Source organism: Cynocephalus volans, chromosome 3, assembly GCF_027409185.1.
Source record: "Cynocephalus volans isolate mCynVol1 chromosome 3, mCynVol1.pri, whole genome shotgun sequence".
In the NCBI taxonomy this organism is placed as follows: Eukaryota; Metazoa; Chordata; class Mammalia; order Dermoptera; family Cynocephalidae; genus Cynocephalus; species Cynocephalus volans.
In genome coordinates, this window is record NC_084462.1 from 96,670,423 (window position 1) to 96,953,350 (window position 282,928).

Sequence of the window (282,928 nt, forward strand, 5' to 3'; positions counted from 1 at the left end):
TGTCCTGCAGCCCCAGGCCCTCCGTCTAGCCAAATGGCACTGTGAGCTAACAAAGTGAGCCTCTCTAACTAAGAGACGGGCCTTTCCAGCTTGTGAAGGGGTCAGGTCAGGGCCCCCCCCATTCTCAGAGACACTTACCAGAAACCTTGCAGTCTTCAAAGATTAGCTCACAGGTGTTAGAGCCCCTCATCCCCAGCTTGTCCAGCTTCTTGGAGGTGCTGAAGCCAGGAGTACCCTTTTCAGGAAAGAAAAGATGGACCTGATTACAGACTACCCCAAGGGGGCTTAGTAAAGAAAGGCCTCTAGGAAGAAGGTGGTCCCCTTCCTGCCTCGTTCCTGTACTGCACAGCACAGCAGCACCCTACTCCTACACCCCAACTCTGGACATGAGACTGCTGCACCCCCGACACCCCACCCTGATCACAGCCGCCTCCACTACTAGCTATCACTCTCCCCAGTCCCAAGGGAGCAGCTCTTTCTCAGTGAAACGCCCACTCCCTTGAGCCCTCCTGACCATCCCTGCCTTTGCTTCCCTCCCCCAGGGGACACCACTTCCAAGACAAGCTCAGTAGCCCACTAAGTTCCTCTGCCATCTGTACTGAATGGAGTCCCACCAGGATGAATTCAACCACCTGGCTGCTTTCACCTGGACTGCTCTGATGCAGTGTGGCTGGCAGGTGCCCAGCAGAGCGCTGGTGTGCGTTGCTCCCCCTCCCCTCCAGGCTGATGAAAGTGGCATTACACCTTGACAGTTCCAGTCTCTGCCAGGCCCTTTTTGCTACAATCCTAGTCAGCTGCTATCCCCCCTCTCTATGGAGGGTATTGCAAACCTTTACAGCACTCATTCGTTAAACTCTCAACCAACTCCCCTGCCCTTGTGGCTCCCAGTCCTCACAGGCACCTGGCCACCTCCACCATCACCTGTAACCCATCCTTACCTCTTCTGCCCCGACTCGCCGTTGCTTTATTCACTTGTCCCCACAAATTTCAATTTATCCCTCTCCTTTTTTCCATTCTCTTTATCAAAAATTTGCTCAGTTCTCCATCACTCTTAAAAACAAACCCCAACTCCCAATTTTTCATTCTAGCTCCTGCTCTATCCTCCTTTTGCTTTTGTTGTCAAGATTGTTGAAGGTGCAGACTTCAGTCTCCATGTGCAGAACCACCCACACCTCAGTCTCCCATGGCTGCTCTCACCAAGGTCACCGATGACATCCTGACTGTCAAATCCAGTAGCCTCCTTTTAGTCCTTTTCCTGGACCTCTTTGTATGGCCTGGCTCTGTGGACAGCTTCAGACTTGGCCCATCTTCCTGGACTCGACTTTTTTTTGGCGGCTGGCAGGTAAAAGGATCTGAACCATTGACCCTGGTGTTATAACACAACACTCTAATCAACTGAATGGCCAGCTCCTTGGACTCAACTTTTTGACCACCCTCCTTTCGGTCTCCTTTAAAGACTCCTCTGCCTCATGTCCACTGTGGAAGTCTTGCACAGCACACTACATTGATCATGTGGGCGATCAGTGGAAGAGAGCCATCTCAGGTACCACTGTCAGGAGACAGAAGCCTCCTAGGCCACATACCCACCTACACTCACCTTCTCCACGATGAAGGCTGTGATGCCCCGAGAAGCTGGCACAGCAGCCAGGTCTGTCTTGGCATAGACAATAAGGACATCAGCATCAGGGCCATTGGTGATCCAGAACTTGTTGCCATTCAGGATGTAGTAATCTCCTAAGAGCAAGACATTGGCTATTGACTCAAGCCTTCTTGACCTTTCTCAGCCAGTAGGTCTATAGACCTTCTGCTGAGCAAAGAGCTGCCCTGAGAAAGTTCTGGCAACCCAGCAGGGGCCAACTCCAATTGTGTCTCCTCACCCTGACAAAGTCTGTCCCTCTGCCCATTCTGGCCCGCAAGTCAAGAGGTGCCTCACCTTTCTTTTCAGCTTTTAGCTTCATGGACACGACATCAGAGCCAGCATTGGGCTCACTCATGGCCAGGGCTCCGATGTACTCACCACTGATCAGCTACAAGGAAAACCCCAACAGGCCTTGTTAGGACCTCAGAAGCACCCTACAGCAGCTCACTGATATTGCTTCTTCCTCTCTGCATTATGCCCCTTCAAACTCCTCTCTCAGATCAGGGTACTGATAAAGTTCTAGAAGAGAAGCCCCAAATCTACAAGGCTGAAAATGCTTCTCCTTTTTTCCATTCCCTTTGCAAGGAAAGCTAGTCCTAGCTTTCCATTTCTTAACATGCTCTTCAAATGTCTGTTTGCTGTCCAACTCAGGAGTTCTGGCCCTATTTTTAACTTTTTTTGTATTTTAAAGCAACCCCTTGGTGCTTCCTAGCTATATTTGTTTATGGCAGCATACTACAGAAAGCAAGTCCGACTGGCCTCCTCCAATGAGGAGAGGGTGCCTCATAGTAGTTGGTGTTTGCACTGTGAGATCAGCGTGTGTTTCTTCATTCCATTTCCTCACCTTGGGGAGATACTTCTCCTTCTGGGCCTCATTCCCATTGCGCACAATTTGGTTGATGCAGAGGTTGGAGTGGGCACCATAACTGAGCCCCACTGCTCCAGAAGCTCGGGATATCTCCTCCATCACCAGCACATGTTCCAGGTAGCCCAGGTCGGAGCCGCCATACTGAACTGGGAGTGTGGGTCGTACACAGGAGTGGAAAATGCAGCCAAGATTAAACAGGGGCACTGACAGGAATCTTGCATTTATTGGCAGAAAAAAAAATACCTTTGTAGCAATGATTCCAAGTTCCCCCTAGCAAGGCTGACAGGCTGATACCATGGACTCTGCTTATAAGCTCACAGAAACGGTTTTGCCTGCTGCTGCTGGTTAGCTGTGGTGTGGTTCAGAAAACAACCATTGCAACTCCTGCTTTATCCCAGACAGACCCCTTAATGAAGACAAGAAAACAATCTAAGCACCCACTATTCAGAAAGTTACAGAAGTGCAGAGGCAGATGAATAAATGAAGAAAGAGGGCCTAGAGTTTAACAGAGAAGCACAAAGGTTGGGGGGCAGGGTGTCCAAAGTACCAAGAACAGACACAAAGCCAAGAATGTATGTGCAAAATGCCTAGGAAGGTGAGGTTTTATAGCTTAGGTTTGGATCCAGAGAAGCAATGACTGGCAACAGGCCAGGAGAGCTGCAGCCCGAGGCAAGGTCTGGAGGTGGGCTATGCAGCAGAGATGCTGGTCAGGAATCACAGAACTCCCCGTTAAAAATGGAAATTTTCCTTGGCAGCAGATCCAAAATCAAGGCGGCTGGGTCATCTTGTCCCACTGTTTGGGTATAGCCTAGTAAGGCCCTCTGCACATGTTCACACTGACCAAGAAGTCACGCTGGTCCTAGGATCCAGGGAAAGCTTAGCCCCAGTCCTACAACTCCAGTAAGGAAAGCCCAAAGATGGTGACATGAGAAATAGCCGCCTGGACATCATGCAGAAACCAGAACTCGTATCTGGCTTGCTTTCCAAAGCTCCCTTTTGAAAGGGGTTTTCATCTGATTTCTAATTGCCTCTTTCTTCCATTAAATACAATCTGATTGAGAAGCATATTCTCAATGGGGGTTCATAACCCCTCAAATGGGAGAAAGACTCTTGTTTTGGAGTTCCCAGCAGCCTATCAGAAAAGAAGAATGTCCTCTTTTCTGGGCTGACAGTCCAAGGGGGAAGAAGTTCCAGGTCTCTTTGTATATGTGCTGCCGAAGCGAGCACTCCAGGTCTCTTTGTACCAATCTTTCTCTTCCCTTCCTGCTTCTTTTGGGAACCATGTTAAAGGGCACACAAGAAAGGTTCTCTTTAGGGACAGAAACTATACTCACCAGGGGCTGTGATGCCCAGTACTCCCAGACTCCCCAACTGCTTCCAAAACTCCTGCCAACAGAAAGAATGGAGTACAGTACCTTGTGAGAAGGCAGCCAGTCACATGTGGCTACAACAATGTGACCCAAATGCTTCAGGGAGAGGGGCTGCATTCTTAAGGGGGCTTCATTTACCAGAAAACTGTATGAGCCTTTCCAAGCAGCAATGCAACTCAACTCAGCTCCCAGATGGCCCCCTGCCCGGGCCTGACAACTCACCCGCAGGTTCTTGAACTCGTTACTTTGATCAATCTCCTGGGCCTTGGGGGCCAGGTGCTCCTGAAGGAATTTAGCCATGGTCTGACGAAGCTAGAGGGAGAAATATGGACAGATGCTGCTGAAACTAGCACATAATTGCCACTGAGGGCAGCATCTCTACAACCAAGGCCATATTACGAGAAAAAGGCCACAAGTAACCTCACCAAACAGCATCACACTGAAACTTAGAGGCCTCACTAGTTTATGCTTCCTCAGAGATGGCTTTTACCCTTCTTTCTTAAGATCCTCAGTCTAGAAAACTTAAAGATGATTTTTAAAAAGTCACTCCCCTGCATAAAATCATTTCATGGTTTTCCATTGTACTTGGAATAAAACACAAGCCCCTTACCAAGGCCCTGCATGAACGGACTCCGGCTGACCCTTCCATCCTTCCCCAGTACCTTTCCACCCCCTCTCACTGTCCTCCAGCCACACCCCCTTCAGTTCTAGGCGTGTGTCAGGCTCTTCTGACCCTGAGCCTCAAAGTGAAGGGATTACTCAAAGTTTATAAATTCCTCTTGACAGGAAGCTTGAGTTATGGGATTGAACTCTTTTTGCCTCGGGTGATTCAAAAAAACTAGCTGCTAAATAAGTATAAACCAGAACAGACTGGAGTTCCTGGGAGGCTCACGAACACACTTAGAGCTACAGGAGAAGGACATTTCTTGGCACTTCATCCAGCCTCCGAGCCAACAGACTCTGTACTGCAAGGGCTCTGGTTCCACTCCATTTATAACTACATTTTTCGAGTTCTTGTTCAACTTTGTGCTTTGGACCCAATGGGCTTAAGAATGACAGCAGATCACACTGCATTTCTAAATCCCTGGAGCGCTGCTGGCTGGTTAGCTCAATTGCTTAGAGCGCAGCCTTATGACACCAGGGTTCAGATCTCCTTATTCGCTAGCTGCAAACAAAACAAAACAAAACAATCCCTGTTGATTACGGGAATCAAAAAAGATTCCCTGGTGATTATGATGATCAACAGGCTAGCCTCTGAGAACCATAGCCTTAGGCCGTGTTCAGGTACAAGTGGACTACATACAGATCGAGGGCCCTTTGGCCACAAGCGGTAGCCCCAGCCAGTCCTTCACCAAAACACCATCAGTCTCCCAGGAGCTTTCCTAGCCTACTCCTGCTTTCTGCTTCTGGCAGCCGTGCCATGCTCGCAAATCTTCCCGCCACAGAGGTGAGGCTGAGGTCAGAGGCCAGAGCCCAAAGGGAGAGGACCAGTGTCCCGCCCCCGCCCCCAGGTTGGTGCTCTCACGGCCCTGCGGGCACAAGCCGCGGTTGCATGGGTGCTGGGCAGGAGAGCGCAGAGGTGACCACGGACCAGGGACGATGCAGCCGGGACCGCGGCCTTGAGGCCGGGAAGCAGGACAGTCTCCCTACCTGCTTCTGCTCCTCGCTCAGCCCGTTGATCGCGTCGTCCACCGGCAACAGCGAGTGGGCTCGCTGGGAAACAAGGCCGGCAAGCGGCGGCAGCGGCGGCCACAGCCGCCAGCTCGCCACACGCCGCCCAAGCAGCCGAGTCGCAGTCGCCATCTCTGCCTTGCACCGGGAGCCAGAGGTGCAAACTGAGCCAGCTTTACCGGCTCCACCAATCCGGGCTTCGTTGGCCCGCCCAGTCGGCGAGAGGGGCGGGTCTCCAGCAGCCAATCACCCTCCGGGAATCCCTGAAGGCCGCGCAGCCCTTGGCTGCCGCCCAAGCCAATCAGCGGTGACCGCCCGCCACTCCCAGTCGATGCCTGCAGCCACTGGCGGTATGCGTGCCCGGGGCGCTGGATCTGGGGGCATCCTCAGATCCTAGGTTAGCAAAGTGTCTTTTCTGTTGAGTCGTGTGTATTGTATCTTCCTGCGTTGACATAGCAGCCCCTGACCACAGAAATCTATCTCCGTGGGAAAGCAAAGTGTCAAAAAAGCAATCGGAAAACTGCCCCAAAGCCCAGTATTTGGGAAAAAATTGGTCAAGCATATCTGGGATGGCTAAGATTGGGAAAGTAGCTCTCGCTCTAGTGTGCACACTGATTATAAATCTGTAAAATGTGCTTTATTATACAACAATATTTGTTTATTTTGATTTGTGTTTTATGGGAAAAGAGTTGTTAAGGAATAGCTAGCTGTCTTCCACATTACAGATGCTCCTCCACTTATGGTGGGATTACATCCTGATAAACCCACCCTAAGATGAAAATACTGAAAGTCGAATATACGTTTAATACACCTAACCTACTGAACATCATAGCTTAGCCTAGTGTACTTTAAGTGTGCTCAGAACACTTCTATTAGCCTACAGTTGGACAAAATCATCTAACACAAAGCCTATTTTATTTTATTTTTAAAAAGATGACCGGTAAGGGGATCTTAACCCTTGACTTGGTGTTGTCAGCACCACGCTCTCCCAAGTGAGCCAACTGGCCATCCCTATATAGGGATCCGAACCTGTAGCCTTGGTGTTAGCAGCACCACGCTCTCCCAAGTGAGCCATGGACCGGCTCTGTGGTAACAATTTTATAGACAGAAAAAAGAGGGCTGGTTGGTTAGCTCCGTTGGTTAGAATGTGGTGCTAACACCAAGGTCCAGGGTTTGATCCATGTACCAGCCAGCCCCCAAAAAAAGAAAAAAGAAAAAGTTTGTAGACAGAAAAAAGGCTGAAGAAAGCAAAAATAACAAAAAAATGATTGGTCATTTCAAAGTTACTTTTCTTGTAAGGTGGGTATAGGAAGACAGAACAACATAAAAATAACTGACTAGTTAACATCACATCAGATTACTTCAGGCTATCTCTATTGTGTAAGAATTAAAGCAGAGGAAACTTCATTATCATACCTACTGGAGATTTAAACTGGCCTGTTAGGTAAAGTAGCTGTAATCTCTTCTGATTTCTGGGAAGGTCAGATAATTACTTAGTTTAAGTTTGGCCACTGGAAATTTAACAGGGATAACTCCGTTTTGGTTTTTTAGTTTCCTCTGTTGGGGCCTAGTGCAGGAGCTTAGTCCAAAACAATGGTCTCCTATAATTTTATTTAACAATTCCCCCCACTTGGTCAAGCTCTCACCTAGCTGCGAGTGTGATCAAATTTAAGGCATTAGCACCACTCTCAGTTACCATTGCTAGGGTGCAGAAAGCGGTTACTCCAACATATGGCTCTTGGCAGCCTCAAGAGCTCTATGACCTTACTCCTATCTTCTGTCTCTCAACCTCTGTCACTCTCCAAAGCACAGGATGAAACTGTTTCCTTATCTGCCTAAAGTTTGGACCTGCCAAAGAAGACAATTACTTCTGGTCCTTTCCCTGAGTTTTCATTAACTTAATTCATATCACAGGAAGGAAGACTGGAGTCTGTCAATGAAAGAAAGTGAGCCGAGATGCCGGGTACTGTTCAAGCTTTATTAAAAGAAGAAAATCTACTGGGCTGTGGTCAAAGTAGCAGGCAGCCCAGGGCTGCCCTGAAAAGGGGACAGCACCAGGTGTGGGGGTGGTAGTGCTTATATCAGTATGTTGGCACCAAGAGCTGGGTGATGTAATTTCAGGGTGGGGATTGAGTTAGGTCATGGGAATGGAGAGTTCTGCGAATGTGGCATTTTCTCTGAAACATTGAGGCTTCCTGTAAAAGAGAAGGGGGGAGGGGGAGGGGAGGAGATGGGCGGCACCATTTTGTACTTGGGCTTGTCTAAAATGGTGCTGGTTGGGGCCGCCGTGGCTCACTCGGGAGAGTGCGGTGCTGATAACACCAAGGCCCCGGGTTCGGATCCCATATATGGATGGCCGGTTCGCTCACTGGCTGAGCATGGTGCTGACAACACCAAGTCAAGGGTTAAGATCCCCTTACCGGTCATCTTAAAAAATAAATAAATAAATAAATAAATAAATAAAACAGTGCTGGTTGTGTTGTAGATCTATTATTCCTGCCTTTTAAGTATAGGAAAAAGGGAAAAAGGGCAGAGGTCTCATTCTTCTGAAGCTACTTCCTGCTGGAGATGGGTGAAGATATGGAAAAAGTTAAAGATTTAGGTGGCGGGGTATTGGTTTCCTGTGGGGAGGCTGTATTCCTCTGGGGAAGGGTCACTGATTCTGAGGGGCTGATATCCTCCTCGCAGGGACAATTTGGTGACCTTTTGGTTGGTGAATGCCTGCATACGTTCCTGCAAGAAATTAGACACCAAAAGAGACAGGGACCAAAAAGTAGGATGAGGCACAGTTAGGGGTCCTAGTAGGGGCATAAGCCAGGGTATCCAAGGGTTCAATGAAATGGTTTCAGTTGTCTTGGATCACCCCGGACTCATTTACGTAATAACAGCATTCCTCCCCCAAGAAGAGGCAGGTGCCTCCCTTCTCGGCTGTAAGGAAGTAAAGGGCCCGACAGTTCTGTAAAGCGACTCTCCACTGTCACCAGTGAGGTGACCTGTCACTGGAGGGAGGAGATGCTATCTATGCTTAGTTCTTCTGAGAGTCCTCGATAGAATTGAGAGGCAGTAGCAGGGCCCACTATGCCAGTTCCAGTTGCAGGAAGGATCCCTGCCCCAATTAAAAGGTACAATTAGTGCCCCACGGGAGCGGGGGGGGCACTTCCTGAGGGGGGGGGATGAAGTTAGTCTCCGTCTCTCCATCTGTCTGGAGGGTGATGTCAGGGATGAATTAAAAGAATATGCAAGAAATCTTGTTGGGGGCAGGCAACAGGATAATGTACTTTTACAAAGGAAATATATTCCGCTTTTAGGGCATGGATGAAGAGGGGATGAGGGGTAGCGTTTGGTGTTAGGCAGAGTGTGGGCAGACCTCGCACAACGCTGACAGTCCCCACTGAGGTGAGATTAGAGGAAAGCGAAGAGCCGTTTGTGGAAACGTTACAGGCTGCATTGACAGGGAGGGGGGTGACCACAAAAAGTTTCTCGTGAAGTGGGAGACAGATGAGTCGCTTGGGGACCAGTCTGATTTGCTGAGCACTACCTCATCCCTGCGGACCTGGAACCTCCATGTTTCAGGTAAGGGGGGGCATTGAGATAGGAGGAAAAACATGGGAAGGATGCAAAGGGTTAGGGAGCCCAAAGAATTTAAAGGGGACATTGCCACAACGAAATTGCTAAGAAGCATCCTACAGATAGTATAATAAAGGTTAGAGACATGGGGTGGCATATACTTATCATGTTCCACAATGGCAAACCCATGATAGCAGGTTGGGACCAGTCTTGGAGTAGCTCTTGTGTGAAGGACATGAAGCAGGCCTGCAAGAGTGAGAGGATAATCACTTGGGAAAATCATCCTTTTTCTGGGATTGGGGGAAGAGCAGAGGTCCTGGAGATTTTCAGTTTTGTGGGTCCTAAAATGGACGAAGTGTGAGATGTCAGGTTGGGGGTTGAGCAGAGGGACCCCTCTGGCTTGGTGTTAACAGATTCTTTGGGTAAAGTCTCAGGTGCTAGTTTTTCCAAGGATAAGTGATACTAAGGGGCCTTTCTTAGTACTTTTACTGCTGGGGGTTGGGGGGTGGCAAGAAGTACTGTATAAGGCCCTTCCCAACATGGTGAGAGGGGCTTTGGGATTCAGGTCTTAATATACACTTGTTGTTCTGGGCTCAGTTTAAAGTCTGAGGGGGTGGTGGGGAAAGGATGTGGTAATAGAAGGTTGGCCTGTTCCCTAAAATCCCTAATGAGTGAAATAGTAGGGAGATACTGGCCTAAAGGCAATGAGCTGGAAGGGAGAGGTGTGAGAGTGAAGGGCCTACCATACATAAGTTTGAGGAGGCTGAGGCCTGCAGGGGGCAGCCCATAGGTGAGTAAGTGACTGGTGAGTAGGCCAAAATGAGGGATTATTTCCGAGGTGAGAGCATGCATCACTGCTGTAGCATCCACTGAAGTGCAGGGAAAAGCCTCAAATCAACGTGAAAAGGCATCTACTAAGGTTACAAGATAGCATGTCCTTTTGTGGGGAGAGTAATATAAGGGCTGAGGAAGGCGTAGTCAGAGTTCATAGCCTATATGAACTGAATTATGGAAATCTAAAAGGATTTGCTCAGCTTGTGTGGTAGGGAGGACATAGCAACTGGAGAGAGTATACCAGTTGTCCTTTCTCTGTGCCCCCAACTGTTGGTGGTGTTGTATTTCTTGGGGTGTGTATTGGGATAAGGGCATAGGGGCCATGAGAAGGACCTGAGCAGGAGAGGAAGAGTGGGGGCCTGGTGATTGAGCAGCTTGTTTTGCAGTTAGATTTGCCAGTTTGTTTCCCTGGGCTATGGGGTCATTGGAGGTTTGGTGTCCTCTGCAGTGTATAACCCCAACCTCCTTTGGGAGTTGTGCAGCCTCAATAACTTGTGTTAGATTTACTACAGCATAACCCACCTGGGGGGTGGACGTGGAGGTGGTGCTCCCATCTATGAACTGTGTAATGGGGTGTGAGGAGATGTGTGGAAAGGGATTGAGAAAGAGGTCTAAAGCCTCCATGCAATTATGTTCTAAGGGTCATGAGTGTTTTGGGATGAGAGTGGCTGGATTTTAAGGGAGGGCAAGGTTTAAAGGAGAACTGGGAGTTTTCAATGAAAGTAAGGTGAGTAAGTTGTAGGCAGGAAAGGGAGAGAATTGACTTGGCCTGATGGCTGAGAAGGTCTTGACTGTTTGTTGTTTAAAAGTTAGTTTAGAGCTTTCTTGTGTTAAAAGGGTGGCTGCTGCCAAGGCCTGCAAACAGGGGCCCATTCTCGAGATGTGGCATCTAGTTGTTTAGAGAGGTTTGCAACCGGGGAGAAAATATCTCCTGTCTTTTGTCCCAAAACCCCGATTGCCAATCCTTGGGTTTTGGTGACATACAGGATAAAAGGATGAGATATATTTGAGAGAGATAGAGCTGGGGCTCCAAGGAGAGTGGCTTTTAATCACTAGAAGGGAGAATGAATGGACTATGTGGGATCTAAGGGAATGGCAGGATCCCCTTTGGCTGCCCCATAAAGTGGTTTTGCTAGCACAACAAAGTTAGGAATCCATAGGTCAAGATACCCTGCAAGCCCCAAGAAAGAAAGGATTTCACCCTTTGCAGTAGGAGTAGGGAGTTCAGAAATTAGACTCTTGGGCCGAGCCCGTGGCGCACTGGGGAGAGTGCGGCGCTGGGAGCGCGGCGACGCTCCCGCCATGGGTTCGGATCCTATATAGGAATGGCCGGTACACTCACTGGCTGAGTGCTAGTCACGAAAAAGACAAAAAAAAAAATAATAAATTAGACTCTTGAAGGAGAAGAAATTTGGGCCTTGCTGGGGACACTGGATATTCCCTGGAGGCCAGCAAATTAAGGAGAGCAACAGTGTGGGCCTGTGAATCCTCATAGGAGGGGCTGCAAAGGAGGAGGTCATCCACACATTGTATTAAAGTGCTAGAGATTGGGGGAAGTTCAGATAAGTCTTGAGCTAAGGCCTGGCTGAAGAAGTGGGGCTATCCCGAAATCCCTGAGGTAGTACTGTCCAAGTAAGTTGTTGGGAATGACGTGTGTCAGGATTAGTCCTGTACTAAATGGTATGAGCCGTTAGGCTTTATAACTAGAAGGATGGTTGTATTAAAAGGTGAGTGGGTAGGCCGTGAGAGATGAGAAGAAAGGAGTTGGTGTACGACGGGTTTTAAGCCTATTAGGTGTTTGTTAGCGGTGGGGTACTGTGGGACATTAGGGAACAAAGAGGGTTTCCACAATTTAACAAGGATAGGGGAATGGTGCGTAGCAATGGAGGGAGAAGAATGTCCCATACCTGGGATTAACCTTGTCTGAAGGGGAGGGGAAGGTGGAAGCCTCAGGGGCCAGGTCTGGGTGCGGCCTATAACAGGAGTATTGTAGCTGGAGTTAAAGTGTTTAGGGTAAAAGTAGCTTTGAATTTGAAAAGAATGTCCCATCCCAGTAAGGGAGCTGGGCATTGAGGCATTATTAAGAATTTGTGTGTGAATTGGGTGTGATGTAGGGTGCAGGAAAGGGCTTGAGTGATCTGTGGGTGGTATTCTGATCCCATGACCCCTATTATTGTGATAGAGGATGGGGTTGTTGGTCCTGCATACTTAGGAAGGGTAAAGTAAATGGCCCCTGTATCAATGACAAAAGAGATTGGCTTACCTGCTACTAAGCAAGTTACTGTGGGCTCATGCTTGGTGATCTCCCCTTGGGGGCCTCATGCCCTGGGCATCGTCGGTCCTCCTCCTCAGCAAAGCTGAGAAGCTCTGGTAGGGATGGCCGTGAAGCCACAGGCTGTAGGTTGAGGACTGGGCCACTCCCTCTCTGACAAGTGGCACAGTCAATCTCCCAGTGACCTGGCTGTTTGTAGTGAGGATGGGTTATGACAGGCCTGTGCCGAGTGGCCCAGTTGACTGCATTTGAAGCAGTTCCCAGGTGGATTGCCCCTAGAGGCAGCCAGCTTTGGAGTATGTGAGCCTTGGATGGCATTAGCCAGGAGCTGGTATTTGGCCTGATCTCTTTTACAGTTTTTTTTTAATATCAGGGGCTGATTGGGTAATGAAATGAGAGTGTAAGAGGGCCATGCCTGCAGGGGAGTTTGGGTCTATATGTGCGTATTCATGTAAAGCCTCAGAGAGGTGGGTTAGGAACTTGCTGGGATTTTCAGTGGATCTCTGTGTGATCTTTCTAAGCTTGTCATAATTGACTGACTTGTGAGTAGCCTTTTGGAGGCTGTGAAGTAGGTGTCTGATCATGTTATCCTGGAGATCTCAATCCCCGTGGCCAACCTGGTAGTTCCAATTTGGGTCCGTGCAAAGAACAGCAATGGCTCCCACAGGCCACCTATTATTTTGAGCATGTACCTGAGCCACCATCCAGACCTGCTCCCTGTACATGGACTTGGACAATTCCTTCCATCCCAGCCACTTCACGAAAGTGTTATAAAAAGCCGGAGCTGAGGCAGGGTTTTACCTGATGAAGGGGGAGAAGGAGAGGAGTTGAGCTGAGGACGAGTGTCTGGAGGCCAGGTGTGGGGAAGAGAGAGAAATGTAGTGGGCTGACAGATCAGAAGATTGACCCAAGTGTGGAAGAAGAGCTTGAGCATGAGCTAGGAGAATTTGAGACATAGGACAGTTTTGACAGAGAGAAGAACACGTTCAGAGATAGGAAAAGGCCTGAACAAGGAATCTCTACAGCTTTTGCCATTTCAGTGAGTGTCTAAATCAAGTGCCATCTTGTGGCCACTGGGATCCATTGTAATGAGGCGTTTGAGTTTTAATGTCTCCCTGGAGGCCAAGAAATTGGCCAGGAGACAGCCCAGAGGCATTGAGGGCAGAGTATAGTAGAAAATGGGACAGGACGTTTAGGTTCAATGTCTCCTTGGAGGCCAAGAAATTGGCCAGGAGACAGCCCAAGGGCAGAGTGTGGAGGTGTGGATCGTGAGGATACCATGTAGAGGGTGAGAAAGGGCAGTCAGTCCTGGTAGAAGAAGAGTGCCAGCAAAGGGAGTCCCCTTTGGTGCTCACTTTCTTTTTGAGAGAAAAGCCTCCGACCAGCTAGAGGAGCATCCTCCAATAGCTGGGGGGCATGAGAAGATTTCCCTCAGTCAGGTCCCTGGGCTTTGTAGAGACCAAAGTCATAGAGAGTAGTTGGGGGAACTGTAAAAGTAGGCAGGACAGACCCACTGACTCATCCTGAGTTGAGGCTAGTGTTGGATGTATTGGTCTGAAATGGCAAAAGTAGAGGGTCCTGGAGGCATCCGGTTTTGGCAGGTCTGGGAAGGGCGGCCAAGGGCCAATCAACCTAAGAGAGGGGATCAGCCACAACGTTGGCCAAAACCCTTCCCGGGTTTCAGCACCATAATGAAAGAAAGTGAGCTGAGATGCCTGGTAGTGTTCAAGCTTTATTAAAGGAAGAAAATCTGCTGGGCTGTGGTCAAAGTAGCAGGCAGCCCAGGGCTGCCCTAAAAAGGGGACAGCACCAGGTGTGGGGGTGGTAGAGCTTATATCGGTATGTTGGTGCCAAGAGCCGTGTATGTCATTCAGGGGTGGGGATTGAGTTAGGTCATAGGAATGGAGAGTTCTACATATGCGGCATTTTCTCTGAAACCACAAGGCTTCTCGTAAAAGAGAAGGGGGGATGGGAGGAGGTGGGCAGCGCCATTTTGTACTTGGGCTTGTCTAAAGTGGCGCTGGTTATGTTGCAGATCTATTAGTCACACACCTGGATTAACTTTTGTCACAGATCATTGTCTTCTATGTCCCATTCAGTATTTTGTGGTTTGGTTTTGTTTTTTGCAGCTGGCCTGTATGGGGATCTGAACCCATGACCTTGGTGTTACCAGCACTGTTACTGGGTGGCAGATCCAGGTTCTTGGTTCATCCATGGAAGAAAAATCTTTCATGAGACCAGAGAAAGGAAAGGAAGAGAAGGACAGAGAAACGGAACATAACAGGACTTTATTACCAAGCAAAGGTACATGCCAAAGAAGTGCGCAGGTGTCTCCAGAGAGAAATGCACGTGCCCCTGACCTTGTCCTTTCAGTCCCCTGGGTGGCAGCTCCTAATGGCCGTCCTCTGCCCCTTCTGTTCTGCCTAGTGCTCCTGTGCTGGCTGATCCAGTCTGAATATTTATGAGCAGCTTCCCTGGGCGTTTCCTTATTCTGCCCTGCCTTAGCACCAAACTCTCCCAAGCACATTAACTGTCCAGCCCCAACATTCAGTATTTTGAAGAGAATCATTTACCAGTCAGAGTAGACCAGTCATTGTCTACTCTGCAGGCCAAATAGACTTTGTCCCAGGCCATTGTATGTTCTCTAGGCCCATTGTGTCTCCATAAAAATCCTTTATTCCTATACCTCATCTCCCTTTTCCCTATGTAGGTAGGTATATAAGCTCTGTACGCCAATGGAAAATTGAGAAATTACTCTCTTGTGTTTCCCCCATGCTTTGTCCCCTCTCAGCATGCTAAGTAATAAAACTTACTATGCCTTTGCTTCGTATTGGTCTAAATTTGTTAGTAATTTTTATTAATGAACCTTTAGGGGTGAATAATAAGTTTTCCCTTGGCCCCCACACCATCATTCTAGGTTTCTGGTCTCAGCACACCATTCATTGGTTACAGTATCCTCCTCATTATCATAGATTTCTTTGAATTTTTGTCATTCCAGCCAAAGAGAGACCATTCCATGTTTGATGGATGGCTGTATACAAACTGTTGGGCCGGTGGAATCGGGAGGACCGGAAAGCGGCAACAAAATGTGGATGGAGCCTCCATCTTGTGAACTCCACCCCACCCTTATCCTACCTGGAATTACGTCACCCCTGTTAGGTGGAAACCAGAAACTGAACCTTGCTCAAAACCATACCGACAGCCCTCCCCTATAAATACCTGCTTGTATCCACCCTGGGCGTGACTTCCCCGGCCTCACTCCCTTGCCGGCCATGGAACCTCGCCTGAGAGCGCTTCCATTAAAGCTTGCCTTGAACCCTTTGCCTGGCTCCTCTTGTTACTTACAACTGCCGATTTGAACTGGACACAAACATTTAAAACTTTTGAGAGAATACAGCATACCAGCGAGGCTGCTATTATGACTATCAGAAGGATAATACCAAGAGTTTGGAGTGTGCTCCTTAGCCAGGATCATGAAACAAACCAACTAGAATTGAAAAGATCAGGCTGGCTGGTTAGCTCAGTTAGAGTGCAGCCTTATAACACTAAGATCACAGGTTCGGAATCCTACACCAGCCAGCTGCCAAAAAAAAAAAAAAAAAAAATAGTTCAAAGAATGAGTCAGATGAAGAGTCTACCCATTTTAACCAAGTAGCCTGTTCATTAATCTTTTGTAGCTGAGTCTCCACAATACCTGATGTATTTATCCATGTGCAGCAAGAAGTGTTAGCAACTAAATAGACTCCTTCCCATTCAACCTAGTAATCTAGAGCAATTCTATTATTTAGTACTACTTTAGCAAGAGAATATTTTTTGTTTTGTTTTACTTATTTACTTATTTATTTTATTTATTTTTTACTTATTTATTTACTTTATTATTTTTTGGTGGCCAGCCAGTGTGGGGATCTGAACCTGGGAACCAGCCCTAGCAAGAGACTTTAAAGAAGTCTGTTATGTAACCATGGCATTTGCAGTAGAATCTTCTATTGAGCCTATTATAAGGGATGAATTTCTAATAATTACTTCATTAATATGTAATCTAAGCAATGGAAAAGGGGACCTAAAAAATGATGCCCATCCAGAAGGGATAATGCCTCCTGGCAGTGTTCTCTTTATCCTATGATGCAGGTTAAGAAGACTGAACCAATGATCTGTTTCTGACTGGTTATGGAGTGACATAGGCACCATTAAAATTCCTACCCATGTTGGCCTTCCATCCTCCAGCCATAAAGGCATGAAGATTCCCATACATAAGGTTGGCCATGGAATCGTCTGCAAATAAAAGTATACCTTACAGCCGCACACAAGGGCCCTTTTCCAGTTCTATGGACACATTACTTGGAATGGTGGAATTAGCAGTTTCCAGCTGTAGTGGATTGAATTATGTCCCCCCAAAACTCCCTGAAGCTTGAATTGTGTCCCACAAGTTTTATGTATTAGAAACTTAGCCCCCACTGTGACTGTTAAGAGGGTGGGAAATCCTATCATGGTAATTGAAAGGTAGAGTCTTGAAGAGGTGATTGGATTGTAGGACCATGCTGTAGTGAATAGATTAAAAATGGTGGTCAGGGTGTGGTTCTGAGGGCTTTAAAAGAAGAGGAGAGTCTGTCTTTTGCTCTCTGCTCTCTATGCTTCCATCTTGCAATGGTCACTCTCGCCACCACCAGATGGACTTCGGACTTCCCAGCCTCAGAAACTGTAAGCGATAAATTTCATTTTTCTTTATAAATCACCCAGTTCCGTGTATTCTGTTACAGCAACACAAAACAGACTAATACACCAGCTAAGGGTCTGAGGCAGACTCATTTTATTTTTTGGCAGCAGGCTAGTATGGGGATCTGAACCCAGAGTTGTTACAGGTTAAAAAACTTTTATGTACCCAAGGGCCGGCCTGTGGCTCACTTGGGAGAGTGTGGTGCTGATAACACCAAGGCCATGGGTTCAGATCCCTATGTAGGGATGGCCGGTTAGCTCACGTGGGAGAGCATGGTGCTGACAACACCAAGTCAAGGGTTAAGATCCCCTTACCAGTCATCTTTAAAAAAAACTGTTATGTACCCAAACACATAAGTCAGTTTGCAAGAAACTCCATATAGACTTTCAATGCAAACTTGCCTTATGATATATTCATTTGTCTTGGTTCTTGTATACCATGACTAGGGTAAATTAAAGCAGGGAGTGAGAACAAATGAGTCTAGAAGTCTAACTCTATAGAAAGGACTATCGAATAATTTGAACAAACAGTTGCATTGGAGATGTTGCTAAAGTTAGCTACTGGGTGGATTAAAGGATTTCTCAGATCATGTAAAGATTTTGGTTTGGCATCACAGATGCCAACATTCTGTCAAGTTACCTGCAGAGGCTACTGATTGTGAAATCCTAATTGTAGCATTATCCTTTCAAGTAAAAGAGGCAGACACAGACAAGAAAAAAATTAAGGGGGGTAAGAGTCTCATCCTGTTGGGAAGTCTTATTCTGATATCCTGGGAAAAGCTGTCTACCCTGTGAAGTCATTGACTTCTCATCCTGGTTAACTTGATTTTAAGGTCTTCAGTTTGAGAAGAGGACCAGGTGAAAGAAAAAGAGAGAGAGAAGAGGACCAGGTGGTATCAGGAGGTGTTTTCTTCAGTTGAGAGATGTGAACCCAAGGGTCAATACCTTTGAGTTTAGCTGTGGTATCTGTACTCAAGAGCACTTGGCAGAGTCCTTTCCAATGGCGTTCAAGGGCAGTTTTTCTCTGATGATGTTTCCAAAACACCCAATCACCAGGTTCTAGGTTATGTCTAGGAAGACTTTTCAGATCTGTGTCTTGAAAGCATTCTCTGACCTGTGGGTGATAACTTTTAGTGTAGTGCACTAAGGATTTGTGATATTGGGTCATTTCAGCATGGGTCAATTGGGGATCTATATTTGGTTTATTACCCAAGGACATAGAGTGACTAGTAATAATTTCATAGGGAGTTAATCTGTGCTTTCCAACAGGGGTGGTCCAAAGAGTCATGAAAGCCAAAGGCAGAATTTTAGGCCATGGAAGTCCAGTGATTTTGGATACTTTGGAAACTTTGAGCTTAAGTATCCCATTAGTTCTCTTGGCCCGCCAGAGGATTGAAGGTGGTAAGGACAGTGGTATTGCCAAACTCTTTGTAAAAATTTAGGTACTGCTTGAATTATCTGTACAGTAAAATGAGTGCTTTGGTTGCTTGAAATGATGCTCAGAATGTCTCAGGTTGGAATGATTACTTCCAGCAGTTTCTTTGCTTACTGTAGGGTTTCTCTGCTTACTTTGCTTACTGTAAGGGTGTCAGCCTGTCAACATGGAAAGGCCTCAACCCACCCAGGAAACATACAAACTACGACAAGAACATACTGAAAATTCTTACTTGGAAGGAACTGGATGAACTTTAATTGTAGATGTTCAAGTGGGCCTGTTGGGGGCTGGCCAATTAGCTCAGTTGGCTAGAGTGCAGTGTCATAACACCAAGGCCAAGGGTTCAAGATCCCCATACCGGCTAGCAGCAAAGAAAATTTAAAAAGAATGGGTCTGTTAGAGGGACTTCCCTGGATTTTAAGTTTGGCAGGTTAAGCACTGATAATAAATAGCTTTTACAATTTTATAACAATTTCCCCACCAATACTTATTGTTTGCACCATCTTATCAATATCATTATGGGTAAGGGAATGTAAGGAATGTTAACAAAGGTCTCTTAAGGGAGTCTGGAAGCACTAGGCAGTCATCTGGGCTTTTCCACAACTTGGAAAGGGAATAAATATTGCATCCTTCTCATTCCCAATATTTTTTTTCATCCTTACGAGCATTTTTTTTTTTTTCTTTAAAAGATGACCGGTAAGGGGATCTTAACCCTTGACTTGGTGTTGTCAGCACCATGCTCTCCCAAGTGAGCTAACCAGCCATCCCTATATGGGGATCTGAACCTGTGGCCTTGGTGTTATCAGCACCACACTCTCCCAAGTTAGCCATGGGCTGGCCCTCCTTAGGAGCATTTTGTTCATAGGTAATAGTATCTGGGTGTAAGGAGGCAAAATAAATAACAGATTTCACAGAGTTGAGTAACATTTCTGGCATGAAAATGAGCTAGAGCATTTTCTTGATATTCAGGCTTGGTTCTCTTTTTATGAGCCTCTATTTATAACAGCAATCTCTTTTTTGGGGGGTGCAGGGGGCAGCTGGCCAGTACTGGGAACTGAACCCTTGACCTTGGTGTTACAAGGCTGCGCTCAGCAGTCTCTTTAAAGCAGCAATATAGCAGCAGAAAGGAGCTCATCAACTTGTGGGTCATTTTTTATGGGTGTGCCTGCTGAGGTGAGGAAATCTTTCTTCCAAAGTGTCCCAAAATTGTGCTACTCCAAAGGCATAGCAACTGCCAGGGTAAATGCTGACAGACTATTCTTTAAATAAAATGCAGGCAAGGGTAAGAGCATAAAGTTCTGTCAGCTGAGCAGACTTGAGGTGGGGCAGTTTGCCATTTTCAGTGAGCTCATATTGGGTAGTGTAGTGGATTGAATTATGTCCCCCCCAAACTCCCTGAAGCTTGAATTGTGTCCCCTAAGTTTTATGTATTAGAAACTTAGGGGGCCAGCCCATGGCTCACTCGGGAGAGTGTGGTGCTGATAACACAAAGGCCATGGGTTCGGATCCTGTATAAGGATGGCCGGTTGGCTCACTGGGTGAGCATGGGGCTGACAGCACCAAGTCAAGGGTTAAGATCCCCTTACCGGTCATCTAAAAAAAAAAAAAAGAAAAAAGAAACTTAGCCCCCACTGTGACTGTTAAAAGGGTGGGAAATCCTATTACGGGAATTGAAAAATGGAGCCTTAAAGAGATGATTGGATTGTAGGACCTTGAAGTAGTGAATGGATTAAAAATGGTGGTCGGGGCATGGTTCTGAGGGCTTTAAAAGAAGAGAAGAGTCTGTATTTCTCTCTCTCTACTCTCACTGCTTCTGCCATCGTGCAATGTGAGACTCCTGGGTCACTGTCACCACCACCAGATGGACTTTGGACTTCCCAGCCTCAGAAATTGCAAGCAATAAATTTTGTTTTTCTTATAAATCACCCAGTCTCAGGTATTTCTGTTATAGCAACACAAAACGGACTAATACAGGTAGTAACTGGGTATCCCAGCACAAAAATTTCCTGCCTGATCTCTGGCATAAGATCCATCCACAAAAAGGATCAAATAAGGATTTTGTAAAGGAATGTATTAGTCTGTTTTTGTTGCTTATAACAAAATACACAGAACTGGGTAATTTGTAAGAAGATGAAATTTATTGCTTACAGTTTGGGAGGCAAGGAGGTCCAAGGTCCAGGAAACTCTTCTGGTGAGGGTCTTGGTGGTGGTAACAGTGACCCAGGGTTCTCACATTGCAGAAAATGGTGGAGCAGAGAGAGACTAACTTCTCATGTGCTCTCCTTTTAAAGCCCTCATGTGCTCTCCTTTTAAAGCCCTCAGAACCACGCCCCTGACCACCATTCTTCATCCATTCACTAGGGCATGGTCCTACAATCTAATCACCTCTTCAAGACCACACCTTTAAATTATAATAGGATTTCCCACCTTCAACAGTTACAGCGGGAATTAAATTTTGGGGAACATTCAACCAAAGGCATTCTGCCCCTGCCCCCTCAAAACTCATGTCTTTTTCACATACAAATACATTCGTTTCACCTCCACAGTCTTAACTTGTTTCAGCTCAAAATTCCAAAGTTCAAAGTTCCATCTTTGAAATCAATACAAATTATCTACTGCCAAGATACAACGGTGAGACAAGCATAGGGTACATATTCCAATTCACAAAGGGAGAAATAGGCCAAAAGAAAGGGGTAACAGGTCTTTTTTTTTTTTTTTTTTTGATGACCAGTAAGGGGATCTTAACCCTTGACTTGGTGTTGTCAGCACCATGCTCTCCCAAGTGAGCCATGGGCCAGCCCTAACAGGTCTTAAACAAGTCCAAAACCCAGCAGGACAGGCATTAAATCTTACAGCTGGTGAATCATGTCCCTTGACTCCATGTTCGAGGTCCTCTGCATGCTGGTATGAGGGCTGGGTCCCCAAGCCTTTGTGATGCTTCAGCCCTTGCAGGCTGGGGTTACATGCTGGTAGGTCTACAAGTCTGGGGTCTCCGTGGCAGTGGTCCCACTCCCACAGCACCACTAGGCTTGGTCTTGGTGGGGTTTTTCTGTTGCAACTCTGACTGCACATTTCTGCTCTGTATTGCTCTAGTGAAGTCTGTCTGCAGTTACTTCACCCCATGACAGATCTCTTCCTGGGCCCCCAGGCTTTTCCATACATTCTTTGAAATCCAGGTGGAGGCTCCCAAGTCTTCCTAGCTTTGGCATTCTGTGAGCCTGCAAGCTTAACACCACACAGATGCTGCCAAAGCTTCGAGCTTGTATTTTCCAAAGCTGCGAGTCCAGCCATACCTGGGGCCAATTAGCCATGGCTGGAGCAGCCAAAGCAGCTGGGATGCTGGTGTGAGGAGGAGCATCCTGAAGTAGCCCTGGGCAGTGAGCTCGTGGAGGGTGCCTTGGGCCTATTCCCCAAGACCATTCTGTCTCCCTAGGTCTCTTGGCCTATAATGGAAGGGTTGGTCCCAGAGGCTTCTGCAGTGCCTTCAGGTCCTTTTCCCCCTTCTCTTGATATTCCTTTCTTTTGTACTAATGTTCTTAGTACTATTGAATTTTTCTCCTGAAAGTGCTCTCTGATTTCTCTACCACATGGCCAGGCTGCAAATTTTCCAAATCTTTACACTATGCTTCCCTTTTGAATTCCGGCTTTATGTCATGCCTTTGCCGCCATGACTTAGTGTAGGCTGTTGCAAGTAGCCACACAGCTTCCTGAATGTTTTGTTGCTTAGAAACTTCTTCCACCAAATACTCTGGTTCACAACTTTTAACTTCCAACTTCCACAAAGTCCTAGAGCATGGACACAATGCAGACAAGTTCCTTTCCAGTTCACAGCAGGGTTGATCTTTGCCCCATGTAGTGGATTGAATTATGTCCTCGCAAAACTCATTGACGCTTGAATTGTGTTCCCCAAGTTTTATGTATTAGAAACTTAGCCCCTACTGTGACTGTTAAGAGGGTGGGAAATCCTATTATGGTAATTGAAAGGTGGAGCCTTGAAGAGGTGATTGGATTGTAGGACTGTTTAGTAGTGAATGGGTTAAAAGCGGTCTTCAAGGGCATGGTTCTGAGGGTTTTAAAAGAAGAGAGTCTCTCTCTCTCTCTCTCTCTCTGCTCTCTCTGCTTCCACCATCTAGCAATGTGTGATCCCTCGGTCACTGTTGCCACCACCAGATGGACTTCGGACTTCCCAGCCTCAGAAACTGTAAGCAATAAATTTCATTTTCTTTATAAATCACCCAGTTCCGTGTATTCTGTTATAAACAACACAAACAGACTAATACAGAAAACTGGTACCAGAGAAGTGGGGTGTTGCTTATAACAAATACTTGAAAATGTGGAAGTGGCTTTGGAATTGGGTGTTAGGCAAAGGTTGGAGGAATTTGGAGGACTCAGAAGAAGACAAAGAGATGAGGGAAAGTTTGGAATGTCTTAGAGAGTGGTTATGTGGTGGTGAGCAGAATGCTGATAGAAATATGGACTGTAAAGACCATTCTAAGGAGGTCTCAGATAGAAATAGAAAGGAGTTTTTTGGAAACTTGGGCAAAGATCACCCTTGCTGTGAACTGGAAAGGAACTTGGGTGCGTTGTGTCCATGTCTTAGGACTTAGTGGAAGTTGGAACTTAGGAGTTGTGAACCAAAGTATCTAGTGGAAGAAATTTCTAAGCAGCAAGCATTAAGGAAGCTGCATGGCTGCTTATAACAGCCTATGCAGAGTTGTGGCAGCAAAGGAATGACATCAAGCCAGAATTTAAAAGGGAAGCAGAGTGTAAAGATTTGGAAAATTTTCAGCCTGGCCATGTGGTAGAGAAGCAGAGAGCATTTTCAGAAGAGAAATTCAATGGTTCTAAGAAGATTAGCACAACAGTACGGGATTATCAGGTGAAGGAGAAAAAGACCCTGAAGGCACTGCAAAAGCCTCTGGAGCCAACTCTTCCATTTCTGGCCCAAGGACCTATGGAGACAGAATGGTCTTGGGGAACAGGGTTGAGGAGCCATCCATGGGCTCACTGCCCAGGGCCACCTCAGGAAACTGCTTCTAGCACCAGCACCCCAGCTGCTTTGGCTACTCCACCTGTGGGTAAATTGGCCCCAGGTGTGGCTGGACATGCAGCTTTGGAAAATACAAGCTGGAAGCCTTGGCGGCATCCACGTGGTGTTAGGTCTGCAGGCTTGCAGAATGCTAGAGCTGTGGAGGCTTGCAAGACTCCACCCCGATTTCAGAGGATGTACAGAAAAGTCTGGGGGCCCAGGAAGAGATCTGTCACAAAGGCAGATTCACCACAGACAACCTTCGCTAGAGCAATGCCAAGTGGAAATGTGGGGTCGGAGTTGCAGCAGAGAAACCCCATCAGCTCCATGTCTAGTGGAGCCATGAAGATGGGACTACCATGGAGACCCCAGATGTGTTGAGCTAACAAAGTGGAACCCCAGCCTGGGAGAGCTGAAGTGTGGCCTGCAACCAGGAAAGCCATAGGAGCAGAGCTGCCTGAGGACTTAGGGACCCAGGCCCCACACCAGTGTGCAGAGGAGGTGGATCATGAAGCCAAGGTACATGATTCACCAGCTTTGAGATTTAGTGCCTGCCCTGTGGGTTTTGGACTTGTTTGGGACCTATTACCCCTTTCTTTTGACCTATTTCTCTCTTTTGGAATGGTTATGTGTACCCTATGTTTGTCCCACCATTGTATATTAGAAGTAGATAACTGATATTGATTTCACAGATGGGACTTTGAACTTTGGAATTTTGAGTTGAAACAAGTTAAGACTCTGGGAATGAAACTAATGTATTTGCATCTGAAAATGATATGAGTTTTGGGGGACCAGAGGTGGAATATAGTAGATTGAATTATGTCCCCCCAAAACTCATTGAAGCTTGAATTGTGTTCCCCAAGTTTTACGTATTAGAAATTTAGCCCCTACTGTTAAGAGGGTGGGGAATCCTTTTATGGTAATAGAAAGGTAGAACCTTGAAGAGGTGATTGGATTGTAGGACTGCGCAGTAGTGAACAGATTAAAAATGGTCAAGGGTGTGGTTCTGAGGGTTTTAAAAGAAGAGAGTCTGTCTCTCTTTCTCTCTGCTCTCTCTGCTTCCACCATCTTGCAAGGTGAGACCCCTGGGTCGCTTTCGCCACCACCTGATGGACTTTGGATTTCCCAGCCTCAGAAACTCTAAGCAATAAATTTCATTTTCTTTATAGATTACCCTGTTCCAAGTATTTTGTTATAAGTAATAAAAACAAACTAATACACCCATTTCCAAAAAGCTCCTTCTCATTTACATCAGAGATCTCCTCAGTATGGCCTTTGCTGTCCATACTTCTATCAGCATTCTGCTCACCACCATTTAACCAGTCTTTAAAACATTCCAAACTTTCCCTGGTTTTCTTGTCTTCTAAACTCCCACCAGCATCTAAGCTTTTTCAAGCCTGTTCCTCCATCCTCTCCTCAACACCCAGTTCCAAACCTGTTTCACCATTTTCAAGTGTTTGTTATAAGCAACACCCCACTCTCAGTACCAATTTCCTGTGTTAGTCTGTTTCTGTTGCTTATAACAAAATACACAGAACTGGGTAATTTGTAAGAAAATGAAATTTATTGCTTACAGTTTTGGAGGCTAGGAAGTCTAATGTCCAGGGAACATATCTGGTGAGTGTCTTGGTGGTGGCAACAGTGACCCAGGGGTCTCAAATGGCAAAAAATGGTGGAGCAGAGAGAGATTAACCTCTCATGTGCTTTCCTTTTAAAGCATTCAGAACCGGGCCCCTGACCACCACTTTTAATCGATTCACTATGACACAGTCCTACGATCTAATCACCTCTTCAAGGCTCCACTTTTCATTACCATAATAGGATTTCCCACTCTCAGCAGTTACAGTGGGAAATAACTTTTGGGAGGACATTCAACCCAAGGCAAGGAACATCCTGCAGATCAGGACTGGGGGGTGATTAATTCAGAGGTTATCATTTTACAGCCATAGTGGTTCACCTTAGTCAGAAAAAGGCAACAGAATAGCAGGATTGAGATTGTTACAGCCTGTCGGATGACTATTAGGAGGCAAGAGCAAAAGGATTTAATAAAAGGTTAGTCTGCTCACAGAAAGATGTTCAGTAACCTCAGAGTTGAGAAGACTTTGTACTGTATGTGGTGTGTGGATAAAAACATCATTATTTAAGGCCAGATCTGCAGCAGTTTCAACAGTTTTTCTGCTGCAGCCATGGTCTTAAGGCAATTTGGGTATATCTTGGCAACTGAGTCTAACTGAGCACTATAACAAGCAATGTACCTAAGTTTAACACCATGTTCCTGTGCAAGCATTCCCAAGGCCTGGTTATTCCTTTCATGTACACATAGGGTAAAAGGTTTTGAGTAATTGGGCAATCCCAAAGCAGGAGTTTTTTGTAATGCCTCTTTAATTTTACAAAGGCTGTCTCAAGGAAGGAGTTTAAGGACTGAGCTTTTAGTGAGTTCATACAGTGGAGATGCAAAGGGGAAAATTAGAGAGCTACAGGACCCATAGATGGCAATATCAAACTAAACCTAAGAACCTGTGAAGATGCTTCTTAGTTACTGGTCTAGAAAAATTCCTGGGTAAGCTTAACACTATTAGGAGATAGCTGGATGCCTGTAGCACTCAGACCATGTCCTAAATAGTGAACAATATCTGTTGATAATTGTAATTTGTCTCAGAAGAACTTATGTCCGTTTTCTGCCAGCTGTTGTAATAAATAGATGGAATTGTGCTTGGATACCTTCTTAAGCGGATGAACAAAGTAAGAGGTCATGCACATATTGCAGGACAGTTGACCCTATAGGAAACTGGAGGAGGTCTTGATGGAGCACTTGAGTCAATAGGAGGGGGCCTTGGTGTACCCCTGTGGCATGACTGTCCAGGTATATTGTTGATTATTCCAGGGGAAAGCAAACTGGTATTGACTATTGGGATCAACTGGAACACTAAACAAGGCTGAATATAGGTCTACAACTGTAAACCATTTAGAACCTGGGGGAACCTTTGACAGAGTATTAGGATTTGGAGCCACTGGGAGATGAGGACTAATTATCCTGTTAGTGGCTCTCAGATCCTGGACAAAGTACCATCTTCATCCATTGGGTTTTTGTACAGGTAAAATTTGGGGTGTTACAAGGGCTGGTACACGGATAATTAAGCTCTGAGTGATTAAATCTATTATTGGTGTGAGACCTTGTATGGCCTCAGGTTTTAACGGGTATTGAATGAATTTAGAAAGAGCCTTAGTGGAGTCTATTTGAACTCTAGTGGGTTCTGCAGTTTTTATTCTTCCAATGTCAGTATTGGTGTAGCCCATAAGCAATTGGGCACTTCACTTAGGTCAGGGGCATTTGCCCCTTTCCTCTGTGTCTAGGACAGACTGCAAGGTGCCTAGGAGATCTGGCTCTGGTGGGTCAGAAAATTTCAGAGTCAAATCTCCATTAGAGGCAAATTATATCAGACCTTTTAGCTCAGACAGAAGCTCTCTGCCCAATGAATTAACAAGAGTTGTGTCACATAGCAAAAAGGAATGCTTTTCAGTAAAAGGGCCTAGAGTCACTTATATAGGCTGAAACATGAATTCCTTTGAACTCGATTTGATACCTCCACTACTGAAACTTCCTTTTTACTTTGAGGGAGAGGTTGTCCTATAAGAGTAGAGTTTGGGCTGGCCAGTTAGCTCTGTCGGTTACAGTGCGGTGTTGGAAGACCAGGTCGATTGTTCAGATCCCCATACTGGCCAGCTACCAAAAAACCAAAACAAACAACAACAAAACAACAACAACAAAAGAGAGGGGTTTAAAGTAGAAATAGTGGCTCTGGGGTCCACCAAGATTGGGGGGAAAAAATCTTCATTAATTTTTTATCTCCCCTTGATCATTTAAATAGGTAACTGGTAGAAGCTTTCTAGAGCTTTGCTCGGAGGCCTGTCAGTCCTGGTGGTTAACACAGAGATCATTATCAAAGGGTGGACGGCTTGTTTCTTGGGGCTTACTTTGAAATCTTTGGGGACAGTCTCTTTTCCAATGCCATGGTTGCTTGCACAAATGGCAACAATATTTCGGAAACTGCTGTTTTAGGGTTTGCATGTTGGATTAGTGTGGCAGGGGGAGGTTGGCCTGTTAGCAAATTTGGGAGAGCATGGTTCTAGAAACACCAAGATCATGGAATCAGATCCTCCCCCACCCTCCAAAAAAGATCTTTGAGAAGTGCCCTGGGGCAGACCCCAAAATCATTCTAGGTTGTTGATCACCATGGAGCTGCTGTAATTGTAAGGTCATTAATTTGGAGGATTTTTTCTTATCTTACTCTAAGGTCCTTTCAAATTGTTTTGCTATAGGGCTAGCCTGTGGATCACTTGGGAGAGTGTGGTGCTGATAACACCAAGGCCAAGCGTTCAGATCCCCTTACTAGTCATCTTCTTTTAAAAAATAAAAAATGTTTTGCTATGATTACTAGTTCAGTCAGTTCTGTACCCTACCAGCCTATCTTTTGTTTTTTTATGAGCCCACTAACTTCGGAAAAGAGCCCATTTACAAGGAAGGCAGCCAAAGCTGGCTGGGTAGTATCATCAATTTGGTGGAAGCCAGAATGCCCTAAGAAAAGAGATCCTAAGTGAATTTTAAAATCAATTATGACCTAAGGTCCTGGGTGTGATCCCTGTACCAGTCAGCCACCAAATAAAATAAAATCAATAACAAACTCATCTTTCCTCTGCCTATAACACTGTTTGATAGACCAGTCAGTGTTGGTGGCGAATACCTTAGGAATAGCTTTCAAAAGGTCATTTATGATTTTTTGGGCTTTGTCTGGCCCATATATAGACCAGGTGGGGCTTGGGTCCCTGATATCATTTTCAGGAGAATACTGTTGGGGTGCAGAAAGCTGTTACCCCAAAATATGGTGCTTTGACATACTGAAATAAAGGAGCACCCTCAAGTTCTCTCTAACCTCATCCAACCCTCCAGTCTTTCAATCTTCTGTCACTGTCCTCTTTAAAGCACAGGATGAAGCTGTTCCCTCACCTGCCTAAAGTCTGGATTTGCCAGAGAAGACAATTACCATTGGTCCTTTCCATGAGTATTCATTAACTTAACTCATTGATACAAATTTTGTCCCCCAAGTTTTATGTATTAGTAGCTTGATTACCACTGTAACTTTTGATGGTGTGAAATCCTAGTATGGCAATTGAAAGGCAGGGCCTTGAAGAGGTGATTAGATTGTAGGACTGTGCTGTAGTGAATGGATTAATAATGATGGTCAGGGGTGTGGCTCTGAGATCTTTAAAAGGAGAGCACGAGATTATTTCTCTCTCTGCTCTGCCATTTTCTGTCATGTGAGACCCTTGGGTCACTGTTGCAACCACCAAGACCCTCACCAGATGTGTCTCCTGCATTGTGGACTTCTTAGTCTCTGAAACTATAAGCAATAAACTTTGTTTTCTTTATAAATCATCCAGTTTCAGTTATTTTGTTATAAGCAACAGAAATGGACTAATACACTCATATTACAGGAAGACTTAAGTCTGTCAATGTACCCAACTAACTTTTGCCACAGACCATCGTCTTCTATGTTGGTCCCATTCAGTATTTCTTTTTCCATTTAGTATTTTGAAAAGAATAATTTACCAGTCATTGTCGGCTCTGTGGGCCATTTATTTATTTATTATTAATTTTTTTAAAAGATGACCGGTAAGGGGATCTTAACCCTTGACTTGGTGTTGTCAGCACCACACTCTCCAAAGTGAGTGAACCGGCCATCCCTATCTGGGATCCGAACCCATGGCCTTGGTGTTATCAGCACCACACTCTCCCGAGTGAGCCACGAGCCGGCCCTCTGTGGGCCATTTAGACTCTATGCTAGGCCACTGTATGTTCTCTAGGCCCATTGTGTCTCCCTAAAAATAATTTACTCCTACATTCCCTTCTCCCCTTTCCCTATGAAAAGGGGTATTAAACATCTGGACCTTAATGGGAAATTAGAAATTACTCTCATGGGATTCCCTCATGCTTTGCCCCTCCTGGCATGTTAAATAAAATTTGTTATGCCTTATCTTCATATCGATCTAATTTGTCAGTGATTTTTATTAATGAACCTTCAGGGATGAAGAAGAAGTTTTGCCTTGGCCCCTACAATACCATTCTGCCTCTTTCATCCACTTTTTGGGCTAGCAACACTCAGAAAATGAGATTTTAAAAACATAATTTACAAAAGCAGTAAAAACATTGATCACATAGGAGTCAACCCAATGAAAGAGGTGCACAACTTTGACACTGAAAATTATAAAAAACCACTGAGGGAAATTAAAGACTTTAATAAATGAAGAGGTATACCATGTTGATGGATTAGAAGTTTCAGTATTGTTGTCAGTTCTCCTCACATTGATCTACAGATGCACTATAATCCTAACCAAAATCCCAACAGGCTTTTTAAAAATAGAAATTGTAAAGCTGATTTTAAAATGTATATGGAAATACAGAAGACCTAGAATAGCAAAGGAAATTCTGAAGAAGATGGAGACTTACACTACCAGAAACTAAGATGTTTTATAAACATACAGAAATTAATATCGTGTGGTATTGGTGCAGGAATAGATGAAGATCAATGGGATGAAATAGAGTCCAGAAACAGATCCACACCTTGAGTCACTTGATTTATGACAAACTCTTAATTATAATTCAGTGGGAAAAGGACGGTTTTTTCAATAAGTCGTCCTGATGCAATTGAATATCTGTATGGAAAAAAAAATTAATCTTAACTTGTAGTTTGCACCACATACAAAATTCAACTTAAAATGTATTGTAGGTCTTTTCTTTTTTTTAAAGATGACCGGTAAGGGGATCTTAACCCTTGGCTTGGTGTTGTCAGCATCACGCTCTCCCAAGTGAGCTAACTGGCCATCCCTATAGGGATCCGAACCTGTGACCTTGTGTTATCAGCACCACACTCTCCCAAGTGAGCCACGAGCCGGCCCGTATTGTAGGTCTTAATGTGAAAGGTAAAACAATAGAGCTTTGAGCAATAAAACAATGTAAAATTGGATTATTAATCAAAGTATAAAGAAAAATATATCCACACTCTTATAAATGGGGGGAGGAGGGACAAATCCTTGTTATAGAAGAATTCCAAATAATATAGACAGATAGATGGATAGTTCTCCCTCTAGGAGGTGGGACTTAACTTCTCTCCCTCTTGAGTGTGGGCTGGACTTAGTGACTTACTTCTAAAGAGAGTATGGAGAGGGAAAAATAGTAACTTTACAGTGGAGAAGCCTGGCAAACACTGCCTTAACCAAGTGATCAAGTTTATCATCACTAGCAACAAGTCAAGTTGATATCATGTACCGGGGATATGTGATGAAGACACTTCACTTATGTGCTATTCTTCCCCCAAACCCATAGCCATAGTCTAATCATGAAAAAAAAAAAAAAAAAAAAATCAGACAGATCCAAGTTGAGGGATATTCTACAAAATATCTGACCAGTACTCCAAAACTGTCAAGGTCACAAAAAATAAGAAAAGATTGAGAAACTGTCACAGACCAGAGGAGACTAAGGAGAAATGATGACTCAATACAATATGGTATCCTGGATGAGATCCTGGAACAGAAAAAGAACTTTAGTAGGCATACTAGTGAAATCCAAATAAAATTTGGAGTTTTGTTAATAATAATGTGCCAATGTTGGTTTCCTAGTTTTGAAAAAAAAAGTACCATCTTATAATGCAAGATGTTAACATTAGGGGAAATTGGTTGGGGGGTATATGTGGAAACTCTCTGAACTATCTTTGCAACTTTTCTGTAAATCTAAAATTGTTCTAAAATAAAGTTTTTTTTTTTTTTTTTTTTTAAAGACTATGACAAAATCTCCAACTCTTATACATTGCTTGTGGTAGTATAAACAGCTACCTTTACCTTGGAAAACTGTTTTGAGTTGCCTACCCTATGATTCAGCAAGTCTACTCATGGGTATCTACTCAAGAGAAATTAGTGCAGTTTTTTTAAAAGTCAGAACATGGAAACAAATATCCATAGGCTGAACAGGTAAGTACTGATACACTCAACAATATGGAAGAATTACACAGACATCAAGTTGGACTTATACACTGTGTAAGTCCATTTATATGAAGCTTATGAAAAGACAATAGTAATGGATGGTGATTTTCTGTCAAGAGTAGTGCTAACCTCTGGAAGGGGGGCAGTAATTTACCTACCTGTACACTTAAGGTTAGTGCACTTTGTTAAGCCTCAATATATTTCTTTTTCTTTAGTTGTGGTCAAATATATATAACATAAAATTTGCCATCTTAACCATTTTTTTAAATGTACAATTAAGTGGCATTAAGTACATTCACAATGTAATACAACCATCACCACTATCCATTGTCAGAACCTTTTCACCATCCTAAGTAGAAACTCAGTAGCCATTAAACAATAACTCCTCTTTCCTTCCAGTCCTCAGCCCCTCAGGCTATTCTCCATTCTTTCAGTATGAATTTGCCTCCTCCAGCTGCCTCACATGAATGGGGTTTTTTTGTTTTTGTTTTTTGGTGGCTGGCCGGTAGTGTGTATTTTTAAGCCATATTGGAAAAGGAAGAAAACAGTGAGTAAACACACTTCTTGAGGAGTTTAGCTGTGAATACAGTATAGGTGGCAGCCAGAGGGGATGAGGGTGGAGCTTTTTCTGGTTTTGTTTTAAGATGGTTGTAATTTGAGCCTGAGTCAAAGTTGTGAGTTCCTAGTTCAGAGGGAAGTTGAGTATCTGAGGCTTGCAAAGGCATGAAAGAACAGGGCACTCTGTTTGGAGGTGGAGAGAGGGGATGGTGGAGTAGAAGTTGGGGGCAAGATTATGAAGAGAACATTTTGCCAAGATACGTTTGAACTTTAATATCACCACCAGGACTTGAGTACCTTTGCCAGGCACTGGGTGAGATGCTGGGCATAACTTTTTTACAAGGCTGGTTGGATAGTTGTTGGTTAGAGCTGGCCAGTACCAGGGTCCAAACCCATGATCCTGGTGCTTGGTGTTATCAGCACTGGCTCTAACCAAGTCAGCCAACCCGCCAGCCCCAGAATATTCTAATTTTTATAACCAATTATTATTCTGTCACCCTTGTCCAAAACCTCTGCATAATGATTCCTTTCCCTCACACCACCATACCATTAATTCCCGTAGTTTGTGTTTTGAAACTTTCTTTACAACTTTGCTGTCATAGCCCTAACACACTTATTTCTGTATTACATTTTCTTGATGCCATTAACTCTATTCTCTTAATCTTGCTATCATCCACCTTTAATACCAATGCCAGATTCATTTTTCTAAAACGCTCATTGCGATGGTTGCCTGCTCAAAATCTGTCAGATTCCTTATTGCCTAGATCGGTGGTTCCCCGATTGTGAACCAAGGCATCCTGGGGCACCACAGCAAACCCACAGGGATGCCATGGAATATTTTAAACTTTAGAGGGAATCACAGTGACACTGGACACCTGTTAGACATCATGTCAACTACTAGCCCGAAGTAGGTAAGTTTCAGCATTAGTGCTACATTCCTTTCAACATCAAACAGGAAATGAAGGTAGCAATGTCCAATTTGATTCCAAGGTTTGAGAAGTTGCGCAGTGCCCAAAATCCCATTAGTAAATAATTGTAGTTATTTAAAAAAGAAAAATATATTTTCTTTAGATTTATGTGTATTGCTTTTTCAAACACCTACTAAGTTGTTAGGATAGAAATACTTATTGTTTGGACCTAAAGACTTAACAAAATAGAACCATTATGTATTCCCTTTGGTGTGTCATAAAAAAAATGAGACATAATAATTTTAAAAATATATAAAATCAGACACTAAGGGCACAACAAACTGAGAAAATTTGGAAACCTCTGGCCTAGATAATAAAAATCCACCCTTCTTGGCTGATATTCAAGGTTCTTCAGAACTTCTGGTACCTTCCATCCCCATTGTTCCCTGGCTCAAATCTTTCTCCAATACTTGCCTGTTGTTTGACTTAGGGCAAATCAACTTAATTTCTCTGAGACTTCTTCAGCTGGAAAAGGGGGTAATAATACTTACCTTGTACGGTGGTAATGAGAATTACATGAAAATATACATAAACAGGAATGTATATAAGCACCATGTGTGGCATATTACAAGTGCTCAGTTAAGTGACAGACATAATCCCCTCTCACCCTGAATCCTCTCAATAGCCTGCAACTGACCACTAGCATTTAGCCTTTTGTTATATAACTGGTATACCACCTGCACATTTTGTTTCCCAAACAAGCTGTAGGCATCTTTGAAGTTAAGAATGTCATGCTACATTAAAGTTTCCTGTTGTATATAACAAAGCGGAGAGTGTAAATCAACATTTGCTGGGGGATTTTTTGGCAGCTGGCTGGCATGGGGATCCAAACCCTTGACCTTGGTGTTCTAACCAAATGAGCTGAACTGCCACCCCTTGCTGAATTCCTGTAATATATATTCAGGCTTCAGATCAAGCACCCAGAATACCTTCATATGTACAAAAGACACATGGAGTAGCAGAAGCCAAAGAGGAAAGAAAAGAAAAAGCAGGAGGGCTGCCGGGTGGTGGTGCTAAGTGGAACCCTGGGGCCAAAGTCCCCTGTGAGGCCAGGCCAGGACCCAATAGGGTCTTTACAATGGGAAAGATGAGTAATGATAAGCATTCAGATAGTTACATTCCTGGCTGGCTAGGGAAGGGTTTGGATTCCCATACTGGCCAGATGTCAACCCTGCTCCCAAAAAACAGATAGTTACATTACTAGGAGTAAATTAGAGAGGTAGGGAGGTATGGCAAGAAGTGAGGAACCCATAAATGAGTTTCCCACCCTCTCCTTCTAAGAAGGAGGCATAACTTTCTTTCTTTCTTTTTTTTTTTTTTTTTTTTTGCCATTAATGCAAATCACAAACTTGGGTAATTTTTTGGGGGGGAGTAAATAATCTTTTAAACTGTAAATACCCTGAAATGTTAGAATATCTTGAGTTTAACTAGTTTCAATAATGTTCAGTTGACATATTTAGGCTAAAAGACTATTTTCATTCTTCAATGTTACAGTCAGAATGTCTACAAAAATATTTATTTTAAAAGTAGCACTAAAAAAACCCAAAACAGAAGTGATTTAGAACTAGATTAAAAACTCCAAGGTGTATTGTTTCAGGTAGGTGTTATTACTAAATATACCTTCACCCCCTTTATTAAGCCAAAAACACTTCAAGCAACTTAAAGTTCATAAATTAACAATGAGGTACAGAAGTCCAACCCAGATGAGACAGAATGTGTTCCAAGTTAGAAGGCGACAGCATGGCTCCTCAATGATGTCTCCTGTGGTGTGCCTGTGCTCCAATGTAATTAAGGTTTTCTTCATGCCAATCTGAAGGTGACCTTTTAGGGCCTCTGGCTATAGATGGTTTAGTCTCCTGATCCTAATGGTGTGCTGCTTCGTTGCCTGGGAGGTCAATGCTTCCATATCCCCCTCTTACGGGATTCAATTATCTACATCTGAGGCTTAGGAGAGCTGACCAATCTGAAGGTTGGGAAAATCTGCTTAGAGGAGGAACCACTATTCCAACATAAACTGTCCTTAATCCTACTGCAGAAACTCTTTTCATTCTGGGGATGGTGAGTCCCAGAAGATCATGGCCAAGATGATTTTCCAAGTGGCTTCCTCTGAGAGTTTATCCCCAAGAGGGAGCCATCTGGCCACTTGCTTTTTATTACATTTCTAATAGCTGCTCCATTTCCTCAAGGGCTGTTGTAAAATCATTTACTTGATTGTTACATAAGGTTTGCTGTTCTAGGAATCGTGTCCTTTCTTCTTCTTTCATTTTCAATTTTACCCTTAAAGCCTGCATGGGAAGATATTTAAAAACAAACAAACAAACAAAACAAAACCAAAACACACACACGCAAAACTTTTGACTCACAGAAAAGACAATACCCACTACACCACATTCTGCTTCTATTCCATTGAGGAAGACCACTGGAATACTGATAGACATTGTATTTTCTATCTTAAATTCTGTTTATCCGTGCTGGTTTTAGGAATTGTCCCTCTATACTACGGACACCTGTATCTAAACTGGAGTAATGAAATCCTCTAGTTTCAGTGAGATATCCCATGATTTATCCAAGCAATCTGAAGCACTCCAGACCCCAAAATGTGGGTTTCTTACTGCAGGTCTCCTTGAGATATCAAGTGTCCACATCGTTCGTTACATGTAGGTCTCTACTCTCAACTTTGAGCAACCTCTTGTGTTGCACATTGCCTTATGCCCTGGAGATGTGAACATTTCTTTTTTTTTTTTTTTAAAAAAAGATGACCAGTAAGGGGATCTCAACCCTTGGCTTGGTGCTGTCAGCACCATGCTCAGCCAGTGAGCTAACTGGCCATCCCTATATAGGATCCGAACCCATGGCCTTGGTGTTATCAGCACCACACTCTCTCCCGAGTGAGCCACGGGCTGGCCCGGAGATGTGAACATTTCTAAAGGGTTCTCAGGAACAGAAAAGAAAACTAATGGAAAAAACTAGAGAAATCCAAATGAAATCTTGGAATTTAGTTAATAGTAATACACCAATGTTGCTTTCATAGTTTTGACAAATGTATTAGGATAATGTAAGATGTTAATATTAGGGGAATTAAATTTTCTGTATTATCTTTACAATTTTTCTGTAAATCTATAATTATTTCAGAAGTTTATTAAAAATAAATAGAAAAATAGGAAAAAGAACTCCTCCATAAATCTATTTATTGTGGTAGGAAATGGTAATCTTGCCTTAGGGTGATATCTGCCTCTCACCTGTAACTCCTCCATCTGCTTTTTGGCTGTTTCATTAAAAAGCTTCAGCTCACCTTGCAAAGTTTCTAACAGCAACTAAGAGGAAAGCACAAGTAAACAAATCTTTATAAAAAATGAGAAGGGAATTCGATGATGGCTAACATCCTCTCCATTCATTCAGTTACTTATTGAGTAGACTACTGTACCCGCCGGGCTCTCTATTGGGCCCCTTTGAGAAACTCAGTCCATAGAACAGCCAGATTATCCCACTACAATGTGCTCTATGCTACACAAACCTTATGAACAAAATTTAGTCGCCAAAGAAGGGGTGACTAATAGCCTGTGGGAGTTCCATATCTAGTAGTCTGTGATCCTAAGATGACAATTGATCTTCCTGGGAAAGTTCAACAGACTTTAAGCCCAAACAATTACCTTCCTACTTTAGGGAAGGAACCAAAAAGAAGCTGAGAATTCAAATTTAACAGGTTGGACCTTTGCAGCATACACTTCTCGGCAAAGGAGTAAGGGGAGAAATTTGGTAAAGTATAGAATGGAGAAACCAGAAAGCTCTCTATACAGGTTCACTCCATTCTGTGTGTTTTAAAGTAGTACATTTTCAGTTCCCACTCACTTATACTTGTGAGCACAAAGCTATCTTTCAAGTAAAATATGTTATTTTGAGTGTTCCCTCTGCCCTCTTCTACTATCATGGATAACCAAAGGCTGCTTCTTGGGGTTTGTTGAGCATATAGCAGAGACCTTCTTAGATTTACAGAGTCCTACAGTCACTTGGCCCTCACCATAGAGTCTGTGTGATCTGTAGTGGATTCTTGCTGTGATGCTGGGGTCTCACCGCCTGAAACTGATGGGTACAACAAAGTTAGCCTCACTTAGGGAACTGCACCTTAAACAAAATAAAACAAAACCCCTCCATGGACAAGTATAGGAGTGTTCATGAGGGAAACCTCTCTCAATGTCTGGTCCTGGACTTTCTTCCCTCTTGCCTTGGCAGGGTCTTGTCTTCCCTCCAGAGCTGTATTTTACCTCCTTTCTCTCTAGGTTTGGATATGACCAAAAATTCATTCTGCTTTCTCCTTAGCCCAGTGCAAAGTTTGTCCAAAGAAAATGTATAGGTTGATTTTTTTGTTTTGTTTACAATACACAAAACTATTTTCAAAAGCCTTTCAGACCTTAAAAAATTATTATTTTTGATAACAGTGCATGCACATAGTAAATTAAAATCATACAAAATGTTTATGGTGACCATAAACAGCATCCTAAACTTCAAATGACAGGTTAACCAGTTCCATTCAAAGACAGGAATCATGAATTAAAAGTGGCCTGGGCCCCTTTACTAGGCATTCTCTGGCTCTTCAACTCAGTCTGAAGCCCTCTTACAGTCTTTGGGCAACACACAAACTGCCAAAATATTTTCTCCTAACAGACTCTTTCTAGTAATCTGAAATTCTGTTGGTCAGGCAAAGTCAACATCAAGTGAGAACAAAGAGACGCTCCCCAAAACCTTTAGGGCTTTGCTAAGCAAACCCTGGGCTGGCTGATGCTGCGCTGCTGAAGCCAACCTAAGAAGGGGCACATGCACTGATTCCTGTGAAGGTAGCTGTGTGCTGTCTCTTACCTGGGTTGAGGCCCTTGCTCTCCAAAATTGCCAAACAGTTGTCCTGAAACTTCTCCAGCAGCTCCACCTTCTGGGTCAGGTCCTTCAGCTCTCCCTATTGGAGTGTCACACAGGCAAATCAGGAACTCTCCCACTCCTCAGGAGTGGCTGTTTTTCATGTTCTTGCTCTTGGACAGCCACAGTATAAGCCTGGCTTCTTCTCTTTCTGCCCTCGGGCAGCTGGGGATTATAAGTTTTCTCCCACTCCCGGGGCCATCCATCAGGATTGCATGTGCATTGACCAGTGGGCAGGTGATGACAGAGGTCTGGTGAGTCTCTTACCTGAGTTTCAATCAACTTCTGGTGCAATTGCTTGTTGACGGCCTCTAAGAGCTGGTTCTTATCCTTGAGCTCTTCCTCTAATTTCTGCTTGCCCAATGGTTTGTAGCTATAATAGTAGTGGTACTTATATGAAAAGGTGGAGAGATTAAGAGTATGGGCTATCGAGTTACACAAACGGGTTCGAATCCTGGCTTCATTACATACTGATATATGACCTTCAGTGAGTTGCACAACCTCCCTGAGGCTCTGTTTCCTATTTCTAGAATTGGAATAATACCCACATCTCATAATATTATTGTTATGAAGAATAAAAGAGAAAATACATGTACAATTCTTAGCCCTGATACTGACACAGGTAAACATTTTTATTTATTTTTTGTTGGTGGCTGGCTGGTAGGGCGATCTGAACCCTTCACTTTGGTGTTGTAACATCTTGCTTTAACCAAGTGAGCTAAACAGCCATCCCTAGGGAAACATTTAACAGATAGCCATTATCATCCTCAATATTAAACCTTTTCAAAGTTCTCAGTCTTTCTTGCCAGTATTTTGTCTTCAAAACTTTTAAGACACGCCCAAATAATAGAACCTATTTGTACAGACTTTTCAGCTTATTATTTCTGTTTTCAAGATTGCAAAACTTCCAAGCTAGCCTCAGAAAGATGGATCTTTCTCCAGGATTTCACCACCACAACCACAATATTCATCTCAAGATCACTAACCATATGCAGCCCTTCCTATCCTGAAAGTTTCACACTCCTGTTGATGGGCCATAGCTGGGTTTGATTTCCAATCAGCAGTGGTCTTAAAGAGCCCAAAAAACTCTTGTCTGGGACTCAAGATGGCAGCACTACTGATTCTTGCCCTGATAGTGGTTCTCACAACTGGCTGTGCCTCAACCCTGAAAATTCCTCTCAGGTTTCTGGGGCGGCACCCAGACCGTAAGATATGAAATAAGTCCCACGTGTAATTCTGATATACAACAAGGACTGAGACCCACTACCCTAAAACAGCAGCCAAGTTCATTTACCCTGAAGCTTACCCCTTCCTGGTGTTCCTCCTAATGGCAGTGTCTGCAGCTTTCATCTGCCTAGAGAAGCAAAAACAAAGAAACTAATCATAGAATCATAGTATACTGCTGTTACGTGTCGCAAACAGGGCATATCAAAGGGCTTGAGTTTCTGAGCAAAGAACCAGAGATTACATCCAAGGCAAACAGCACAGGCTAGAGAGCTCTGAGGGCCCATGTGTTTGTTTCAGCATAGAAAAAGGCTTATTAATAGGGAACGGGCTCTCCAAACAACCTGATAGACCTGCTCCTGTTCAAGATGGTATAGCTATCTCATGCCAACCTCACTCACCTAGGAACTGAATGCTGGGTAGGGGACACACATACACACTATGTTGGGGCTGGAATATGTTCAGACCAGCGACCTAGACAAACAACTAGCCTCCACACCTCACGGCTACCACTTAGGGCTGGTGTTTGACCACTGTACTGCCATTTGTATACACTCAGAGCAAGTGGTGAGAGAGGAAAGAATATCCCTTACCATATCCCTTGTTGTGACTCTTCAGAACAGATCAACACAGAGGGTTCTGACAAACAGGTCAGCAATGCTGCACTGCTCCAGGTCACGGACTACAAGTCAGTTGTTCAGGAGCCTTGTGCTCCCCAAAACCCCATTTTTTCCCATTTTATTAAATTTATTGTTTTAATTGACACATAATAATTATATATATTTATGAGGTACACTGAGATATACAGGCACACATGTACAATGGGCAATGATCAAATTAAGGTAATTAGCATACCCATCACCTCAAATCAAAACCTATTTTCTAATTCTTGGTACTGAGCAATTTCTAGCAAGATATTCTGATTGGATACCAATGATCTGCTCTCACCCATTCTCTCGTCTTGATTTGGTGATTTTTGTAATATCATTCTCTGAACCTCCTGAATTAAGATGTCTGGAAGCATCAATTTCTTTGGTCCTAACAGGTAACAGACTCTTAGAAGTAGCTCGAGTTTGTGCATCTGCAAAGGAAAACAGGAGGGTGAAACCTCAAGCATCATGACCCAACAGTTGCAATCCTGTAACAATCAGAACTCCATTCTAAATGGTCATAAACCTTTGTTTTCATTCTGGCCGATCTCAATTTGTGAAGATTAAAAAGAATAAAACTTCTAGACTAATTTGCAATAGAAATAAAATTTTTAATATGTGACAGTACAGCATGTTTGAGAGTAGGCAAAACTTGATGATACATCAAACTGAATGGCTGGAGGGTATGAGTATAGATGTGAACAGTGAAGACTGATAGAAGCAAAGAGCTAAATGAAAGGCAGTATGGAAGTTAGCAGGCAAAACAGAGCTGAATCCTTGTATCATCTTGTTAAGCTCCCAAAGCACTCTTCACACTCTTGTAAGGCAACACTCAAGCTGCTTTGAGTTTTTCTTCTGTTGCTTAGTTGTTTTTACCAGAATGTCTTCCAAACCACCCTAAGATACATCTTAGTGTCCCCAGAACCTCGTACAGTATCTGCCATATGAAGAGAGGTTCAATAACTGCTTGCTGAATAAATGAAACACAGTTTCATGGGCTGTTTCACAGACCTTCATCTCTAAATTACCTCCCTGGTCTTCTTTGCCTCTTCCATGCTGATTGCCTCTACCACCAGCCCTTTTAATTTGTTTATCCTTCATTAAATTTAGAGGTTCCCTACTTGGCATTCTATTCTGATCTTGCTAGGCCATTGCCGGATAACCAGAAAAATGGCCCTGTTATGACACTCTTCTTCCCCAGGGAAGAGCATTTTCCCCCTAATCCTATACCAACCCCCACCACCACACACTGTCTATCTACCATTTGCATTCCACAGCAAATTTAAGTAACTTATTCTGGAATTAAGCATCCCCACCCCCACCCTGGCTTTTCTAGATTATTGTTTCACTCTGTTCACTGTAAAATGGCTTAAAAGCTTGACCTAAATTAAGAGTCATTACAATTAAATCAAGTTGAAGAAATAGGGTAAAAACACCAGATCACAGAGATTAGGAAATTTTGTATTTGTATTAAATAAAGATTTTATTTTGAGATAACTCTAGCTGCACAACAGTTTGGAGTAAGTATCGTTTCTCAGGTTAACAAATTATTTCATATACCGTACACTTACTGGTAGGGCACCTGCACTCTCTGTTTTAGATATTCTACCCACAAAGCAAATATTAAAAGAGTTCTTTTTGAGGTGTTTAAAGTAAAAGGTAACTTTGTAGGAATATAATCTTTTTACTCAAGTATCAGTAAATTATACACAATTACAAATCTAACCCATGTAGAACTTAACAGTAAACTGATAAAAATTAATACTCTTCATTGACGAATCAGTTCTAATAACTCATATTTGCTAAAACCTAAGCATTGCATCGTAGAAAAAATTTAGTAGGATTTAACAATGATGTCTCCTAAAAATGGAAGAAGACGCTAAGGAGGAGAATTGGATGGCTGGTGTCAAGGAAGGTAAGAATGTAAAAAAAAACTTTTGATTTTTTAACACGTGCATATATTACCTATTCAAAAACAATGAAGCTTAAAAACAACCAACCCATGCCCAAAATCAAAACAAAAAACCTGGGATACAGCTTTAAAAATTTAAACTGTTGCAGTTACATATGATCATAAAGCTGGGACAGAGATAGAAAGCAAAGAGATGAAAACTTCCAACTTGGCTGGGACAGCCAGTCACTGCCTGCCAACGGAGGGGCACTGCTCTCTGAGGGAAAGACAGCAGAGCTGTGAGAGGAAACCGGCTCCAGTTTTTCCAGCAACTCCTAATCCCTGCCAGTGCCAGAACACCATTCAGGTATTCTGAAGCCAGGCAAGACAAACCCTTTAAGCCTTTGGAGAAAAGCCTATTTTCCACAGATCAGTCCTACCACTGCTCAACCAGCTACATGGAGACATCTGGAAAGAGATCATAGATAGCTGTTCCATAATCTCTCACAACAGTTTTCTGATGTCTGAAGCTTATTTTGTGCTATAATCTCTAGATTAGGCAGTTTGATGACTGCAGACCCTATGAGATGACTTTCAACCACAAGCAAAGTAACACAAAGCAAGATGGCAAAGCAATTGATTTTGTTTTTAATCATGTCTCTCCCTTCTCTCAGGGTTCTCAAAATACTCTGGTTAGGCCTGACTCTTCTCTCCCACTTCATTCAACAAGTGTTTATTGAGTATGTGCTAATGAGAGACACTGCAGATGTAAATGAACAAAGAATCCTAGTGCTTCCTACTAAGTATTCCACTTCTCAAATGTCGCCTCCCTAACAACAAACCCAGTCCCTGAAGATAGCCCAAGTCCGCAAATAAAACTGATAACTTGTTTAAAAGGGATTTCTAGCTGAATGGGAATAATATGGTACAACCAGCAACTTGAATCCAACTGATGAGTGCAGCACGGAAGGTGGGTGGCGGGAAGGTGGAGCGGCAGGGCAGGTCTATAATCTTATCACATTGCCCTTCCTACACAGCCTGGTTCTGGGGGGGCTAGTTGGTTGTTGGAGCTGACGAAATGCCCTCCGCTTGTCCGCGTCTCCAATTCCCAGCCACCGACCAGATCCCCACCCTCCCCAGCCTGACCACCCCTGACGGGTCCGCAGTCCCCGGGGCCGACGTGGACACCCACCTGCGGGCAGGCTGCCGCTCAGCACAGAGGGGGTCTGCAGGCTGTACACTGTCTTAACCACACTGGCCATCGTAACGACGCGGCACGGCTGGGCCCTGGGAGGTGCAAAGTGAATGTTACCCAGCGCTGGGCCAAGGGACCCGAGCAAATGGAGGGCCTGGGGGGAGAGCGCGGCCTGGCCGGCCCTGGCTCGGGTCGAGAACGAGAAAATCCTTCATTCTCCCCCCATCCCGTCCGCCCCCGACACCCAGCCCAGTCCCTCGCCCCGGGAGAGCCGAACCCAGGCGCCAGCCGCTCCCGCCCGCAGTCTTCGTTACGGTGGTTCAAAAGATGCTCCACAGCAACCGCCGCGCCGCCAGCCTCTGTTTCAAATGGGAACTTCCGGTAGCTGGGCGGAAGGGGTTGAGGTTCCCTTTCTGTGGGCATCCCTGTCGTACGGAAGACTCTGGCTTGGGCCGCTGCCTTAGGAGCCGCCATGCTGTACGGAAGATTGTAGCAGAGGCGGGAGCCTGCGCTTCCTAGCGGTGGGTGTGCGAGCCCCCAGGTCTACGAGGGAGGGGGTACACTTAGCAGGCCTGAATAGAGCTAATGAGCCACCGGCGTCATATTCCGGGCTGGGGATGCACACGTGCACACGTTTAGAGTCCATGCCACAATTCTGTTTATTTGGTCTGCGATTGTTAGGTATATTGCCAGGAGCACAGGTTGTTTGGATGAAAACTACACGTTACAGGGTGGAGAGTAGCAGGTGAGGCTTGAAGAGAGCCTGTGGCTGAAATACTTGAGGCAACTGCTTTTAGTCCCAGCTTTAATAGCACTTATCCAGATTTTAAGTAGATATTCACAGCTACTCCTAATACACAGGGCAAAGTTCTCAATCACTTAATGCACTCATTCATTTCATCCAACAAATATTTATTGAGCATCTGCTATGTGCCGGACAATATTCTAAGTGAGTGGGTGGGGGTGAGGAAAAGCAAATATCAAGACTGACCTTGGCTCTGCCCTCCTGGATTTCACAATCTCAGGAAACAGCAAACAAATAATACAAATAAAGATATATTTACCAATTGTGGTAAAATTATGAAGGAAAAGTACAAGATACTATAAGAGAGAAAAGTAGGGAAAGCTAATTTAAATTGTTGCGTCAGAAAAGACCTCTCTGAGGTGATGTTTCATTAAGGAAGGATGAAAAAGGGCTGACTGGTTAGCTCAGTTGGTTAGAGTAAGCTGTTGATTACATCAAGGTCAAGGGTTCAGATCCCCATAATGGGAAGCCAATGAAGTATTATAGCAGGAGAGTGTCATCCAATTTATATTTTTAAAAGCTCACTGTGGCTACTCCATGGAGAATGGATTGAAGTGGAGCAAGTAAGTGTGGAATTTGAGCGACAGTTGAGAGGCTATTGTCATCATTTAAGTGAGAGGTGATGGTAGGTTCGCCACGATGGCAGTGATGGTAGTGGAGATGGAGAGAAGCAGGCACTGTTAAGACAGTTTTCGAAGGAAGAATTTCAGGACTAGATTGGATGTGGGGGAGGGGGAAGGGAGAGGGGAGATGTTAAGGAGGACTCCCAGGCTTGAATAATTATGTAGATAGAGTCACAATTTTGTATGGGGGTGGTGGGGGGGGGATAGAGAGTTCAGTTTTGAATATGGTAAATTTGAAATGCTTTTGAGACATTCCAATGGAATGGTCAAGTATGCACTTGGAAGTACGGATGATCCGAGACTTACAATGGTTCGACTTATGATTTTTGACTTTATGATGGGTTTATCAGGGTATTAAATGTGTTTTAGCTTTTTTGTTCTTTTGGTGGTTGGCCAGTAACAGGGATTGAATCCTGGACCTTGGTGTTATCAGCACCACACTTTAACCAGCTGAGCAAGTGAGCTAACCAGCCAGTCCCATAAATGCATTTAAAAATTTATTTATTTATTTATTTTCATTGTACATGTTTATGGGGTAGTTTGTTGTTTCAATACATGCATACATTGTATAATGATCTAATCAGAATAATTCTAAATGCATTTTTGACTTGTGATATTTTTGACTTATGATGGGTTTATCATGACATGATGCCATCATAAATTGAGGAGCATCTGTACAGGCCTTGAGCCCAGAGGAGAGTCTGGGTTGGAAATAGACTCTTAGGAGTTATTGGTATATGGATGCATTTAAAGCCACAACATTTGATGAGCTCATCAAGAGAAGTGTAGAGAGAGCATTAGGCCCAAGGACAGGGATCCCAGCATTTAGAAGTTGCAATAGTAAGAAGGTGCCTGCCAAGGAACCTGATAAAGAGGTGTTTGAAGGGGCCGGCCCGTGGCTCACTCGGGAGAGTGTGGTGCTAATACCAAGACCATGGGTTCGGATCCTATATAGGGATAGCTTGTTCGCTCACTGGGTGAGCGCCGTGCTGACAACACCAAGTCAAGGGTTAAGATCCCCTTACCGCTCATCTTTAAAAAAAAAGAAAAAAAAGAAAATGGTTGAAAAGGCAAGTAAGATAAAAACTAAAAAGTATCCATTTAGTTTAGCAACAAAGAAGTCATTGGTGAGTCTAGCAAGAGGAATTCTGGTGGAGAGTTTGCAGTGAAAGCCACACTGGAATGGGTTGAAGGTCTATTAAAAAAAAAAAGAGTACACAAGAGAGAGGGAGCGGGTGGCAGGTGTTGACTCTAGAGAGTCTGTCTGTGAATAGAATAGAGCAATTGGGCAGTAACTGGAGGTGGGTTGTTGGGGGTCAAGTGAGAGTTTTCTCCACGATGTGGGTACCAGTGGATAATGTGCTGATGGCAATGAGCCAGCTGAGGGAAAGAAAAGGATGCTTCAGGAGGTAGAGGGGATGATCAAAGGAGGGAAGGAAGATGGGATCTAGAGTAGAATCTTCAAACTCTTTTGTTCATGTACCCCCACAAAATAATTTTTAAAAAACAATATACTCTCACCCATTTTTAGTTGATGCCTAAATTATTTTTGTAACTTCATTTTTTTAAAAATTATTTTTGGTGGCTGGCTGGTATGGAGATCCAAACCCTTGACTTTGGTGTTATAACTTGTTAAATAGCTGTAAAAGACCTAATTTCTACCTATTGTATATAGTGTAGCCTTTTTATTCATTTCTAAAATTCTTTTTCCTCTTAGTTTTTCATTCTGGATAATTTCTTTTAATGATATTGTTTGTTTGTTTGTTTGTTTATTGGCAGCTGGCTGGTACAGGGATCTGAATCATACTGGGTAATTTTTATTGCTTTGTCTTCAAGTTCACTACTCTTTTTTCTGCAATGCCTAAACTGTTGTTAATCCCATGCAGTGATTTTTAACTTCAGGCTTTTTTGGGTTTTTTTGGCTGGCTGGTACAGGGATCTGAACCCATGACCTTGATGTAATAAGCTCTAACCAACTGAGCTTAATCCACCAGCCCTTATTTTATGTTTGTATTGTTTTTTGTGCACTGGCATGTACTGGGATCTGAAACCATGACTGTAGTGTTATCAGCACCATGCTCTCCCAAGTGAACTAAACAGCCAGCCCCATTTCACACATCTTCATTTTCATCTCTAAAGTTCAAGGTGGGTATATGTATATATTTTTTAATAATTTTCAAGTCTCTTCTTAGGACATACAGGAATACAGTTATAATAAATGTTTTCTTAGTGTCCTTGCCTAATTCTCATATAGTTGGTTTCAACTGATTTTTCTCCTCATTATGGGTCATATTTTGCATGACTGGTAATTTTTTATTGGAGACCCAAGATCTTGTGTTGGTTATTTTCGTATTCCTATAATATTCTTGAGCTTTGTTCTGGGATGCAGTTAAGTCTCTAAAAACAGTGTGATTCCTCTTCTGGTCTCGCTTTTAAGATTTGTTAAGTAGGACCAAGCAGTGCTTAAACTAGGGCTAATGAATCCCCAATACGGAGGCAAGACCCTTCTGAGAACTCTAACCAATGCTCCATAAATTATGAGGTTTTCCAGTCTGGCTGGTGGGAACTGGTGCTTTTCAGGCTCTATGTGGCTATTGGCTACTGTTCCCTCCAATTGTTTTGTGTGGTTCTTTCCTTGGCCTCAGGTAGTTTCCTCACACTTAGATGATGAATTTCACTCTGCCGAGCACTCCAGGGGGGCCCTCTGCAGATCCCCAGAATTCCCTCTTCGTGCACCTTTTTCCTCTCCAGTATGCTGTCCTGAGCACTCTAGCTACTGTGGTTGCCCCAAACTCTCAGCTGTGCGCTCAGCTCAGGGAGTATGGCTTTGCCTGAGATCTCCCTCCTATAATATATCCTGGAAGCTCTCTCAAGCAGTACACTGGGGCAATCATGGGGCTCACCTCATTTGTTTCTTGTCTCTCAAGGATCACTGTTCTTTGTTGACTGATGTCCAGTGTCTTGAAATCCATTGTTTCATGTGTTCTTTTTTTTTTTTTTTTTTCTGTTTATTTGGTTGTTTCTGGCAGGAGGGTAAATTTTGTCCCTGCTACTCCATCTTGGCTGGGAAGGAAAGTTGCATATGTACTTTAAATATATTTTTGTTCAGACCATGGAGTTGCAGATTAAGGTGATTTCGTTTTTGGGAAAATGTTCACCATCTATCCTATTTGCAAAGCCTGTCCTCTCTGTCAAACCCGTGAGCCAAAGCAGATGGACTTTCTAACAGAAAATAGTCTGATTTCATTTTTCCATTCAAATAAATGTGGTTAATATGTATCCTGTGCCAACTATCTCACTTTTGAATTTGAATTCTTAAATGAAGGCACAGAACTGAGTCACAGGGTTACCCGCTTCAAAACTTCTTACAGAAGGGCCGGCCCGCGGCTTACTTGGGTGAGCGTGGTGCTGACAACACCGAGTCAAGGGTTAAGATCCACTTACTGGTCATCTTTAAAAATAAATAAATAAAAACTTCTCACAGAAGCTCTCTAGGTTTGCTTTATTGTCGACTTCCTCAAGCACAGCATTCTGAAGTAGTTCATTTATTTGCTTTTTACACTGCAGAGCAAGATGCCAGACTAGGATTGAGAATGAGGGAGAGAGGGCAACAGGGAAGGTGGAGGTCAGGAAGGAGAACTGTCAGACCTAAGGCTTCTTCTTGGGCCAGTCAATATGAGGAGAGGGAATATATGAAGGAGGCATTGAAATTAATTCCCTTAAAACTCTCTGTGTCCACTTACCTTCTAGAAAGTCTTTCTGTCCCTGTAGAGGAGTGCAAGTTCAGTTTGAAGGCCTCTGGTGCAAAGAGTGTGAAGCCATTGATGGAGCCATTACTGTTTCCTTCGTTGTAATAGAAGGGAAGGGGAGAGAAGCAGGCAGGAGTAGGGGGAGGTAAGTTGGGGATCTGATGCCTTGAATGTGAGGAAATTTCTATTTGATGATTTCAGTTTTCTTTATGAAGAATGAGTTTTTAGTCTATTGAAAGGGCTGGGGGCAGGGAGATGGAAGGCATCAGATGTTTGAGGAAGGTGGAAAAAATATGAAACGGTCATTACAAAGAATGGAAACTAGCTAGGCAGGGCCAAGGGTCCAGTTGAGGTTGGTGGTCATGAATTCAAACCTTCATCATTCTGCTCAGCTGTTTGATTTTCTTTAGCAATATTGATGGTCTTGTTTGTTTGATGTTTGTGAATTTGATAAAATGCCAATCTTTCCCCTATATTGAGATATAACATGAATAATCACACAGAGGTCTGATAATAATTATAAGAGAAATTTATCAATGTCCTTTCAGGGCTCTTCCACACAGGGTGGCTTTGGACAGCCAGACATTTACATAGCACATAGTGGTTTTCTTTTGTTTATCATCTTCCTGGTGAATTTCTTCTCTTAAGCATAAACATCTGCAGACCTTGAGTTATAATCGTCCTTGTGAACAAGGCTGAGGTTACAAAGGGTGAAGAAGAGACTGGGTGAGTTGCTGAGAAGCAACTAAGATGCTGGACTCTCTTTTGAGTCAAGGCAGGACTTCTGCTCATGCTCAGAAGGAAGGGTCTTGCCCTCCCTGTGGCTTATTGTCCAAGATGAGACCAGGGCTTTCTCAGCCTGCCTGTGGGATAAAGCCAGGACCCTGATGAGCAGCCTGAGGCCAGAGAGGCTGAATGCTACTTGGACATGAAGAGAGAGTTCCCAGTAGACCCCTAGGGGAACAGGAACAAATTAGGTCCTAGTCACAGCCTCCTCTTCCTAGCGTCAGGAGTTACTTATCTTGATTTACTTATCTTGTAAAGGAGCCTGTCATTCCTGCCTACTGTCTTCTGTCTCTTCTACTACTCCCATGTCTCATTTGTGGTTCTGCTCTACTTCTCATGGGCTACTTGGGATGGGAGTTAGGTCTCAAGAATATGGGAACTGAACAAAACAAAACAAAACAGAAACACCCTCTAACTTGCCTCCAGCTCTGCCAAAGACTGGCCCTGGAAAAATCCCTTCCCTTTTCTGATACTCATCTGTAAAATGCCTGGATCAGTGGTCTTCATACCACATTCTGTGGAGCTGCCAGGAGCCTGAGGGGTGCTCCAGGGCCCTAGAAGAGGCTGTAGTGGAAAGGGAGGCTAAGCTGGCTCTGTACCACCCCCCCCATCCCCAGCACCTACCAGAGTAGCTGCTTTTTATCTGTTTTGCGTATTGTTTCCGCATAAAGTTTCTTTGAAGAAAGTGTCATGAAGCTACAAAATTTGAAAACTGCTGGAATAGATGATCGCTAAGACCCCTTCCAGTCTGTGATACTTGGTCTTCTGAAGTCCAGCCCAAGTCATTCCTCCTCCAAGAAGCCTTCTTGGTTACCCAGTCCTGGCTACTTGTGCTCCAGCAATAATGATGGTGCCAGGAAAATGGTGCCATTGCTAACCCATCTGATGTCTGCTTGCTGTTTCCCCAGCTAGAAAGTGAGCTCTTCGAGGGCAGTTCGATTTTCCTTCCACACCTCTGTCCCTTGTAATAACATATGCGAAGTAGGTATTCAATAAACTTTTTGATGCTACCTGCCTGGCATCATAAGGTCTCCCACGGGACAAAACCCCCCAACCAGACTCTGCTTTAGTGAGGGGAAGCTAGCCTTTGGTCTTCTGAGTGTCCCCCCAGAGTGACCAGTCCTTAACAAGTTGGGGACCTAGACTCACACACTCTCAAAAGGGCAGGCCTGAGTTCCTGCCTTAAATGGATTCTGTTCAACCTCTTCTGCCCCTCAATACCTCTCCTGGAGGGGCTTCTCCATATACTGCAGCCATAGAAGAGGCATGTTCCTGAAGTCTGAGAATCAGATCAGCCAGGATGCCCCGTGGCTGGTAGGCACCTCTGCCAGATTCCAGAGGGAAGCACAGAGGAGATGGGGAGGAACTTGGGGGTTTGTTCTGAGTACAACTCTCTCTGGAGACGGAGGCCCAAAGGGGGAAGAGGGGTTTACTTACAGAGACCAGAGAAGGCAGGTTGGAGGAAGGTGCTAGAGGTGAAGGATCAAGACAGCCAAAGGCCAATGTCCCTGAGGCAGGTGCCAGGAGACTAAGAGTTGTAGTGGTACAATGAGTCAGGAAACTGCTCTGCCATTTACTAGCTATGTGACTTGGGGTAAATCAATTAACCTTACTTAGTCTTAACGTCTTCACCTGTAAATTGGGGGTGAAGGAACCTGACCAGCAGCAGGCTACTCTGTAGTGATGTGGTGAGATTCCAAGGAGACTTAAAAGGTGCAGGGGTGTAAAGGATTATGGTTGTTTATTAAGGGAAAAGCACCAGAGCCTACTTCCAGCGAGGGACTGTCTTGAAATTAGGGAGGCTCCAAGGCTGGCCATCCTCCTTCTGCTTCACTCACAGAAGCCATCTCTGCCTGGTATTGGAGAATTTCTGGACAGACTGGTGAGTGTGAGGAGAGCAGGGCAGTTCGGGACAGAGGCCCCAGCCAAATTCTGGCCTAGAGACACTTCTCAAAGAGAGGGAAGTGTCCTGATGAAGAGCCCATGAAAGGGGTGGGACTCAGGAGGCTGCGGAGGTGCCTGTGGGCTCTTCTAGTCAGTGAGGTGCCCCACCAGGGTCCCAAGGATGGGGTCCCTTAGTCTTACTGAACTTCTTGCCACTTGGGATGGGGGCCAGGTCAGTCTCCCCTAAGGTTACATCTGGCCTTCTTCCTTTCCAGAGGATGGGTCCTTGTTGGTGCTGGGCAGCAGACGAGCCCTCAGCAGGATACAGGGAGAGCCTGGTGTTCCCCTCCCAAAACCCTCCCCATGGAATCCTCCAGATGTGAGGAGTAAGCAGCAGCCGGAGCAAGGCTGGAACATCTAGCATGGTTTAAAATCCACAGTTGGAGGGTGAGAACTCTCCATCTCGATTTGGAGAAATGCCTTCAGTCTCCACTCATCCCCCACAGGGCTCTGTGCCCCAGTCCGGCCTCACCAGGCCGCCTTCAGCTGCTGTAGCCTGAGGTGTGGGTGCTGGGCCTGCGCAGCCAAACGTCTGGCAGATCTGGCTGGCTGTTGGGCAGCACCACAGGGCTGCCGTCCCCCAGCCCTCCGCGGCCCTTCCAAGACAAGCTGCTCTGGTGGGAGGCAGGCAGTGATGGGTCATACACTGTCTCCCTCAGTGCCAGCCATAGGGTGTCCCGCTTCTCATTCAGCTGGCCCCGTTCAGGTAGTGGCTGGCCAGTGTCATCCAGGTCCTCTGGGGAGGCACCCACGGAATCTGGTACATGGGCACTGGGCTCAGAGGTGCTTAGGCAGGTCTCATCAGAGACACTGAGGCCCTCCAAGGTGCTGGCTGAGGAGCAGAGGCCATTTGGAGGCTCTGCAGCCTTGGACTTAGGGGAGTGGGCTGGGGCTTCTGGTGAGGCCTGCGGGGGCTCAACCTTCTGCCCTTGGGAGTCCTGCCTGGCCTGGGTTTTGGGGCTGGGGTCAGCCTGCTTATAGGGGGAGGAGGTTTGCAGGGCTGGGCACTGGCTGAAAACTGCTTGGTGGTCTAGGAGCAGCTCCCTTGGGGAAGCAGGGGCTGGTGGGGGTCGGGAGCAGCAGGGGCCATCATGCAGCTGCAGATCTTCAGAGAGTACTGAGGGCCGGTGGGACAGCTTGCTGGTGGCTGTGCTGGTGTCAAAGCTGGGGCTTCGGCGCCGTGCCAAGGGCTGTAGCTCATAGTGCTCTGAGCAGGACCCAGGTGCCCCTCCTCCTGGCCCTGGTCGCGGATGGCCTGCCTTCTCCCTACCGGGCTCCCCAGTTCCGGTGTCCCATGGCAGGTGGGCACAGGGCCAGAGGATCTGTCCACAGTTCTTCTCTGGCCCAAAGAAACAGCATAGAGATTGGAAGAAGAAGCTGGCAAAGCCACAGCTGACGCACTTGACCATCATGAGGACGATGCCCAGCTTGCGATAGAGCAGAACTGTGGCAGGCAGCATGAGCACACCAGCTGCAAACAGGGATGCAGCCCCCACTGCCGTGGCACAGCTGGTCTGGCGCAGTGAGAAGGCCACGCGGCTCAGGCGGTCAGGATGTGGGCACAGGTGATAGGAGATGCAGTAGTTGATAGTGAAGTCTACTGAAAGGCCCACAGAGGCAGAGAGAAAGAGGGTCTCAGCAGTATTGAGCTGCCACTCGAGGAGAACCAGGAGTCCTGCAGTGAGCAGGACAGTGCCTGCCACTGCTGCCACAGAGAACAGGCTGAGTGGAACATTCCAGGTGCCCAGCAGTAGTGTGGCAAAGGCCAGTGCCAAGGCTAGACCCAGCACCACAGCAGGCTCAGTGCTCAGGCTGTGCTGCAGGCTGTACAGCTCCAGACGGCTTGTGAACCAACCGTGGCGGAGGCCTGGAGGTGCCATGCCCAGCTCCACTGCCAGCCAGTGGCTGACCTCAGTGTAGAATTGGTGGGTCTGCCCGTAGTCTGGACTGTACTGGAAGTTGGTCTGGAACTGCAGGACCAGGGCAACCAGGCTGCCGTGGGCATCAAAGCGGGGCCCCAGGTCACGGGTGCCATGGAGGCCTTGCTCCAGAGCCATCATCTTGAGGCAGTGCAGGAAAAGCTGGGGGGCCCAAGGGAAGCCTGAGCGGCCACAGCAGAGGTCAGGACCCAGGCGGGCGCAGTTGGGGCTCTCCATCCAGCGCTGGAGGGCCTCCACAAAGCACAGGGTGGACCAGCCCTCTGGCTGGGTGCCGAAGAAGCTCTGATTCCGGGCTCTATGGCAGAGTGCCAGCAGCCAGCGCTGGGCCTCGGAGCTGCTGGCCGAGAAGCCAGGGTCGCTCACCAGTGAGCTGTTGCTGCGAGGATCCAAGGGGTCGCTAGTATCCACAGGCAGGATTCCCCACACCAAAACCACAGGCATGTGGCCGCCCTCCCCCTGAGGCAGCCGCTCGAACAGGAACTGCTGGCGGTACTCTGCGTCGAAGCGCTCGAAGGGGTGGCTAGGCCGGAAGACCTGGCCGCCAGACGGCGGCAGCTCGGGCAGCCCCAGGCGGGGGCTGACGCCGGCGATGTAGGCGCCTCCAGCTGCCAGCGCTGCGAACCAGCAGATCCAGATGTAGCGGAACTTGATGACGCCACAGGGCAGCAGGCGCTGGAAGAGCAGACGAGAAGCGCCGGCGGCGGCCCTCCGCAGGCCGCGGAGCCGCCGGTGCAGCGCCAGCGCCAGCCGCCGGGGCGCGCTGCAGCCCCATGGGCCCTGCGCCGGGGGCGCACAGCCGCGCGCCAGGAAGCGCTCGTGGAGCACCGCGGACGCGGGCAGCCAGGCCAGCGTCAGCGCCATGTGCACCAGCACAGCCGTACCCATGTACAGCGCGAAGCAGCGCACGGCTGGCAGGCGGCTCAGGTAGCTGGCGTAGAAGGCCACGCCCGTGGTGAGGCCGGAGACTAGCAGCAGGTAGCCGAAGTGGTGCATGGTGCGAGCCACGCGCTGCGCCAGTCCCCCAGAGGGCAGCTGGCTCTTGCTGAGGCGCCATAGGTCGAAGAAGATGAGCGTGTGGTTGGTACTGACGCTGCTGAGCAGGATGAGGGCCGCCAGATTGACGAAGGGGAAGTAGGCCACGCGGAAGGCCACGCGGTAAAGAAAGAAGGCAACCAGCAGGGAGCCCAGCACCCCCAGCAAGACCATGAGCGCCAGGAAGAGTGAGCGCAGGTAGAGGGCGATGCTCAGGAAGATGGCAGCCAGGGCCAACAAGGGGTACACCGTATCCTGGGCCAGGTAGTGTCTCAGCAGCTCCTGCTTGAGGCCCAGGTCCATGCCGGCGACGGATGTATAGTTGTTCGAGAGCCCCCAAGGGACGGCTAAGCGGTCCAGGTAGATGTCCATCATAGAGGCACCCTTTGGGGTGGGCAGGAAGAGAAGGCTGTACTTGAGGGAGGGCACCTGGTAGTCAGCAGTCTGGGGACTCAGAAAGTCCTTGTCCAGCAAAAAGTGCAGGAGTTGGTAGATGGCACTACTCCAGGAGCATTTGGTGGGAATCTGGGCACAGTGTGGGGGCTTGTCCTGCCTGGGTCCCAGACAAGAGGGCACCAGGGCACCACGGTGGTAGTAGGGGGCACAAGCCCGAAGCAGGGTCAGTATGCGGGCTGCATCAGCTTGGGTAGTGTCCAGGCAGGAGGAGCGGTTGGAGAGCACAGCCACATAATTGCCCATGGACCAGCTGGGGCAGCACTCGTTGGCTGCTGTACGCTGGCACAGGGCCCCAAAATGGGTATGGGAGCGGATCTGTAGGGCACAAACATAGCGGGCAGGAGAGAGTTCACAGGCAGTCCAGGGATCGAGGTTTCCCCAGCCCTGTTTAAGGCCCTCTCATCTCCTGTCAGGCTGTTGGGCAGAGACAGAGAGTAATCTGCACAGCCCAGCAGAACTGGCTTGTCTTGGAGCTGCCTTTGCCTCCTGGCCCAGGGGCCAGCAGTTACATCTTGACTCCATCAAAGAGGAGTCTAATGGTTGCTGCCCCAGGCCTCAGCCTGAGAGGCCCTGCCCTAAGGGCCCCTGTAGGTCACACACCCAACTCTGTGCTGCCTAAGCCTGGAGTGGGAGTGGAGGTGGCAGCCAGGTGGAACAGGACCAAGGGTCCACGGAGCTGGAAGCAAGTGATGGGAAAAGTAGAGGCCAAAATATTCCAGGATCAGGGTCACTGCCAAACCCCAGCCCCCTACTGGGCTGCTTAAACCTGCTTAGGGCCAGGGATGTTTCTTTTTCAGACCTCATGCGTCCTTTTCTCTCCCACCTTGCTGTTGACATCCTAACAGTTGGTGAAGTACAGAGAGCACTGGCCTGGGAGTCAGAGGCCCTGCTCTGCCACTAACTGGCTATGTGGCCACAGGCCTGAGATCGTGGTGACAACAATGGTAACATTTGTTGAGAGATTACCATTGCCAGTCATTATACTATATTTTTCCAAATTCTATCTTGTTTAATTGTCACAACATCCCTATGAGGAAAGTACCGTTATTATCCTCACTTAACATATACAAAGACTGAAGCACTGAGAGGTTAAGAAACATGCCTGAGGTCACAAAGCAAGGGAACTTTAGAGCTGGCCCTGAATTCAGACATCTGACTCCAGAATACTTCTCCAGTGTCTTTTGGTACTTTGGATATCCTCATATGAAAGGGGGTCTTGGACTAGTGAGTGGTTTTCACACTGTTTTTAGCAGCAAACTTTTCTTCAGTTGTTATTCTATATGGTTTTCCAGTTAGCATGACTGTATTGGCACCGCTTGGTTTGATGGGTGCTGAGACCTTGAACCCTACAGTCTTAGCTTCCTGGACCAGGGCTTCCTCGACAACTTGTTAGGCCCCTTTTCAGGACTTTCTGAAAATCTCCAGGCTCTGCAAGGGCTCTTTTCCAGTACCTGTATCTTGGCTCTTCTGAAAATAGCCAACTCTTCTTTTCCCACCCCAACCTGGAGCCTCTCAGGAGGGTTGGAATAATTTTCTTAGCAGGAAATGCTCTTCCCCGGTCTACCATGGTAGTCCTGGCTCAGCTGTAATTCCTTGGGATCAGGTCCCTTATGTCTAGCTTCCCCCGACCCCCTGGCACCTCCCCCAGCCACCTCACCTGGTCCTGTTCCATGCGACACATGGAATGGATGGCGTGCACGTTCCACAGGCTGCCCTCTGAAGTGGACATGAACACCAGCTGTGCATAGCTCTTCTCTGCAACATACCCCCCGGAGCTCAGTACTTTGGCCCCAGAGGGAAAGATGGGCCCACCAAAGGGAAGATGCTTACCCAGGGCCATATGAGGTTCAGATTCTCAGGAGCCTGAAACCTGTGCCTGGCTGCCTGATCCTGCACCTGTAGCCCACTCCCACCCAGCTTGACCCTGCTGGCTGGCCCCCGAGACTTGCCTCGTCCTCCCAGCTGTCACTCTGCTTCCTTGGCTTACACATGGCCAGCTGGCTGACTTCCATTTCTGTTTGCTCAAATTTGTTCTGGGCCTGCCTGTCCTACCAGGTGGGATGGGGACCACCATTAAAGCCAGGAACAGGCCAGGCTGCAGCTTACCGGGGGGGCCACAGAAGAAGCTCTCCTGCCCTCTGTTCTCCAGGAACTCCACCATCCTCCGAGGCTGAACAACGCCCTCCTGGGCGCTGCCCCAGGGTGCAGGGCTCAGAGCGGTGTGGGAGGTCGAGCTGAGGTAGACAGAATATCTGTGCCAGGCACTGTTAGGGTTGGAGGGCTCAGAGAAGGCCAGAGATCACTCCCCAGGGAGGACAGGGAGCCTCAGCAAGCCCCTCTTACCTGCCTTTGGGGAGGTGGCCCAATGTCCCCACACTGGAGACCTTGTTCTTCCTTCCTTTCCCACCCACCTTGGAAAGATGGGAACCTGTTACCTGTTCAGCTCCCTGGGGTCTGGGGAAAGGAAAAGCAGCTTCCTGGGGCCTGTGAGGGCCTGCAGTACTCTCCAGACCACTAGCTTGCGCCCAATGTCCGTGTCCCGAGGCTCAAAGCCCTGCAGGGAGGAGGTCAGAGAAGAGCAGGGGGTGGTGTGGGGGTGGAGTCTCCATCTGGGCCCTTTTCAGCTCTGCCCCTTTGGTTCCCTGGAACAGGAAGGGTCAGCCCGCCTGCCTTGATTGTGGACATGAGTATGACCTCTATACCATCTCCCCAACTCTCTCTGGAGGTCAAGGGCCCACCATTGCTACCCTGTTCCCAGCTGGGCCACTCCTATTTTCTGCCCCAGACTTAGCTGAGTTGGCCGGATCTGGGGGCCTCACTCCCTCCCCTTGGCCCCTCACCAGCAAAGGCTCGGAGAAGTCGGGCAGCTGGCCCCCCAACAGTCCAGCCAGGGTGCAGAGGAGGACGACAGCCAGACACAGCAGTAGCACAGCCACTGGTCTCTCAGCAATCAGCTGGGAATAGCTGGGAAAGAGAAAGTGAGCTTAAGGTCCACCAAGAAGGAGTGGTAGAGCAGAGACACATGGAGTGGAGTTAAAGTGGGAACCAGCCTGATCAACCCTAGTGGTCCAGGAAAGGCCCAGGCCTACCTCTTTGGCATTTGGAAGGCTTGTTCCTGCCTGTGGAAGAGAAGAAAAGACACTTGCTTACCAAAGTCCTCTTTTGGGGTGGGTGTGTATGTGTGGAGAGTGGGGTGGGAGTGGGTGGGGGGATAGGGAAGATGTTATTAACTCTTAAAGGGCTTTCCCACTCCCAAGTTCCAACCCTTACTTCCTCCTCCATCCAGGCTGCCTCCTAAGAAAAGAATCCAGAGCCCCAGGGGTCTGCCCCACCCTCCAGTGGCAGCCAGCAGATGGCTGGACCCCTCCTTACCTGACGCTGACCACATGGTGCTGCACAGAGGGTGGCTTCCAGGCCCCATCACGCTGTGAGGGGGCTGGGGATGGGCTGAGGCTGGAGCCATGGGAACACAGAGCTGCCCGGTCCCCAAGTCCTAGCAGGGAACTGCCCCCCTGGTATTCCTGTGGTGCCCGGGGATAGGTGAAGTGCACAGGAGCCAAGGGGCTGGACAGACCCACAGGCTGGAGAGTGGAAGTTGTTGGTGGGGGTCCCGAAGAACTGAAAGGGTCCTCAAAGCGGCAGCTGTGGAGGGAGCAGCTTCTCTCTGGACTTGCCTCAGGGGCCACAGCCTTGGTCTGGGACCTGGGAAGAGAGGAGGCATAGAAGCTTGGGGTGGGGAGTGGTGGGGGCCCATCCCATGCTCCAAGCATTGCTCACTGAGGCAGGACAAGGAGACCGGGCCTCAGGGTTGTTTTCTTACTAGTTCTGGGGGAGAGGTGAGCTGGGTGGGGGCTCAAAGTCTGCATTCCCAACCTACCTCTTAGGGTCCATTCTCTCATTCATGCATCTGTCCTCATACACAAAAAACATTATTGGCAGCCTGCTACCTGTCAGGCACTGGGCTAGACACCAAATGTGCTTTTACAGATATGATCTTATTTACTCCTTACAGAAATCCTACAAGGGAAGTATTTTCCTCATTTTATAGATCTGAAAACAGGTTTAGTGAGAGTTGAAGAGCTGGACCTTGAACCCAGTTCTTCTGACTTGTAGTCCTGTGTTCCTTCTGCTGCAGTCACCTGTTCTTTCTCTTGATAGACATTTATTGAGCACCTGCTGCATTCCCATTCCCATCTTGGAACCTTTGTCTTTTCTCTTCCCTCTGCCTGGGTTGCTCCTCCCCCAGATAACTGTGTGGCCCTTTCTTTTATTCTGGTCAGAGAAAGCTTCCTTGACTATTCTCTCCAAAATAGTCACCCACCAGCTCTCTATCCCGTTACCCTGCTTTATATTTTTCCATAGCATTTGCTGCAACCAGATATTAGATTATATAGTTGTCGTGTTTATTGACTGTCTCTCCTAGAATGTGAGTGCTGGGAGAGCAGGGGCTGGTGTATTTGTTCATGTCCCTATCTCCAGTGCCTTGAACAGTGCCGTATACCGAGGAGGTACCCAGGGAGTGTTTGTTGAATGAATACTGAGTGCTAGACCAGTTGCTAATAGTGGTGCTAGGATGAATAAGACCCAGTCCATGCCCTCTAGGCACCCACTGTTGTTGGGAGATGCAGACAGTCCAACATGTTGAGTACTGTGAAAGAGGAAGTCACAGAGAGCTTAGGGAGCTCAGAGAGGGCTCAGCTTTGACGAGTGGGGATGGTCAGGGAAAGTTTTGCAGAAGCAGCTGCCACCCTTTCACCAACCCTGTCATGGGCCATGCACAGAGCAGGTTTGCTTTCCAATACTGTGCACAGATGGGAGAGGGAGTTGGGACCCCCAAGGAGCTTGCCAGGAAGGAGTCAGCAGTAGATTCTTCTCCCAAAATTACTCATCGGGGCAACACTCTGTGCATGGATCCAGCCCCACTCCTTGGGTATGAGGGGAGGTGGAATCCCACCCTGGTAGCAGGTTTGTCAGACCTAGGACAGGAAAAGATGGCCACAGAACAGAGTACCTGAGAGCCATGGGGGTTCCTAGAGGGGATCAAGGCTGGGCAGAGCCCTGTCTTCTTCCCCCCATCCTTCCTGGCTCTCCCAGCCTGCTAGAGCTTGCATGGCTCCTATGGGAGAGCCAGGTGTATGCTGAGCCAACCCCAGCTTTCAGTCTTCCTGCTGCACTGCTGAAGGGGCTGTGGGCCAGAGTCCTGTCCTCAGTGCCAGGTGGACATTGTCCACGGTGGCCGAATTCTGTCCAGAGACCAAGTAGGGGAAATGGAAAAAATAGGCAAGCTCTTCCTTTGCTGGCTGGCCCAGTAGTCTGGGAGAGAATGACCCTTATGTTGAGGGTAAAAAGGGAAGAACAGTGGAGGTGAGCTCCTGGAGTCATCACCCTTTAGCTCTGGGGCCTTGGGAAAGACACACAATTCTTAGAACATTGGCATCCTTGTCTGTTGAGGATATGATGATAAGCCCACCTCTTAAGTTTGGAATGGGAATTAAGTGATATAACATATGTGAGGTGCCTGGCATGGAGCCTGGCATGTGGAAGACACATTTGCTTTTCTGCTCCTTCCCATGCTCAGTGCTACAGGAAGCATGCACTTTAGGAAGTATAATTGTATTTACAATTTGTCCTCTTTTGGCACCTCAGATAATATATCTCCATTTTAGAACTTCTCACATCTTGAGAATCTCACTACATATATAATTATAAATATTTTCCTTTTTGTTGTCCAAAAGCTGCATCAAAATTTGATCTCCTAATTTAAATCACTGATACTTATTTTTTTACTAACCCAACATTTGGAAAAATAGGAATTTGACCAAAGTTATTCTAAAGCAAGACCTCAGATGACTGCATATAGTTAATGACAGTGTTCCAGCGGATAAAAGACCCTGTAGGCCAATCCCTGTGGGAGAGAGTGAAGCTGGATAAGTGGCCTGGGTTATGTGTATAAGTGTGGATGTCTACTTCTTTAAGATTTTTAATTCTGCAGGTCTTTTCTGAGCCCCTGCCATGTGCTTAGTCTGGGCTGGGTCCTGAAGCCATGGCATGAAGATGGCCCATCAGCCTTGGTCTCCCTCTATAGAGTAACATCTGCCTTCCAGGGGATAGGAGAGTAGGGCAGCCAGAAAGGAGGTGAGGAGCCTGTTTCAGTTGCCCATGGCCTTAGAGCACTGAGCATGGGGCTTGACCTCAGAGCCAGGCCTCTACTTGGAGTGTCAGTTTCTTTTGCATTAGGGAAAACCAGCACCTAGGGGGTGGAAGAGGGTGCTGCAGGAGAATGGGAGTACTTTCCCTTAACCAGTCTGCCAAACCTCATAAGCTCACCATCTTCCTTAGCTGGCTCCTCTTCAAGGGGGGTCATAGCCTCCAGCATTGGTTTGCTTCCAGTAGGGTCTTCCTGGCCCCAGCTCCTTCCCTTCAACCTCTTCTATTCCTCTCCAGGGACCTAGGACCAGCTGCCCCCAATCTCACCCTCTCTCAGAATTTGAAACCCTCCACATTTTGACTGCTATAGAGCTGGGCCTGTGACTCAATCCTTCCAAAGAGAAGAGTGAAACTCCATTCTTCTCAGAGAAAATCTTTCTCCTGGCAGTCCCTGCTGCTCTCTGCTCTCAGGAGCCCCAGTAAAAATAGGAGTTAAGCCCCCAGGCCTCACTTTCCTAGGGAGCTTTTATTCTCACTCTCTCAATTCCATGGCCCTGAGATGAGTAACTTTCTGGGCTGCTTGCCTAGGCCCACTGGCCTGTAAGCCAAGTGACTGGGGTAGGCAAGCAGAGGGATGGAAAGTGGTGACGTATGCCTCACTCGAGAGGCCAACAGCCCAGCAATCAGGGCCTAGCTGACAGGGCCCCAGACACAGAGCCCCAGCATGGGAGCCCCATAAGGGGCAAATGTATGTGTACATTAACCATGCCTGCAAGCCCACAGCCACACAGCCATGAGGACATCCATGTGATACCACAGAGTAGCCAAGACAGACGGGGGAGCAGCTCATACCACTAGGAAAATAAAAGGTAATTTTAAAAAGAAAGCATGAACTATTTCAAATTTCTCTTTAGTTAGTGATTTGTAAAGGACTCGTGTGTGTGTGCTGTTTTATTCACTGTGTATCTATCCCTAGGATGCTACTTAGCTCAGCAGGAGCATATTTGTGTTTCTTGAATTGAATTGAGCTGAGTCTCTATGCCTAATTAGTGTCCATGGTCTCTGGAGAAGTGCAGAGAGGGGCCAGAGGTCCCAGAGAGTTGCTGGAGGACAGCAAAGGGTTCCTGTGCCCAGGGGAGATGAGCAGACCAGACAGGGCTGACTGTTGGCAATATACCCAAGACAGCAAATGACTCTCCAGCCCCTTCTAGGGATGCACCTGGTCCCAGACCCCTGCCCTGCCCTGTCACTGCTCCATTGCTGCTTTTTGGTCAGGCCATAGTTCCAGGTAGACCCCTCGTCCAGGGAGCACACCCATCCTGTGTCACCCTCTTGAAGAAGGCTGTGTTTCTTTCAGAGTGAACCTGGCTAAATCTATCCAGGCTGATGTGTTAACAATAGAGGGAAGAAACATTTCTCTCTACTTGTGGAGCTTTCTCTTCCTGCTGAGGTACAGAATGTACATTTTAACTGGAGCATCTGGAGACAATGTATCCACCCCTGCTTTTTGCCCCCAAAGAACGTTTATTTCAGTCCAGGCAGGAGAGAGGCAGTGTCATGTCAGAGAACGGATTCTGTGGGTGGCAGAGCCAGACACGGCACAGAAATTGCGCCATATTGCCACCTGGCTGGACTGTTCCCTCACACATATGGTGGAGGAAGGGAGAGGAGACGCAGTGAGATCTGGGTCCTCAGCAGGAAAGTGTTTCTCTTGTCCTACCAGCCTGGGGCTCTTTGAGGGCGGTACAGACCGGGGCCTGAGCCTCAGATCCTGCCCACCTTAGCTGCTCCAGTGAGAGCCAGTGGCTGCCACACGCAGGGACTGGGACCCACACGTGCACAGCCGGGGGCCTTGCAGGGCAGGCAAACGACTGACAATGAGGGACAAAGACAGTTCCTGCCTGCTTTAGCTGCCGAATGTCTGCCCTCCCCAAGACACCCATCTTGGCGAGCCTCCCATCCACGATACATGCGCACTCTCGTGCACACCGACATGCTGGAACCCGGGCTGAGGTTGCTGCGGGCTTGGGGCATCCTAAAAAGACGCAGGGGCAGGGCCTAAAGAGAGGGACTCGGGATGCCGGAGGAGCAGAGGAACCGGGGCCTTAGAGGAAAGGTGGGTGGGTGGGGCTGGCGCACCAGGCGGTGAGAGCGATGGGGGCTGACACTAGGGGGTGTCAGGGAGGGATAAAATCGACCCAGCGGGATAAGGGCGTGGCGAAGAGGGCCGGGAGCGTGGTGACGCGGGGAAGGGGCCGGGAAAGGCTGGGGAATAAATGGGGCGACACATGGCGGCTGCTGGGGCTATCTGGGGTGGGGGTGCTGGGTAGGTCTTCGAGCTGGGTCTGCGGAGCGGTCCCCCCTACCTGTCTGGGGAACAGCCATCTGGGGCCAAGGGCTCCCCCTCGGGCCGCTGCTCCCCTTCCGGATCCCGGCCGGCTGCCGGACCGCTGCCGCGGCTGCTGCTGCTACCGTCGTCCATGCCCGTGGGCGGCGCCGCTGTCCGGGCGCTGGTGCTGAAGCGGAGGCAGCTGTGGCAGCTGCAGGCTCGTGCGCATGCGTCAGCTCCGGGGCCCGTTGCTGGGCGGGCCGAGGAGGAGTCCAGCCAATGAGCGCGGCGGGGCAGGGACCGAGGCCTACAGCGGCGCCGACTCGCTGGGCGCAGGCTCTCTGTGGTTAAGACCGCGGGGCTGGAGGCGTGGGCCTGTCTACCCTGGCCAGGTCTGAGAGCTTCTCCTAGGGGTCCGGCCATCTGGCCCTTCCTGGGGGTCTCGCTCTTCCCGTGAGGAAACGCGAACCATGCAGAGATGCTCACAACTGGAAACGCAGGGGCTTTCGGCCGGAAAGAGGCGCCGCTCCGCGCCCGCGCTTCACAGCGCCGGACGCCGAGGGGTCGACAGGTCGGGCGACCTTAGTCCCACTTTTCTCTCGGCTCCGCTCAGCGCCATCTTCCCCAGTGAGGCTAGGCATCTGCTCAAATTGGGTCTTTCTTCCCGTCCACCTGGACCTGGACCTCGGTCTGGGTCTACGCCCCTCAGACTTGAAGCCCAGACTCTGTTATTCAAGTGTAGAGTATGGTGGAAGGAGGGAGGGAGAAAAGAGACACTCAGAAGATCCCCAGCTCCTTTTCTTATAGTCACCCCTACTTGCCACCTCAGCCTGGAAGGTACCCAGTAGCCACTCACTCCAGGGTACTTGCTGGCTCCCCCATCAGGGAATAGCTGTGAGAGAGGGGAGGGTAGAGCATATTTGTGTGATGGACAAAGGATGGGCCTGGCTGGAGGGCTGTCGCAGAACTAGAATAGATATCGTGAGTGTGAGAAGCCTAGGGGTTGGGGGGTACCCCTAAAATGTGTGACAATGCCAGTCTATGCAGCCCAGGTCATAGGGGATGGGGAGGGAGAATCTAGTAGTGTAGTCTGCTCTAAGTAGCTTACAGTTTGGTTGGAGAGATAAAGGGCCAGCCCATAAATTGGTGCGGACCTGGCAGAGTGTGGTCAGGTCCACGAGATAGTTGATACATCTTTTCTCTGCAGTTTGCTGCAGCTTGCTGCAGAGAAGGGGGAGTGTGCAAAGAGGGAGGACCTCTCTCTTCTTAATAGGCTACACAGATAGTAGAGCTTCAGCTGGCCTCGAGGGAAGGGTCGGCTTTGAAAATGTGGAGGTAGGAGAGAGGGAAGGCATTTCTAACCTGGAGTGGGGGGCAGGGAACTGTGAAAAAATGTTAGTGAGGTTGGAAAGTTTAACATATTTTCAGGGAATGGTGAGAAATCCACCGGGACAGCAGGGAGCCATTGAAGGCTTCTCGTCTGTAGAATGAGGCATGCAAGCTGGAACCTTGGAAGGTCTTTCAGATCTAGGTATACAGGAGAGGGTAGAGGTGATGAGGGCACACTTGAGGCCCCTTGATGGGAGGGGGCAGAAGTGAAAGGAAAGGAGAAAAAAAGCCATATGCTGTGGGAACCACTGAGCCAAGCTTCTGAGAATGTTAGTCTGGGTGTGCTATTTTCACAACTAAGGAACTAAGAGACAACTAGGCCCCTGAATGCCAGTTTGGATGTGAAAGAAGACAGGCTCTTTTAAGAACAGAACATGGCCTCCAGGAGGCTGTTTATTAGGAGTAGAGGATTCTGGTTTGACCCCATGCCAGGTCAGCACTCAGGCTCCCCATCTTGTGTCCTGTTTTCTTCTGCTTCCTCAGTGATGGTGACCAGGTGGGGGCCCACAGGGTCCTGGGGGGTGGCTGCCTCCAGGGCCATGCACTGGGCCATGACCAGGGGGAACCCCGCATGGCCCTGGGGGGTGGTTCCCTCCAGGACAGTGCCCTGGGCCATGGCCATGGGGGACCCCACCGGGTCCTGGAGGATGGCCATGCCCTCCACCATGGCAGTGCCCCTGTGGAAAGCCAAATGAGCAATGTCAGAGTCAGAGGTTAGTGTCAGTCTTACCCAAGATCAACTACCCCTCACCCCACCTCCCTGGGGGACTCAGGATTCCTGGGCACTAGCAAGGGGTTGTGGTGGAGGGCTTGGTGGCAGGGATAGCAAATGACTGCTCCTAGCCCTGTGCCTTTTGCCTTGATGAAACCAGAGCACTGAGCAGACAAAGGGGAGGAACCTAGATTTACTGGTTTCTATTACTTGAGCCGAGATATGACTCCCACTCTTTGGACTTCAGTTTATTTTATCTGTAGCTAAGAAGCAGAATTATTTTATCTTCTCCCTTCCCTCACCCGTGAACCCTTGCACAGTGACTTGAAGCTTTGCCGTGCTAAGAACTGCAGGCTCACTGTACTTAGGAGCAAGAGTGAGGTTGGGGGAGGCTACAGAGGAGCTCACTGAGGGCCAGGGGCAGGTAGAGACAGGAAGCTGAGTCGAGGAGATGTAAGAGCTAAGGAGTAGGAGGAGGAAAGCTGGAGGGTGGGAGGAGACCAAGGATGGGAGGTGGCAAAGTGAGGGTCTGTGTGTTCTCTATATAGGTAGTATGTGCGCATGTGTGCATGCGTGTGCATGTTTGTTTGTATAGGGTGTGTGCTGCATTTACATACACATAGCTAGGTCTGTGTATGTGCACATGGGTGGATGCACATATCAGCCTGCTTTGTACACAGACACATACATGGGATGCACGGTTGTGTGTGCATGAGAATGGGTGTGTGTGTGAACTCATGCCCATCTCTAAGCAGGTGCCAGACCCAAGAAATCAGCCAGAATAGAAAGTAAAGTCAAGGCTTTACTGCCTCAGCTGGAAGCAGCCTAGAAAAAGTGTGGTTTAACCTTCTGTCTTGGATGGAAACACTCCTGAGACCCCAAGGCCAGAGGAGTTTCTTTGCCTCTTGCTACAGGCCCAGGCAAGAGGAGAGAGACACCACCTTGCTTCTGTGCTAGGGCACCGGGGACCTGGGGTCCTGCGGAGCAGGGGTGGATATGCCCCTACTCTAGGTGTTGGATAACTTCCCAGTCTGCTTCTGCATCCTAGGGCCTGATTAGGGCTTGGTGCAAATAGGGAAGAGGCAGGCTCCAGGACTGAGGGCTTTCCTGTGACTGTGTTAGAGTAGCCCCTGCCTCATCCAGACTCAGTGATACCTGGAAACAGCCATTTCCCACTCTGCCTGTTTCTCCTTCTATGGCTGTTTTTGTGGTAGGGCCACAGATTCAGGCCTAGAAGCTGGTCTGCTGCTGGGAGCCAATTGCGGGGAGGGCTGGAGGGCTGGCAGCCTCCCTTCCCTGGCAGAGGCTGGTAATAGGGGCCCCGCAGTGTGGCCGGGGCTTGGGAGCAAGCCAGCCATCCAGTGAGGCTGTGGGGGTAGCCAGGAAAGCAGAGAAGAACAGAACAGGCGGGGAAGCAGCAGGAGAGAGGATGAGCTGCTGGGCAGGGAGGGGTTGTGAGGAAAGGAGAGAGACAGATGGGAAAACAGAGGAGAGAACGCCAAGGAGAAGGCTGCAGCCGGCGGGGGGGTGGATGAATGCAGCAATGCCCCACCCCATGGGGCCGATGTCTGAGCCTGCTCCCTAGTTGTCATTTGGGGGAAGTGGTGGCTACTCCCTGAAGGTTTAGGAAGGAGGCTGAAGGTCTGGAGGACATGGCAGTGGGGAGGAAAAGTGGAATGTTCCTACCTTTGGTCCTGCGGGAAAAAAGAAGGGAAGGGAGAAAAAAAGAAGCAGCTTTGGTCATTTGGTTCTGCAGTGAGAAAAACCTATCTTCTGACAATCATTCCTTCATTCAGTCACTCAACAGCAGGTACATGTGAAATTCAGTACACATTGACTTTACTGTGTGCTCACGAGCTGGCTCACTCCTTCTGGGTGGCGTGGGGCCAGTTGGGAGGTGTGGGTTCTTGTCCTCACTCTGTCAGCTGCCTGCCCTCCCAACCTCAGCCAAACCCCATGGCACTAAGGGAGACCCCCTGCAGTGGCCTGCAGTGGCAAACCCTGATCTTCCTGCTTCCACCTCCATGTGGGCCTCAGCCAGTCTCCCCATCCACCTCCCTCAACATACCACTTATCTCAGCCCAGTCTCTGCTCACCCCCTCAGACCTGTTTGTTGGCTTCTGCTTATGACCTTCTGGTCCCAGATCCAGGCCTTTGCTCATGCCTCCTGCCACCTGGAAATCTCCCTGTCTCAACTTTGTGTTGCCTTTCTGCAGGAAATCTACCTGTCCAGCGGACTCATTCAGCAGCAACCCACCACAGAGTTCTGAAGTGCTTCATTGGTGGGAATCACTTGTTATTTCTGGAAGGCCAGGATGATCTTTTCTTCCTTTTGATGGGAGCCAATGACACATCTGCAGTGAGCTGGGTTCTGGGCTTTAACCCAGCTGCACCTCTGTGGCCTCACCTTGAGTATGACCCCTAGCTTCCTGGACCTCATGTGTAGAGTGGGAAAAGCACCTGCCTGTTTTACTCCTGAGGTTGAAGATCCAGTGAGATGAAAGATGTGTAAGCATGTTTCTTAAACTGTGGTGTTCTACAAAATATCAGGTCTTGTTTTCATTATGGAACCCTACCACCACCTGCACACATGCGTGCACACATACACACACACACGCACATTTTTGGCATGCAGTAGATGTGGCTGACTGATTGCCCCTGACTTCCCCACTCTCCTTCCTTCTCTCTTCCTCCTTCTACCCCACAGCCTCCCAGCCACAGTGCTTACCGTGTGGATCCATTCTTATGGGGCAAAAGCAGCAAGGACACCAGTGACACCTGTGTTCAACAGGTAAAGTTTTAGTTTACTGTAATCTAAATCCTAAGCTCTTTCCTCCTCTCCCAGGGATGCACATACACAGTTCCTTCAAAGGCTGAAAGGGATAAAACTGCTTGCTCTGACTTAGCTTGGTACCCAGTATGGAGCTGGCACTCTAGGTGCCAGGCATGGGTGTTGAATGGACATAGCAGGTTCACACACATGGAAGGTAGACAGAGACACAAGAGAGCACCATGCACTGACCCTGAAACCCATTTCTTATACCTGACACTCCCCCACCCTTGCCCCCACCATCCACCCCCAGACTCACAATCATGTATTAATTCAATTACACTTGGGGGAATTTCAGTCATGTTAATTATTCATGTTGTGTGCCTACCATGTGCCAGGTCATAGTACACCTGTTTCTACAGACTCATGCCCCTGTGTAAACACCTGGCACAGAGGTTGGAGAGGAAGGCTTAGAGAGATCAATGCACTCAGAGCAGGAAAGTGCAGGATGGGGTTTGGTGATCTTTGCTCTGAGCCCAAGTGAATGGAAAGCTTTCCAGGGTCCTAGCTGCTTGTTCCTATCTGCTCCCACCAAGATTGAAAGGGGATGGGAGGCTTGGGATCTGAGCCAATTTGTCATTCACCAATGAACCATGCTGTTCTTATCAGATGCTGCTGACTTTGCCCTGGTGCAAAGTCTGGTCTCATCTTGCTCGGGGCTGGCACGTAAGTCATGATGGACAACTCCAGAAAGACCCAAAGTATACATAGTACATTCATTTTTTTCTAACCCACGAACTGTGACATCAGGATCAAATACTTGACATCAAGGCTATCTGGTACTCGTACGGTGGCTGAGCAAACAAGCACAAACTGCCCCCACTCCTACACAACAGCCCCAGCCCCTCACAAGACATGACCCCTGCACCTCTTGAGCCACCCATTTTCACTGGCTTCTACTTGTGCCATAAATTTTCAGCTGAGGTGAGCCTCTGAACCATGCCCATGATCCTTCCTGCTCCCTCATCCTTCCCCTTAGTGAGTGATAAGGCTGGAAGGGACCCATAGGGCAGCACTTGGGGGATGGAGAGGTAAAGAAAATCTTAGGGCCAGTCAGGAACTGGATTGGAGGAAGGAGAAAAGATAGTCTTTGGGCTGTCTCTCTCCAGTTCAGGCCCAGACATTTGTGGGGACAGCCATGGCTGCCCTCAGCTAAGCCCCCCTGTCTGAATGGCAGAGGCTGTGAAGCAATTATAACTCAAGTAGAAAGTGGAGGTTTGGGGCCTAGTCCAGAAGTGGGCACAGGGCAGGTAGACAGGCACACATGCAGGTACCCAGCCAAATGGCACACAGACCCACATAGTACTCGTGAGAGACACAGACCAACCGAAACATACACACCCACCCAAAGACACAGAGGCACAGATCCCAATTCAATGCACATTTACACATACTGACAAACAACGTACTCTCACGGAGACCCTCCTGCCCCCTGCCCACAGCAAGCAGAGCCATGTTCTTACCTGGGAGGGCAGAACATGAACAGGAATTCTGAGGCTGTGTCTGTCTTCAGGTGTATTTGTATAGGATAGGGAGGGGCTGGGGGCAGCCAGGTGTACTGGGAGGGTCATGGACAGAGGGTGTGGGGAATGACTAATCTTTATCTGGGTAAAGAGCAGTTAAAAGCAGGATGTGTGTGTATGGAGGGAGGAGTAGTTGGGGGGGGGAGTAGGGAACAACCCATTATCACATTAGTCTGGTGATAAGGTGCCATAGAACTGAGGCAAGGGTCCCTAACCCTGCCAAAGCTGTTTATCACCCAGGGGGAGGCTCTAAATGTGTGTGGAGCTCCTGCTGAATGCAGGCCATGCATGAGGCACTGCACGTATGTTAGTTAATCCACTGAAACCTACAAATAGATAGGACAATCACCTCCTTTCAGCAGGTGGAGTAGGAAATAGCTACCCTGGTGGAGGACCTAGTGGAATCTTTGCCCTGGCCACCAAATCCCAGGCCCGAGTTCTTAAATGTGCTGCCCAGCCCAGGGAACTAGACTGGGAGTAGAAACTGGCCACAGAAAAGGGAACTTTCAGAGTGGGGTTTAGACAAGCAGGAAGGGAGCCTGGGGTTTTGGAGCCCAGGCTACCAGCTTGCTCTGCACTCTGCAAGCCCTGTGGTCTGGCCCCCAGTGACCCCTGTGGTATCTGCTGCATGCCACAACCCCTTGCTCGGTGTGCTCTGGCCACACTGGCTTCCCTTAGACCTTTGCAGACACAACAGTTGTCCCTGCTACAAGCTCTCCTAGCTCCCCGGATCCTTTCTCCTGATATCTCTTGCTCCCACTGGACTCTATGCTCCTCTAATGTAGAGAACATGCTGGCTCTCTTAGTCACCTCATATTCCCAGAGACTGGCCCTTAGCAGTTCTCCTGGCATTAGCAGATGCCCAATAAATATTTGGTGAATGCACAAAGGGTTGGAGTTGGTTGCTGGGTAATAACTGAATCTACTTCTGTGGTTTATATTTTGTTTATTTTTTTCTCTTTAGTACATATTGTTAAAAATTAAAATTTTTTTCTGGAAAAATAAGGAGGAGCTCTTCCATGATCCCAGCCCCTGGCTGACCTAGGCTCATGCTGCCCACCCGTGGGCTCACAATGCTGTGTGAAAGTGAGGACATGGAAGACTCCCACCCTTAGATAGGCAAAGGGGCTTAGTTGGCCCCCTGTTTTCATTAAGGTAAGTAAGGACCATGTGAAATTGAAAGCAGAAAAGTTAAAAGCAGCCACTGTTTCCAGGTTTGCTTGTAAAGAGCTGGGATGAACTAGCTATACTTGAACTGCATTAGATTCATTTTTTAAAAGTAACATACCTGAGAAAAATGAAAACATTGGTTCTCACAGAGGTTTACACTGGAACGTTCATAGCAGCTTTTGTAATAACTAAAAACGGGGGGCGTCTCAAATGTCCATCACTAAGCAAAAGAATAAGCATTGTGGGACATGCATTCTATGGAATACTATTCAGTAATAAAAAGGGAAGAACTATTGATACAAACTGAAACATGACTGAATCTCAAAATAATCATGCTGAGTGAAATAAAGGATATACACTATATAATTTGTCTATAAAATTCTAAAATTTTGTAAAATTCTAGAAAACGTGCACTCATTGACAGTGACAGCCTGGGGATAGGGGGAGGAGGGATGGGGAAAGGAGGCACTAGAAAGGTACAAGGAAGAAACTTCGGAGTTGATGCATATGTTTATTATCTTGATTGTGGTGGTGGTTTCATAGAGTATACATATGGCAAAACATCAAATTGTATAATTTAAAATGTGCAGTTTATGGTATGTCAATTTGACCTCAATTAGAGTTGTAAAAACAAATGTAACATAGCAACCATTAGAAAACAATTTGAAAAATGGAGAGGAGGAACAAGAGTGATTCTTTATTTCCATGGTAGTCAGGGAGGGAAAGTATTTGAATATCAGGTTCTTTTACAGTATCAAAGATCTCATATCAGCTCTTGGAGGTAAATGTTCTTATCTTCCCCTCTTTTATAGATTAAAAAAGGCCAGGGTTCAGAGACGTTAAGAAACTTGCCAGTGTGTAGTTCATCCCAACTGGGGACTATTTGAGTCTAAAGCTTGGGTCCTTTCTTCCCATGAAGTTGTCTCGCATTTTAGGAATGCACTTCTGAAAAATTCCAGCCTGCTTTCATAACATTATGGTCAAAGGACTTTGGTTTATGACTGGGTGGGGAGTTATTGGTCTGTTCTGCACACATTTTCTGTAAGCCTGCTGGGAGCCAGGGCATGGAATGCAGATGGGGCTGGCTGCTGGATAGGGTCAGAGGTCCCAGAGGAAGTTTACAAAGACACGGTGCTTGCCAGGCTCTGGCCCATACTGTGTGAATGACTCTACCTGTGTCCACCCATGCACTGCCCTCATGAGCCCTCCAAGCTCTCCTCTGCCAGGGATCCTCCTTTTCCCCTTCAGGAACTCTGATGCCACGACCTCCCTATCCCCACACCCAGCCTTAGCAGGAAGCTGAAACAAGAGGCCTAAGTCCTCATGGACCCCCAAGAGGGAAGTGGGAGCCCAATGCTCTGGGCACCAGGGTCAGGGCCTCCAGTTCTCAGCTTCTCTGGAGTCAGGGTCCAAGCTCCCAGTCGGGGTTACCCTGGGTCCAAGTCATGGCAAGCAGGCGGTAGGGTGACTGAGGCCTTGGGTGAGGAGGTAGGCCCTGCTTTGATGGGGTGGATGAAGATAGGGCAGTCTGAGCAGCCCGGGTGGGCAGGAAGATGCCCACGGCAGTGGTGGGCACATTGGAGTGATCTACAGCCGAGTGTATATGTTCATGGACTCTTTCCCCTACTCTAAGATTTTGAGGGCAAGCAGAGCCACATGTGTGTCTCCTCCACTCTTTGGCACTACGCCTTACAGGTAGTGTGTGTTCACCAAGTGCTTGGACATATTGCCTGGCTGAGAGAGGTGGTGTTTCCCTGCCAGAAAGCCACAGAATGGACAAGAGGCACAAGAGGAAACACTTCTGGGTTGAGGGGGCTGCAGTCAGGAAGAGGAGAAGGGAGGACAGGAGGGACTTCTCCTGGGGCAATGGATGGCATGGATGGGGTCTTTGGGAAGGTGAGGATATACAGTGAAGGCCCAAAAGCAGGATATCAGCCCAAAAGCAGGATATCAGCCCCCTCTGTGACCCCCAATGCCTGTCAGCAGAGCCAGCAAGGCCCCCTCCCCCTGCCTCCTGGGTGGCCCTGTGGGGTGGGGAGGGAGGGTGGGCAGGTTTCTCGTGGCATGAGGGCACAAGTAGCCTGCCCTGGGCATGGGCTGGACAGAGTGCTCCAGGGATGGGCCACGGGCCTCAGTGATTCTGGTGGAGTGGGGAGGGTGCCTACCCCCAGAGGCTCCTGGGCAGGCCACAGACTCTCATCTCCAAAGAGAAGCTAGTAGCACCTGCCCTGGCTAATTCACAGATTCCAGAGCTTGAAGAGATCAAATGTCATCACATGTGTGAAGGTTTGGAAGTGTTGCATATACCGCAGGGTGTTGCTGTTGTCACTATAAGCACTGATCACCTATTTGACTCTGGCCTCATCACTTTCCCTTGCTCAGCACTGGGCGTTTGCCTGCTGGACACTTCACCACCACCTCTGGCCTCTGGTATGACTCATGGACAGGCTCCAGAGAGGTTCCCTCCTGCCCCAACCTCTTACAACACCCTCCTTCCCCCTAGGGGGATCCGGACATCAAGGTGTGCCTGAGGCGTGTTCCTGACGCAGGACTTTCAGTGCTTAAACAAGGACAGTTCTAGGCAAACCGGGACCATGAGTCACCCTACTTTTCTCCTCACTCGCAGGCTGCTTCCTCTCCCTGATGGTGACCACGGCATCCCAGGCCTGGCATTTCAGCACCTCTCTCTTTCTCTCTGGTTGTTCTCTCCTGCCTAGAAGCCTCTAGGCTGATGAAAGCCCTGAGCCACGCCACCCCGGGCCACTTCAAAGGCTTTTCCCTCTTGGAGGGGCCCGACCCACTCTCACCCGTATCCCTCAGCCTTCTGCTGGGCTTCCATCCTTCTTATCCATACCTCAAAATTGTGCCAGACCTTTTCCTTACCCCTACAGGGTAAACTCACCCACCTCTGCCCCACGTGATGAGCCTCAAGAGCAGCTAGAGCCTGTCAGTCCCATGCAGCCTTCCAGCTCCTGCCTGCCCAGCTGGCACCCTTGTTCCGGCCCCGCTTCCTCGCTGCCCACACCCTGCTCCACCCCATGACCAGTGGACTTCAGTTTCCTAAACCAGTGTGTGGCTTCCTCAGCCTCTACTGTAAAACGGACCACTTCACCTCCTCAGTCTGCCCTCCCCAGGCTGATCTGTACCTTCCTAACTTAATGTCCTCTTGCTGGTGAAAGCCAGCCACTTCCCTGCCTCTCCCCATGCTGTGCTCTCTCCTTGCTCACAGGAGGCCCTTTCACTGCCATCCACTTGCCTGAGTCTTGCTCAACCCCTTGAAGCTCAGCTATTTCTGGAGAACTCCTGGGTGGGCCTGAGATCTGTGTCACCTGCTATTGGCAAGTGCCTCTGAGGTAGAGCCTGGGTCTTCCCTCCTTTTTCTGCATTGCCTCATCAGGTGAAGCACACATTAGCTGTCCCTCTGATGACATGTTCTGGGCAAGCCCTGACAGCAGCAGCACTCAGCCTCTGCTTGTGGGCAGCTCTAGACTGGTGGTGAGGTGGGGAGTTCTGGGAAAACACTGTGAGTCCCCCTTGCACCCACCATGGAGAACACAGCCTCATACAAGGGAGACCCCAGGGGTTCAGTTTCACACCAGGGTTCACCTCCCACTGCTGGGCCCAGAGCTGGAAAGCTCAGACGCCCCACCCCTGGGTGTGCCCTGGAGAGCATAATGCAGGCGGGAGTCCCCAGCCCTACCTTCATTCTGCCTCCAGAAACCTCAAAGGGCATAGGCCTGGGCCCCACCCTGCTCTGGGATGTGTATTCTTGGGGAAAACATGGCCCAGCCTTTGACCCTGGCAGCTGGAGCCTGCCCGGGATTGATCCCTCCAGCCCCACCTCATATACTCAGAGTTTCCCCACCCAGGGCCACGCGTGGCCTGACCAAGAAGCCTGCACACAGACCCCTAGTCCTAGGAGTCAGGACAGCAGTTTCTCAAGAAAGGAATGGCCATGGGGGCCTGGAAAGTGGGAGTGGGTTTGTAGGAAAGAAACACTGTGCATAAACCACCCTTTTGTTCCTTCCCATCTGGAGCGTCACCTGCCTAGATGGGCTGTCATGCAATCCAGCCTTGCCGGGCCTCTTCCTCAATACTCACTGACCCACCCAGAACTGGCAAGTGGCACCAGTGACCTTCTGAGGGCCCAGCCCCCAGCCAAGAAGAATGGGATGTGACCCTGGAACTGGGCCTGGTGGGATCCAGAGGCAGGTGAAACACAGGGACTGCTTCCAGGAGCACCAGTGCTGGCTGGGGACAGATGGCAACCAGAGCCTGGGACTTCAGAGGAGAGAGGGCATGGGGGAGGGGAACAGATAGGGAAGACTCCCTGGAGCGGGTGGGGCAGGAGCCTGGCCTTACAGGATTTGCTGGGCAGGAAACCTGAAGGGAGGCACAGAGAGGATGCTGAGGGGGTGCCTCAGATGGTCCCCATAACCCAGAAGTCTTCAATGTGTTCAGGCCCCAGTGGGCTGGTGGGAGGCAGCCTTTGGGGCCTCTGCAGCCCCATCTGGAAGGTACCTACACAGTTACCGGAGGTGAATCTTACTCTGAGCCACACATCGCTCCAGATATGGATGTTACCCACGTTATTTCACTTCAAATAACTGGTGAAGTACATACACTTCATTTCATAGATGAGGACCAGGAAATAAGGGACACAGCCAGTGAGGGGTGAAGCTAACCTGGAATGCACCGTCCCACTCTGCCTTATCTTATGACAAGGCTGAGGAGAAGGGCAAGGGCCAGATTGCTTATATTTTATTGATCAGCCATTCCGGAAACGGTAAACGACGTCTGAGTAGCACTGGCCCCACGGGTGGAGCCTCTGCCAGGTTTGTGCTCCCGGTCTCTCAGGGTGTGGTCCACAGGGTCTTTCCTCCCCTGCGGGCCTCCCTCCCCTCGTCTCCTCAGTGAGAATCCCGACTTCCAGCCTTCTTGTCCTCAGGGTTGGCTCCAGGTCTGTGTTCTAAGAACTGTGAATAAAATCCAAATGTGGTCTGCCCGGGGGTGGGGCTGTCGCCTGAGCTAGCAGGTAGACTGGGAGGGTGGGGGATCAGGCAGGGAAGAGATCGGGACAACTGGCCCAACCCTAGGTGAAGAGAGGGAAGGCACTGAGTGAAGTATCAGCAGAGACCGCGTCGGCGGGACAGCTGGTGAAAAGAGCCATGGTCAGGGAGGCAGCACCCTGGCTTCCAGTCTCATCTGTGCCACAAACAGGCTGGGTGTCCTGGGCAGATGGCGCCACCTCTCTGGGCCTCAGGTTCCTCATCAATAAAATAAAGCTTCTACAACCGGATGGCTTCTCTAGTCTGACGAAGTTTGGAGGTGGGGTTCGGAGACGGGAGGAGGAGCAGGGGAGCAGGAGGGGAGGAGAAACCCCGTCCTGTAACCAGGCTTTTGTAACTCTGCTGCCCCCTCGTGGTGGCACTGAGTAACAGAGACGTTCTCACTGGGGAACATGTCACAGGTCATCCGCCTCCCTCCCTTGCTTTCAGTGGACTTCTCCCCAGGACAGAGGGGGCCACCCACGGGCTCCCTCAGGGCTGCGTGCATTCTAGGTGGACGGAAAGGCAGTCACAGGATAGGACACCCAGAGTAATGCACAGCATAGCATGGGTTATTCACTCACCTATTCATTCTGCAAGTGCTGATGGAAGGTCTGTGGTATGCAGGGGCACTGTGCCAGGCTCTAGGTATACAGAGGTACTTGGCACACCATTCCTGCCCTCAGGAGACCTCTATACAAGGGGAGAACAGATAGACAAACCACAAGCTCTGGAGAAAGCAGGAGAATGTGGGGGCTGCTCAGAGGTGTTACATATTGTGTGAGTAACACTTGGCAAGTGCACAGCCAGCAGCTGGGGGTCCCTGTCTGGCTGCTGGTTTGTGCTGACATGTGGGCCTCCGCCTGATGGGCCAGGAGGCCTTTGCCTCTTGGTTAGGGGAGTCTCTCCCTGCAGATCCTTCCAGAAGAGCTGGGTCACCCTCCCTAAGGAATGGCTGGATTCCCACCTGGGCCTGCTGCTCCCCTACTGCAAAGAGGCCTCCACCCTGGCTGGGAATGGTGATAGGGGGACAAAGGTCCTGCAGCCTCCTCTATATACACCCCTCCTCCCCAGACCTGGACTGGGGCCTGAGTTGAAAGAAAGTGGAGAGCACTGGATCTCTGTCCCAGGCCAGTGCTCTGCGGGCCTCCCAGCTCCAAAGTGTGAGGCAGGTGATGGGAAGCTTGAGGCTTCTGGAGGCTTCTGAGGCTAGGCAGCCTGTGTGGGGCAGGATGCAGAGATGCAGAGAGTGTGGAAGAAGGAGCAAGTGAGTGTGTGAATGGGTGTGTGACAGAGAGAAGCCCAGGGTGAGGAGCCTGGGTGCATCACATTTGCTGGGAAAGTAGAAGAGGCTGACTCAGTGGGAACATCCGGCAGGAAAGGGAGAGGGAGCACAGTGGCATTTGCAAGCAGGATGGGAACTCTGGGATGGTGACATGAGGCGAGATGGGGTGTGGGGCCAGGGGTGCTGCGAAGGCATGGACAGGAAGGGGACTAAGCATGGTGGGAAGCAGAGGGGGGAGGAAAGGGCAGTTCATGGGAGTAGAGGTGGCTCTGGCTGCCTTGGCTGGCCTGGGGACAAAAGAGAAGGCAGTGGATGTTCTGCTCTGGAGACAGAGGGGACAGGTTGTAGTGTGGGCTTAGGGAAACTGAAGTCTGGTCAATCAAGGATATGGGGGATGCAGGGGCCTTGTGACTACTGAAAGTCTTGATACAGAGAGACCACCCTCCTCTTGGCACCCCAAAGCCTCAGGTCCAGAAGACTCTTGGGTGGGACTTCCAGGCAGGAGGAGACTAGCCTCAGATGTAGGAGGAAGAGTTGGAGAGAGGCTTTCTTGATAAGGGCTGACTCCTTTCTCAGGGTCAGAAAGGTTGAAAGGGCCAGTCTTGGACAGCAAGGCTGGTAAGAGCCTAGAGTTAGGAGCCTGAGGGAGGAAGGCTATTGGCCATCTCTGCACTGTGATGACAAGGGCCCTGGAGGAAGGCCCAGCCCACCATGCCAAGGGGCCAGGAACCCAAGCGGCTGAGCCTCCCTGGAGTGGCTGCACTTTAAAATATAGAGAAGATAATGTCCAGCCTAAAGGAACGAGTGACTAACAGTGTTATTTTAAGTATGTGGTAGTATTTGGTGGCCTAGGGGAGGAAAGCTTCTTGAACCCTTTGAATGCCTTAAGCTGGTGCTGATGAGGCGAGTGAGCAGGAGAAGGAGGCACATTCGAGGTGGGGCCCTCAGACCAAGAAGCCTGGTGGGCCGGGCTGTGTCCTGTAGGCCTTTTTCTAACAGTGGGAAGGACGGAAGCCTATGCTGGCTGCCCATCTTGTCTGCAGGCAGGGCTGGGTTGGGGTCCTGCTGGGGCACAGGCCCTCAGGCAGGTGAAGGCTTGGCCCACCAGGAAGTCCCTGCCAGTCTCTCTGGGGACATTGGGGCAGTGCAGGGAGAGGTGCTGGACAGGACCAGCTGGCTGCCAGTGCCCTGGTCCTCGCCCTCTGAGAGGGGAAGGGTGGGGGTGGCGGCCGCAGCGTTCCTGGCTGGGAGCCCAGAGGAGTCTTTTGTAATCACAACATGATCTCGTGTGCTGAGTAGCGAAGCCGGCAGGGAGAGGCCGGCAGAGGCCCGGCTCCGGTAGCTCCGGCTTCCCTCCTGCTCTGGCTCCCCCAGGGCTGCTCTGGAATTCTCTCAGTGCCCGCTGTTGCCATGCACTCGGCTGTGAGTGGCACCTTGCCTTTGGTGGGGGGCTTCTTGGAGCTGGGAGGGGGGTGGGATACGGGGCAGCAACACTCTGGCGGCAGCTTGGGACAGCTGGGCCTGGGAGGAAGAGGGCTGTGACCAGGCGGGTAGAGGGCTGGGCAGGGACACTGGTCACAACAGAGACCCTGCAGCTACACAGGGAGGGACCCGGGATCTTGATGCAGAGACACGGCTTGCCCAGGGCAGTTCCTGGCGGGGGCTGCCAATGGAGCTGGCTCTCTCCTGCCTGCTCACGGCCTGAGGGGCTGGGCCTGCAGGAGCGGCTCTTCCCTATGGGCTGGGCACAGGCCTGGGGATTGGGGTCCAGGGCCTAAGAGCCCAGGATGGAGCTGGGCCTTTCTTTTTTCTGTGGTTCTGGATCTGGGAGCCAAACAGCTCCCCCCTCGACCTCCCAAATCCCCTGGCAGCTTCCCAGTCACGGCAGGTTCTGCTGCCAGAGCCATTTATAACTCCCATTCCAGGCTCTGCTCAGCAATGGAGCTCCCTGGAGAGCCAGGGGGAGGGGCGGCCAACTGCTAGGAGCTGTGGCCCTGGGTATTAGGCTCTGACCTGAGCCCCTTGAGGAGGCAGAGATAGGCCTAGCTGGGATGGGGGGCTGGAGCCTTCTATGGGCCATCTCCCTGAGCAACCCCCTTCCTTCATGTGGGTCTGAGATCTGTGCCTTGGGTGGTAAGAATTAGGTTAGGTGGGCGAATGTGAAAGTTGGATAACTAGTAAGGGCCCAGCAGTCAGGAGCAGAGGTTCCCTGCCCTCTGCAGGGGCCTCACAGAGCCGAGTCCCTGATGAGCAGGCAGGAGAAGGATGCAGAGCTGGATCGGAGGATAGTTGCCCTGCGCAAGAAGAACCAGGCCTTACTACGCAGGTACCAGGTGAGTGGGCAGCGTCAAGGGCTGGGAGGACTGACTTGGCAGGCACTCCCTGGTGGATGCGAGATGCCTGCATGGTGTTCTGTCCCTGTGGGCTCAGGGATGTGTCTCTGGGTCTGGGGCTGGGATTAGGGTGGTCATAGTCCCTCTCAGAGGCTTGGTCAGGGTCTCAGGCACTTGTGATGTGGTGCCTCTGTGCCCTGGTGTCCCCCTAGTGTCTGTGTAGGCCTATCAGTGTCTGTGTCTCAATGTGTCTGGGGGGCCGTGGCCTGTGCTGACCTTGGGCTTTCCTGTAGGAGATCCAGGAAGACCGTCGGCAAGCAGAGCAGGGGGGCATGGCTGTGACCATGCCAGGGCTCCTCCAATCCGATGGCCTCACTGTCACCATCAGCCAAATTCCTGGTGTAAGCCTCACCCAGGGAGGTAGCGCAGGGTTGCCAGGAGGTAGAGGCCCAGCCCATGTCAGGGGAGGAAAACCACCCTGCTCCTCTTCTCCCACATACTGCTCTGGGTGCACCTCATACAGCCCAGGCCACTGCTGTTCCCCTACCCCCAAGGGCCAAAGCTGAAAGGCCACCAAATAGAAGTCCCCTCATACCCTTTTCTAGTCCTACAACCCTGCACCTATGCCTCAAAGCACAGGCTGCTCATAACCCCAAACCCCAAGGGCTCAAAACCCTGTGGGAAGTGGGGGACAGAGAAGTTGGGCTGAGTGCCAGGAACAATGTCTGAGGGACAAAGCCCCCTTGTCTGAGTGCTCTGGATTTCCCGGCTCAGAGATAACAGGCCACTGTTGCATTAGGTTATCCAGAGTGGCCCTGGGCCTTTGATAACCTAATGCCATTGGCATGTGAACACCCTGTAGGAGTCAGCTTCTCTGTGGGCATCCCAGGGAGGGCCTGGGCTGGAACTCAGGTCTGCGGAAGCACCCAAAGGACCCAGCCCCCGGGTCCTGCCCAGAGCTGCCTGTGTGGCCTGAGGGCAGGGGCACCTCTCTGTGCAGGAGAAGCGGGTAGTCAGCAGGAGCTGGGCAAGGAGCACCCTTGGACCTGAAGCTGCCAGTGAGATGCTTGAGGATGAGCACTGCACGGGTACTTTCTGCTTGGGGGAGCGGGTGGAACTGGCGGTGACCATGGAAAACAAAGCCAAGGTGAGCAGGGCGGGTGGGGACATCCAAGCAGCCTCTTCTCCCCCGGCTCTGCCACACTGCCCATCTCCACCTTCCCCAGGCCAAACGGATCGTAAGTGAAAAGCCCACCAGAGTAAGGAACCAGGGGGCAGATAGGTCACCTGGAGGGGGCGTGGGCCGGAGCCCCCCTGTGCAGATGGCCATCAGCTTGGATTCTTCACAGAAGGTACATCTTCAAGAGGGGTTGGGGACATGAATGTGACAGTCCTCATTTGGGAGAGGCAGAGAAGCTGAGTCAGATATGTCCCTCTTTTGTGGGACATGGCCTAGGCAGCACCTGTAAGAATTCCCACCCCTCCCTCTCCTTTCTCTGGCCAGTCTCCACCTTGGGTGGAGCTTGCAGGGAGAGACAGCTGCTGCCAGAAATGTCATCTAGCCCACTACCCTCTCTAGACCCACTGGTGGCAGGGGGATGTGGGAGGGGGCAAGAGGGAGTAGGGGACTGGCCGTGTGCCAGGTGTGACCTCTAGGTGGCAGCAGCCCCAGTCCTTGCTCTTGCTCACAGCCTCTGGTGCCCCTTCCACCCTGGGCCTGTCCATACACCCCTGTGACAACCCTGAGGGTAGGTGCTATTGTTATCCCCATTTTACAGATGAGGAAATGATACACAGAGAGGTTAAGTTACTTGCCCATAACATGCAGCTTACAGTGGATGGAACTGTGCTCACGGCAAATACAGCTCTTTAGAGATGGAACAGACCTAATTTTTAGATGGAGACATGGAAACCTTGAGAGAGGAAGGGGTTAGTAGAGTCTCCGGATCTCCACCCCAAGCCTCCTTCTGCTTCAACCCCATGGTGCTGAGTGTCTTCTCCTTGAAGGGTGCTCGGGAACCCCGGAGTCCAGGTGTGGTCCCAGGCCAAGCTCCCCAACAGCCAGTGGGGGAGCCCCCGGAGGTGGGCTGGGACTACGTCCAGTGGAAGCAGGAGCGGGAGCAGATTGACCTGGCCCGCCTTGCTCGGCACAGAGACGCGCAGGGTGACTGGCGCCGCCCGTGGGACCTGGACAAGGCCAAGCCCACGTGGGTGGCTGGGCTAGGCAGCTTGCCAGGCTGACATGCATGGGGGCTGGGGTAGGGCTAACTGTGGGTGCTGCATGGAGGGCTGGTGGGACCCTCCCCAGGATCGTGGGGAGCTGCCTGGGTTCTCTGGCCAGGCCCTGGGCTCAGGGCTCTGGGTGGGCATTGGGTCCCCATTTTTTGGGGGTCTACCATCTCCCTGCTGCCCTCAAATTCTGGGCCTGGGGTTGGGGAAATCGGGGTCAATGGGAGGCCTGCTGCGGCTTCTGTCCTCCCCACCACCAGCAACCTGACTCCCTTCTCTGTCTGCACAGGCTACAGGACTGCAGCAAGCGTCAGGAAGAGGGCCCAGGCAGGGGAGGCAGCAGAAAGGGTGAGCCAACACTCACCTTGTCTTTTTTCACCTCCCCCACCTTGTCCTCTCTTTTCTCCGTCTCGTTTCCTACTTATTTTCAGAGCTGAAAGGAAGCTTCGGAGAACATCTTCCTTCCACTTCCTCACTATAAGAGGAAGTCACCAAGACCTCCTCTCCCGCCCTCCAAGCACACAGCTCCTGCCTGGGTTCTGATCCCAGAAGGTCCCGGGAGGAGGCTCAGTGGAAGCCAGCCCTGGGGTCCTTTTGAGGTGCTGGTCCTTAATGGCTGACAGTCCTAGTGGCCCTGCCTCTGGCCTGCTGCAGGAACAGCTCTGTGGATTTCTGGTCCCCTCATTTTACATACGAGGAAGGTGGGACCTGAGAGGCTGGTCAAGTCACTTGGCCAGAGAGTGGCAAAGCAGGCACAGGAACCTGCCTCTCCTGACCCCAGGCCAGGGATTTTCTGGGGAGATAGAAAACCTATAACTGGAATAGGACTGACAGCTTCCTGGTGCTAGAGGTACTGGTATTCCTGCCTTGGATCCTTTGTCACCCCACTCTTTCCCCTTTCCTTTGCCCCCTTTAGGTCCCAGGGGCCACTGGAAGCTACAACCCCCAACATTGCCCCCTGATGGAAAAGGTGAGTTGGGGGAGGAGGACCCTGGTGAAGGAGCCAGCTTCCATGGTCCTCTTCTCTCCTTGAATTGTGGACAATCTCTTGCAGGTCGGGGTGGGCAACCTGGCAGAACCTTGGTGGCAATGGCCACAGGCAGCAAAGCCCGAGGGAAGGAGAGGCTGACTGGCAGGGCCCGAAGGTAACAGGTGGCTGGGAACAAAATCTAGGCAGGCATCTGGGTGTCCTGATTTCCTGGACCGGCAGCAGTTCAGGTGCCTGCTTCATCCCTATCCCTGGGGTCCCTGTGTCCTCGCTGACTGCTGCCTGGCAGTGGGTTAATGAGATGCCAGGAGAGGCCATCAGCAGAGGCAGCAGCAGCAGGAGCCTGGTGCCCAGGGGGGCCTGCAGTAATTACAGCAGCTCCCCTCCCCTGGGAAGCGAGGTGTGCCTTTCCCAGGCAGCACAGACGGGGACACGCCTGGAGTCCCCACAGAATTCAAGGTGCTGCAAGCTTGGCCATAAACAGCAGCTGGGACCCAGGATGGGGCCAGGGTGGATGGCATTCAGAGGAAATGGCTGGGTTTGGGGAACAAGCTGAGGCTGGGAGGGAAGCATCCTGGAACCTCATTCTGGCTTTGCTCCCCCTTCTGAGTCACTTGGGCTTCAGCTTCTCCCCGGGAGGACATGGGCCACTGGTATGGAGGAGGTGATGTGAAGTGGGTGGGATAGGTTTAGGGCCTGCCATGTGCTATGTTTCTACAGGTGGGATATGAAAGAAGACAAGGAGGAACTGGAGAGTCAGGAGGTGGGTACTTGGGCATAGGATGGGGCAGTCTGGGGAACAAGACCTGAATTCACCAGCCAGCTGGGCCATTCTCTTGTTTCAGGGAAGCCAGAGCACCAGGACGACTCCCAGTGAGGAGGAACACACACAGAAGCAGAGCGGGGTGGGGCCGGGCAGACTGGGGAGTGCCCCGGCAACCAGCCCAGTCCCCCAAGAGGAGACAAAAGGGGAGTCAGGAGCCTCAGCAGCCAGTCCAGCCCCTGACTCTCCACAGAAGACTGACTTGGCTCCCCTTGACCTCTCTCTAGGAGGGGCGAGCAGACCTGGGCCTGGGGAGAGCACATGTGTACTTAGTCCTAGGCCTGGGGCCCTGGAGAGCCCTGTGTCCTGGCCAGATGGTTCCAAGCAGTCCCCCAGGTGGAACAACCACGAGGCTAAGCTGGAAATCCAGACTTGCTCTGAGCCACAGAGAGGAGCAGGGGCCCTAGATCCCAGAGAGAACAGGTCTGGCAAGGCTGGGGCCCAGCAGGGCCTGGCACCGAGAAGCAGGCCCCCCAGAGGAACCAGCTTAAGGGCAAGAGGCACAGGAGGTGTGAGGAGCAGGACAGGGGGTCCTGGCCCTGCAGGAAGATGCTGAGCAAAGCTCCTGAGAGCTGTGGAGCCAGGTGGGGAGAGGAGGAGGGAAAGGCTCAGTCAAGAGTCTTCAGCATGATGGGTGTCTGGCTGAGCGGTGTGGCAAATTCTTCAGCAAGGTGACCTTGTGAGGGCAAGGAGCTGTCCCCTTCCCTGCACCTCACATACACATCCTGTGCACAAGTGTGTTTTCATGTGCAGGCACAGCCCCTGGTGCATTCCCATGCTGGCACCTGGTGTCTGATTCTGGTGAACCCTGACTGGGGCCTACTGCTGCCCTGGCCAAAAGCTTTCTCCACCATGGTGAGAGAGCAAGGTTTGGTAGCACCCAGCACCTGGCTCTCCTGGCTCCCCATCATCCCCCATGGCCTGGCCTCCCTCTCTGCAGGCTTCCAGCTCCTTAGGTCCAAGCAGCCTCAAAGCTGGCATGGACAGCCTAGGCCTGGGCTCTTTCCCATGTTCCTGCCTTGCATTCAGGTGACTCAACAGTCCCAGACTCACAGTATAGCCAAACCAAGGAATCTCAGCAATCACCTGCTAGCCTCCTGTCTCTACTGAAGAGGAGGCTAAAGCCTAGAGACAGGGAGGTCACACAGCTGGCAGGTACAAGGCTGGGAATAGAACAGTAGAGCTCAGGGTTTCTCTGTAAAAAGGAGGGTCTCTGGAAAGGCCTGATCTCTGAAATGGGGTAGGGTGAGGATCGACAACTCCTCTCCCCACAGCAGGGTAGGAGACTATCAGACATTGTTGCACCCTGAATGGAGTCAAGGGCCTGGCCCTGCAGCCCAGGGTCATTTCCTGCCCTTACCTACTTCCTCTCCGCCCCCCCCCCGCCACCTCCCTGCACCAGGGTCCTGCAAAAGCCAGGACTCACAGGAACCCAAGAGACAGAGAAACAGCGACTCCAGCTAAGGATGACACCAGGACTCGTCTCTCCTACTTAGCCTCCATTCCCACCCCTCCCGTGAGGCCCACGTCTGGTGAATTATCCAGACTCACAGAAGCCGTGGCTTCCTCTCAATTCAACAAACATTTCCTGAGCACCCACTACAAGTAATCCAGCTGGTGGGTGATGGTGACTTTGCCGGCAAGAGGGAGGGAGGAAAGCCAGTCATCCAGCAGATGCAGGCTGACAGCAGGCACTGTTCTTGGCTGTAGGTGCCTGGCAGAGGCGGTTGCTCCTCTTTTTTGTTATGCACACCCTTTGCTCCCAAGCCCTTGCCTGGATTGCACCACGTGGTCCCTCCTACTCCCCTCTGCTCTGATCATGCCACGGTTGTTCCACTCTACTGAGGGTCGTGGGCTCACACCCCTCTGAGGCTCAAGGGATAATCCAGATCATCCCCCAAATCTCCCCACTGTTCAACGTGATGCCTGAATCATGGGGTCCCAGCTCAGGCTTCCTCACTGGCTCTGGGCTCCACCCCTACCTCTTCTATTCAGGAAGTGTGAGGAGGGGTACCTCTTCAGCAGATCAGCCTGTTTAGAGAAGTGCTTTCATACTTTAATGTGAAGAGTAATGCAGAGTTGAATTCGGTAGGTCTGGGGAGGGTCTGAGAGTTTGCATTTCTAATAGACTCCAGGTGAGGCCTGTGCTGCTGGTTCCTGGACCACAATTTCTGAGTAGTAAGGGTTTAGACTAGAATATATGGAGGGCTGAAGGTGAAGACAGACTCTAGACTCTAAGGGTGGGTTGCTGGCTATGTAGGAGATGGGGGGGGGGACTTCCTGGCTTCAGAGTTGGCTGGGAAGCTGAGACTCCTGCAGAAGATTCTTTAGAGGGTAGGGAGAGGGTGGTGTCAACTTCCTTTAGTGCATAGTGAGAAATCTGGTCAGGAGTGGGAAGGGATGAAGGGGGTGGAAGAGTTTGATGAGGGGTTGATCAGAGGAATTGTAGAAAGGCTTGGAAACATTCCTGTGCACAGGAGACATGCCTAGGCTAGGGTGAAGATACCAAGCTCAAGTTTTCCTCTTACCATCCAGTCGCAGGTATATGAATTTGGAGTGTGGCACAGGCCCTGGAATCCACGACTCCCAAAGGATGGGGCTGGGGTAGAGCAAGTTCAGGCACAGACCTTAAATCCTGATATCTCCTAAAATGATTGTGATCAAGCATTTGAATTCTAAGATTGACAGTCTGCTCCCAAACCCTCAATGCCACCAACTGTACAGATGTGCCTTCGTGTTTGACCACAGGATGGGGATATGGAGGTTGGGTAGAGCTCTGGTTCAGCCCTCACAATGGAACCTAAGCAGGAGAGAAAGCTGGGGAGAAGGGCTGTGGAGAAATAGGGCTTCACTCCATGGGGTAACATCCAGAAAGATGTTAGGATAGATGTTACAGGAGTCACTAGGTGTTGGAGAGAATAGAGACCGGGATGGGGTGTCTTCAATGCAGGAAGATTGTAGTACAGGCAAATAATATTGAGCTTTTCTCAAAAAAAGGAGAGCTCTTCCTGGAGATAAGGCAAGCAATGGCTATGTTAGTGAACCCCAGCTCTCCGTCCAGGTTGTGGCCACCCTTCTGCTCTAGGATGGAACCAGGTATGGAGCAGGGAGAAGTGTAGTTAGACACCCCTCCACAGACCTCGGGGTCATGGAAGCTGGTTGAATCTCTTTCTGGCTCCTTTGTTGAAAGGCCTGGCTGGGAGCCTTCCTCTTGTATGCCTTTCTCCTCTCTAACCAACAGATCAGACTATTCTTCAAAGGTAGAAAGGTCTTCATTCAACAAGCCTATCAGGAATGCAGGCACAGGGCTGGAGGGATAGAGAGGAGGGCACACAGAAGTAGTAAGGGGCCAGAGGACATGACAGCTTTGCCCAAGGCCTCGAAGCAAGAGGGCAGATGAGGCAGAGGCTTCTCCATCCCAGGCCATCTCACCTTGGCAGAACAAAAATGCAGAAACTCAGAGTGCAAGAAAGGTGTGTGTGTTGATGAGAGGCAGCGTGGCAGAGCAGAACAAGCATAGGCCTGGAAGCCAACAGACTGTATCTGAACCCTAGGTCAGCCATCTGTTGGCTGGGTGACATCGGTCACTTTTAGCCTCTAAAAGCCTCAGTCTCCTTTTCTGCAAAATGATGCTAGTAAAACCTACCTTGAAGAGTTGCTGAGAAAATGGAAGATAACAGCACACACAATATACCCAGCACGCAGTAGACACTCTATTAACGGTAGCCTGGCACACAGAAAGCACTCAGTAAATATTTGTTGAATAAATGAAGTAGCTATCTGGTGTGATCTCTGTCTACTTTGTTTTCTATCTTTCTTTTACCTGTATTCTAGCCTTGTCTTCACAAGGGATGTTTTGTAAAGTTTATCCAGCCTTCCAGGACATTTAGCTTCTTTTAATCCCCCTGGGTGGTCCAGTGGAGTTAAAAGCCTTGAGAAGTGCTCCTGCTTTTGCAGGGAGAATTCGTCTGTCCTCGTCCACTGGCTCTATTACAGCTCACCCTTAACTCTGCACACTGGCTCTCACAGCTCAGAAGCGTTCTTCTTTTCTTCTGTTTGCATCAGCAGCAAGCTTACAAACTCACACCACAGTTTCTGCATCTTTAATATTTTGCGCAGAAACACACTCCCCGTGGAGTTTGCTCCATGACCTCCAGAGTTAAATTTTGTCACTTAAAGGAGCAGCATGACTGTGTTTTCTCATAGTCAAGGGACAGGTAATTGGGGATCCTCAGCTATCTAACAAGGCACAAGTTTGGAAGGTTTCACCACCAGTCAACTCCACCCCAATGCTGGCCTCGGGGACAGGAGTAACAGGAAAAGATGGCACTAACCCCAAAAGAACAAAGGAAATGGCAAAAGTCCCCATGTGGCCATATCTTATTTGGGGAACTAAATGGGGAGGAGGCAATAAAGGGAATAGGAGAAACCAAAAGCATCACTTCACTTCTGCCTCTTGAGTCATTTATCAGTGCCCACAGACCCCACGAGCATCTCGTTCTGAGCGAGGGTTATCAGGTCTTCTGAGGAAGGGCTGACAGAGGGTGACCACAACCTCACAGATGGGGAGAACGCTGGGCTGGGAAAGGGAGTGAGAGGAGCCAGCAGAAAGGGGACCGAGGCTGCTTGCTCTCAAGCCGGCTGGGCCTTGCGTCACAGCCTCTCATTAAGCATCCACTTGACGCTGGGGAAGTGAAATAGCGCAGACCTGGCACCAGAAAGAACAAATGTGGCGCCCACTGCTCCTTTTAAGGACTGGCTTGAGAAGAAGCAGGCCCCAGGGCAGGAGGGGAGGCAAACACACCAGTACCTTTGCGGGAGAGGGAGGGGGACTCTTTCAGGCCTGCCTCCTTCTTAATAAGCTCTCCAGGGCAATTTCTTCTGCAACTGTCAAAAATAATAGACAATGTAGACTTTTTCCTTTTCTTATGAACTCTGGGGACACAGTGTTTCCTTTCCCCAGCAGGGCACCTGGCTTCAACCAAGAAAAAGGGTCAAGAGTCACCTTGATAACCACCTCTCAAAATAGAAATGCCCTAACCCCAAGTTACAGAATCAGAGGGAAAGGCTGAGCCAGCAGTTCTCAAACCTTACCACGCACCAGAATCGCCTGGAAGGCTGGTTAACACAGAATGCTGGGCTCCGCTTCCTGAAATTCTCATTCAGTTGGTCTGGATGAGGCCTAACGTGTCATAATTCTAACAAATTCCCAGGTGATGCTGATGATCTTGGTCTGGGCGCTGGTGTAATGTTTATCACCTATCCCTTCACATTTCTTTCCATGCATTTTTTCCCAACGGGACAGACATTCCCTTGAAAATATATTACTTCATGTGTACACACTGTGCTTTTATTCCCAAGATCTCAAAGCCCTTTCCCATCTGTTACCTCCATTTGCTCTCATGAATTCCCGTTTGGTTGGCAGAAAAGAGAGAGGTCAAGGGCCGTAACCAATGCCATGGTTGAGTCCCCAGGTTTCCTATCATCCAGTTCAGGGGTCCCTCCCAAGTACACACTGCCTCCCCGTGCAGGTCCTCATGAGGCTGTGAGCTGCCTACAGGCTGCTGTGACTTGACACTGCCCAGGCTACCAGCAGGGAGCTGGAGGACAGGCGGGCTTCCAGGACATGAGTGGGGTGAGACCTCACCTAATGGCTTTGAACACTGAGCTAGTAGAGAAAGGTATATTTGAAAGGAAATCCTTGTTAATCAACACAATACTTTTTTTTTCCCCTTTTTTTGCATAAGTTGGTTTTGGGACTTGTGGGGCTCACTTGGCACTCTGTAGACACTAAATAAACAGTTCTTGAATTAATGGTAGTGGTTTATGGAGAATATTCCTAAAGATATTAGTTAGAATTTATTGCTATTCAACTAATAAGCTATTGTAAAAACAGACTATTAAAGTTAAGAAAACAGGGCAGTTTAACAAGGGAAGACTTTCGCAGACATGACTGTAAATTCCTTGAGGGCAAGAACTGCGTGGTAATTTTCTAGTACCTTGGTAGTAGCTTAACAAAGGTTTATAGAATTTAATGGGGCACAAGGAAACTGGCCTGGCCAGAGTGCTCCTTACCGCTCAGGTGGCTCACAAGCAGGGCGCCCAATGAGAGCCACGGCTGTTTCTGCACTTAGGATGGAGTGCCTGGTAGAGTCTAGGTTGTATTTAGCTATTGGAGGGAACAAAAAGCATAACACAGGCTTTCTGGCAGCAGAAGACCATAGGCTATGTCAGCAAGTGAAACAGATGTGACCAAAAAACTGTCGACAGAGCAGGTATTTTTATAGCTCAACGTTAGGCTGTAGGGCTGGGACAGAGGAGTCAATGAATGGGTCACATATCCTATGTTGTGTCCTTTAAGCATCACAGGGAATGTGCCTGTGGACTTCTTGCACCTGGGAAGAACAGGAAGGCCAAGCCAGAGGCAATCAACTTGGAAATAAAGAAACTGAGGTCAGTGCAGCTATGATCTGCAGGGATTTTCTTTAGCAACCCACCCTGTTGAACTAGATTATGAGCTGTGGATGCGGGTACACAAGTGGATTATGACGGGACACCACAATGACACTAGGACCAATTCCATCTGGTGACCCACCAGGTGATCAAACTCTGAGCACCTACTGCTCTTTACCAGGCACTGGGTGAGTGCTGGTCATGAGACATGAGCAAAGCCACTGTAGTCCGTCCTCCACTGAGGGAGACCAAAAAAATTAAAAAAAAAAAAAAAGGACAGCTGTGGCCCTTTTATTACTGAATTGCAATTCTAGAAATACCTCCATTCTCTGCAGACAGGAAAGGGAGGACAATTATTACCCCTTTTAAATAGCTGTGGTAGCCCTAAAGCTGGGACCTGACCTTTCAGTTCTCCTTAAAGAAACATGTAGAAACAAGTAGATGCTTTCCATGCAGTGTTTCAAAACAGGATATAAATACTCAACTAAAGAACACACTATCTCAGAATTCCCCAGTGCAAACTGAAACACAAGGTAGAAAGAAAAGCTTCCAAAACTGTGGTCTCATACCACGTAGAAATCTAGAGCTGTTAGAAAGATAAATGTTTCTTATGCTTAAAATGTCAGAGGAGCACTTATTTGCACCTCAGCATCAATGGGGGAAAGAAAAGACACCCACACAAACTCAGTCCAAAGGGCTCCCTGACCACCACCCTCCAAAACTTCACATTCAAAAGAGGGTTACCTCTTCCTTCAAATTCAGGCTGTCAGGAAATAAATGCACACAGGAACTTTCAATATAAGCAAATACCTAGAAAGGGTCCTGATAGGCCAGGTGCAAAGCAGTTGAAAGAAAGTAACCCCCTTTTGCACAGACCTCTCCTTCCTAGCTTAAGACCTGAGGGACAATTTTGCAGCTAACTTCTTTTTAAAAGAAAAGATGACAGGTAAAGGGATGTGAACCCTTGACTTGGTGTTGTCAGTACCACGCTTCCCAAGTGAGCTAACCGGCCATCCCTACACAGGGATCCAAACCTGTGGCCTTGGTGTTATCAGCACCACACTCTCCCAAGTGAGCCATGGGCCGGCCCTGCAGCTAATTTCTAACCCTCAAAAATAAAGCTATTCTGACCACTGCTCCCCAGCCAACCAGGCGTGTTCTCATTGGCCAGCAGGCTCCTGCTATACATACTGCTGTATACACCAAACGTGTGAAGCCCTGTCCAGCTGCAGAAGCCACATGTTACCATCTGCAGAAAGGAGGGGCTGACCAAAAGAGCTTCAGAAACTTTCACTCCCTTTCTGCTCTGCCTTACCAAGCCCTCTCACAGAAAGCCATTGTGTAGGCTGAAGAGGGAAATAAAAGAAGGGCGGACTTTTTCCATGATTCCCTGCAGACTACAAGGTGATGTAAAAGCACAGTAGCTACCCCCCACAGCTCTGGTGAAGTGCAGGCCTCAGGGGGCCCCACCGACACTGGCTTTTCACTCCGGATTTGTACTGGGCAGCTTTGTCTAATAATGAGCTGAGCTCAATTGCTTACCATGTATTTTGCAGCATAACTAATCCCTTATATTTGTGCTTTGCACCCACATGTCTTTTTTGTTTGCTTTAAGGGGAGAAAAAGGCTCACCTTTGAAGCAATCTACACCTCTCAGCCCTTTGGCTCTCTCAAGGCCTCCCTGGTAGACAAAGCTCTGACCAAGCACTGCGAATGCATCAGTTTGTCTTTCCCGGTGCTAGCACTTCGTGAGTTATCTAGGAGCCAATAGTTTAAAGGTGAGAGCAGTGATGGTATCCTCGCCTCAGCTTTTAGCCAGCTAAATGCAATAAATCTTAATATTCACGCTTACTAGTCCCTTAGCTTCATCAGCTAGGCATCTGCTCAGAGTCCTGTAAAGCGTAACTTTTTTTCAGCCTTTTTAAGGTTAGCAAAAGGTGGCTGAGCTAGACATCACTGTTCTTCCGACCCCATGATTGCTTCCCGACTGAGATGGATTCTGCCACCCTCTGTTAATCAATTAAGTCAAGCCATCAGGCACTGAGAGCAGCAATTGCTTTTTCCTCCTAAACCTATTCATCACCACCCGTCCACCACTGCTCAGACCTCTTACTCTTCTAACCACCACTCCTTCCCCACGAAGCCCGGAAAGAGTAAATGATCAACTTACTCAGGCTTAGGCAGAGTTTTTAGAATGTATTTTTGTTCACCTGAAAAATAAAACTTTTAAAAAATATACAGGACTTTTTGAGTACAGATATATCTTAAATGGCTGAATTATAAATAATGTCTCTGGTCATGATCACAGCTAGGGCTGGAGCGAATGTCTCAATTCCAGTGAAAGCTTTAGAGAGTCAGGAGGCCAGCAGCTGGACCTACAAATGATCTCTCTAGACTCTTTGATCCATCCCAAAGTGGATTTAAACAGTCCAGAAAGCAGGGATCAGGAAGGGAACAGGGGACTGGACTCCCAAACGTTCTCCTATGAGTTCAAAGGATTCTTGGAATAAGAGATCAATTTACAAATTATTAAAATATAGGACTAAAAATTCACACAGTAAATATAAATTACAGGCTATTATATAAAGTGGAATTTATGTTTCTTTCCCCAGTCTCTCACCAAAAATTTTAAAAGGCCTCATAGGCTTCTTGATGCCTGAAGTCCTAGTCAGCCACTAAGAAATCTCCTTTGGCCAAGAGATCTTGTGGGTATTACCAGTCTGCCTGTAGGCTGTGACATCTCAGTTGCTATTATCTTACCCACAACAGGACATGGCTTAGAGCAAGGCTGTTGTCCTGTAAACTTGGATCAGAGTTAACTAGATTATAGGCCAGAAAACTGGAGAGACAAACTGTTTTAGGACTCAGGTGGATAAGTTGGCTTTTTTTGAAAAAAGTGCCTCATTTCCCAAAAAGGAAACAAACACTAAGGAGTTTGATATCTTGTCACTACCCATACTCAACTGCCCAAAAGGAAGTGGCAGAAGGAAATGGAATCCAAATTGAGGAAGTGTTATTCTTGCTACCCCACATCTATGAATATGCCATTTCTCTTGATGTTTTTCATCTCCTCTATAAAATTATAGGTGGCATTTAAGTACAGCTTATCAGGAAAGGTAAAGACAAGCTAATTCAACCTTCCCGTGGCTGTTCTATTAACTGGCTATCAAAACACAATCCTGAGTTGGAAGTCCACCTTCCGGCCTCTCTGATTCTGTAGTATAACTCAAAACTAGAGGACATGATCAAAGCTCTGGTTTCACAACAGATTTTGTCCGTCACAGGTCTCTTTTGTTGCTACAGACTCAGGAAAGAGGGAAGACAAAGGTGATTACTGGAATAAAACATGATCTTGAGGAGAAAAAAAAAAAAAAAGATAAAACCTTTGCCAGTCACTCTACTTACAAAAGCTTGCTTGCTCTTCCTAAAAGAATTCTGCGAGAGGAAGGCCAAGGATTCAAGCACAGCGGCACTGCTTTTTCCCTTCCCTCTTCCCTGGCCCACATCCAGATACTTGGGCTGCAACAGGAAGCCTCTCTGGAGGGGGCACTGGGGTGAAGAGGAGGGGATCAGTACATTCCCCATCCTTCCTAAACTGCTTCTATTTCTCCTAAGGTTTTCCACTGTCATGTCAACAGTCTAAGGCTGATTATACTCTTTTGTGTAAGAACGTCATAAACCTATCTTTATGAAATTGAGGGGAACAGAGGAAAGAGTGGGTGATGAAAAAAGCCAGTGTTTGTGCCTTTCTGGCTAGGTGCATTTTGGGGCCAGCAAATAGCCCTTGCTTGACCCAGTCAGTAGCTACCCAGAGTGTGGGAGGGTACATAGAGTTCTATGTGATTATAGCTTATAGTGCATATCAACAACTATGTACAGGGATCTATAAATTAAATGCAACTCTGGCCACTGCAGCTAGGATGACGTACCTGAGCTCCACTACTTTTGGTGCCCTCCTCCTTGCGAGAGCTTCAGCTTATTTAAAAAGAGCCCCTACAGCTCCCTCCTTCTCCTGAGTCTTGGGGAAAGCCCGAATCACGCCTGCACGTAGGATACATGAGAGCAAGCGGCGCAGAAGGGTTCGGTGCTGGGATCTCTCGATCCCTCCTCCCATCCCCTTTATGGCCCTGGTCCCTAGCGCAGCACGGTCCTGGGAAGATCAAACCCGTAACTCGCAGAGAATCGTGGTCCCTTGGCTGACGGTCGGGCTGCGGGCCACTCGCTCCCGGGCGAGCTGGCGATCTTGGGGGAGTAGGGGGCGTTCACTCCCGTGGGGCTCACTCCCACGGGCTCCCTGCCCTGTCTTTTTGCAAAGTCCTGCCTCTGGGCTTGGGGAGGACGGTTCCCGGCTGCTCCCCGCGCGGAGGGTTTCAACGACTCCCGGGCGCCGCTGTCGCTTCCTCCTCGTCCTCGTCTGGCCCCAGCGGCCGCTCCAGCGGCCCGGCCCGGGGTCTGTCCGCAGGGGGCTCCGGAGGCGCCGGCCGCGTCGCCTGCAGCGGGGGCGCGGCGCGCGGCGCCTCGTGGTTGGACGACCCGGTGGTGTTGGGCCCCGCCGTCGCTGCCCCCGAAGTCCCGGACGGGCCGGTGGCGTTGGAGCCGCCGGGGGGCGGGCCGGCGGCTCCCCCCGAGGTCCCGGAGCCCACCGGCTGCCAGATGAGGCTGTAGTAGACGGCGAGCACGATGGCGGCCAGCGACACGGAGAGCACGTAGGCGAACACGGTGGCGAGCCGGACCCACTTCTTGTTGGTCTTGGCCGCCATCTTCGCCTTCTTGTCCCCGGTGTAGGTGGCCGGCTTGCCCCGCTCGGCCGGGGCGGCGTCGCGCTCCTTCATGGGGGGGCCCCGGCCTTTGCTCCGGTGCTCCACGGCCCCGGCTGGAGGGGGCCTGGCGGCCTGCGAGGACTGGGCAGGGGGCGGCCCGGCGCCCTCGGTTCCCGGCGGCTCCGCGCTCCGCCGCCGCTCCTCACGCCGCCCGCCCGCAGCCCGCCACCGCGTCGCTGCAGCCGCCGCCGGGGCCTGGACCAGTCACCGCCGCCAGCGCCGCCGCCGCCGCCGGCCCGTCAGCTGCTTCCCCGCGGCCGCCACAGCCGCCCGGCTCCGCGTCCCCATCCGCTGCAGCCGCCGCCGCCGCCGCCGCCGCGCGCTCCGCCGCCGCCTGCTCGGCCGCCGGCCGCCGGGTCTCCAGTGGCCGCGCGGACAGCGCGCTCCGCTCCAGCCCGGCTCCCCCGCCTCGCGCGCCGGCAACAGGGGGCGGGGGAGAGCGCTGCTGGGGGCTGCCTCTTAAAAGGGCGATGCCGGGGTCCGGAAGTGCCGCGTGGGGAGGCGGGCTGCTGGCGGGAGCCGCGAGCCCCGCCGGGACGCCCTGTTAAGAGAGAGTTAAGGGAGGCTGGATCTTAAAAGGGCGACGTCACCGCTGCCCCGCGCGGGCTGGAGCGGCGAGGACGCGAGCCCGGGGCACCTCTTTAAAAGGGGATCGGCGGCTTGCGGGGCGGAGTGCGGAACTGGAAGGGGGAAGTGCAGGGGCGGTCGGAGTGCCGAGCTGTCAACTCTGGCGCCTCCCGGCTCCGCCCCGAGACTCCGAAGTGGCAGGTGAATGGCAGTCCCGGCTTCGGCCCCCAGGCCTCAGTTTACCTCCTGCAGTGGGGACGATACCGCGCTCGTGCTCTCGGCTCGCGCCCCGCTCCACGTAACCCCCGGGCGGTCTCCCAGGTTCCTTCGCACCTCACGAGCCCGGCTCAGGACAGGTGTAGGCAGCCAAAGAACGTGGGCAGCGCGCACGGAGGTCGCCGGTCGCGCTCTTTCTCCCCGGTTCCGGCTGAGCTTCGGGGCTCTGCTGGAATCTTCCCAGTTTCCTGTCCTCTTAGAGTCCCGGAGGCTCCGGGCCAGAGCCGCGGGCTGAGCGGGTTCTCCAGACTCTCCGGTCACTTTAGTCCCGAAGTTCGCAACAGGTCCCAGGTCTCGCTTTTTGGGTGTTCCAGCTCCCAGGTTTGGCCTTGATTTGGAATCAGGGGCTACCCCAAACCAGTGGAATGCGGCTCTTAGGGCTCCCAGAAACGTTTCTCCTCTCTGATCCTCTCCTGGTCCCAGAGCCTGCGGTTGTCCCCCCTCCCCTTTCCCTCTTCCCACGTGAGGTCTGTCCTCCCCGGCTTCGGGGGTGGGGGGTGGGGAGACAGTGGGCTTCGTGCGTGGTCTTTGGAGCCCCTCAATGCTGACAGCCCCCCTCCGCGCTGGGACCTCGGCAGCCGCTTTCCTTGTGCCGCCTTCCTTCTGCCCTCTCTCCTGGGCATCTCTCCTCCCCATTCCCTCTGTACAAGGCTTTCAAGAATTCTGGGTTCCCTCCTACTTGAATCCTACTTCCTGTGTTCCTGGAACTGTGTGTGTGGACCACCTGGATGTCTGAATGGGTGAGGGAGACAGTGCCTGCTGAGTGTGTGGGGGGGAGAGGACTGTGATCTTCATGGGGTTTTGTGGTGAATCCTCCCCACTGCCTCTGCAAGTGTGAGCCTGATCTGGCTTCTGACCCTGTGGGACAGGACCCCCCTCAGCCCTTCCCACTTCTCCCCCTGCTCCAGCAACCTTTGTCTTCCAGATGCCTACCCCACCATGAAGAAGCCCCTCCCCGTGCTGCCCTGCCACCTTGCAGCACAGAAGCCTAGTGGCTACCAGAGCTGAGTGCTGGTGGACTGTTGGAACCACAGACCTCGAACCCAGCCCCTTAATCCTGTTCCTGATCGAGGCTCAGGTGTAGGTTTGCCGCTAGCAATGGACAGCTGGATGTTATTTCAAGGAAAAAAAGCCTGCCTTTTTACTTTCTGAGAAATTTCAAGGCCATTGGAAGTTTGGAGTGTTTATTGCCTTCTGTGGGCTGATGGGGAAAAAGTAACCCTTCCTTCCCTGTCCTGCCCCAAGGTCTGCCAGTCCTGGTCCAGCAGGGCGGCCTGTTAAGTTAAAATCCCTGAATTGTCTCTGGAAGTTGTCCTCTCTTCTCTGCCCTGCTCTCAGGCCTTCCTGGTAGAAGTGATCATACAACTGTCTCAGGGTGAATTATTCTTAAAGATTACAGGTAAGGCCAACACAAAGCTTCCTTGGATCCCCTTTCTTGAATGCACACTATATGCTTCTCCATATTCCCGTTGCAGATTAAACTTCTTTCATCTTGCTCGTTCCCAGTGGAGTAGGAAAACAGCATGTCACTCTTTTCCATACTAAGGAATAATATACTTGAAAGCCCTTATCCAATTCCTCTTACTCTATTCTTTTCCAAACTAAACAGTGCCAGATTATTTAACCTGTCATCAACAAGCCCTATTTATTATCTGGATTTACATAGCGTCTTTTACCCCAGGAACTCAAAATGCTTTCAGATATAATTGAGCCTGATCTCCCTCGTGCCTGAGCCATTAAGAAACCATTAGTGTATTCCTTTTGCAGGCAACTAAATGGCCCCCTAGTGGCCTGAAAGTGAATATGCTCCTCTAAGTGCCTCTCCCCCACAAAGGGTAGGCAGGAATTAGAGTCAGAGAAGCAAGGCAGCAAGGGTCAGATTGGACCCAAAAGGTTGTCTTTTGTGAATAACACCATGGATCCTAGAGCTCCCTCCACAACATCCCCATAGAACACTCTTAAGCACCAGCTGAAAGACTATCCATGCTGGTGTACCTTATTGTCTGCTCCCTGATGCAGCCCTTTCAGTCTTTGGAAAGTTCTGACCAATTATAACAGCAGCAGCAACGATGAACTTAATGTGTGTGAGGCATGATACTAAGCACTTACATTCCTTGTCTCATTTGTCTCACAACAACCTATCAGGTAGTTACTATTTATCATCATTTTGTTGATAAAGAAACTGACTCAAAAAAGTTAAGGAGCTTGCCCAAGTTCACATAGCTAAATAGAATTCAAGCCCGAGTCTTTCTGACTCCAGGACATTAGGTTCTTGATTCCCGCTCTACTCTGCCTCATAACTTTACCTCTGTAGTGGATGTTGTGGGGTACCACCCAGGTCACCCTCAGGATGGAGGTGCTCATTTCTTCAGTCACCAGGAGTGTTGGCTACAGATGTCTCACAGCTGCAACTGTCCCTGGGAATTGCCCTCAGGCACCAAAGGGAGCTGTCTCTCTCCCCTGGCCTATAAGACCAATAATTAGAGCCAAGTTGCAACAGAGCCCAGCCAGAGATGTGCAGGGGCCTCCTAAGGAAGGAAGAAGTCTCTCTCCGGAAGGAGCTGCAGATGTAGCCAACATGTACTGGCAGGAGCCAGGAGTGGATGTACTGGCTAGATCAAGGTGGAAGGGCGGGGCTGACCAATAGATTGAATAAGGGAGACTTTATTGTTATGGGAGTACTCTCCTTCTGAAACAGTGTTTAATACCCTGACAAGGATCCTGGGAGATAAGAGAAAGCCAGTGGCCCACCAAAGTGAAATGGAAATGCCAGAATTGCCACAGCAGAAAGTGGAAGAGAGTTCAGAAATCTCAGAGAAGTGGTCATGCTATAGTGGGTATTCTATGTAAGGCCAGAAAGCCACATAAGTTCTGCAAGAGTGTCCAGAGGATACTCTAGTTATCAAAGCAATGAGGAATGCACTGGTGAGAGGGATACCAGTGTCACTGAGAAGCTCAGTTTTGGCTGTCCTCTGTAGGTCAGACTTGACAGCAAGAGGCCATTCTAGAACTGGCTCCCTGCTAGCAATGAGAATGATAGGATCGTGAAATGATAGATGCCAGAGGATGGCACAACTATTGTGACAACCAACAAGTTGGAGTGGCAGTGGAGGGTCCTGAGCAGAAGAGCTGGAGATGGTTAATAACACAGCATCCCTGGGGCGAGCTAGATGGGCAGCCAGTAATGGTATTGCTCAACCTATACCAGTGGTTCGTAAACTTTTTGGTTTTAGGATCGCTTTTCATTCTTAAAAATTGTAGTCTCCAAAGACCTTTTGTTTGTGTATCTATTGATATTTGCCATATTAGAAATAAGATTGATTCATCTCTAAGTTCATGTTCAAAAAACAAACAAAAGACATAAGACTGAGAAATTTGTAAAATATTTATCAATTCATTTAAAAAATAACAAGCCCATTGCGTGTTAATATAGTACATTTTTTATGAAAAATAACTGTATTTTCTAAAATAAAGAAATTATTGAAAAGAGTGGCTTTGTTTCATGTTTTTGCAAATCTTTTGAATGTGGCTTAATAGAAGATAGTTGGATCCTCTGCTTCTGCATTTAATCTGTTGGCAATATGTGGTTTTGGTTGCAATATATGAAGAAAATCCAGCCTGACATAATTATTTAGCTGGAAAAGAGAGGAGCATTTTAACAGCCTTTTCAGATAATTTTGGCTATTTTTCTTTGTTACTACACCGAAACTCAACAAGTAGTATTTTCATACATGGTAGTTGTAATGTAGACTATGAAACTATATCAGTAAACCGTTTGCATTCAATTACATTAAAGTCATTGATCTACCTTGCCCTTTGAATTGCACTTTTAGCCATGCATGATTTTGTAAGATCCTGCTTTATTCATTTGGAAAATATTGGTTCACTGAATTACACAGGTCTTCCAAATATTAATATATTTCATTACACAATATAAAAGTCACGTTTAGTAATATCAGAAAAAGTTTAAGTATTGGGCATCTCTCAAGCTCATGATAGTGCATACAAATTTTCTAAATTCTAACTTTTACTTGAAATCTCAAATTTTATCATTGGCAACAAATACTCAGTTGTTTCCCTCAAAGTGACAGGCTCACTTTGTTCAAATTTGAGAAAACATCTGCCAAATAGCCGAGTCTGCATAACCATAATTTGTCTGTCAGTTATTCTTTCAAGTAAAAATGGTGTTCCATGAAAACAGTGGCTAGTTCAGCTCATAACCTGATCACACAAGAGCTTTTTCCTAAGAGAACCATTAAACAGAAGTGTGTACTATAGTACTTTCCATTGAATCACTCAGCATATTAAAAAAGACATGTATTAACAATTTTTATTGCTTTGTTAAGGATATTCTTAAGTGAAACCGACTTTTTTCTTTTCTTTTTTTTTTTTTTACAATGAGCTGCTAGTTCAGTTTAGTGCTGCTTCCTTGGTTTGTTAAAATGCCAAAAGTTTTACCCACCATTGCTTTTGCACCATCTATACAAATGTCAACACAGTTAAAAAGGCAAATAACACCCTAGCATTATTATGAAAACAGCTTTGACCTTGTGAAACCCCCGAAATAGTCTCAGGGACTCTCAGAGGTCTACAGACCACGCACTGAAAATTACTGAGCTATACAATTAAAAGAAATCAAGGATGAAGGACTAGGAGGTTGATGGCAGTTGCTCCAATAAAAGTCACAATGTCTTGTCTGATTTCCAAACTGGATTCAATTTTCAGATCTAGAATCCGACCCACAGGTCAGGTCCCCAGGAGGAAGCCTCCTGCAATATTATGGCAATACAGTAATGATTTCTCCACTCCTTCCCCAAAGGGACTGATGGCCATTTGCTTGGGAAATTGTATGCTAGGGAAAATGGAATAGCCAAGCACTTTCAGATCTGCTGGATTCAGTGTCTGAGTTGACACTGATGCCTGACTGTGGACTGAATCATCGTCATTGCCCCTGGTAGAGTTGCTTGAGGTCAAAATATGTACGGGCTCATGAGCTATAGCAAATGGCTTGAATGATTAGTTAGAGGCCTAGAAAGAGGCATATTGGAAGATTGGAAACAAGAAGGTCTCAGGAAGAGGAATGTGGGTGTATCTGTGGGAGTCGCACAAAGTGTGAAGATCTGTATATTGCATGTTAATGCCCACCAGAGAGCACCCACCATGGAGGAGACACTGAACAACCAAATAGAATGACTTGGAGTTGATGTTAGCCAGTCTGTCATCGACCACCCTGTGCTGGCACAATCACATATGAATAAAGTGGTCATGGTAGCAAAGATGGAGGATACACACAGACACATTATATGGTGCAGACACGTGTGTGTGGTGGCAGGGGCGGCCCAACAGAATGGGCTTCCGCTCACCAGGGCTGATCTAGCTATTGTCACTACCAAACGTCCAATATGCCAGCAACTGATGACCAGCCACTCAATGACACTGGACGTATTCTTCTCTGGAAGGGTTGGTGACTCATCTTGACTTGAATCAGCATATATGCTGGATATGGATTTATCTTTCCTGCTCAAAGGCCTCTCTCCAGGGCCTTAAAGAGTGCTCGATTCACTGACATGGGATCTTACATAACATTGCATAAGACCAAGAGACCCACTTTATAGCATAGAAGGGGCACATGATCAAGGGATCTTCTGGACCTATTACCTACTTCACCACCCAGAAGCCACAGGCTGAATAGAACTAATAGAGTGATAGAACAGTCTTTCAGAGGTACAGCTCGAGCACCATTTTAGAGATGATGGGACACTGTGCTCCAGGCTGAAGTATGCCCTCTAATTAATAACTATTATATGGTGCATACAGAACATAGAGGTTTAGGAAACTGGAGGTGGAAGTAGGAATGACCCCACTTACCATCATTCCCAGTGATCCTTCTGGGGGGATTTGTGATAGGAAATCCTGTTCCTGTAGTTCCTCCCTCTGGGTTCAGAGAATCTGGTTTCCAGAGGGAGGGGCCCTTCCACCAGGGGACAGAACAAGAATCCCATAAACTTTAAATACAGCTGCTTTCTGTCCTTTGGACTCCTGTGCCAAGAGACCAGCAGGGAAGAAATGGAGTCACTTCTTGTTGGGGGTAATTGGCTCCAATCCTTTGGAAGAGACAAAGCTGCTGTTTCATAATGGGGTCAGGAAAGAATATGTCTGGCATCCAGGTGATCCACTGGGGTGTCTCTTGATACTCACTTAAGCAGTTTTTATGGAATGGGCTGAAAGCCATCCTACCAGGTAAGCCACCTAGACCAGCAGAGGTGCAAGTTGAGGGCAAAGGTCATTTAGAATGGGTAACAGAGGTGTGGGGTGATGAATATCAGCTGTGACACCAAGACTAGCTGCAGTAGTTCGGGCTATAATTCATCCCACTTCATGCTTGTAAGTTTGCTAAAGAAAGATCATCAGACTCCTGGAGGAACTATCCCCAGGTAGTGAACTTACTCTATGAAGCAAGTGGTCTGAGCCATGCAAAAAGGTATGGTCATGGCTGCTGTGGTGCACCACTCAGAGCCTACCTTTAGGACTGAGGAACTTATTCCCCAGGTTGCCAGGAGTGCTGGCTGCTGCGGACTCAGACTCACCAGACTCAGTGCTGAGTCTCTCCCTCGGCATTTCCTTCAGCTGCTACAGGGAGCTACCTTGCCTGACTTCATGACCCCTCTGTATGGGTAGTCTGCCTGGTCAATGTGGGGCTCAAAGGTACAGCCCTCTTGTCTCAGACTATTCCTATATAACCCAGAGATCTTTGTGGAGGCATTCTTTGTTGTGACTACATCCTTGATCAATTTTTAAAATTTTTTAATTATATTTTTAATTTTATCATCATACAGTGTAAACATTTTTTTGTGGCTTTTTACCAATTTCTCCCTAACTTGATCAATTTATTCCTCTGCTCAATCCTGATTCCTACATCCCTTCAGAGGTGTCGTTTCTGAAATCACCCCTCGATAAAATTCCTGCAAGCACATCCCTGTCTCAGAAAGTTTCTTGAGAAACTTGACTTAAGATAGTCCCCTAAGTCACCTAAGATTCTCAACTTTTGGAACCCCAGAGAACAAGTCTCATTCATCTGAAGGTGGACCTCCTGGCCACCTGTGTCTTCTTTTATGCCACACGTGGTTCCCTTCGTTGGTCCTCAGAGTGTTGCATGCATCCTACATCCTGGCCGCTCTCCACCAAATGTCTTCCAGCTTGTGCACGTCTCTGTACTAAAGCAACCTAAACTGAATTTGCCAAGGATTTCAGGTGTGGTCTGACATGCCAAGAATGAGAATGGGACTGAGTCTTCCTTGGTTCTAGAGTCCCAGCTGCATCTTGGAACCAAGGTGAAGCTCTTTAGAAATCCAGACTCCTCACCTTCCTTTCCCTCTCCCCACCCACCCATTTCAGATCCTGATTCAGAGGGTCTGGGTGCAGCAAGGAATATGCAGTGTTACCAGAGCTTTGCAGGCAACTGTAATGTGTCATCAAGATGGAGAATCACTGGGCCCAGTACTTGACTTCAATGTGGCAGCTTAAGAGTCTGTCTGCTTTTATTGGTAGCTCTATCACTTGACTCATATGGAGCTGGCTGTCAGTGAAAACCCTCAGTTTTATTCACACATGCTTCTGCTAAGCCGCCACTTCTCCATCCTGTCCTTGTATAGTCGATGCCTTGGAGCCAAGCCCAGATCTCTCAGATATGCCCTGTTCATCTCACCTTGTGAGGGTTAGGCTGTTGCTTCAGCAGGTTAGAATGTTTTTGGATCCTGAGTCTGTTTCTCAACATGTTTCCTGTCCTCACTGGCTTCCTGCTATTCAGGAAATTGAGGGGCTTGTCCTCTGTGGCTTTGCCCAGGTCCTGATAAACAAGGTAGACCAGAACAGGAGTAAGTACAGAAGCAGTTAATCAATACTGAGGGCATTCCCTATGTGCAGTACACTGTGCCTGCCCTGAAAAGGACATCATCTAATTTATTTTCATCACACTTATAAAAACTGTTCCATTTCACAGATAGATAAACAGAGGCAGAGAAGAAGAGTGATTATGTCCAAGAATACCATGCTGGTGTAAAAGAGCCAAGCCTTTCCTTCCATCTACAGCTCTCATCTCTAGGTTTGTCATCTCTCGGAGGAAAGCCAGGAGATAGCAGTGACAAGACTTGCCCTTCTGACTGGAAAAAGAGATTTTTTAGAGCTTGAAGGAATCTTAGAAATAATCAAAATGATCAAAATGGCAAGGTTCAGGTAATGTGCCAAGATCACACAGCAAACCTTCATGCTGGTTGGGACTAAAATCTTGGTTTCTTGAGGATGGATCCAGTGTTTGCTCAGTTACACTTCCAGGTACTTTTGATCCAAAATGGCACTTCAAAGGGAAACATACACAGGACTGATTCTTTTCTACTTCTAAGTTCCAGATTGTTCCTTCTATGGTTCTCAAGGGGCTTGAGATTGGAAGACAAGCAATGTCTTCCTCCTGGGCTTTTATAGAGAACTCTAGATTGCCTCTTATTCCCATCCTATGGGATTGGAACCTAGCACCTGCTACCCAGCTTTGTCCATGCCTCCACTTACACTCAGCTCTCAGCATGCAGAGGGTGGCTGGGTTTGCAGACACAGCTGGATGTACAGCTGGACAGCTCCTGGTCCTTCCCCTTGCACCTGCCTCATCAGCTGTGGGCATGTGGTGGTATAAAACTGGTAGAATGTTGGCACTTGTCCATGAGTTGAATCCCTGTGCTCATGACTTTATGAGGTCAGGCCATTTGAGGACTGCCTGCCTCAAGTCCTCAGCCAGGAGCACCCCTAATTCAGCCTTCTCTGGGAAGGTGGGTTCAGCCCCAGGTTCACACAAACTGCAGAAAAAATCCAAAGAGCAAGTCAGCAAAGACAGTTGTGGAAAAAACAGCTTATATACTGAGGAAGAAGTAATAAGAAACTGCATTTCTCCTGTCAGTGTTGCTAATAAATAATAATAATAAAGTAATGATAATGATAATGCTATTGAGCTCATGTTCAGGCATTGTATTGAGAACTTTACACCATTATATTATTTAATCCTCACAACATTCCCATGAGGAAGTATTATCCTCATTCTATAGGTGAGAAAGTTGAGGCACAGGAAGGTTAAATGTCACAACCAACTGGTTAAATATTAAACCAACTAGTAAGTGGCTGGGTTGGTACAGTAATGACTGCGACTGCCTGTGCCAGGCTGGGAAACAGATCCCAGAGGCTGCAACAGCTGAGCCATCTTCATTCCAAAAGCAAGCAAGCCCTTGGCCCAACAGGCCTTCACATTCCCGAACCCCACTGCTTCCTCAGGTTAGTCTTGGTATCAGGTAAGAACCCAACCTAATCTGACTCCCTTGTTTGGCTGGTGGCTATGGCATCTGAAGATTTGAGTTCAGTTTCCACCATTCGACTTCTCCTATGAACAGGTTTTGAAACCAAAGCACGGGGTCCTCACACAAAACTGCCAAGTGAGCAAGTGAACTTGGGACCTGCCTCCTGGGCTCCAGCCCACAAGCATATTCCTGGGAGGCAGCACTGGGTTGAACAAAGTTCTTACCACTTTTATGGCCTCAGGCTCCCACATGCCAAACTCTCCAGCATGTGTGTTTCCATGGATCACAAATGTCACAAACCTATCAGCAACTTCCCTGAAAGTTTGCTTTCCCTGCATCTCTGCTCTTCCCCAGGAGGCACACACTTTCCAGTGTGCCCAGCAGGGGGCATCCTCACCCTTCCACTGCCTGCCCTGGCCCTGGGGGTGAATTGGCACACCTCCTGGTGTGCCCTCTACCCAGCTCAGCCCAGGAGCCCAATGCCACGTTTCCCAAACTGGGCATTCATGTGATTTCCCTGATTTTCCCCATATCCACTCTATTATTATGTACATAATATTTTTCTTTGTCAACTCATGTTTTAAAAAGCCTAAATGTATTTTTAAAAGAAAAAAGCCCCCTTTGATGAAGGTTTTCCTAGCTCTCCTTGCTGCCTGGATTTCATGCATTTTTAGAGCTGGCTTTGCAGGATGTCAGGATGTGGACAGGAGAGTACAAGCCCCCATTGAAGCTATAGTTGGTGTCTCAAGAATGGTCCAGGCAGTTTCCGTTCCTGGGTAAAGATGAGTGAGGATTTGTTCTGTGGATTTCAGTCCAAGACTGAAAGGACCAGAGTGAGGACTCCTGAAATCCTTGAAATGAGCACAGGTGCCTGTCCATGTCCCTCTCCAGGTTGAGGGACAGGGAAGGCTTGTCTTTCCAGGCCCAAAGTGGAAAGACGGCTGCTGGCTGCAGGACAGTCAAGAGGGAGGGCTTGGGTGTGGGACCAGTGTGGCTGCAGGTGACAGGTGCAGAAGCTTTGGGAAGGGAGGGATTTCCCTTGCAAAATCCATTCAAACAGATAGAGAAGGAACCTGATCCCAGGGAGGGAACCAGAACCTCAGGACCTACTAGAGGGGTCCACATAGGGACCCAAGGCTAGAGGGAGGGAGAGAGGAGAGATGAAAGACATTGAGGGTTTAGGGCAAGGGGAGGAGGATGAGTCCTGGACGCTCAGAGGAGTTCTCCAGCTATTTCCAGGAGGCTCAGTCAGGCCTTGCTCCAGGCTCCATCCCTCTGGTCTTAGAATTGCTTTTCTGGGGATTACTTTGTGTTGGGAATCCCCTGAGCTCCAGTCCCCACTGGGCAGCTTACTAAGTCTTAATTCTTGATGAAGAGTATTCTTCCTCCACCCCCAACCAGACCAGCTGGCAGAGGCAGTTATAGGGCTTGGGTGAGGGTCTCAGGGGTGGTGAGTTGTCAGGGGTGATACAGAGACCTGTGGTGGGACGTGGGGCAGAAGGCCAGGCCCTGAGAGGGGAAGGAAGTCATGGGTAGAGTTTCCTGCCTCCCCGGTGATAAGAGGAGCAGGTTAGGCAAGAGGAAGTGGGCGAGGGCTGAGCTGGGCTGGACTGGACTCCCTGGAACTGGGGCAGTGTGAGGGGCCAGAGCTGAGCCCTCCCTGGAGCAGCCCTCCTGCCCCAAGGGCTCTCACCCTGGCCCCCGGGTGTGGAGCCAGAGCTGAGGGAGGGCACCTGGGGGGAGAGCTCAATGAGGGCTGGTGGCGAGGGGCTGCCCAGAGCTGAGCGGAGCAGCAGCTGGTTAGCGAGCCCAGAGGAGCAAGGCCCCTGGTGGGTGAGGCCAGATGGCCTCACTTGTGCCTCATTTTCATGGGAAGGAAACACAGAAAGAGGAGCTCGGTGTTCAGCAAACTTTGCTTATTCAAAACACACAATCCCAGCTGGCCATGTCTCCACCCCTGCCTCCCACGTCCAGGGTGGTCCCAGCCTCTGGGGACAGACTCCCCCACTGTGGACCCTACCCCTGTGGAGGCCCCTTCCCCTAGTGAGCTCCTTGTGCCCTTCCCTCAGCGCAGGCCCGACAACAGTACCCCTGTAGTCTCCATATCGCTCTTCTCCAGCCCCCCAGGCCAAATCTGACCACAGACTACCCCTGAGACCAAGAGGCCCTGTCTCTAAGAAGAGCCTCATGACCCGCCTGTCAGTGGTGAGCAGCACAGAGAAGGAAGCCCTGGGCCGGAAGTGCTGAGGAGCTGGTGGGGGTGGGGGCTTCCAGGAGGGGAGCCGGCCCCCCTGGGCAGGAGCAGTGACACGGTCCCCCACTGAGGCAGGGTGGGAGGAGGCTGATTTACAAGGCAGATGAGCCTCTGGCCAGAGCTCTCAGACCTACATTCAGCCGCTGCCACCCCGTGGGCTATAAGAGCACCCAGACTTCCGGACCGGCTCCGGACTGATGGCATGTGAGCCCAGCTTGGCTCCCCCTCCTGCCCGCCTCCTTCCTTCCCTCCTCCCGCTTGTCTGTGTCTGCCTAGCCTCTGCAAGGAGGGACGCCTGGCACCATGTCTCTGCTCAACCCTGTCCTGCTGCCCCCCAAGGTGAAGGCCTATCTGAGCCAAGGCGAGCGGTTCATCAAATGGGATGATGTGAGTGGGGCAGGGGCCTCGGGCTGCTGGGGGACTTCACCCAGATGGGAGGGTTGGTTTATGTCTCCTAGGACCCAGGCACCTGTGTGGCTTGCCAGGCAGCTGACACCATTGTCCAGAAAAACAAACCTGGGCTGCTGGTTCTAAGCCTCTGTGTTGAGGTGTGAGAAGGGGTGGGCCTCCTGGGTGGTCACAGGAGGTAGTATTTTGGGGTCTGGATCTGTCCTCCCCCAAAGCCCCCAAGAAGAACAGGGGATTGTTGCTCCTGGCTTCAGCATTGGTGGGAGGAAAGCACGTCCCAGAGCTGAGGTGGGGCCAGAAGGAGAGGTGAGCTCCCAGCACAGAAACTCTGCTTTTGCTCCAGCAGGGTGCCCAGACCCAGCTCCTTCTCTCCTCCCCACTGGGCACTGGCCAGGGAAGCCCAGCTCTCCCCTGAGCTGCTGTCGGGGAAGCCACAAAAGCCCCCTGGATCCAAGTGAGAACTGGAGGCTTTTGCTCCTGGGCCTGGGCAGCGCTGACTTCTGCTTCCCCTTGCTGGGCTCAGCCTTGTCCCCTGACGCCTGCCTGTCTGCAGAAGGGAAGGCACGGTTTCGCTCTGCACCCATCTCTGCTGTGTCTGCTCCTTCCTAAACTGGGGCCTCTTCCCAGCTCCTGGTCCTGCTGGACCCTGAAAATGTTGCCATAGGTCAGGAATTCTCTTGGGTCAGGGAAAAGAACAATTTGGGGGACCCTGCCTGAAGGAGGCTGCTGGGTTGGCCCAGCATGAGAGTCAGAGTGCTGGGCTGGTCCCAGGAAGAGAAACGGAGGCTTGGTGGGGAAGGCGAGAGGGCCCCTGGGGCTAGCTTGTCCAGCCTGTGGATGGGATGAGTGGCTGGGCTAGGCTGAGGAGTCTGGTTGCCATGACTATGGGGAGGAGACCCTGTGGCAAGAGCTTCCTGCTTCCCTAGGAGTCGTGTGATCTGTCTGACATGGTGGTAGCATGGAGGTGGCATGTCCCAGGAGCCTGTGGAATTAGGGAAGTGGCTCAGAATGAAAAGTGAAGTGGCCTCTCTCAGTTCCTCTGAGCAATGTGTGTAACCTAACTGGTTAGAGGGCCACCAGGGGTGAGGACATGCTCTGTGGCCTTCTCCCCAAGCTAGTGCCCTTTTACCTGTCTGCCCCTTCCCCTTCCCAGGGTAGGGCACTGCCTGTTCCCTGGATCCTGACTCTCAGGAATGTCCCAAGCCTAGTCACAGGGCACATGCACCTGTGAGACAGGGCTCTGCTCTCAGACTGCTCTTGGTCCAGTTAGCAGGTGATGCAAGTGTGTTGTGCTACATTAAATAAGCACAGTGCATGGGATGCAATTAAATCCCAATTTTATTTAGTCTCCCACAGCCCCTTTACAAGTATTTGTGGGAGAAGTTACCCTTCTGGCCATGGAAAGACACTCAGCAAGCCACGAGACACTACCTTGACTCTTGGGTAATAGTCCAATGGCCACTTTTCATCACAAAACCCTGTTTCAGGATCTATTTATAATAAAAACTCCAGCCTTAAGTTAGAATTACATCTTCTGCCCTTTTCCCTCTAGGAATGGCTTCGGGTGGGCTGCAGGCCCTGTAGAAAGGGCCTGTGATGGGATTCCCTGCTCGTCCTCCTCCAGGCCCCTCTAGGGATGGGGTGCAGGGAGGGAGGTGGGAAGACAAAACTTTGGGGTAATAAAGTTTTTCTGGAATAGGTGCTGTCATAAACTGGCTCATGCTTTCTGAGCCTGGCAAAAGCTTAGAAGCTTGTTCTTTCTCTGGTGGATATTTTTGAGGATTCTTGGGAGACCCTCCCCCTCAGCTGGGGATCTCTTTCTTGAGATCCCCCTGACATCTCTATTTCAGGCGGTCACTCATTATTACTTCTTTGGCCCCTTGTTACCACTTTCAGCTTCCTGTGGCTTTGGACCCTTTGCCCCTCTCCCTCCCATGGGCCCACTCCGGACCTCAGCAAATACTCATGCATTTGCTGTCCCAACACTCTCTGGAGTGCAGCTCATTCAACACACTAGCATCTCTGCTCTGCTTTGCACAGAGTCAGCCCATCTGTTGCCCACTCGGTTTCCTGGGTAGGAGTCCGACCCCAGTCTGTCATGCCCCACAACTGCAGGGATCACAAAAGCTCTCCAGGTAGAGCTGAATCCTCTCACTAGGCTTAAGGTTGTGGAATCAATCACCCCCAACCCTCCCTTGGGGACAGAAGGGAATGGAGCTCACAACACAGCTTTCTTCCAAATTGGCTTCTTCACAAAATCTTCTTTCCCCCATACTCTAACCACCTCTGATCTGAGAAGCTTTTTTTGATCATTTTCTTTGTAAATTCTGCTGTTGGTCTGGTTTGCTATGCAGCAACTATCAAGCCTTGTTGGCAAATTCAATTTTAATGTCTTGTTACATACACATATGAAGACCCTTGAAATAAAAGGTAGACTATGTGCTCTGTGAGTGAGTGGAGTGGGAATTTAGAGAGTGAGTCATTCATTGGTTCATCTGCTTGTTCAGCAAACACCAAGCTCAAGCACTAAGCACCAAGCTCACGGTCTAGCATAGGCTTTCTGCCCTGGGGTCCATGAGCCCCTGGGGATTTCCTGAATGGGCTTCTAGGTCTATCAACAAGCCTGTGCTGCCCCCTCCCCACCACTCCCCATTGCTACGGCATGTTTCAAGAGAGGCTTTTCAGAAATAATAAGGCTTGGGCTAGAACTTGAAGGTATTTCAGGCAGAGAAGACTTGGGTGCTCAGGTTTGGAGGTGGGAAGGCACTTGGTGTATCTTTACAGGACTGTTGGATGGATGGGGTGGGGCTTTCATGGAGGGGAGGACAGGGCATGTGGGAAGTTAGGTTGGGGCTGGATTGTGCTGGGCCTTGGATGCAGGTGCGGGAGTTTGGGCTCTCAGCTCTTGACATGTCTAGCTCTCCTGGGTGGAAGCAGGGAGAGACATTTTATCCCTTTGGTTGAGCCATGACCCTTGAGAACAGGGTGAGGTGGGGACCAAGTCCCTGCTTGCGGTCCAGAGGCAGAACCTCTATTTGGAGTTTAGAGGAAAAACCTCTTCTCTTCCAGAAATGGCATCTCCAATCCTCTATACCTCCCAGTTCTTAACTCTAGATAACAGGGAGATGCCTTCGGACTCCTGGGATGGGAACGTCCTAGGAAGATGATGAACTCTGAGAGCCCTGGCCTGGGCAAGGGAAGGTTGGCCTGAGGTCTCAGAACAGAGAGCTGACCCCTTCTCTCTGCAGGAAACTACAATAGCCTCTCCGGTTATCCTCCGTGTGGACCCCAAGGGCTATTATTTATACTGGACATATCAGAGTAAGGTGAGACAGCCCCTCCCCACCATGGCCCAGAGCTCCTGCTTAGCCATTGACTCCAGGCAGCCTCCTGGCAGTGAGGGGGTGGAGGCGCAGCTGCTGGGGAGTAGAAAATGACCTGGAAGGGTGTTTCTGGGGGCTCTCTTGTGGGCAGGGGCTGTTTGCTCTGGGAGGGAGGATGCAGTCACTCCAACCCATGGTTGCCTCAGGCCCAGATACTCTAGCCTTAGCATCCCTTGGAAGGAGAGAGAAAGGAACAAGAGCTGTTGCTGAAGGGTGATTCTCTGCCTGTGACTATGAGCTAACTTGAGGGCTCAGAAAGATCAGAGAAAGGCCTCAGCAGCCAGGCAGAAGGAAGGGAAGGTGCACCCGGGGAGAGTCCAGGATGGTGGAGGAGATACCGCAGGCTACAGTCCCTGTGCCAGGGAAGGAATGGGCAGAGAGCAAGGGCGGAGGATCATGAGCAGGGAGAACCTGACTGGTGAGAAGGGAAGGTGGGGGTCCAGGCAGCCCCAGTCAGTCTTGGCATCTAGCAGGGGCAGTCGGCCACGGTTTGAAGGGGTGTGGAAGCTCCCTTCTCCTTGTTCTTCATTCTCGACCTGACCTTTTTATCCCACATATCCTCCTTGCTCCCACTGGGAGCCCCCCTCCAGGAGATGGAGTTTCTGGATATCACCAGCATCCGGGACACCCGCTTTGGGAAGTTTGCCAAGATACCCAAGGTAGGGATGCCCAGTAGCAGCCCAGGCTCAGTGTGGTCACCAGCTCCACAAGGCAGGGGCAGCAGTCCCTGTGGGTGCAGGAAGCCTGATCTCTAGAACAAGGGGAATGGTTCCTGGGCTGGGCAGCAAGGATCTGGCACAGGGAATTGAGAATCTGGGAGGAGGCCAGCTCCTGCCCCTGGAGCACCCGAGACTGTCTGGGAGGTGTTGCTTACACCCCCACCCCCTGACTGGCTTGCCTACATTTGCCTGATGCTGGTAGGAAAATTGGAGGAAGGTACTGGTGGGAAGCAGGATTCCCTGAGTCTGGGAGCTAAGAATCCTTGTTCAAACAAAAGTGACAAACAAAATACACAGGACTCCCAGGCCCCACCGCCCTGATTAATCTCTTCCTGTGGGCCTCTCCTCCCCACTCCAGCCCCTGGAGTCAGAGATGGGGCGATGCTAGGCCTGTGCTTCCTAGGGTGTAGATGATGGGATTCTGCTCTAGTGGGCCACAGTTCAAGTGGCTGAAGGGAAGGACAGGGGTGGCCACATTGGACAGGGAGGCAACACACCTCTGATTCTAATCATTGCTGCAGAGCCAGAAGCTCCGGGATGTCTTCAACTTGGACTTTCCTGACAACAACTTCCTGCTGAAGACACTCACGGTGGTGTCTGGACCTGACATGGTGGACCTCACCTTCCACAACTTTGTCTCCTACAAGGAGAACGTGGGCAAGGTGCACAGGGGGCATCTGGCCTGACTCTTGGCACCTGGGATAGCCTGGACTTGCCAAGAGACACAGGCCTGCAAGGCAGGGTGGTTGGGGGCACCCTTGTGGTCAGAAGCCTGACCACTGTTCTCTGTGGTCCTGCAGGACTGGGCTCAGGATATACTGGCCCTGGTTAAGCACCCGCTGACGGCCAATGCCCCCCGCTGCACCTTCCTGGACAAAATGTAAGTGCCTGCATGGTCTAAGCCCATGGAGCAAGTGTGCCAGACCCAGGGCCATGACAGGCTGCTTTCTGCCCTTCCAGCCTGGTGAAGCTCCAGATGCAGCTCAACCCTGAAGGGAAGATTCCTGTGAAGAAGTGAGTCCCTCCAACTCCCACCCCATACTTTCTCCCAGCTCCCCGAAGCTCTCCGAAGCCTCCCCTCTCCAGGCCTGACTCCCATTTCTGCCTGCCACCTTTCTCTGCCCCTTCAGCTTTTTTCAGATGTTTCCTGCTGACCGCAAGCGCGTGGAAGCTGCTCTCAGTGCCTGCCATCTCGCAAAAGGCAAGGTGAGCAGTTCCCCACTCCTCATCCACCCCCAGTATTCTTACTCCCACCTGAGCTGGCTGTTACAGAGAGCAACTTGGCCAGGAATGGTGGTAGGTGAGGAGGGTGGAAATGACATCACAGTCCCAGTCAACAGCCCACAAGCCAATTAACTCTAGAGCCACTGGTTACTGATACTAGGCACAGAGGTGGAACCAGGGCAAGGGGGTGAGATGCTGGGTTCAGAGCAGGTCAGTCTGCATCCCGCACCCCTGGGTGGTGGTGGGGCTGGGCGCAGTGGTCGGTGGACTGTGCTCAGGCCAGCAGCAGAAATGGTGTACGTTCCCATTCTAGCCTTGGGAATGGAAGTTGAGAGTGAATGTTTTCAGCCTGGAGGAGTGAGGTAAGGTCAGCAGGGACAGGAGGCAGTCTGCAGGGATCTGAAAGCAGCAGGAAGGGACCAGTTCTACAGGGCCTGGGGGAGAGGAACAGAAACAAGGGTGGAAGCTTCCAGGATGCAGACTTCCGCTCACTACAGAAAAGCATTTTCTCCCTTTCTTCTCAGTGAAGTAATTAATTTTTCATTACAACTTGTAAGCATGGTCATCCCATGAGGTGCCTTTTGTGAATGATAAATAGGAGCCCTCTGGGCAGGTATGGCCCTGAGCCAGGGCCAGTGCCCTTGTGTAGGTCCCAGCCTGCCTCCATGGAGTATTTCTCCTGGCAAGAATTTGGAACATTATAAATAAATGAAACTAAGACCTTGTTGATCACCTGTACACATGAAGGAGGAACATTCGCCCTGCAGTCACAGCCCTACGGAGTTGGCGACCCCCCGATGCAGGCCAGTCACAGGGGTTTCAGGCATGGGGTGAGGAGGGGAGGAACGAGTTCTGCTGTGGTCCCTCCAGCCAGCACCCTCGCCTGTTGTCAGCACACACCCACCCTCCTTTTCTCCTGCCTCCTAAGCTCCCCCTGGACTATGTTCTCCTTATTTACCTGCTCTCCCAGCAGAAATCACTGACCCATCTTTGCTTGGGGCTGCAGCTGCAGAGGAAGGGAAGGGTTGGGGGAGATCCAGCCAGGCTCTCCTAACTGAGACTGATGTTGGCTGTCTAGTGTGATCCTGAAAGACATTTAACAGTTTTGGGGGGGGGGATGGAATGCAAAGGCACAGAATCCCTGAATACCACTAATCTACTTCCTGTTTCTATTGCTATAGATTTGCTTATTCTGGACATTTCATGTAAATCGAATCATACGATATGTATGCACAAAAGTAATTTTGATGAAATCCAATTTAACTTTTTTTGTCCCTTGTACTTTTGTTGTCTCTGATTATTACTATTATTTTTTTGACTGGTAAGGGGATTGTAACCCCTGGCTCCGTGTTGTCTGCACCACGCTCAGCCAGTGAGCGCACCGGCCATCCCTATATAGGATCTGAACCCGCAGCCTCGGCGCTACCAGCGCCACACTCTCCCAAGTGAGCCACGGGGCCGGCCCTCTGATTATTATTTTTGAATTGTCTATTTCTCCCTTTAATTCTGTCCATTTTTGCTTCTCACATTTTGCTTACATTTCTGAATATTTACAATATTCAAATTGCTTCTTTCTGAAAATTTGCCCTCCACATAAAAAAAAAAGTCAGCCCACTGCCGTGGCAAGCAGCACTCCTTACTTCTGACCTCTTTTCCTCCTCCTTCTGGTTATTCTTAGTTCCAACCCTGCCTCAGCCAAGGGACTAGCCACTGTCCCAAATCAAGGTCAAAGCTGACCAGCTAAGCATGCTCTCTGCTTGGCAAGCAGAGCCTTGACAAGTGGGTGCTCAGGGTGTCCTCGATGCTCCTCTGCCTTGAGCTTCCCTCTGACTGGGTCCCCTTGCCCAGGGCTGGGCCTAGCTTGTGGTTCTTAGTTCTGAGAAGGTGAGGGCAGGGGTGATAAGGTGACTATTCCCTCAGAATGATGCCATCAATCCTGAGGACTTCCCAGAATCTGTCTACAAGAGTTTCCTCATGAGCCTCTGCCCTCGGCCGGAAATAGATGAGATCTTCACTTCCTAGTGAGCTTCTTGGGCTGGGCTGGACATGGGGAAGGGGTGGTGGCTAGCAGTCCCTCCTCACACCTGCCATGCTGGCAATCAGGAGGCTTCACTGGAGAAGGGGGTTGCCTGGGCCTCCAGGCACAAAGACAGGAACCTGTGCTCCTCTCTCTGCCTGCAGCCACGCTAAGGCCAAACCGTACATGACGAAGGAGCACCTGACCAAATTCATCAACCAGAAACAGCGGGACTCACGGCTCAACTCACTGCTGTTCCCGCCAGCACGGCCTGACCAGGTGCAGGGACTCATCGACAAGTATGAGCCCAGTGGCATCAACGTGCAGAGGGGTGAGGACTAAGGGAAGCCCTCAGTCACCATGGTCCTGTCCTGCCCTGGCAGCTGGGCTGCAGCCCTGACAGACATCCCTGGTTCCCCAGGCCAGCTGTCACCCGAGGGCATGGTCTGGTTTCTCTGTGGGCCAGAGAACAGCGTGCTGGCCCAGGAGAAGCTGCTGCTCCACCACGACATGACGCAGCCACTCAATCACTACTTCATCAACTCCTCACACAACACCTACCTGACAGGTGGGCCCTGGCACCTCATTGCTGACCACTCCTGCACCCTGAGTCCTCCGCAGGGGCTGCCCACATGCTGAGACCTTGCCAACAGCCCAGACCGTGATGGGGGGTGGGCGGCACTGGACTGTCCTTGACTGATGTCCCAGCCCTCCCTCTGCTCCCGCTCAGCTGGCCAGTTCTCAGGCCTTTCCTCGGCTGAGATGTACCGCCAGGCGCTGCTGGCTGGCTGCCGTTGCGTGGAGCTAGACTGCTGGAAGGGGAAGCCCCCTGACGAGGAGCCCATCATCACCCATGGCTTCACCATGACCACGGACATCTTCTTCAAGGTGAGACTCTGGGTGTGGAGGCTGGGGGCAGTGGCAGCAGGGAAGGGCCCTGGGCCAGAAGTTTTTGGGGGTTGGGAGGAGTGAAACTAGAGGGGAGGAATAGCTAGAAGGCCTAGACTGGTGTGGGGACTAGAGAGGATAGAGGGGATGGGGGCCAACAGTGACCATCCAGTTTTATGTGTGTATTGCAGCTGGGGAGTGGGGAAAGTTGCCATCCAGGGAGGGGCACTCGAAGTATTAGCTTCTTCTCCATTGAGTCCCCTTCTCCTCCAGGAAGCAATTGAAGCTATTGCAGAAAGTGCCTTTAAGACTTCCCCCTATCCTGTCATCCTGTCATTTGAAAACCACGTGGACTCGTGCGTATCCAGGCCTTATTATTCACCTGGTCCCCAGTGTCCTTCCTGCAACTGCCCTCCCCGCATTGTCCCCAGCCTCTAGCCATCCCCTCCAGCTCTCTCCCAGGTCTCAATACAATCTCCTTGGGATTCCAGTTCTCCTGCCTGTGTCCGTGCCTCCCCAACCCCTCAGGCTCCTGATCTGGATCATCAAGGGCACAGAAGATGGATGAGAGGGTTGGGGCTGAGCTACTGAGCCCTACCCCCACTTTTGCTCCCTGCAGTCCCCGCCAACAGGCTAAGATGGCTGAGTACTGCCGGATGATATTTGGGGACATGCTGCTCACAGAGCCCCTGGAAAAGTTTCCAGTGAGTGGTCTTTCCTGTGGGACATCTGGGCCTGGGGGCTGGGGCTATGGGACAGGGTGTGGACCAGGTTAGGGAGGGGGATGTCCCCAGAGAATGTGGGGATCATTTGGTTAGATTGTGGGGCTGGTATCCTGTCACTTACCATGTGTCAGGACTGTGCTGGGCTTTGGGGCATGTTAGTGATTAACAAAGACATAGTCCCTGCCCTCAGATTTGTTACCCTCTAGTGAAGAGACAGACAAGTAACCAGGCCATTACAACCCAGTGATTGTTATGGGAGTCCTGATCTGGTCTTGGGGGATCAGGGAAGTCTTCCTGAAGGAAGCGATGGCTAAGCTGAAATCTGAGGGATACATTGGATTTATCTTGGTGAGAATGGGGATGAGGGGGGTGGTGAGAGGCAAGTTGAGAGAAAGAGGCAGATGGCAGAGGGAGCGTGGCTTGGTATTAAGGAGCTTAGGCTACACCCTGAAGTGAGGAGATGGTGCCCACCCTCTCCTCTCTCCACAGCTGAAACCAGGCATTCCCCTGCCCAGCCCTGAAGATCTCAAGGGCAAGATCCTCATCAAGAACAAGAAGAACCAGTTTTCTGGCCCAGAAGACCCCAACAAGGAACCTGGTGGGGAGGCTGAGGGCGGCTGCCCGCCCAGTGCCCCTGCCAGTGGTGAGGACACAGGTGAGTCAGCGAGAGGAATGGGGTAGGGGCGGCAGGAGCATCTGGGTTAGGAGTGGGGCTGGGCCTGGAGGAGCCATGCTGGGGAGCCAGTGCTGACAGCTGTGTGTGGCAGTGTGGGCTGCTGAGGAAGGGACTGAGCTGGAGGAGGAGGCGGAAGAGGAGGAGGCGTTGGGAAGCCTGGATGAAGAAGAGATGAAGAAGTTGCAGTCGGATGAGGTGTGTGGAGACAGTCCTGGGACCCTTCTGCCATGCTCCGCTGCAGAGCCCTGTGGGTGGGGGCGTGGGGCCGTGTTCCTGGGCTCTGCATCATCCTCCTCCTCCTTAGGGCACAGCGGGCCTGGAAGTGACGGCTTATGAGGAAATGTCCAGCCTAGTCAATTACATCCAGCCCACCAAGTTCATTTCTTTCGAGCTCTCTGCCCGTGAGTTAGCATGGGGGGTGGTTTGGGGCGGGGGTAGACTAGATTTGGGAGAAGGTTGTCCTGGCACCAGAGCAGCCTGGTGGTGAGGTAAGAGGAAGGGGTCTCTCCCCCTTGTTTGGACTTGCGGCCCTATCTATAAATACCCAGACGAGGAGTCAGGCAAAGGGCTTGGTTAAGTGACAGTGGTTCCCAGTTGCCCAGCACTTCATTGAGGAAGTTGGCACCAAACAGAATGCTCTGGAGTGTGTCAGTGACACGCTGGTCATTATGACAGGCCACCTCAGCTGGGCTGGCCTTTGGCTCCCAGGGCTAAACTGCATTTTGGGCTGGCCTGAGACCAAGAGCCCTGGCCCTGGGGATGAGACTTCCTGGGATGGGGTGGGAGGCAGAAAAAGTCGCCAGAGCACACCAGCCCCCTTGCCCTTCCCCTTTTGTGCACAACCCTGCTATTCACCTTTACCTTCTCTGGACACACACACAGTGCAAGCCTCTCACCCTCTGTGCAGGTCCCCAACATGAGCACCTCCTTCTGTACACTACTATGCACAGCTGGACCTCCACACATTGACTCCTTATCCCTGAACCCACAGCCTGCACCCCCACCTGAGCATACCCATGGCATGTACTAGCATAGTGTACACCCATACCCCCACCCCCGTGCACTCAGCCACAGCTTACACACTTCACACCCTGCGCACATCACAGCACATGCTCACACTCTGTGCCTGTGCACAGTGTGTTCCTGCCCTCTGGGCTCAGCCTAGCACGTTCCCCACACTCTCTGTGCCCTTCCGTGGCACGTAGCCCTCACTCTTCAGGACCATGGTATAGACCCCATCTCTGTGCACGACCACTTTGAAAATCCTCTACCCCCAGCACAACTGCTTCCCACACACTTCCTCCAGATTTTGGTCCTAAACCTTCAGGCCTCAGTGGAGATGCTGAGTTGGAGGCATCTCTATGCTAGAGAGAGCTGCCCCAAAGGGGAGGCCAGCCTGATGTAGATTTCCCTCCACCCCATCTTTCTCTCCTGTACAGAGAAGAATCGAAGTTATGTCATCTCCTCCTTTACGGAACTCAAGGCTTATGACCTGCTCTCCAAGGCCCCAGTGCAGTTTGTGGAGTATCCTTGAGGGTTTAATAGCCAGGGTTCCTGGCTGGGCTGGGAAGGGAGGAGGGAGGGAAGTCCTGGGAACAGGGCTCCCAGGGTAGGCTGTTGGGTCCTACTGGTGCAGGCGGCCTTGGGCAGGGCTCCTATACTCAGGGGCAGCTACAACAAGCGCCAGATGAGCCGCATTTACCCCAAGGGCACCCGCATGGATTCCTCCAACTACATGCCCCAGATGTTCTGGAATACCGGATGCCAAATGGTTGCCCTCAACTTCCAGACGATGGGTGAGGGCACTCCCAGGCCCCTGAAAACCCTTCCCTGATTCCTGCCCCTCCCACCTTACCCCATCATCTTTAGAACAGAATGGAGTGTCCTGATGCTTGTTTAGCCTCTGGGAGCATACCCAGATGTGTGAGCATTTGGGGGTACAAATGCCTTAGCTCACGCCTACATAATTGCACATGTATGAACATGTCTTGGCATGGGTTCTGCCGCTCTGCCTGACTGTGTCTGTGGGAACACCTGCTTCACCTGCCCCAACTCCTACTGCGAGCTTGTGGCCTGGTCTTAGCTATGTTCCTTGCTAGACCTTTCCTGAGAGATGAGACACCCCAGGGAAACAGGCTGGCACATGAGAAACCCTTGTCCTCATGGTCCACCCAACCTCCCCATCCACAAGACAAGGAAGGCTGGGAAATGCAGGAAATAGAGACTGGGCACAGACCCTGGGCTAGGTCTTTCTCACCAAGTGCTCTTGTCCCTCCAGACCTGCCCATGCAACAGAACATGGCGCTGTTTGAGTTCAATGGGCAGAGTGGCTACCTCCTCAAGCATGAATTCATGCGCCGGCCGGAGAAGCAGTTCAATCCCTTCTCGGTGGACCGCATTGATGTGGTGGTTGCCACCACCCTTTCCATTATGGCAAGGCCCTGAGGCAGACAAGTGGCTACGAGGGCTGGAATTTTTAGGAGAAAGGCACAGGAGCCCACCCCTCCACTCCCAACCCCCTTCCCTGATATCCTGAAAACTTTAGCCCCAGCCAGCTCCTGCAGTAGCAAGTTGCCTTGGAAACTGCCTCCTCCTCAGTACTGGAGGCTGCTTCTTGGTCCCCATGGAAACCAAGGGGAAAGGCTGAGGCTGGGCTGGGGGAGGGGAGAAAGAGTGGGCAGAGTGGGGCAGCAGGAGCCCTAGACCCTGGCGCAGGGTATTGTTCCTTCTTCGGCTGGGGAGAGAAGTGGGGAGGCCCACCTCTTCCCAAATGCTGGAAGCACCCTGGTCCTCAGAGCCTAACCGTAATCCTGGAGCCACACAGCCTCTCTACTCAGTGGCCAGAACTGAATGGGGCTCTTCACAGGACCCAAGAGTTTATGCTTCAGCTATAGGGAGCCAGAGGTCCCAGATACTTGGGGAAGAACCCAGACGGGGATCTGATGCTGGCCTCCCATGGGCCCCACCCACAGGTGATCTCCGGGCAGTTCCTGTCAGAACGCAGTGTGCGCACCTATGTGGAAGTGGAGTTGTTTGGCCTTCCTGGGGACCCTAAGAGGCGCTATCGTACCAAGCTGTCACCCAGTACCAACTCCATCAATCCTGTCTGGAATGAGGAGCCCTTTGTCTTTGAGAAGGTGGGGGCCTAGGGCAGGGCAAGGGGTAGGTTTGTCCCTAGTTCTTGGCCTCTACTTACAGACAAAGGAAATAGGGCTAGCCGGTTGCTCAGTTGGTTAAAGCGTGTTGCTGATAACACCACGGTCCAGGGTTCAATCCCTATACCAGCCAGCTGCCAAAAACAACAGCAAAAAACAAAAACGGGAAACAAATGAAGGGAGCTCCTTGATCCTCCTCCTCCTCTCTCCACCCTTCACCCTGTGCCCTCCTGAGCTGCATATCCAGCCCTTCTCCCATGTGTGAGATCAGCCACAGCATGAGCTGTGAGGGTGGCCGTGTATGTGGTCTAGTGTGTGCCCTCTGTCCGTCCTCACCAAATCTGGTAACGCTGCCATAGTCTCACATTGATGCTAAGGCTTCTGGAGCCATGGAAGGGGGCAGCTTGGCTCCCCTCTCCCTTCCCAGCCTGTCCTGTCTGGAACTCTCCCCAGATCCTGATGCCGGAGCTGGCCTCCCTCAGGGTGGCTGTGATGGAGGAAGGCGGCAAGTTCCTCGGACACCGCATCATCCCCATCAATGCCCTAAACTCTGGTAAGGAGAGGGGTCCTTCTTCGCTGTTCCCAGGTGGTCTGAGAACAAGGCCAGCAACAGGAGCCATCCAGAGGGTAGGGCAACTTCAGAGAGGGAGACCTGAGACCTTACCTAATCCCCTCATGTTACCAGCCTTAGGGACAGGGGCAGGACTAATACCTCCCCAGGAATCCTGCCCACCTAACAGAATGTGTATAATTTTCTGAAACTATTGCGGCAGTTTCCTGAATAGCTGACACTTATGGACTCTTAAAATGTGCTAAGAGCTTATAACACATTCCCACTTAATCATCACAATAACCAAATGAGGTAGACACTGTTATCCCCATGTCACAGATGAGGAAAATCTCAGAGAGTTAAAGTAACCTACTCAAGGTTACACAGCCAGGAAGGTGCAGTACCAGACTCCAATCCTGCCTCTCTGACTCTAAAGCCAGAAGTCTTGAGTACCAGGCTGTGTGTGCACAGTGGTGGGTAGGAATGGGCTCTGGCTCACTGTCCACCCCATCACATCCAACAGGATATCATCATTTGTGCCTGCACAGTGAGAGCAACATGCCCCTCACCATGCCTGCGCTCTTTGTCTTTCTGGAGATGAAGGACTATGTACCCGATACCTGGGCAGGTAGGAAGCCCATCACATGCTAGCAGCCCAGGCTGTCCATTCCCCCTTCCCCTCATCAAGCCAGCTCCAGAGTGGGGCTGGACAGGGTATTCTGGGGTGGGTAAGGACAGGGGAAGCTTCCAGACACATCTTCATACATGCCAGTCGTGCCCTGTGCACCCAGATCTTACTGTGGCCCTCGCCAACCCTATCAAGTTCTTCAGTGCCCAGGACAAGAAGTCTGTGAAGCTCAAGGAGGCCATGGGAGGTCTACCCGAGGTTTGTGTTGCCTGGACCTCTGTCTGGGGCCCCTGGAGCTTTGCCCTCTCTGTGGGAGGGTGGGGGAGGGGCAGAGTCCCGATTAGGGAGAGAGGGTGGGTAAAGACACCTTCCTAACCTGCTCTCCCTACCCAGAAGCCCTTCCCACCCGGAAATCCAGTTGCTGGCCAGGTCAATGGGGCCTCAGCCCCAACGAGCAACGGGTCAGCAGGTATGCACTTCGAGGGTCCCCCACCAACTGCAAGGGCCTCCTCACCTCTCTGGCTGCACCCACAGGCACATCCCAGCCTGGCAGCAGCTCTTGAAAAAACTCAGGCTTTCACCTAGGGAGGGAATGGCTGTGTCTGAAGCCTCAGAGCTGGGAAAGTGCGATGCAGGGGCCCATACAGTGACTCCCAAAGGGCGGGGTAAGGGGGCTATTCCGAACAGAGCCAGGGGACCCCAGGGCACCTGCCAGCCCATCCTGCGGCTCTTGCAGCAGCCGGAGCCAGAGCCAGGGAAGAGGCCACGAAAGAAACTTTGGGTAAGGCCTGCTGAGCCCCGAGGATCTCAGGGATGGGCCTGGGTGGGCCCGAAGCTCCTGGGGAGCTGCGCGGCGCGGGGAGGGTGGTCTGAGCCGCGGCGCGCCTCACACCGGCCTCGGCAGAGCCGCGGACCGCCAGCCTGGAGGAGCTGAGGGAGCTGAAGAGCGTCGTGAAGCTGCAGCGGCGGCACGAGAAGGAGCTGCGGGAGCTGGAGCGTCGCGGCGCGCGGCGTTGGGAGGAGCTACTGCAGCGGGGCGCGGCGCAGCTGGCCGAGCTCCGGGCGCTGGGCGCGGGGGGCGGCGGGCGCCGCAGGCTCGGCCCGGGCAAGGGCTCCTGCAAGAAGAGGTAAGGGCTGCGGCGGCGCGCTGCTCTCCGTGGCGCAGCATGGGCGGCGGCCGAGGGCTCAGGGCCTCTCCCCACGTGGCCTCTGCAGAACCCTGCCCTGCGAGGAGAGCGCCGGGGCAGCGCTGGGCGAGGGCCCCGAGGGCGCGGAGGCGCGCGTGCGGGAGCTGAAGGACAGGCTGGAGCTGGAGCTGCTACAGCAGGGCGAGGAGCAGTACGAGTGCATCCTGAAACGCAAGGAGCAGTACGCGGCTGAGGTGCCAGGGCCGGAGGGAGCACAACCCAACCGACCCCACTCCCTCCGCATGCCACAGGGCTTGTTGCTAAGCCGTCCTTCCTCGCCCCGCAGCAAATCGCCATGATGATGGAGCTGGCCAGGGAGAAGCAGGCGGCAGAGCTGAAGGCCCTCAAGGAGAGCGCAGAGATGTAGGACTGCCTCCCTCCCACGCCTGATTCTCCCCTCCCAGTAAGGACTCCGGACAGAACATCTCCCTCGTGCTTGTCTCTGCAGTGACACCAAAGAGATGAAGAAAAAGCTGGAAGCCAAGAGGCTGGAGCGGATCCAGGCCATGACCAAAGCCACCACAGACAAGATGGCTCACGAGAGGTGAGGCCTGGAGAGGAATCCCAGTGCTAAGCAGATCCCACTCCAGGTGGAAAGGGATCTCCCTCAAGTGGATCCTGACTTGTTTCTCAGAGACGTTCTTCTCCTCTGACTCAAAAAAGTTGATCCCACCTCTGTCATTTCTCATCAGAGAGTGTCCTCCTTAGGCAAAACATAGATGCCAACACTACTTGAGCAAAGAGGAACACTGGAGGGAAAATCAAGCCCACAGAGGGAGGGAAAGTCTTGGGACAGCAGCCTGTCCGCTCTGGCAGCTCTGCCTCCCACCTGTACTTCCCATGGATGCCTGGAAGGACAGTGTTTCAGTGAGGAAGCTGTTCCCTCAGAGGGCCCCAGGGCTCCCCAGTGGATCCCCAGGCTTGCCCCTCTGGCTGGTTGCCATCCCTAGGATGGAGTTCTCATTTGCCTCCAACCTGCGAGGAGACTTCATTTCATCCACTCTCCCCAGGGCCTCCAACCTTTCTAAAACTCCGATTACACCCACAGGTTGAAGAGAGAGATTAACAACTCCCACATCCAGGAAGTGGTTCAGATCATCAAGCAGGTGTGTAAGGGCCATGTCCTTCCCAAACACACACACTCTCTCCAGAAGTGGGAAGGGGCAGCCCCAGGCCCTTACTCTACCCTCAGGATATGCATTGTCCAGAGCTGTCCATGGCATCCCGGATTCTGGCCTGTATGTGGTGGCTGGGGTACCAGCTTGCATGAGTCTGCCTCTGTCCAGCTTCCCTGAATGGAAATTATTTGGGCTGGCTGGCCAAGGGAGGATGGGATTGGAGTGGGTAGGTAACAAGGGAATGAGAAGGGCTTCCCGAGGTCAGAGTCAGAAGAGGAAGGAAAGCCCTGACAATGGATCTCACGCCCTCTCCCCCCATCCGGATTGCTAGCTACACAGTAACAGAGCTACCATCTACTCAGTCTTAGCCTTGTGCCAGGCGCTATGCCAGGTGCTTCACATGAACTGTTTAATATAATCCTTTACGGGCTGGCCTATTGCTCACTTGGTTAGAGTGCGATGTTATAACACCAAGGTCAAGGGTTTGGATTCCTGCACAGGCCAGCTTCCAAAAACGAAACCAAACAAAAAGTTCACAAACAAATAGAATTAAATGATAGCATGAATCTTTCCATTAAAAAAAATAAAAATCCAGTGAGACAGGTACTATTATCCTCATTTTACAAATTTAAAAAACTGTCCAAAGGTTAAGGAATTTGTCCAAAGTCTTACAGCTGGTTAGCTGGGATTACAGCTGGATTCCAACCCCGCTGCCTGTCAGTGCTGTCCTAACTCCCTGCCTCTCACTCCTACCCAGATGACGGAGAACCTGGAGAGGCACCAGGAGAAGTTGGAGGAAAAGCAGGCGGCCTGCCTGGAACAGATCCGGGAGATGGAAAAGCAGGTAACAGGATCACTACCCTGGCCCCCAGCAGAGTCAGACGGGCTCCAGGGTGTGAAGGTGCCCTGCTCCAGGGAGCTGCCAGTCAGGAGGATGGGAGAAGGGGGTTGTCATCCCTCACCAGTGGGTCACAGGCTTGGGTTCCCACAGGGTCCCAAGGCCCTTTCAATGAGGCAGCTCTGCAGATCTCTGCTTGGTTGGCACCCCTTTCCTGAGAGGCTCCTTGATGGGCTCCACTACCCTCCTACCTCCCACCTGAGTACCCTGGGAGCTCTGAACAGAGCATCTCCTTGTCCCACTGTCCAGGGGAGGGAGAGGGGTCAGGGGGCCCCTCCTGAGCCAGGTGGTGGTCCTTGCCGTCCTCACAGTTCCAGCAGGAGGCGCTGGCAGAGTATGAGGCCAGGATGAAAGGCCTGGAGGCCGAGGTGAAGGTGTCAGTGAGGGCCTGCTTCCCCTCCGAGGCCAAGGACAAGCCCGAGAGAGCCTGCAAGGCCCCTGGGGAGCTGTGTGAGCCGGACCCACTCGTACCAAACGCAGATGCCCAGGAGAGCCGCCTCTGATGTCCCCACCCCACTGGGACATTAGCAAGGATGTTCAGACCCTTGTCTGGGATGTGGCTCCATTCCTCCAGGGAAGAAAGGGCCCCAGAACTCTGAGACTGTGGGAAGCTGGGGCTCCCTTGGACGCTGCAGCCCTCAATAGCTGGGCTAGAGGAGGAGGCAGAAACAGGAAACCATCAGGACAGGAGCCGGTCTGGGGTTTACAAGTCCTCTCCGAGCTAATTTCCTGCTCCCCATTCTCCCCCACACTCCCAGGATAAGTGTCATACAATTGTTGAGGGCAAAGAATAGGACTGGGAGGCAGGACATGGGGTCCTGGCTCCACTCTGCCTTTCGTAGTGTGCAAGTAGTGGTACCGCACTCTGAGTTGTTTCCTTACCTGGAGGGCTGGACTTTTCCCCTGGAACCTCCACTCTAGTACCTGTCGTTCAAGCAGAACCAAACCCCAAAACCTTCCTGCCCCGATGTGAGCAGCTCACCCAGGCTTCCAGGCCCCATCTCAGGCCTTCTCTGAGTTGGCCTCGTTGTCAGCTCCTGGAGGCAGAGCCTGACACTACCACGAAGCTCCTTGGGGATGGCTGATCCCAGGATCACTGCTGAGGTTCTTTCCCTGGCCTCCTGCCAGTGGCGGGTGGGAGGTTGACATGGAAAAGCTGCCTCAGCTGACTGGCCCTCAAGCACTGAGACACATGGGGCTGTGGCTGGTGAGGGGGAGACGGATGACCTCTCGGGCACCATCCCACCCTGAAGCTGGCTCATCCCTTTTCCTAAGCCTGGGGGTGAGTACTTCCTAGCATGCACCCCAATCAGGCTGCCCAATAAGGTCAGCATCATTTATGAGGTTTATTTATTTTTCTTGTTCCTACTCCTACTAAAGAACCCTGTCCCAATATTTCCTGCCTAAGCCTGACCTCTGCTCTACCACTAGAAAATGGGGGGCATGGGAGTAGAGCGGCCTTGAAATGAAGCGGGCTGGGAAAAAGAAAAAAAAAATCCCTTGGAAGCTGAACCCGGGGTGAGGTCCCTTCCAGAGCCCCGTGAAATGGGCCTGCCTCTGGGCTTGAGGAGGATTCACTTCCCCTTTTGCTGGCTCTGAAAAATGATGTCATCCCCTTTTACACCCCCACATGGATGTGGCCCTTCCTCATCTCCACCTCAGGGTGGAGCAGAAGAGCCTAGTGTGAAGGTGCCCCTGACCCACTTGGGGAACCCCAAGCCTTTAGGCCAACTGGGCCCCTTTAGGAAGAGTCAGAGTGGTCAGATGCTCAGGCCCCTGTGGAAGCTATGGTTGACTCCAAAGCTTGCTGTAAAGGGGCTTGTGAGCAGCCATTCACTGCATCTATGGCACAGTCTCAAATCCCAAATGGGGATAGGAACTGGCTTGGGAGAGGCAAGATGGGGGTTGATTCTGGGAAGAGGTTGTTTTCTTATCAGAGAGTTATAGCAGATGCCATTAGCTATGAGCACCTGTGCCTTCGGAAAATAAACAAGAGCTCCCTCCCTCCACCGTCACCCCCCATCTCTATGGGGGCCTGACCTCTGGGGTCTCACCAGTCCCTGGCTGCAGGGTGAGGCTAGGGGGCCTGCTCACTCACAGGATTAAGGACACTGATCAGCCTGCCCCCCACTCCACAAACACACTAGACACGGTTGGGACACCTACACCCCAAGGCAGTGCCCTGCCATCCTGACACTTCAGCTGGGCACTCAGCTGCTCCATCTCCCCCCCATCGACTCCCCAGGGTAGAACTCTGTAAGGATGGGGATCCAGGACTAGAGGAACTCACTGATCCAGGCACTTGGGGGCATAAGCCAGAGCCAGAGCCAAACAGAGCTCGCCGGGCAGCCCTCAGCTGTTGCCGCTGACTGCCCAGGGGACGGAGACGCTGCCTTCCCCTCACCTCTTGGCCAGGCTGGGCAGTCTCTGTGCCCCAAATCTGGAGCTGGGCAGCCCAGGAATGGGAAATGGTATGCAGTCCTGCCTCCTGGAGAGGCCTCTGCACAGCAGGCTGGGGGCTTCCCATGAGGCCAGACCTGGATACTCACCTCCATACTTTCTTTCCTCTAAAACAAGGGCAAGGTGCTCCCTGGGCAAATGCCATCTCTGGGCTCTGGAGATGAATTAATCTCTGGCTGCAGAGGACATGCAGAGGAAGAATTGATTCCTTCCCTCAGGGCACTGGGGCAGGTGAAGGGCACCTGGGTTCCATCCCTTCTGCATATGTACGGGGATGAGGCAAGGTTCCCTTTCCACTGGTTATGCCTCAGTTTCACCTTCTGCACAAAGAGATGGGTCCCTACCCCTTTCCCAATCCCATTGCTGACTCAGATGACAGAGTCCCCTGCTGACTCACCCCGCCCCCTGCACCCCCCTTCCCCAGCAGCTCTCTGGATCTCCCAGACACGTGCCACCAGGCCCAACCCTGCCGATCTGGTGCAACGTGACAGGGTGAGGGGGCTGGTGACACTTGAAGAGGAAAGAAAGGGGCCCAAGGGGGGCGGGCAGTTGCAGACAGAGTGACAGACTGAAGACTGAGGTGCCTCTGGAAGGAAGCCCTTTTGCCAGGCTGGGGCCTGCCAGGGGAGAGGCTCAGCAGGTGGGAGGGGAGGGGAGTGTGGAGGGCCTGCTGCCCCTGCCTGCCTCAGCTCAGCCTCCTGTCAGCCTGCAGCTCTCTAAGCGACAGCTTCTAATTCTGGCTGTTGGTGCCTCTGTGCTCTGCAGCAGAGTCTCGGCTTTTTTTCAGCTTTGCTATTTCTTTTCTGTTCAGAACATACTGAGCCCATAGGGAAGTCAGAGCAAAGGCTCCAGGGCATGAGAACTGGCACCAACCCTCACCCCACCATAGGCCTGGTGGGGTTGGCCATGCCAGCTGGGGTAAATGGAACCAGCTCCTCCTTCCAAAGGGTAGCCAGCAGGCCCCTCTTCCCTGAAACTATCTCCATCCACCCCAGGGGACAGGGATATGAATGAAGCTAAGTAGGCTCAGGGAGGCTCAGGGATGAGGGGGTAAAGCTCTTCAGGATCAAGGAGGTACCCATTCTGTGTTCCTGCTGCTTTTCTCCTCCACCTGGGGACCCCACAGCCTGGCTTGTAAGGGTGGCCTGCCACACACAGATTCCAGGGGTACCCTCTCCCCTGAAACAGAAGAGAAGAATGAAATTTCCCTCATGTTGCAGAAAAGGTAAATTGAGTCAAAGGGAAGAAAAGTCTTTTTTCTGCTAAGAGGGAGAGTATTTCTGCCCCCTTATTGGTGATGGAGAATCTCTATCCACTCCTGGTAATACCCCGGGAGGGGTCCTCAGGTCTGGGAGTGGGACTAGGCTTTGGGGGCTGCACTGTAAGTAATTGTTCATCTCTTTCCCTGACACTCTCACTTGATCTTGCCTGACACAGGCAGGGCTGGTACTCATTTTGCAGATGAGAATATGCAGGCCTGGAACCACACTGCTAGTAAATGCCTTCAAGCTGGGACTTAACTCTAGTGTCAAATACTCTGCCCTTTCTATGACACTATGAAAGAAAACTGTCAGAGCCCTGACCAAGAGCTTAAAAATACAAAAAGAGAAAAGGGGGGCTTCACAGCAGGAACGGTTATGCATCACATGCTCCCCACGTGATAGAAGGGAGTGGGGGTCCCTGTTCCATGGCCTGTTCCAAGTCCAAGGTGGGCATGTCCAGAGACTGGGAGCTGGAGAGAGGTGAGAGGCTCAGGTGCAGGGCCATGAGCTCCCCCATCTGAGCCCACCATCTTCTTCCTAGTAGCAAATGCTCTCCTCACCCCATACCTTTCCCTGGGTGTCTCGTTCCACAAAGCATCTTATCATTGTTCTGCTCAGGCCAAGGACACCAGTCTTCCCTTAATTTCCTGTGTTTTATAGGAAGGGACCGTTATAAGCAGCTCTCGACACTGTCCCCTAAAGGTGTTTTTCCTGCCTCCATGCCTTTACCCCTATAACCCCGTCTGGAGTGTTTTCCTTATTTCTTAGCAGCCAGATTCCTCACTTCCTTGAAGTACCCACTCAGAAGTCTAACTTCAGAAGACCCCTCCCCACAATTCCATCTTTTCCTCCAAAGACTGTCTTGAATTTGTATTTAGCAGGTGTATTCAATCTGAGATGATAACCTCCACTTTTTATGGCCTGCTCTTGTCTTCTCGCTTAAGAGAAGTCTCGTCCCTCCAGAATCGTCCCTCCAGAATGAATTTCTGCTCTGTATTGCCCAATGCCAGGAACACAACGCCTGGCTCAAAAAGAGGCTCAGTAAATTCGGTAGTTGGTACCTGGTTCACTTTTCACTTTACACATACCCATTCCGACCCTACTCACCCCGTCCCCCACCTCCTGCGGCTTAGGCGCCCTAATTCCCCTCAACTGAGGCCTGCGTATCCCCCTCCCTACCCCTACTCCCGACCAGCTGGAGGGAGAGGAGACGCGGTGTTTTTTCCACACATCTCATGAAAAATGGAACTCGTGCTCTCCTCCTCTCCTTAGGGGTCAGCTAGTGGTCAGGGCCAGACGCCTGTAGACTGGCGGTGGTTTTGTGCATAAGAGACAGACAGGGACTATGGAGGAGCCTTGCGTGTGCCCATCGCTATTTCCGGGGTGACGGCCAGTCCTGGCGTAGCGGGGAGGCGGCGCTGGGGAGCTGCTGACGCGGCCGCCCCGGGTCGAGGTCGCGGCGTCTACGCCCCGCCTGCTCCGCAGCCGCCGGGGGCTGGCACGCGTATGTGCCGCCGGGGTGGAGACGTCTGAGATTGGAGAGCGCACTCTCACCCCAGCCCCCGCTCCGAGTGAGCGTGTGCGGGAGGAACAATTGTGTGAATGCGTGATTCGCTGCACTTCGAGTGGCAGTTTCCAGCCAGACTGAGCGCCCCCCTCCCAAGACCGCAGCACACCTGCCCCTTCCCCCAAATTATGGGTGGAATTCTTGTCCACCCTTCGCCGCCATCCCTAGTTCACGCGTGGTCCAGTTCGGCCCTCATAGGGTCCCAATTCCTTTCACCCCGGACCGCTGAGGACAGCTCTCCGTCTAACCCCGACGATCCCAAACGAAGTCCCGCCAGTTTCTAAGGAACGGAGGACACCAACTCCGGTGGGGGCGGAAGGCGGGGAGAGAAGACTTCGACTTAGGGATTGGCCCCGTCGGATGCATGTGGCCCCAGCGAGCAGCCCTCGCCTCCGCCCCGCAACCGCCGCCGCATTCCCAGGGGAGCGCGGGGGAGGAGCCGCTCCCAGACTTCGTGGTCCACGAAGGGGTGGGGGTCGGGGCGGTCTCCCCCGCCTGGTCGGTCTCTGCCTTGACAGCGCAGCCCGCTTCCAGGGCAGCCATTACCATGGAGACCCCCGAGGCTATAAAGCCAGGTATCTAGGCGGGTGGCGGCTCCCGCGCCGCTGAGCCCCCTCAAGGAAGAAGCGAGAACCCCGGCTTGGCCCAGCCCCCGCGAAAGGGGAGGAGGCGGAGGAACGGCGCCAGCAGCTCGAGGAGCGGCGCGCCCCGCCAGGGCTGGAGGCAGGCGCGCACGGCGGGCGCCACCGTCTCAGCAGGGGAGCGGGGGCTGCCCCGGGTGCGGTGAGTGGCTCGGCTCTAAGCCACAGGGAACTGAGGGGCGCCGGACGCAGGGAAAGCAGCGGGAGACTGGAGCGGGCCGAAACTTCGGCTCCCTTCGTCTCGTGGCGGGCCAGGAGTAGCGAGCAGCCAACACCTTAGGGAGGCCCAGAAAAGAAGCAGCGAGACGCCAGGCGTGCGGCCCAGGAGCTGCGGGAAAGCCGGAGCCGCGGGGGATAACCGAGTGGGAAGCTCAGGACCCTCGGTTGCAGCCACCCACACGCGGAACGAGCGGTACAGGAGCTCAGGCCGGGGCAGGAGCCCGGCGGGGCGCGGGGACAGGGGCGCCCCCGTGCGGAGCTACCGGGCCGCCTGGGAGCGGCGGCTGGGGCCATGCTCAAGCCCAAGGACCTATGCCCCCGAGCGGGCACGCGCACTTTCCTGGAGGCTATGCAGGCGGGCAAAGTGCACTTGGCCCGCTTTGTGCTGGACGCGCTGGACCGCAGCATCATCGACTGTCGCGCGGAGCAGGGCCGCACGCCGCTCATGGTGGCCGTGGGGCTGCCGGACCCCGCGCTGCGCGCGCGCTTCGTGCGGCTGCTGCTCGAGCAGGGTGCGGCCGTGAACCTGCGGGATGAGCGCGGCCGCACGGCACTCAGCCTGGCGTGCGAGCGAGGCCACCTGGACGCCGTGCAGCTGCTGGTGCAGTTCAGCGGCGACCCCGAGGCGGCCGACTCGGCGGGCAACAGCCCTGTGATGTGGGCGGCTGCGTGCGGCCACGGGGCGGTGCTCGAGTTCCTGGTGCGCTCTTTCCGCCGCCTCGGCCTGCGCCTCGACCGCACCAACCGTGCGGGCCTCACGGCGCTGCAGCTGGCCGCCGCCCGGGGCCACGGGACCTGCGTGCAGGCCCTCACCGGGCCCTGGGGTCGCGCTGCCGCTGCCGCCGCGGCCCGGGGCTCCAACTGCGACAGCCCCCCTGGCCGCCCGGCTCCCGCGCCTAGCCCCGAACGTCGACGACCCAGCCCCCGCCGCCTACCGCGGCCTCTACTGGCGCGCTTCGCACGAGCGGCGGGCGGCCATGGCCATGGTGGCGAGGCTGGCTCAGCGGGCAAGGGCTCGGGCCGGCACCGGGCGCAGGGCAGCGAGCGGCCCGAGCTGGGCCGGAGCATGAGTCTGGCGCTGGGGGCTGTGACCGAGGAGGAGGCTGCCCGCCTACGGGCAGGGGCTCTGATAGCCCGACCAAACTCGCCTCAGTCTTCCGGGACTGGGCGGTGGCGCTCACATGAGGTTCTGGAGGGAGCGCCCACAACCTTAGTGCAAGCCCCCATCGGCCTTAGCCCCCACCCGGAAGGCGGCCCCGGCTCTGGTCGCCTGGGTTTGCGCCGACGCTCCACAGCCCCAGACATCCCTAGCCTGGTCGGGGAGGCGCCAGGGCCCGAGAGTGGCCCGGAGTTAGAGGCCAACGCTCTGCCCCTGTCAGTGCCTGGGCCTAAACCTTGGCAGGCGGGCACGGAGGCTGTGGTGCTGCACGCTCAGCGGTAAACAGCGCCGAGGCCCGAGCCCTGTTCCCCTCCACTTTCCCGCCTCTGCTCCACTGGCATTTCTCCCTTTCTTCCAGGTCTCTCACTTTCTCGCAGTTGGTCCTCTCCCCCCACCGCCGCCATCTCAAAACTTGTCCTCGCTGACAAAGCGGGATCTCTACCAGCTCTCCACCAGAAATAAGAAAGGGACCCCCATCTTACTTTTTCTGTGCTCGTTGGTACTCCCTGGTAGGTCTTTCAGCTTCACTACGGCCTGCCTCTCCTGTCCCTGGAAGGCGAGGTGTTCCATAGGCTACAGCCTTTCAGCCAGGAAGGTGAACCCCCCTCCCCCAACCCTAAGGCTCAGTCCTGGGTCTGCCTAGTTTCCTGCTGGCTCCTACCGGCTCTCCATCCTCTTGCTGGGTTTCCCAACACCCTGCCAGCCAGACAAGCGGAAGAGTAGACTTTGGAGAGAACAAAGGCTCAACCTCTCCCCTCTGCCTGGTGATGCTGACAATAATGCCACAAACTGCCAAAGTCCCCCTTTCTCCTATGTTGGAGAAGGGGAGGACCGAGAGGAGCCCCAAAGCCTTTCTGCACAGGAGGGCTGATTAGGAAGGAACCTGGCCGTTAAGTTTTTTTGGAGTAGAAACTCCTGCCGCAAGACAATGAAGACATATTTTGGGGGTGGCAGAGTACCTGGTGTTGAACACCAGTTGTCCCTTCAACCACCTTCTGGACAACTCCAGCTCCCTCTGCCTCTACCCCAGGCAGACCAGGATTCAATTTTACTGACGATGTGGGGGGCATTGCTCCAGCAACCCCTACCCAGCCCAACCCCAGGCTCCTGAGCCAGCCTGCTCCTCAGCTCAGATGCACTTGAATTGCATCTTTGAGGTTCAACGCCTTATCCCTGTGGCCCAGCCTTATTTCCACTCTCAGAGGCCTGAAATGGAAAGGATTTAGCACTTTCCCGCCCCCACCGCCTCCCAGCTCCCCCGTCCCGCACGTGGGTGCTCCTGCAGGGTGGAACGGTTGCGAAAGCTTTGCTTAATTGTATTTCTTCCAATCCTCAAAGAACTCGTGTTTTGAGCCTTTGTATGTGAAGCAGAAACCAGCGGGTTTGATCCGAGGCTTAACAACCTGACAATATCTCTTTAAATAGAAGCTCCGCGAGGGGGATAATTGACTGAAGTGTTTGAGACGTTAAGCGGCGGCGCGCAGGAGTTGGGAGCCCACACGAGCCGCAGGTCCGGGTTTAAATTACATCAAACTCCGGCGAGAGCTGGAAGGGGCCTGTTAAACGGCTCCCGCTTCTCGCTGGGCTGTTAATGGAGGGCAGGGCGGATGATGGATGCTACAGGTCGAGACCAAGGACCCCTGCCTCTGCCCCACCGCGTGGGACGCAGGCCCAGCCCAACTTTATTACTGGGCAGATTAGTGAGTCAGAGGTAACCGCGGAGAGGTGGTTAAAGGCCCTTTCCCGGCCTGATCCTTTGTCCCCTCCTTCCCCGCCCCCGCCCCCTACTCTTTATACCGGCCTGGAGGGAGGGGGCAGGGGATCTGACGGATCGCGTGCACTAGGGCTCCGCGGTAGCGCTAGCCCGTGTGTCTGCGCCTTGCCCGCGCGGCGTGGCGGCAGGTAGGGCTCTTTTTGTGAACCCCGAGGGTTGAGCGTGCAGCCCCTCACCTGCCTGCCATGGGGTCTTTTCAAGACGTCGATCTATTCGTCTTTGCAGAACGGAAGGTTTCTCACCAGTAACCCCGAAGGAACTGCCCAGGGCGAGAATTGGAGGTCAGGAGCGGGCCTTGTGCAGGTGTCAGACACCTTCCCAATCCACGCGCGCACACGCGCACACACACACTCCCCAGTTCTTACACACGCACTCCCCGCGCCTTGAACGTGACCTCTGGGGCCCCCTGGTGGCAGCGCGGCGCTCTCCTCGCTGCGCCCTGGCTCTGAGCTCAGACTTCTGGTTTTATTTGGAATCACCACTTTGTACTTCTCCCACCGTGTGCGTTTACCTATGAAATTCTCTTCTTGTTGTAGAATATTAAATCCGGATACTTGAAGTCACTTCACAGTAGTGAAGTGAGGGACAATGCACAAAGAAACGCTCATCGGGAATAGCAGGAGCCCAGACCCTTCACTAAAGATCCCAAGTTAAATCTTCCAAGTTAAGGCTCCCTGTCCTTAATGCTTCCGAAAAACTGGAGCTGCCAACCCTTCTCTTGATTTCTGAACCTTGGGACCTACTGATTATACACTGTTTTCTTCCGAAGATACTTGCTTTTTTTATGAGATGTTCTGCTCTTCCCCCACCCTCTTCTCCCCAAACATTTGCCTCTTCTGGCTCCCCCTGTCCCTACGGGAGCTCCTGAAAAGCCTGAGGGAGAGGGTCTGGGGTGCGGTGAGGAATAACTGGACACCCCGAGTACAAACTGCTTCTTTTTGATCCTTGCTTGCTCACTCCCTTTTCGACTGTGTTTAATTTTAATGAAGTTTTTAATGGTGTAAGAATCCAAGTATTTTGGTTTAAAAACAGCATGAGGTCTGGGTCGCACATTATATCAGAGGTGCAGTCATCTTTCCAGTGTCGTTGACACGTGGCTTTCTGGTTGAATGTCACCTTGGGTCCTATTTGTTGGGTAAACAACGCTAAGGGCTTTTCTCTATGGAGCTGCCAAGAGCTTGGAGGTTGAAAGTGATGTTTCTGAAAGACCACAGCAGCTCTTTCCTGTCTGAACTGAACCGTGTGTCTTAATGCCCTGCCGTCCTTACAGATTTCTTACCAGACCCGGCTCTGTGCAGAAATTCCACGTTTCACCACATTCTGCTCCCCAGGGTGTTGCGGCTCTCTAGTTCTTTCCATTTTGGAAGAGACTTCTCTAAATATTTTGCTTTTCCAAGTCTTGTTGCTTTCGTCATTGTGAAGAATCACCCAGGCCACTGAAGCTGTACTCTAAGGTCAAGCTCAGAACTGGTCTGTGTGTGAGTCTAAAGGACATATGCACATGCTTTTGGAGTGACACTGTGTGGTGGAAGGACTATTAGAACTCAAAAGAATAGTTAATAAAGCCAGTATTATTCCATGCGAGAACTGGCGTCTCTGTCTTACCAACCACTGCTGACTCTTGGCTCCCTTTGGAGAGATGGAGAGATGCACTTGGTTTTCCTTTGGGGGGAGTGGGGGTTGGGTTTTGTATGTTTGTTTGTTTGTTTGTTTTTGGCAGCTGGCCAGAGGGATGCGCTTGCTTCCTGTTGAGGTTCCTGCCTTGGTTAGCCTCCATTCCTGCCCATCCTTCTATGGCTGGCTCCTGAAAGTAAGTCACAGGAGCTGCTTCAGACTGAGCTGATGGGGCTTGGATGGAGGACCAGGGCACCTGTCTGGGTACAAATGCTGTGGGAGCAGAAGGTCTGCGTGGCCCTTGCTCCTGGCTAAGAGGCTTCAGGGAACCCTGGGTTGGGCATAGATCTCAGGAAGGAAGTACTGGAGTCTGTTGGAATGAAATTAAGAGAATTTCCTCCATCTCCCCATCCCTAGGCCTAGAACCCAGGTTTCTTGATTTCCAGCCACTGCTCTGCTCTTTCACAGTTCCATGCCATTGTGTAACCCTCAGTTCGGAGGAATGAAACGGGCTGCTTTCTCACTGGGAGCAGTTCCAGGCCACACCCTATGGATGGCTTGAGGACCTGGGAGTGAGAAGCAAACGGGAAGGGAGAAGCTGACACAGAAAGTGATCATCTGTCCCTGTAGTTGCCCCCAGAGTTCCTGTGGCCCCAGCAAGCGCAGCACACGGCCCTGGCTTTTTTGGCCGGGCTCTTGTCCCCCTGGGAAGACCTATTTCTTATCTCTTTCAGTACCAAGGGCCTTTCACTTCCTGTTCCCTTCCTTCTCTGCCCTCACTTGGGCCCCCCCCCCACCAACCTGCAGGGAAGCAGAGTGACCGCTGGGGAGCTCCCAAGGCAGAGGAAGGCAGGCTACACCAGACACCCATTACAAGGATCCAGCTCCAAGACTGCCTGGCTACCCTCCCAGAGACAACAGGAAGCCCCAAGGTTTTGAACACTCAGTTTAATTTAAAACAGGCACAAGTGCAAACAATTCACAAAAATTTCTAGGGAAGATGATTTTGTTTTTAAAATTGACCCTTAAAAAAAGTCCTTGCCAATTTCTTTGCCCCAAAGCAGGTCACTAAGGAGCAGAAGAATTTAAAAATAATATCTAGATAGGGTCCAGACTCCTGAAGTTCTTCCCTGGAATTCCCTGTCTCACAACAGCCCTGAAGGTGGGGAAGGAAGGAGGCCAAGGTGACAGATATTTTTGGAGGCAGTTTGGGGCAGATAGTTCCCACATATGGAGTCCCCATTCCCTTGACATGAGGGAACCCTGGGAGGTGGTTCACCTTCCCCAGACCAGGGTTCTGAAGAGAAGAATGAGTCCCTGATGACCTGGGTATTGAGATGAAGTTGACAGGTGAAACAAAGTTTATCCCCTCATCATTCCTGTCTCTGGCCTTTGGACTTCACAGTACAGGAGAAACCCAGAAACCTCCAGAGCCCTCAGGATGTGTTAGATTCAATCCAGACCTCTTCACTGGTTGGGTAGAAACACGGGGATGTGAGGGATGGGAAGCCAGGCCAAGAAAGCAGGTCCCTTCAGAGTAAAACTTAGAGGAAGAGAGGATAGGGCAGCCTGCCTGAAGTTGGCTGTGGGTGACCTGAAAGGACCCAGGCTGTCAGGATGACCTTCCTCCCCTTACACACACACACACACACACACACACACACACACACAATGTTCTCTCCATCCTGTAAAGTGAGACCACTTTTACCACCAACCACATTCTCTTTCACTCAGAGAATGCCCCCTTGCCCCTCCCATGGCCTATGAGCAGGCTGTTCACAGTTCTCAGCAGGCTGTGTAGGGACAGGCAGTACAGGTGGGTCAGGAAGCAGGTGGGATTGTGCCTTCAGGAAGTCAGACACAGGGAGGAAGAGGGATTCAGGTAATGAAAACCCTCCCTATGGCCCTCTGGAGACCCAGGGTTTGACGTTGGAGCTGAGAACAGCAAGTATCCGTGTGAAGACAGGCAGTCTGCCCTCCTGGGTGGTCTGGGATGCTAGTGTACAACTACTTTAAAAAACCACAGCAGTCTTTTCTGCTGTGTTGGCTGCAGTGGCCAGGAGTGCTGGTCTCTGCATTTCTTGGAAACGTCCCTGTGCAAATAACAAAGGGTCATCCTGCAGAGGGGTCTTCATCATCCCAAAGGCAACTGGGGAGTCTTTGGGAAGGGAGAGAGACTGAGGGGGCAGGTCCGGCCTGGCGCAGGGGGCAGAGAGGCAGGAGGGTGGGGGTGGGGCTTCACATTCAACTTTGGAGAGAATACTGAGAAAATGAGGCAGGCAGGCTCTGCCAGCAGGCTGGCTGCCCAGTGTCCCTTGCCTGTGGGCACAGGTGGCAGGTGCACTCTGGGGGTGGGCTCAGCAGGTGGAGGTCTGCTTGCGGTAGAGCTGGATCAGGGGCACCAAACACTCAGGCAGCCCTGTCTGCAGCAGGAAGGGATGGTCCAGGAGCTCCTGGGCGGTGGCTCTCTCTTGGGGGTCCCGCATGAGCATCCGCTCCAGGAAGTCTCGCAGTACCGGGGAGACCTGTGGAGACAGGACAGTGAGAGGAAGCCATGGTTTGCAGTCATTTTAGGGTGACCTGATTGCCTGGCTCTGCCATTGTTTGTCTTCTCCCTTCCTGGTTCCTCCCAGGCTCATTGCTTTTTGGATTATTAGGTAGGTAAAGGAGGTTGCATCAGTCTAGAAAAAGTGGTTGGTTTGCCTGCAGTGGGAGCTGCTGAGCAATGTCATTAGGATGCCTGGGACTCTGGGGAGCTGGGTTCCAAATACAGCCCATTCCTCCCTCCCTCCCTTGCTTCTCAAGGCTCTCAGCATTCAGGTTCTGGAGGGGGCATGGAACTGGCATCAGTGATCCAGTCCTGGGTCTATCCCTGATCTCAGGCAAGTTGCAATTTTCTCTAGGCATCACTTGTTTCATCTGCAAAATGGGCTAGTGATAAAATGTGCTTGCCCTGTCTGCTACATAGGGCTTTAGTGAAGATAAAAAAAGAGGCTGGGATGAGGAAGTGCTTTGAAAAATAGAAAAGAGCAAGTTGGGACCTGAAAAGGAAGATTTCTGTGTTGTTCTAAGCTTTAAAGTCTAAGTCAAGGGCTTGTCTTGGTTCATTTTGGGCCTATATCTTGGGATGATGCTGGTCTTGGGCAGAGGCTACATTCTCTGGGCAGTCAGCCAATCGGAGATTTCTATTTGCTAATTGTGGGGTCAGCAGTGCAGGCTCCAAAGACAATTTATCTAAGAAGATGTTTCCTGATGGTCCTCTTATCCAGCTGTGTTGGGGCCACAGAACTATTTTGCTGTTTAGAGACGGTTTCAATCCTCTGGGACATTTCTTGCTCTGGCCACCAGATGGCAGTGCCATTTAGCAGCCCTGTGCTGACCTGCCAGCAGGGGATGTCCACAGGTAAGAACTGCAGGTTTGTGATGGATTTGGCAGAAAAGGGTTAAATATATGCTCATACATATGTACATACTGGTTTTAAGGGCCAAGCTGTGGCTCGGCTGTGGTCGGGATGTGCAGTGATGGAGGACAAGCTGATTTGCAGTGACAGGAACACTGTCAGAGATGGATCTCCTGACAAAGCGGTGAAGGGGTCTGTACTCAGGCTTCCTCCCTGGGGCAGCAGGGGTTCCTTGCTTTTACTGTCCATAGGTATCTCTGGGCTCCTGTCAAGTGCCTGCTGATGAGTGACTCTACTGCTGCAGCTGCAGGTAGAAACTTGGAGCGAGCATGGGAGTTTGCATGTAGGTGTGGCTCCATATCCAGGGCAGGTTTTGTGTAGAGAAAGAGGAGCCTTTTCCAGGAGCCTGGACTCTCTGGCTTCTGTGGAGGGGAGAGACTGGGCCTGGCTGGGAGCCCAGGCTCTGGTCCTCTTACTTCAGGAGGAATGGGGTCTCTGGGGTCACACCCTGTACACCAACTGACCTTGTGAGAGTTTTTCAGCTTGGGTGGGGGGCTGTCCCGGAGCCTCTTCATGGCTTGCACTGGGGAATCGCTGAAGTAGGGTGGCTCTCCATCCACCATCTCAATCACCATGATTCCCAGAGACCAGATATCCACCTGCAGGAGGAGAATGTCCCTGACCCCACTGGCCAGAGTCTGGACCCTTGGTAGCAGCGTGCTGGAGGGGGGAGGGGAGCAGCTGGTCCAAGCTCTCCTTTGTGAGTTTGTCTCCTTCCTCCCCTGATCACCTGCCCTGTGGTCAGTTAATTCCTGTATGAGTGACCATTGACTGTAGGGACACAGCTGTCATCCATTCTCTGAGCAAAGCCATCATACCTGGGCAACCCTGGCTATACCCCTTTGCCCTTGAGCTGGGGGACCTGTTCCTGGCAGCAAAGTCACAGGTGAGAGCAGCCCCACCAGAAAGGAGGCAGGGTATTGACCGAGTGGGAATCTGAGAACCAGGGCTATTTTGGGTGGGGGCTCCAGAGGGGGCCATGAGCAGAAGAGATGCATGTTCCCAAGCCTCTTCTGGGAGGCCTGGAGGAGGGAGGGAGCAGTTACCTCAGTGGCATACAGAGACCTGGAGATCACTTCAGGAGCCATCCAGTAGGGGGTCCCCACCAACGACTTCCTCTTAGGAACATCTTTGCTGATCTGAGCACAGAATCCAAAGTCTGAGAGCTTCACCTGGGGTTGAAAGGGCAGTGAGTGGTACAAAAGGAGGAGAGGGTGCTGGGAGCAGGGAACTGGGGGCATAGCTGTGCCAGGCACAGAGAGGGGCCTACCCTGCCATCGAGGGTCAGCAGGATGGAGTCACTCTTGATGTCCCGGTGGATGACACCCTGGGCATGCAGGTAAGCCAGGGCCTGCAGCACGGCTTCACACACAGTGGCAATCTGCTCTTCGTTCAGCCTGGATAGGGAAGGCAAGGCCACCAATTTGAAGAGAGTGGTAGCTTTGGCAGGGCCACAGGATGGCTGGGCTGGGCAGAATAAGGGTCCCCAGTACCAGGCCCCACAGCTCCTGGGCAGTGTGTTCAGCCATAGCCCTGGTAGAAACTGGGCCTGAGCCTAGGCTGGAGACAACCCTTCTATTTCCCACTCCCTTGGGTCGCAGTTACCCCAAACAGGCAGGAGGGCCAGGACAATCAGACAGGAACCCCAAGTCTTCTGGGGCAACAGCTGCCCAACACCCCTGCCAGGGCAATAGGGGTTGACAGCCCACCCTTGGGACCCAGGCCTGCCAGCTGCCCACCTGACTTGGGAGACGATGTCTGTGAGGGCCCCGCCCTGCAGGAACTCCATGAGCACCCACAGCTCCTCGCCCACCAGGTAGCTCTTGTACATCTCCACCACGTTGACATGCTGGTAGTCCCGCATGATCACCACCTGAGGGCAGGCAGGGGCCTGAATGCCGGGCACAGCACCCATGAGACTTGGCCACCCCGCTGCCCCTGCTTGCAGATAGATGTCTAGCTTGGCTGTGCACTCACTGCCCTTCCCAAATGCCCCCACCACATCCCGCCCTGTCCTCCCACCTCGTTGAAGAGCAGCTCCCTGCGCTGCTGCTTCCTGAGGTCCATCATCTTGACAGCAACCTGGCGGCCTGAGTGCTTCTCCCGAGCCAGGCAGACGATGCCTGTGGAGCCCTCGCCAATCTTCACATAGCTGTTCAGCAGCAGCCGGGGGTCACCCTGGTCCACCACCATCCTGAGTGCAGCCTTGAACTGCTCGTGTGTCACAACGCCCGTCTCCTCACCAGCCAGGGCACCCTTGGCCACAGCAGGGTCCTGGGGCAGATACAGGTTGCTGGTGCTGATCTGCGCATGCCGGGTGCGGGGCGAGCCTGCTGGAGAAGACCGGCCTGGAAGCGGGCCAGTGGCTGGCGCTGTGCAAAGGGACTTCTGGGGGCTGCTGGTATCCGAGGTGGTCAGAGGGCTGAAGGTCCCCACGGGATGGTCCGAAGGCAAGGACTGGGCCTTGGCTACCAGACTTGGGGGGGAGTCTTTCTGCAGTGGTCGGAAAGAGGAGTTGGGCTGCAGGGACAAAGAAACAGGAAGGGGTGTGGCTGTGGGAGAGTCTGGAGCAACCTTCCCAGGGGCAGGGGATGGCTGCTGTGATCTCTGGACACTAGCAGGGTCAGACCAAACTTGCTGTGAGCCAAGATTTTCAAACAGACCTGAAGCCCAACCACAGTCCTGTTCAAGAAACCAGCCCCCAATGTTCCAAGGGGAGCAGGCCAAACAACAGCTCTTCACATCCTGGGAAGAAGAGAAAAGCTGAGAGAAGTCGAGTCCCTAGGGTGGCCTCATGCTGGGTACTTCTTGATAATTGACAGCCAGACCCCAGGGGGCCACCAGGAGGCAGTCTTTCCTCTGTGCTGCGGGGCTGCTCAGAGAATCTGGGTCAGAGGCAGTCTTCACGTCCCAGGCTCCCCAACTCAAGGGCCCAGGTGGGCAGAAGAGGCCCTGGCAGTGGGGTGGGTGAGCAGTGGGGCAGCTGTGACTCGACTCCAGACCCAGGTCAGAGAAGCCACAGCTGGGATCTGAGAGACCTGCTTGTGCATGCACCACGGAGTCTGTGTGTCTGTGCTGCGAGGTTACATCCCTAACAGAGGGCCACAGAGCTACTGTACCATCTGGGGGTTCTCGGGTGTCTCCCCTGGGCTAGGGATCTGGTACCAGAGAAATGTGGGATCTAGAGGGTAGGTCTAGCCAAACCCCAGCCGTAAGGCCAGGGGCAGAGAAGTGTCTTAAGGACCTCCCCAGAGCAGCCCCTCCCCTTCCTCCCAGACATGAAATTCCCAGCTAAGGACCCCCCAGCAAGGGAGAGAAGGCAGAGAGGCCTATCCTCATGGCCACTGGTGGGGAGGGAGGGAAGGTGGAGCTGAGGGGCAGCTTGGGCCCCCAGTAAGCCCTGCTCAGGCCTACCCTGGAAGCCTGCGAGACTCTTTGCCTTTCTGGATCCAAGCCCTCTTGCTACCCCTGGCAGGAAAAGACCTATCCTTTGGTTCTCCCCAAGGAGTTGATGATGTGCAACATGACCCCTCCCAGGGATTATGTATGCTTAAAGGGCACCTGGAGAGAGACACTTCAGGGGCGGCAGAGAGGCCTTCTTGGGACTTCTCCAAACCCATCACATAAGCAGTTGTTTAGGTGTCCAGTGTGTCTTGGTCCTGATCCCAGAGCTGACCTGACTCACAGGAAATCTCAAGCAGTCAGTTTGGGCTGGGCTGCTTGCTTGGGGACCCCGAATCTGGGTCCTGGACCCTACCAGGTTCAGCCAGAGTCTTCAAGCTTTTTAGCACTCCTTCCTCCAGGCTTCCAGGCCTCCAGGCCCCAGCCCAGGTCCTGGCCTTGACTTGGGGGAGCATGTGCATGGTGCCTCTCCTGGTAGGGGGCCACACCATGGCAGACTTCTGCTACCCCACACCACCTGCCCACTTGAGCATGCACCAGCCTCTCAGCCTGGCTCAGGCTCAACCTGCCAGGGAAGGAGCCAGAAAGCTCCCCTGGACTGCTTGGCCTTACTCCGTCCCTGGTGAGCGTATTCAGACAGCAAATGGATTCTCCCAGGTCTTGGCCAGCACCTGACCCTCACTCACTGCTCCCTCCTCTGTGCAATGGAGCAGCAGGACCTATGGGCTGGGGGGTCAGGAACTGGGGTCTTGTCCTGGTCTACTGTCCCCTGCGATGAGCCTGAGGCATGTCACCCTCTCTGAGCCCCAGTCTCCTCTGCAAATGAGGGGGCCATGCACAGTGATCTGAAGAGAGAGATAAAGGCTGATTCAGAAGGTCCCTGGAGTAGAGATGGCATTTTCACAGGGTCCCTGGGTTTTGATGTAGGAGCCTCCTGGACAACACTTTGAGGAGGTGTGGACGAATGGGCTCTGTGATTCCACAGCCTCAAGGAGCCTCCACTGGGACTGGAGGGAGCATGGCCACTACTGCAGCTGTGGTCCTACGTCCTGGCAGCAAGGTTTCCACAGGATGCCACCGGGCGGGGCTCACTTCATCATACAATCACCCAAGCAGCTTCCCAGGCCCTGTAGAAAGGCTCAGGGCTCTGAGGAAGCTGCCTGCTGGCTACGAGGCATGGATTTAACTCAGAACACATGCTCTTCGAACAGAGTGTCCATCTGTGTGGGGTGGGGCAGAGTGTGGGGAACATCTAAATCTCCTCCTGAGGTTGCTCCTTGACCTCTTTCCACCCCAAAGTTCCTAAGGAAGGCTATAAAATAATTTCCTTCACTTCTGGCCTCAAGGACTTCTGCATGGGCTAGCTCTGCTCTGTGGATGTGTGGGCATGGGGTGGGGGGTGGGGAATGAGTCATACAGAGGGGCTGAGGTGGGGATTCCCTCCTGCTCCTGCTATCAAGGCCCCAGTGGTGACACTGCTGCAGGTGCTGGCTGTGTCCAGGGGCAAAGCCTGTGCCTGGGGGCTGAGGGAGGGGTGGGTCCAGGAGGGGGCCTGGCTCGGTCTTCACCCTGGCAGGATCTGGTCTGCATCCCCTCATTGGTCTTGCTGCCTGTCTCCACAAGGAGGGAGCTTTTCCTTAATGTAACCACAAGCAAGGACCAGAAGAAACTGGTTAAGCCACACCAAGAAAGGGAAAGGGGGACACAATGATGGGATTAATTAATTGTTACAGGCTCTGGATTAATTCTGGAGTTACCTGTGTGACTGAGACCTCTTGGGAAGGAAGCCACTAGAGGTGTCATGTGTACAGTTACAGTGATACCTCATTTTCCCTCCCTGGGCCTTGTCTCTCCAGCTATGGGCTTAGGGGGCTGTTTATAACAAAGTACATGGTCCACAGTAGGTGCTTAATCATTGTTTGCCCTCTGATTCTAAGGGAAACACTTCTAAACCCCCAAGCTCCTAACAAACTGTCTCACCTCTTTGGCCTCCCTGCCCCACCCCAGGCTTCCTCTTTGCTCTTTAGCCAAAGTAAGTGACTACAGGCCACACTGCCTGGGGCTGAGTACAGGAGCCCTGGGGCCACATATCCTTCCACAACCACACCTGGCACACTGTGGCATTGCTGTCTGACTTCCCAGGGCACCCTGTGCATGGACTACTGCTGTGGGCGCTGCTGCAAGCATCCAGAGTCAACCCTTGGGATGTGCCCAATGCAGATGGCTGCTGGCTTAGCCTGGGAGTTCCTGGGATTGGTCGGGGAGGAGGAGGAAGCCTGATGCTCCCAGGCTGTGTTGGAATTTGCCTAAAGCAGTGGTTCTCAACCAGGAGTGATTTTGCTGTTCAGGGACATTTGGTAATGTCTGGAGGCATTTTTGGTTGTCCCAGTTGGGGGTGCTACAGCATCTAGTGGGAGAAACTAGGGATGCTACTACAATGCACAGGAGAGCCCCCATAACAAAGGATTATCTGATCCAAACACCAATAGTGTAGGAGTTGAGAAGCCCTGGCCTAGTGTGGCCCAGAGGAAATCTCAGCCCTGCCTTTTAGAGACCTGGCTTGACAGCATTTATCTAGAAAGGTATGTCCAAGGTGCCTAGAAGGAAACCACCCCCCTGGATTTGGAACTGTGGTGTCTCCAGGCCCAAGGTGACCACCAACTGCATCTGCAGGTATGGGGGGCACCCCAGCACAGCTAGCAGCAGTGGCCCATGGCAGGTACTCAGTAGGACATGCAGGATAGACAGGCCACAGAGACTGGGGGACAGGGCTGTCCCCCTGCTGTGCGGTGCCAGCAGGAGCTCAGAAAGAAGCATGTTAGTGCCCAGCCTGGTGTTGACATGCCTTTTCTCTAAATCCCTGAAGCCCACCCAGCAGGAGTCCCAAGAGGCCAGATCGAGCTCTGATTCTCACCTCCCTCAATTTCCTGGGGGATATCTCCTGAGGGGCACAGCCTTCCAGAGACCTCTCAGCTCACAGACACTCATGTTCCTCACAGGGACACATCAAGCCACACCCCATGGGGATCCCAGCCCACTGTCCTTTGTCCTACTGGGGGGCTGGAGTGCACGAAGCCCAGAAGCTTCCCTGAGTGCCTCGGCTGGCAGGGTCCTAGAAAGGCTGTAGGTTCAGGCCACCCCCAAAACCGGTTCAGGCTGGAGCCCACTCACACCATCGCCCTCAGGGGAAGTGCCACTACTCATGCCACTGACAGCAGCTGTTTCTTAGGCCCGACTGAAAACCCTAGTACTGGAACCTGAGCTCACTTCTGCCTGTCCCTCATGAGGGGGCTGTAGGACAACTGGCTGCCATGGTCATAAGGCCTTCATAAGCAAGAGCCACCAGCCAAGGTACAGGAGGACAGGCAGCCCCAGTGCCCTCCCACTTCCTTCGCTCACTGGCCCATGCCACCAGGGGTCACCCCACCCTCTCATCTGCCACATGGGCAAGTCACTGTCACTGTGGACAGGATGACATAGGGCACATGAGAAGTAAAAACATGCTCCAATCTGCCTACCAAGAAATGTCACCATTAAGGCTCCCTTCAATCTTTCTTTTCTCACAAGCAAAAGGTGTGTTTGAGGCCAAAAGTTGGCTCTCCTCCTGCTCCTGGACCCAGGCAAATTCAGTCCTCCAGTCTTCATGTGGCACACACAGACACGATAATAAATAATTACGGGAATGTGAACCAAAACAACTGCCACAAAAAAAGGGGGGTGGAGAAAGGAAGAGAGGGAGAGAGGAAAGGAGGAAGGCAGGGAAGAGAAAGGAGGGAGGAAGGAAGGGAGGGAAGAGGGAAGCCTCCCTAGAGAAGGGGTTAGCATGCACATTTCTTCTGCTAGAGGCAGAAGCAGTCCAGGGAGCCTCTCTTGAAGTCCTCAGAGGAGTGCTGGGGCAAGTGAGGTGTGGAGGCAGGGAGAGACACCACCCCCCACCCTAGGCTGGAGCACTCAGCTCTGCTGGGGTTTGGGGGTTGCTGGGCATTGGGGGCAGGGAGGGTCTGCTCTGGGCTTGTGGTTAAGGATGCTGCTTTTTCAGGGGGTTGTCTACCTCCCAATGTGGTCCGCCAGACCCCAGAGTTCGAGAGTGTAAGCGGGTGGTACCATAGGCCCCTTGGAACTCCCTGCCTTAAATGTCCTGACTTGCAACCTCTCACTCACACTTGCTAAGCCTGAGGAGGACGCAGGCTCAGTTGCTTTAGGGTAGAATCCTCAGCTGAGGCTGAGCTAGTTTCTTCATTATTTTGGTCCTTTATGTTTTCTCTAACCCTGAGATGTCTAAGTGGGGAAGGCCAGGCAGAGCCTGTGTCCCTGACACCCACTCCCCAGCAGATGCCTGCCAGGCCAGGCTGCCTGCCCTCCTGAGAGTGACCCCAGAGAAAAGCCCAGCCGCCCTACCTTGCTCTGTGCTGGAGGGCCTGGCTTGCTGCTGCTTGGAGGGGCTGTGGCAGGAGTGGACAGGAACATGCTTCGGAACAGCCTGCGCTTCAGGCTGCTCTGTTGGGTCTTAGGGCTAGGGCTGCCTTCCCCGCCTGGCCTGCCTGTGGCCGAGCCCACCAGGCAGGACTGTGGCCGAGCCTCCTCTGAGCCATGCTTGGCAGCCTTCATCCCACGCCTCCCGGGGGCCACGGGGTGTGAGGTGTCTGGTGGGGAACTCTGCAGGCAGGTGCCCAGCTGCAGGCAGCGTTGTGAGGCACCCTGGAACTCAGCAGGGCCCAGGGACTGTGCCTTTGTGGCCAGCCCGTTGGGCAGGACCTGTGGGCTCTGTGGCTTGGGCCATGGCATCTGCCTGTGGCCTGCTGGTGTGCCCCCGTTACAGCTGAGGTAGAGGCCATGGGGGTCAGTGCGCTCAGACTGGGGGCTCTGGAGGTACATATCTGGGTCGGTGGCCCAGTGCTCATCTCCCAGCAGCCCCAGGGACTGTGCCCGCCGCCGGCTGGTGGGGCTGCGGCCACGCAGGGTGTTGGAGCTGATGACTGACAACTTCTGGATGTCATTGAGCAGCCCTGAGATGTAGCCATCCATTGGCACTGAGCTGCCCCGCACCACTGTCTGCAGGAGGACAAGAAAAGAGCGTGGGTGAGTAGTCTGATCATGGCAGGGAGGGATGGACCCATGACAACGGTCAGAGAGCCTCCTCGGGGACCTTGGGGAGGAACACCTGAGACCTCCTTGTTGTGTCACCCACCCATTCATGATCTTTTCAGTCATTTACCAAGGCCCGCAGAGGGTCAGGCCGTGCCGGTGCAGGGTGCAGGGAAACAGGGAGGAGGCCCATTGTCAGCCGGCAGACAGGTGAGTAACCACGGGGAGCTGAGGAGCGCTGGGGGAGAGGCTCCACTCTCCAGCTCTACCTGTGGCCTTCGGAATGATCAGCAGAGACCCGCCCAGGAGGCTCCTCCACACATACCACAATCCCTGACTTCAAGTCCTACCAGGCTCTTGGGTCTACCTATCTTGACCCACACGACTAAATAAAGAGCCCCCAAATATTGCATGGGACATACTTATACATACTAAAAGATTATTCATTATTATCTAAAATTCAAGTTTAATTGGGCATCTTGTATTTTTATTGCTAAGTCTGGCAACCCTACCTCCCGGGTCACCAAGGGAGAAGATGAGAGATTGATTTGCAGGGTATCACAGACAGCAATAGCTGATAACTAGGTGGTTCCTCCATGTGCCTCTGGGGTTTTACCAGGCATGGTTTTCTGTGGAGTGGGAGAAGCTCACTGGGCCCCCGTCCCCCCTGTCCGCCCCACTTACCTTCATGGGCTGGAGCTGCACCCGCGTGATGCGTGAAGGGTCCACCACAGGCTTGGGGCGCCTCAGTGTGTCCAGGATGTTCTGCCATTGCGGGGGGAGGCCCACAAATTTGCCCTCTTTGGGGTCAAAGGAGGTATGGACGCGATGCTGGAAGTTCTGAGGGGCTGAGATCTCAGGACGTTTCTTCTTTTTCTTGCGGAACATGGTGCCTGCAAGGGGAGGGTCAAGCTGAGCTTTGGCCCAGGAGCCACAGGGTGGGTGTAGTGGGTGCTGGGGCACCAGGTTCAAGGCTCCCTCCTCCCCCCAGCACAGAGCTCTTGTCCCCAACCTAGGACTTCCCTTCCCCCCTCATCCCTACTTCCTCAGGGAAATGGCTGGTTCCCAGCACAGCGGTCCCAGAAACAACAAAAGCGCCATAAATAAGCGAATGCAGACTGTAAACAAGGAAAAGAGGTGTCTGTCTTCTAGTCTGTGCCAAGTCCTCTGCCAAACAGGCAGACTCCGGGGGTGTGTTTTCATAAAACCCAAAGCCCATTACAAATATCATTCCACTGTCAAAGAATTTTGAAAGGGAAAAAGAGAGGAAAGCTAGCAGACTCATTTTATGAAGCGAGTATGACCTTGATTCTTAAACCAGATATGAAGAGTGCCAGAAAATGAAAATTTGCGCCAATCTCATCCATGTGAAAATCCCAAACAAAACTAGCAAATTGAATCCAACAGTATGTTAGTTTTTTTGTATTTGTTTGTGTTTTGTTTTATCACAATCAACTTTGGGTTTGTCCCAAAATGGTTCAAGAGCAGAACACCTGTCATTGTGATGTGCAACATTGATAAAAAGCAACCAGTTGATTCATAGACATGTTGCCCAGTCTGGGACCATTTATCATAGGACCAGGGAACCCCTAAAGAGCCATCATGATCACCAGGTACTTTGCCTCAATTCCAGAAAGGCCCTGAGCCAAGGGGAGGGCCTGGGGTGTGAGGAGCAGCTACCTCAGGGGTGAGCTCTGCAGAGCTGGCGGAGAGGCCACCTCCCTTGGGGTTCTTCTCTCCAGTCTCAGGCTTCTGACTGTACAGAACGTCACTTGCAGTAAACCTACACCCTGGCCTTGCTGATTTGGGCTTTGCCTACGTCCTACTGAGCTCCACCAACATCAGGAGTGACATAGGCTTGCCAAGGATAATGTCACTAGATCTGAGGGAGGGAAAGTGGAAATCTGTGGCAAAGTGGCTCTTCTAAAGGGTTGCTCTAGTCTCACCTTCGGGGAGCCCTGGGTGTGGGACCACATGATGGTGGAAGATGGGTCGGGGTACCCACCTGAATACTTTTGGGGTCTGAAGTGGCTCAAACCAGCTCAATGGCTTCTTATGTCGCCTGGAAAGATCACTTCCAGGTTTCAAGAAACAAATGGTAATATGGTTTTTGAATTGAATGTTTGGATCATGCATCTCCCCAAAGATCTGCAGTGCAGGACTGTCGCATTCTCTTTTGGCTCCTGCTCTGGAAACAGCATTTTCCTGGTCATTTTAGCAGGTTGAGAGGAGGTCACAGATCTGGGAGGTGGCTGGTGCCCACTCAGAAAGGCAGGGGTCCCCACACAGCCTCTGCTTCCCCACTAGGAATTCACCATGTGTGATCAGCCACTTTTCTCGACCGTGAAGTTCAGGAATCTATCAAACACTCTCGAAAGGCAGAGCCTCATGTGCAGGACCCTACAGACCAAGCAGTTTGCAATGAAACACATTTGTTTGAGTTGCAGGTGAGGTGTAGGGAGACTCCCACACATTTGGAGAGACTCTGAACAATTCACCTAAGTGATTTGAGCCTCTGTGTTCTTTATCTATCAAATGGGGTGGATGAAAGACAGATTGCAGTGTTCAGGCAATAGTGAGTGAGCAGATTCCCGGTGAATGGTAGCTGTTTCTCTTGCTGAATTACTTCTCTTTGCATCCCTGTCTCTCAGTTCAGAGCCCACCAGACACTAGCACTTAGGCAGACACAAGTCTGGGAGTGATGCCCAACTCCTTTCCTCTCAGATTTACCTGTCAAGGGGTCATGCCTGATTGCAGGGTTCTGGGATCTGGGAACCTCACCGTATCTCCATTGTGTAGATTCTTTATGGTTTGGTAAAATTTGACCTCCTCCCTCTCAGCCTTTGCCTTTTGCCACAAAAGAGTCTTCATTCAGCAGGTCTATCCTCAGACCCTCTTGGACAGACCCTCCATCCCCGGATTAGTTTAGCTGGCTGTTTCACTCTCCTCCCTTGCTCTGTGATGTCTTCTGGAGTGCAAGAACACACCCTACAGCCGAAGAAGAGCCAACTACTACTTTTTCCCCAGAACATCTCTCTCCCCAACTCCCCTCGTCCCACCTAAGGGCTAGCTTTTGCTGCAGGAATGCATAGGGGAGAGCATCTTCAGCAAAGAGTCTAAAGGACTCTGGGGTCCCCCTCCTGAGTCTACTCTAACAGCAATTCCAGAACAAGTTCTTCCCAGAGGCAGCAGGAAAGGCCTGAGGAGAAAGAAGGACAGCCCAGAGTCGGAGGGTCCAGGGGTTGTGTGGTGAGGGTGGGGAGCTGGCAGAAGCAATCAGTGAGCTCAGGTTTGGAGGGCAGGGGGTAGGGATTTAGAAACAGAGGCAGTCATTTAGCTAGTGGGAAATCAGCAACCTACAGGGAGGCTGCTAGGACTCATCTGAAATGCGGTCAGGCCAACACTGGCCAGGATGACATGACTGTGTAGGTAGAAAATCCAGAAGAATCGACATATAAACTATGGGGATTAAATAAGTGAATTTAGAAGGCCCCTGATTCAAGGTCAATATAAAAAAAACTCAATTGAATTTCTACATATCAGTAACAAACAGAAAATGAAAACCTAAAGAAGAAACCATTTACCATTTCACATTAAAAATAACAAATACCTAGGAATAAATCTAATGAAAGATGTGCAAATTCCTTACATAGAAAAATACAAAACATTATTAAAGATATTAAAGAATGTTCATGGATCAGAAGATTCAATACTGTAAAGACACCAATTATTCCCAAATTGTTTCAGTCTCAGTCAAAATCCCAGCATACTTCTTCTGGTAGAAATTGACAAACTGATTCTAAAATGCACAGAGAAACATAAAGAACCAGGAATAGCCAAGACAGTCTTAAAGAACAAAGTTGAAGGACTATACTAAATAGATATCAAGATTGATTATAAAGCTACAATAACTAATATAGCATGAAATTGGTACAAGGATTGACAAATACACCAATGGAACAGAAGAGAAAATCCAGAAATAGATCCACGCACATGAGGTCACTTGATTATGACACAGGTGACACTACACCATGGTGCAGGAACGAATGAACTTCTCAATAAATATAGCTAAAGCAATCAGATATCCATATGGAAAAAAACGAACTTTGAAGAATGAGTTCATATCATACTCCAAAATTGATTAGAGATAGATCATAAACTTAATTGTGAAAGGTAAAATAATAAAGCTGGTGGGAGTCATGGGGGTGGCAGAGGGGGGACCTGTAGTCTGGCTGTCCCTTCCCCCAGGTCTGGTGTGAGTGACCACACTGGGCCTGAGTTTGGTGGGCTCTCCTGGAGCCCCTGACCTGCTGGGGCCAAAACCTGTCCACACCCATGGGCCCCAGAGACAAAGTAAACTATCAAGGTTTTCTTTGTCCAGAACAGAATTCTTGAGGGGATAGGTTAGGAGTGGGCAATTATCCCTAAAGATTTCACCTATACTAATTTGTCAATGCAATGTGAATACAGTGAATATCTGAAGGAAATACAGCAAAATAATAATAATTGTTGTGTTTGACTGGAGGGGCTACAGGTGATTTCTTCCTACCCCATCTTTCTACTATTCTAAATTTTCTTAAAAGATGATGAATTGCTTTTCTAAAGAAAACAAAGTATTTTTAAATAAGGAGAAGAGTGATCTGTGAACACTGAGTGCCTGAGACACCTGCCTACCCGTGTCCAGAGTTGCCCCAGTCATTGGAAGGGAATTGGCTGGGACACAAACTTCCCTTGCATCTCTCCAGCAAAATAAAAGGGGCTGTCGTGGGGGTGCACCCATCTGCTCAGCCAGAGGTCCTCAGTTTGCCATTTCTAGGGCTCCCCCTTTCCACCCAAGTTTCTGAGGGCCCCCGGGGCTGAGGGAGGGTGGTGGCTGCACCAACCGAGAGGCCGCATATTAAATCAAATCAGGCCATGGCAGCCTTTAAAGCTGCCGTCCCTACTGTCTCCACCTCTGCATCCACACTTGATTCACCTAGTAGAGGAGCTTTCCTCAAAGAAGGCACTGCTGAGGAGGAAGGAAGGATGATTTCCCTCACAGAGCCAGTCCCTGCCTTTCCTTCTGCCTAGCTTGTAAGAAATGATGTGAGGGCTGGCTGCTTAGCTTACTTAGGAGAACGTGGTGCTGGTAACATCAAGGTCAAGTGTTTGGATCTCCATATTGGCCACCTGCCAAACAATGTTTAAAAAAAAAAAAAAAACAGAAGAGAAGAAACAATGTAGGCCTAAGACCCTGATGTAAAAATGGGCAGATGCAGGGCACCTGCTCAGTATCAGGTGGCCTCTGCTGCCCATAGCCCCTCCCGTTTAACACCTAGCCCCAATGCAGGGGAAAGAGGCTGCCTGAGGATTCTGCCTGAATCTTCAGGGTGGAAATGCACTGTTGTGCTTGAGTAATGCTTTGATCTGTCCTCTTCTGAATGTCTGCAGGCATCCCCTTCCAGCTGGCTGGGGCATGACTAGATCAGAGGGGGATGCCCAGTGCTAAGAGGGAAGAGTCCAGCCCAAACCAGTCTGAGAAGGAAGTTCCCCTGGCACAGGTCCTGCTGCAGCTGCTTCCTTCAGCCACAGCCTGGCAGCTGGGAGCTGGACAGTCCCCAGCAGAGGCTTTCTGGAGGAAACACAGCCACACCTAGTAAACTCCAGGGTGGAGCTGGTGGAGGGAGCCACAGGCCTGGGGTAACTGAAGGGTGGGACTGTGATGTTGGAGAAGCAGGAGATGCACAGACAGAAAGGGAAGTAACTTTTTTTGATAAACTACTATGTGCTAGCCCCTTTCTTTGTAAGGATTAGCTCATTAATCTTCATAGCGACCCTATATAATAATTATAATAACTATTATTATTCATAAATCCTGATGAGACTCAAAGAAGTTAAATAACTTGCCCAAGGTCACAGAACCAGGAAATGACTGAGTTGGGGGTCTGAACCCAGATCTGATTCCAAAGCCCCTGCTTCGTCCAGTATGTCTGCTCTGGAGGGAGTTGGGCTATTGTTAATCTCCTTCCCTGGAGGTCTTTGTGAACAGGAATGGGTGGCCTGTTGTGAACTCATGGGAGTAGGTGTAAAGTGGGTGGGACAGGGCCAGCTCCTTGACCACGACTGCTAAGTTCTTTCCTGGATCCCTCTGAGAGTCAGAGGCCAGGGGAGACTTGGCCTGTCCTAACTTGCAGGCTGACCCTTACCTTGTATGGAACCAGGTGTTTTTGCCCTGCAAGGGGTGGGTAAAATGTTTCACAGAGGTCATGTTTGGGGCTGTGATGGTCAGGGTTTGGCACATAGGAAAAGCTGCAGAAACATCAGGAGTGTATGCTCTCCAGCACAGCATGTATCCAGAGCCCCTCTGCAGGATCTCAGCCTGAAGCCAGGCTACCTGTCGGCTTGGCTTGAGAAGTGGAAAGGGTTTTGTAGCTGATGCTACTGTTCCATGTAAAAAGTGGGGTCCCCGGAACATAGCATTGTGGTTTGGCTGGTCTAGTGTCCACAACAGGGATGAGAAAAGAAGCTGAGTACAGGTGGGTCACCCTCTCAAACTGCTTCTCCTCTGGGAGTAGAAGACATCCATGTGCTGGAGCCCGGGATGCCAGTGCCACCAGAGCTACTGGGGCCCCCCAAACCCAGGGCAGAGCCATAGAGAAATGAGTCTGTGTTTAAACCTTGAACCAGAGCTCACACATTCAAATGAGCATTGCCATTTGAGGCAGATTCCTTGGGAATGTATCTGCCTTTTCCAAACATGCACTGGTATTTCCAGAACTCCTCTTTGGGAACCACCTTTGGGGCTGTCTTGGGTTAACATCAGCTGTTTTCCTAATCTGTCACTCCTGCCTGACCCCAGAAATGGCAGTACCTTACATGGTGGCCCACCTTATCCTCCAGACCTGGCCTGGAGTGAATTTTGGCTGTTTCCACACATTGAATCCCTTTCAAGGAAAAAACACAGCCCACTAAAGGGATTCATAAGAGTGCCATGCAGGCTGGGAAGGTGACTTCCAGAAAGTGAGTGTAAAGGGGTTTGCAGCTACTCTGAAGGGGCAGGATTTGGTTGGTTGGGTAAGTTCTGGGATGTTGGTAACTGTCTGTTAGCAATGAGGGGTGGGATTCCCCGCCATTTCTGGGACACTGGGAGGAGAGGAGGCAGCTGCATACTGCCGGTTTCCGGCTCCCAGAACAGCTGAGTACACGCAGCTCCCAGCGCCATGAGCAAGAGCGGGGGAGAAACACAGCCTTCCTCAAAGGGAGGCTCATGGCCTGCTCATTGGTGGCCACACCCAGGGCCACGAGACTGAGAGTGGGCTCAGTGTGGACCTTGGGTCTTGGTGTTCCTAGTCTGAGCTGGTGACCTTGGCCTACTCTCCTTCTCTCAGCATTCCTGTTGGTGACAAGGGAATGGACTCATTCACTGCTGCCAGATTCTCTAGGCAAAGTGAGGGTAAGGAGCAGCATCTGTTCCTGTTCAAGGAGCAGCCTTGGGTACGTTAATCACCGTCACTAAGGAAGAGCCTAGTGTAAGCAGCAGGCTCTGGGCTGAGCATCTCCCTTCCGTGATCTCCTCACCACACCTGAGTAGCACTATTTCTGTCTCCATTACACAGAGGAGAAAACTGATGTTCAGAGAGACTAAGTGACTTGCCCAAGTTGAACGGCAAAGAAGGGGCAGACCTGAGTCTGACCCAGACCCTGATGTGAACTTGGCTTCAGTCAGCTGTCAGCTCCCACCACCTCACCCCATGTCATTCTCAGGCCCGCCCAAGACGCCTTGGGGAAGGGCCTGTCCTAGAATCATAGCCCTAAAACAGTGGTAAGCCCCCTGAGTTTTACAGAACTTAGAAAAGTACCCTTACTTTCACCACATTCCAGTCACAGAGTAGCCTGCAGAAGACCCTGTCACCTCCAGAGCTGGGCCCTGACCCCTTGAGATCTGCAGCAGTGTTGCTTAACCTCTTTGTAACCCCTTGGGAGCAGAGATCCCACACACATTCTATGAAGAGTGATGGGGTTCACCTGGCCCCCAGCTGAGCATTTCTTTGAACAGAAGACAGCCTTTCATTAGAACATTCTCATCGACCAGGAAGATTTTTCTCAACCTTTAGTTTGTGGAGGTTTTTTTTACAATATAAAATTATACATTCATTCCTTTATTCAAAAGTATTTATTATGTACCTACTCTACTCTGGGGACCATGGTAAACAAGACAATTTCCCTGCTGCTGTGTAGTCTAGCTTGCTTCTTCCAGTTAGATGTTGCTATAGGCCAACCTTCTGCACCACCAGAAAAGGCAGTGATGCAAACTCTGTGGGGCTCATGATGCGGCCTTCCCCTCTGCCCCTGCCCAAATTTTAGTCCCTCTGCGGCATTCTCAATAGGAGCCTGTCTGCACTCTGGTTGAATGCATTCAGCGATGGGGAGCTCCTCCCCCTTCCCAAGTCCCCTGCCTGGCCCCCAAAAATACACCAGGGGGAAGGAAATTTCATCTGCTTTTCTAAGCAGTTGTCATCTGCAGGGGAGAAAGGTCCTAGACCCAGGCTGTGGCCCTCATCCCCATCACCTGCAGGCTTTGTAAGACCTGCCCAGGGCCACTGTGCTGAAGTGTGACAAGTCCCCTGAGGTTCTTCTGTTCCACTCGAGTGACCCAGAGAGATGCAGCATATGCCAGGGCAGAGGGCACTGTGCATGTGACAAGCCAAAATGCCTGGGCTCCCCACCCTGGCCACCATTCCCACACCACAGGCCCCAGTGAGTCCCCAGGGGAGAGATAATGGGCTGCTATTTAAAAGAATACAATAATAAAGCTCCTTCAGTCGCTTATGTCAACACTCCAGCTGAATGAGAGGCCAAAAGAGCCAGGCTGGCCCGCTGAGGAAGGTCAGTACTGACTCAGGCCTGTCTCTGGGGCCCAGCTCCAGCCGGCATGGATAGTGCTGCGGTCTAGCAGTAGCTCAAGCCAGACCAGCCCTGCGACCTCTGCTTATTGTACCCAGAATCTCAGCCTCTGTTTATCACCCTCAGGTACACAGCACTGGGCTTTCCTGGGCATGGGGTTATCTCCAAGGGAAGACCTGAAAATGGCCTTCCTGAGAGGACTGCAGGCCAGGGACCTTCTCACTATCCCAAATTTTCAAGAGCCTCCATACACACAGGTCTGAATCCTCAGCACAGAGTCCTCAATGCCTAGCCAGAAAGAATTTCTGCAGTCCCTAATCACAAAGTTGCCTTAACTTCTCATATCTGTTTTGTTGAGATGGGCTGAACCTGCTTTACTGGGCCCATTTTAAAGACAGCAGGTAGCTGGGGAGAGAAAGCAGGAGATGAGAGAGAATATACATGTGCAGGCCTACCACATGTCAGATACTGTATTAGGTGCTTCATATTAGTGCATCTAATGGTTAATGGTAGATATTATGAGCTCTACTTTACAGATGAAGAAACTGAGGCTTGGAGATATGCGATTGTCCAAGATCCTAAGTGTGGAGCTGGGATTCAAAGCCAGATCTCTCCGACTCCAAGCTCCAAGTGCACCCACCGTGGTGCCCAGTGCCCAGAGAGGTCAAATGACCTATCCTAGATCACACGGCCACTTAGAGCAGAGATGGAATTGGAAACCTCAAGCCAGAGGCTCACTCTGCCCCAGGCAGCACCTGTGGGAATGGTGTGTCCATAAGCATGTGAATACCCATGAACATGTGAACACGTGTGACATGTACAGAAGGTGCTGCTGTTTCTGCCACCAAAGCCCTCCATGGACCCTCTGCCTTTACTTTATTCCTATTGCTTTACTCTAATACCCGCCCCCAAAATATCCTGCCAAAGTTCTCCAAGAGAGGAGGGCTCAGGGTAGATTAACCTTCTCTAATACTAACAACTGGAGGCTGGTGAGATGGCCCACTGCCGGGTCTGATAAAATGACATTTATCATTACAGTTACTCCTCACAACTCTCCTCTAAGGAAGGCATTATCATCCCCATTTTACAGTTGAGGACATTAAAAAGTTTGGAGAGAAGTAAAGCAACTTGCCTAAGGAGTCAAAGGCAAAGTCAGAATTTGAACCCAGCTCTTTCTGGTTCCAAATGTTGTGTTCTCAGCCACTGTTGTACACATGGCTGAAGGAGAACCCACAGCATAGCTATATATGCTGCACCAGCCACAAAAATGAGCATAGACATAAGCCCACCCCCTACACCCCCCCTAGAAAAACAAGAGGAGCCTAAAAAAAAAAAACACTGGAATAGGGCAAGATACATAAAATGCAGCCTACACCTGGGGACTCTTCATGTCTTGGCCCTTAGTGTTCCTAGCAGCATCTACACCCCAGATCAGATGCCACTCACTGGGCGTGGGAAGACCTGGAGCGATTTTAGCAGGTCTGGAGATCTGGAGACGGAACTGGCAGGCTAGGATGTGTGGAATGGCACCTCTGCCTGGGACTCCTGGAGGAGCCTCCTGGGACTGCTTCCTGCCTGCCCTGCTCAGCACAGACGCTGGGCCTGCTACCACCCTTCTTGTTTGGGAGCCTCATCCCCAAGCATGAATTCAGGGCACTTGGCCTTGGTGACACTGCCTTGCCCCAGACAGGCGTTAGACCTGATGTCAATCAGAGGCTGAGCCGGGGGCAGGGCGGGCCATTTGAAACCTTGCGGGCCTATCAACCTACCATAGGGCTGAGGTGGTGGAAAAGACTTAACACGTAACCACTACGGATTGAGAAATGGCACCCAGAAGGGACCACTGCCACTGCTTAACAGTATCATAAGGGAGCCAGCCCGGGGGCCACCTGCCTGTACACTGTCCCTCCCAGCCCACCCCTCATAAACGTCTGGAGAAGGCACTAGGGCTAGAGACCCCTCACTCACCGCCTCCTTGCGACTCCTCACCCTTCAGTGGGCAGCTTTCTTAAGCACCGAGGAGAGGAAAGGCCATGGACCTTCCTGGGCTAGTCCTCCGCCGGCCTGGGCAGAAACACATCAGAAATACATTGTGACAAATGTACCAAGTGTCCCTGCGGATTTTGAGACTGGCTGGAGTCCAGGGCGTTGGGAACCGCCTCGCGACTGAGCGACCTTCGTAGGTGCTGGAGGCGGGGCGGGGTCCCCGCGGGGTGCACGGGCAGGAGGGGGCAGTGGGAGCAGCACCGCTTCCGGGGCCGGCCCCTGTCCCCGCCGCGGCCACCGGGTCCCTCCGGGCAGGCCCGAGTGCTGCGCCCTCTCGGGGACGCGAATCCCCCTGCGCCGGGCGGGCCACACGTGGAGGAAGGTCCCGCTCCAGGGTCGCCCTCCGTGCCTGCGCTCAAGGACCCTCCGCCCTGCGCGCGCCGGCCCCGAACTTCGGGCATGAAAACGCGCGCGGGGAGGCTGTCCCTTTGTCGCGGCCCTGGCCGGAGAGGGCTCGCCGGCCTTCCGGGGTACCCACCTGCCGAGAGGGAAGCCCGGGAGCGCTCGGAGAGGCCGCGGGAGCCGGGCCCGCCCTCCGCGGGAGGGACCTCGGCGCGGGGAACGACGAGGAGGGGCGGCGCTGACATGTTTGTGCAGCGCCGGCTTCACCTGGCTGCGAGTTTAAGGGTGTGGCCTCAGGTAGGACACAGCCAACACAGAGCCCGGGGAAAGTCGCCGAGGGGTGCGGGGGCCGCGCCGAGGAGCCTCTCTGCCCGAGGGGCTCCCCCCTGCCCAACTCTTTCCCTCCAACTGGACGGTCGCGCCCGCGGCCACCTGCCTGCGCGCCCCACCGCCCTCGGTCACCGCGCACAGACCCGACCTGGAGTGTCCGCTGAGCGCCGGCTGTGTATAATTAACTCATTAATTTGTATTGCAGATCCACGCTCTGCAGCCGAGGCCAACTCTGCCTGACAGAGAGGCGCTGCCTGCGCCCACCCGCACATCCTGGAGAGCCCAAAGTCCTAAAACCTCACACCTGGGCCTTTCTGTCCCTGCTGGACGAGCCCCTAAGACTGTCCTGGGGTAACCCCCTTGGGCAGGCAGGAAAGCAGGATTTAAAGGAATTCCAATCCCTTGCCAGACTTTGCTCAGTCCTCTGAATCCTCTGACCTAGGAATTCTAGGGTGGGGGACCTTGGGAGAGAGAAAGCTGCCAGGAGGGCTGCACCTCCAAACAGAGGGTGGGGCCCGTTCAGGTGGCTTCTACCTGTGTTTTTGTTCCAGAATGGGCATCCCCTGTTTGGCCCCAACAGTGCCCTGGCCTAAGATCAGGATGGCCGTTCTGAGTGGCTCACTCCTGGCTGCCCTTTGCCCTGCTTCTTTTGGAGTATGAGGGGGTTTTATGTTGGGGAGGAGGGAAAGGAGCCGCCTGCATGTCTCTTCTCCAAACAAGGAAGTGAGAAGACCTTTGCTGTCCTTGGCTTGGGCCCACAGAGAGGGCTGTGTGCTGCCTGAGTGCTGAGGGAATTCTGGTTTGGAAATTCAATACATCTGGATCCCAAATGGCTACCTTCAAGCAGTGGCTATGTGACAGGGATTTTTTTTATCACTGTTGGGCACCTAGAAGTTCAGTTATTAATTGAGGTCACTATTGCCACGTATCATTTTTGTTTGCTGATTCTTTAGACATAGCACTGTTATTTATGGATAAATCATTTGCATTATGGGCTCTATTGCTTAGGCACAGTTTACTCTAAGGCTCCCACCAAATAGAGCTAAGGTGACCCGAGGGAGCTTGCCAGCCCTGAACAGGTCTGCATCCTGTCTGGCTGCACCGCGAGTCCTGATGCCCTCAGCTTCCCCAGGGATGATATGGTGCCAGGTGGAAACGCTGGCCCTGTGTGCCCAGGAGAGTGATGTGTGGCAGCAACCACAGTACCTCCCTGCCCCCCAATACACACACTTACATTTAGTCTCTGTCCTCCTCTCCTTATTCTGTCTTCCCCTCCTCCTCTCTGTCTTTCCCAAGAGGATTCTCTCTCTTTCCCCTGACCAGACAACACTGTAGGCCTGACCCTATTAGACAAATCCTGACCTCCTGTGGCCACCCAAGAGGCTGACTGCTGAGCCTAGGATGAGGGGGCCATTTGAGGGGGAGGGGGCAGGGGATACACGTATGGCTTTCCCCACAGATTAGTTACCCAGGGACATAGGTGCACTGGCCAATGCTGGCTATGGGAAGCAGGTTGTGCTGCATGAGGGAGGGGGTGTTGGTTGCAGAGGATTTGAAACCAACCATGGACCAAAGCATTATGTTGTTGAAACTAGAATCAATACCCTAAATCATTTTTTACTGACTCCCAAATGCATATATGAATTATTTTCTTTTAATACAAATGTCCTATATACCAAAACCACCCAAAACCACAGGTCCAAGCAGTACTTTTGAACTGCTGAACTACAATAAAGTGCGAATATTAGAAAATTTTCAGAAATGAACTGGTATTTAATTTGGTTTGAATCCAGGCTTGGGTATCTCAGAATGTCTACTAGCCAAGTACCATCCACACCCTGTGCGGAGTAAGTCTAGGAAACCCTAGGGTTCCCACCCTTAGGAACTGCGATGGGGTTTGGGGCCTCAGAGAGGCAGGGGCTCCCAAATAAGACTGACTAAGGAGGTAATGAATCCCCCATCACTGGAGGAATTCAAGAGTAACTGTCAGTCAGATATGCCAGAGTACGTTTCTGTACTGGATACAAGACTAGACTAGGGGACCTCTCGGGCCCCTCACGTGTAAATTTTCTGCACTTCCAGTCTCATCTACACGTGTCTCAGCTGTACCAGGTTGGATGACTCCCTGCACATCGGGACGGATGGCACATGCAGAGTGAGTCCTGAGTGATTCATTCCTGTGTGTGACTCTCCCCCTTCTCCATTCTCCTCTGATCCATGCCCAGTCTAGCCCTGCCAAGGAGGAGAGGGCAGAATAACAGTGTAGGAAGTGTCAGGAACAGTCTGGGGGACAGCGTCTCCTCCAGCGTCGATGTGCCTCCCTCTGGCCCTGTTCCCAGGCTGCCATGCTCAGCATGGGGCGGGCAAAGGGGGAACAAGGCACAGCCTCCTTTAAAGAGCCTTGGCTGCTGGCATAGGCCTGGATGAGGGAGTTGTCCAGGCACTGCCATTCTACAGATTGGGCAGGAGTTGGCTCCGGACAAAGGCAGCAAGAACAGACATCTCACCATGGGAAATGGCTCTTGGAGCCCTGCCAGTCTGGGGCACTGGCAGACCAGTATGGTCTGGGAGGGCATGAGGGTGGACACACTGGGCAGGGCAGACACTTCTCAGTGATCTCCCAGCCTGTGGCTGTTGGGGCCTGTTGTAACAGCCAGGGCTGAGAGCCTGGGTTAGGGCCAAAGAGGAAAGATAGGATCGACTTGTGGTTTAGAAATGCAGACACATCCTTTCCCTGCACCTTTATGCTCCATGACTTGAAAAGCTTGCTGGGGATCAGGAGCGCTGCTAACAAGCTTACTCCTTCCAGGGCTCCTTTCTCTGATGACTCTGCCCTCCTCTAATAACAGCAATAACAATTCCTGCCAATTATTGAATACTTCCGATGGGCCAGGCCCCATACTGAGCTACTTACACATATTATGTCACTTACTCTTCAGAACAACCCTGGGATGTAAATGCTATACTACCATTATTCTCATTTTACAGAGGAGGTAACTGAGGCTCAGGGTGGCTACGGAAATAGGTTAAGGTTTCATAATTACTGCTATAGACTGGATGTTTGTATCCCCTCTCCAAATTCATATATTGAAATCTAATCATCAATGTGATGGTATTAAAAGGTGAAGACTTTCGGAAGTCATTAGGTCCTGAAGACAGAGCCCCTCATGAATGGAATTAATGCCCTTATGAAAGAGGCCCCAGAGAGTTCCCTGGCCCCATCTACAATCTGAAATTATATTGAAAAGTCAGCCATGTATAAACCAGAAAGCAGAACTTCACTAGACACTGAATCTGCCGGCTCCTTGATCTTGGACTTCTCAGCTTCCAGAACTGTGAGAAATTAATTTCTGATATTTATAAGCCACCCAGTCTATGTTATTTTGTTACAGTAGCCCAAATGCATTAAGCCAGTTACTGAATGGAGGAGCCAGCATTTGAACCCCAGTGTATCTGATCCTGAAGCCTATTCTCTTAACTCTGCACTGCTCGGAGATCCCTGGTTCCAAGGACTGTCTGAAGAGTTGGTGCAGAGTGGCCAATTCTGACCTTAATAGAAGGGATTTATGTTAAAGGAAGGGTGAGTCATGTGAGACATGGAGAGATGGGGGGATACTCTTCCCTCATTTCTGAGCAGGGCATAAGGACCCCTGAATGGCATTGGGTGTGAGGGGCAGAGGGGTCCTCAGTTTCCCCTACTCTCACTGAGTCCCCTGCTAGGAACCAGGAGCTAGGTTTCCCTAGTCATGAGCAAGCACCCTGCATGAAGTCTCTGCATCAAGCCATCTGTCCTTTACAGACCCACAACAGACCCAGCAATGTTGGTCTCACATGCAGGGATGCCAGAGAGGTGGGGTCTGGCACACCTGCTGGCTACTTGGCAGGAAGAACCCCATGGAAAGTGGGCTCTAGGAGGGGTATGTGCCAACTCCCCTGGAGCCCCCAGCCCTAGGAGAGGGCACTCTTTGGAGACGATCCCCTCCTCTTCTGCCCAACGCTCCTCACCTTGATGGGTAAGGATGATCATCTCTCTCTCTGCCAATGGGGCCAAGAGGTAGGTGCAGACCTCCGAGGGTCTGGAAGTGTGAGTTAAGGGAAGTGACATTGCTGGGCCTTTGGGGTCCTCAGGCAGGAGGCAGTAGACAGTCCACCTGCAGAGACCATGGGCTCTCGTAGGATTGGAGCCTCTCTGGACTGTCAGCATGTACTCAACCTCAGTTTCTTGATGTGCATTATTGGGGAAAGAGTACCCCTCTCCCTTGCGAACGTGGTGGGTGATGAAATCTAGAGCACTGGGGTACAGGATTCCTAAGAACCAGCACCCCCAAACAGGGTGAGAGGTTCTTGACCCTCAGCCTTCACAGCTGCTAAAGGGGAAAACTGCCTTCCCCTGCCCCATGCTTGCAAGCACTTGCCACAGGGAGCAGCAGATGCCCAGCCTGGTGTGCTGCAGAGCAGAATCCCAGGATTCTTCCAAAAGACAAGGCTACAAGTTGTTACTAACTCAACCCAACAGGTTTATACACTCCACCCCAGCCCCAGGCAGTAGCACTATCTGGGGCCCAGTTAGGTGTTTGGGAAAAGCCAGTCGGTCCCCTGCCTGGCTGCTGGACAGATATGTCCTGCTGACCCTGGATCTCAGTAGAAGGAAACTACCACACCCAGAACCTCAAGCTTCTCTCCACCTGCCTTTTTCTCAAGGTGTGCATCTATACTAGGCTTCCTGAGTCAACCGGAATACATAGGACAGTTCTCCCCAAACCAACTGACACTGGGGGCTAAACTTGCCTGACAGTCCCAAAGGGGCCATCTGACTTGGGGTGAGCTGCTCAGGTGCAGGGGCCATTGCAGGCCATGGCATCCTTCCCAGGTGCACGGTGATGTATGCTGAGCTGCTCTGGGAATGGCTGGGGAACAAAAAGAGTCACGTCTACGCTAAAGGACACTCATTTTAGAGACATGATGAATTCATTTAATAACTTCTCGCTGCAACTGCTTTGTTGCCATTGCTCTTAATGTCCAAAGTTCCATCCAAATAACTTTTGCTGGCAGTTTAGCTCTCCGATTGGCATTTTTGCTGGCAGAGTGAACAGCTGGAAGCCTCCTTGAACAGAAACCCTTCATTGTCCTTTCTTCTCCCTTCTGAGCCTCCAGGGCAGCCCAGGTCTGAGGTGGGGGCAGGGCCATGACTGTGGCACCCTTGCTGTGGAGCCCCAGGCCTGACTTTCTGGAAGGACAGGTGAATGGGGCAGCGGGGGGTGGGAGAGCAGAAGACCTGTGCCCGACCAGGCAAGGAGAGTCAGAGGCAGCCTGATGCCCCATCCCCAACCCTTTGGGCAGAACACCTCAGCTCTATATACACAAAAATCATAGGCTGTGGATTGTGTGGCCTCCTGGGAACACTGACCAGCTAGCCCTAGTGCCCTCAGAACTGCGCATGTACCCTGTGTTGGTGTGAGAAGGCACGACCTGTCTAACTGCACTTGGCTGTTCTGTGCTATGACCACCTGATACTTGCAGCTCTCACCATCCCTTCTCAGGGTCTTTCCTTCCCCAGCTCTCTGGCACACACCTGAGAGAGCCCCTGACTGCTGCAGGAGTGGCTGGCCTGCTGGGATATTCATAGGAATGCTGACATGGGAAGGTCCTGGTCACACCATTGCCACACCCTCACCAGTGGCTGGTACAACAGCTCCTGCTGGGATGATGGACGCTGGAGACAGCTCCTCCTGTCTCTGACCATCCTGTCCTCCACAGCAGCCCTGCACACCTACTTGCTCCTGGCCTTGCATTCTTGCCCCTGGACTGGCTCTACCCTTCCCAGGACCTGAGACCTCCGTCTCTCCCCGTCTTTCCAGATCCCAGACATATCATTTTCTAGCAAGATCCACACTAATAGAATACAAAGGTCTTCTTGTCCAATTTGGGCCTGGTGACAGATTGACAGAAGACAGGCTTCTTCCTTCTGGAAACTGACCTCTGATGGTGGCCATTGGACATTTAAATTCTTACCTGAAGTCAAAAGTATATACTAGTGAAAAAACCACCAAATCAGTAAAGGGTCTCTTGCGTGCCTCCCCTACCCTCTGCTCCAGAATCTCTCTTTCATTTCTGGACACTCTCATTATTACTCTCTTCTTTGGCTTAAAACATCAATATCCTTCTAGTTAAAATGTAAGATGCCACCTGGGACAAGTAGAACTTGAGTCAATGCATTTACAAATTAGTTGGGTCTGTTCATCAGAGAGTGGATTGGTCCCCTGGAGTGGCCTGGGCACAGGGGGCAAAGCTTATCCTCAGGGAGCACTGAGTTAACAAGCATGGGCTGGGCTGGGGCTCCCTGGTGAGCAGGATGCAGGGTGGGACAGAGGGCACAGGCCTCTGTTAGGGCAGGAGGCACAGAGGGGTGACAAGGACCTGGCCAGCCCCCCACTATGTCAGGCCAGGTGGCCTCTCTCAAGCCCTCAAGTGACGCGCTCCAGCATGGGGGACCCTTCAATGCAGCTGCTGATGGAAAGGCAGCCTGGGGAGTAAGAATACCAGGCAGGGAGTCAGGGACCCCTGGGCCTGAAACCAGCTCTGCCTCTAGTTAACTGTAAGATCTCAGGACCCGCTTTCCTTCTGTGGGCCTCTGTTTCCATCTATGAAGTTATGAGGGTTGGATTAAACACTCTTAGAGGACTCTCTTGGGCTTGAATGTGCTACAGAAATCCAAATGGTCAGCTCCTTTCTGGGGCAGCCCTTTCCTCATCTGAGCTCCTCCCCACTGACCAGGGACAATGCTCTGGCTGTACAGGGAGGCTGTGGCATAACTGGTCCCTGGCTCCCTCCACCCCCTGTGCCTTCTTGCATAATTCCATATGGAGCCTCATTTGAAGCTGAAAGAAAGAAAATGGAGGCTGGAGACGCTCCAGGCCAGCAAGCTGAACCATGGAACCAGTCCTCCCAGTTTTAAGGTTTTAACTCTGCCGCTGCTGTAGCCTTCAGGAGTTCTGGTCACCAGGCAGGCGGCAGGAGGCCCTGAGTAAGGTGACCACCTGGGCTTTCTGGACCTGTTTCTCTGAGCACCCAGAGGACCCTCTCTAGGTCCTGGACAGCCTGCTTCCACACCCTTAGCCAGAGGCCCAAGGGCCTGAGTGCGTAGAGGCTGCAGGCAAACCAAAGTACAAGCAGATTGTCACCTGTGCAGAGATGCCAAGACATGCTGACTGAGGCAGTGCTTTAGGAAATACGTTGCCACAGAGAATCCACAGGTGTTACAAAAAAAAGGCACAGAGGTCATCATTGTTCCTCTGTAAATGCCTGGGTCTCTACAGTGCCTGATGCGTCTTAATGAGGTTTTATAGAAAATGCTAGCCAGAATGGATGTCCCTTTGCTGGGGCTGAGGCTGATGTGGCCTCTCATGTAGTTATGAGAGAACCTGATTTTTGCATGCTAATTCCTCTGGCATGTGAATGCCTGTTATGTTCTGGGTTTACCATATTTTTTTAGGTGCATAGAACTTGGGATGGCCTTTTCTAAAATTACAGAACAGATAATCCTTTGGTAGGAAAAGTAAAAAGTCTCTGAGATTGGGCCTTATGAATACTGGGCATTTCCAGGTCACTTGCCAGAGTGACCAAGGAACCTGCTGTGGTCTCTAGTTGGGCCCCTCTGCAAGCAGCACCTCCAAGTTTGTGCTTTAGATGGGGCTTGTTAGTACACAATTCATCAAGGAATTAGGGCCACCATGTGACAAAAGATACCAGGCCCAAAGAGGGGTGGGCCCAGGGCCTTACCTGGCCTCCTGATTCCTTCACTTGGTGCAGCTCACTACTAGGCCTCAAGACCTCCAACTCTAGATCCCAGAAGGAGAAGGAACTTTTAATATTTTCCAGGAGGTCCTTAGAGAACCTCAGTAGACAAACAATTTGCTATTTTGGAAAAAAAGGATCTGGTATTGTACTTCTTCCCAGTGTTATTGGGCATGGATCTACCAGCGTTCTGAGAGCTCTGGTGTCTCTTTAGGGGAGAGGGTCTTCCAAAGCCACCTCCTCCATGAAGCCTTTTCTGATTCCTCTAAACAAGGTGTGGTCTCTTTCTCCTGACCCTTCATTCCTCCAACATTAATAATCATCATGATGATACGTTATTTGCTGAATGCTTGTGTGCCAGCCATGATGACGAGAGTGCTCAAATACTGTCTTATTTAATCCTCTCAACAGCCCTCTCTCATAGGTACTATAATCACCTCTGTTAGACAGGAGAGGAAATTGAGACCTAGAGACATGAGGTAACTTGTCGGAGTCACCAGGCAGAGGCAACGCGGGGCCTGACGCGCGCCCTGCTGACCTGCTGTTAACCTTCCCCTTCCTGTCTCCACCTGCGCTTACCTATCTCCCTGAGCACCCACCTTCTGCCTGTAGCTGAAGACAGAAGCTGCTTCTTCCTTCGTTTTTCATTCTCAACTTATCTTTTCTTGTGCATCTTTATAAAGTTCTATGTTAAGAATCGCCTCCTGGTATTGGTCTAAATTTATAAATTATCTGGACTGGATGGGTCATGGCTGACAACTTTAGCAATGGGTCTGGAGCCCAGAGCGTGCAAAAGGACAAAGCCACCCGGTCTCTAGCTTTGGTTCTGGTGGGGTTGGCTCTACCTCAGGTTTCCTTTCCATCCCCCTCTGTCGCAGGGCCATAAGCTTCCTTAGGGCAAGAGCTCTGTCCCATCTATTTACAGCACGCTCCCTTCCCCCTCTTCTAGCCTCCAGGGTCTGTACACAGCAGTCAGGACTGTAGATGCCTGGAAGTGAGGGAGCCAGAGCAAGGTCCTGCCTGGGCTCCGCACCTTGCCAGGAAAAGACAAGCTCCCCTTTATCTCACATGCACTTTTCTTGTCCTTAGTGAGCCCTCGTGCTGAGCCCTGAGGGGTGGAGGGGATCTCCTCAGAAGCGGGCAGCTTCCCAGGTCCCGTCAGCCTGCTCGCCCGGGCAGGAAGTGGAGAGCTCTTTCTACCTCAGGAAATTCCATTTTCTACGGCTGGTCCACTTCCTCCTACCCAGAAGTTCCACATAAATGAGCCCTGTTCTCGAGGGCTCCTAGGCATGGGCTACAAATGCCTGTTGATGGGGTTTGCTGCCATCCTTCCACCTGCCCAGTCTAAGGAACTGCTCCTGCATCCTGGGCCTTCCCGCTCATGGATCGGAGGGCGTCCTGTGGGAAGGGCTCTCTGCTTCAGGCCACAGAACAGCCTCCAGTGAGTCCTTCCTGCCTTCTGCACTGGGACACAGTGCGCTGGGGGCGTTTCTGGCCACTTGGGTAAGGAATGTGGTCTTTCAGCGTCTCGGCCTCTTCCCCGCCCAGCCCTGCCCAGCACCCAGTGAAGAGGGGCCCTCTCTCAGGGGCGGCCAGCTGTGCAGGGCCCTCCCTGAGCCCTCTTAAAACCCCAGGCAGACTTTCCCTCTCCTGTCCCTGTGACAGGCCCAGCCAGCTGCCACCCTGCTGGCCTGCTGTCTGCCTTGCACTCGGTAGCCTCTGCCACTCTGCCTCCTAGCTGGGCACCAGCCCCTGCTTAGCTCTGCACACATGGAGGACTCCCAGGCTTAGAGTCACCTTTGAGAGGAAGCAGGAAATAGTCCTACAGCTAGGTCATTTTCCTCACCTGGAGCCAGGTGTGGGTATTAATTTGAGTAGGAGACACTTATGAGTTCCTCCTGACCTTGGTCCCATGTGTTCCTCCAGGATAGTGGACCTTCTTGGTCATCCTTAAGATTTGGGCACTTTGGAGGATGGGCTTTGCCTTGGCTGGGGACCCCACCTGCCTACACCTTCCCAGGGCCTGGCACATGCCAGAGAGCTCAGTGAGCTCACAAAGAATCCGTCTGTCCTCGGGGGTCTGGAAGGGTCGCATAGACCCCACATGTCCACCCTCAGGCACACGGAGCTTCCACCCAAATCAGGTGCTTCCAGAAGAACTTGCTCCCATGCCAACCCTCTCCTGACCAGGTGCCCTTGTCTCTAGGGTCCCCAGGTTTTCCACTTCTATGCCTGGCTCTGTGACCACCGCCAGGGAAGCCTGTGGAGGGTCGTTGCTTGGCTCAAAGGACTCCATCCCAACTGGATGAACTCTCATGGAGGTGAGTCCCACGGAGGAGCCTAGCTCCTGATCTGCTCCTGGAGCCCAGTTCCCACCAGAACTAGCTTAGGAAAATACCCCAAGCAGAAAGACAGAAACCTCTGACCTTGGTGTGTGATGCCAGGGAAAGAATGAATGGGAGACTGCACTGCGCTAGCCTTGCTTCTTGCCGAGGCCCCAGCACTTTATACACCCAAGCTCACTGAGCCTAATGTCCCTGGAGCCATCAGGCCATTAACCCTGCTGCAGAGGTGGGGACCCTGAAGCCTTCGAGGAACCCCCCCACTTATCCAGGCAGCCCCTGCCCCTGGCCTGAGGCTGAATTTCAGAGTCAGAATATAGGCCAGGTAAAGCTCAGCAAAAGGGTGTGACTCGGGGCCCAGCGGATGCTCCATAAATATTTGTGGAATGAATACATGAGGGGAGTGTCCTAGAGCCTGTGGGGTGAGAGGGGCTTCCTGTAAGGGCGTGCTCGTGGCACTGGCTTGGCCCAGCAGGAGCAGGAGGTAAATGCAGGAACAGCAGAAACAAGCATTTCCCCTCTGGCCAGGGAGCCAGAGGCTGGCTTGGATTGAGCTGTTTCAAAAATGATCTGGAAAGGGGTGCCAAGTGGGGCGAGGTGTGGGGCTCCTTAGCCCAGGAACCCACAGCTGCAATGGGAACGTGGAGTTAGTCTCCCTGTCCCAGGTTGGGGGGCAGCCTCAGTACCCCCGTTCCCAGCCCAGGAAGCCAGAGCTGGCAGCGGCAGCGGGGAACTTACCTTGGCCGCTCCTCTGGGCAGCTGGACCTCACGCTCTCCCACTGCAGGCTGGTGCTTGTCTCTAGCCCAGGAAGTGGCTCTCCCTTCAGGCAAAAAAGAAAAACCAGGGAAAGAAAAAGAAAGCCTCAGTGCTTTTCTTGCCTAGCCCCTTCTGCCGAAGGCTCTGGGTCAGTGTCGTCCTGCCTCTGTGGGCACACAGCCTCCCTCCCTCCAGCGGCTTACTCACCGGTGTGCCCGCAAGGCTGCCAGCTGTGTGGAGGAGGCGGGGGACCATGCCCCTCCCCTGACACACACTGGGGCATGCCCTGTGGGGGCCAAGGGCTCGAGGGTGCCCCCAGCTGGGTCCTGGCTACAGGGAAGCTGTGCCCTGGCCGGCACCCTTCTCACCAAATGTGCACCTGTGAGCTCATCAGGGGACGCACATAGGTGCTGACTGGCCCTGCGTGGCAGTGACAGGATTCTCGGTAGGAAGCTGTTTCTTTGGTGCCCAGGCCTGTCAGGAAGAGGGGGCAGCTGATGTGCTGTCCGGCTCCCCGGCGGTTGGTGCCCACCCTTGGCCAGCCCCTGTAGACCACTCCCTACCTTGGCATCTTGTTGTGCCTCTGTCCTGTGGACCCACAGAGGACCTGGGCCTGCCCAAGCTGGCAGCTGCTCCTCCAGTCAGAACATGTGCTTGGTGTCCCCTCTCCCCAGCACTCGTCTCAGAGCCTGGGCCCACCCAGCATCAATTAGGATGAACTGCCCCACCTCTCTGCTGGCCCCAGCTGCCATCCTCAGCAGGGGGACGGCACACACTGCACACACTCTCACACTCACACACACGTGTGTCCACACCCAGCCCAGAGCCACCTACCTGCCCAGCCAGCCTAAGCCGATCCAGCCTCACTCTCCAAATAGAGAAGAAGCCACTAGAAGCCACTCATTTACAGAAACATCCCCACGGGAGGTGAGTTCAAAGCCAGCCTGGGAGGACTCCAGCTGGCTTGGAAAAGACTCCCCTCCTCTCTCCACACCTCCGGAAGACACAGAGCAGTCTGATCACCATATCTGCTATTGCACTCTGCCAGCTGGCGTCTCCCCCCGGGCACCTCTGGCCCCCACAGCGTCTTCCATATCCTTAGTGGGTGGCGGCAGACTCATGGCACGTCCCATCTTCCTCCGAGCCCAAGGTAGGGAGGGGAGAACTAGAAGGGGCGGGACTCAGGTGCAGCTCCAAGTTTGCAGCTCCCGAAATAATTAAATGCAGAAGGAAAGGAAAAAAAGCGCCGGGCAGGAGGGTGATTCAGTGCCAGTGGGCCGGCTTAGTCACCTGGATGGCTGCTGGCAGCTCCTGGCACGTCAGGAACAGAGCGGCGCCCTACCCCCCCCTGCTGGGGACAGCGGCGGCTGTCAAAGGGGGCGCCAGCGCCCAAGCTGCCCGGCAGGCGGCAGGGCCGGTCGGGCCCAGGCAGCCCGGGCCGCAGCGCGCCCCTCCTCCACCGTGCGTCCCCGGCTCACTGTGGGATCTCTCCATTCAGTCCTCAGGCGGCGACCTGCTCATTTGGGGAGCCGAGCTGCTCCATCGTTGCCTGGCAATTTTGATATCGTCGGGGGTTGCCATGGGGAGGAAGGTGATGTCATTGACACAAAAAACCCACTGAATTTACAAATCAGCTGGGGCTGGAGCTATTTATAAAAGCACGTTTTTCTCTGCCTTCCTTTACTGAGGGGGAGGGGAAGCAAGGGCTGCCTGCCTGGCTCAGGGTGAGCCTCCCTGCGGTCTACCCTACCCTTCTGCCCAGAAGCGGGACCTCCCTGGCTCACCCCCAGCCCCCCAGCGCTCTGAGCTGTGGGATTCAGAGCTGCCGGGCACAGGCCACAGCTGGGCCGAGCTCCCCTCCCTGGGCCTCAGCTGGCGTAGCCGTGAGGGGAGGACAGCAGCACTCATGGGGTGCCAGGCAGGGTGGGTGCCAGCTGCCTGGGTTGGCAGGCACCAGAAGCCAGCCACTCACCAGGTCCCTTCATTTCACAGCCCCTGGTCAGAAACACGTCTTCAGCAGGAAGGTGGCTTGAGCTCCTTGGTGTGCCCACTGCCAGTTCCCCTGGAGTGCCTGGTGGAGACTGGCCTCCCACAGTTCCCTCCCTGTCTCTGAGCCTTGGTGTCTCCTTCATGGCTCCTTTTCTTCTCCCAGTGTCCAATCGTGGGGTGCCCAAGCCCCATCTTGGCTCCTGCTCATCTCTCACCACACTCGCCTGCCACTCTTCTCTCTGGCTTTGACCATCAACATGGCCAATGCTCCTCCCAGAACCCAGGCTGTGGCTGCCCCACTGCAGACACCACCCCTGACTGGCCCGCTCCCACTCCAGGGCCCACTGCTGTCAACAGCTGGATGGAAGCCTGAGAGCTCTCCCACCCTCCACCCCAGTCCCTTACATCCAAGGTGGCACTAGGCTCTACATATTTTTGAAAACTCTTTCTCAAATTTTCTTCCATAGTGAAGCAATGTGGTGTTTGGTTAAAAGCACAGACTTTGAGTTTTCAGTCTTGAGTTCACATCCCAACTTCTCAGTTCATCAGTCAAGTGACCTTTGGCATATTCTCTAACCAAGTGAGCCCCAATTTCCTCATCCGTAAAATGGGATGATTTCACCTGCCTCACAAGGTTGTGGGGATTAAATGAACAAAGGTTCTGGCACAGGGACTGCTCATCCTGAGAACTCAATAAACATTAATTTTCTTCTCTGCTGGCATGACTGTGTCTTTTGTTGCTCATTCTCATCCACCCACCAACCAGTGGCAGGTTAATAATCTTCAAAACCAGGCCCAGTTACCTCCTCTGCAAAGGTGTCAAGCTGCAGACACAGACATTTTGATTGAACTGCACAGTGGTGGATATCATGGCATTACACATAAAAACTTCGATTAGTGGCGTGGCCAACATGAACTATTTTCCCTTTAACTAGGTTATCCGTTGCTTTTGGAGAGGAACTCTGCATTTCTCTTCTTTTTGTGTCTCAACATATAGTTTTGTGAATAAATTTAGTTATAAATAAGTCGCTTCTGCTCTATTTCACTAATAATCCAATAATCCAAACTAAAACAAAAGCAATATGCCATTTCCCCCATCATATGGGGGGAAAATTATGGCAGGTGGGAGAGTGAATTGGTACAATCTATTTGGAGGGCAATTTTACATTCTTGATCAAAATTTCAAAATGTACATCTGCTTGATCCAGCAAATGATCCAGGAATGCATGTTAAGAAATAGTTGTGCATGGACTCAAAGATATTTGTATAAGAATATGCATTGCAGCATTGTTTGTAACTGCAAAAAATTGGAAGCCATCAAAATGTCTATTAACAGGCGACTGATTAATAAAGGATGGTACATCCCCATGAATAAAATGTCTGCAGCCTTAAAAAGAATGAGGTTGGTCAGTCTATATGTAGGAAAAATGACCACGAGAGTTGAGAGAAAAGACCGAGTTGCTGAACAATGTGGTGGCATAATCCCACATTTGTTAAAAAATAAAAGATATTTGTATACCTATACGTTTAATAACAAACTTAATGTGGTTACCACTGGGAGTGGGAGTGAGTGATGAGAGGGGTCTCTCACTGTTGACTTTTTACATTTTTGCATTGTTTGTAATTTTCAGTGTACATGCACTGTTTTTGTGTTTAAAAAATACAAAATTAAAAATAAGTAAGAATGTATGCATTTAAAACTAATATAGAAACTCAAGAGCTGTGAAGAGTGCTTAAAACTTGTATATTTCAACATTTTTTCCCACAAATTCTATCTTAAGGCAGTGTGGGGACATGGAAAACACTTTCTCTTCCTTCGTGCCTTATTTTTATTTTTATTTTTTTTTAAAGATGACCCTTGGCTTGGTGTTGTCAGCACTGCACTCTCCCGAGTGAGCCATGGGCAGGCCCTCCCTCATGCCTTCTAAATTTCCAGAAATGTTATGTTTTGGAGGGAAGGGCAACATGAAAACGTGAAGGAGCTAAGACAGTAGATAGAATTTATTATATTAAATTGGAAACAATAGTTAACTCAGGTAATAATTACAATGACTCTCTTTGAGAAATTTCTAAATTTCTTCCAGTTTATGGAGAAGCAGGCAGAAATTCCTGAAAAAACCATGAATGTCATAAATCAAGAAAAAAATCACGTTTTCCTGATTTCTGCTACAGTACCGAGCAGATTGAGATAATAGTCATTTCATGAAAGGAACTCAGAACAAAACAAACCACCTCCCCCGCCTCTGCATCAGTCTGGTTCTCTAACTGGGGAGTGAAGTCCAGGACAGAAGCCAGGGCAACCCCGGGGTCTATAAGCATCAGGACTCCACAGTCTCCACAGATCCTGCATCTGGATGGAAGGCGCTCCCACCACACTGTCCACCGATCGCATCCCTGCTCACAAGTAAAAGACCAGGGAAAGTCTGACTGGCTGGCTCAGGTCATGTGGCCACCTCTCACTCTGGCAGAGGGACAGTGCTTCCATTATCAACCATGATGCAGAGAACATTAGGGTGCTGTTACTAAAGGAAAAGGGAAGGGGTGCTGGAGGCCCCAAACCAGCCAATGGTCACCACAGCATCTTTGCTACTTTTTCTAATTATTTTCAATTCCTGAGTGTGATAACCTTGATTTTTTGATTCTTCTTATTTTCGCGGACTTCTGAAAACTGGAGTCCTGGGTAAACTGAGACTGGTTCACTGAGAATGGTTTGTCATGTTTCATGATTTACTGATTTAGTGAGTGTATCTGCAAACTTAGATCCTTTTTTCCCCCCTGGTTGTAGAAAGAAGGGGTCTGCCGGCCACAGGAAGAAACCGTGCAAAGGTGTGGCTGGCTGATGTGGGAGGCAGGCTGGCAGATGCCTGTGTTCCTGGGCTAGCGGTATGCCCTGTACTTTCCTTTATCCCAGTGAAGTCACCTCTCTGCTAACCCCAGCAGACTGTGAGCTCTCCAGGGCAGGAAACCCAGCATGGTACTTGGCACACAGCAGACACTCGCGTAAACTTTGTTGGACGAATGAATGAATGAACACCTGAAGAGGTTCTATGCTCTAGCCACCCTTACTTAGACTATGTGAATCACAGAGCTGAAAGGAACTTTAGGATCATCAGCCCCACCCTTCCTTCTGCAGGTGAGAAAACTGTAGCCCCGAGATTAAGTGACTCAGCAAAGCCACAGGAAATTAGAGGCAGTTGGGACTAGAACTCAACTTTCCCTCCTCACAGGTCCCTGTCGATGGCAGACCCATTCTAACAGCAAGTGCTGAGTGTGACATATCTGTAATTTGGTCAAAGGCAGTGGTGGTGCTGTCACCACGGATGTTTCTGCCTTTCAGTCTTGGCTCCCAAGGATTTGCAGCAGTGTGAAACAGACAAGCTAGTGTTCTTACAATTTCTTACTAAAGTCTTTTACTTTACTGTCTTCTGTTTTTGTGAATGAACATATACTTGTGTGAATGAACATCTGTTTGTAGTCTCAAATGTAATTTGCTTCACCTGCACCATTTTGGCCAGTCAGGCTTAGCTGGAAAGATTGCTTCTATCAACATTGTTCCATTGCATGGTTTTTAAAAAATCATTTGGGATGTGTTTGGAAAGGCCATGTAACGATGAAGTCCTAAAATTTTCAAAAGCCAATGCTTCTCAAGTTTTCTCAATGAATAAAGGCTTTTAGAAACAAAGTCTAGGGTTCCAGTGTGTGGAAAAAATTCCCTTTTACTGTCAAATTGTTCTAGATTTTTAGATTCTTCCTCACACTCCCCACCCCCTTGTGCTGCATGTAGAGGGTGTTTTCAAGGGCCTGTCTCCACCTGCCTACACTTGTCAATACTTTTCACCACAGCGCCAGGAAGGGAGGAAAGATTCTACCCACCTCACCCCTACCCTCCCAAGCCAGGGCAGGCTCTGGAAAGGAGGGGCTTGGATTAATAAGCCAGTGGAGGTCTGTGTGTCCCGTACTCCAGAGCTGGCCTTACCTCAGAGGTGCCACTCAGCCCTGGGCCTCCAGGAAAGCTAGGCCAGAGGTAGGGGTCCCACCTTCAAGAGATTGTCCCAATGGCTTCCTGCTTGGCAGGTGGGATGCCTGGGGAGCTCATGCCTCCAGGGCACCTGCCTCTCCTCCAAGGTGGTGGCAGTAAAGGGGAGGGGGCCTCGATGGGAAGGAAGCTTAAGAGCCTTGTCAGATAGGGATGCTGTAGGTCCCTTGTGTGCCCTCTCCTGCTGCCCTGCTCTCCTTCCCTCCTGCGGGGGTGCAGAAACTGGCAGGGGCTGAGTGTGGATGGGACCGGTGGTAATGTCACCACCATGCTCCATGGAGTAAGAGTGTCTGCCAGGCTGCAGATTAGGGGGTTTCTGCAGGAACCCTTTTCTTCAACAAAAGAAAGCAAAGTTGTGGAGGAGGTCAGGAGGAGTCACACTGATGTTGACCAACAGAACTTGCTGCCTGGTCACTGCTGCACTGGCCTGGATCAGAAGGCCCGATGTTGGCTCCCTGCCTAAAAGCAAAGAGGGGAAGACAAGCCCTTCCAACAATAGCCCAATCTGGGCTGCAAAACCGGCCTGGATACCAATGGGCAAGGGAAGGGGCGGGGAGGCGAATGGACCATAGTGCAGACTAAGGGAAGACAGAAATTATTCCCTGAGAAGCTGGGTAACATGCCCCTGCCTTTGGGACAACTGGGGAAGAAAGAGAGGTGACAGGGGCATGGTAGTGAGCAGACCCAGAGGAGAGGGCAGCAGGTGGGCACCATTTTGTAAGGTCTTCCCTTCTTGCCCAATCTCTGGTCACAACGCTGTAGCAGATGGGAAGCGGGGAGCACAGGCCAGAATCTCATCAGTGACCCCGGCAAGGGAGTCTGCAGTTGACCTCCAGAAGTTTTCCCTCAGGAGAAACAGTATTTTTCAAATAAGTGGATAGGGAATGGAACTCTTTTTTTCCAGGACCAGGTGTGCAAAATTGTGAAAATACTTGGTTTCACAAGATGGAGTTTGCAGCAGCAGGAAACCCCTCTCTGTGAAGTATCTAACATGTATCAGGTATAGTATGGCTGGGTTCTCTCCATCTGTTATTTCATTGAGCCCTCAAAACACCATGAGGTAGGTCTTATTATCCCAAGTTGTACAGATGGAGTCTGAAGCTCAAGTGTTTGAGTAACTTGCCCCAAATCAGCTAGGAAGTGGCAGAGCCAGGATTTGGGTGCAAAGCCCTGGCTCTCATTGTGACACCCTGTGGCTGAGGCAGGAACTTACTGGGGAGGTTTGACTTGACTATTTCTGGGTGACACTGCACAGATGGCTGGAAGGGAGCCACTCAGTCAGGATCTGGCCACAACCTGCTGTGTCAAGGGCTGTGAGTGCTGCTGGAAGGGATGTGCCTGCCTCTGGCTAGAGACTTCATCTCTGTGGGAAAGGAAGGACGGGGCCTTAAACCGCAAGGAAGGGGAGCCAAGCTCCCAATCCCCAGAAATTCAGTGGCTGACAGCAAGCCCAGCAGAGGCCTATCCTATGGATGAGTCTTTCCTGAGAGTAGCCCATATGGGGGAAAAGAGGGGACTATCAAAAACTGGTGGGACTTCACCAGAAACAGGACGAAAAAGAAAAGCCATTTGTTAGTGAAATGGATGCTCCTCCAGATCCCGGCCAGATGGCTGTAGAAGTGAGACTAGTCCGGGGGAACTTCAGGGGTTTGATTCTGAGGAGTTAACAGAAGCTAGTGTGAGTAGAGTTGCAAACTGTGGAGTCCCAAGTACTGGACTTGCAAGTGTGTCCTCTTTCCAGCACAGGATGTGATGGGCCTTTGCCATCCCAGCCCCAGTCCAACAGGAGCAGAGCCTTCTGCAATGAGCAAGGCTATTGATAAGCCTGGCAGTACAGGTGATGCAAAGCAGCAGCAGGACACTTGTAGAGGGTTCCCGATATCTCTATAATGGCTGCAGCTAAAAGTGAATTCTTTTGAACATATACTATAGGTTATGTTCTGTACTAAGCCCTTGTCATACATCAACTCATTTAATCCTCACAACAACCCAATTAATTAATCCATTCAGCAAATATCTACTGAGTACCTGCTAGGTACAATGCTCTGTGCTAGGTGCTGGGGATAACTCATTAAACAAGACAGGGCCCTGTCTTCATGAAATTACAATCTGGGTAGGAACTATTATTTTAGCATTTCAAAGATGAGGAAACTAAAGCCTTGTGAGGTTAACTTGCTCAGGTCACTAAGTGAAAGGGCAGGGATTTGAACCCAGGCAATCTGTTTTAGAGTCTGGTATGCTATTTTGCTACAAATCCTTCCTTTTTTCTTCCCACTATGTGGCAGATACTGTTGGTTGCCTTTCTAAATCCATCTCGTCTCCCTTCTCATTGGTTGGAAGAAATCCAATGTACACCCTTCTCCTACCTATGTGCTTACTGAAAGGCCCCTCCTCAGCCCCAGCCGTTTGCAGGTATTAGCTTAGGCCCCAGATATATGACTAGCTGGCTAAGAGACAGGAGGAAAAGTTGGCTGGGAGGGGCTTGGGGAAGTTTTCTGTGGAACTGTGGAAGCCAACTGGGTACCACAAGGGGACCAGCCTGAGGACTAATGCCAACATACTGAGGATGGCAGAATAAAGGTGAAACAATTTGGGTTCTGCACAAACCGCTGCACTCCAGGTTTGTTGTTATGCACAATAACAGATATTCTTACCCTTTAAGATATTTTGGATTGTTTTTTTGATTTTTGCAGCTGAAAACTACCTATCTAATATGAGCCAGCTCCAACCTCTACCATGCCATGATGGCTTGCAGGACACCCCATTCACACTAGCCTTTCCTTCCTCTGAGGGTCCTGACATGAATTACCTGTGCCACTCCTTTGGCTCTTGCTCATGGCTTTCCTTGAGATGCTTGTTTATGACTGACTTCTCATATATTCTCTTGGCTCTTGGCTTTTAAGCTGTTATATCCAGTTTCTCCAACTAAATTGCAAGCTCCTTGAAGGGAATGAGCATTCTTTACATTTACTTATATCCTTTGGGATTCCTGTCATCAGTGTGGAGCCCACAGTAGATCTTGATAAATATTTACCAGCTAATTTTTTTTGCCACATTCCAAAATATAATTTGCTACTCTGGAGGGGATAAATGAGTACGTTTCAACCAAGAGTAAAACAGGAGTCAACAGGTTGCAGCTGGAGGTCTGAGTATGTAAGATGTCAGGCATCTCACTCGGAAGTGGCTTAGACTCAACATGGTTTACACCAGCTCCTTCTGCATCCTATGTCCCTCACTCTGGGCTGGGTGCTGGGGAGGCAGAGACAAATCCACTGGTTGCTATAAGCCAAGTAACTTTCATGTTAATTAACCATCTTGTGTTAATTCTCACAACCCTATTGGGTAGGATCCATTGGCACTAGTTTTGTTGATGGGAAAGCAAAGGCAGACTGACCTGCCCCGATCCAGTAGCTGGTAAGAAGAGCCAGCATTTGAGCTCAGGTTTTCCAGTTCCTGAGTTGAGTTCATAGGATCTCCTATATTTCTCCTTTTCTATTAAGCAAGTGACTACCTTTTTTTTAAAAAAAAAAAATTCTTTGGCTCAGAGAGGGTTGTAGCAGAGCATAAAATAGAAATGGTACCAAAAGCCTAAGCTTTAGCAGGAAGAGAGCCTCAGGAAGAGATTGAATGTCTTGGCCTTAAATGGGGTCTGTAGGCCCTGCTCTCTAAGGCAGAAAGCAATTTCCACTGGTGGGGGAGAAGAGAAAGGAGTGACAGGCATCTGTAGGTAGCTAGTGGGCAGCAAGACTCTACCTGGTATGTCAGGGCAAATGGGATCTGAGGCAGATCTTGAAAGGTTCCTGTGCTCTGAACATGGCACAGAAGCAGCACAGCTGCGGGCTAGAGGGGACCCTTCTGACTGAAATGGCCTTGTGGATCAGATGGACCTTTCTTGTACCTTGGTATCTGGCTGATCTTGAGACTGTTTTCTTTAAGTATAAATATTTGGTTCCCTGAAGGTTACCCTCAATAGAAACAACTAATTTCCTCTTATCTTTAGATTACAGACTGCCATATCACTTTCACTTACCTTTATTACATTATAGGTTTATTTATACTGTGTACTGCAAAAGACAGTAAGGTGCCAATCAACTAGCTGTGATCTCAATCTACTTGAGAGGTTTCCAGAGAACCTCAGAACCTTAAACAACATTAGAACTAAACCAACAAAAGCATCTAAAAGTATCTGTGCTAAAGGTTTTGTTTCTCAATACTCCGTAAAGTAGGCAGTTGGGTTATTCTCATTTTATAGGGGATGACACTGGCTCAAAGAAGTTAAGCAACTTGTCCAATGCTACACAGCTAGGATTCAAGTCCAAGAATTCCAGCTTTAAAGGCAGCATTTCTAACCACCATGCTAGTGTTTGGTATGGCACCATAGGCAGGAAGCCACCTCAATACTGAGGAGGTTCTAAGCAGGTCCTGTGCCTACAAAGTTGACACCCTATAATGTGAACACTACATGTAAGTCCTAACCAGGGTATAAAGACAGAGAACTTGCCCACAAAGAGCTCATCTGAGTTGGAGAGGTAAGGAGTATTACATGTACTAGTCCAAGGCAACTAATACTATACTGCAGCAGAGGAATGGTACAGGTAGGAGCTATGGGGCTGCCCCCAGTGGCCTACACCATGGAACCTCGACCACTGGTCCATGTGCTAGACTACTGGACATGTCTCTCTGGGTGAGTCCTGAGCAATGGCTTTATTTGTTCAGTGATGGGGTACACTGACCTGGAAGGTCTCTCCTAGCAATGCTAGTTTACTTTTGTCTAGTCTGCCTAGCTCATATTTCTGCCAGCCTGACCCCCTCAACTCTCTGGAACTCCTCAACTCCTGCACCACACACTCACTCACCCTGCTGTCATTTCTTTGAATGAGCCAACCTCACTGAAGCTTCATGTGTGTCACCTTTTTCAACTTTATCACACTTTATTCTAGCATTGCTGGATTTTTCAATTTTGTTTAAAATGCAAAAAAGCAAACAAAAAAAAATGTACATCCATCTTTTTGTCCACAGATTTTAATTGGTATTTGTTTTTATGAAATGCTATCTTCATTTTGCTAATTTCAAGACTAAAGCAATTAAAATAAAATTTATCACATGACCAGGCCAGTACAATTAAACTACAGAACTTTGAAATTGTAGCATGCATTGATTCATATAACTGTTTCATCTGAATGTGAGGCTGAACACACACAGTAAATAAAATACACATTTAGATGGAATATACCTGTGAAAACAACATTTAATTTTGAAAGGAGTAAACAGGACAATGACGTGTATGGCAACGTAAGGCTAGCAGTTAAAGAAACATAAAGTGACATACTAAAAGTGAAAGTGAGATTACGATTCCAGTCACGTTTAGAGCCTAGGATAGATGATTTCCCCTAACCAAAGGCTCCAATACAACTAGTTTCTGAACTTGTGGCTGCTCTTCTCCAATGTTAATTCATTACTTATTTTTGAGAACTATGTACTAATTTCTGGGAGTATATGAAATTAAATAGACACATAGTCTCTTGCTCACAAAGGGTTTAAAAACTAGCAATTTGATTGGGCAACCACTATTTCCCATGGAGAGGCTAAAATGAGCAATACTGTTCAACAGCCAAAAGTTTGCCGCACAAGCTTCTTAGGAGCAAGATTGTTGGAAATAGAATGCTTTGATGAAAAAAAAGTACATGTTTATAGAAGATTAGCCTTCTAAGTTCATCACTGTTTGTTCCTTTCTTAATCATACATCAGTTTTGTAGAAACTCAAGAGTTTTTATACAAAAGCCATAAAATATTTTGTTTTGAAAAAAGTTGGATTTTATGTAATTCAATCCCTTGTTCACAGACACAGGAAATTGTAAGAGTAGGAGGATAATTTTAGGAAGCATATCTCTATAGAACATTAAAAACATTTAAACGTGAATGAATTTTCAGCACACTAAAAACAGAAGTGTAAATACATCATCTTCAATGTTTTAAATTTTTCTTCACTCTCATTTTAATGCCAAATCAACCTGGCTTTTATGTCTGGATGGTAAGCTTCCCAAATTTCCCAACTTTTAAAAAAAACTAACGTATTATTAGGCTTTTTATTTCTTATAACATAGAGGAGGGAAAAGATGACAAAAATATGGCTCATAATTTCTTAACCTAGATTATCCTAGTAGACACACACAACACAAAAGCAATACATGTACATGGTCAGAAAATTCAAAATGTTTATAAATGTACAAGTTGAAAAGTAAAAGCCTTCATTTTTTCCTCTCTCACTCCTATACACTCTCCCTAAAGGCTATCACTTTTTCCCTCTGGCTTTTTTTTAACATAGGCTGTAAATGTCTGCCTAACTCAGGTCCTGCCATCTGTAAGAAGGGCTCATGGCAAACATGGAATAGCCTTCCCCACCAATGGCAAGGCACCATGAAGCCTGAAGAATTGCTCTGCCAGTATTTCTACACTAGTTCCAGGCCTACTTTCCCAGGGTCTGTCACATGGATTATCCCTTTGGGGACTAATGAGCTCTCGAAGCAGTGAGGACAATTATTGCAAACAGTGCTTTCTCTTTGAGCACCTGCTTCAATATTTTTGTGAGATAAATTCTTAGAAAAATTTCTCAGGTAAAGGGAATATTTAAATTTAATAAATATTGCCAAATAGGCTTCTAATAATGTACCAATTTGCACCTCCACTAATATATTAGTGCCTGTTTTCCCTCAACTTCACAAATACAATTTTCAAACATTTACTGTGAATGATGACAATTTCTGGTATATTTTGCATTTTATTTATTGGAAATGAAGTTGAAATCTCATATATATTGGCCATTAAAATGTTTTAGTGGATTGTTCATGTCCTTTGTGTATTTCTGCTGGTTTTCAATTTGTACTTTAGGTAAAATAGTTTTATTCATTCAGGCACTGTTCTAGGCACTGGGACTAAAACAGGAAAAGTAAATCCCTGCCCTTAAAGAGCTTAAATTCTAACAGTGGGACACAGAAAAAAAAAAAGTATACACACATACACATGAGGTGGTGATAGGTGCTATAGATAAAAATAAAGTAGGGTGATAAAAAGAGATAGAACATAATAGAACATATTAGCAGTGTGTGCGGGATGCTATATTTTGTACAGAACAGTCAGGGTAGCCCTCTGATAAAGTGGAGATTTGAGAAGATACCTACCTGAATGGAAGCAAGGGAGTAATCTACAGGAAGATCAGAGAAAGAGCGTTCCAGGCAGAAGAAATGGCAAACAAAAAGGCCATAAAGAGAAAAATGAGCTGGCACATTTGAGAAGCAGCAGGAGGTAGACAGACTAGAGTTGAGTGAGTAAGGAAAAGGGGATTCAGGGAAGAGGTCAGGGAAATATAGACCAAGTCGGGTCTTGTAGGCCATGATAAAGTGTTTGGATTTTGGGCTGTGTGATATGGGAAGCTACTGGAGGATTCTGACTTGGCTACAGGCAGGCAAGAGAAGAAGAGACCAGTCATGAGGACTTGAGATAATGCAGAGGAAAAATGATGCAAATATTCGTTGCAAGTAATTTTTCCTAGTTAGAATTTACGGTGTTTTTATTTTTTTTTGGAAGGGAGGGATAGGTGGCCATGTTAGATTTAATTTTTTATCTACTATGCACAAGGGTACCACATGAGGGTGGGAGCCCTCTCAACACCAGTTATTGAATAATCTGTCTTTCCTACACTGATATAAAATGCCACCTTTAAGACCTGCCAGTTAGCTCAGTTGGTTAGAGCACAGCCTTATAACTTCAAGGTCATAGGTTCAGATTCCTCTACAGGCGAGCCGCCCAAAATAAAATAAAATGCCGCCTTTAATCTATTAAATATTCATAGCTGCTTATGTCTTTGGTGGAACCGAGGACCCTATTAAGGTAGAAGTTTGACATATCAAGAAATTTTTTAAAAAATGCATCCTCCTCACTAGTGAAGTCTTAATTTTAGAAGCCAAATTAGAACAGCAGATTTTGGTACATTAGAAAGAACTAGTGCAGTTAGAGGAAGAATTTCTCACTTTCAGATGTAACAGAAAAGCATTTCTTTGTTGTCTCTGCTTAAAGACTTCAGCCTTAAGATATCAACAAAATTTATTTCAGGGCTGGCCAGTTAGTTCAGTTGCTTAAAGCATGGTGCTGATAACACCAAGGTTCGGGATTCTATCCCTGTACCCGTCAACTGCAAAAAAAGAGAAAAAACTTATTTCAAAGAGGTTGGTGCTAACCCTCTGAAAGGCTTTCTTACCTACCTTGACATAATAGCTCAACCGACAGTCTAAAGTCCCACTGCTACAGGAAAGCCTTTTTATTTTCCAGATTCAGGTTTGGAATTGGTTAGAGCACTTTGACTTGGGTGGAAGGTTTCTTACACAACTGCCATAGGATGATGGCTCTAACAGTAGTGTAAGATTAGTGGATGTACAACCACTTTGTTAATCATGCGGCACTATATGTTCCATTGTCTCTTTTCAAACAGAAGTGAAAATCCTGTCTTTTCAGCTGAGTGTGTGTGTGTGTGTTTTCCAGGTCTACAATTATGCTATTCCTGCCTTAATGAGACAAGGAATTAGAACTATTTGAAGCTTCTGCCAAAAAAGAAAGGCTGCCTTCTCCCAAAACAAACACGCATAAAATATAAGGGAATGGAAAGGATCCCATTTTGTGGTTTTATGCTTAGGCAAAGAGAAAACCCTAAGACATCACGGGACCTAATTGGTGAGGTCACATTTTTCTCCCCTCTACAAAGAAGAGTTGGGATTGGAGAGAATGGGGAATAAAGGGAGGGGTGGCAAAACAATTTTGAGTTCTCTAATAAAGTAGCTTCCCCAGATTCTCCTCCCTTTCCTCAGAGTGTATTTTCAGAAACAAAACCCTATTCATACAGCAGCCTTACTGTCAAAGTTGCTGAAGAATTCACTAGATACTAGCTAACCCTATGTTAAGAAAGAATCTAAATTTACCATCCAATCTCAGAGTAGAGACAGTGGGTTGAGACATAAAGAGAACAGAAAGGTAGAGGGGCTTCATTATATAAAAAATATAAATATATCATTTTATATCATCTGTACAAGAAGTAAATGTAAGAATTGTATTTTGGTTAACAGCAAATATTCCTAAGTTGATTTTATCTTTCAGGTCTAAGTCATGTTTCAGTGCTTCAACTATATGTGCTCAACTATTTTTAGTTGAGATACACTTAGGGTTTTCTGCTTTCCAGCAATCTTAGAGCAGTAACAGTGACAACTGGAGTGAAAAAATTAGTCACCCGTATGGAGGAACATTAGATAATTTTGATATTTAGATATAAAATAGAATTAGATAATTTTCATTGCCATTTTCTACTAATTTTCTTCCCTATCCCTGAGGCCAAGAGTAATTCATGCTTCCCTTTGGATGTCTAATACTTCGCCTAGACCTGTTCTCTCCCAAATCATTCTATGCTTCAGTTATCTTTTTATTCTGACCTCCTGCTTCCTCAAATCTTCCAAACAAAATCCCCTTTTATTCCTTCACTGACCCTTGCTCCCTCCAGGTCATTCTACATGTAATAGAATGGTGATTATTCCATTTTTGAAAGGTTGCTAACCTCTGTTCAAAACCTTTTCTTTTCCTTTCCAACAGCCACGTTCCTGATCAAGAGACCCAGCAGCAGCAACACCACTAGATTATATAAACAGATCAAGAGGCTTGGTGAATAAAAGTGAAAACAGGAAAATATAAGCCACATATACAATTTTTCCACTTGAAATTTAAACTTAACATTTAGTCTTGTGTATATCATTTTACCTACTTTTCAATCTAGACCACTTATTGGAAGGTCAAGAACACCTAGAGGAATGGTTGGCTATTCTGTTTCATTACAGTCCTATCATAAGAATTCCAAGTCTAAAATATATAAATGTCCACGGTAAACAGCTCCTCTCTGCAAAATTAAACCATTTATTATCTTAGTTTGCAAAAAGTAGATAAAATGTTAGAAGCGCAAATTTAACAAATACTATTTTATTGTTTACAAAATACATGGTGATCACAAGAGCATGTTACAAATTACAAAAGGGAAAAGTAAAGGGAAAAATAGAGACAAACATGTGAAATGACAAGGTACTCATTTGTATGAAGTCCATTTAAAATAAAACAGTTCTTTGTTAAAGTCAGACAAAGCCAAGAGTAGGTACATTGCTGTGTAAAAAAATGCTAGTTACTTAGAAATATACCTCTACCAAAAAGTAGAAAAGTATTGGTAGTGCATCTAAATGTCCAAATGAAATTATAGCTTATAGAGATCAAGAGTTCTACAGTACAACTGCTGGTTTTAGGCAGGAATCTGTGAGAGACTCGATTGCCTATCTTACTGAAAGAGCAAAGCCCCAGGGCTAGTTAACTTCCCTACCTTCCATAAGGCTTTGTTCAGGTGACTTTGGAATGTGGTGTCAAAAACCCCATTCATTTCTGCTGCAAGTTCCCTCAGAACAGACACTGTGGACTCATGACTGGCATTCAGAATCCGCACAAAGAATTTATTCCACAATTCACCATCTTTTAGCCTAAAAATATATAAAATCATTTTCATCAAAATTAGGCACATGAAAATGAGAGTCATTTTCATGTTTAACGTAGTGGTACATTTATGACCAATACAATTTAAGGTAATACCTGGAACTCTAGGGTTAGAGGATCATTCTAATAGTCCTTTGAAAATCCAGGGGGAAATGCAAAAAAAGGCTGCCATAGTGGGAAAAGCCATAGTATTTGTACAATGCACATAAAGGGAAAGAAATTTTCTCATCTGAATCTATAAATTTCCTTTCTGTACTAAGATGTAATACTTTTCTTCTACAAATAGAAAAAAAAAAAAAAAGAATTTTGTTTCCTCTAATTTTCCCAGAGTCCAGGTCATTAAAAAGTCTATAGCTCCCTCTCTCCACCTCTGTGATTTATCATCTTCACAATTACCCCCTAAGCTTGACTGAAGTTAACTACTGCTTAAATCTATAATGTTTGTACCTTTGCTTATTATTATTTTCTTTTTATTAGAGAAACTTCTATTATTGTATAAGGCAGAGCTATTAGGAAACCTCAGCTGACCCTACCTGTTTCTGCTTGTGGTAGCCAGGCCTGCCTGGACCATAGCCAACTGGAGATGCCTAAAACTATCCTATATGTCTTACATTATATTTCAAGCCTATTTTTAAAGTACATGAAAGAAACAAATAAGAGTGGCCAAGTTCTGAATTAAATATAGGGAAAAATACAATTGCTCAGAGGGGAAAAAGGAGAAGGGGTATTATATTTTCAATACTGACTTTTGTTTTTAACCAAAGAACGTACCAATAAGTGGTAGATTGGTAACCTTATGCCAGGAAGTTATTAGCTAAGATATGCTAAAGTGGAACATAAGATTTAATAAGTTTATGAGCAGGCTTGAGGGAGTACTAAGGTTCTGAGACCAAGCAGCTCTTGTTAGAGATCATTTACTTCATTAGGAGATTCAGTTCTCTGACTTGGTTCTCCCTACTCATTAAATAAATAATAGCCTAAAATTGGTAGATAGTTTTAGAAATTTAACTCTCTTCGAGAGATGCATATTAACTTTTGATAACAATAGCTGTTAAAAAGGGTTAAGACTAACACCAATTGGTTAGAAAATTATTTTCATGAAATGTCTCTATTAACACTTCCAAACTGAGAAGCTTCCATACTACAGTTGCAATCTGTATGATACACCTAAGTTCAGAATGATGTCCTGAAGTCTGAGTCTTACTTTTAATTAGCAATTTCTTTATCCTGCACTAGGTGCTGTACTGATATTCTAATAAAAACTGGCTGAAATTACTGGAACAATGGCATTTGGAATAAGAAAACTAAGTCTGCCAAAGCAGAGAGAGCACCCAAGAGAAAAAGAAAATTATTTGGATAGGCTAAGACTCTGAAATCAACAATACTTACTCAGAAATATTTTGGCTAAGTTTCCAGAGGGACCCATCCCAGAAGACCTGTAGGTGTTCCTTGAATAATAGTAAATGTGCTAAATCTGCTATACCAAACAGGTCTACCTGAAATCACAAGAAGCACCATCAGCTAAAATAATTCTCTGCTTCTATCATGGCAGCATATTTATGTAGGAAGTTAAAAGGTATTACAGTGCTTAACTAAATTTATTTTATGATGTACATTTTAGTAGATTGTTCCTTACCCTTACAGTAAAGGGAGAAGCTCCCCAAAGAAGTGATCAAGAGCAAACTCTAGGAATTATACTTAAGAACAAAGGTGATAAAATATCAGAACTATCAAATTTAAGTTTGTTGACCTACTAAATTTGCATAGATTCCAGCTGTGATCTAAATGTGGTCCACATGACTAGTTCAGGTTCATGCCACAAATTCAATCAGCAAATACCTTATGTCTAGAACTGAGTCAGAGGGAATTTTTGCATATAATGCCACTATATACAACACTTTATGTTTGTTCTAATGTTCTTTTCATATGCGTTATTTCATTTAATCCTCCAAACAATTCTGATGACACAGAGCAGATAACGTTATCCTTATTTTTACAGAGAAGATAATAGAAAATGACTTATAAGAGATCACATGGATGGTAAGTGGAAGAAATGTCCCTGGCACTTAGATTACTGAGTTAGTCATGTGTTTGCACATATATATGTATATTCTTCAGTACTATGAAAGAAAAATGGTACATTTTGCTTGACTAGGTGATATTTGAAAACTAGGTCATCTATTCTAGGAGAGTCAATACCAGTAAACACTAGCTTTCACAGCTTATCTCAATAAGAAAAAGATTAAGGAACCCTCTCCACATTTGCTCAGGCTTGTTTTACGCTTACCTGGTAGGGAGAAGAACAGTTAGCCAGGATCTTTTGTCCTTCCAGGATCTGTATAGTCCGAAAGCCGCTGAGGGTAAGAACATCTAGCTGCACCCTAAGGTCAACACTGTAGGAAAAGTCCACTATCTCCAAAGCTTGATTGTTCTTATTATAATCATAGGGATCGTGGATTCTGAGCCCATATTTAATAGAAAGAAATAATAAAATAGGCCATGAAAGAAGCTGCTGCATAGCTGGTCTTTAAAAAAAAAAAGGTACCGCGGTACGCCTTATCTATGCCAACACCACCCTCCAGTGGTTACTTATGAAAATGCACCTGTAAGAGCAGTGGTAGGTAGGTAGCATCCACCCAAGGGGAGACTGTCAAGATGAGTTTGGTGACACAAAGTACAGTATATACAAACCACAGTGCATGGCCACCACGGAACATTTATCAATTTTCCATATAACATAAAGTAAGTAATAAAGTTCTAGAAGTAGAGTGTAGAATTGTGCTCTGTACTGTACATATTAACATGTAAAATAGCAATGATTTATATACTGACAGGAATTATAATGGAGGAAATTAAGCTTTTATAGGTGTCAAAGCCTTTCTTGTTTACTACTATAGATAGGCTTTCTAAGTATCATTCAGATTTTTCCTTCCAGAGTTTAACAGAAAACGATACAAGGTTTTTTTTTTTTTAAATGAAGTGCTCCCTATACTGTAAAATTTCCTGTTTCTATTAAACACTATATTACTCTTATTTGTAATTTCAACTCTTATTTCCTAAAAAAATACCTTATAACAGTAATTCACTATCAATTTTATTTTCCTTGGGTTTATCTATTTCATGCAATAAAGCTATTCTCCAAGGAAACATAGGAATCATTTACCTGAGAAAAAAGAATGGATTATTTTCATGTGTTCCTTTTGTCTCTCTGCTTTTCTCAATTAGTTCCCTCAAACTCCTGATTGATATCAGTGCAGGTCCTATTTCCTAAATACATCTAATCACATACCTCCACAACACAGAATAATTTATTTTACTTTAAAATTTACAATTGCCACATTTTTTCCTTGGCACAACATCCAAATCTGATTTTTTGTTTGTTTTTGGCAAGTCAAGTGAAGCAGTGGGAGTGGAGAAGGAACAAAGAAATCTGTAACTGGTTGTGATCAATTAGTTGTAAATACCACTGCTCTCGGACCATGAGATCCAATTCTTTTTTTTCTTTTATAAAAAGATGACCGGTAAGGGGATCTTAACCCTTGACTTGGTGTTGTCAGCACCACGTTCTCCCAAGTGAGCTAACTGGCCATCCCTATATGGGATCAGAACCCATGGCCTTAGTGTTATCACCACCACACTCTCCCAAGTGAGCCACAGGCCGGCCCGAGATACAATTCTTTTTGTGGCTACCATAAAACTATAATTTAAAAATATTTTTAAGACTTGGGAGAGGTAGGAAAATGTTTCTTAGGTTAATAAAAAGCAGCATGAAGGTTTCCTAGCCCTGTAATCAGCTACTAACTCACTGTTACCATGGGCAAGACATTCCACTCTTTTGGATCTCATTTTCTTTACAAAAAAAATATATAGAAACTGAACAAGGTTAATTTCATAAAGCTCCTCCTGGCTTAAAGTCCTTGTGAATCTATATGAAATTTCCTATCAAATTTGATAAATAGTGACAAAATAAAAAGCAATGTCCTTTTAACACTATGTGCTTTGGTGGATAAGAGAAGGACTGTCTGAATATATAGACCAAATGCCCAATTCTGAAAAGGCCTAGAAAATACCTCTGCTTCCAATCTCCACAGCCCTGAGAACTCTAGCACTGTCCTGAACTTTTAGTGTTGTGAAGAAGGGTGAAAATGAAAAGAACATATACCAGGGTTTTTCACATTTGGAAACACATAGGGGGATTTTTGGTGGTCACAATGGCTGGGGAATGTTACTTGTACTTAATTGGGTGGGTAGGGAGAATTATGGGGTGTAGGGATATAAAACATCTTCAATGCTTGGAACACACCTATACAAAGAATTGTCTCATCCAAAATACTTATGGGGCCCTAGATGAGAAATACTGCTACATTATGTTTGGAGAAGACTTTAAGACTGTTATCTCAGGAAAGAAAGTGGGATTTTCTAGTTCTTTTGGTTATAATTGCAGAAATACATTGAAAGTTCTTTTAGTTTCCATGTTATGATTTAGAGTCTAATTCAGTTTCTTCTTACAGATTAGTCAGAAGAAATATAAAGTAAAGAATGATTGCAGCTATTTGTGTATGCCAACAATCTCAGAAAGAAAGTCAAGTTCTTAGCCAAGACATGGTTGGAACAGATAACGCATCTTTAAACAGGGACATTTTACTCAAAAGCCATGAGACCAATGATCACTAAAAGGGTATGCTGGTCCTCTAGTCTTCTTCACAAAACAAAAATCTTGTATTGTCTTGATCTTGTTCATGCCTCAACGTTTTCCACATTTTCTCAGTTCTTAGTATTTGGGCTTCTTTCTTATTTCCTGTTCTGTGATTGCCCCTTGAACCGAATGGACAAACTGGGTTTAATTTGAACACTTAGCCCCTTCTCTTGGTATAGCTTGTATTCACACTCTGGTTTTACCCACTTCCCTTAACTATTATCTCAATTTGCCTGACTTAAGCTTTGATCTATAAAACTGAACAGTGCCTCAGTTTTGTTGGCATCCTCGCTAGATCTGCACTGGCCCTGCTCCCCATAGAATGACTAGAAAATCTACCTCATATTCCTCAAAATATTCATATTTTATATCTCTTCTTGACATGAATCATCATAATACTCACAGTGGCATGGATTTTCTCAATGTGTTTTTTTCTTTGAATTCTTTTAAATTATTCCCAATGAAGACTTCTAGGTAGCAAATATTTTGTTAACATAATGTGTTCATTGATATGGCATTTATCCAAAGGCATAAAAACATAGCAACTATCATGTTTTAATAGAAAACTGACAGAAATATAAGAGACTGAAAAGGACCAACCTATTTCTGAGAATCAGACTCCTCGGACTCAAGTCGCCATGGACTATTTCTGCTTTGTGTAGCTTCTCCACTATTGTCAAAAGGTTATATATAATCAACACTTTTATTTCATGGGTAATAAATTCACTGTGTTGGAGAAGATCCTGGAAATTTAAGGATAGAAAACTCACTATTTCTCAAGTTGGGGTGATTGTTGTTATACTCAATTCCTTGATAACTGATGCTTTGTACACGTGTCTGTTGTTCTCTACTATAATACAGGCTCCTTAGTAAGCTGAGTCTGTGTCCCAGTTTTAACAGCACTGAGACTTGCTTTAATGAGATAATGAATGAAGAGTATCAAGGATGAGCCTGCCCCATAATAGGTGCTCCATAAATGTTTTAAAATACTCTCATTCTAACCATTTTAGAGAATTCATATTATTATTAATATACACATTACTTATCAAAATCTGTACCAAATTTTAACACACCAAAGAATAAAGTGATATATTGTGCCTAGGTTTTAAAACTAATCCAGTGGGGGTAGTATAGATAAAACAAGAGTGGCCATAAGCTGATAATTATAATAGTTACATGACTAGTTCTTGGGAGTTCACTGTATAATTCCATTTACTTTTGTTATGTTTGAAAATTGATAAAATCAAAAAAGTTACAAAAAAAAAAAAAAAAAATGCCAACGAGGTCCTAGCTCAAAATAACTTGGGCAAAGAAAATGGTCAATGTTTTTAACTTATAGTTGGTCTCTGTCTAGAAACTTTGTACTAAATTCCTTTGCTAAATGGAACATAAATCTCTCTACTTGAAGACTTTAAATTATATGTTTTCAATATTACTACAAACCTGAAGGGTGAAGCAGTTTATATATTGGTGCCAAATAATACAGCCATCTTGGTATTGGTAACAGCTACACAAATGATCATACTCCTCATTTAAACGTTCCTTTAACTTGAGATTGATATAGAAGTCCCATGGGACAGGTTGAGAAGATACCTGTAAGACATTATATTTTAAAAATAAGAACAATTAAAATCTGTTATGGTTTGACAGATTAAAAACACATCCCCTCCAACCCTTCTGATACCCCAAAAGAAGTAATAGTAAAGAGATATTTTAAAAGGCATAGGTCTATAATAAAGGACACAACAGCTACAAAATTCTGGAAGCTGGAAAGGAACAGGAAGAGGTAACAAACCACTTAAAAGACCCAAGGAAAGATGATTCTAGCAATGGAGAAAGTAGAAGAACAACTATATTGATATTATAAGACTACCTTTCTATAGTATACAACTGACAGCACTAATCACCTATGGAAGTAAGGCTGAGGGTGGAGCTAAAACAAGAGTAGTTTAACCCTGTTTACAAGGAAGTTAGACTCCGGATTCCCCCTCCTGCTCCTGTAGCCCAGCAACTGCCTCTCTTCATTCCAGAAGACTAGAAGTTTATTCCCTAGAGAGTATAAAACAGAAGGGCTCTGAACTAGAGTACACCAGGCACCACTGAGGGTGGGAATACCATATGGAAAACAGGAAAAAGTTTATATATCAAATGCTAAGATGCACCTTCCTGCTCTTCTATTCTCCAGACTGATTTCTTCACTCTGTTTTCAGAAAGTTAGCAGCTAGGCTTATATGCTTCAGGCAGGAAACTATAACTCTTCTTTGAGGGATCTGATCAGCTTAAGAGAAAAGTTATAAAGATTGGGGGGTTTTCAATAAAAAGGCCCAAGTTAAATCATTCTACAGTGAGGTCCCCAGCTGTCAAGTTTCCCCCATACACACAGAGCTTTCAATTAGCTTCTAAATATGAATGGAGAGCCAAAGATTTGAAAGTAAGATTTTTAGAGATCCTATCCAGGAGACCCCATATCTTAATAAAAGAAATTATAGAATGAGAGAACAGAGAAGACTGAGGGGAGAAATAAATCATTTTTTCATTAAAGAAAATTTCTCAGAACTGAAGGAGTTTTCAGACTGAAATGGCCATTGAGAACCTAGCACATGGGTGACAACAAACTTATACCAAAGCATGTAATTGTGACATACCAGAATACTGGGGACAAACATAAGATCCTATAAGGATCCAGAGAGTGGGAAAATAGTTCCACATAAAGCTTCAAGAATCAGAATGGCAAAAGACTTCAAATGCAAGGTTAGATGCCCCAAAATAATGAAGCTCTTCATTAAAATTCTAAGGGACGGGCCGGCCTGTGGCTCACTTGGGAGAGTGTGGTGCTGATAACACCAAAGCCATGGGTTTGAATCCCACATAGGGATGGCCGATTCGCTCACTTCGGAGAGCGTGGTGCTGATGACACCAAGTCAAGGATTAAGATCCCCTTACCAGTCATCTTATGAAAGAAAAAAAAAAAAAAATTCTAAGGGAAAAAAATTAACTTAGAATTCTATATCCAGTTAAACTATCAATCAAGTAAAGACATAGAATAAGGAATTTTCTGATGTACAAGATTTTAAAAAATCTATATCCCATCCCTTTCTCAGGAAGCTACTAAAGGATGTGTTCCTAAAAATATGAGAAATTAAACCCAGAAAGAAGAAAAATGGGATCTAAGAAACTGGGCATCCAATATAAGAAAAAGGTAATATGAATACCTAGGATGATGGTGAATGGAAATTTCAAGGTGATACTGCATGTGTCAAGCCTAGAGTATTACTTGTCCAGATTGGAGCAGGCTAGAAAATTTAAGGAGAGATTTCCTCAAAAAGACAAAATTGATAGAATAATGTGTTTGAACATATTGAAAGATCTATACAATAGCCTCTCATTTTTGATATCTGATCCTGGTCTGCAATGGTGACTGACTTCTTGATGGCTCACTGACTTTCCTATAAGTAAGTTAACAGATTATAAGATTTAATGGTACCATGGGGGAAGTTCTTGCTTTAATCCACATTACATACAAGGTAAATGAAATTACAAAGAATCAGTCACACCTTTATTATGGTTAATTCCGCAGAGTTTCTTGGTGCCACCCAGAATAACTTGTAATCTTCACATATTAGATATTCTTGTTTAATGCAATAATCCTCATTACCTGTTGAGAAGTTGTGATCCATTTAAAAATCACTGTGAACATATATCGTCATCTAGCCTTTACCTACTGGTTTAAGAAATAGAGATACTAGTATATTTGCCAGTTAGTAGCATCTAGAATACTTTTCAAAGCCATTTGTTAAAAATTTAAAGAGGGGAAGACATAATTCCTATTGTTACTGGGACATGAAGTTATCAGTGTGTTAACTTCTATAATGCTATTTCTTACAATCTATGAATATTTATAGTGCTCAAGCATCAAGCTCAAGTACAAATAGTTATTTGTATACTGTTATGTGTGAAAGGACATACATTCAGTGATACATACCTAATTCAATTTCCTTTTCTAATTCCAGTTTAGGCATCGGTCTGTCTTCTACAGAAAACTCTGCAGAGGCACTTAATTCCAGTAGGGACTTTAGTAGTTGTCTGCGATACTGTGAACACCAGGGTGACTGAATAGGGTTTTCTGGAGGGGGGAGAAAGTTGAAAAAACATCATCTAAAAAACCTAATGCTTACAATAGATATTATAACAGAAAACGGGGAAAATAAGATTACACAACAAACACTACTAATCTAACTACATTTATCTGCCTTCAGTAAGTAGTAGTTTATTCTAGAAATTTCACAATTTATGGTAACTTCTCTAGTGAAGAAAAACAGCTCAGTTTGCTGAGATAAGTAAGTGTTCACCAGACATGAATCTAGATATTTGCTCACAAGTGGTATGAATGATACTACCTGCAGTCTCATTAGTAAGCTCCAGTTTCTCAGGTATTTGAAGACATTTGATGGAGGAGGTGCTTATAACCGAGGCAGAAGATCCAGAGAAGCCAGAGGAGTGAGTGGCTTCACGACTATCTTCAATAATGGGGCTAAAAGAACCACCAATTAGTCAATTCTTATCGGAATAATATATACCAACTTATCTTTGTGAGTGTACTTCAATTTTTTAATAAAATGTATTTTAAAATAATTTATAATTTGCCATAATTTTATTTGATAGTCTTATTTTTAAAATCTATTATTTTCCCAAATCAAAAATAGATTCATAATCAAGATCTAGGTTACTTTTTCTATCCTAGTTGAGAAGCAATGCCCAGGATTACATTTCTGGTTTTATGGTTTATTTACCTAATCTACAATAAATGCCTATCCTACATCTATTCTATACTATTGTAAAATAGTAACTAACATTGACACTAACTTTCTTCTTCTTTTTCTCTTCTCTGGACTTTTTATTCTTCAATAAGAAAAGGTCAAAGAAAAGGGAAACCCAAATCGCATAATATGAACACATGCTAGCAAATATAATTAAAAGTTTGTTGGGAAAAAAGTTTGAAAATGCAGTTTTGGAAGCACAAATTGGCAAATTAAAGAATATCCTTAAAAATGGAATTAGTTTATTTAAATTAGCTGACTTTTCAAAGAGGCTCAGTCCCTGGCTCTCTATGCCATTCCCACATATCTGTTCTCTAATTCATTTCTACCTCTCTCTCAAGACACTTTTTCTTTAATATATCTCTATCTAGTTCCCTATTTGAAATAAACATCAGTTGTTTTACCCTTATTTTAAACTCAGTATTAAAGAAAAACTGAATGCCTCCTCTTTCCCGATCATGTATACTTTTCTGAGTTTCCTCAAAGGTACCATAACCCTCCTGAACCTCTTAGCTTCATAAGCATCAACATTTATTTCTTCTAACCTTCATATCCAAATCAATCATTGACACTTTACCTGGAGCAGCCCTACTTTCATGTAAAGCACTTAGCACAGTACCCAGCAAACACTAAGAGTTTGATAATTGATCACTATAACTGATAAGTACACACTGAATGAGAAAGCAAACAATCTAGTTTGTAAAACCTATAATCTCCAATCACCTCAGTTTCTTGATGCTAAGAGTTTGACTGTAGATAGAGCCACAAGCAGTCTGCTGGTCCTCAGAGGTCTTTACATCTAGATCCTCTTCCTGCAACAGTCTCTCAGGATCTGAAGGGAGATCCTTCAAGGACATTATCTCATGAAAAGGCGTGGATACAAAACGAGCTGCTCTAGCGAAGTCACAGGTGTCTTCCGGGTTAGGACAAATAGTTACATTCCTGAAATCTGTGATAATGGCATCCTCACTCAAGGGCTCAATTCCTGTAAATTCATCCTGAAATGAAAACCATGTAAAGTTTAGCAGAAATATTTCAATGAACATATGAATGGCCTATACTTTTTACTTTGAGAGACACACATTTGATTAGTGACAAAGGGTATAGAAGTAGCATATCAGAACCTCTAGGGAAAGACAGTTTTAAAAAGCACATTATATAGCATGTGAAGAAAAAGATCTGTATCATGAAGACAGCAAACTATACTCCATTAAAAAAAAAAGGACACACTGTGAAGATTCTCTACACGAGGAAAAGTATTGTACAATGGTTTCTTTCCCCCAACAAATTTCACCTAAGAACTAAAGCACTGATACTATTTTCCTTCTGGCTTTTACTTGAAAACATTCTGATAACCTGTTATCCTCCAAGTTTTTGAGTATTCTTCCTCTATGCCACATACTTAATTTATTAAAAGTAATTCATGATTATGGTAGAAGATATGCAAAATATAAAGTTCAAAGAAAAAAAATCTCTTGAAATGCCATTATACCCAATCTAACATTTTTACTACACATTTAAAACATGCTTTTGTCTTTAAAAGTAATACATGTACAGTTTTTAAAAAGTCAACTAGCTGGAAAGGCTATCCAGTGAAAAGATCTCATTCTTATATTCAAATCCCTATCTCCATCCTTCTTCCTACTCCCCCGAGGCAACCACTGTTATTTCACAAGTGAAATTACAGCACTTTTGATATTGCTCTTTCCATACTTTTTACATTTTTTCTGTGCTATTAAAAATTCTTTAATAACATGATGGTCACCCTGTGGGTCTATCAGAAAATCAACCAACTCTTTCAAGTTTTTCCATTTTTCACCAGTATAAAACTATTTTAAACATCCTTATACATAAATCTTTACAAACATTTTAATTGTTTTAGGATTAATTTCTAAAAGTAGAATTATCAGTTCAAAAGGTTGTAAACACTAAGGTTCTTTATACATATTGCTTAACTACCCTCAGAGAGATTATACTACTTTATATATTTACCTTCAGTATACAAAAGTGCCTATTTCATTTAACCCTTGTGGAAACCACATATTAACATTCTAGATCATTTTACCAATTTGACATACACTTTGAATTTCTGAATGACTAAGTAGAGGTGGGAGGTACATCTACAAGAAATAGTAAGTATAGCTTAAAAACTTTAAGATTAAAGTAAAGTAGATTGTGTATTGTCTAAGTATACACTTTATGCAAACACTATTAATGGCCCTACTAGTTTAAACATTTTAAATATAAATTTTTTTAGGGGTTATAACTCCTGGCAGGTACCTACTAACAAGATTCAGTTAAAAGGTTATAAAACAAAAAAGCTAGATTAAAACTGAATCCTTTAATAATCCAGCTTGTCTCTGAACCTAGAACCACTGTGTCCAAACTCAGCCTGTCTAAGCATCATGTTCTCTGGTGGTATTCTTCAGAACACAGTGTGTAATTAATTACTCTTCTACATCATTGTCTTTTCATAGAAGCAGTTAGTGGACTAATTATCAGAACTATCTGAGAAAGTATTTAAAAGAAACAAAAATATACGCTTGGACTTTTTCCCTGGAAATTCTAATTCCATATAGCTGGAGTGGGGCCTGAGCACCTTTAGTCATAAAAGCTTCCCTAGGCTTTTCTGAGTTGCTGGCAATATTCTATATCTTGATCTGGGTAGAAATTGCACGGATATTCGCACATGTAAAAATACATCTAGCTGTACAATTAATATTTGTGCAATTTACTAGATGTAAAATATACTTCAATAAAGTAATTTTTTAAAAAGTGCTTAAAAAAATTTCTCCAAATGATTCATTCCTTAGGATGCGGAGAATGCTGCTTTAAGTCACTAAATTTACTAATCACATCTCTCCTTCAAAGTCTTCAGATTAAATATATTCAATTCTCTTCAACCTCATGACAAGTTACCAGATATTAGTTTAAAGAGAAGCATGAATTTTCTTCCTTAAAACTTCAATGAAATGCCAATGATAAAGATATTTGCCTTGACTTGAATGTCTATGTAGGGTCTTTTACCCTAAGTATTATCATGTCAGTAGTCCATAGTGGTTAAAATAGAACACTACTAAAGAAAAATAGTTGGTCCACATAATTTTTCCATTGCATATAAAAGGCATTTTATATAAAACGAACATTCTTTGCTATGTTGGTTAAAAAAAATTAAAAGTGCAAAAAGGCTTTCAAACCAGTGATTTTCCCTCAGTTTTTAAAAATAAGATATAATTCACATACCATAAAATTCACCCCTTTAAAGTATACATCTCAGTGGCTTTAGTGTATTACAAGATTGTACACCCATCATCACTGTCTGAGCCCAGAACATCTTCATTGCTCTAAAAGAAACTCCACACCCGTTAGCAGTCACTCTCCACCTCCCTCGCTCCCTAATCTGCTGGAAATCCCCGATCTACCTTATTCTGGACATTTCATGTAAATGCAATCATATAATAAATGGTCTTTTGTGTCTGGCTTCATTCACTTATCATAATGTTTTTAAGGTTCATTTATGTTATGACATATATCAGTACTTCATTCCTTTTTACTGCCAAATAATATTTCATTGTATGAATACACAACATTCTGTTTATCCATTCCAGTTAACAAGACACGAGTTGTTTCTGCTATCATGAGTAATGTTGCTTTGAATATCTGTACAAGTTTTTTCGTGTGAACATGTTTTTAGTTCATTTGGGTATATATCTAGAAGGGAATTGCTGGGTCATAAGGTAACTAAATGTATGCTCAATATTTTGAGATAAAATGAAATATATCCAGAATTCTAAAAAAAAAACCCCAAAAAACCCAAAAAGCTACCGTTTTGAGGAACTGCCAAACTGTCTTTGGCTGTACCATTTACATTCCCACCAGCAATGTATGAAGGTTCTAATTTCTCCCCATCCTCGCCATTATTGTCCATCCTTTTGATTACAGCCATTCTAGTGGGAACAAAGTAGTCTCTCACTGTAGTTTTGATTTGCATTTCCCTAGTGACTAATGATGCTGAATCTTTTCATGAGCTTAGCTCAAATCAGTGATTTTAATTTTAATCCTAAACTTTTGTGAGATTTGAATGAAACAATCCACTAGCACATTTATGTTAACTTAATGATACTGTTCCTTACACAAACATCTGGAGACACATCTTCATTTGAGGTGATGCTTTCTGAAGTTTTGAGAATTGCAAGGGGTCTTCGTTGGGCTAAAACCTGTGGGGGATCTGCAGGAGGACTGGAAAAAAACATACTTCATTCAGCAATTATTTTTCTGTTTACATAGATAACAATAACCCCCAATTCACCCTCATTTATAAAAACAAAAAACTTTTAAGAAAACAAACAAACAAACAAACCTTTTATTCTTTTTTTCTTTAGGAAGAAACTCATCAAAAATGGAGAAAGGTATACTGGGACCTACAGAAAGAGAGACTAGATATACACTCTGAGCAGTAAATGCTTTACTCTTCAGATGAGATAAATTAATATTTTGTGTTGGTTGAAAGCAGAAAGGCAATCTGTTTCATGGATAATCTTGTTTCATCTATATCCCCCACCACTGCCACTACTCCCAAAACCCAAACCAACAGGATTATTTGGAAGCAAATCCAAGACATCATATCACTTCATCTATAAATATTTCAGTACACATTTCTAAAAGGAATTCTTTTAAAAAAGTCTAATGATACCTATTAACAATTTCTGAATATCAAATATCCAGTCAGAAGTTTTTTGGGTAACTTTTTGTTGAAAAAACTGGGTTGTTTGCCTCACAATGATTGATTTTGCCAATTACATTCCCCATGTGATTTAACATTTTCCTTTATGCTTTGTATTTCCTATAAATTGGTGGTTAGAATTAGAAGTTTAATTAGATTTTGTTTAATGTTCTGTTTTTTTCAAAACTACTTACAGGTGGATATTCACATTTCTACCAATTTTAACACATTTCTGAATGGTAAAGAAAACCAACTTGAATATAAAATAGATTTAATTTTAAACTCCCCCCCCCAAAAAAAACCCCACTTTCCTTAAAGTTTTGGCTGCTGAATACTAATGATATGCTTAGCTTAGTGTACAGATTCTAAAGTGGAAGATTATTCCATAGTTAGTGTAAATTTAAAACTACATTTAAAGCAAATACAGATTGAGTATCCTTCATCTGAAATGCTTGGGACCAGAAGTGTTTTGGGTTTTTTTTGATTTTCGAATACTTGCATATATATAATGAGATATCTTTGGGATGGGACCCAAGTTTAAACACAAAATTCATTTATGTTTCACATACATCTTATACATGTAGCCTGAATGTAATTTTACACAATATTTTTAATAATTTTATGCATGAAACAAAGTCTGTGTACACTGAGCCATCAGAAAGCAAAGGTGTCACTATCTCAGCAACCCATGTGGATAATCTGTGGTTGTTTGGCATCATCATAATTCCTGACTCTGAATTTATATGCTACCAATAAGCAATCATTTTCTTATACTTATTCACACATAAATACTTGACAGTAAAAAATGTGACATACTATTAATACAGGAAAAAAATGTGTTCAGGGTAACTAAGCAGCACAGTAGCATCACCAGAATACCTGTAGCAGCTGCTAAACAACAGCAACAACAAACAACAGCAGGCTTTCGGCTATGACCTGTGATACTGTGTTTTGATTAAAAGGTTACCATACATAGCAGTTGTTTAAGTGAGAAGAAACAGCAGAAAGAGTTGAAGGACCAGGAAGTGCACCATCTAGGGATGAGGAGGCATTCTCCTGGAAGGCTTTTAAAAATGTTTCCTCCAGAGTCATCTGCCTCATTAACAAGTTTTTGTCTTAGAAGTCTCTCTTTGATTTTATAAACTGACATGATTTATTGTTCTATTATTATGAATGCACACTGCTCTAATCCTTCAATAAGCCCATCACACATTTTCACCATGTCATCTATAAGTATGTTTTCTGCAGTGCTAACAGCTTCATATATGGCATCATGTCAGTGCTCAAAAAGTTTCAGATTTTGGAGCATTTAGATTTCAGATTAGGGGTTCTCCACCTGTTTTTCAAAACATTGAGGAATCTTATGAAAATACTCTTTCAAATATCTATCCTATCTTGAATCATATGTTTATACTGAATTCCATGATTCAAAGATACAATAATATCGTAGTCCCCCTTTCTGCCCTCTTTCAATCCCTTTACTGAAATTAAGAAAATATCTATCATTTGTTACATAATGCTTTTGTTATCAGCAAGTTCCTCATCAGGCTGTCAAATACAACTCACCTTTAGAATGAGGTTGTTCCTGCCAAATGTTTTCTGCAAGTGAAGTTTCTCTGTGAAGAAACATGTTTTAAAACATGGGCTCAATACCCACAGAAAGAACTGTTTAATTTTTAAAAGCGCAAGAGTGTTTTCCACTAAATATAATCTTCTTCATTCTAAAATAAAGAAATTGTTACACCACTATCAATCCAAATTCTCTTGAAGAAGATGAAACCTTTAGTCATTAAAAATGTTGAAAACAATGTTTCAGTCAACGATGGACCACATGTGGTCCCATGAGATTATCATGGAGCTAAAAAATTCCCATGGCATAGAGATGCTGTAGTCGTCGTAACGTTGTAGCACAATTATTTTATTCTTTTATAATTTTAGTGTAGCCTAAGTGGACAGTGTTTATAATATCTACAGTAGTGTACAGTAAAGTCATTGGCCTTCACATTCACTCACCATTTAGTCACTGACTCACACAGAGCAACTTCTAATCCTGCAAGCTTCACTCATTCTAAGTACGCTATGTAGGCATACCATTTTTTATCTTTTATACTATATTTTCACTGTACCTTTTTTACGTTTGTTCAGATATGTTTAGATGCACAGATACTTACCACTGTGTTACAACTGCCTACAGTATTCAGTACAGTAACATGCTGTACGTTTGTAGCCTAGGAGCAATAGGCTGTATATACCATGTAGCTTAGTGTGTAGTAGGCTATATCATCTAGATTTGTGTAACTACTCTATGATGTTTACACAACAACGAAATCATTTAACAGCACTTTTCTCAGAATATATCCTTGTTGTTAAGTGACCCATGACTGTATAAGTAGATTTACAAAATGCTAAGCTTCCATTTTTATAAAACAAAACAAAATAAAAGACATAAAGGAGAGATATATCAGTATTAATAGTAGTCATCTCTTTTTGGTAGAAGTGATTTTATATTTTCAAATATTATTTACATTTGTATCTATAAGAAATGTATTTTTTTTTTAATGGAAAAGTCACACTGTGTCCTCCCTGATCAGCACCAAAGCTTATGTTGTGTCAGACTTACAAAAATCATGTCTCAGCATTGAAAAGACAAGGAGACTTCAAGTCACTAGAGAATCAAAACTTGGTTCTAAATGCTCTCCTATAGATACTGTCCCTCCTACCAATGTGGTCTCACCTGGCAAAAGAGTTTACCTGGCACAAGAGTTTACTGGACAAACAGAACTGGATAGAGTCATTCCTGGTATTTCTTGAGACCTGGAAGCGATTTGCAGCTCAGCTGTCTCCTTTCTGGGCACCTTCTCTTCTTGCTGTTTGCATTAAGTAATCAAAATCAATCTCCCTCTCATCCAGAAAATGCTACCTATTTTTAAGCACTAGCTCCAACATTAGCTTTAAAATACTCTTCCCCTAGATATCCACTAACTACAGAAAATATCTGTACCACAAAAGTTCTTTCCAATAATTTATGTTCTTATTATAAACTCATACTGCTATACTCAACTAAGCAGTGCCAAGCAAATACTGGATTTCTTCAGTTAACCAATTTTAATGGAATATGACTAGAATAAAAAGTCAGAATTAACAAAATAATGATTTAGAGTATAACAAATAAGTCAATAAATTGAATCACTTATTTCACATGCCACAAATTCCATTTGAAGTAACCTGTTAAATTACCTTTCTGCTCAACTTTGCTGCTGCTAATAGCTAAGAAACTACCAAAAACTCTGAATGGGAGTTGGGAGGACTTCAAGTTTTATACTTTTATATTTAAGTTTGTTTCAACAGCATTTGTTTTGTATATTAAAAAAAGAAATATTACCTGATCACCTGCTCTTTCTTGCTGAGTAGTCTGGATTTCTTTTAGCTTCTTCTCCATCTCTTCAATCTGTTTCTGCATTTCTGCTCTCTTCTCTGCACTGGTCAACAGCTCGGCTACAAACAGTAAAGTCAGCTCAGGCATTACTCTGTACAACAATTCATTCTGTCAAAAACTGCCTTTAGGGCTCATTTCCTCAACATATATTAATAATACAGATGAAAATGATATAGGTTGAGCAAGGTCCTCAACATGAGGTGTAGTCCTCTATTCTTTTTTGTGTTCAGTCCAAAAAATTGAATAACTAATGGATGCCAAGCACAACTCTGAGTACTTAGGTTTCAGTGGTGCATAATACAAAGTCCTCAGTCATGTGGTGCTAACATTCAAATTTGAGGAAAACACACACACAAAAATTAACAAGAAAATCAGCATTAAAAAAATAAAACAGGTGATGCAAAAATGCGTGACTGGGTAGGGGGATGGAGGTCAGAGGCTACTAAAGATCAGTGATTAGGGAAGATCATTCTGATAAAGTGACATTTTAAAGCTGTAACCTAAATGACAATGGGCCAGTCATATGAAGATCTAGGGAAAGATTCTAGGCCAATGGATTAGTTAGCACAAAGGCCTTCATGCAAGAACAAGATCACTGTGTTCAAGAATCCAGACGGCCAGTGTGGTAGCAGGCAGTAAAAGGGAGAATAGTAATAGATGGGGTTGGAGAGGTAGGCAGGGGCTAGGTCATGTGAGGTTTTGAAGGTTAGGGTAAAGAGTTTGTATTGTACTATAAGATACCAGAAAAACATGGGAGAATTTTAAGTAAAGGAATGACTGATCTGACTTTTGAAAAAGATCATTTTGCTATGAAGAAAATGGATTATGGTAGGGCAAGAATGAAGGCCGAAAGTCTAGCTGCAGTAGTCTAACTAAATGACCATTTCTTGGATTAAGGTAACAGTGAATGTCTTAGTCTATTCAGGCTACCATAAGAAAATATCACAACTGGGTGGCTTATAAAAAGCAGAAATTTATTTCTCACAGTTCTGGAGGCTGGGAAGTCTAAGATCAAGGCACTGGCAGATTCAGTGTCTGGTGACAGCCCATTATCTGTCTCACAGATGACACCTTCTTGTGTCCTCACACAGTGGAAGGGGCGAGGAGTCTCTCTGGGACCTTCTTTATAAGGGCACTAATCCCAGTAATGAGGACTCCACACCCATGGCCTAATCACCTCCCAAAGGCTCCACCTCCTAATACTATCACCTTGGGTATTAAAATTTCAACGTATGAATTTGGGAGGGAGGAGTAGGGGAATAAAAACAATGAGAATGAAGATAAATTAAAAATTTGGGAAATATCTTGATGATAGAGTCGACAGGCTTATTCATCAAATGTGGGGAAATGGTATGGAAAGAGGGATCAAAGATGACCTGGATATTTTTGTCTTGAACAACTGGGTGCATGGTGATGCCTTGTACTGAGATGGGGAAGCTTGAGTTGTGGTAGATGGCAGATATCAGTAATCCTGTCCTGGCTATCTTGAGTTCAAAATGCCTATTAGGGTAGCCAAATACAACTAAATATGTCTGGAGTTCAGGTGAAGTGTCAGGGATGGGGATACAAATTTGAGAGTCTACGGCTTGTAAATAGTATTTAATCGACTTCCTAGAGATAGTTGTGGAAAGAGAATATAATTGGAACATTCGGACTCAATCCTGAGCCTCAGGAAGAAGTCCTGAATGAGAAGAACAGCAGTAAAGAAAACTGAGAGGGAAGACACATCAAAGAAGAAGCCAAAAGAAGCATTTTATAAAGAAGTATTTCATCAACTGTGCCAAACCAAGATCAGAACCAATTAACAGCCACTGGATTTGACAAAAAGATTTCTTAGGACCATGACCAGAGCTGTCTCACTGGAGTAGAAGGGATGCTTGAGGAAATAATGGGCAGTAAAGAAGACTGATTACAATTCTCAAGAAATTCTGCTGTGAAGGGAAGTAGAAAGACAAGCTAATGGCTGGAGAAGAATACTGGGCTAATGGAAGACTTTCTAAAGGGAGAATATACTTGTATGATGATGAATGGCTTAGCAGACAGGGAAAAATGCTGGAGAGGGGAGAAAACTGTAAGGGCCAAATTCTTAAGTAAGAGGAGACAGAGCTCTAAAACCCAAATGGACCGTGACCTTTGATAGGAATAGAGAAATTTTAACCATTTTAACAGAAAGAATGTCAGATTGCATTCAAGGGTATAGATTGCAGGCAAGATGGTAGATTTGATGGTGATAAGAAAATGAAGTTACCATTAGATTGCTTCTATTTTCTCAATGAAGTATGAAGTAAGACCATAGCTAAGGAGGGAAAGTGGTGTAGATTTGACAATATGAGAAAAAATTAGTTGTTCAGCAGAGAGAAGAAATTAATCTACAAGGTAGTAAGACTGCTAGGCACTGGTGAATGCCCATTTGAGATTTATGGTCATAAGTTTAAAGTTAGACCAGTACATACAGGTACATTTTTCTCCAGTTATAGTTAAACTGCTTGGATGCTGGTAAAAAATATAAGTAGATAGCTGAATTTAACCAGGGTTGAGGTTTTGCCAGGTGAGTACAAAAGAGAGATGGGGATAATGGGGTTAAGAGTATTTACAGTGGAGTGATTATAATGATTGATCATTACTCTAGGCTGGGAACAAAGGAAGTCAGGATATAAAGATGGTAATGAACAATAAAAAAATACAAGTGTTAGGGATGAATTAGCAGTTTCAATGAGGCCAAAGAATTCTGGGAGTATAGTCCTAAAGTGAGTGAGTTAAAAAGAAGGTGGTCAAAGAACAGAACCTTCAAATTAGAGACTTCTATGATAGTACTGTTATTGGGTGATAAGGTTAACAGTAAGATCATGGGAGGGGGTAATAGGTAGGGCTGGGCAAAAGATCATAGGAGGTGTTGTAGCCAAGAAATTGAGAGGCCACAGTACTGGGTGGTATAGGGGTAGAAAGAAAGACACTGAACCAGGTGCTTAGTCAATAAATGATGGGGAGTGACCAGTCTGAGGTGAGAACAGTGCAAAGGCTCAGGAGGTAGAAAAAAAATTAGAGGACATAAATCTGAAAGAAGCTAGTTTTTAAAGAAAGAGGGAGAAATAGAAAAAGCAGCAATGGGGAGAAAGAAGGACCTTTTCTCTAGGCCCTGACTGTGGCTTCCTCTTTTCTTATATTCCTCCCTTCTCAGGAGTAGTCAGCAACAGTCTTTGAGGCCAGTTTTCAATAGTAACAAGAACCCACATTTATAGGCATGAGGATTTATGAGGGTACAAATTATACACAGATGGAAAATTACAAGTTCATGAAACAGATTCAGAGATCAGCTTAGGAAATCAGTATTGAAAAAATCCTCAAATCAATACCTCTTTTTGCCCACTCAAATCCCACCTAACCCTAGCATAGGTCTTTCTTTGACTAGCTGAGAATAAAATGTACTTTCATCTTACTTCTGTATACCTGGTGTAGGCTAGGTTTTTCCCTTAAGGAAATAGTTTTTATCTAGATACCCACTTTTTTTTTCCAGTTCATGCTTGGCCACCCTCCTGGCCTATTTCGTTGTTAAGGTGGTTCCCATTTTTTAAAAGCCTTACTCAACTAGCTCCTTGGTTTGAAACTATCCCTCTCTCCTACCTAGACACATACATTTCATTTTTCAATATAATATTTGAACCCGGAGCACTTTTGCCAGTCTTGGAAGGTACTAGTTGATGTAACAAATGAACACAATTCCAAATTTCTAACAGTCTGCTTTAGAGAATTTTACTTCTTGTCATCTGGAACACAGAAAAGATTTTTCCTCGAATTATAAGTAATGGTTAAGTTTCCCAGCTACGCTCACAAATGCCGCATTCTTTTAAGAGAGCTGAGCTGCAACAGTAGGTTATTCAGGATATCTGTGGATAAAGAAACATTACTTTCTTCTTTCCTGCTATAGATCCTAGTCAAAATGTCTAAATAGATGAAGTTTATTTTTGGACCCTCACCCACCTCATTTTCTGTACCGTCTTACTCTCTCTCACCTTCTGATGCCTTAAGCCTCAAATGCTACACTTCTCTACTTTTAGACCATTCTGCCCTACCTCTTGCTTCCAAGCACTCCAGGCTTCAGAATCAGAATTGTTTCTCATTTCCCAAAATTTCCTCGTTTCTCAATTTCTAGTAAAGCTTCCCTTATTTTAGAAAAAAAGATGTCTTTAAGAAACAATACAAATAACTATCATATAAATGACTGAGGTAGGACTGAGTATGTTCATCTAAATAAGCCCTTGGAGAAATTTCAGGCAGAGTATCAAAGGTAAAGTGAAATATTTCAGTCAACATTAAGACTAGTACTTAATGGGGAGGCATGACATGCACATATGGGATCATAGCTGTCTGCTTATTGAGTTCAGGAATATGAATTGTTTCTAGTTCAGAGCTTCTCCTCCTCCTTTACTTCTAAACATTGACTCAGTTTTCTGCCCCCCCCCCACAGTTTTTGTGGAAGGTGGCAATGGGAGTTCAGCTTATATACAGGGAGAAAATAGTACAAACATAGAAACATCACATAAAAGTACGGATAATGTAGGGTTTTCCATACATATCAGCTCAACGTTCCTACAACTAAGTTATTTTCACAAACTGGAATTTAGATCAATACACACACCTTCCCTTCGCTCTTTTAATTTCTTCCGGAAAACTTCAGCCCGGATTTCTTCAAAGGAGAACTCCCCAACTCCTGCGTAAATCTTCTCCTTACAATACATCATCTTCTCTGTCTTCTCCTCAGACTCTTGCTGATGGCTCTGAACCCTTTGCAGGGGATCTCCTTCTTCCTTTCCAGGCTTTCTGGTACTTAGAATGTGGTTTATACTAGGTTCAATTTTACATGGTGTCCTAAAGGAGCAAAATAATTATTATTTACCATACGAGTCAAAATGAGTTATTTCTTACATATTTTGGCCATACACATAGACAATATCAGTAGCAAGACTATGTGTGATCCATTTCAAAAAACAAAAAATAAATAAGATTGAGAAAAGAGGGTAAAAACAACTTATAAGGGTCGTCAGTGATTATGTTCTGAGTACTACCTCTGCTATGATGAAGAAGGAAATTAGCTGTAAGCAAGGGTCATCAAGTAGATTATATTATTTATAGGTGAAAATAAATCTTAATATCACATCTTAACCAAACCCAGCATATAAAAGAAAGTTCACCTATGCAATATGGTTCATTTCGCACTGTTTAGTATCCAAAAGAATTAGAGTTAGGAATATAGCATTAGGGACTTGATGATGTGAAATTCAAAGTTCTCAGCTGAGGGGAAAGAATGATATAAGGTTTGAAATGAATAAAACAAGATACCTCAATCAGGATAGGGCAGATGTTTTCAAGTCTGGCTATGGTTAAGAACCACTTAGATACCTTTGTACAACTGAAGATAACTGGCCCTTCCCAGATCCACTAAATCAGAACCTGTAATGGTAGGGTCCAAGCATCTACATGCTTAAAAAGCTTCCCCAACTTGCTCAGCTTGATAAAGGACTCTATAAAAACCCACACTAACATCATACTTCGCGGTGAAAAGCTGGATGCTTTCCCTTTAAAATCAGGAACAAGACAAGGATATCCATTCTTGCCACTTATATTCAATATTGAACTAGAATTTCTAGCCAGGGCAATTAGGCAAGAAATAAATAAAAGGAGTCCAGATGGGAAAGGAAGAAGTAAAACTATCTCTATTTGCAGATGACATGATCTTACATATAGAAAATCCTAAGGATCCACTAAAAAACTATTAGGTAATAAATGAGTTAATCTAAATCAGAGGATATAAGATCAATATACAAAAGTCAATTGTATTTTATACACTTGTAATGAACAATATGAAAATGAAATTAAGAAATTCTATGATAGCTTCATAAAGAATAAAATACTTCAGAATAAATTTAAAATAAAGAAGTGTGAACAGATGCCTCTCCAAAGACGACATATAGATAGCAAATAAGCATATGAAAAGATGCTGATGGAGTTTAGATGTGTTGTCATCTCCAAAACTCATGTGGAAATTTGATCCCGAATGCCGCAGTGTTGGAAATTGATTGAGTCATGGGGGCGGATCCCTCATGAATAGATTAATGCTCTCCCTGAGGGAGGGGGAATTAATGAGTGAGTTCTTGCTCTATTAGTTCCAGCGAGAGCTGGCTGTTTAAAAAGACCCTGGCACCTCCTCTCCTCTCCTCTCCTCTCCCCTCCCCTCCCCTCCCCTCCCCTCCCCTCTCCCCTCCCCTCTCCTCCCCTCCTCTCCCCTCCCCTCCCCTCCCTCTCCCCTCCCTCTCCCCTCCCTCTCCCTCTCCCTCTCTCTCCTTCTCGCATGTGATCTGCTTGTATCAGCTGGCTGCCTGCCACTTTCTGCCACGAGTAGAGGCAGCCTGAGGCCCATGCTAGATGCAGCTGTCCCAGAATCATAAACCAAATAAACCTCTGTTCTTTTAAATTACCCAATCTCAGGTATTTCTGTTATAGCAACACAAACGGACTAATACAGATGCTCAACATCATATGCCATTAAATGAACTGCAAATTAAAACAACAAGAGATACCACTATATATATACATTTGAATGGCTAAAATCTAAAATATTAACATCATTGAAAGCTGGCAATGATGTGGAACAACAAGAACTCTCATTCATTGCTTGTAGGAATGCAAAGAGAGTTTGGCATGTTCTTACAAAACTAAACTTAGTCTTGCTATACAATCCAGCCAAATGAGTTGAAAATTATGTTCACACAAAAACTGGCACATGAATGTTTATAGCAACCTTATTCCCAAACTTGGAAGCAACCAAGATGTTCTCCTGTAGGTGAATGGATAAACAAACTTGTACATCTATGCAATGGAATATCATTTAGCGCTAAAAGAAATAAGCTATTGAGCCACACAAAAAAAGTGGAAGAACCTTAAATTCATATTATATTGTTAAGTGAAAGAAGCCAGTTTGAAAGGCTATATACTATATGATTCCAACTACATGTATATATGACTTTCTGGAAAAGGCAAAACTGTACAGATGATAAAAAGGTTAGTGGTTCCCAGGGATTGGGGGGGGAAGGGGAGGGAGTGATAAACAGATGGAGCACAGGGGATTTGGGGGGCAATAAAATTATTCTGTATGACACTGTAATAATGATTGATACAACATTATGCATTTGTCAAAACCCATGGAAATGTAAAACACATTATAGTGAATCCTAACATGAACAGTGGACTTTAGTCAATAATAATATTTTAATATTGTTCATCAGTTGTAACAAATATATCACACTAATGCAAGATGTTATAATAGGGAAAACTGTGTACAGGATTGGGGAAGATGGAGTATATGGGAATTCTCTGTACTGTACTTTCTACTCAATTTTTCTAGAAAACTAAAAATGCTCAAAGAAATAAAGCCTATTAATTAAAGAAAAATAACTGCAAGATTTGTATTCTTAAAACTATGAAACATTGTTGAAATATATTAAAGAAGATATAAACAAATGAAAAAACATCCCATGTTCATGGATCAAAAGACTTAAAATTGTTAAGATGTATTTACCTACAAATTCAACAGAATCCCTATCAAAATCCCAGCTGGCTTTTCTGCAGAAATTGACAAGATGATCCTGAAATTCCTATGGAATTGCAAAGAGACCAGAATAGTCAAAACAATATTTAAAAAGAATAAGAAAATTGGAGGATTCATACTTTCCAATTTCAAAAGTTACCACAAATCTACAGTTAATAAGATTATGTGGTGGGGGGAAAGATTTTGTAGTATTTGCCTTAAGGACAGACATATAGATCAATGGAATAGAATTAAGAGTCTAGAAATAAACCCATACATCATGATCAACTGATTTTCAAGAAGGATGCCAAGACCATTCAGTGTGGAAAGAGAAGTCTTTTCAACAAATGGTGCTGGAACAACTGGATATCCACATGCAGAAGTATCAATTTGGGCTCCTTCCTTATACCACACACAAAATAGTCAATCGCAGACCTAAATCTAAAAGCTAAAACTATAAACTCTTAGAAGAAAACATAGGAATAAATCTTCATGACCTTGGATTAAGTAAAGCTTTCTTAGATATGATACCAAAAGCAAAAGAAACAAAAAATAAAAAAACAGATAAATTGCATTTCATCAAAGTTAGCAAAAAAAATTGGGGCTTCAAACAATACCATCAAGAAAATGAAAAGACAACTCATAGACTGTGAGAAAATAATTGCAAATCATGTACCTGATAAGGGATTTGTATCCAGAATATATAAAGAACTCTTACAATTCAACAATAACTCAACTGAAAAATTAGCAAAGAATTTGAATAGACATTTCTCCAAATTAAATATACAAATGGCCAAAAAGCCCATGAAAAGATGCTCAGCATCATTAGTTATTAGGGAAATGCAAATCAAAACCACAGTGAGATACCACTTCACACCCACTAGGATGGCAACAACCAAGAAGACACATAATAACAAGCATTCGTGAAGATATGAAGGAGTTGGAACATTCATACATTATGGGAATGTAAATGGAGCAGCTTCTCTGGAAAAGAGTTTGACAGTTCTTCCAAATGCTAAACATGGAGTTACCATATGACCCAGCAATTCATTTCATAGGTAAATACCCAAGAGAAATAAAACATAGGTCCACACAAAAATATATACATAAGTATTCATGGCAGCATTATTGATAATAGCCAAAAAGTGGAAACAACCCAAATTTTCATCAATTGATGAAAAGGTAAATAAAATATCATGTATCCACACAATGGAATATTATTACTTATATTGTATGATTCTATTTATATAAAATGTCCGGAATGGCCAAATTTATAGAGACAGAAAATAGATTAGTGATTGCTAGGGCTAACCTGGGGGCTAGGGTGGTGGTAGAGAATGGGGTGACTGTTAACAGGTACAGGGTTCTTTTCTGAGTAATGAAAATGCTCTAAAATTGGTAAGGGTAGTAAGGGTTGCACAACTCTGTGTATATACTAAAATCCACTGAATTGCACACTTTAACTGGGTGAATTGTATGGTATGTGAATTATATCTCAACAAAGCTGTTTCTAAAAAAAAGCTTTAAAAAGCAAGCTTTCCTTGCCAAGGTCTGGGCATTTGGGGGATAAAAACAAGTTTTCCATGTGATTCTAAATGTACAGCTTACACTACAAATCAATGGTATAGAGGAACAGGGATATAGAGGAATTGAAAAAGAAGAAAAAAGGAGGCCATTAAGAAGTTAAAATGAAGTAATTAGATTTTCGCAGGTATTCTGTTCATTATTTTATAGTTAGAACTTACAATTTTGGTTTTCAGGGTTACTTATACAACAAAGTCTACTCACAAGATTAAAAGAATAAATTCAAGGGCTGGCCCATGGCTCACTTGGGAGAGTGTGGTGTTGATAACACCAAGGCCAGGGGTGGTTTGGATCCCTATACAGAGATGGCTGGTTAGCTCACTTGGGAGAGCGTCATGCTGACAACACCAAGTCAAGGGTAAAGCTCCCCTTACTAGTCATCTTTAAAAAAAAAAAAAAAAAAAAAAGAACAAATTCAATACTAAGTATTAAGATAACTTAGGGAATCAGACTAGAAGCTTAACATAGGAAAGAGCATATTACAAGACACATAATTCAAAAGAACTAGCAGTCAGAAAATGGGTTCTAGCCCTGGGTCTGCCACTAAATAGCTGTGATTGTGAAATTTGGTTATATAGTTTTCAAGTTGGAAAATCTGTGTTAGCTACCTCATAAATAGTACAAAAAGCAAACAAAAACCCCACGAGAGTTTTCTGTTTGATAATAACTTCTTATAGAAGTACTTTATGTTTTCTAAACTGAGACAGCTATACCAAATGAATTAATTTTAAAGCTAGCCAGAAAACTTTTTAGATAAAACAAGATTTGAGTTTGGTTTGGAACAAAGTAGGTTCTTTATTTTTCAATTTGTACTTAAAAAAATTAGGGGAAATAATAATCAAAGAAAAGTCAGACTACTAAATGTAATGTGGTATCCTGGATTGGTACCAGGAACAGAAACAGGACATTAGTGAAAAAACTAGTGAGATCTGAAGATTTTTCTGGAATTTAGTTAATAAAACTGTACCAATGTCAATTTCTTAGTTTTAACAAATATACCTTTGCTATGCAAAAATGTTAACATTATGGGAACTTGGGTAAAGGTTATACAGAAACTTTCTCTATTATCTTTAAACCTTTTCTGCAAATCTAAAATTACTCCAAAATAAGGAAAAAGTAAGCAGAAGAAGCAATCTAGAATTGAGGAAAATAAAACAGACCTTGGTATCCAAGTAATTCTTGTGTTTAAATACTCTCTAGAATGGAATTACACAAAACATATGAGCATACTTCAGAAAGTTTGTGGAAAAATAGGATTGGAAGATAGTACAAATCTTTCCATGAAATACCTTCGGTATTTCCATAAGTTCTTAGTTTTATAGCTCCATACATCCAACCATTTAATAGACATTTAATGACTACTCTATGGCAGGTACTGGCATAACAGTTGGAAGACACAAACAGTTGGAAGACTCCAAAAGGAGGTCACAACAAGAAGGGCTATGATAGGAGGTAAACACAGTGATACAGAGAACGTAGTTAAGCTAAGGCAGAATAGGGGGTTGAGGGGGGCATGCATGGATGGGTAACAGATGATAAGAAATGCTTCACAAAAGGATTCCTGGAGGGGATAACATCCAAGCAGTGTTCTAAAGGAGGAATAAGAATTAGCCAGGTGGAGGAAGAGGGTAAGGGTAGCTGTGAGGCTATTCTAGACAAGTCAGGGACTTACAGTCCAGTGTGACCACACATGGGAGGGGAAAACTGGAGATGATAGCAAAGGCCAATTATGAAGGGGCTTATGATGAATGCTAAGTTTGTATTATGGGGAACTAGCAACGGATTCTGATTAGTCAAACAACATGATCAGATGTGCAGTGTAGACCTGTAATAGCACAGAGGATGGATGGCGAAGAGTAAGACTAAAGGTAGGGAGATTAGTTAGGGTACAGTAATCCCAGCAGAGAATGATGGGGACACAAAGTTAAATTTTACTGTATAACACCCTGAAACAATAAAACTTCTTAAAGAAAACATAGGAGAAACACTTCAGGAAATAGGACTGGACACAGACTTCATGAATACGACCCCAAAAGCACAGGCAACCAAAGGAAAAATAAACAAATGGGATTATATCAAACTAAAAAGCTTCTGCACAGCAAAAGAAACAATTAACAGAGTTAAAAGACAACCAACAGAGTGGGAGAAAATATCTGCAAAATATACATCTGACAAAGGATTAATATCCAGAATATATAAGGAACTCAAACAACTTTACAAGAAGAAAACAAGCAACCCAATTAAAAAATGGGCAAAAGAGCTAAGTAGGCATTGCTCTAAGGAAGATATACAAATGGCCAACAGACATATGAAAAAATGCTCAACATCACTCAGCATTCGGGAAATGCAAATCAAAACCACACTGAGATACCATCTAACCCCAGTTAGGATGGCTAAAATCCAAAAGACTCTGAACGATAAATGGTGGCAAGGTTGTGGAGAAAAAGGAACTCTCATACATTGTTGGTGGGACTGCAAAATGGTGCAGCCTCTATGGAAAATGGTATGGAGGTTCCTCGAACATTTGCAGATAGATCTACCATATGACCCAGCTATCCCACTGCTGGGAATATACCCAGAGGAATGGAAATCATCAAGTCGAAGGTATACCTGTTCCCCAATGTTCATCGCAGCACTCTTTACAATAGCCAAGAGTTGGAACCAGCCCAAATGTCCATCATCGGATGAGTGGATACGGAAAATGTGGTACATCTACACAATGGAATACTACTCAGCTATAAAAACGAATGAAATACTGCCATTTGCAACAACATGGATGGACCTTGAGAGAATTATATTAAGTGAAACAAGTCAGGCACAGAAAGAGAAATACCATATGTTCTCACTTATTGGTGGGAGCTAAAAATTAATATATAAATTCACACACACACACACACACACACACACACACACACACACACACACACACACACAAAAAAAACGGGGCGGGGGCAGGAAGAAGATATAACAACCACAATTACTTGAAGTTGATATGACAAGCAAACAGAAAGGACATTGTTGGTGGGGAGGGAGAAGAGGGAGGAGGGAGGGAGGTTTTGGTAAGGGGCAACAATAATCAACCACAATGTATATTGACAAAATAAAAGTTAAAAAAATAAAATAAAATAAAATAAAAAATAAAATAAAATAATATAAAAAAGAAACGGTGAAACAAGAAAAAAAAATTTACTGTATAAGAATTAAAAATACATTTATAGTAGTTATAGCTACACAAGGTCAAAAGAGAAGTAACGAATATTTGCAACTCCTATGACAGATTTCAGTTAGCTAGCTTAATCTATGAAGAGCTCCTACATCATTAAGAAAAATACAACCTAGGGTGGCTGGTTAGAGTACAGTATCATAACACCAAGGTCAAGGGTTCAGATGCCCATACTGGTCAGCTGCCAGGAAAAAAAAAAAGAACACAACCTAGAGAAAAATATGAATAAGACACCCATGAAAAAGAATTTAAAATAAAAATAAATTCAACATTTTCTATGCTGTATTAATTTTGATATAATTCATGTTTATACAGTGACTTGAAACATTAGAAAAACTAAACATCCATAAATGTATGCTATTAATTTCTATAAAGGCTTATATGATTTTCTTAAGGATAGCCTCCTTTGTCTGGAGGTCTTATCAGACAATTTTTTATCAAAATCTTATTTATTTATTTATTTTAATTTTTTTAAAAAGATGACCGATAAAGGGATCTTAACCCTTGACTTGGTGTTGTCAGCACCACTCTCTCCCAAGTGAGCTAACCAGCCATCCCTATATAGGGATCTGAACCCGTGGCCTTGGTGTTATCAGCACCACACTCTCCCAAGTGAGCCACGGGCTGGTCCAAAATCTTATTTATTTTTGCATTCCTATCGTACCTAGCATATGGTGGGGCTTATAAGTTAGTTAGGAGGAAACTCTTGCACTGGGACACAGAATTCAACCAATTATTAGAACTTAGAAATGTTAGGTATTAGACTAAATTTCAGACTGGCTTGATTGTTTAACCACCACCTACCATACTTTTTCAAACAAACAGAAATGCTAAGGGTTAATAAGGGAAAAAAGACACTCAGAAGGAAAGAGCAGGTATAAGAGGTGAAGCCATTATAATTTCTAATTACCGTCAATAACAAAAGTAGACAACTCACTTAAATCACAGTGATTACCTTTGCTACAGCAATGTAAATATAAACCCAATTAATAAGTTTATTTCTTATATTACCAAATCATCTTTTAGCCCTCACATACTCAAAGGAATACAGACATAAGGATACATAAAACTTTGTCTGGTTACTTTCATCATAGAAAAAAATACCTCTGGGAACTAGGATAATTGCCTCTGCCCACCCTTAATAATTTTCACTTCAAAATATCCTGAAATCAAACTCACATGACTGGCTGATGTGCAGTCTCTTCCACATATGGAGTAAAACTGGGAAGCATAGGGGGTACAGCTGTCACAGCCGTATTGCCATAAGGCTGGAGATAAAGAAGAAAACTAAAATTACCACAGTTTTACATTCTGACATAATAGGTATGGACCATGCCTAAATATTTGCATGGAATTAAAAGAGATGCTAAAAATACTCCTTTACTCTAAATCTGAAGTCTTTGTTATATAGGCAAAAAATTTGATGTAAGAGTCCTTACCCTGTATTCCAAGGGCCTGCCTGTGTTCCAAGGGCCTGCTTGCAGTTCATTCTCTTTGGCCCTGGGCACAGGAGGTGCTACCCATGGCTGGACTGTAGGCTTAGACGACTCTGCTCTAGAAGCCATATCAGTATTTTCATCAAAAACAGTAATTCTACAATTACTTCGCATCTGTTGAGAAACTGGATTTTGGAGTCCTCTGTTCTGGCTTGGAGCTAGGAGAAAAATATTAAAACTTCATGTAAAATCTTTAGTTATTAACTTAGATGCTAGGCAAGGTACACCTATTCTTCTCCAAATCAAGAATAATACTTCCACTTCCATAAAATCAGAGAGCTATTTAAAAATATTTCTTAAAAAAACATAATGAATCAAAACAGTAATGTTTTTATCTATTTTGTCTTTGTTACTTATACTTTCCCTCCTTTTCCCCACTTCCTGCCACCTCCAATCTTTTATTCATAGATTTCCAAAAAAGAAATTCTGCATCTTCCTTTAGTCATTGTAACATTGTTTACTTTGATCCAAAACTAACTGAAGTCTTTATTCCTCAGTTTAAAATTTTCTCTCAATAGAAATTAGCAAAGATGTACTGAAACTAGAGAACAAAAAATTAGCTCATTTACTAGAGGTATTCTCTGTTGTATGGTTAGTTATCACATCAAGCTTCATCATAATCTGGATGAAATATCTTTTCAGACTATACACTCCCTATACCCTAATTCTACGACCACCAAACAACATTCTGATTACTGATAAACTGATTCCAGGAAAGAGATAAGAGACAAAAAGAAAAGACAGTCTGGCCTACATGTTTAACTGCTATAAATTTGGTTAATAAAAGCATAGTGTTTTCTGTACCTTCTACTCAGTTTTGCTGTGAACCTAAAGCTGCTCTAAAAAATAGTCAATGTTAATTAAAAAAAAAAAAAAAAAAAAAAAAAGCTTATTGTTGATCATCTTTAGGTGCACAGAGAGTTCAATTTCTGGTCCCAAAATACAGGATTCTTAACCATGGTACACATGTAAGCTGTATACTTACAATACCTGCTATATTACTACATGCTTCAACTAACAACTTATAAACTCAAAGTCTTAATGCTTCCTAAATATCAGGTCTTTCTTAATTAAGACACAAAACTGCTGATATATTTTGGTTTTATTGCACACTGTGATATTAGCTCTCCTTTGACTTCTTTCTTTTGGCTGCCTGGTATTGAGAAAATTAGGACAGTGTCCACACGTATGTTTATGCATTACCTTCCTACATAGCTGGCCTACCATTACAGACCAAGCCTTTTCCAAAGTAACATCTAACAAACTTACCCTTGAGAGCACCTCCCACACGGCTGACCGGAGCTCTTGCTGTCTTTTTCCCTTTGCTCTTTAGTTCAGCTAGTGTGCTTCGTTGTGGTACAGAAGATCCAAAAACTTCTTCGTCTTCTTCTTTCTCAAGTGCCAATAGAGTTTGTCGAGACACTCGAGCTTGGAATTGTCTAAGGTAAGAGAATTGACAATTAACTTCTGGTGAGATGACCGCTACTTACCAGACTCAAAAATTTTTATTTGTTAAAGCAAATAAAGGAGAAGAATAGGCTGGGGGAAGAAATACAGAAATATCCCGAAGAAAGTGTTTATTCTTTCAGGAATAAAGAAAGCCACCTTGAGATCAGAGGTTTTAGCTAGAATGATTTAGCTCCCCCTTTAAATGTTCAAGTATGACCAGTTAAAAAATACTCTGAAAAATCACCATTAGGTTGATCTAAGAATTAGATTAAGGTGAATAAGACTAAGATTACAGAATATATTAAGATCACAGTTTCCCCATCAACTTTTTATTTTTATGTATGGCTCTCTCTCATTCCTTCTCTCTCTCTCTCTCTCTCTACACACACACACACACACACACACACACACACACACACACACACACACACACACACACACACACACACACACACACACACACACACACACACACACACACACACACACAGTTTTTCCTGAACCATATGAAATGAAGTTGCACACTTGACATTTTACTTCAGCAAAGCTGACAGAAGTTTGAAAACTAAACTTCCTATGCTACTGCCAGTTTTAAATATTATCAGAAGGGTAAAAAAACAGAATAAATGGCAGGTTCTGGCCAAGACAGAGTAAGCCCACTATAGCCTCTCTCTCTCTCTTCTCACTGATTAGAATTAAAAACTCCAGAAGACATACAAAAAAAATCAACCAACTGAAGTCTCTGAAAAGTAAACAAAAGCAAATGGACTGTGGAGAGGAGTCAAAACTTGAACAAACAACCCACACAGGGTTGTTTCCTGTTTTTTCTCTTTCCCCCTTCTGTTTTCTCACGGCTTGAATGGTTGCAATGGTGCTGTGGAAATCTAAAACTCCTAGAGAAACCCCATCTTTCTAGCCAGAGGACTGGGAAAGGAAGACTCTGAAGGCCAAAGAGTATGTGAGGAATACTGGAAAGAAATGAACCGAAGAGGGGATCTCCAAATTCCATACATGACTTGCACAAGTCCTGTGCTCACTCCTGAGCTATGCATACACAGGACAAACTCAAAGCAGCATAGAAAAGGCTTTGAGAACTGAACTATGACATAAACCACTGCCTGAGTCCCAGACTAACCCCTGAGCAGGATACGTATAGGATAGACCCAAAGCAGCATAGCAAGTGTCTCGAAAACTCAACTGACACAGAAACCACCACCCGTATAAGGTGAGAAGGACCTTGTGATATCTGGCTTTTTCACAGCAAGTTTGCTGCCAGGACACAGGTGTCATGAAAAGCACTGCTAAATCAAAGCCAAAATGGGAAAGGAAAAGACTTCTATTAACTGTCATCATTGGATACATAGATTTGGGCAAGTCCACTGCTATTGGCCATCTGATCTATAAATGTTGTGGGATCAACAAAAGAACCACTGAAAAATCTGAGGAGGCTGCTGAGATGGGAAAGGTCTCCTCCAAGTATGTCTGGGTCTTGGACAAACTGAAAACTGAGTGTGAGCATGGTATCACCACTGATATCTCCCTGTGGAAATTTGAGACCAGCAAGTATTATGTGACCATCACTGATGCTCCAGGACACAGAGACTTTATCAAAACATGATTATAGGCACATCTCAGGCTGACTGTGCTATCCTGATTGTTGCTGCTGGTGTTGGTGAGTTTGAAGCTGGTATCTCCAAGAATGGGCAGGCCTATGAGCATGCTTTTCTGGCCTACACACTGGGTGTGAAACGACTGATTGTTGGTGTTAACAAAATGGATTCTACTGAGCCACCCTACAGCCAGAAGAGATATGAGGAAATCATTAAGGAAGTCAGCACCTACATTAAGAAAATTGGCTGCAATCCTGACACAGTAGCATTTGTGCCTATTTCTGGTAGGAATAGTGACAACATGCTGGAGCCAAGTGCTACTATGCATTGGGTCAAAAGATGGAAAGTCACCCGTAAAGATGGCAATGGAACCACACTGCATGAGGCTCTGTATCACATCTTGCCACCAACACAGCCAACTGACAAGCCCTTGTGACTGCCCCTCCAGGATGTCTACAGAATTGGTGGTATTGGTACTGTCCCTATGGGCCGAGTAGAGACTGGTGTTCTCAAACCTGGCATGATGGTCACCTTTGCTCCAGTCACCATTACAACTGAACTAAAGTCCATTCAAATGCACCGTGAAGCTTTGAGTGAAGCTCTTCCTGGAGACAACGTGGGATTCAATGTTAAGAACGTGTCCATCAAAGATGTTCATTGTGGGAATGTTGATGGTGTCAGCAAAAATGACCCATCAATGGAAGCAGCTGGCTTCACTGCTCAGGTGATTATCCCAAACCATCCAGGCCAAACCAGTGTTGACTATGCCCCTGTATGGGACTGTCCCACAGCTCACATTGCTTGCAAGTTTGCTGAGCTGAAGGGAAAGATTGATTGCTGTTCTGGAAAGAAGCTGGAAGATGGTCCTAAAAATCTTGAAATGTGGTGATGCTGCCTTCGTCGATATGGTTCCTGGCAAGCCCATGTGTGTTGAGAGCTTCTCTGACTATCCTCTTCTGGACTGTTTTGCTGTTTGTGATATGAGACAGACAGTTGCTGTCGGTGTCATCAAAGCAGTGGACAAGAAAGCTGCTGGAGCTGCCAAGGTCACCAAGTCTGCCCAGAAAGCTCAGAAGTCTAAATGAATATCATCCCTAATACCTGCCACCCCAGTCTTAATCAGTGGTGGAAGAACAGTCTCAGAACTGTTTATCTCAATTAGCCATTTAAGTTTAATAGTAGAAGACTGGTTAATAATAACAATGCATGGTAAAACCTTCAGAAGGAAAGGAGAATGTTTTGTGGACGATTTTGGTTTTTTGTATGGCGGTTTTAAGTCACTAATTTTTATAATCAGGGGCCGGGCCGTGGCTCACTCGGGTGAGTGCGGTGCTGATAATTTTTATAATCAATACTTTTTAATGGAAACAACTTGGCCAAAAATCTGTCACAAAATTTTGAGACCCATTAAAACAAAGTTTAATGGGGGAAGAAAAAAAAAATTGTGATATCTGAAGTTTGGTTATCTACTGAGACAAAAACACCAATATTCTCCAGGGAATATCAACCCATAGGACTCAGAATCTTATAATATAGTATCAGGATAAATGTCCAGGACATAATCCAAAATTACTTGACACACAAAGAAACAGGAAAATGTGATCAATTCTCGAATGAAAAGACAATCAACAAGTGCCAACATCAAGATGACCCAGACATTGGAGTTTTCAGACAGAGATTTTAAAGCAGCTATTGTAACTATGCTCCATGAGATAAAGGTAAAAACATTTGAGATGAATGGAAAGATAAAAATTCTCAACAAAACCCAGAAACTATAAAAAAGAATCAAGTGGAAATTTTAGACCTGAAAAATACAGTACATGAAATAAAAAAACTTATTGAATGGATTCAATATCAGAATGGAGATGGAAATGGAAAGAGTAAGGGGGAAGACAGATTAACAAAAATTGGCCATTCTGAAGAACAGAAAGAAAACTGGTTAGAAATTTTTAAAATGAACAGAGCTTCAGGGATCTACAGAATAATAGCAAATGGTCTAAAATCTGTGTAACTTAAGACCCAGAAAGAGAGGAGATGTAGGTATTTAAAAGTATTTTAAAAATAATGGCTAAACCCAGGGCCCTGCCGGAGTCCTGAGGCATGTAGCAGGGGAAGCCAAACCCAGCCGGAACCAGATACAGAGCATGCCCAAAACACCATTTTCACATGGGTAGCCCTCCACAGCCACCACAATTGCCATGGCTGCTGCAAAAGCAGTTAGTCTCTCCAGCCACCAGACTCTCAACTGCATTGACACCAGCAGAGGCACTAGCAGAACCAAAAGAAAAAAGAAGAAGAAGAAGAGGTCCTCTTTCTTCACAAAGCACACTTCAGAGTAACAGAAGAAGCATCTGATTTACAATAATAAGCGAGGACTTGATCACACCTACACACCTGTCTCAGTACTGGACAGATCATCTAGGCAACAAACCAACAGAAGGACAGTTTAATCCATCAGATAGAACAAATCTATGGTTACTAGAGAAGGGGGACTATGGTTACTAGAGAGGGGGGAAGGGGAGAGATTGGATAAGGGGCATAAAGAATAAGTATGATTTGTAACAATGAATGTACTAATAAAAAATAAAAAATAAATAAAAATAAAAATAATGGCTGAAAACTTGTCAAATTTTGCAAAAGGCATACATTTACAAAGTACAAAAGACCCAGTTAGCCCCAAACAGATTAAATGCAAAGAAAATTACACCTAGACACATCACGATCAAACTGCTGAAAACCAAAGATAAAGAAAAAATCTTGAATGAGGCCAGAGGAAATTAACACACTCATTACATATTGGGAAGATACCACCCAAATGACTACAGATTTCTCATCAAAAGCCCTGGAAAACAGAAGACAGTGGAATAACTTCTTTACAGTGCTCAAAGAAAAGAACTGTTGACTCAGAATTCTACATCCAATGAAATATCCTTCAGGAAAGAAGATGAAATGAAGACATTCTCAGACAAACTAAGAGAAGTTATTGGCAACAGACCTACTCTAAAAGAATGGCTAAAAGAAATCTTCAGGCTTGAAGGGAAATGATACTGGCGGGGAACTTGGAACTTCAGAAATGAAAAAAGAACAACAGGAATGGTAAATACAAAAGACTATTTTTATATATATGTATGGATGTTGAAAGAAAAATTGTATTATCTGGTGGGGTTTTCAATGTATGTAATATGACATATATGACAAGTATACCAAAAGAGTAGGGATGATAAAGGAACCTACATGGTTATAAAGCTTCTATATTTTACCTGAAGTGGAACATTCTCTAAGATAGACCATATTCTGGGTAATAAAACAAATCTTAAAAAATTTAAAAGAACTGAAATCGTACAAATTATGTCCTCTAACAACAACAGAATTAAACTAGAAATCAAAAACAGAGATATCTGAAAAATCCAAAAATATTTCCCATTTAAATACCACATTTCTAAATAACCCATGGGTCAAAAGATAGACGAGATATTAGAAAATATTTTGAAGTGAATGAAAATGAAAATACAACATATTTAAACTTGTGGGATGCAGCTAAAGCAGTGTTTAGAAGGAAATTTAAAGCATCAAATACTTATTAGAAAATGAGAAAGTTCTAGAATCAGTGATCTAAGCTCTCACCTTAAACTAGAAAAAGAAGAGCAAGTTGTACCCAAAGCAAGTGGAAAGAAGGAAATAAGGAACAGAAATAAAATTAACAGAAAATCATTAAAAGAAAAATCACTGAACCAAAAAGCTAGTTTTCTGAAACGATTAATAAAATTGATAAACTTCCAGCCAGACCGAGAAAACAAGGGAAGACACAAATTACCAATATCAGGAATGAAAGAGGGAAGATCACTATATAACCTGCAGGCATGAAAATGATAAAAAAGGAATATTATGAACAACTCTATGCCCACAAACTCATCAACTTGGATGAAATGAACCAATTTTCTGAAAGACAAAATCTACCAAAGCTCACTAAAGAAATCAAAGACCTAAATAAATTGGGAAATATACTATATTCATGGGCAATCCTAATCAAAATCCCAGAAAGTTGATTTTAAAACCTATATGGAAAGTCAGTGGAACTAGAAGAACTACAAGTAAACAAAGTTAGAAGACTCATATTACTTGATTTCCAGGCTTACTAAAGCTACAGTAATCTAGATAGTGTTACACACTATAATGGATAGACGCATAGACCAACAGAACAAAACAGAATAGCAGAAATAAACCTACACAAATATGATCAACTGATTTTTGGTGAAGGTGCTAAGGCAATTCAATGGAGAAAGGTTAGTCTTTTCAACACATGACATCGGAACAAATGGATATCCATATGTTTAAAAAAAAAAAAAACCCCAAAACCTTGACCCATTACTTATACAAAAATTATCTCAAAATGTACCATAGATCTAAATGTAAAAACTATAAAACTTGAAGATGAAAACTTAGGAGAAAATCTCTGCAATCATCAGCTAGACAAAGAGTTCTCAAATATGCGTACACCACTAAAAGCATGATCCATACAAGAAAAACTTGATAAATTAAACTTCTTCAAAATTAAAAACTTTTGTTCTGTAAAAGACATTTAAGAGAATGAACAGACCAGGCTTAAGGTGGGAGAAAATATTTACATTTCACATATCTGACAAACGGCTTTTTATAGAATATATAAAAAACTTTTATAACTCAAATCCATTATGCTAAATCAAAGAAGCCAGACTCAAAAGGCTATATACATATGATTCAATTTATATGACAGTCCAGAAAAGGCAAAACTACAGGGCTGGAGAATAGATCAATGTTTGCCAGGGGTTGCAGGTAAGAGTAGGTTTTGACTACAAAGAGACAACATGAGGGAATTCTTTTAGGGGGTGTGGAACTATTCTGTATCTTGACTGTAGTGATGGTTACATGTCTCTATCCATTTGTGGAAACTCCCAGAACCTTACACCAAGGAGATTTTATTGTATGTTAAAGAAAAATTTTAAAATGTCTTTAAAAAATTGAATAGTAAATAAGTAAACTTAACTTGCCAATCCACCAGAGAACAATTTATTCAGACACAAAAAAAGACCATTTCCTTCCATTATTTTAAAGAGTTAAGAGAAGCTCCAGAGAAGCAATTTACCTGTGCTGGGACTGCAGTCTTTCTTGTGGTTCAGCCTTTCGTTGAACACCTTCCTGAAATATCATATCTGCTTTCTTAAAGTTTTCTCTAGCTTCGTATTCTTCAGCCCATGAGATGTAGAACTGAGCAAGTGAAACTCCAATCCCTTGGTTGTGTAAATAACTGTACATATCCAAAGGCTCATTGCATAAATGCCCCTGTAACAAATTAAATGTGTTAACAGTTACTAATTTATATTCACTTACTGAACACCTTTATGTGCCAAACAATCACTGGAAATATTATATGTAATTCCTGCACTGAAGAAAATATATCTATTATAATACAATGTGACAGGGACCATATTGGGAGGACATAAAAAAAAAGAGACAAAAGTGAGAGATTTGTAAGAAAAGGGAGTGGGGAGGAAAGGCTTCAAGAAGGAGTGATATCTGACCCTGGCCTTGATGGAGAAGTGGACTTTCACTAGGTGGAGAATGGGAAGAAAAGGGCACTCCAGCCAGGGAAAACAGCATATGCAAAGACAGAGAAGATTAAAAGGTATGTGGGGGTCCAGGCAAGACAGGAGTCTGGAGAAAAAGGCTGTGACAGGTCTTCAATGTCCAAGCAAAGCAATTGTGAATTTACCTGATAGTAAATGTATGTATGCTGGGGTGGGAGAGCTATAACCAAAGGAATTACATGGTCAAATCTGCATTCTAGAAGGGACCTTACAACATCAAATACAATGTAAATAATTTTAGTAGCAACGGGGATGAAAAAATCGCTAAAAACCCCACACCATAAATATTTTGATATATTTTTTCAGTCTTTTTTTCCTTAAGGGCATGAATCATTTTATGAATTTTTTTGGTCAAAATAAAATTTGCTTTCAGTCCACTTAACATTGCATCATTCATTTTCCATGTTACTGTTTACCCATTATTTTTAAATGGAGGCATTATATTTCATCTAGTATACCTTACAAATTTAATTGTTCCCCTATTTCTGGGTATTTAAACAACTTCTCATTTTGCCCAATTATAAATAATTCTATATTAAATATCTTCGTGCATACAACCTTTCACATTTCACATTACAGTTGGTCCTCCTTATGCATGGGTTCCACAACCATAGATTCAACCAACCACAGATCAAAATATTTGGGAAAAAAAATTAGGTCTGTACTGAGCATGTACAGACTTTTTTTGGTCATTATTCCCTAAACAGTACAGTATAACAACTATATACATAGCATTTACATTGTATTAGGTATCATAAATAACTTAGAGATGATTTAATGTATACAGGAGGATATGTATATGTTATATGCAAATACTATGCCATTTACATAAGGGATTTGAGCATCCACAGATTTTGGTATCTACAGGAGGTCCTGTAACCAATCCTCTATGGACACTGAGGGATGACGTAGTCCCTTAAGATAAATTCCTAGAAGTAGAAAGAACTATGTTAAAAGGTAACAAATTGCTTTCTAAGAGGGTTATACAAATTTAAAATGCTAAAATTTAATAATTCACAAAAATATTAGTTTCACCAGACCCTAATCAGCATTAGAAATTATAAAAAGTTTCTAATTTCATATAATAATGGCACTTCACTGCTCTGATTAGAAGTTCTCTTACTACCAGAGAGGCTACCATTTCTCCCGTTTCTTTACTAGATGTCTTTGCTCTGATGTCTATCTGTTCTTGATTGTCTAGCCTAGGTTAAGCCCTCCTTGTATGTGTTCCCATAGAATTTAGTACTTTCCCTTTTGTTACACTTGCAGTTAATGGCTTAACATCTGTCTTCCCTAATAAACTAAGCTCCACAAAGGCAGAAAACACTGCTTTCTACTATATCCTGGTCCCTAGACAGGATCTAGTACAATAAATGTTGAATAAATAAAACTCTCCATTAACATCTTTAACAAAAACAGTATTTTATAGTTTAATTTTGCAGTAATTCAATAAATGGGGTTTTCTTGCTTATCCAAATTAGTGGTGTTTTCTCATATATGGTGGTGTTTCAAGAAATGTTATAATTCTGAATGTGCTATCAGTATAAGCATGATACGTTATACCAATCCTTGATATCTGTAACTACATCAACAAAACTGAACATCAATTTCATTTCTTCAACAACTTTCTGAATGGCACTGGTGCTTTTGGGCATGGGATAGCCAATAAAGACTAGGTTATTCTGAGTGCTGAGTGAGATCACTTAAGAAATAACATAAATAAAAGGATAATGAGATTAGATTAATATATCCAAAAGTTAATTAAACCTTTTTTTTTGGGTAACTCCGAAATAGCCAAACTAAAATAATTTTACACCTTTATCTAAAAATCCTGGGTGTTTTCTGCACCTCCTCCTCCAGTACAGTTGCATGGCCCAATTATGTTTAGAATAAAGAACCCATAACCACTGACAGAGCTACAGACCTTGTGATCAATCTGAAAGGGGTAAAAAACCTTATTATACTATGTTTAAGTCCATCTTTAAGTAGAACCACTTCAATAAATATTGAGTACTTATTAAATGTTTACTATCTACTAAATGGCCCAGGTTTTACCATTTCTTTTGGTATGCCACATACCTCCAGAGAAAATCTCTTGGTTTAATATTTTAAACTCAGATGGCACTTGAGAAAGACTTACCAATTTAAGCCAGAGATTGAGAAACCGAGGATCACTATAATATTGTTTTTCTCCTTGTAGTGCTTCTACAGCTCTTTCTAATAAAGTTGACATGTTACTCTCCTTTCCCCCTTGAGGATAGTTCTGCTCTGTCCAGTTAATATACCTGAATGGGAAGAAAAGAAAAACATTTTATGTTGAACATGTACTTTTGTTCTTACTTCAAGGCCCATTCTGGATTTCTTTAAGCAGAAATATCTAACACATTGAAAGTATTTTTCCTCAGAGGTCCTTAATAACATGCCCTAAGCCCATAGCCCTCAAACTTTTCTAAAGTATCTCTAACGTGTGCTTCTGCAGAGTACTGGAAATGATGATAAAAGGATATAGCTCAAAGTTGCATGCCATAAACATTTTCAATAACCGTTTTCAATATTAAACACCTCAGGGAGACACAGTATGATTATTTTGGATCTCTGTGCCCCCAAGACACCACTTTCTACTGTGACACACTACTCCATATACCCAATTTAAGAAACATGACCATAAGGACTCATCTGTTAAGGTTTCTGTTGCCATTGTTAAATAAAAAGACCCACCTATCCCAAACATCCAGAGGGTCATTTCCAGTGTAAAATCGAATTTCACATTCAAATGCCCTGAAATTTAAACAGAAAATGTTAATGTATACGACAGTGACAACAGTGAATGAACAAGTAGTACTTCCTTTATTCATTTACTATGTATTTAATATTGATCTAGATAACTGCACTAGAGTTTGAGGGTTTGTTAAACAGAAAGAAAAAAATGGAAATAATTAGAATTCTGCCTGTTGACATAACCGGAGGAACAAAATGTATAGAAGTTAGCAAAATAAATTTCAAGACAACATACAAAAAAGCAAAATTACATAGCAGTTAAAGCTCTGAAACAAAACTCCCTAGATCCAAATCCATCTCCACCAATCACTAACTGAGTGACACTGGACAAGTTACTTAAATTCTGTTTTCAGTTTCCTCATCTGCAAAATGGGCATAATAGCATTTACCTTATTAGGTTGGTTAGACCTTAAATGTAAAGTGTTAAGATACAGTAAGTACTCAATAAATGATAGCTTTTATTTTGTATTTATATCATAATGTTGAACAAACTACACACACACACACACACACACACACACACACACACACACAAGTATATAGAAATAATAAGAATCTTAAAGAGAAATTCCATGAGTATCATTAGTCCGAGAATAATACCATGTATAATTTGAGGAGCACCTCAAAAAAGGTGCAAAATATGACTGTAAAGAGCTGCAAAAGGCAGAGGCTAAGACTAAGTTAATACTGACCAGTTAGAATAGAGGGGAAGTATTAGATAATAATTTGGATAATTAACAAAAACTGTAAGCGCTGGCCAGTTAGCTCACTCAGAGTGTGGTGTTGGTAACACCAAGGTCAAGGATCCAGTTCCCTGTATCAGCTGGCCACCAAAAAACAAAAACAAAAACAAAAAAACTGTATAAGGGGTTATATTTGATATGAAAAGTGAAACAGTCCTTAACACAGAGATTTACACTCTAATAAGAAAAACAAAGTACACAAATGAAAAACTAACAATACAAGGCTGTATAATATATTACAGTTGCCAAGAATGGGTAATAAAGGCTTTAAGAAACCAAAAGAAGGTATCACAGAGGCAGCCACATAAAGCAGGACTCTAAAGAAAACTTAAGATTTGAAAGAAAAAGAGAATCTTCCAAGAGAGAGGGAAACTAATATTGAATAAAGTTAAGTTAGGAGAGTTTATCCAGAGGAAACTGAGTGGCCCCTAGGCTATAACATAAAGTCAGTATTGAGAATAAATGGAGATACCTAGAGAGGTAAGAAGGACATGCTTTAAAATGTAAATTTAAAGACTGAATTCCATCTGCTCAACTAAAGAACCACTATTGGCTCTTTAATTGGATGACATCTTGAATATAAGTAAAGATTTCAAGAAGATTAATCAAGCAACATTATAAGAATAGGAGGCATTAAAAGAAGGGACCACAATTATGACCATGATATGGTGACAATTCAAGTATGAGATAATGAGATTACATACAGAAATAGTGAAAAAATAAAATCCCAGACACTACTGATAAAAATCAGCAATCCTCCAAATTGAACTATCGATTCAATGCAATCTAACCAAAATCCCAGCAAGCTCTTTTCTAGAAATTGACAAGATGATTTTAAAATTTGTTTGGAAAGGCAAGGGACCAAGAATAGCCAAAGCAATTTTGAAAAAGAACAAAAGTTGGAGAACTCAGCCTACCTGACTTACTATATAAAGCTAATCAAGATAATTGGTTATTGGTGAAAGGGTAGACAATTAGATCAGTGGAAGAGAAGAGAGAATCCAGAAATAACTCGCACATATGTGGTTAAATGATTTATGACACGGGCCCCAAAGCAATTCAATGGGGAAAGAAAAAAAATCTCTCCAACAAATGGAGGCAGAACAACTAGATAGATACCCATATAGGAAAGAAAGAACTTTTAATCCAACCTCCCACCATATGCAAGGATAAATTTAAAATGAATCATATACCTAAATGTAAAAGTTAAAACAATGAAGCTACTAAAAGAAAATACAGGGAAATATCTTTGTGATTTTGGGGTAGGCAAAGATCTCCTGAAGAGGACAAAAAAAGCACTAACCATAAAAGAAAACTCTAATTAACTGAACTGCATCAAAATTAAAAAGTTGATGGTTAAAAAAAAACTACCAAGAAAATAAACAGACAGTCATGGACTGGGAAAAACATATTTGCAACACATATATTTGATGAAGGACTTGTATACAGAATATATAAAGAATTCCTGCAACCCAATTTAAAAACTGGGCAAAATATCTGAACAGATACACCATGAAAGATATGCAAAAAGCCAATGAGCACCTGAAAAAGTGCTCACCATCATTAGCCAGCAGAGAAATGCAAAGTAAAACCATGAGATACAACTACACACCAGTAGGATAGCTAAAATGAAAAACATTGACAACACCAAATGCTAGAGCAGATATGGAACAAATGGACTCATACATTGTTGTTAGGAATGTAAACTGTTACAGCCACTTTGGTAAACTGGCAGTTTCTTCAGAAGTTAAACATACGTCTATTCTATGACCCAGCAATTCCATTCCAAGGGAAATGAAAATTTATGTCCACAAAAAGCCTTGTACAAGAATGTTCCTGGCAGCTTTGTTCATAAAGCACAAAACTGAAAGAATCTAAATGTCCATCAGCTGGTGAACAGATAAACAAATGGAATATTACTCAGCAATAAAAAGAAATAATCTACTGATACAAGTAACACAAAAAGTCCTTAGAAATATGTTGAATGAAAGAGCTATATAATTCTATTTATATAAAATTCTAGAATAGGTAAAAGTAACCTATGGTGATAGAAAGCTAATCAGCAGGTGCATAGCAAGAAAGGAGGGACTGATTGGAAATAACCACGAGAGAACTTTTGAGCATGATAACTGAGGTAGTAATGCTTTGTGTCCTGTAATGCATATCAAAACTGATTAAATAGTGCACTTAAAAACCTGAGCACTTCTCTGCATGTAAATTATACTTAAAAAACAAACAAACAAAAAAAAACACCCACTAGTCCTTAGTGTCAGACTAAATAAAATTAGGATGAAAGAGCAATGAGTTAAGATCATTCAGGTATGTTTTGGTAGCATTAAACAAAAGGAAAAGTAGAAAAAGCTGATTTATGAGAGAAGAGATTCAGTATTTAATTCATTAAGTAAAATATTCATCTAATTATATGTTACAAGCAGATAAAAAGATATTTAGAAGGAAAGTAAGAGATGTCAACAATAAACAATCCTAAAAATTTTGAATATGAAACAAGAACGGAAGGCAAAGAACAGAGACGTAGGTGAAATGCAGTAGAAAGCCAACAAGAAAAAAGGGAAGAGTACTTAGAGAAACAGAAAAACTAGTAAAATGTCACAGAAACCAGGAAGAAGAGTAAAGAGTAGAACACTTACCATCTCTGAAATAAAACCAAAGAACTCAATGCTTTTAAAGTCCAGTGAGATGGATAAGGATATTCATTACTTTATAACCCCAAATTATAATAATTTGCCTCTGATGGCAGAATTTTTTGGTCAGAGATTGAAGGTAGAAACTGATACTTTACTTTTTTAAAAAAAGCATATTTACCAAAACTTGTGTTACTCAAAGGAGAGCAAGATCCATAGGTCCACTTGAATAATGTGAGAGTATTTTCCAGCTTTTATTTATCCAGAGTTTGTTAAAACATTATTAAGAAACTTTTTAGTATAAATCCAATTTCTCTGAGGTTTACATGATCTTTGGAGACCACTATTCTTTTTGTCACATTCTCCAGAATACTTTCCTAGAAAGTTAGTAATTGAGTACACATAAAAGATAGCAGATTCACTCTCCTTCATTACTCAGAATCCCAGGAAGCAATCTCTCTGATTGATTGCTATCAAAGAATTAAGTCTGTTTAGGGGTCCAGAATGACATAATATTTTGGGGAAACACTGCAATGTGATACTTACTTTATGCTTATTACTGGCCCTTGTATAAAAGGTATTTCTATTGATAAAAGAGTTTGGCTGCTCAACAACGAAATAAAATCCTACAGCCCCTGTTCTTAATCATACTTGAGATCTTCCAATAGCTGTCATGTGATGAGAAAGTAGGTGGGGAACAGATTCTCACATTACCAGTTTTTGAAGTGTACTCCTTATGCCAACCTGCCTGGATCCACACACGTTATTTACCACATTTGGAGATAAATGATGAGAGGTTGAGCCCCAACCATTCTACACACCGTTTCTGCTGCTGAAGAGTAGTGTTACAGGCAGATTCTTGCTGTGCTAATGCTCCCTGAAGTGTAGACATGATCCGTCCCTGCCTTAAGGGTTGTACATTTTCTTTACTCAGCTCCCATTCATCTCCCTCCAGGGACATGGCTTCACTGTGAAGAGGGAAACAAAAATAAATTTCATACCAACAATGACTTATGATAGCACCAGGTTACTGAAAATTTTTTCAGATAGGTACTTCACGATCTTTGGGTTGAGTATGGTGGCTTGTCATATTCGTAGTGTTATTACACTCCTAAGCTCCTGAGTCTTCTGTCACCTGGTTTCCAAGTTTACGGCTGTAATATTGCCTAATGAGAGAGAGAACTTAGCAAGGATATTGTGGAAAGTACTATAAGAATAAAATTTATAGTACTTTTAATTTACTATAAAAGTAAATTAGACAAAATGGCAGCAGTTCTATGCCTACTACCGAATGCAACATCTAGTTTAATTTAAAATTAGCAAAGTGTTGGTCAGACTAATACCCCATGTTTCAAGTGATGACTCAAAACTGAAGTTTGTATATGTAAGGTAGCCCAGAGCAGAAACAGACAAAAATGAAGTTCATTGGTCATAACTGGCCCCCCAAATTCTATCAAGCCTACTGGGAGAATCTCCAAAACTTTTTGGAGGCAAACACCATTATGTGGTATGTACTACTCTGTACTTCAGAGCTCTGCAGTGGTCTGATAGAAGCCTACTTCTAAGAGACATTATCTCTGGGTGTAAAACAAAAAGAGAGACAGGCACTAATATTAAAACAGAGTGAAAGTTATGTGAAACTTCAGTCTAGATGAGAGCTGAAAACTCTTAACTGTAAGTGATTAATAATTTGGGTTGTAGGGCCGAGCCCGTGGCGCACTCGGGAGAGTGCGGCGCTGGGAGCGCGGCGACGCTCCCGCCGCCGCGGGTTCGGATCCTATATAGGAATGGCCGGTGCACTCACTGGCTGAGTGCCGGTCACGAAAAAGACAAAAAAAAAAAAAAAAAAAAAAAAAAATAATTTGGGTTGTAACTACTCATCTTTTAACTATATTGTATGAATCCTGTAAATGTAAGGGCCACACCACTTATTTTTGTACCCCATTGTCTAACACAGGATATAACACTACTAAGCACTGAATGTTGTTGAATTCATCTGAATTTCCTCTTTTGCTCTTAAAATAGTGATTATATTATCTCAGTTAAACGTCCCAAACCAAGCTGAGATTGCCCCCTTCCTCCTCCTACCTCTTCCCAGACCTGCCCCACCCCCCGTCTTCTCCTATCTCAAATAAACGGCAATTCCATTCTTCCAGTTTGCTCAAGCCAAAAATCTTAGTGCCAACCTTGATGCTCTTCTGATATCTCTCAGGAAATCAGCAAATCCTATTGATTCTACCTTCAAAATATATCCAGAAATCAACCACTTCTCACCATCTCCACTGTTTTCAGCCTGGCTCAAGCCACCATTTTCTCATGCCTGGATTATTTCAATAACTTCTTAACTGGTACCCCTGCTTCCATCCTTTCTTGCCTTTAATCTATTCAACATTGCAGCCAAAGTGATCCCATTTAAATCCAGATCATGTCTGTCCTCTGCTCAAAATCTTCCAATGACTTTCTCTTTTTTTGGCAGCTGGCTGCTGTGGAGATCTGAACTCTTGATCCTGGTGTTATAACACCATGCTCTAACCAGCAGTCATCTGGCCAGCCTCTCCAGTGACCTTTGATTACACAGTAAAAGACAAGTCCTACAATGTCTGCATGTTCACCTTTTTAACTTAATTTGCTTTTACTTTCCTACCTCATTCTGCTCCAGCGACACTGGCCTTGGACCTGCCAGGTGCATCTTCCTCCCCCAAACTGCACCCCCAGTCTCTGTACTTCCCCCAGATATATGCATGACTAGCTCTTTGAGTTTCCTTCAAGTCTGGACCCAATGACACCTCTTCAGTGAGCCCCCAGTTCAAATCTATCTAAAATTGCACCCCCTCCCACCCCCAACACCCTCTATTCCCCTTGCTTTATTTTTTTAGTACTGACCACCACCTAACTTTCAGTTTATTTGTCTTGTTTATTGTCTGTCTCCCCACCTTCATCCCACCCCAGAACCTAAGTTTCATGAGGGCTGGGATTACTGTGTCTTTTATTTGCCACACCCAGCGCTTAGTAGGTGGTCGATAAATACTTGTTGCAAAGAGCTCGTGACATGGCATTTACGTAGGTATTGTGGACTCTAATGAAAAAGCACACAGAATCCCAACCTAGAAGAACTGCTATATATTTGTTTCATATACGGAAAAGCAGCAAATACGCAGAGAAGGGCTTTTTAGATCTCTCCACTATTGACATAATGATAGCACCAACCATTCGTTAAGCCTTTATTTGGAAGCAGTTATTTTACAAGACTTTGAATTCCCTCAGAACCCGGTAAGGTAGCATTAATATCAGCATTTTCCATGTATACGACGTGTTCAAGATCAAACAACTAGCGAATGGCTGAGCTGAGGTACAAGCACAGGCCACCCTGCAAATTCCAAACTCTTTGTATCACTGGGGTCCCACAGCTTCCTTTGCTTAGAAGCAGGATGCAGCAGGATTCTCACGTGCCCCACTGCGTCTTCGCCTCCACCCCTAGCATCCGACTCCAAGAGGAAAGAGGCTCCGGTGGGGCCCGCTTTTCTCCTGACCGTGCCAGTCCTCCCCTCGACAGGTCTGAGCGGAGCCTGCCACCTGCCAGGCACCCACGGGTCTCGCAGGCCCAGCTCCCAGCAGCTCTTCTCCCGTTCCTACCTGAGAGCATCCCCTTCCTTCTTCATCGCCGCCATCCTGCATTCCCGGTTCAGGCCCCCGTCCTGCCGTGGGCCTTTCCTCCGGGCTGCAGACTGTCTGGACTTCCTTCCGCAACCTGCCCTAAGGGCTACCGAAGCGACCAGAGGGTTCTCCCAGACAAAAACTTACACCCCACTCCCCGACAAACCAGCCACCTCAAACCCTCACCCCTAGCCGCCAAGTTTCAAATTTAACGGTCCCGCGCGACCGACGTGGCGACGCCCCTCCGCACTTGCGCCTCTCGCTCAAGGAATTCTGGGGCTTGTAGTTTATTCCGGGTTTAGGACACGCGGTTGCGGTGCATAATGGGAGTTGTAGTTTCCGGGAGGTTCGTGGCCTCCCAGGAGCCGCAGGTTTAGGCACTGTGAATTCTCTGCAGGTGCTTTCTGCGTCCTGGCTCTCAGGCGAGTCTTGAGCCGAGAGAGGGACACTTTACTCACCAGAATTTATTTGATGTTTTGAGTTTAGGGAGATGTCTCCAAGTGCTTGCTCTTGGTTTGACTCTTCTGGGGTGTCTGGTCAGGATATGATCACTCCCTGCTGTCTGCCCCAAGTCTCACATCCATCCAGGGTTCTTAGGCCGCTCTGTCCCAGCTGTTTCCTGTCCAACCCTTGAATTCAGAAAAGCTGGATTCTAGTTCCGTAAAGTCGTGCCAAATGTGCAACCTTAGGCAAGCCACGTAATCTCTCTGACCCTCAATTTTCCTCATCTATAAAGTGGTGATGATACTGCCTTGCTTTCTCTTCTGCACAGCCCACAGGCAGGAAACTCAGCCATGCCGGGGCTCCCAAGGTGTTACCTCTTTTCCCCTTCAGGAAACCAGCCTTGACTGACAATGGACTCTTAGTCCCAATTCCAATTTTCTGAGGAAGAAACTGTAATGGCTCAGTTGTGACCAGGGTCTTCTGAACAAGCCCAGGTACAGAGGATTCCTCCTCTATGACTGTGGGAGAGGTGGCAGTTCCTAGACGGGGGCGCTTAGAGTAGGTGTCCACTACTTCCTGGCTCTTAGTTCCCAGCTTCTCTTTGTTCATGCTATGTAAGCCTCTCCTTCCTCTGCATCATCAGGACTCTTCATTGCAATGGAATGGAAATCCAACTCAAATTGGCTTCCTCAGAAAAGGGAATTTATCAGCTTTTTATATATGAGGATACTTCAAAAAGTTCATGGAAAGATTTATATTAACTTTTAATTCTGTTTTTCCACAAACCTTTTGAAGTGCCCTCGTATGAAAAATTTTAGATGGTGCTTAACCCGGAACTCATGTGTACTGGTCCTCTCTCCATTTTTCACCTCTGCTCTTCTTGTTGGTGGCTTATTGTCATTCTCCACTGGGTAACAGCTTCAGGACTTCATTTATCTGGGTTCAAGTTCAGACTCAGGAGTCACTCTGCTTAGCCCCTTCCTCCCAAACAACCACTGGGGCTAGTGATTTAGGGCTCTGATTGTTCAGGCCCAAATCATGTGTTTCATCTGGAGGCTAAAGTAGTAGAGGAAATTTTGTTATTCTTTACTTCCAAGTCCTTTACATCCAGGAAGCCTTCCTCAATGATGGGGGATGTGGTATATAGGATTCTCTCTCTAGCTCATTTAATCTCTTACCTTACAGCAGTACTGGCCTAGCACTTCACTTCCTTTCCCCAGGGTGTCCTATTCACAACTACAACTTCTCAATTTTAACCCCTTCCTAAAAACTATCTTGGAAGTGTAGCATTTGATCTTTTGTTTTTTTGTTTGTTTGTTTGCTTTTCTAAATTAATATTATGTTTTTACATTCTATGATGTTGTTGCGGAGCAGTTGGGAGGGAGGGAGAGAGGGGAAAGGGGAAGGAAATGTGATGGAAGAAGGAGGAAGGAGGAGGGGCAGGATAGAGACCTGTGGTACCCTCCTCATTCCCACAGGGGAGACCAGGCAACTTCCAGAGATGGCTTGGTCATTGCTGGGTTTGTGCAGATGTCAGAGGGGTGTGGCAAAAGCCCTCACCTCCTATGTTGGGAAAATAGAATAGTTTGGTCAGGGCCCTCACCTGGAGTCCCTCTGGGTGTGGTTCAGCATCCTTTGTAAGCAAATTGTGTGTGGTGTGTGTGTGTGTGTGTGTGTGTGTGTGTGTGTGTGTGTGTGTGTGTGTGTGTGTGTGTGTGTGTGTGTGTGTGTGTGTGTGTGTGTGGTGTGTGTTAGTGCGCATGCGCACCAATGTTTTTTAGTTTTGTTGCTATTCTTGTGCAGAGAGAGAGAAAGAGAGAAGAGAGAGGAAGAGAAAGAAGAGAGAGGAAAAGAGAGAGAGGAGAGAGAGAAAGAGATGACTTATAGTGAAGCAGGTGGGCGGGCGTCTGCCTCTGGCGTCCACCCTGCGCAGCCATGCTTTCCAACCTTTGGCTTCCAAGCACCTTTTGGACGGTTACCTAGCTCATAGACCTGCGTGTGGAAAGTCTGGCGATCCAGCCTGTCATGTGAAGGGTTTGTGACCCAGTCTCTGAATGGACTTGAGGAGTCTGTGGGCTCCAGACCCAGCCTTAGCTTGACAATCGGCCCAGTCGGTGCAGGATTACCAGCAGGTAAAGGAGCCCGACAACTGGCATGGTCACCTAGCTTTACAATTGGCATCACGAACAGGATAAGTAGCTCTGCAATTGGCGCTGTGAGCAGGATTCCAGACATTACAGCCGTGGCGCCACACCCTATCACCCCAGCTCCGGAACCTGGGGCCCTTCTTGTGGCGGCTCAGTGGTCATTGCTGGGCTGGTTGCACATGTCAGGGGGATGTGGCTGAGGCCCTTGGCTCTCACCCTCAGGATTAGTTGTGAGTGTCGGGGGGCATGGCTGAGGCCCCTGGCCCTCACCCCTTTCTGGCTTGGTAGCCCAAGGGACTTCTGGTCCTTCCAGGTGTTATAGGTGTTCTTTGGTGAAGTGAGACCTTTACTAGTTAATATCAAACTTTGTCTCTGGTTGGCGGCCAGGTGGTGATACAGGTTTGAACTGCACCCACCAATTGTGAGGAAAGCCAGGGTTAAGCTCATACACATTTATGGTTAAAAGAGGATGAGACAAAGAATCAGCTTGAGCACTTCAATGTACTGAGCATGGGTGGGACACAAACTTCAGGCTAGTGGGAGAGACAAACAGGCAATTTCAGTGCATTGTTGCCACAACTAGAGATAAAAAAACACAGGGGCTGTGGAAACATGTAGGAGAGGCTTCCAACTCAGCTCTGGGGAAGAGGAGGGGGTCAGGGAAATTTTCCTGGGGTAGATGGTGAACCCGAAGAGCAAGGAGGACTTGGCACAAACTATTGAGCACAACAACATAAGCTGTGTGGCAGCTGAAGTTTATCTATAGCAAATATCCCCTCCTCTCTATTCACCACTCTCCAGTGAGTTTTCCCACCCAGGACTCACCTCTTTAAATCTCCATGCTGGCCCACCAAAACTTACTTGTCCTGTGTCCCATTCTCTCACCTAACCATGACATTGAAAACATAGGAACTCAATCACACTGCCTTCATGGATTGTACAAAATCCAGCTTTAGCAGGCCAAACACTCCAAAGATGAAAACCTCTGGGTCTCTAGGGAACCCTTGGACCGACTGCTTGTTTACTGTGCAACCACAGAAGGAAGGAGAGACTATCTGGGGGTGGGAAGAAACTCAAGGGGTACAAAATGGGGGTTGAGGGGTGGGGATGGGGAGGCAGTTTCAGGCCTGGAGGATACCACATCTGGGAAAGCAGCATCACTATGCTGGTCTTTACCCCAGCAACGGATCAGCCAATCAGAACAGCAGCTGCATCTTAAATTTACCAGTGATTAGGTGTCTTGAGGTGGAAGAAGCAATGAGAAGGAAGCATAATAAGCCAAACCAACTTGTGTTCCCAGGAGGGAGGGAAGTGAAGGGTAAAAAGATGCTTTAACCCAGGGTTGGGGGCTGCTGACTGCTGCCCAGTTGCATCTCACAGTAGCTGTTGCTGACAGGGTACTAGGGAACTCTCCAAGGAACTAGGCTTCTCTCTCTTCAGTTACATGGAAACTCCTTTCCGGACTATGCTTCTGCTTTTCTGCAGAAGTACCCTACTTTTCATGGTCTTCTCAGAACATTGGAAATGGCCCGACCCAGAATTTCTACACTGATATATATAATAAATATACATGCTGAATAGGGAGATAGTAGTTATCAACTTTTCTGCATCTGGCAGAACAGAACTAAGAGGTCAAAATGGGCCACAAGCTGAGAACCTAAGCAGACATATGGCAGGGTTGTTAAGAAATAAGGTAAGATGTGAAGTTAAATAACCTGTGTGGCTAATAGGAAGTACGAAGATAAGCTGTTTTGCCCTACCTTTATCCTGACCAGAGTGTGGTGCTTCAGGAAGGTCTTGGAGAATCTTAGAGAGTTCCCAAGTACTTATGATTGTACTCATTTTACGCATGAGGTGATCCAAACTCAAAGAAGCAAAGTGGTGACGAGAGTCACCCATGAAGGAAGAGCAGAAAAGGATTTGAATGCCGCCAGCTTCTTACTTCAAGCCCAGTGTTCTGGGTGCCAGAAACTTCAGCTCTAAATTAAGGGATTCAACCAGTTCTAATGTTTAATAAACTTCAACATCTGGGTGCCACATTCTGAGAGTGGAGTGAATATAAGGTCTCCCAGTACCATTTGCAGTGGGAGCTTCCACTCACTCCCATGTGTAAGATATGTCCCATAAACTGATGGGGGGCAAAGGGGGGACAGCAGGCAATTTTGTTTGCCTTTGAGGAAGAGGAATGATGAAAGCAGGAAGGCTTCCCTATGAGCTGGGGGAACCAGAATAGGAAGAGCCTCATGATATCCATTTTAGACAGTGACGCTTTCTTGGCCTGGTCCCAAGGATTTGTGCATGACCTTGCGTAGGGAGGGCCTGCAGGCAGCGACCATAGGAGTTGGTTCTGTGTAATGCTGGCCTCCAGCATCACTGCATTTGTGCCCAGGTGCCAGAGGCAAAGCCTCGCTTGGCCATTCTGAGAACATTGGGAAGGCACCCCTGAGGCTGGACATTAGCACCCCCCACAATGGGCACCAGCAGAGGTGAGATGTCCTCCAGTGGCCTCAGAGACAGAGGACATCAACCAAGGGCCAGAGCAGGAAAGAAAGCATGGGCAGATGCTGGGCGGTAACTGCAGGGGCTGCACAAGAGCTCTGGAGCACACCCAGACCACCTGGGAAAGGCTTTGGAAGGGGGCTCATTCAGAGCCACGTGTCTAGTTCTACAAATCATGCTGTGCCAAAAGAGTTCATGGCTAGATACACAAGTGGGGACATTTCCTGCTTTGTCCATTGGGAAGAGGCACCTTCTAAACACATCTACTGACAGGGGCCTTCTTTTTCTAATTTGCACGAAGCACCTTGTGTGCTGGCCTTGGTCCTGGGACTGGGGCTCCTATGGAAGAGCCAGTAGAATTTTCATTACCAGTGTTTATGTGACCTCACAGCTATGAGGCCTGAGGAAATGAGTTAAATACTGCTCTATCCTTATTCCAGAAGGTGATGATCTCAGGATAGCTGACCTGTTGGGATTGGCTCCTGGCAGAGACAACCAATGTGGAAAAGCTGCCGGGGATGGATGCCCAGCTCCCATTGCTCTTCTGCCAGGCAGGCTTCCTCACTCCCTCTCTCAGATGTTGCCTCCTGGAGCTTGGTGCAGACTATGGAAAGTTTGCTTCTGACATTCTGAGGGGCTCGGCGTGGGAGGCATTCTTGCAGATCTGGGCTCTGTGTTGCTTTTCCAAAGGAAGGCCAGAGGTCAGAGGCCCGCAGGCTGGGAGGGGGCCAGAAAATTGGAGACAACTTAGTTTGGCTAAATGTGAGAACAAAACTGATCACAGCTAGATGTGAGATGATTTAGAGAAGTGAGGTGACAAGCTATTTAGCCTCTGCTCCCACCTCTATCATATTCCCTAAAGGCTGTCCCTTTTTAGCTTTGCCTGGAGATATGGGTCCCAGACAGAATTGGCCAACATTCCTCCTTTCTTAAAACAACCCTGGGAAACTGAGGGCCCAATGGGAAACCTGAATTTGGGACTCTTTGAAGGCAACTTTGGAGGAACTCTTTATGTTTCAGAATCCCAGGCCTACCCCTGGGCTTGAACATATCAAAGACGAGGACCCGTCTCTTGAGCCAGGACAGAACCTCCTTCCCCCTGTAGATCTCCAGGACATGTTGTGTCTGAGGAGTTTCTATGCCTTTCTTCCAACACAGGTTTCCAAACTAAAGCAGGGAGAAAAGAATCCAGAGACAGGCAGAGTTAGAAAAAATGTCTTCTAGTGGTCAAAGACAAAGCGGGGGGCTGCAAACCTCTGCATCAATCTGATCCTATTTCTGATTTTCCATCTAGCCCCCTTGTAAGGGGCTATAGAAGGTGGTGGGCATTCCAAGAGAAGAGGTGTGGTGTTTGCCAGCACTGGTCTCCTGTGTTTTCAGCATGGGAGCTGTGGCATTTGAGAGGCTGGCTCTGCCAACTGTGGAAAGTGTATCTGGAGCAGACTCGGACACTGAACAGGGATTACCCACCGTGGCTGTTATGGGGAAGACCCCACTCACTACACAGACAAGTGTGAGACAGGCTCATCCCTCCCATCCCCAGGCTGCGGTTTCCTCCTCAACTGTAAACGAGCTGAGCTCTTTCTAGCAGTCAAAGGCTCACAGGAGCTTAAGAGCCATGGTGCACGGTGGGTCAGTTCTTGCTCTTCCTTGAATGCCCAGGACCTGGCCTGAGGCAGGTGCTCAATAAACACTGGTTAACTGACTGACTGATTGACAGAAATGAACAAAAGAGAATAGTTAGCACGTGACCCTTTTAGACCAAGCACTCTAGGAAGCACTTCATTCATTCAACAAACACTTCTTGAATATTTTGTGTCGGGGCCTGTGCCAGCCACCAGGGATATAAATATGGAACAAGCACAAGTTTTATGCTCAAGAAAACCAATCTATAACATAACAGTTTATTTTTACATGCCTGGGGTTAGGAGAACTCAAAAGAGGATGCAGCTCCCCCAATTGAGCCTGAGGGCTGAGAGAAGGGGAGGTCAGAAAGTGCTACCATGAGGGGTCTTGAAAAATGAGTGGAGTTACTAAAAGGAAAGGAAGGACTTTGCAGGTGGAAGAAACAGCACAGAAGGAATGCAGGCAGGCAAGAGAATGAGGGCGTGCTGGGCATCTGGGGAACTGAGGGTAGTTGTAATGGTAGGAGCCTAGGGGACTGATGGGGACCTGGTAGGAGATGCCTATGGCTCACCGCACCTGGCAATCAGCAAGGAGGGCAAGCCCAGCCGCTCTGCTCCCAGCGTAGGGTAGGCATCCAGCTGCAGCCTGGAAGCTGGGGCTCTTCGCTCTGAGCTCTCAAGTTTCCCAGCTGCAGAGCCATCCATTGCTCCCCACTCGGGGAAGGACTTGCAGATCCTTCGCCCCCGTTCCATGTGAGAAGGGAGTGGGGCACAGAACAGGCAACTTGCCCACCTGTATGCATTCCCTTCCTCACCCCAGACGCAGCTCTGGGATGCCAAACTGTTTTCATTTGCTTTATCCAGACTAGGCCCTTGAGGCTGCCAGGACCAGAGGGAACTGGCCCAGCTGGTCTGACTGGTCGGGCTGCACCTCCCAGCTGCTGCCTCTCCTGGAGGGCTCCTGTGTGTCTCCTGTTCCACTCCTTGCTGGCCCTGCTCCCCCCACTCACCCCCACTCAGACATTGGTGGGGGTATGCCAGGCTCATGCCCTGGCTCCTCCTAGGCCAGTGCTCATCCCCTGGTGCCTCCCCATCCCTTAAGGATGTGATGTAGAGCACTGTGATGTTTTAACTTCAGCATCTTTCCTCACTTCCTGGACCCCTCTGCAGACAGGCAGCCACCTACTGTCAGGAGTATTGCATTCACCCAAGGTCTTATGAGCAGGGGTGGGGGGGGGAGGGGCATTCTCCTCGCTGCAAGAAACACTCCTCTCCAGGGATTCACACCCAAGGTGGTTCTGCTCCCCAGAGAAGGTTGGAGGGTATTTCTGGTTGTCTTGGGCACTGGGTAGCACTGTGGGCATTTAATGGGGATAGGATGGGATGTTCTTCAAAGCAAGGGGGCAGGTAGGGGAGAGGACAACACCACACAACAACGGATCGTCCCACCCAAAATGGCAGTAACCCCTTCATTGAGAAACAGCGCATTTGGGCTCACTTTATTCACAGAAGTGTGATTTGTGTAATCTCTACAGCGACAGCTTCTCAGACTTTATTGTGCACATGAATCACCTGGAAATCTTTTCAGAATGCAGATCTCCATTCTGTAGGTCTAGGGTGCAACCTGAAATTCTGTATTTCTAATCAGCTTCCAGGTGTTTAAGATGCTAGCGTGAGGACCACACTTTGCATGACAAGGCTCTACAGTACAAGTGTGTATGTATTTTCTTTCAGGGAGGGGCATTGTTTTGGGGGTCATTTTATCTGCAGAATTGGTTGAACTGGGAATGCTACTGGCATCTAGCGGGGAGAGGCCAAGTATACTGCTAAACATCCTACAAAGAACAGGGCAGCCCCTCACAACACAACTATCCAGCCCAAAGTGTCAGTAGTGCTAAGGTTGAGGAATCTTGGCTTGGATGAAATTTTAAAATGATGTGAAATATATTGGTGGGCAATCTTACTTTACTGCGAGTTGGTGACTCCATCCACAATGCTGTGAACACCTGTCATTGACTGAGGCTCAGAGTACCTCTGAACATGAGCAAATTCAGCCAGCTAGAGCGTGGAAGCACTGGATCGTGGTCCTGGTGAATAAACTGTGGTAAAAGATGTGATACTTCATAAGCCTCATACATACTCACGGCCTCTCACCTCACACAATTTGAGATCGCACTTTCAAAAAAGTCTGTGTAGGGTAGCAGAGCAGCAGGTAGAGGGATAGGATGAAGGAGGACCACACAGGTAGATGTGGGCATGGTTCATGTTTCAGTTCCAGTGCTGAGGGGTAGTTTGTGGATGTTTTCTTACATTATTTTGAAATAAATAAATAATTAAACATAAATAAACACGAAGATGAATCACGCTTGGATCAACGAAAAAAGAGGGTATGGACCAAAGATTGTGATAAATCTGCTGTACCTGGGGTTAAACAAAAGCAAATTACTGGCTGGCCAGTTGGCTCAGTTGGGCAGAGTGCAGCCCTGTAACACATGTTCATGGGTTCAGATCCCCATACTGGCCAGCCACACACACACACACACACACACAAAAGTGAATTACCCATGGTGATTAATGATAAATTACTATCGTTATACTCATGGCAAAAATATCTGTAAGGGGGAGATAACACGACAGGTTATGCAAAAAGACAAAAGTAGGCACCTTGGGAAGAATGTCACTTGCTTTGGGTATGACTTTTTCCTTGCTCATGCCATGGTGGAGGGGGATCTGGAAGGTATGAAGGACAGGCTCTTCCTTCTTCTGTTCAGTTTCAGCCATGCAGGGACCTTAAGGACTGTCTCATGAGGTATCATAGTGAAAGGCTAATGGCTGCAGGCCATACCTGCTGCCCAGAGGGGTCTCCCATTGAATACTTTTTCCATCCCACTTGGAGCGAAGCATCAGCCCTTGCTCCATTTCTGCCCCACTGACCCTCTAATTGAATGAACAGCCCGGCTCATTCATGTTCAGCTGTTCTGCTAGACAGACATGGACAAATTGGTGGCATTTTCTTTGGTACTTGTTTGTGTCCCCTAGAATTCCCTACTGTCCTTATGTCCCCTACATTCCAGTTACCTAGGCACCCTGCCTCCTTTCTATTTCTTGCAGAATCTAAATTAGTTCTAAAGTACCTGGACAGTACACCTGGCTTCAGTCTTTCTTTCCTACCCACATCAAAACTTACCTGTACTTGTCATCAGAAAGGTGATTTAAAAGAATAAATAAATAAATAAACTTACCTCTACTATGCTGCACTCCTCCAAGACACTTCTCTCTGAGATCAACTAATCATAAACACCAGAGACTTTTCCTCAGTCATGCTGATGGATTTTTTATTATAACTTCCTCATATGGTGTTATGTGCATTTTAGCATGGGATATCCAGATAGCTAATGGTTCCATCCAAATAAATAACTCCAGTGGTGGGAGTTCTGTGGCTCATGGTGTGAGTTAAAAATGCCATATGTCAGACTGAGAAGGGGTCTTTGAGATCTTCTGGTGCAACTCTCCCAATTGACAACGAGGTACCGAGGTTCAGAGAAGTTATTTGCCCAAGGTCATATAGTGTACTGGGGCAGCACAACCAACTCTCATTCCTTTATTTAGTCAGTGAATCAAATCCTCGCTGAGCATTTGTTATTATATGTCAGGCGCTAGCTGAGCAAGGGGTCAGAAACACAAACAAGATTCCTGTCCCCAAGTAGCCCCCAGTCTAGTGGGTGAAGACAGCCTAGTGTGGAAAGATAACTGCAGTATAGTGGAGCTGGTGATGTAGCAGAAGTATCACGTGATGCTTGGACACAAGGAGGAGGTAGAGAGAAATTCTGGGGCTATTGTGGAAGACTTTTTTTTTTTTTTTTTTAAAGATGACCGGTAAGGGGATCTTTACCCTTGACTTGGTGTTGTCAGCACCACACTCTCCCAAGTGAGCCACGGGCTGGCCCATGCTGTGGAAGACTTTGCAGAGGAGTCTTCTGACTGTGTGTAGGGTTTCTCTCTATATTTCGTGGTCCTGAGAACTCTCAGCAAAGTGAGAAACTGGACATGAGGCAGTTTTAAGGACAGTGGATCCCTAAGACCTATCCCTGGCTGCAGGCACTCCTCTCTACCAGCTTGTCTCAGCTCTCTGTTCACTGTCACACTGGACACAGCCTGCATCCCCAGCCTTAGGAAGCTTCACTGCAGCTGTTAGTATTCATGGCCTACCCAATACCAATTCCCCTGCTCTCTTTTTCTAACAAGATGATCTGTTAGGATGGCAATGTACCCTGCCCCAAGCAATGAATCTTAATTTGCCCAACACAGTCATGACAACTCTGTTCCCCAATTTCTCAGCCTCCTTTGAGTCTAGGAGTGGCCCTATGATCCAGTTATGACTCAAATAGAAGTTTGGAGAGGATGGGAGCAGAAGAGACAGAGTGGGCATGGCCCTTTTGCTCTCTTCCTACCTTGGATGTGGGTGTGATATCTGGAGCTGGGCAGCATTTTATGATCATGAGGTGAAAGCAGGAAGACAAAAACCAATGTGCCAGGGGAAAGCAGAGTAGAAAGGTAAAGGCTGGCTTTATGACAGCACCATGGAGCTTTTGCATCAGCCTGTAACTGCTACACTAGACTTCTCATTTTGTGGAAGAAATACCCTATTTGTTTAAGCCACTGTTTGTCAGACTTTCTGTTATTGAAGCCAAAATCACTTCTTATAGAGACACCATCTTTATCAGTCAAGGTCCTAGTAGGAAACCAGTGACTTGCTGTAAGTGACATAAATGAAGGAATAATTTATAAAGGTAGGAGCAGGGTTAAAGGGAACCAACACGGATAGTGAAGTACTTGGGGACTAGCAATAGTGGGAAGCAAGAGTTGAGAGTTGTTCTTGGAACCTATTGACAAACTACAGCAATGAGGGAGTCCCACAAGAACTGTATCAGGAAGAAGCCAGCGACAAGCATGGCACCACAGGAGAATAGACACTCCAGCCTCTCTCTCCTCCTACCTTCTGATCTCCTGCCCGGCCTCCCATTGGCCAAACACCTGGAAGTCAGAGGGAAGAGAACTGACTGACACAGTCCTTCCAGGACACTCTCAGGAGGAGAGTGGAGACTGAATCAGGTGGGGTGAGCAGGCCTATGCAGCACACCACGCCACGCAGGCCTCCCACCTACTTTGTCTCCGTGGAATAAAGTTATCGAGAACAATGAGTTTTCTTTGTAATGTGCCGGTGGTAGCCCTGGGGCCAGAACCTTGTTCTTCTGACCACCTACACTGATAATGAGAAGTATGCAAGTCTCCAGGGGGTCTTACTTGACTTGGCCGCTAGGTTGTTAGATGTGAAGTATTACACCCAGTTATAATAATTGCCCCAACCCACATTTTCTGCAATTACTATCACCCCGTTTTTATTATATGCCTCTTACTCATTTTTCCTTGTTTGAATGATTCTATTGTTTGTCATTTACTGTAAATTGTCTCAAATTATTTTTGGAAATAAGTGGTGTGAACAATATATTTTAACACAGTCGGGATTAGGTTTGGCTATGAGTAACAGATACACAAAATAACCATGGCTTCAATAAGATAGAGGATATCACTCTCTCAGGTGCATGTCTGCAGGCAGACAGGCCACACTGGCTGGGTGACTCTGCTCTACAAAGTTCTCAGGAGCACAAGCCTCAGGGTGGGGGCTGCTTGGCCACTGACTGCAACTCTATCTTCTTGTTAATTATCTGCCATGACCCCCACCAGGAGCTAAGTGGAGAGCTCCTCAGCTGAGCGGAGGCACCAGCCCTAGGCCTCACCCACCACTAACTCCCTTGACTCAGGCAGCACCACACCTGCTGCAGTGAGAGCCCTCTCTGAGGCCCAGGGACCCTCTAAATACTTGGATTGAAGGAAAATTTCAGGCTTGGAATAAAGTTTGCCTCCCGCCTTGGGGAGCAGTTTGTGATGGTGGGGAGAGACAAGGGAGTTGAAGCCCAATCAGCCTCCAAGAAAGGAGGAAAATGCAGCTCCTTTAGAGGCAAAGGCCCAGACTGGGGTCCCGTGGGAAGGCAAGTCAGGCATGGAATTCCTTGGAAAGTGACCTCCCCAGACACTCATAGCTGAATTGTGCTGGAGCTGGCCCCCGGGTATAGGAAGGCAGCCTGCAAGAATATCAGTAGTTAATGAATAGTGCTATTATAGTTTAATTATAATTAACTCATTACTTTACCTTGGGGTGGTGTCCTGGCCTTCCTGGATTCAGATTCACAGTTATAGAGTCTCTGCTGTCTCCCTGGCCCCACCCATGAGGGGAAAGTCTAATATCATAGTGAAAATATACTGGAAGTGAGTGTCCTGTCCCAAGCCCTGCTCCTCCCCAGCGAGGGTTTTGAGTCAACTTTAGAACAGGCCTGGCTGGGGCTTGGGGTGCAGTCAAGGGCCATCTCAGATCATTGTTCAGCCCTAGAGTGTCTCCAGGCCCCCTCTCTATTTTCCTGGAGCTGCCCAGAGGCCAGGCTTAGCTTCTAAGCCTTCTGAGAGGAATAGTGTCCCCACAGGAGTTCACTCCTGCCTCTGCTGGATCCTGGAGGTGTATCCAGAATGATGCAGAGTAGAGGAGCAATAGAGATTCAGGCCCCACAGGGCCAGGGCAGGGGCTCAGCAACCCCACTCCTCAGCTTTTGCAGTCCAAGACTCAGAGTTATGCCAGGGTGGCTGTAGAAATACTGTCCAAAACAGAATACTTTGGGTAGTGAAAGGGGACACTTTTAATAATTCTGCTTGGATAAAAATCATATATTATATAATGAGATTGTCCTAGGCAAAGCCTTCTTAATGTTGGGGGTGGTGCTGACTGAACCCCACCCCTGCTGGCCCTCCATCATGCTGTGGGGTGGAGGTGGTGTCACACTCCAGGCTGACTTCCACCATTCTTGGCAGCCAAGTGCCTTGGCCTTCTTTCTGGTTCTCCTTCTTGGGGACTGAATTGCCAGACACACAACTCTGCCCACTGGCCTCTGAGGATGGCCCCAAAATGAATCAACCAGCCTTCCTCACCCCCCACCCTCTACCCCAGTCAGGGGATGTGCCTCTGTCCCTGCTGCTTGCTGAGGGATTATAAGCAGGGCTCTATGAGGACTCAGGAGCCATCATCACTAGGGATTTGTCTTCATCGGGGATCTCAGCTCCAGAGTAAGGGGAGCACTATGGGCTATTTCAGAGTGTATGGAGCAAGAGTTTCAGTTTGGTATGTTTCTTTACCATAAAGAGGCAATGTTGGGCCACAAGAACGGGGCCTTCTAACTCTAAAATCCCATCATTCTCTGATGATTCCTGCCCTGCACAGATACTGAGTGATGAGCCTGACTTAGCCCTGCACCAGGGAGGGCATTAGGTTTAAGGTTGTACCAAAATCTCTACCCACCAAAGTGGGCCTGATTCAGAAGAAGCTAGTGGGGTTCCCTGCTTATAAATGACAAGAATTCATGACTAACTCACAATGAGTCATGCTCTGGCTTGCTGCTTACCCCCTGCTCGTGTTGCCCTTTCCAGGGGGGTCCACACCAGGAGCTCTCCTCACGGACCTCCCTCTAATGTACTTCTGGTTCATTTCTCAGAGGCTCCACAGCCATCCTGGACCTTCTTTGCCTCTAGGAAAACATCCACAGGGGCCATGTCAAGATTGTGGCCCTTCCTCTCCAGCAATTTCCATTAGAATGGAGAGAGGAAAAGTGAGGACAATAGCACATTCACCTGGGTCATATGGACACTGGCTTCATCTGTACTTCTCTGAGTTTTATGCTGATGTTAAGAAACCTTGGCTTGGGGTGCAATTTTACTTTCACATTCATTACTTTGTTTTAATATTTAAAGTGCATCTCTTTCTAAACAAATATAGTTAGATCTCACTTTTTAAACCAGTTTGACAAGTTCTGCCTTTTTTTTTTGGCATGTTGAGTCCATTTACATTTAATTTAACTATTGATATGGTTGGTTCAAGTCTCCCATTTTGCTGTTGATTTCTATTGTTGTTTGTTTCTTTGTTCCTCCCTTTACATTTTCTTCTGGACTGGTTACTTTTAGTATCCCATTTTGTTGCCTCTATTGGCTCTTTAGCTACACTCCTTTGTTTTATTTTTAGTGATTGCTCTAGGGATTACAGTATGCATCTTTACCTGCTTACAGTTTATTTTGGATCTACATTATACTACCTCACAAATAACAAGAGACTTACAACATTCTACTTCCGTTTACCCCTTCCCATCCTTTGACTATTACTATCATCTGTTTTCCTTCTGCATGTATAATAAGCTCTATAATACATGGTTATTATTTATGTTTTAAACAGTCAATTGTATTTTTAAATAAATTAATAAAATAGTTTTTAAAATTTACCCACATGTTTACCATTTTCAATGGTCTTCATTCCTTTACATTTCTCAACTGAAATAACTCTTCTATTCAACCCTTGTAGCTACCTTTTCCTGTGAACTTTAACATATACTAATAATTGTTCAAAAGCTCCTGTCTGCCAACTCTAATAACTGGATCATCTGTGGATCTACTTCTCTCTTTTCTTTTGATTATGGGTCGCATGTTTCTTCTTCTGGTGATTGGGTTATAAAGCTGATCTTAGGGCTGGCTGGTTAGTTCAGCTGGTTAAAGCACAGCCTTGTAACACCAAGGTCAAGGGTTTGGATCCCCATACTGGCCAACTGCCAAAAAAAAAGCTGATCATTCAGATTCCTCTTAGAGTAGAGTTGAGTTGAGGCTGGACTGCAGCTTCACTTAGATTGTGTTTACCTGTGACTAGCCCAACCCAACTGCTGCTTTCTTTTTAGCTTGTCAGTATTCGAGCTGGGGGGAGTAGGGTAGAAATTCAGATCATTTCGATTCATCTTTAGACTCAACTCCAGCAGGGCCTGGCTCTGAAAATGTGCAGGACTATGTCTTATCTCTGCATTCCAGCCCTTTCTCCACTTTTATAACAAAATTTTGGAGTGGGGTGGCAGAGCATGGAGAATTATTGGGCCAAATGATTCATTTTTATATTGGGTTTCTTTTGGATACCAATCTGTCTTGCCAAGCCACAGCATGGCTCAGCTGATTTCTTTTTATCCTTACAAAGCGTCTGTCTATGGCATGCTCCTCCATCTGCCTGTGGCCAGACTACGCACATTCCCAGTTATGGAAGATGCTATGAGCTTCTGCACATCTATAAAGGGCATATTTCTTCCAGGAATTCAATCAATCAAGGCTTCCATGCATCCACTGCTCTTTTCTAGCCCAATAGAAAACTATGGTTTTTATTTTGCCTGGGTTTTCTTGGTATTATTGTAGCAAAGACTTTTCATGTCTTTTTACCTTCTAACCAGAAGTTAGAGGAGCAGTAAGGAGGTCAATGTGGCTCAAGCAGCATGAGTAAAAAGAGGAAGAGCTGATGGCCGAGAGGTTAACAGGGGTCAGTTTATGCTCACCCTCGCAGGCCACTAGAAAGACTTCGGCTTTTACTTTGAGTGAAATGGGAAGTGATTGGATGGTTCTGAGCAGAGGAATGACAGGATCTGGATGGGTTTTAACAGGATCACTCTGGCTGCTGGGATGAGAATAGACTGTAAGGAGCAAGGGAAGCAACAGGGAGGCCAGTTATTGCAACACTCCAGGCAAGGGATGATGGTGGCATGGACTAGTGTGGCAGCGGTAGGGTGGTGAGAAGTGTCAAAGACTGGATATATTTTGAAGGCAGAGACAACAGGCTTTACTGACAGATTGGATGTGAAATATGAAAAAAAGAGAAGAGTTGAGGATGACTCCAAAGTCTTGGGCTGAACAAGTAGAAGGATGCAGTTGCCTGTCTGGCATGGGAAGATTGAGGAGGAGCGGCGTCTTTGTCCATTTGTGCTGCTATAACAAAAGATCAGAGACTTGGTAATTTCTAAAGAACAGACATTTATTTTCTCACAGTTTTGGAGGCTGGGAAGTCCAGGATCAAGGCACTGGCATCTGGCAAAGATCTTCTCGTTGCATTATCACATGGCAGAAGGTAGAAAGGCAAGAGAGAGCAAGAGGGGACCAAACTCGCCTTTCTATAACAGCACCATTCCCACCCAGTGGAGCCCTCACGGCCTGATCACCTCTTAAAGGTTAGACCTCTTCATACTGTTAGGATGCAATTAAATTTCAACATGACCCCACAGATATGTACAATCTATTATGTTTCAACAAATAAAAAATAAAATAAAATAAAAAAACTTCCACATGTTTTACAGGGGACAAACATTTAAACAATAGTGGGCAGGTTTGTGGGAAGTACTCTTTACTCATCTGTTTTAGTGTTGCTGTAACAGAATACCTGAGACTGGGTAATTTATAAAGAACAGAGGTTTATTTGGCTTATGATTCTGGGACAGCTGCATCTGGCACGTGCCTCGGGCTGCTTCTACTCATGGTGGAAAGTGACAGGCAGCCGGCAAGTACAAGCAGATCACATGCCGAGAAGGAAGAGAGAAAGAGAGGTCCAGGAATTCACAGAGCGAGAACTCACTCACTATCCCCACCTCCCAGGGAGAGCATTAATCCATTCATGAGGGATCCGTCCCCATGACTCAAAACAACTCCCAACACTGCCACATGGGGGATCAGATTTCCACATGAGTTTTGGGGAGACAATACAGCCAAACTCTATCATCATCCAAGTAGGGATGTTGAGTAGGCACTTGGTTGTATATATGGCTGTGCAATTCAGAGAGGAAAAATGGGCTGTTTTTTGTTGGTGATGTATGAGAGAGTGAGTGAATGTGATAAATCCCATTAGTTTGATTTTACATAATAATAGATAATATTTATTGAATGCTTACTCTGTGCCAGGAATTGTACCATGTTTTTACATATGTTAGCCCATTCAATCCTCATAACAACTCCTAACTGTTAAGTTCTATTACTATCATCTATAAAAAGGAGGTGTATTAGTTTGCTAGGGCTGCCATAACAAAATATCACAGACTGGGTGGTTTAAACAATAGAAATGTATTTTCTCACAGTTCTGGAGTCTGGAAGTCCAAGATCAAAGTGTCAGCAGGTTTGATTTCTCCTGTGGCCTCTCTCCTTGGCTTGAAGATGGCTGCCTTCTCACTGTGTTGTCACATGGCCTTTACTCTGTGCATGTGCATTTCTGGTGTCTCTTTGTGTCTTAATCTTCTTTTCTTATAAGGACACCAGTCAGATTGCTTTAGGGCCCATCCATATGACCTCATTTTAACTCAGTTACCTCTTTAAAGTCCCTGTCTCCAAATACAGTCACATTCTGAGATACTGGGGCAGGAGTGGGGGGGGGGCGTGGTAGGGCTTCAACATATGAATTTGGGGCAGAGGAACATAATTCAGTCTGTAACAAGAGGTATAGTGAGTTTAGGAAATGTTCATAAGGTCACACAGCTAGTAAATAGTGGAAAATGATTTGAATTCAGCAGGTCTGTTTCACAACCTCCTTTCTTAACTATATTCTATACAGTCTCCCAAGTAATGACACTCATACCTGGGTATAGTCTAGCCTCCACCCATAACAGTATACTATACCTGTTCACAATCTCTGATTTGAACCCTTGGGGTCAGATACTATAGTCACACACCATGTGTTTTCCTACCACCTCCAGCAGGGTCTGGGCTAGCACTCCATAATTTGGCATAAAAATGGTAATAGAATAGAAAAATATTCTATTAGAATAGAAAAACAGTAATAGGAATAATTGCCCTAAATGAGATAGAGACCATCAATAGTTTCATATCACTTTAAGTTGGCGTTGATGCCAAATGTATTACATATGTGTTATATACATGTGTTGTATATGTTATTGTTTTTTAATTTCAGAGTTTTGGATTTCTGAATTGTGGGTAAGGGATTGTGGACATGCACCTGTAATCTCCTTCTTTTGGCTTCTACTGTCCTCTTTAGTAAGTTCTATACTTGCTGATTCTACTTAATCACTTATGAGACACACTGCACTAAAGTGGTTTGTCCCATGATGGCAACTCAAGCATGTACTGTGCGAAGCCCCTCCCGTGGGAGAGGGGAATGGAGGGAAGTAAAATGGGGAGGCTTTGGTCCATGGCTTTGGTCACAGGAGGAAAACCCCTTGATCCTTGGGGGAGGTTGTGGCTGAACATTACCACAGAGAAGCTGGAGCGCCTCCTATAAGGGAGGCTAAAGCCTCTTTCTCCAAGGCTTTCCTTTAGCAATAGCTGCATATTAAGAGGGTCTTCTAGATGTTCCAAAGAAAGCATTTTGTGGTGGGATCTGCAGGGTCTGGTGCAGGCTGTGGGAACCCAGAGGTTTGGGGCCCCTTCTGAAACCATTCCAATTTACAATCCTGTGAAGAGAGAAGGTAACTGTAGCAATGCCATCTGGGTGGCTCTGGCTGGAGGGCCATGCAGGATCCAGAGACCTTGCCCATGTTGGGTTCTGCCCTCTGGAGACCAGGTGACTCAAAAGTTAAAGAGCTCCCTTAGAGCAGAATTTGGGGCCAGAGGTCACAGCAGTCCAGACTTCCCTCTAACCCTGCGAGGCTCAGGCCCAGCTGTGGATGCTGCCACACATACTATCCTCTCCCACCTCCTCTTGGCACTGCCTGGTTCCTGGGGCAGAGCTCTTTGTGGACAGTTCATTACATGTACAGAACCAGTGGAAATCCAAACTTTAGGACAATCTGTCTAGCTTTGTCCAGGAGCCAGCCTGCTCAGCAACGGCCAGAGAACAAAGGGCTATGCAGACAGGGGAAGAAAGCAGCATAAAACTTTGATGGTGTACTTTAAAAGTGGGTGTAATTGTTCAGGACCAAGTTCCCCCAAACTCCCAGGTCTGCCTCTTGGCCTGCCCTATTACAGATTTCCTCACAAGGCTCCATGTTGCTGGCATGCTCCTGCACGTCTGCCCCATTGTAGCTGCTGTTTGGATTCTCTTGGGGGGTGTGGTGGGCACTGCCAAAGGTGTATGTATGTGCCCGGCAGGCCCCCTCTTCTTCCCAGTCTGGGAAGCTCTCTGCAGCCTGAGGATCCTCTGGGGCTCAGGTGGGGAGTCAATGAGCCATGATCTCCCCTGGATCTGGAGGAGGAAGAAGTGAGAGGTGGGAGGGCAGAGAGATTAAAGGAGGACATTAGTTCTCCAAGGCACTGGGCCTCTGGCCCTCACTTCAGGGAGGTTCCAGAGCAGTAGCTGCTTCTGGGCTGCAGCCTTGCCCTGCCATGTGGTCCTGCCATCTGCTTCCCATAGGCAAGCCTTTGTAATATTGGGGTTGATTACAATCACTACTGGGCACCTTAATTCATTAATTGTTTATGTTTGCTTCTAAGTGTATGCAAATGTATGCAATTAAGCACAACATCTGTGGCTATCCCAAGAGGCCTGGTGTTTATTTTTATCCAGATTCCCAGGCTGGGAATGTGGGGTTTATTTGGGCCTCCCAGAGTGCCAGGAGCATTGAAAGGATGGGACCATTTCCTCTAAAAAAAACAGCCCATTCCCTCTACTTCCCTTCCTTCTTTATTTTAGAAATTCAGCTCTAGATCCTGTGAGAGAATGGAGAAATGTGAACCCAACCCCAAAAATGAAAGCCTGGAAGAAAGCCCCAAGCCTTCATGGGAATGGGAACAGCCTGTGAGACCCTCTCTCTTCTCTGTGAAGAAACAGGCATCACAGGATTGTCATATTAGTTTTTACAATAATAATTTTAGAATTAAAATAAACTTTATGTTCTGCTATTTGACTTTCTAAGTTATGTACTGGAAATGTAGATTGTAACTGAAAGTGGATTAAACCACAGGTTTGCTGTAGCCCTGGCTGGGGAATTACCAGAGAAGTATTTAACATGTAAATCTTATTGTGTTTTTAATTAGTCATAGCTCTGAAAGACACAGATACTGAGGCACAGGGACACTGGTGGTTCTGCAGGGGTCACAAAGGAGGCTTGGCAGCTGACCAATCACACCCCCGATGCTCCTTCCCTTTTCTGGGAAAGGGAAGGGAAACTAACATTTCCCTCCTAAGCATCTATGGGGTTGGCACAATTCTAAGCATTTGTATGTTTGTTATCTTGTTTATTCCCTATTTTTTATAAACAGATGAAAAAACTGGGACTCAGAGAAATTAAGTAACTTACAAGGTACACAGCAGGATTTCTATCTGTGTCTGAGGATTCCACACCCCCCCCCCCTTTCACTACTAACTACTTTCCTAAAACAGCCTGAAGCAAAGGAATGCTTCTGGTTTACCTTGCAGCAAGCACAACCAAGGGGCAGAGGCTATTCCCTCTAATTGCAGGCAAGCCTGGGGGTGAAAATACACTGCTTCCGGAGACCTCATCTTGTACAACCATTTACACAGGACAGCACAAGGGCTCCAGATTACCCTGGCTTCCAGTTCACTTCCATTCTCTGCTAAGCTCCATGTCAGGTTCTTTTTGTCTGAGAAATCGTCCTGGACTTCGGAGGCACGAAAGATATGCCAGGTTGAGCAGGATGTAGTAGCACAGGGTGGGCAGGCTGCATTTTGGAACAATCTGGATCAGGTTCCTGGGCTGCATGGTTGGGGCTGATAAAGATCTTCCTTGTTTCATGAATAAGTAAAGGATTTGGGTGACATGAGGCTTCCTTGTCCTCTAGAGGGAATTTACCACTGAGTGATTAAAAAAAAAAAAAAAAAAAGATCAGGCTAAGCTTTCAGTGTCTTTTCCTCGTAAGGAAAAAACATCTAATGGGAGAGACCTTTCCATCTAAGAGTGGACAGGATTGTTCCGTGACCCCCAGCTTAACCTCAGGTTAAGGAAGAGGGAGGAAGGGGGGACACGATGGAAATGGGGTATTTTAGGGCCTCTTCTATAACCTGCATTGGAAAATTTATTAATTTTAAAGTTTAAATTTTCTGTTCTTCTTGTAAATGCAAAGCTCTCCCTGGAAGTATACCCCTAAACCCCAGATGTACATTTGAGTAACCTGGAGAGCTTTAAAAAAATTCTAATGCCTGGGCTGAGCCTGTGGTGCACTCGGGAGAGTGCAGCGCTGGGAGCGCAGTGACGCTCCTGCCGCAGGTTCGGATCCTATATAGGAATGGCCGGTGCGCTCACTGGCTGAGTGCCGGTCACGAAAAAGACAAAATAAATAAATTAAAAAAAAAAAAAAAAATTCTAATGCCTGGATCCCATCCTTAGAGATTCTAATTTGTTTGGGTGGTGCACGGGCATCAGGAGTTCTTTAAGCTCCCCAGGTATTTCTAATGTGCAGCCAACCTTTAGAACCCCTGCATCTGAACCACCTAGAGGACTTACTAACACATGGATTGCTGGGCCCCTTCCCCAGAGTTTCTGGGTCAGTAGGTCTGGGAGAGAGATCAAGAATTTGCATTTTTAACAAGTTCCAATTGATGCTGATGCTACTGGATCAGGGATTACACTTTGAAAACCACTGTTCTAGACAGAATCTTAAAGTGAAGACCACTGTTAATAATAACTGCTACCACGTATCGAGTACTTTACTATATGGCAGGCACTTTGGTGTCAAGCATTTTCCATATATAGTCTCATTTATTCCTATCATAATTCTATTCTGTATAACATGATTTTAAGGTAACTTACATGCTGTTTTTAACATGCTACAGTTATTTTGTAAGTGCTAGGTTTGACTCCCCAACAAGAACACATGCTTTCTAAAAACAGGGCCAATGGTTTTTTTCATTTTTCTTCCGGACTTTCTTTCCCTATCTTATGGTTATTACACAGAGCTGAAAACATGATAATATCTACCACTTGCTGAGCATCTAAAAGTACTCTAAGTGCTTTGTATAGTTTATTTCAATTTCTACTCCCCACCCAGCAACCACATGAGGATGCTATAATTGTCTCCATCTGACAGGTGATGTAAATAAGTTCAGAGAGGTTAATTTACTACTCCCAAATCACCAGCAGGTACCAATGCTGGGATTTATACCCATTTATCTGACTCCAAAGCCTTGTCCTTACTCTGTCATACTGGCTTCTTAACTGAGTCACAGTGTTATCTCACAGCATTATCTGTGGCCACCTAATTAAATCCCCAAGGAGTCCTGGCTCTTGGGAATGATTTGGGGGGAGGGGGGTTGGCAGCAAGTGGGCAGGCAAGCAGGATATGTGTCTCACACCTTCTCGAGTCCCTTAAACTCCTAATGTGGTTGGAGCACATGGTACGTGTTCAATAAATACTTCATATGCAGTAAATACTGTAGTTTCTTTTCAGAGAGGAAATAATAATTATTTTAGTTAAAACTATTTAGGATGTGTAGAAATAGGAAGGAACCTCAGTGCCAAGGAACAAAAAAAAACCAGATCAAATGAAACAAGGTACCCAAAATATAAGACTAAATTATTATTTAAAAAATCACATTTCAAAAATAGTGACACAAACTTTGTTTTAAGTACCAAAGAAATGAAACACAGAAGCTCTCTACCTACAAGGAATATTTGAGCAATAAACATTTAAGCAATATCTTCTTTCCTGCCAACAAGGAAACTAGTAAATTCCAGGAATGCTTTCAAGGAACTGCATTCTAAACCCAAAGCAACATCAAGATTCTTTTTCTCTCCTCACCTCTAAGAACTTACCCCGTCCAAAACTGTTACCGGATGGCATATCCAAGTTCTTCATCGCAAAAGGAAAGTGTATTAGTCCGTTTTCTGTTGCTATAACAGAAATACCTGAGACTGGGTAATTTATAAAGGAAAGAGGTTTATTTGGTTTACAATTCTGGGACAGCTGCCTCTGGCACGGGCCTCAGGCTGCTTCTACTCAGGGCGGAAAAGCGGCAGGCAGCTGGCAGGTACAAGCAGATCACATGGCAAGAGAGGAAGTGAGAGAGAGAGAGAGAGAGAGAGAGAGAGAGAGAGAGAAAAGGTGTGAGGGTCCTTTTAACAACAAGCTCTGGTGGGAACTAACAGAGCGAGAACTCACTCATTACTGCCCCCTCCCCTAGGGAGAGCATTAATCCATTCATAAGGGATCCGCCCCCATGACTCAATCAGTTTCCAACACTGCCACATTGGGGATCAAATTTCCACATGAGTTTTGGAGGAGACAACACATCCAAACTCCATCAGAAAGGAAGAGGGAGACAGAAATGGAACATGATAAGACTTTATTACCAAGAAAGGGTAGGCATCAAAATGCACAGGCCTTTCCACCAGAGAGAGATGCATGCGCCCCTGACCTTCTCCATCCTCTCTGTCCCACGTGCAAACTCCTAATGGCCAACTTCTGCCCCTCCTGTCCTGCCTAGTGCCCAGGCCCTGGCTGATCCAGTCTCAATATTTATGAGCAGCCTCCCTGGGGTGTGTCCCTACTCTGTTCTGCCTCAAAGCCGCAGTAAATGTCATAGTATATGACCCAGTCTTGGAGCTGATGTAAGCTGGAGAAGTCGTTTCTTCCTCAGGTTGATAAGAATTCACGCCAGGAATTTACTCAGGGGTCAGTTTTCTACATTTCATACCCTCATTGTAAGAGGAGTAAAGCTTGAAACAATTATTCCCCTTTGAAACATATGAGAATTTTTGGCATTTTTCTCCAGTTGTTAAATCCAGCATCGATCTTGATATTTAGTTTCTTTATCACAAGTTCACATAGCCTCATATGATGCATAGGAATCTGTGAAACCTGGAATAGGCCCCATAACCTGATCTGATTTGAGGGAAATATTCAGAATCCTTGGGGTCCTCCTTCATTTCTTAGGGATTTATTACACTTACAATGGGTTGAGTGACCTCAAAACCTTAGGTGAGAGCCTGAAATGACCCTAACATTATCCAGTTTTACATTTCAGTTTGACATTTCTTTAAACAAAATGAACTGGTATTAGTATTTAAGACTGGGCTGGTACTAAACGAACAACTTGATATTTATTCAAATCACTGATTCAGGTGCCCTAAGTCTTGCCAAGAAGTAACTCAGGTTGGGTGTGCAAAGGGTAAACTGAGTGCTGGGAGAGACCCACACAGCGGTCACTGGGTTAGTGTAGATCTCTCTCTGGGTGAAGAAACATTGATAACCCCATCCATAGAGCCGTTTAAAATGTCATTCAGGGGCCGAGCCCGTGGCGCACTCCGGAGAGTGCGGCACCCAGCGAGGCTCCCGCCGCGGGTTCGGATCCTATATAGGAATGGCCGGTGCACTCACTGGCTGAGTGCCGGTCACGAAAATGACAAAAAATAAAAAATAAAATAAAATGTCATTCGGCCTCAAGCAAATGATTTTCATATGGTAGAGATACCATTAAAGCAGCAGCCTCTCCATGCAGGATGACTTCCACCAAAATGTTGAATATTTTGTGAATCAATAAAGGCCTGACTGTTGTTGCTGTGGCCCAAGGTAAGGCTAGAGAGAGTGGCAGATGCAGGAAGAAACCAGGGTAGGAAGAGAAATTAAGAAATAAAGAGTGCTGCATGAGGGAGAGAGAGAAGGAAGTTGGCAGAGAGGAAAGGAAGCCCAGGATGGGCAGAAGAGGAACTACAGGGGCAAGGGTCTATCCTCAGTTCCAGAAGATTCCATGGGAGGGAAACAAAGGCCAGTGTAGCATTTCTGCCTGTCTAATGGGCTCTGAAGACATCCTGGCCGTGTTGGCAGCCTCTTGAGGGCCTTCCTCTTGCTACCTGATAGCTGGACATGAGCCAGGCATGCAAGACACATCCTTGGAATGTAGATGTGAGGTCATGGTGGCTGCCTGGGACTCTCTTCCCTTGCTTGTTTCCTGCATCCAAGAGGATGTTTCTCTGAGCCCACAGGATCTCTGATGGTCTTTATCTGGGAAAACCCCTTTCGCCAGATCTTTCTTCACCCCCTCTGGCAATGTTCAGAAAAGGGATGAGAGGCCCCTGTTGGTCCTGTACAAGTCCCACTGAAGTGACAGACAGCAGTCCCTTGCCCAGCCATGCACATTAGCCTAAACCCACAGGGCCAGGGCAGGAACTAGAAGATAGGGCAGCATGCTGAATGTAGGCAAGAGTAGAAGTAGGAACTGAAAATTTGCCCCAGAGCTGATGTTGGGCTGCCGGGTCGCTTCCTGCGGGTGATGCAATAGCTTCTGCCACAGGTGGTGGTGGTGGTGGGAGTGTATGCAACTGAGAGAAGCTGGAATTTACCTCGCTAGACTGCCTCAAGTTTGGCCTTCCTGTTCTGGGGGCAGCGGGGACAGTGTGTTATTGATGGGGGAGGGCCTGGGTGTGCCTTTAAGGCCCATCTGTAGGGGATGTGAGCACTGGCTTTCATGCCACACAGGTGTTGCTTCAAATCATTGTTCTGTTGCTGTTTGCCTGTTCTTGGAGAAGTGATGTTAGTTTCCTTAAGTGTAGAATAGGACTGATGGTGATAGCTGCATCTTGGGATTGTTAAAGACTGAATGAGACACCTTTTGTAACAATGTGTCTGGCCCTTAGTAGGCTCTCACAGGTGGGAGTTGTTATGATTATAGCCCAGGGACCTGGGCAGGATTGGGATGAGGCTGGTGTGAGCCCCAAAATCCTAACCCCTGCTGGGCCAGACTGTTTACCCCAGTTATGCCACCTCTGAATCCATAGGGGCAAGGATGTATATATGTGTTGGAAGGTCATCTGTTGGTGGCAGAGCTGAGAGCTGAACCCAGATCTCCTGATGTCTAGCCTAGAGCTCTTTCTACTCTATCTGATGACAGGTGGGCTTTGAGAGCAGGGAAGAAGTGAGGCATCAGACATTTCCAGATGCCTCTGTGTAAGGAAAGGCAAGACCACTCGGAAGGAGGCTCAGCCTGTCTGGGGGGGCTTTTTTTCCTTAGCTTGTCCAGTTCCAGCTCTTCCTGCCATACCTTCCCTCCTCCTGTCCCCAGTACCTCTTTAAGCTCTTGTGTAGGTGGGGGTCTGAGAGCTCGTGTTTGGTAAGAAAGGGTGCTGACATACTCAGGATGCCCCCACGGATTGTATCTGTACCTCCAGCCCCTGGCATGGAGTCTAACACATGACAGATGTTCAGGAAATGTAGGATAAACTCACACCTGGGTGATTAAGCCCCTCCCTCATTGCCTGAGAGAGACCCTCTCCCACTCCAAGACATTGGGGACTGAGGGGTTGACTGGGAAACAGCTGCTCTAACTCATCTTCTCAGCCCAGCTCCTCTTGAGCACCAGGTTCAAAACTTGGAAGACATTAAGCCCTGAAGGGACTGGTCCCCAGCTCTTCCAGTTGGCAGATTTTCTTGATAGCAATTGACCATTCTCTGGCTTTGGATGGAAATTTCTGAAATTTCCCTGCCAAGCCCAAAGAGAAATATGTACTTGATGTACTGTTGCCCAGGAAAGAGGCTCCCATCCTGGGGGAAGTAGAGTGAAAGGAAGTGTATTTTGATTGGATTTCTTCACTCTTTGGCAGGATAAAGCCAACTTCTCTTCCATGGGTTGGGCAGCTGGTGGGGAGAGGGGAGCTGAGGACACTGCCCTGAGGGCGGGGCTCATAGTTTTTCTGTAAATTTGTCTCCACAGGTTCGGCGAGTGCCCTCCATATTCCAAGCCTGGTGGAGAGTGGTCTGAGGGTACCAAGGAGTAGATGGCATCACCCTTGCCTTCTGGGAGGGTCCTTTTGGCTGGTGAGAAGAAACTAAGGGAAGACCAGGCATCCCAAGTGGCAAACACAATGTAGAAAGGATATTTACTGGAAATCTCACACTGCAGCTTTCTTTCCCACTTCCTAATACAGAGCTATTTGTAGTTTTTAAACGTGGAAATGTACATTCATTCACTCATTCAGCAAATATTTACTAAGCAGTCCTCAAAATAAAGCTGAACATATGCTGAATGTCATAATTCACAGGATCCTGGACTTCACACCTTATCTTTTAGGTTCTTTTGGGCTTTAGCATGGTAGCCTTAGTCCTTAGCTTCTGCATCTCCCTTTATATCCAGGTCTCTGAATTCCAGATGCTTTATCTTTAGTACAGTACCCGCTTTTTCTACTTGAACCCCACTGAATCAGTGATTGGCAAGCAGTGAGCTCATTGACTGGGAAATAAAGTCTCCTCACTTGCCCATTTAGCAGAAGCCATTCTGTTTGTTCTAGACTACTCTTTCTGTCTCTGTCTCTCCCACGTGCACGCACACACACACACACACACACACACACACACACACACACACACACACACACACACACACACACAAACTGTGCAACGCAGTAGAGAGGAATTATCCTTTGCAGACAGATGGAATGATGCTTAGACAGATAAAAATTCATTCCGTTAGGGCAAGTCCAGCGAGGGAAGAACACCCCAGTCTCCAGATCCCTGGTGTTTCTTACATACATGAATCCTCCTGGAGGGAGTTAATAGCTAAGGGAGTCAAGCACGATGGGCTCCCCCACAAAGACCCCCACCCATAAATCAGTTTTCAATCTAACCCCTCCCTGGGGGTTGAGTTGCAAACCTCAGTAACCCCAGGGCTGCCTGCCTGGTAATTCCTATTATTCAGCTGTCAGCTGGTTTTCTAAAAACCTCCCTTCCCAGTGATCCAGTTACTGGAGTTCTAGAGCCCATTCCTTGTGTCAGAGAGAAATTCTATAGCCAGGTGAAACAATGGAGAGGGCTCCTGCCTTCTATCTGCAGGGAGCTGGGTTTTCTCTTCTGTTGAGAGCAGCTTCCCCTTAACTCTTTGCATCCCTCCCAGATTGTTGGGAAGGCCTGCCTCCCTGTCAGCCTCCATGTGGATGCCTCTTGGAGAAACTTTGCTTTTATCTGGGGACCTCCTTCCAGAGCCAGTATCAGTCAGCAGGGGAGAAAACAAATTGGGGGAAGGGTGGGAAAAGAGAGAGAGAGAGAGAGAAAATTCTCCAAAATAGAGGGTGCTGTGGCTGCAATGTGCATTTGCTCTGAGCCCAGCCAAAAGCCCAAGGTTCATCTGTTCCCAGGGTGTTGCTGTTGGTCAGCAGACTCAGAGCCCAGACCTTCAGCAAAGGAGGTCCTGACACAGCTGAGTCGAAGCTGTGCTGGAAGGGGGGAAAGGGCACAGAGGGAGGGATCTGCTTTGACAATGACGAGAGGTGGGAGTGAGGCTCCTGACCTCCCTGACCCCTTTATCCCTGACAGTACTTCTCTGCTCCCTCCAGCTCGGAAGGCTGGGCCCCCTGTTGCTTGACCTTAGAGGCTGAGAGCACCAGAGGCCAAGCCACAGGTGTCCTTCATAACCAGCCCGAGGGGGCAGGCTGGGAAGGTGCGGGGGACTGGTCTTAAAAGAGAGGGCACAAATAGGTATGGCCTTACCCCCATCTTGCAAACTGCCCAGACCCCTTTCTGCTCCTCAGCCCCATTCCCCTACAAAGGTGATTTTTAACCTCTTATAGAGCCACAGTTCCATTTGGGAAACTGTTGTAAGCTATGGAGCCACTCCACTGACAAAAATGTTGTGTGCACCCACAAACACAGTTTAGCCAGTTTCAGGGATTCATAGAGCATAAAGCTTGGGAGCCTGGTGAGTACACAGATCCCAGGGAAACACCTGCTCTCCCAGCTCCTTGCCTTGTGGGCCCAATTCCACCATTCAGGGCTGTGATGAGGCAGACAGAGCTTTAGAATCTCAGGTGGGTCTGGAGATCTAGGATGAGCTCCACCCCCAGGGCCTGAGCTATCCCAGCGGGCAGATTCAGAGCTGCTTTATCGTTTAGGCATGCCTATGGCATGCCCATGGGCACCACTGGCCCAGGAGGAAAGCCAATAAGAGAAGGATGGAAGCAAGGAGGGAAAGGAGGTCTGTGCATGGCAAACAGTGGAGAGCTCCCATTCCCTTCATGGAAACTGGGCTCAGTCTCCTCATCTCCCCACCTGTGGCATGAGTGTGAGGTCACCCTGACCAGCTCTGACACTTTGTCTTGGCCAAGCCTTCCAGTAAAATAACATACCTCCTTTTGGATCCAGCACCTCTTGCTGGACATCTATTAACTCCTCAGGGAACTGGGCTGCTGGCCAACCTTGACTCTCCTCTCTTTCCCTTTTCTCTCTTCTCTGTCCTTTGGGGACAGTATTTTCCTACTCCAGCAACTGCAACTCTCAGTATGCCTGGTTCACTCTTTTTTCAGGTGCAGTCTGAGGGAGCTAGGGAAATAACGGAAAGGAAAAAGATACAAGAAGACTTCAGGCTCCCTTGGGCTGAGGGTCCTAGCTCCACTTAACTCAAATCTTTCTGAGTTTACAACCCAGAGGGAGTACTGCCCAGCATACTGTCCCTGGTGTGTCAGGCCCCTATCATTGCTCACCTAGCCTGTTGCAGGGACTGGCTCCCTCTCACAGATTACTGAACTCTTCATTTATCTTTCCTAAGACTCAGTCTTGGTCAAGTCACTCATCTTCCATAAATCTTTGCTGCCTCCTTTTTATAAAATACAGATCCCTCAGCTGGCATTCCAGGGACACCTTTGTAATCTGACCTGAGTCTCTCTGCCCATTCCTAACACCCTTCGTAAATCCTAGTGTGTACCCAGTGATCTAGTCATCCAGCCTGCCCATGCTCCCTGGACAGGATGTCCAGTTCAGCACTTTACTCTGTCGCCCCTAGGCCTGGGATGTTTTATCTGGTTTTCCTTACTGAAAAATGTTCCCATTCTTCAAGGCCCAACTCAAAGCCGTGAAACCTTTCCCAGTCTTTGCATTTTGAATTTTCCTGCCTCCCTCATTAGTCATTATCCCTGGAGTGAACGCAATTCATGCTGCCTTCCATTATTTTCGGGTCTACCTCTCCCAGTAGATTGTAAGCTCCCTGAGGGCAGGCACCAGGGTTTTTCACACTTAGCTTAGTACCTGGCACAAAGCAGATGCTCAGTAAATGTTTATGAAGTAGCCCATAGACTTCCTTGCCGATCGTGCATGATCTGGAGACATGTTGCCCTCCTGGCAGCACCAGCACGGTCTCTAGATGCTGCCATGAACAGGATGTGTGTCAGCTGCCTAAGCAGCCCCTGCACTGTTGATCTCTCTTCTCCTCAGCCAGATGCTTACTTTGTCAGTGTCTACACCCAGTCAAGAAAAGGACATGAGGGCTCCTTGGGATGTGTTTTATCCGAATGTCACTCACTAACAGCGTCAGACACACGCGTCCTCATGCTTCCTACAGCTTTAGTTCTGGAGTTTTCTTCTGACCAGCCCGGCAGGCGGGAGGGCACTTTGCCACCAGGCCGGGGTCCACTGGCACCCGCACCTTGCGCTCGTCCGGCGGCGGCCGCGTCTGATAGCTCCCCTTCTCCTCTTCCCCTCCCTTCCTGCATGCACCGCAATTATTCAGCCCATTCCCGAGAAAGAGAAGACAAAAGTCACTTTGGCTCCCCCACCGCCCTCACTTAATAGAGAACTCAGGAACCGTCTGGCACTTCCGGAGCCTGTGTTAAGAACGCAATCCGCGCTGGCGACAGCGCTCCTATTGCGCTTCTGGCGGGGGTCGGAATTTTGCTCGGCCCCTTGCAATGTTTCCAAGGGACGGTTCGTACATTCGTGACCGTCCCTGGCAGTCGCCCAGCCCGGGACTTGTGGCTCCACTCGCCATTGGCCAGTGGTAGGCGTGACGCGCCGGGAGGCGGGGACTTATCAGCTGTTTGCGGGATGCCCCGAGCGGGCGTATTTTGGAAACAATACCGCGAGGTGCGGAGTGGCCTCCTCACGCGTGGGTCACCGCCAGCTGCTGCCACCGCCCCTGCCCGCGCCTCCCGCCTCCCGCTGCAGCCCGGTGAGCACCCGGGCAGCGGCCGGGGGCCGGGCGGCGTTGGATCGCATCTCCTCGGGGAAGTGGGGAGTGGAGTCGCGCTACGCGTGGGGGCCCGGGAAGGGTTTGGGCTGCGGGCGTCTGAGGTGACCATGAAGAACTGGGGTGCTGGGATGCGCGAATGGGGTGCAGAACCCACATCTGGGTGCGCTGCTCCAAGAGGGAACTTGAGGGTAGCATTTGAGACTCCAAAGAGTTGGGTCCAGGTGGGAAGTGGAGCCTGGGGTGCACTGCTGAGCAGACCTGGGCACCCGAGAACAGCCCTGCCTCTGGGTCTGACTTTGGGTTACGGTAGGGAGTTGTGGGGTGTCCTGCCTCCCTGCGGAGTCTGAGGGCTCCTCTCCTTAACAGCTGGGCTTTTTTCCTCCTTCCCAAACGAGTCTGGGCGCCAAGCCCCCGAGTGCTCCTCACGCTGGACCCTGGCGCGGAGCCCTGGCATCACGACTCGGAGGCCGAGACTCTCTCCTGGAGTCACCCAGGTCTGGGGGGGCGTGTGGGGTGTGGGGGGGGGGGGGCGTGTGGGGTGTGTGGGGGGGGCGTGGGGTGTGTGTGGGGGGGCGTGGGGTGTGTGTGTTCCTAGGTTTTAGCTGCTGTCGAAGCTCAGGGTGTCTTTCTCCTAAGAGGAAGAGGAGTCTGAGTTCAGCATCCCTGTTTGAAGGAGCCCTTAGGGTCTGGGATGGCTCCAGCAGGCTTTAATTCCCCTTGCTAGGAATAAAGCATTCCCTGGCAGTGTTCTCAGGAAGTGCCTTCTCCAACCAGTCTGGACATCACCACTTCAGTTTAGGGGAAAAGGGGGGAAAAGGGAGGAAAAGGTCTCTTCACCCTTTCCCAGTTTACACTTGACCTTGCTCAGCACCCCTCTGGAGGCTCCCACCGACCAGAGAGCCACCTGCAGTTCCTGTGGAGGGCGGGAGGGGTCCTCGGGCCTTGCAGAGCCACACCCTCTGGCTGCACTTCCCCCACCGTCCAGTCCAGGCAAGAGTTGAACTTTGGGGCTTTTGGGGGGAGGGGGGAGGTGATAGGCTTAAAAGGAAAAACCAAGACAATGACTCCTGCTTGTGATTGGCTTTGGAGAGCCCCTTGTTAAGTTGGGATTGCCAGCCTGCAGAGAGGAGGTTGAAGAGCAGAATGGGAGCCCCTGCCAGGTGACTGGCAAAACAGCACTTGGTCTTTTCATCAGGAAACTTCGCTTCCTGTTGCTGATAAGTTGGAGCCCCCTCCCCCCTTGCTTTGGGAAACACTATTAAAGAACACCATGTGTCTGCTTTGCCATCCTATCAGGCATTTCCTCAGTCTTGGGGAATAGGACAGAGGCAGGATCATAGGTAGCTCAGGGACTGGATGGGGTGATTAGAGGGCTGAAGCCAGGACCTCAGAGCTTGCAACTGGGAAAGGCAGGATTTCTGAATTTAATTGAGATTCCTTTCAAGTACTTCAACCCACACACCATTTGGCTTGTCCTTCAAAGGCAAGAGACTGGGGACAACTCCGGGGAATCTCTAATTGAATCTGACAAGAACGAACTTTGTCTCTCTGTATCTTTAACCATTCATGCTTCTGGATGCTCTCTGGGCTTTAAGGGCTTCCTAGTGTGTCTGTAGGGGGCAGGGTTGGAAGCTCACAATGCTGGGTGCCTCCAAGCTCAAACTTCCAAGAGCCATCAGATGGAGCAAGAGGAACTTCTTTATCACTGATAAACTCATAACAACCTGAATAGTACAGGCAGTGAGTGAAGTCACAGAGAGATGGCTGAATTTCACTTCCTTCTGTGAGGCAGCCTGCACCAATCTCAGGTTCAGCGCTGGCAGGAATGGTATACTGGCTGTAGGGACAAGTTGTGGAGACTACTGAGTAGACTGTGCTGGGGAAGGCTGGACACTTTGCCAGTGGCTGGACCTACCCTCTGAACCAACCTGTGGGGGCAGACAGCTTTACTCTGCTCAAGGAGAGCTGCTGAATGAGCAGCTGCAATGACTAATTTGGGTCTTTGTCCCTTATCCCAGGACACTGTCTTACCACACTGCATAGCCTGTTGTGTTGTGCAAGCAGGGGGTGGAGACTAGAGTACATGGGCAGGAGGGCGGGGCTTAGCCAGTTTGGAGGGAACCTGGCTGCCCTAGGATTGCTGGCTTTTATTTTTATTGCTGAGTCTGGAGCTCATCTCAGACTGAGATGAGAGCTTGGAGGTTACTCCTTAGAGTGGTGATCATGTGTGTGATTTGTTTGTTATAAGCACTGTGTACAGCCAGTCACAGCACTCTTTTGCCCTCCCACAGCCACTTCTAGAGGCTAGTCTTGTTTATATTTTCCCAGGTACCCTGCATGCTTTTGTAGCAGCTGATCCTACCCCCACTATTCCTCACAACCGTCAGAGTCAAACATCGTGACCAGTTTAGGTCAAAAGAAGAGTTCCAGGGAGGCTGGCTCTGGGTGGGCCCAGGGAAGAGGTGTGGAGAGTCCCTGAACATTGAGGCAGTCCACGTTTGGGGGGGGGGGGTCACCTTTGGCAGTGCATTTTTTTTTACCAGGGTTGTATGTCATCAGTATCTGGCCCAGCTCCCTCAAATAAGAAGGGGGAGCAGGAAGACAGGAGAGGAAGTCCTTCCAGGTGTGCCTTGGGTGGGGCAGCATCCCAGATGCCTGCGTTGCTCCCTCACAGGGGAGATGGAGCCACCTCATTGTGTGGAGGAGCTGGAGGATGATGTGTTCCAACCAGAGGATGGGGAGCCAGGGACGCAGCCCGGGAGCTTGCTCTCTGCTGACCTGCTTGCCCAGAGTCAGCTGGACTGCCCCCTTAGCCGGCTTCAGCTCTTCCCTCTCACTCACTGCTGTGGCCCTGGGATTCGACCCACCAGCCAGGAAGACAAAGCTACCCAGACCCTCAGCCCAGCCTCCCCGAGCCAGGGTGTCATGCTGCCTTGTGGGGTGATTGAGGAACCCCAGCGACTCTTTTATGGTGAGTGCTCTTAGCTTCAGGACTCTTACTATAGAAATTGGGGGAAAAGAGGGTACTTTCCCTCCCCAAACCTGCCCTTTGCTATTTCCTTCCCCAAATTGAGCAGCAGGGGCTATTAATTCCTCCACTTTCAATCTTCTGCCTTTCTGCCTATTATTACTCCTCACCTGCTCTCCTCAGGCCCCCAAAAGGGCAAATTGTTTTGCGTTTCTTTCTACTCTTTTGTTCTTTCCTGGAAGGACCCTTGGGTTTATGGTATCTCCTTTTACAAGCTGTGCCCCTTGAGTGGCCCAGCCTTTTGTGTCCTGGTAGTAATTTGCCTTCCATAAAGTGGCTCGTGTTGCCCTAGAAAAGGTTGGGGGATCTGTGACTCACTGTTGACACTGAAGGGAAAAACCCAGCTGGTTCTGGGAGGGAAGTTTCCTGAAGGCAGAAGGTGGTCCTCAAATTGTCACATGGGACTTTCTGTGCTTGGAAGGGGAACTGGAGAAAGAAGATGGGCCTGCCTGGGCTTGATGCCAGCAGAGGGGCTCTTTCCAATGCTATATCAAACAAGACCCCTTCATTTGTGGGCTTCAATGGCTTGTTTTATGAGAAACATGCCCTCCTTTGGTAAAAGGGCAGGCTCACACAGTCTGTTTTCTCCTTGTAGCTTATGGAGGGAGGGTAAAGGTTTGGAGGCAGTCCTGCTGTGTCTGATGGAGCAGATTGAGGAGCTGTCTCAGTTATTCCCAGAGGGAACTGCCCATAGGGCAGTTCTGGCAGAGCAACTCTGGCGGGAGCCTGAGAAGTTGGATAAGGCCGGCAGGCAGGGAAAAGGGAAAGGACGGAGGAGACGGGCAGGCTGGCGCCCCTAGCGGCAGCTCTAATGCCAGCACTCGGTAAGTGTGGAGCTCGGGTCTAGCGGTCTTGCCCGGGCTGCCTCCAGAGAGTCTGTTCTGTGGGTCCCAGGAGTTTTCCCTCCCTAATTTTTGTGCTGCTGCCCAGAGCTTCAGGAGCTGAGACCAGACTTCCTCTACTGCACAATAAAAGTGAAGACAATTTTTGGTTTTCTTTTAATGTGTTCCTTGCTTTGCTCATCCCAGGACCTGTGGAGAGCTGCCTCCAGTGCTTTTCCAGAGAAGAGCTTCAACCTGCTACTACATGAATAATAGATTATGGTCAAGTGTAGCTTGATAAATAAGGATGGAAGGTTGGCATGTTCCCCCCTACACACTACCACCCTGCCCTTTGCCATGGCACTGACGGTGAATGGAGAACTGAAGGGAAGGCTGGGGCCATTACCTTCTGTCCTCCCAGCATCAACTTTTATATACTTGGGCATCAGGCAAGGAGGCTGTCCAAGCCTGGCAGAATGCCCTGATAAAGGCATGCTGATTCCTCTCCCTTCCCATACTAGGGTTTACCCTCAGCCCAAGTCTGGGCCAGGAGTGGCAGGCATGGGGAGGATGGGGCAGTTGTGGAGAATGCTGAGATGTGGGTCCTCTGTCTTTGCAGGCAGTGCTGGCTACCGGCTTCCTCTCGCTGCCAGTTTTCCTGCAGGCTTGCCCCTCGGGGCGCAGCCCCGTGAAGGGCAGTGGCAACATCGTGCAGAGGTACAGATTGCCCGAAAGCTTCAGTGCATTGCAGACCAGTTCCACCGGCTTCATATGCAGCAAGTAGGCATGGGGGCTGGGGGGAGGAGGGGTTGAGTCTGCCAGGCCTGAGGGGCCCGGGGCTGCCTCTGTCCTCTTGTCAGCAATTCTCTCTGCCAGGCCTCAGGGATATGGTCCCAGAGTTTTGGCCTTGGCTGTTGTGATTCCCGTGGACTGGATGGGCCCAACTGGATGAGCACTCTTGCCCTCATCTCTGAGCTCCAAGTTGGTCATCTGCCCACTGTTAGCTCACGCTCCACAAGAGTGGAGTGTCGGGAGAGGCTATGATCCCTCCCTGGGAATGGGGTGGCTTTCTGCAGGCTTGCTTGACAGTTTGTCTCTTCTCAAGGTCAGGATTGGGGGATTGTCTCCCAAAGACCAAAGGGGAAGATTTTCAGGGTGCTGCAGGGAGTCTGGGCTGTTGGGGGGTGCCTGGCTGAGATCCAGTGGGAAACGGGTAACCAGGCCAAGGGATGGGGCCTGAGTGGGGGAAAGTGGTGGAACCAGTTGAAACCTGACACTTTTCAGCTGGGGAGGCCACTCCTCACTGTCTCTGTCTGGGAAACGGGGTTGGGACTCTGGAGAGTGTACTTCAGAGAGTCTCTCCAGACCGGCGGCCGGCCAGGCGCTTGGCTGGGTGCTTGGCCGGCAGCCTGGCACCGGCCCCGCCAGGGCGGAGCATTGCGTGTCAGCCGAGCATGTGGCAGAGTCCATCAACAAAGGCGGCGGCTGGCAGGCTCGTGCTGGAGGAGCCTCCGTGCCACGGACTGGAGGCTGTCCTGTTCCGCAGCAGCCCAGCAGCCGCTGTCTGGGCGGGGCCCCTCGGCACTTAACCCTTCGTTTCTGGACTGGCTTTATAGATGGCTGCGAAGGCAGGGAGAGGAGCCCAAGGCTGGATCCATGCTAGTACAACCACTGCTGAAGCAAAGGCATGCCACCTGGAAAGAAACACATTTCTACCTCTGGGACTATGTCCCTGGTCCAGCAGGCTGTGTGTGTGTGTGTGTGTGTGTGTGTGTGTGTGTGTGTGTCTTGAAATCAAGAGAATATATAACTAAGACCCTGCTGTTATGGAGTATAAGTTAAAAGTGGGCAGATAACCAACTTGGAGCTCAGAGCAGACCCTGAGGTTAGATGGGTAACTTCAGGTGACAGGAGGAGACTTATTGGTAGTAGTAGGTTTGATTTAAGGTCAAACCATTTCCAGCACCCAGAGGAAGAGGAATTGACCTTGGGTTTCCTGAGAACAGGCCATGGGGGTTAGATATGGTTAGTGACTTTTGCCAAGGAGTTCTGAGGGAAATTGGAGACTAGACCTGGTCCTGGTAGGCTCTCCCAGTCCCTTAGTTCTCAGGAAGGGAGGGCGGCCCTATGCTTAATAAGGCAGCAGCCTGGCTGCCTCCTCTGGCCTGAGCTCCAGTCCCTATTCCCTCCTTTGATTGTTTAGTGGAAACTTGGCTTAGAGTTTCCCCTTCAGTCCATGTGTGGACTGACTCTGATTCTTGGTTTCAATCTCTTGGCCTCCTTCCTGCCCATTCACTCCACCCTGGTTGTACAGGCCTATGGCTAAGCCCAGCTCCCAGCTTCCAGTCTTGGTACTTACAGAAGATGGGAGGACACAGTGGCTTTGGGTCTCCTAGACTCTTCTAAAGGACCATCTGAAAGGCAGCTTTCTTCATTCACAAAATCTGATCTCTCTCAACAGTTCTTTCCCAGAATATTCCCCCAACCATTGGTGAGCCCCCATAGGCTTGGGAGCAGGCAGGGAGGCCTCCCTTGCCCAGCTATGCCCTGGCACAGGACTAGAACACAGTCCTGGGGGGCTTTCTTCCTGACTAAGTTCTGAACGGGATGAGTAGGCCCTTATCCCAAGGTCCAACCCTGCTCTTTTTTGATTGATATCATTTCTCCCAGTTCAGGGTTGCGTCTCTGAGAACACAGGTCAGTTCTACACAGGGTGCTGACCTCTTAGCCAGAACCATCCAGCTGGGGAGAAGGGAAACTGGAGAACTGCCTGAGAGTCTCCCCTGCCCTGTACCTCACCCACACTGGCTCCCTAATTCCCTGTGCCCCTCACTCCTGCCAGCTACCTACTTCCACCTTGCAGTGGCAGGAGGCTGGCCAGTGAGGCCTTCCTAGCTGAGAAAGAACTGGTTTTTCCATTACAAAGAGCCAGACTTTCTGTTTTCTCCTTTGGTGAATTATCTCCAGAGTCCTCTTGCTTTTAACCCCCTCTTCTCCACTAATCCTGTTCACAGATCTTCATGGGAACTATCCTGTGGGAAGGCCTAGGGGGATGGCTAAAGGCATTTGGAGCACTTGTGCTCTTCTATTAGAATTTCATTGTGAAGATTAAGTGACTATGAAACTATGAAAGTTCTGGGCATATAGTAGATGTTCTTTAATGCTGTTTCCTTCTGTGTGTGTATAATCCTGATTATCCCCCACATTCATTCTTATTGATTCACAATTCATTTTCCACACCACCTGCCAAGCTGATTCCTGAGCAGAGCTGCTTCCCCTGAACTCCCCTGAACTCTCCTCTACCTGCCCATCCAGAGAAATCAGTGTCCCTGCTGTTCAGTCATGGCCTTGGCCTTATACTTTTCTCCTCAGAGAATGATTGCCATTCCCTGTCATCGTGGGCTGAATTTAGAGAGCAGAGAGTGGCAACCCAAGAGGCAGTAAGTACCTTACAGAGGCCTGACCACCTCCTTTCCCTCCAGATCTGGGATAGTGTCCTGGGGCCAGACAATAGCCATTGGTCCATACTCCTATAGGGAGTATGAGTTCCCCCCTTTTATTCCTGGTTACAGACATCAGTTGTTCTTTTTTCTGCATCAGGGGAAACCTTCTCACTTGGAGCTGTGGAGCAGAGTGAGGGGGTATGACGATGGGGTAGGATGGCATTATGGCAAATTGAGTGTATCAACATGAACCCAGATTCACCAGGTTCTAAATTCCCTTAGATGTCAGTTTGTGCAGGATGTACACCCTCTCAGCATATTTCCCAAGGAGCTCCCTAGTTACCTAAGTGATCAGTCGAGTGTGGCTTCCCTGCACCCACAGACAAGAAACTGGAAGCAGAAAATCAGTCAGCGGGGTGCTCACTGTCGGCTCTTTGGGGAGAATAAGAGGCAGAGTTAGTGGAAGTAAAAGCCTTTCCAAACTTTGCCTTGCATCCCACCTTCCTTTGGCTGGATCGGGAGTGGAAGGTTCCCCTCTTTGCTGCTCTGTGAGCTGACAAGCTGCAGCAGGGACCCTGATGGTCTGCTGACAGTGACTTACCTTGACTTGGGCTCTACAAGGGTGGTGTTGTGGTGTTTCCATGTCCATCAGCTTCTGCATGGAAGAAGGAGGAGCAGATTCACTTCCTATCTGAGCTCACGGGCTGCCCTGGCCAGAAGGTCTGAGTCTCAATTTCTATTCATTCTCTGTGCCGTGGTCTTCTCCAACATGGGCCTGAGGAGGGGCCGTATCTGCTATCTTCTCCCCTTGGGAAAGTCGCCTGTCCCAATGATCCATGTTGAAATTCGTGGGTGTATTTCTGGGCAACATTAAGAAGCCAAGACTCATCAAAAAGTAGCTACTGTTGACTGTCAAGTGAGTAAAATACAGGAGGGTTAGAATTCTTCATTTTGGAAATGGCTTTTTCACTTGGAGCAGGGACAGCTCCATTCAGAAAAATTGGGTTTGCGAATTCCCTGTATAGGAATTAGACTTTGTAGAAAATGAAATCTGAGAAAACTTTCAGTCACTCAGTTGAAATCATCTTTAGTTGTTATATCATAGAAAGGATCTTGGACTTGCAGGCAGATATGGGTTAAAATCCCAACTTTGCCACTTACCAGTTTTGTGTTCATCGGCAAATCATTTAACCTCTCCAAGAATCAGTTTCTAATACTTGCCTTGCAGAGTTGATGTGAAAGGCCTTTGGGAATTGCAATACAAATAACTATTAATGTATGGACAGTTGGATGCTTTTGGAAGTGTGTCAAAAGATGACTTTAGGATTTCTCTTGGATCTGGCTTTACAGTTCTTGGGGAGCTCTTTTGGAAGTTGTACCCAAGTTGGTGTTCGCATAGTTTATTAACTAGCAGCTTCTCTGCACAGCAGCCTGGATCTTTTCTTGTTCAGGGAGCCTCTGACTGCTTCCTGACACTTTGGGATGCTTTCCTTGGTCAGTGGTTTTCTGGAGCTCAGACTGTGGCTATTAAGGTTGCTCAGGCTCTAGATGGGGCAACCCTGGACAGGAGCCCCAGAGATTTGCCATAGAGTGTGAAGGGTCCCTAGGGAGCCAGCCTCTGTCCCAGGAGTGGGCGGTCCACCTAGGACACTGCCAGGGAAGAGCGAGGCTGGGGGAGGGGCTGTGGAGTGTGGTGTGCGTGAGAGCCAGGGCTGGGGCTGGGGGCCCTGTGTTTGCTCTGTGGCTGGCTCTGTTTATATCGCTCGCTATATTTAGCTTCTGAGTCATCAGCGTGGCAGGCTAGAGGCCGAGTTCCCCACACACTCTGCACCTGACTACTCTCTCTTCCAGGAGAAGGGCCTTGTAGTTTTGGACAGTTCTTTCCCTCCCCACCATAGCAGGTGGGGGTGGGGAGGGAGGATGGGAGTTGGCTTTTCTTTTTTGGGGGGAAGTAGTGATGGAAGGAGAAAGTTGGGTGAGGCACAAAGAAAGAAAGATAAAGAAAAATGTCTGGTTTGCCTTTGATCCACATCTGGCAGCCAAGAGGGCACGTTTCTTGACTAGAACAATCAGCCTGTTTATTGAAGGAAAGGTTCCAGCCTTCTTCCTTGACCAGTTTGTCTTGTCCTGTCCAGGAAACTGGCCTCAGATGGGACAAAAACAGCCAGCTGCAAAGGCCCCAAGTTGAGAGTCAGAGCCCAAGTTGGGGTTGCTTTTCCACAGCTATATAGATGTCTCAGTAGTTCCTCCCTTCAGGCTGTGGAGGTGCAGAACAAGGGTCTGGGGGCATGGGTGGTGCATGCAGTACAGCCCTGTCCCCCACCCCCACCTCTCAGCCCCTAGTGGCTGGAGCCAGTGTCCTCTAGTTGTGTTAGAAGAAGCCCGGCATCTTTGACTGAGGACTGGATGGCCCCAGGCTCCCCTTTCTTCCTTGGAGAAGCTATTGGCAGTTGGCGTTGCCGTGATGGCATCAACATCCTGTTAGCCCTGCTGGCTGGGCTGGGGAAGCTCTTGGTAAGGAGGTTTTTTTCCTTTTCTGTTTTAGTGTGTTACCTGGGAGTCTGGGTCAGAAGCAGTCTGGCGCAGTGGGCCCACAGGGCCCAAGGGGCTACCCCCTAGGTTTCAGAATCCCTGGTTCAGCTTGGCAGCCTACAGTTCTGAGCCCAGTTGCCTCTGGCTGCTGTGGCCAGTGTCAGAGTGGAAAGTCAGGCATCTCCCCGGGACTTCCTGTGTGTGCTGGGAAGATGGTGCTCTGGGGCAGGACCTGTGAGCAGAGTGTGTGGAGGGGAGGGCTCAAGGTCGTGAGGCGGTCCCAGGCTTTCCTTGTGCTCACCAGGGAAGAGCAAGCCTGCTCAGTGCTGCCACCAGGCCCTGTGCTTTATGTCTGTTTTTCTTACTTAATCACCACAGCACTCTTGTACCTCTAGTCCCCACTTTCCCTGTTGTATAGGAAACCAAGGCTCAGAGAAGTGAGGTCGCATGCCCAAGTTATACCGTAATTGGCTGAGCTTGGACGCATACAAATTTGACTGATTCCAAAACCATGGTCTGCTTGCCCCTCAGCAAGCGCATTCCAGAAAACAAGAGTACAGTGGAGCTCTCACAGGTTGCCCCGACCTGGTTCTGCCTCATGTAATACTTAGTTCTGTGTTCCTGCTTTTCTCCCCATTATTTTGTAAAATAATTGAGAACAAGGTTTATATCTCGGTCATCTTTCTGTGCCTCATAACTCTTTGCTCAGTTGGGTGTTTGATAAAAGCTTGCTAAATTGAACAAAAACATCTTTCCAACTTTTTTTGAGTGGAATTTTCCTAAAGTCTCTCTTATCTCATTGTTCCTGTTCTCATCGGCAAGGCTCTTTCCTTCAGCCTTGGCCTGGGGCGTGTAGAGGATGACAGGGGAAAGGGAAGAGGCAGGAGAACTTCAGTGGATGGCGATCACCCTGCGGAGTACATGAGGGAGTCTTCAAAAAGTTCATAGAAAGATTCGTTATATCTTTTAATTCTATTTTTCCACAAACTTTTTGAAGTACCCTGGTATACAATTCTGCATTTTAAAGAAATGGAGCATGGTTTCAGAACATGGTCTGAAGTTATCATTTTAGACCAGTTCTGGCTTTATTTCTGTTTGATCTCCAGTTAGCTCTGCCTCTGAGAGGTTATTTTTTCTGGTCCACAGTATCCTTACTAAATAGTTCATGATCTGGAAACAGTGTCTTTAAACATACTAGAAGAGCAGTCCAGTGATGACTTGCTTTGAAAAGCTAGTACTATTTTCATAATGTGAATAAATGCACTGTAATGTTTTGGCAAAAGAATATAGTTTTGGAGTCAGAAGTCAATGGTTTGAATAACCTCCCTCCCAGCTAATTTGCTTGGGACGACTTTTCTGAGTCTTTGCTTCCCTATGTATAAAATGGGATTCATAATACCTGCCCTTCCTGTGTCCCAGATCTTTGTGAGGATCAGGTGAGAAGACAGTAAAGCACTCTGTTCTGGTCTGAGATACTATAAATTGCTGTCTGATAAATTTGCATTTTGTGTTGTAGGTTCTTTCAAAGCCACAGACAGTGTAGCTGCGCTTCTTCCTCCCATTCTTTGGGTTATTTAGCTCTTGCTGGAGCATCTGGAATGCTAGTGACACACAAAGGGTGTGAATTGGATCCGAAGAGGGAAAGGCAGAGGGAGACTCTTATCCAGGGAGGGCAGGAAACACGCTTTGTGCAGAAGCAGTGTGGGACAAAACTGAGTTTGATTTGTGTAATCCAACCTTGTTAGACACCACAGCCAGCTTTTTTTTTAAAAAAGCCTTTTACTAGTTGGGCCTCTCCCCAGGCGAGAGGCTGATACTATCGCACCAAGTACATCTTTAGACCTGGCCAGACATCAGTCGTTCCTGGCCTCAGACAAGTTGGTTATCTTGCAGGGCTGACTCTTCTGTAGTCAGTCCAGCGTGCACTTGTGGAATACCTACTGTATACCCTCTGTGTTCCCCGTTACAGGACGAGTGACTATACGTTCAGTCATAGAGCCTTGTACTCATTGGGGGTTTAAACACTTGTGAACTGACTGCCTTCATCCCCTGACCACAGCAAGAAAGTGAGACTGAACCAAAGAAGACCCAGAGGTCTCTGAGGCCTGCTTGTGCCCTCTTAACTGAAAAGAACACTTTGATCCGCCATGTTAGGTCTCCTTCCTTTGGGCGTTCACCTCTAGTCTTTCCCGTGCCTTTGTCCTACCCTCTAGGCTTGAATTTGAGGGCTCTGGGGTAAGCTTTCCATCCCCTGTACCGCAGCCCCCAACCCCTGGGGCACCCGACTGCATTCTGGGAACCTGCATTCTGTGCAGCATGTTTGAGCCAAGGCTGGGCGAGCCAGGCCTTGCTCCAGGGTTTGCCCTCTGTGCTCTCAGATGATGTGCGGGGCACTCTCCCAGGTGCCTGGGAGGCAGAGGCCAAGTGTACTCTTTCCTGGTTTCCCTTCCTTCTCCCCCTCTCCTCTACACCCTCTTCTGGAAGGACCCATGTTCTCTGGTGTTTTGGTGTCTTTGTGTTCTTCATCCTGTTCGGCAAATGCTGATTTCCTTCCTCCTTACTGTTTCTCTCACTGGCCTCCCTTCAAGTCCTTTTTCTTTCCTTTCTAGTCAGGCCCTTTTGTTTAACTTTTAGAAGATATTTTATTTATTGTTCCTCATAATCAGGGCATTCTTTGATTCTCTTGGTGTGAGGCAGCTTGGTTTCCTTTTGGAAAAAGGCCTTCTGGGGGGCTGTCTCGTGGCAGAAGGTTGAGTAGAATATATGTGGCATCTGCTTGTGCCCAGAGTGGGCTGATGGGTCTGTGGGTGGGTTCCTAGCCCTGCTCTTGCTGGTCTCTGGGCCCACCCAGGCCCTATAGCAGGTTGACAGGACCCAGTCATTGGAGCTCAGAAGTTTGATTCTGAAGGTAATTGCGGATTACAAAACTGGGGTTGGAAAGTACCCCAGTGGTTTCCAACAGCCTATCTGTGGACTAGCTGCCGCAGAACCACCTGGGCAGGATTTACCTATGGCTTGGCCACTGGGGCAAGGTATTTGATGGGAAGAGATGGAAAGGGACATAAGAAAACACCAAATCATGAAGGGTTTTTTTCTAGGCTGTAGGATCATGAGTGATTTTGCCTTCTTCTCTGTAATTTGTTATATTTTCCAATTAACATGTATTGCTTTTATGAGTAAAATATGTAATAAATGATTTCTGATTTTAAAAATGTCAATATATAAATTCCTAGGCCCCTTCCCTGGAGATTCTGACCCAGGTGGTCTGGTGGGGTCTGGGTACTCTGTATTTACAATAGTACCTCCGCTGGTTTTGTGACACCATTGGGTCTGAAAACCACTGAGCTAATATTACACCTGCATTTTCCTTATAAGTCAAGTGAGGACTCACAAACAGGTTGGTGGAAGATCCCAACATAAAGCCAGGTCTTCTGATTCCTGGTCCAGGGATCATCCACCACCCATAAAACCCTCCCTGCAAATTTATGACCCCTAAGGACTGTCACAGGCAGAGGCATGGAATCTGGATGCTTCCCTTGAACGCTGGTTCCTGCACCTGGGCCTGCTTGTGTCCTTCAGCAAGACCTCAGCCTTTCTGTCTGACAGCACTTTCTGGCCAACAGCTTCTTCTGGGTCCCCCAACACGGGGGTGAGGGTGCTTGCTGTCTCTTGCCTCATCACCAGAGACCTCATGGCCCAGAAAGTTACCCAGGCGGCAGATGGCCTCCATTAATAGAATTTGGGAGAAATTTGAGACACACAGAGATGGGATTGGTCCAGGCCCTGATTCATCATGATCTCCCTTCCTTGGCCATTGACATGTTTGAAGATGATTTAGTGAAGGGGAGCATAGGGAGTCTGCTTTGGTATAAAGAGAGATGGATGGTGGTACTTGGAGCATAGTGATAGTGGGTAGGGATGTTGCTGTAGGACCAAATGGTCTGGGTTCAATGCAGTCCCTACTGCTTAGTAGCTATGTGGTAGCTAAGTTTCCTAACTCTTTCAGTTATCTTAATGGGCATGATAATATACACCTACTTCACAGGGCTATTGAGAGGACCAAAGGAGTACAATGTGCATACAACAGTGCTTCTCATGCTATAACATTCCTCAAAATCACCCGGGGAGTCTTATTAAAAATGCACATACTGATTCAGTGGGTCTGCATTTCTAGTAAGCCCTCAGCTTCTGCTGCAGCTGCTGGTCCATGGACCACACTTTGAGAAGTACGGATGCGGAACACTCAGAACAGAGCCTGGCACACACCCTCCATGTTACTACTATTGTTATGATCATGGTTGTTATTGCTGCTTGGCCTTTTCAAACAGGCACCTGTGGAGATCTGGAATGCCAGCAGACTGGCCTCTCCAGGGATCAGTCTTTTCCTGGATTCTCCTTCTGTTCCACCACATGACCTTTGCACCTGTCTTGGGCAGCAGCTGGGGAGGGGGTGTGGGAGAAGGGGGGCCCTCTGCCCAGCTGCTGTGGCCTTAAGTCTTCAGGTTTGCAGCTGAGTCCATTTTCATGCTACTTTACTCTAACTAGACTTTGTTAAGCCGGGTGTGTTTCCTCTTTTTACTCCTCTTTATTTACAAAACATGAGGAAACCATCAGTCTCCCCAGCCGCTGTCTGCCAGGCCTCTTCTATGGCACACCGGATTTCCCTTCCCCTCCTAGCAGCAACTGTACCTCCGGCTTGCTGGCTTGTCTTCCAGTCTCTTTTCTGCAGGGGAAAGAGGAATGCTCTTGCCATGGATGTGGAGCCTTCTGTGTTCACCTGGGTTGTCAGGACCCTGAGGTCAGCCTAAGTGGATGCCTCTCTTCTGTTTGTGGTCTAGGACAAGGTGAAGGGGAACCCAGTAAATCTGCATGGCTCTCTGGGGAAAGGGTAGGGAGGCTGGGGCTGGACGTACCCTTGACACTCTGGGAGTCCAAGAAACCTGGGCTCACTTTGAAGTTGTGCTACTGACTTACTCTATCCTCTTCCCATCTCACTAGTAGTTGCCTGGTGCGGGCCAGTGCTGTGTTTAAAGACAGCCTAAGGGAGGCCTCCAGCTCCCTCTCTAAAACTTGCTCACATAAACCTCACATAAACTTGCTTGCTGACTGGGCCACTGAAGTAATCCAAGTCCAGCCTGAGCCAGCCCCTTTCTGCACATTAGGTTTTTATTCCCTTGTCCACTGAGAACCCTATGGAGAGGCCCCAGCCCAGTCCTCCTGCCCTGGCAGACAAAAAGAGAACAAAGACCGCCTCTTCCAGCACCTCCCAGACCCCTGTGGGCTCCCGCTGGCCTCTGAGAAATGGTACCTGTGTGGGCCGAGCACCTACCACAATCCTAGGAAGCATTGATCCCTGAACTTTGCCCCCAGCTTCCCAGCCTGACAGTAGGACCTGGGATAACCTCCAGAGGTAGTGTGTATTCTTTGTTTTTGTTTTGTTTTCAAGTATGTTCTTGCTTAACGTTTAATTGGCTCCAGTCAGTAGGAAAGCGCTCCAAGAGGGATTATTTATGGCTTACTGTCAAGAGCAGCTATAAAAAGGGCAGCACTGGGCTGGAGATGCTGGGAAGGGAGAGAGGGCAGGCGCACAAGTGTGTGTGTGTGTGTGTGTGTGTGTGT

General features: G+C 47.6%; 10 protein-coding genes across 21 annotated transcripts in view; 4 read left to right on the forward strand and 6 right to left on the reverse strand.

Annotated features, from left to right (window-relative positions):
- IVD (isovaleryl-CoA dehydrogenase) overlaps window positions 1–5,689 on the reverse strand; it is an 11,243-nt gene extending 5,554 nt beyond the window's left edge. For all 3 annotated transcript variants that reach the window (XR_010022890.1, XM_063089147.1, XM_063089146.1), the window contains exons 1-7: window positions 5,528–5,689; window positions 4,100–4,189; window positions 3,842–3,893; window positions 2,484–2,653; window positions 1,934–2,027; window positions 1,598–1,734; window positions 139–235 (exon numbers count right to left, since the gene is read on the reverse strand). Coding sequence is in view for 2 of the 3 variants with exons in the window: in XM_063089147.1 (XP_062945217.1) it covers window positions 139–235; window positions 1,598–1,734; window positions 1,934–2,027; window positions 2,484–2,653; window positions 3,842–3,893; window positions 4,100–4,189; window positions 5,528–5,680 (793 nt within the window). In the remaining variant the exon portion in view is untranslated. The remainder of the gene's footprint in view (window positions 1–138; window positions 236–1,597; window positions 1,735–1,933; window positions 2,028–2,483; window positions 2,654–3,841; window positions 3,894–4,099; window positions 4,190–5,527) is intronic.
- Window positions 5,690–30,097: 24,408 nt separating this feature from the next.
- On the reverse strand, window positions 30,098–43,300 carry KNSTRN (kinetochore localized astrin (SPAG5) binding protein). Of its 3 annotated transcripts, XM_063090964.1 has the most exons (10): window positions 43,104–43,300; window positions 42,824–42,918; window positions 40,039–40,171; window positions 39,173–39,220; window positions 38,134–38,239; window positions 37,813–37,906; window positions 36,977–37,038; window positions 36,198–36,272; window positions 30,921–30,977; window positions 30,098–30,109 (listed from the first exon to the last, which is right to left on the reverse strand). In XM_063090964.1, the coding sequence occupies exons 1-9, from the start codon at window positions 43,298–43,300 to the stop codon at window positions 30,948–30,950; spliced, it is 840 nt and encodes a 279-aa protein (XP_062947034.1). In that variant the 3' UTR covers window positions 30,098–30,109; window positions 30,921–30,947. The 3 variants fall into 3 exon arrangements, with proteins under 3 accessions (XP_062947034.1, XP_062947033.1, XP_062947035.1); XM_063090963.1 differs by lacking the exons at window positions 30,098–30,109; window positions 30,921–30,977 and adding an exon at window positions 34,548–35,243; XM_063090965.1 differs by lacking the exons at window positions 30,098–30,109; window positions 30,921–30,977; window positions 36,977–37,038 and adding an exon at window positions 35,156–35,243.
- Window positions 43,301–50,529: 7,229 nt separating this feature from the next.
- Window positions 50,530–62,790, reverse strand: DISP2 (dispatched RND transporter family member 2). Its single transcript, XM_063091113.1, has 8 exons — window positions 62,675–62,790; window positions 57,534–57,863; window positions 57,251–57,280; window positions 57,002–57,125; window positions 56,597–56,715; window positions 56,268–56,395; window positions 55,819–55,916; window positions 50,530–54,476 (listed from the first exon to the last, which is right to left on the reverse strand). Exons 1-8 carry the CDS (start codon window positions 62,788–62,790, stop codon window positions 51,216–51,218), a joined length of 4,206 nt encoding a protein of 1,401 aa, XP_062947183.1. The 3' UTR covers window positions 50,530–51,215.
- A 15,095-nt stretch (window positions 62,791–77,885) lies between these two features.
- On the forward strand, window positions 77,886–86,756 carry CCDC9B (coiled-coil domain containing 9B). Of its 2 annotated transcripts, XM_063090335.1 has the most exons (11): window positions 77,886–78,016; window positions 78,817–78,927; window positions 79,221–79,328; window positions 79,928–80,074; window positions 80,154–80,279; window positions 80,935–81,134; window positions 81,446–81,504; window positions 82,073–82,126; window positions 82,211–82,301; window positions 82,865–82,907; window positions 82,990–86,756. In XM_063090335.1, exons 1-11 carry the CDS (start codon window positions 78,005–78,007, stop codon window positions 83,521–83,523), a joined length of 1,485 nt encoding a protein of 494 aa, XP_062946405.1. In that variant the 5' UTR covers window positions 77,886–78,004; the 3' UTR covers window positions 83,524–86,756. The 2 variants fall into 2 exon arrangements, with proteins under 2 accessions (XP_062946405.1, XP_062946406.1); XM_063090336.1 differs by lacking the exon at window positions 79,221–79,328.
- Window positions 86,757–91,645: 4,889 nt separating this feature from the next.
- Window positions 91,646–94,337, reverse strand: INAFM2 (InaF motif containing 2). Its single transcript, XM_063091427.1, has one exon. It carries the CDS (start codon window positions 94,250–94,252, stop codon window positions 93,791–93,793), a length of 462 nt encoding a protein of 153 aa, XP_062947497.1. The 5' UTR covers window positions 94,253–94,337; the 3' UTR covers window positions 91,646–93,790.
- A 12,638-nt stretch (window positions 94,338–106,975) lies between these two features.
- On the forward strand, window positions 106,976–124,751 carry PLCB2 (phospholipase C beta 2). Of its 3 annotated transcripts, none has more exons than XM_063090203.1 (32): window positions 106,976–107,059; window positions 110,329–110,406; window positions 111,054–111,122; window positions 111,704–111,844; window positions 111,983–112,062; window positions 112,143–112,196; window positions 112,313–112,388; window positions 114,327–114,427; window positions 114,588–114,754; window positions 114,845–114,991; window positions 115,154–115,311; window positions 115,585–115,667; window positions 115,931–116,015; window positions 116,526–116,691; window positions 116,804–116,907; window positions 117,017–117,113; window positions 118,152–118,236; window positions 118,384–118,508; window positions 118,991–119,145; window positions 119,685–119,849; window positions 120,321–120,420; window positions 120,941–121,045; window positions 121,209–121,303; window positions 121,439–121,514; window positions 121,782–121,826; window positions 121,950–122,172; window positions 122,261–122,426; window positions 122,519–122,595; window positions 122,681–122,776; window positions 123,281–123,338; window positions 124,108–124,194; window positions 124,560–124,751. In XM_063090203.1, the coding sequence occupies exons 1-32, from the start codon at window positions 106,976–106,978 to the stop codon at window positions 124,749–124,751; spliced, it is 3,540 nt and encodes a 1,179-aa protein (XP_062946273.1). The 3 variants fall into 3 exon arrangements, with proteins under 3 accessions (XP_062946273.1, XP_062946274.1, XP_062946275.1); XM_063090204.1 differs by having other exon boundaries at window positions 116,526–116,676; XM_063090205.1 differs by lacking the exon at window positions 121,782–121,826.
- Window positions 124,752–130,689: 5,938 nt separating this feature from the next.
- Window positions 130,690–131,838, forward strand: ANKRD63 (ankyrin repeat domain 63). Its single transcript, XM_063088446.1, has one exon. The coding sequence runs from the start codon at window positions 130,690–130,692 to the stop codon at window positions 131,836–131,838; it is 1,149 nt and encodes a 382-aa protein (XP_062944516.1).
- Window positions 131,839–137,133: 5,295 nt separating this feature from the next.
- PAK6 (p21 (RAC1) activated kinase 6) lies at window positions 137,134–169,443 on the reverse strand. The gene is made up of 10 exons (XM_063091275.1): window positions 169,368–169,443; window positions 157,744–157,839; window positions 147,577–147,785; window positions 146,206–146,859; window positions 140,428–140,925; window positions 140,145–140,278; window positions 139,676–139,802; window positions 139,452–139,577; window positions 138,870–139,004; window positions 137,134–137,469 (listed from the first exon to the last, which is right to left on the reverse strand). The coding sequence occupies exons 3-10, from the start codon at window positions 147,778–147,780 to the stop codon at window positions 137,302–137,304; spliced, it is 2,046 nt and encodes a 681-aa protein (XP_062947345.1). The 5' UTR covers window positions 147,781–147,785; window positions 157,744–157,839; window positions 169,368–169,443; the 3' UTR covers window positions 137,134–137,301.
- Window positions 169,444–185,768: 16,325 nt separating this feature from the next.
- Window positions 185,769–236,063, reverse strand: BUB1B (BUB1 mitotic checkpoint serine/threonine kinase B). The gene is made up of 23 exons (XM_063091600.1): window positions 236,014–236,063; window positions 233,202–233,348; window positions 228,936–228,995; window positions 228,358–228,502; window positions 225,716–225,912; window positions 218,804–218,973; window positions 217,478–217,692; window positions 217,218–217,306; window positions 208,286–208,515; window positions 203,596–203,708; window positions 202,965–203,080; window positions 201,780–201,829; window positions 199,851–199,911; window positions 199,624–199,729; window positions 196,214–196,488; window positions 195,071–195,204; window positions 194,656–194,796; window positions 194,228–194,328; window positions 192,117–192,266; window positions 191,274–191,416; window positions 188,265–188,436; window positions 187,367–187,473; window positions 185,769–185,964 (listed from the first exon to the last, which is right to left on the reverse strand). The coding sequence occupies exons 1-23, from the start codon at window positions 236,046–236,048 to the stop codon at window positions 185,769–185,771; spliced, it is 3,153 nt and encodes a 1,050-aa protein (XP_062947670.1). The 5' UTR covers window positions 236,049–236,063.
- Window positions 236,064–267,340: 31,277 nt separating this feature from the next.
- The window catches only part of BMF (Bcl2 modifying factor), a 20,257-nt gene continuing 4,669 nt past the window's right edge, over window positions 267,341–282,928 (forward strand). For 2 of the 5 annotated variants that reach the window (XM_063091651.1, XM_063091653.1), the window contains exons 1-4: window positions 267,341–267,464; window positions 267,881–267,979; window positions 270,160–270,456; window positions 271,954–272,114. In XM_063091651.1, the coding sequence (XP_062947721.1) occupies window positions 267,341–267,464; window positions 267,881–267,979; window positions 270,160–270,456; window positions 271,954–272,114 (681 nt within the window). Of the gene's footprint in view, window positions 267,465–267,851; window positions 267,980–270,159; window positions 270,457–271,953; window positions 272,115–282,928 lie in introns of all 5 variants that reach the window. The other 3 variants (XM_063091652.1, XM_063091655.1, XM_063091656.1) reach the window with 2 other exon arrangements.

Coding starts and splice junctions, on each gene's coding strand:
- KNSTRN (XM_063090963.1), bottom strand. CDS start 43,300: ATGGCGGCTCCTAAGGCAGCGGCCCAAGCCAGAGTCTTCCGTACGACA. Junction 40,172..42,823: donor GAGCGGCAGCCTGCCCGCAG/GTGGGTGTCCAC, acceptor TTTCCTTTGCAG/ATGCACAAACTCGAGCTACT. Junction 38,240..39,172: donor AGGAGGAACACCAGGAAGGG/GTAAGCTTCAGG, acceptor CTACTATTATAG/CTACAAACCATTGGGCAAGC.
- DISP2 (XM_063091113.1), bottom strand. CDS start 62,790: ATGGACGACGGTAGCAGCAGCAGCCGCGGCAGCGGTCCGGCAGCCGGC. Junction 57,126..57,250: donor GCCTTCCAAATGCCAAAGAG/GTAGGCCTGGGC, acceptor TCTCTTTCCCAG/CTATTCCCAGCTGATTGCTG. Junction 54,477..55,818: donor GTCGCATGGAACAGGACCAG/GTGAGGTGGCTG, acceptor TGTGCCCTACAG/ATCCGCTCCCATACCCATTT.
- CCDC9B (XM_063090335.1), top strand. Junction 79,329..79,927: donor CCATCAGCCAAATTCCTGGT/GTAAGCCTCACC, acceptor CTCTCTGTGCAG/GAGAAGCGGGTAGTCAGCAG. Junction 81,505..82,072: donor CAGGGGAGGCAGCAGAAAGG/GTGAGCCAACAC, acceptor TGCCCCCTTTAG/GTCCCAGGGGCCACTGGAAG.
- INAFM2 (XM_063091427.1), bottom strand. CDS start 94,252: ATGAAGGAGCGCGACGCCGCCCCGGCCGAGCGGGGCAAGCCGGCCACC.
- PLCB2 (XM_063090203.1), top strand. CDS start 106,976: ATGTCTCTGCTCAACCCTGTCCTGCTGCCCCCCAAGGTGAAGGCCTAT. Junction 110,407..111,053: donor ACTGGACATATCAGAGTAAG/GTGAGACAGCCC, acceptor GCCCCCCTCCAG/GAGATGGAGTTTCTGGATAT. Junction 116,016..116,525: donor AGCCCCTGGAAAAGTTTCCA/GTGAGTGGTCTT, acceptor CTCTCTCCACAG/CTGAAACCAGGCATTCCCCT.
- ANKRD63 (XM_063088446.1), top strand. CDS start 130,690: ATGCTCAAGCCCAAGGACCTATGCCCCCGAGCGGGCACGCGCACTTTC.
- PAK6 (XM_063091275.1), bottom strand. CDS start 147,780: ATGTTCCGCAAGAAAAAGAAGAAACGTCCTGAGATCTCAGCCCCTCAG. Junction 140,926..146,205: donor GCCCTCCAGCACAGAGCAAG/GTAGGGCGGCTG, acceptor TTGTCCCTGCAG/CCCAACTCCTCTTTCCGACC. Junction 139,803..140,144: donor GACATCGTCTCCCAAGTCAG/GTGGGCAGCTGG, acceptor TTCCCTATCCAG/GCTGAACGAAGAGCAGATTG.
- BUB1B (XM_063091600.1), bottom strand. CDS start 236,048: ATGGCGGCGATGAAGAAGGAAGGGGATGCTCTCAG. Junction 218,974..225,715: donor AGACTGCAGTCCCAGCACAG/GTAAATTGCTTC, acceptor CTCTTACCTTAG/ACAATTCCAAGCTCGAGTGT. Junction 191,417..192,116: donor TAAACTGCTTCACCCTTCAG/GTTTGTAGTAAT, acceptor TTAAATTTCCAG/GATCTTCTCCAACACAGTGA.